This window comes from Rhinolophus sinicus, linkage group LG01, assembly GCF_036562045.2.
Source record: "Rhinolophus sinicus isolate RSC01 linkage group LG01, ASM3656204v1, whole genome shotgun sequence".
Lineage (NCBI taxonomy): Eukaryota > Metazoa > Chordata > Mammalia > Chiroptera > Rhinolophidae > Rhinolophus > Rhinolophus sinicus.
In genome coordinates, this window is record NC_133751.1 from 136,164,422 (window position 1) to 136,452,779 (window position 288,358).

Sequence of the window (288,358 nt, forward strand, 5' to 3'; positions counted from 1 at the left end):
CCAGTGTTCAACCACTATCTGTGGGCTTGGGGTCAGCCTGTTTTGTGTCTCTGCTCCTCATAGCAGTGTCAATGTGGCATCTTCTTTATATCCTTAGTTATAGGGGTTCTGTTCAGCTAGTCTTCAGATGATTCTTGAGCTTGATTGTTCTATAATCTATTTGTAATTTTGGTGTGATCCTGGGATGCTGTAGGCATAATGTTTACCTATTCTCCCATGTTGAACCTTCCCTGTAATTTTTTCGATTTTTTTTTTTTTTTTTTTTTACTTATAGATGTATAAGCTCAAGCTGTTTTAAAGTTACAAGCAATTGAAAGGGGAAAAAAAAAAAAACTTATTGAAATGTCTGAACTTTGCATCCAGAGTCACTTAACTGTTGGGATCTCCTCTTTATCTATCTATCTAATTGCTAGTTACACTGGAAGGAAAATTTCCAAGGGCTTGTTGTGATCCCACATCACTAGCCTACTGGGCTCCATTCATAAATGGAAGCTGTGTGGTTGCACTTATTTATTTATTTTTTTTCTTGTCACATTTGCTCCATTAGTTGTGAGTATTACAAAGATGACTAACAAATGGAACGAGAAAAACCTGAAGGGAATATAAAAGTAAAACAGAAGCAAATAAATTTATAAAAATACATATAATTTACAAAAAAAAAAAGAACCAAATGAAAAGATTGGAACCATATTTTCACAATTCTATGTACATTAAATTCTGTGTAGGAGGAGCACATTTGAGGAGAAGAAAAACAAAAGGTTTTCATCTTGCAGTTCCTCACATACAATTCTTCTGTCTCTTTAAATTTCCTCGGTGAAAGATGGAGCCACAGGTATTTGTCCACAGTCATTACATTTTACATAGAATAACGGGGAAAAATAAGTGTATTTTACTCCAGTTAGTTCAATGCAATTTTGTTCCCCAAAATGTTAAAAAAAAAAAATTATCTTACCAAAATATGAAAGTTAGCAGTTTTGAAGACACTGCTTTTCTTGAGGGGTTGTTGTTGTTGTTGTAGTTGTTTCATTTTTACCATTTTCAAAGTGAAAAAAAAAAAAAAAGGAAAACACCCAGGTAATTGTTTAATGTGTTATTACAAGTAATTACTATCTGGTCTTTGAGTGTAACGTCTATGTAACTTTCAAATAAAAGACCGTTTAACATATATTTATCTTTGTAAGCTATTCTAAGTGATCAACAAATACCTTCTCAGCATTTACAAAGAGCTATTTTAACATTCTTATTCTAATGAAAAAAAATTATAACCTATGAGACTATAGAAACTAAGGTAGTAGTTAAGCTGTGATTGAAGTTATTAGAAGGAATGACATATTTAGTCAGCAAATATTTCTTTCATTGTCTTCTTTTCATTATTAATAGATACAGATCTATTTTGTACGTTGTTGTGAATCCAAGTCCTAACCAACTATTAAAACAGGGAGGTAGACTAGAAACTTTAAGAAGCACTTGAATTGAAATACTTTTTTATATCTTTTAATTTGAATCATTTATGGACAAAAATCAAATATTCAACTTAGAAGAGAGTTCTGTCATTTTTTAAGGTACTATTATAATGTTATTATATATTTTGCGTTGGTTTATTCATCTATTCTCATTAAATAGAACTATCCTCTGAGTTTCTAATATATGTGAAGCACTATCTTAGTTGCTGGAAATATAGCACTGAACAAAACAGACACAGTTACTAACATAATGAAATTCCCTTTTAAAATGTCCAGATATACAATAAACAACAGCAATCATAAATATATGTTTGATTGATTGGTTGAGTTTTAATAAATGCAATGGAACAAACTAAACGAGAATAATAATAAAGGGTGCTAGGTTCAGGATGAGTGGTCATTGGTCTTTTAATAAGGGTTGTTTGGTAAGGCCTCACTGAGAACGTGACATTTAAGCAAGGAATTGCAGAAAGTGAAGAAGGGAACCAGGTAGACATTTGGATTTTCCAGAAGGAACAAAAAGGAAAAAGGCCTTAAAGGAAGGACTCTTGGGCTCTGAAAGGCTAAGCAACAAGGGAGAGGCCAGAGTCCCTTGAGCAGGATAAGAGTCATCATGGCAGGTGAAGTCAGAAATATAACTGGATAAAACCATGTAAGATATTATAAGAGATGTGACATTTTCTAGGAGCGAGAGAAGACTTTTAAAGTCATGTGTGACATCATCTGATTCGTTTTCATTGGTATTTTTCTGACGGCCATGTTGAGCGAAGCTATAGTGGGCAATATGTGCATCAGGGAGAACTATTAGAGAACTTTTGCAAATGTGCAAGCAAATTATGTTTAGGGCTTAGACCAGAGGGGTAATACTACAAGTGTGAGAAATGGATGCACTTTGAATATTGAAAGTTAAAGCCAATAAGATTTGCTAGTAGATGGGTGTTAATATGGGATAAATAAAAAAATTAAAGAAGAGTACATGCATTTAAACCTGAGCAACTGAAAAAAAAAAAAAAGAAAAAAAAAGAATTACCATTTACTGAAATGAGAAAACCACTATGGAAAATACAGGTTTGGAATAGGTGAACAGGAATCAGGCATCTGATTTTATATATATTATGATTGAGATTTCTCATCAATACCCAAGGAGACATGCTAGGCAAAGCATTGATTATGTAAGACCAGAATTGAGAGTAGATGTAAATTGTGGATTTTTTAGCTGATAGAGAATTTTAAAAGTTGGATGAAATCACCTGAAAAAACTGAGTAGATGAAGGAAAAAATAAAAAGGAAAGGTCTTAGGAGGCCTCCAATATTTATTTATTTTTTGGTTTGGGGGAGATAGGAAAGAAATAGCAATGAAGACCGAGGAGTTGTAAATAGTGAGGCAGGATGATTTCAAGGAGAAGCCATGTGCAGAGGATGTTTTAAGATGGAAGTAGTATTGAAAATCATGTGTCAAAGTATTTCTGACAGTTCAAATAAGATGGGGACAGAGATTGATCACTGAGTTAAGTAATATGGGAGGTTAAAGTGACCTAGACAAGAGTTTGTTTACATGAAGATGATCTAAAATAGTTTTCATTTATATGCCTCATTCATGAATAACCTAATGCATTCTAAGCACTTAGAACAGTGTCTGTCACATAGTACATGCTCAATAAACACTTTTTGGATTTTTTCTTTTTTTTCTTTTTTAATAAATGAGATCTGGGGGTGTTGCCTGGAGAAAATGGAGATGGGAAACAGAGAAAAATAAACTTCTCTTGTGTTCTTTGGCTTAAGCAAGTATTGTCTTTAACTAAATGGATGTATTTTAAATTATCTATAATCCCCCTTTTCATTTTAATAAACTGAGTACTATTAAACAAACAAAAATATAAGATGGCCTAGAGTCTCAGAAATTAATATTACTAAAATTCTTAATATTTTTGACACATAACAATGTCAATGACATTTCATTAAAAATGATAAAAATGGATCCCTTCAATAAAAGGTTTAAAATTAATATTTTAAATTGTAGTTGCACAATTATTTGTTCAAAGTTTCCACTCTGGAAAATTAAGAAGAGGAAAGCCTAAAATGAGGAAAAGGACATTTTTCTTACACGAATTCTGTAAAGCAAAAAAAAAGCCAGAAACTATTCATTCAAAACTATAAACTATTGGTAGAAAGCATACATATGCTTCAGAGAATGTTACATGGGGAAGATGTAGTTTTAAAAACTAATCTTTGTCATTTTAAAATTCATTTGTCTAATAATCAATCATTGAGCAACTAGTTAGTGATGATTATAATTCAGAGCACTGAAGACAGTATAGCAAACCCTATTATTTGCCTACATCTTCTGCCTTTCTTCTTTGCTACCAAAACCTTTATTTTCTTAAGGGGGGGATTATGTCCAGTCCAAAATACTTACCATCCCAAATCCTCCTGTAACAAGGCGTATATGATACAGCCAAGGCTGTGAGATGTAAGTGGAAGTATTGTAGGTACTTTTAGGGAAATGTGTTGCCAACCTCAACTCCTTCCTTTTCTTCCCTTCCCTTCTTGCTAAGTCTGTGGCTGTGACACCTGAAGGTGAGGAAGCCATCTTGTAACTACTAGGCAATCAGGATGATGATGAAGGCCTGCAGACTAGGCCTGCAGATTATTTTTCCCAGGAAACCAGAATTCCAGAGATAGGCAGTCTAGACTAAGTACTGCAGCTTAATAACACCAACAGGGAATGGACCTACTCCCCTGTTGGTGTCATTAAGCTGCAGTACTTAGTCTAGACTACCTATCTCTGGAATTCTGATTTCCTGAGAAAAATAATCCCTTTACTTTTATCAGCTATCTTTAATTGAATTTATGGCTTAAGTATAACACTATTGTCAACATTGTCACAGTGCAGTAGAGGGAAAATGCAAATTAATACAGGAGTCCCCCATGTTCCATGAAAAATATGTTCCAAGACCCCCAGTAGATGCCTGAAACTGCAGATAATACTGAACATCATATACATATGGGGATGAGGTACCTGATGTTTTGGTCAAGACAGACCACATATATGGCAGTGGTCCCATAAGATTAAAAAAGCTGAAAAAATCTGTACTGCCTCGTGATGTTGTAGCCCTGGTAATGTCACAATGCATTACTCATGTGTTTGTGATGATGCTGATATAAGCAAACTTACTGCCACTTATATAAAAGTACCATCTAAGGCTGTGTAAGTGCACTCTATGGTGTTTGTGTAACTATGACATCACCTACTGATGCATTTCTCAGATTCCCATTGTTAAGCAATGGGTGATGGTATGCTATGTTTTTTCCTACATATACCTACCTATGACAGTTTAATTTATAAGTGAGGCAAAATAAGAGATTAACACTGATATACAAGCATACCTTGTTTTATCGTGCTTGCTTTGTTGTGCTGGGCAGATACAGCATTTTTTACAAAGTGAAGGTTGTGACAGCTCTGTGTTGAGCAAGTCTATGGCCACCATTTTTTTCCTAACAGTCTCAGATGGTGGTTAGCGTATTTTAGCAATATTTTTAAATGAAAGTATGCACATTGTTTCTTTAATCATAATGCTATCACACACTTGATAGACTACAGTATAGTGTAAACACAACTTTTATATGTACTGGGAAACCAAAAAAAAATTGTGTGACTTGTTTATTACACTATTCACTTTATTGTGGTCATCTGGAACCTGCAATATCTTCAAGGTATGCCTGTACCGTAAGAAGTTATGTAAGTGGCTTCGGAGTCATTGTTCAGTAAAGTAAGGGTTACTTGAAGACAAGCACTGCAATAGCACAACAGTGGATCTGATAACTGAGATGGTTACTAAGTGACTAACCTGTGGGGGGGGCGTGTACAGCATGGAGACTCTGGATGAAGGATGATTCCCAGCCTTGGTGGCACTGAGCAGGATGGTATGAGATTGCATCATGTTATTCAGAATGGCACGCAATGAAAATGTATGAATTGTTTATTTCTGGAATTTTCCACTTAATGTTTTCAGACCACAGTTGACAGTATGTAACAGAAACTGTGGAAAGGAAATCCTAGGATAAGGGGGAACTACTGTACATAATTTTACTTCAGGGTTATAAGATTAACAAAATAAATTAGTGCAAAGGTGGGACAGCACAGAAGGAGGGAACAACTCTGCCTGGTAGGCACAATAAATGCTTAATTTAAGTGCAATGTAAGCCAAGTCTTACAGTGAATAGTCATGAACCTAAAGAAGGAAGGAAAGGACACTCCAGGCAGAGAAAACAACATGACTCAAAGGGATCGAATTGTAAATAGCATGACATAGTACACACATTATTCTGTTGTGGCTGGGATTGGAGTGGAAGTAGGTTGTTATTTGGATGAGCAAATTCATAGATACAGACTAATGATGGATGGTTACCTGAGGGGAAGGAGGTGGAGAGAGGGCAAAATAGGTAAAAGCAGTCAAATATATGGTGGCAGATGAAAACTAGACTTTTGGTGATGAACATTCTATAGTATATGCAGGTGTTGGATTGCAATATTGAACACCTGAAGCTTATATAATGTTATTAACTAATGTTAACTCAATTTTGAAAAAAGTTAAGGGATGAAAAATTACATGCCATGTAAACACCAATGAAAAGAAACACGATGTATTTATATGAATGGCAGATGATACAGACTTTAAAACAAAATGTATCATTAGCGATACAGAAAGTCTAATAACATAACTTCAAAATATATAAAGCGACATTTTAAATGAGTAAAAAAGAAAATAGTTCAGGGAGAATGTCAGGTAGAAGCAAAAAGATGAAGGGTCTTTTGACCTACGTATGTTATGAAGGTTCAATTTAATTTAAAGAGAATAGGAAATAACTAGAGGATTTTAAGCAGAGATTGGCATTATCAATTTACATTTTAGATAGAGCTGGCAGTGATGTGGAGTCTGAAACAAGTGCCATCTCCCTTTCCTCCACACCAACCAAGAAAATATTGAATAAAATCCAAACATGCGAGAACTCAGGGGTAAATACTGTCGTCAAGTATATGAAACGTTTATGAAAAGGATGCTCAGCAGTTGTTCTGGGGTCTGTGACAGACCAAACACAAAGGGATACAAGCAGATAAAACCAGTAGACTTGAGCTGGACCTTTAGCAAAAGCACCTCAGTGGAGGGAAAGGGATACCCCCAGAATATGCTGAAATGGGCAATTGGAAATTTTCTTTCGTTAAATATTTGGGAGAACTGAAAACCGCTATAACTTTGGGAGGATTTTTAGATATTCGCTTTCCTGACAGCAAGAGGTGTGATCAACTATATTTTGAAAGCACTTCAGCTTCATTGTGTTATGATCCGTAAAATCTAGAGGCAAATTTTCCCACCTTCCACACCCATCAAAAACCACTCAACTGCTTAGAATACAGACAAATAACACACTGATCATTTGTATTTGTGACTACTTACTATTATCTTCAATTAAATAGTTATTTATACTAACAGAAATCAACATTGGAATAAGTCTTATAATAGTACCCACAATAATTTGGGGCACATATTTCCTACATGTTTGTCTTTATATTTTACTTGATAAAAGAGTCCCATGATCTAATAGGATTTAGAAAGTTTAAATACATTTGTTTGTTGCAGAACACCTCAAAGCCTTTAACAGGAGAACGTTTATCTCTAATAAGTTTATCCAAGATTTTATCCCAGAGTATTGCCATCAGCTCTGGCTACCCTAACACAATACTGTGGATTGGATGGATTCAACAACAGACATTTATTTCTCACAGCTCAGAGGATTGGAAGTCCAAAATCAAGGTGTGGGTAGATTCCTGGCTTGTAGACAGCTGCCTTCTCGCTGCATGCTTACATATCCTCTCTTCAGTGCACAAGCATGGAGAGAGAAATCTCTCTCTCCCTCTGCTTATAACAGCACTAGTTCCATAACGAGGATCCCACCCTCATGATATAATCTAAGCCTAATCCCCTCCCAAAGGTGCCACTTCCAGACACCATCACATTGGGTGTTAGAGCCTTAGCACATGAATTGGGGTAGGGCATAAACATTCAGCACACAACAAAAAGGATGATAAAATAAATTTTTATCTAAATTTATTTGATCATGGAATTCCATTTTTAAAATATAAGTTATATAGAAAACTATGCAATATATTCAATTATTTTTTTAATTTGAAAAAAAAATACTTGATAATAGGAACTAAGGTTTCTTCAATTATGAAAATAAGGCAGAAAACTAACTCTCTATACTTTTACAATAGTATACAACTCTGTACTTTTTATATTTAATTTCCAAGACGTGGTGCAAGATATTAATTATCCCATGAGGAAACTGGGGCTTAGAGAGATAATTTTCCCATTGTCTCAAATCTAATAAATAAGCAACTATAAAAACACCTTTGCTATTAGAGTTAATATATGTTATCTTTTTAGCAGAGACCCATTTGTGAGCAAAACGGGGTACTAAAGGTATAAAAGTATATAAGTTTTAAAGTCTTAATTTAAGGACTAATAAATTAGCTCTAATATTTGGTAGACTTACAAAGTAGTTCTATTCATAACTATTGAGGAAGTACTATTTTCAAATACCAAACCAGATAGGATGCTTGGACAAGAGGTTTATAACAAGGCAATCATAGACAGGATGGAATGTCTAGTCCCTTAATTCAAGATCTTTGACAAATGAGCTCAATCTTACTCTCCAGTCTGACCTCCCACTGCTCTACACTGGATCCTTACTCTCCCCATTGAGACCGCTGGACTCCTCACCTGTATTAATGTCATTCACTCTTACTGAATTAAAAAAAAATTATCAAAATCCCTCCAGTTCTTTAATATACAATATAAATGCTACCTTCTTGACATCTTCCCTTTCACCATAACCCCTACCAGCAATGTACCATTCTTCTGAAATTCCATCATGCCTAGTTTAAGCAACTTGCATGACTCTTATCACATTGGCCTTTGTTGCTGCTGTTTATTGGATTATCTTAAATTCTAAATTAAATCAAGGACTGAGAGAGAACAGGGATTTTTTTTTTTACTCATTTAGTATATCAAGACATTCTGGTTATCCATATGGTATCTTGGATTCTAAGTGCTAAACATTTGATTTTTGAATCTGTTAGTGGATAAATGAATGAATGAATGAATTCAGGGCTTCAGATGAATATTAGAACAGAATTATGCCTCAGTATTGATTTCTCCTATTTCTGATCTTTAGGCATTAGCATGGGATTGAGGGGAAAATATGCCAGATTTAGGGGGAAAAAAGGAGATAAACTGAATAACAGACATACGAAACAGGTCATTGCCACATTTGTATGCCACCAAACACTCATGACTAACTTGAAATATAATTTACTCTCGGAATGTTGACATAATGTGAAGTGTCTATCATAAAATAACTATTCTCAGTTTTTGTTTTGTTGTTTTGACTTTGAATTGTTGCTGTTAAATGAACTAAAATCTAGAATTTAAAACCCAATAGCATTTAATAGATCTACAGTTAGGATATATAGCTATCTATCTATCTATCTATCTATCTATCTATCTATCTATCTATCTGTCTATATCCTGTTGGTTTTGCATTTACACATTCTTTCAACAAATGTTTTCTGGACTCTCTGTGTCCACTTGAGGCTTTCAGACTAATTGTGGAGACAGACATAAATTAAATTATCACAGAAATAAAAGTAAAGGAGCTGTTGTGTTGAGAATAAGAATTTTCATAGAATAATGAGAGCATATCATAAAATATTTAACCTGGTTGGGGAGGACAAGTAAAGTTTTCCTCCATGGTTTACGAGTATTGTAGATCTAAGGAAATGACAACAATTAACAGAGATTAAGAGTATTCTGTCTGGGGCACAGGAATGCATTCTATGATAATTAAGAATATCTGGAGTTTAAAAAACTGACAAAAGTGAAATGAAGTGAAAGAAGTGGGTAGGGGCCTAAGAAAGATCTTTAGGACCATATCAATTCTTTGGGCATCTAGAAGTACAGGAAGTCAATAATACCTAGAGCAGTGTTTCCAAAATATCACACCCTATGAAGGGTGAAATTATGTGTCATCTCCCAGTTTATTATGGTAATTCACACATGATAAGAACTATTTTTGCATATATAAGAATGAAGAAATAAAATTACAATTTAGTATATTCAAAAACATATACAAATGAATAACTTTTATTTCTTTTCTTTCTGTGGCAAACCCAATCACTTTTAGGCATATGAAAGAAACATGTGCTGTTTTTAAAGTTTCTTAAATTTTAAAATGTTGTACATTAGGAACTATATAATCAGCATTTTTGGTTTTGATATCTATTGAATGGATCATGTTTTCATGATGAATTTTCAAAACTCTGAATAAGTTGTTCCCATTTTCTCACTCCCGTTCACTTTATTCACTCATAAATATCTCAATTGGGTGATGGCAAACATCCATCAAATTCAGTTTCCTGACAGAAGCTTTCAGGTTGAGTCTTGAAGGGTCTCTACCAGAGGCTAGGTACTGTGTTACATGCCAAGGATGTAAGAGGAAATAGGACAATTTGTCTGCTTTCATGGAGCTTCCTTTAAAGATGGAGAAGACAGACATTATACAAGTTAATAACAAAGAGATGCTTTCTGAGAGACAAAGGGGCTAGGACAAAATTTAAATATGATAGAATTTAGGGATTACTGCTTTGGGAGATGCTTCCATAAATATAATGGTCAGGGTCAAATAACAAGTACAGTTTGGAAATATCATTCTTCAAATGCCTCTGTGAAAAGAGCATAGCCATAGACATACATTTTAACTGTGCAATGTATGTTTTCAATTCTTTTTATTATCTTTGGATTTTCATGCTATCCAGAATAGGTAAGAAGCATTAAACCCACTAACACATAAACAAAGAATAGTAAAACACCCTAGTAGAAATGGGATATGTTTTCCCAAGGAAGAGCACATATTTTTTAAATGTTAAATTTAAGTTAGGTTATCAAGTTGGCTCACCAGCCCCCAGACAGTGCAGCTTCCAGGGTGACTTGGTCCTCTTATTATCCTGCAGGCTTTCTATGGAGTTATGCTACTGCTGTATGAACCAGATTAGAGCATGTAAGATGCATTGTGAATGTGAACTGAAACTGAAACTCTTCTTACAGATGAAGAGAGAAAGAGAAAAGGAGAGGAGTAATGGGAGAGAAAAGAGAAAGCGTGGGATACAGAGAGAGAGGAAATGAGGAAAAATAAATGAGAGGACGAAACAGAGGCAGAGAGAAACAGAGCAAATAAGAGAGCAGGTAGTGCCCAGAAGGTAGAGACACCTGCTGTGCAGGGCTACTGCTCAGAGTGTGTGGGCATGTGCTTCTGTGCCACATGGCTACCCAAAGGTTTCAATCTCCATACTCCATGGCAGGTTGGAAAAACAGCACAAAACATTATTTTATGTTTATTTAGAACTCAGGTTGGGGCTTTTACTACCAAAGCCATACCTGGAGGCAGGTTAAAGTCACAATGTTCTTTACAGAATGTGCATTCAATTCAATCCACATTTTTGGGTTACTGACTAAACTGAAGAGAGAACCATAATTAGTAACTATATTTCCCTTTACCTCTACTGCGTTCCTAGAGACAGAACATTATCTAAAGAACAAATATGGGAATGGTTAAGGTTTTACCTAAAATCCCACGTGAGTCCTCTTCTTTCCTGGAACTCAAAGAAAAAACAAAACAAAACTGCTTTATAATGTGGTTTGACAAACAACACATTATCTCCCCTTTCTTTGGGAACAATGTGTTTATTTCCTCTTGACCAAATCATCCCTTAGCTACTTGACCTTAAGGAAGGAAATTAATTAATTCTGCAAGATCTCAATTTCTTCAGCTGTAAAACAAGAATACTAAAGGTACCTACCGCATAAGATTGTTAAGAATATTAAATGAGATTATTTGTATAAAAAGCTTACACTACAAAATTATTCAGTGGATATTAGTCCCAAGGGCATTCTGGAATGGGCAATGGGAGGGCAGGAAGACTTTACAGGGGTGAAATGGAACAGACAGCTGAGTGGGTAGGTGGGTCTCAAGCAGAAAATTAAAGTGTGTATTTTTGTTCACAAAGACTGGGAAATATGTCACATCATGCAAGGGAACCTAAGAGAGCATCAGAAAAGTGAAAATATTTAAAGGATAGATAGAAGAATCAACATCCTTAATGAAGACTGGAACTGAAGATGGAAGTGAAAGAAAGGTAATAGAAAAATCAGAAAAGTCAAGAGAAGTGGACATTTTAAGCAAGGTGGATTAATAATATTGAACGCTCTTGTATAAGAGATAAAAAGATGTCCCTTTTATCAACAAGGAGATCTTGGTAACGTTCTAAGACTCTATTTCAGGGGAGTGGGGAGGTGATAGTCTCAATTGCTTTGGTTTTAGAAGTAAATTGGAGAGAAATGAAGATTGTGAATATAGAAATTATTTTTCAGAAGTTTGGCTATAAAAGAAAAAGAGAGACAATATTTGCAGGGAAATTTCAAGCAAATTATGACAATTGCAATGAAATATATTCTCTAAAGTCGTGGTAGGCATCATAGTAGCCCTCCAAAGAGGTCCATGCCTTAAACCCCAGAAACTGTAAATAGGCTGCCTTTCATGGAAAAGCAAGATATCAGACCTGGTTAAGGTTTATAAATCTTGAAATTGGAGATAATCCTGGATTATCACAATGGGCACTATCTAATTACATGAGTCCTTAAAAGCAAACAACCTTTCCTGGCAGTGCTCAGTGAGAGAAGGGTCACAGAGATGCAAAGTTTCTTCCTTTGAAGATGCAGAAAGGGTGCCACAAGCCAAGGAGTACAGACACTTCATGTTTCATTCCTAGTTCCCCTTCAATTTGGGAGTAGTAATGTCTTCTCATTATTGCTATTCCCTGGATGTTTTACTGCCATCGTTGGACCCCTTAATCCTACTCATGCCTGTGTCAATGATCCTGTTATTATACTCTCTTCCATTAAATCCTATGTGTACCATCAACTTCTACATGGACCTTGGCTAACATTGCTTTGGAGACCACTGTAAGGCCTCTGGTTTTACCTCGAGTAACATGGGAAGTTTGGGGTGTATTTTGAGCTCTGCAACTAATCAGATGTGTGACTTTGAACAGGTCACATAGCCTTTACCCACTTCAGTGTATTCATCTGTAAAATAAAATAATTGTTCTTGTGAATCATATCAGAGACCCTTTATATTTTTGAAAAGTAGTTAATGTATCGGTTAACTTTACACTGGTTACTCTGATTCTTTATTAACTGGATGAATTAATTTTGTGGTTCCATACCTTTCCTTATATCCAAAAAAAAAAAAAAAAAATCCTCCATCCTAAGCAATTTTTAAAAATGCATTTCCTGGAGATTATTTTCTATCTTTTTTAAAATACATTTCTATATATACCTATATATCTTACTATAGGGGAACTTAATTTGTGTGAACGATTTTTCTTCTTATATTTTTGAAATTCTGAAGAGTTGCTATAATTGTTGAAAGAAATTATTGAAATTTTGAAGATAGAGATACCAAAATTATACCCTAGGTGCAGATTTGATATAGAATGAGCAATAATTAACCACAAACTTTAAAAGGATCATATTTGCTTATCCACTTATCATAAATATTTAAAGTAATTAATACAAGATAAAAAAAACAAAGAGATTCTGAATATACTCTTGTAAACCCATTTTGTGTATTAAACGTGTGTAAAGTATTTAGTATCCACCAGATAGTAATTTGCAGTAGTTGGGAATAGTTGTTTAATTTTAAACAGCCTTTTCCTATAATTTTGGTTGATTAAAGATAGCTAATTGGATTCTCTCCTTTATTGCTGGATACTTTTGCTCTTGATTTGGCTGTGAAATTATGAGTTTACAAAGTTAAGTTACTTGTCAAAGAAAATGTATTATTCCTCGGAACACTCACTTAGCATTCTCATAACTTAACTATGTTGCAACTTATTTTTGTTTTATTGTCTTTAATATTTCTATGATTGATCTAGAAAGTACAGGTTTTTAGAAATCATACTGGGTCCACTGCCATTCCCTACTTTCTCAACATTTTAATGAATGTTTATTTCAACATCACTAGTAGCATTTAAAGGGGAGAAAAATCACAACAGATCACATTCTGACTAGAAAATGTCAACGGAAGTGGAATTGGAATAGTAGCAGCTACATTTTCCCTGTAATGTTAGGCATGTTTTATGGGATGATTTTAGAGGTTCTTAATGTGAATCATGTCATTTGTAACATCAATATGTAGAACATACTATTGCCTCATTGTTGAATATTGAACTATTTCTCTGACTTAGAATTTAAGGGTCCACAACATTAAGATTTATAGGAATTGTACTGGTACTCTATATCTTATGTGTAAATGTAGATCTTTCCACAAGGACAGAGATGAAGAACAATGACAGACTGCATGCAGGTCTATGCTAAGATGCTCTTTATATCACTACCTAAACTAACCTAACTACTTGGTTATTTGTCTTATGTCCCACAAGATTGTATGTACTTTGAAGGTGGGTATAACTATATATTCACTGTTGTATACTTTAAAAGATCCTGTCACCTAGTAGTATTACTGCAGTCAATAATTATAAATGTATCTCTTCCTTCAAAGGATAAGAATATGAGTGCAAAGAAATCCAGTAACTTTTGAAAGTCTTGCAACTAGTTAGTGGTAGAAGCGGGTATAAAATCCATATCTCTTGACTTTCAGGCCATTTATATCTTATCTCTCTACCACTTACTTGGAATTTCTCTATGAACTTCCTACTACCTATCTCTTGCCTCGAGATCCCTTCATCTAACATGTTTCTTTTTAAAACTTCCATAGTAATCTTGGAAATCTTAAGAACGGTTTTCTGCTTCTTTTGTCGAGAATGTATTCATGTTATGTCTTTTTATGTTCTTCTTCATCCCTGTGTGACAGATGAAATATTGAACTTGTAATGCTGCACATATGTTATGTTAATTGTAGTAGCATATTGTATTGCTTTGACCTTTACAACACTATAATTTGATTGGCTGACTAGTCAAGTTCATAGTGTTTACAGTCTTGCCCAATCCAACCAATCGAAATATAGAATATCTAAAAGGTCAAAGTAGTATGTTTTCTTAAGCTACATTCAGTCTTCCCTTTACTGGTCAAATAATGGTTTCTCATAAAAATAAAGAAATCCTGTGAAATAAAGCATATCTAAGAATAGTACGTATAATGAGTATTTGAATTTGATTAAGTTGATGTCAACTTTCGTGTTTTCAAACTTGATTCTGTTAAGAGAACTGCTTAAATTTTTATTGAAGTTGTGTTATCACAGACTGTGTTTCACTTTTCTCTAAATATCCAGCACCCATAGCAGTATTATATTACCGTGCTTAATATGTAAATGTATTGGATAGATGAATAAAATTTGCAAACTATACTAAAACTGGTTCATGCTCTCCCCTTAGCTTTATGATACCACACTTTCCTTTGTCTCCTTTGCAGGCTTATCAAATTCTTTCTGGGTTCAAGGCTTAGAACCAGACACTCTTCCCAATATATTCTTTCTTTCTGGGAAATATAATTAGTACAACATATACCAGTCATTATCCATAAGATAATTTCTTTCAAGTGTGTATCTCTAGAACTCTCTTAGGAGTTATAGACCCCTATGTCTAATTGCCTATTTTAATTTCCAGTTGCATTCCAGGAGGAACTCGATTTTATCATGTTAGAAACCAAACCATGACCTTCCTCATCAGGCTTGTTTTTTCTCCCAGTGTCCTTATCATACTGAATGGCACTACTATCCAATATGACTTGGAAGAAATCTAATAGTCATTTTTATTATTACCCTCACTACCACCCAACATGTTACGAAGACCAGTAGCTTTTACCTCCTACATATTTCTTTATTGTGTTTACTTTTCTCTTTCATCACTGCCTCTTCCCTAGCCAAGGTACAACCATCTCTTACCTAGGCCACTGGATAACCATGTATTGTTATATTTTCATCATTCTCATAAGGAAAACAGAGTTTTATTTTCAAAATAAAGCTTGACAATGTCATTACCTCTTTTATTCACTTCCTCTGTGATATTTCATTGTTTTTAGGACACAGATCAAATCTTTTATGTTGTCTATGATACTTCCCCGTGATCTCACATCTGTCTCATCCCAATCTACCCTCTGTTTCCCCCTTTTTGCTTCGGCCATGCATTCTGGTTCTTACAATGGTCCTTATTATTCTAGGGCCATTTGATTCTATGTTTTAGTCTGGCTAAATCTTTTTTTTCTTTTCTTTCCTAGTTACAAAAGTGGAACTCAGAACAAATTCTTTGTCCACTAAATCAGTGGACCTGCTCTAAGAGGATATAGACTCACCAATTATGAAGAAATCAAAGCATGTGTAACATGTTGTTGCATTTTTCTTAGATCTATTATCATCAAATATTAGGAAGATCTGTGATAACAAGCAAAGACTAGAGTCACTCTAAACAGATATGGACACACTGAGTTTGTAGCTAAATATATGTTCTATGAAAATTACTGCCTGATGAATCTAATCATCAAACAAAGAACAAAAGAAAAAAATCAGAATATTAATGTCATCTATATCAATATCCTTGGTTCCAGACCAGGGATTATTTGTTTTTCACTCTGAGACTGTCCTTCTTGATGCCAACTCAGGTGGGTTAGGGAAGAAGGAATTGGTTTACCTCAATTTCTTTGTCTTTTTCAACGTCTGTGAACTAGTCAATATCTATCATTTCTAAAATTCTAAATTCCTCAATTCTTTCATTTAAACTTTCATTAATTTATTAATTTATAGTTCATGTATTCATGCATACACTCAACAGATCCTTACTGAGGACATTGTGCTAGGACTAGGGATATACAACATGAACAAGAACAGGCAAAGTTTCTAACTTCAAAATCTAACAGAGTATCCTGGTTGATGAAGGAAGGCTCCCTAAAGAAAGTGATGTTTCTTTAGGGAAGATCTCCCTAAAGAACTGAGATCTGACTGAGAAGCAGGAATTACTTAGTACAAATCTGATCCTATATGACAGTCTTTTGCCTAAAATCCTCCAGCAGCTTCCCACCACAAAGACAGAAATCCTACCTCCTGACCATGGCCTTCAAGGCCCTTTTTTGGGAATTCTCTCTCCTAAATTTTCACAGGCTTCATTTCTCTTTATCATTTCATTTCCAGTTTAAAATACCACCTTTACAAACTTTCAGTCTAAAGAAATAGCTCTTTGTCCAAATTATTTTTACCTTTTTTTCACAAATATTGTCTTTTGAAATTACTTGTTTGTTTATCATCTGTGTCTCTCAGAATACAAGCTGCATAGGAGAATGATCCTTGTCTGTTTTGTTTCTTACTGTGTCCTAAACCACCTAGAAGAGTGCACAGCACATAGAGAAAGCTTAGTAAATATTCCTTCAGTGAGTAATACTATTTAGACTGAGAGTATCCTTGTGTGCATCATAGGACCTTTTATAATTGCTGTGGTCTCTTGTTTTGGAATTATATTAAATTTAATTTTCAAAAATTTGAATTGTTTTTAATTTAAACATTCCAAATTGATTAATTAAATAAGAACCTATATTTAACATAACAAAGATAGTAGTATAGACCATGTGTTACTTTTCCTTATTCTTATGTCCTTCCCAATCATGAAAGAATAGGTTTAGATAAAAGTCAATTGAATTTCTGTTCATATTTTAAAATTGATTCTCAAAGTACCAGGATTAAGGTCAAACTTGATTTTTCTGGAAATAGTTGCTTCTTTTTGTACCTTGAACAAGTCAGAGTCATTTGGAATCCTTGCAAATAATTTTCCCTCCTCTGTGGTTCTAAACTATGGGAGAGACCAAGAATTATTCACTCAGCTGATGGCATATTGTTTGATAAAATTGTTAGCAAAACAGTCAAAGGAGAAACAACTTAGGGGTTAAATGAGAGACAAATTTCCTTTTTTTTTTTTTTTTTTTGTCCCTTTTTCCTTCCTGTACCTCAATGCAAAAACTGTGGTTTTGCTGTTTGAGGAAAACATAATAGATTAATAAGTTTCTTGTTTTCAGCAGCTTTAAGGATGTGTCTAAAAACATAGGTACTCTGTTTAATGAAAAATTACTAGTTTTGGTGGTAAATATGAATGAGTTAACTTAAACTAAGTTAAACAAATAGTATTTATCAAATAAAATTTTATAGACTGTAATTGGCAATCATAGACTATTGAAGTGTTTTGCTTGTTTGTTTTTGTTTTTGTCCTCAAGTCCAAAAGCCTTAGTTCCAATAGTTACATTTTTCTATGTAAGTTATCTTAATGACAAAGGAATTGGACATTCAGAGATTTGGAATTAGAACCCAAAGCCATCTACCATAATCAAATAAGTTTTATGAAATCTCATAGTTCTTCATAAGATTCATGGAGATTCTGCTTTGTTGATCAGAAAATTCCCTTCTGAATTCTCAGTAACTAATTCCCCAAATTTATGAGTAAGATTATGGTTCAGGAAAATATGATACTTAATTGCCAGCCTAAGTCATTGGCAGTTTGAGAGATAGGATTTAGATATTGGTGGAAAATCAAACTATCACACAATGTTGGATGTGGAAGAAAACTTAGAGAATATGGGCCCACCCTTTTTGTTTTACAGAGTAAATAATGGTTCAGGGAATTGCCTTAGAGTTTATTAGCACCAGAGATTACCCTCAAATTCTGACTTCCTGTCACACCATCTGGTCAACTTCCTGCTAGCTCTACACTAATTCCCCACTACTTGTTACTGCTGAGAAATAGATCTCTTATTTCTGTGCACTTATTTAATGACAAAACATTACAGAATAATCAAAATATCAGGTAAAGCTCATGATAGATTTCAAGAGATGAGAGCTCATAGTAAATAATCTTCTGAAGAACTTTCAACTTTCTCTAATAATATGCTAGACCATATACAGATTACACTAACTTTCTCTAGCCCTGGACATTTTAATACTGGATTTATATCCTTGCTGGACAAACATGATAGTTTTCTGCATTATTTCCATCTACTCTGACAGTCAACATTGTCAGTGATGTTGAAGCACTGTTATGGAAGAAGGAAAACAAAAATTCGGATTTATCCAGTTTTAAAATACTTGTTTGATGATATGTTAAACAAACCCATTATCACAATTGAATTTAAACAAAGGTTTTGACTATTTAAAAGTATTTGACTTTTCTCTTAACAAAAACAACAACAAAGACATATGGTCCAAAATGAGAGAATCAACTATATAAAAACAGATGGAGGGCAGTTTTATTGGAAGATAGATTGAAATTTAGGAAATTTCTTCAGCAGTATATATTTTTTAATCTATGTTGGACCAAATGTTACATATTCAGTAAGTTAGCAAGAATAGGATTTATTCCCCCACCCTCTACACACACACACACATATGTACGAATATCAGATCCTTGCTTTATAACCTATGGAAACCTGCCCAAAGACCAGAGGCATATAAGATTAAAATCTGGAAACTATAGCTTCTAAACAGTATATGTTGGGTCTTTTTAGGGGTTTATTGGTGAAAACTCTACTTGTAAAATGGAAAGAGGGTTTTGATAGAGGAGAAGCATTTCTATCAAGAGGCTCTAAACAATTGTTTCCTCAGATTTTGAAGCCACTCCCCCAACACGTGATTAATCTCTTATTCCCTGGCTAAGCAAGTAACCATTTTAATTAGACTCTTGAGGCAAGCAACATTGTGTCCATGGTAACAGGTATAAAAAGAACTTAAAAAAAAAAAAAAAAAAAAGAAAAGAAAATATGTGATAACTGAAAATGTGTTTAAATCATGATAAAAGGACTTAAACAGATGTTATTTTTTCAAAGTGTTATTTTAAAAAAGAATTTTAAAGGGCTCTTGATATGAGAAAAAAAAAATCATTTTTGGATGCATCTTTAGGGAAGGTTTCTCACTCTTAAAAGCTGTAGCTCATGATTGCCATGGGTGATTTGGGTTCTTGGTAAATGAAAGGGATGCCGGGGGGGACAGAAATCAGAAAGGAAAACCAAGGTACATTCAGTTAGATGCTTAAATACAAGTGAGTTAAAATGTCTTCTGTGCTATTTAATAGATTGCATGTGTAGCATTCCTTTTTATTAAAGTTTGTGTTCAGAAAAGAAAAAAAAGTGAAGGACTTGAGTTTTGGAGATGAATCAGAATGTGGATAAATCTGGACATATTGCCTAGAGAATGGAACGAAAGGGAGGTCAGAGAGCAGTGCTTCCTTAAATGGTAGGTGCACTTTCTACAGCTTTAGGCAGTAACTACCATGTCAAATGATTTTTTTAGACTATGACTTTGACCTTCTCTTTATAATATGCATTTATACTTGAAAACACACACAAACACACACATATTTATTTATTTATTTATTTATTTATTTATTTATTTATTTATTTATATACATGGGATTGGGCAAAGGATTATCACTTTCTTAGTGACCCAGGTTTTCAGAATCAGTAAAAGCCATTATGAACAAGGACAATGTTGGAAAAGGCTGTTCCTTCTTGTGTTCATTTTTTCCTTTTCTGCCAACACTTGCCCACTCTCTAGGAACAGGGATTCTGCCACTTTGTTGACAATGAGTTACAATTCCCTCAAGTTCAGTGTCCCTCAGAGGGCCCAGGCAAGTTCCATGGAACTAAGTGACAGGTAAAGTTATAAGAGGAAACCCAGAGAGAGTAGGAGGAAAGCAACTTCGGACCTGGCAAAAGGGTGGCTTATTTTGGCTGGACTTGTCCTGTAGTTCAAATACCTACTGATTGAAAGCAAATTGGATGTTAAGGAAGGCTGGAGTGCCCATGTAAAGGAAAACAAACAGTGACCCTAAGTTGGTCTTGGAGGAAATCAAACCTCTTGTTGTTTTGCTTCAAATGATGAAAGGGCTTAAATATTGCTTTGTGCACAACATAATTTTCAGTTCTTTTCGTTTTTGCTAAATAAACTGCTTATCTGAAAAAATGCCATCCGGTGGAGGTGAACTCTGTGGAGCAGGAGAGAATGTGGGAACATAGAATTTAAGAGAATAGAGATTAAAAGACATTACTTTATTTTTTAATTGAAATATAGTTAATATACATTATTATATTAGTTTCAGTTGTACAAGATTGTGGTTATTCAACATTAATATAGTTAACTAAGTGATCACAACACTGTGTCTAGTAACCGTCTTTCATTTAAAATTTGCACTTAGATCTAATGTTTAAATTAATAGGCTTTCAAAGACTTAGTAAGTCTATACTTATCATATGGCATAAAGATTAAAACAGTGTAGTGGTAGTACACATACTGTTTATTTGAACAGGAAATTACATTTCATGTATCATTCACGACTTGACAGAGTAGTTACAGACGACGTTCCTAATTATACACACGCACACATAAGCTCACGCACACATATAAACATACTCATACAAACACACACACACTTACACCTACATGCACACACGGTAAAAGTTTCTGCACCATGGCTGTACATATTGTCTGTATTATAGAGAGATTTTATTCTACCACTCCATCACATGTGGGTATAAATAATACCTACATGTAATTAAATTCTACACCCTGAAGTTTCATTTCACCCTGTCTCAATTTGCCTAAAAGTAAAATTGTATGTGGTGTTACGACATTAGCAATAAAAGGAGGATCTTTTCTCAAAATGTGTTTTTTGCGATATAATTTTCAGAATATGAATAGGTGACTCATGAGAAGGGCTCTAGAGCTACATATATTTCCAGATGCTATGGGTTAAATAAAGTTATCTTTTTTTTTAATGATAAACTTCTCAACCATTTTTAATCTGTTTAGTACAAATTTCTATATGACAATGAGTTCTTCAGTATTTGTCAAACAAATTTGTTTACAGAGCCTTATTTTTCACAGCATCTTTGAAAACGAATGTAACACAAGGTGGGGAACACTGATAAAGGGACAGGTGGTTTGGTTCAAAAGGTTTCTGCTCAAAGATTACATCCTTCTAAAATGAATGCTAGTTACATTTTTTTGTACACCTACTAGGCCAAGGACTGTACAGCAGCATCTTTTATTCTTGGGACAACCCCATGAGGCACATATGAATATCTGCAGTTAGTGGCTAAACAAACTAAGGTCCAGGGAAGCTAAATATTTTTTCCCCATATTCATACAGTTAACAGAGGAGATGAATCTGACATTTGAAACAGCTTTGTTTTTCTTGTAGGCTCTGTTCTACTAGGGATGATAAGCAGCTTACTGACTTATTTTTTTTTTTTAATCTAAGATTTAATCGGGGTCCAGGCATGCAATGTGAAAGCAAAAATACATTTTTTTTTTAAAGCAGAGTAAGTACCTCCCTACATGTCATAATTTCAGAGGGCCCAGGAAGTTCCCCTCTTCAGAATACCTTCTCTATATAATGCAAAAATTCTGAACAGAACTGTTTTGCTTAAAATATGTATTTTTTCCCTTTGAAAAATGTAAATAGTCTTGCATATACTTCAAGGATGTGTCAATATGTTAAAAGCATTCCCAAGTCTGAAAGAGGAGCAGCATTCCTTAGAGAAAACTTAAAATAAAAACAGAAAGAAACAAAACCAGACACCTTACAAAACCCTTGACTTTTTAAAGCATTTAAAGTGGGAGTTCAGAAAGCTGTATAGTTTTGTTCATTTGTTTGTTTTAAGTTCCCCAGGTAATTTTAATAATCACTACTTAAATCTTTGTCACTCTTCTCATTTCTCAGTGTAAATGGATTAATTAGACAGACATTATTACAGCATAGAAAAAACAATGAATCTGGTTGCAAGACTTGAGCTGAAATCCTAGCCCTCCCACATGATCTCTGTAAGACCGGGTGAAATAAATCATCTCCCTGGACTTCAACATCCTCATTTGATACTGGAGATGCTAACATTCCTGAAAATATTGTTATTATTGCTGAAAAGACATAATAGGTGCAAAGAGCTATCTGTATGCTATCTACTTATTGTTTAATCATCTTTTTTGTCCTTTCATAGTGACACATGGACATGTTAAGACAACAGTTGTTTCCATTTGGGGGCAGACATGCTGATATAAAGAGAAAAGGGGCAAAGCTAGAGGAATTTCTCCTTGTCCTTTTCGTATTTGTAATTCTTCCCGGGGTCTTTTTCATCAGAGCAGGACTAGAGAAACATTTTAGCTGCAGCTGTTTCCCTAACCTCTTCACAGATTCTGGATCAGGTTCAGCTTGTTTGAGCATTTCCTATTGGCATCTAGTGCCACTTAAAATATAAAGTTGACTCAGCAGACCAGACCGTGCTCAAAGGTATATCCACATTCTTGATTATAACTAATATTTGGGTATACCACCTACTGAACATGAGTTTGATAAAGAAAGGGATTCATGTGAACTATTTTAAGAGTTTATGGAGTAGTCATAAAAAGGAATGTCTTAAAGCAAATCCTTTTCAATACTAAAACAATCTCAAAAATGAATAATTGAAAATCATATTTGAATATACAATTAAGATTTTGTATTTTTAATTGAGTGGCCAATTTATTCATTGAATCGATATAATGTGATATGGGAACTTAGATTCTTGTTCTTATATTTCTTTTGATTGGTTGATTTTTCTGGACAGGTTGACTTGACTCAACCTAGAAACCCCAACTCATTTACATACATAGCATTAAGTGGCGAGCTTATGAAGATTCACATTCATTGCTCTATTTGTAAGATATATGTCTACATGCATATTAAACATTTTTTTCATTTCCAAGTACAAAATCTTTATTTTTCATATTATAGTATAAGAAAGTACCAAAGTGCTATAAAAGGAAAAAGTGTGTTTTCACATAAAATGGAAGGATCTAAATCACTGTAATATTTTAAAGCAAAAATTAATTTCTTTATGCTTTCCAATGGCAGAAACAATTTTAAATTGTATCCAGACAAGCTTATTGATATTACAACATTGTCAATATAAGAACAGCCAAAGAGAATGATTTTCATAACATTCATTGTTTCATTTTTTGTGGGTTTCTACTATAAGTTTTACAATATATATGAGCTAAAACACAATAAAAGAATCACCTTTAACTGAACAGTGTTGATAATTAGCTTTGAAAATAAACTGTGCAACCATAACATTAGAAGGTAAAACAACTTGAGAAGAAAATTGTCGGCCAGATTCCATTATCCAGTCCTTCCTTCTTAACAGAAAACCACACCATTCAGAAGCAAGTCACTGTATATGAAATTGCCAATATTTAACCATTTTATATGCAAAAAAGTCATTTCTGATGGTTTCTTTAAATATTCAGTCAGTTATAAAACAACAGATAGTCAAGTTAATATTACCAAGTCTAGATAAAAGCACATTATCTTCAAAAACAAACAAACAGACAAACAAAAAACAAGAAAGGGAAAGGAAAAAATCCCAAAGCATAGGCAAATTTAAATGTATAAGTAAATAAATTCTGTCTAGTTTAAATATTTTTCTCAATTCAGTAAAACGATAGACCATCTTTTGTTTTATAGGATGTTAATGAGAAAAAGCTTTACTACAATAACTGCCTCTAATTTCCAGTTTACTATAACAGCTTCTTCTGACTACCCCATTCAAGTAGTGTGGACACTACTGAGGTACAAGTTCTTCTGAAGACTGATCGCTATGCATGGCACTAATGCTTCCAACACAGCTCTTGTAGGACCTCAAAGCTTTTCTATTTCTGAGAAATAAATAGAAAAAGGATAAGTTGAATAAATCTCACACAAGCTGTTATGAAAATAGGTTTTCATTATCAGTAAGATCAGTATGATCCTTTGACCATATCGATTATTGCAGCATGTCAAAATAAATATTAGAATAAGAATTATATATATATATATATATATATATATATATATATATATATAACCTGTTATAATCTTTTAACATTATAATCTTATAACATCTGTGTAACCTGTTATAATCTTTTAACATTCATTTTGACTAAATTCCCCTAGTCCACCTCTCATATACATATATATATCCCTTTTATTGTCTCACTTTCTTCCTCCTTTTATAAATTGATGTTTATCGTAACACAACTGTTGCTTACCATTGGCATATAATTGTGGTGGACCATGGGGATGAGGGATAGCTTATTGAAGTAAGGTTTACATTTTTCAGTGTATCAATAAAAAACAACAACAACATTATTGTAGTAAATAAATGTCACTGGCAGCAAACCTAAATTTACCATAGTGACCTGTCCACATAGCCTTAAAAGATTGCAGTGTCCTCATTCCCCAAACTGCAGAAAAGGAAACACCAACAAAAATAACAACAAAACGATCCTTATGCTCAGCTCTTGGGACAAACGCCTGTGTCAGACCTTAGTATGTATCTGCACTCAGATACTTCATGTCAGTGGACTGCCTGGGATGGAAGGAGATGCTTTGGAGGGAATCCACTAAATATTTAAGACATGTTGCCTCTTATTTTGCTCTGTGTTCACCTTTGTGCTTCACACTCTAACCATGGATGCTGAATCACATGATACTAAAAGTAACCCCAGGCAATACATTTTTCAAGTGATGTCTTCAATTACTAAATATACATCCTCCTGTCTTAGGAAGATTTCTGATTATCTAGTTCACTGATAATGAATTGTGCGGAGTTGCTTAAGAGGTGCTTAACAGAAAGTGTGCCTCAATGTGCTTATTCAGCCCAAATGGCATTTTTTTAAATCACGAGATTTAACAAGCTATGTCCTTGTTCTGTTTTAAGAAAGAAATTTCCACTGCCAACTTTTATTTCTGGATATTTGGATTTTAAATAAAGTATAATATGAGTTCAAACCTTTGGGAAAAAAAAATCATGTTGGTGTGGTCTTAAAAAATGCCATCCATTCCTAATTCTAATACAACCATGGTGATGTTTTAAACTGCAAAGTTTCTATTTAACATAATTCAGTATTCTCAGTGTTGCTCTTTAAGTGCGGGAAATTGTTCTAATGATGATGACGATGACAATGATGATGATTTTGGTTTATCTGCACACCAATCACAGGGAACTTGAGATTCCAAGTAAAGTTGCTCTTACGCGATGATTCCAGTTAAAGTCTCGTTATATTTCTTGCTCATGTGAAAAGTCTGCTATCTAAATTTAAATTGAAGTCACATATGCAGCCTTGTGAGATCCCAAGTACCCTTTAAATGTTCCATGAGCCTCAGCCAAATGAATAATTGTCCATCAGCTTATGGTTCATTAGGGACCACAAATCAGTTGAGTGGGAGGTGTTTCATAGGAAACTATTCAAACCTAAGTTTTGCTAGATTCCTGATGAATAGAACAGCCTAGGATAAGGAACTTTCATCTAGGAGCTCCAAGGTAGTTAGGCTGGTGATAGCCAAAGCCTCTAAAGCTAATTGGGCACATAAGAAAAAGGGGTAGCAATATGGCCTGGATGCAGAAAGGAATCATTCCTCAGGGCTTATTGGTGAGTAGAAGCTTCACTGGAAGGGTGAGCTACAAATAAAATTCACTAAACAATTAAACTTCAAAAAGCATTCTCCACAGTGGAAAATATAGCAATAAACCTTGCAATTTTGATTTTGTTTCTTTTTCAGGGGAAGCCTATTTTTGGTAAGTGTTAAATTTAAATTGTTTTTATTAGTATTAACTTATTTTATAATTGACATTTAGTTTCACATATAACCTTTTAACATTCATTTTGACTAGTTATTTTCAATTATTATGTTCAGTTAGGCTACTATTTTAAAGGGAAGAAAACTGTAACATATCTTTAAATACATGATTCCCCTAGTCCACCTCTCCACCAGTTTTAACCCTATACACAGTGCTGAGAATCATTTTGTGGTGGCTTTTCACTTTAGTCGCATAGAAAAATAAGTACATTCCAGGCTTTAGAAACTTCTAAAGAAAAGCTACCTGTGTTAAAGTTATGTGATATTAAGAAAAGCTTTGAAGGCACAAAATCTTACTAAAACCAAAGCAAACCACACATAATCATGTAGCATCCCAAGGTGACTGGGGAGATGCACAACGAGTCTGCTAAGTTTTTCAGTTTCTAGTGATTTTGATACTTGAAAAGTGAAAGGCAACCTATGAGCTAAGTCAAATGGTAAGCTGGCCTTTTAGAATCATACATCCATACTATATTGTTAGTTAAAACAATACTTTGATTGAGTAGATTAATCAGGTAGCTTTAAAACAAACCAGACAGTCTTGCTTTCTGTGTATTAGAGAATTCCATTAACCCGGAGAAACATAATGCCCCACATTTCCTTTGGAAGAACTGTAAAAGGCACATGTTACCTGGGAAGAAAAGGACAGCCCTGGGACATCTCTTAAAACACAGGTTACTTAATAAAAGAAACCAATTACAATTTTAGAAGTTAAAAGGATGGTGTCCCAGATGGCATGAAAAATGGGACAGAAAATTTCATGCATGAAGGAGGAGAGGTATGGAGCTGTCAGCATTTCTTCTCAGTGGCTAATCTTGGCAGACATCACGTAGGGAATGGCTGCAAGAGGCAATACAAATACAGTATTTCACAATTTTTCTTAAGAAAATTCGTAGAGAGAAGGAACATGGAAGTCATAAGAGCACATTGACTAGAAGAAAATATATTATTTCTCATTTCCTTTTACCTAAACAATGAATGAATCTTAACTAGCTGCAAGAATATATACCTTCAATTTTAAGTGAAGTGTGCATTTTATATTTACATAACTAGACATTTTTATTATTACATAATTTGGGAATTGTTAAATATCTGTATTTAGTAAATTAATTTAATTCTACATGGTAGCCTAGTCTAATTTTGCATATGTAAGATTGGCATCAGAATTTTAGATCCCTTATGTGTAAGTCAGAAAAGTTTGAATAATTTTTAATTCTTCTGCTCTTCCTTCCTTTTACATATCAGTATACTCCTGTGTGAAAGTATTATAGTACATTAGTACAGAATTTTTGTAGTAGATGAAAGTCCAACACTTAATTGAGACTGCTTTTTCTTCTGACACGTATTACCATTCAACTTTGGAAATAAAAGTATTTCATTGAGTTACATAGCAGAACTTTGAGCTATTGAGAGTAATTCATTGTTCACCTTGCCATGTTTGGCATCAAAATGCATAGATCTCAGAATTTCTTCAAGAATCACACATCTATGGGGAAAAAAGCAAACTATACAGAACAGTTCTTCCACTGTGAAAAATAGCAAAATTCTACACCTACAACAAATTGCAAATTTTCACATATTTGCTCCAGGCAAACATTTGCAATTTTCACAGCAAATAAGGCTTTTGGCTCCAATACTCACTTTTTTTTTTGTCTTCTCCCCCCTTGGGTGTGTGGGGGAGAATCACTCTTCCTATTTTCAGAAAACCAGAAAAACACGAGGCAAAATTACTGATAATGTCATGCTTATTCTAGGTATTTTAATTTTGATACCTACACACTTAGACAAAAATATTAGTTCAACATGACTGTACTTGATTCAAGAATCCATGAGTTTGTATAGGGACCCAGAAAATGAAACAACTATTTTTGTGACCTGGGATACCCAGTTCCATTCTGATCAGAGGAAATTCTCTTAAAATGTTGCCTACTGCTTTCAGGAAATAGGATTTTTTCCCCCAGTAATCAAATAAAAAGAGAAGTTGGATTTCCCCTAAAATAATTTTTTTTTTTTTCATTTTAGTACTCTAAGTCAGTGGTTCTCAGGCAAGAGACAGTGGTGTTTCCCAATCAGCTATGAAGTGCAGAGATTTATTTTTTCCTACTAATACTTATGCAAGCATTTGCTTACATTAAGAAACAAAAACAAAAATCTAGACAGTGCAAGGCTATCTCTGTACTTATCTCCTCTAACTTACTTGTCTTCTAATATATTTTATGGACGGGGAATGACAATTGAACATTATTACAAAAAGCACATTGAAAATTGAGCATAACCCACACATGGGAGAATCTTTCCTTGAACAACATCACCCACAGACTTTTTTCCTAAGGAAAAAAATAAAAAGTTGAAAGGTTGAACATTGCCTTATGTTACAGAGAGAAAGTATGTCATTTCACCAATGTTGCTTTAGGTTTTCAAATTTATAAATTATATTATATTCTATTAAGTTGATTTAATTTGGAACCACTTTATTTCATCTAGTAATGTCAGTGGTGTGTGTGTGTGTGTGTGTGTGTGTGTGTGTGTGTTGTATAGTAGAGAATTTTCCATTGCACACCTGTATGCTTTGCTCCTGGTCTCTATATAGCACCCATATATGTATTATTCTGAAGGAAGTCATCGTAAGGCACAGAACAGATGAGGTCCTGCTCCTCTTCAAAACATGGCTTTTCTTTGACCGCCAAAAAAAAAAAAAAAAAGTCCTGTCTTTTAAAGACCAAGCACAATTTGATCTCCGTCTACATTACCAAGTTACTCTTTCATGTCCTTTTTCCCTCTATCCTTTGTGCTACCAATATATGAAAGTTATGACACGTTTAATCCCACTTGGATGTCTTTGCATATGCTAGTCTGGCATGTTCTATCTCCATACAGTTCCCCTACTGAATTCCTCATCAATCAAGACTCAGCTAATATGCCATTTCTTTAGTAAAACTTGCATAATCTCCCTACATGGAACTCTTTCTTATCTTCTGTACCTCTACCTCTATGATGTCACTTTCCCCATTAATTCACAGTCATTCATTGGTCAAATCCTGACTGAGTACCTCATATTGCCAACATTTCATGGAGACAAACACAAAGGTTATTTGACATAACTTTTGCCTTTTAAGAGTTCACTATGAGGGATATCGTCCCAATCCAATTAGATGGGCAACTCAAAGTACAGACTCTCTCTTTATCACTTAGTAGGAATTTAATATGACAAGTACAGTATTTTTTAAAAAAATAAATTACAATGATTCGCTATATGAGGAATGCACATAGCCAGTCTGATCAAAATTTGATTTATGGAAAAAGTGAGGGCAAAGAGAACCCAGAATACGGGAATTATTTATATAAATGTAGTTCAAAAAATTGCAATCGTCTGCCCCACAACTGAAAGTACAGTAAATTTACTGAGGGAAATACCCTGCTGGTGTATTTGGGGAACTTCGCCCTGGCATCAGCAGTGCTGCTAGTAGTTCCTAGGGCAGCTTCCTATCGTGAGTCACTGTGTCATTCAGAACTAAGAAGAAAGGATTTGACCAAACAATCATAAGATTTTCTCTAATCCTATTAATTCACTGCATATCTTAAGTGTACCATATAAAGTGTCATCACAACCAATCAATTCAGTGGAGAAAACAAAAAAAAAACACAAAGTTGATCATTATTTTTCTTTTTGCTTAGTTAATGAGACAATCATGTAGCTATTTTTTAATTAAAAATAAACACTTTAATGATATGTGTAACTATGTTATATGATTACCACATACCTAATAGTATATCTACTACATATTGTTTAATGTACATGAATTCTTGCTATTTGCCAGACACCAAGTCCAGGCATTTTCCTCCATCGTTGCACTAATTTAGGATGTCATTTCTTAAATGAACTATTGTGATAATCTCCTAACCAACCCAACTCCCTCTCTTCTGGCTTAAGGACTGTATCAATAATAACAGCATTTATTGAGAGTTACTGTGGAATGCTTTCATATATTAGCTTATTTACTCGTTACAGATCCCAATCAGAGATAGATAATAATAACTATTATATGTAGTTTTCAAATAATGAAACTAATGCTCCTAGGAGTTAAATAAATTGCCCCCAAAATTTCCTAACTAGAAAGTGTTAGAGTTAGGATTTGAACCCAGGTGATAAACCCAGAGACACATTTAGTCATGATAGTACTAACCTTTATTTTGGCCGAGCTCCAACATTTTTATATATTTCACAGCAGTTAACTTGGGGTTCTAGCCAGCACTCTAGTCCTAGTAGATTATGCTTTCACTTGTATAGAACAAAAGGTAAACTCAAAAGCGCCCCCATGATTTTGTACCCCTCTTTCTTTTCAGCCTTATTTTTGACTAACTGTTTCTCTTTTGTTTTCACATACTAGAGAACTGTATGTAGGTTCATCCCCACTGTATACTTGGCAAAACTTCTATGCCTGTATTATTATTATACCTGATGCCCACAAAACCCTTCCTACCAATCTACACTATAATTGTTACTCAATGACTCAACACAGTTGTTATTTTTAGGAAATTTCTCTAATCATAACATAAGTGAAATGCCACCCTACCCCACCTGAAATGTCTAAAACTGTGCATAAAAATATTTTAGCACTTATATTATTTGCATTCACTTTTTACATGTCTCTCTCTTATTGGACTATAAGCACTAAGAGTAGAATAGTGCTTATTTTCATCTCCACATTGCTTGGAATATAAAATGCATTCAGTAATTGAATATTGTTGAATTGAAGTGAACTTTTGGGTGCAAGAGAAAGCAGAAATGGACAAGAGGCCATCCAGCCCACTGTCTCATTCAAATTTTTTTATGTGCTTTGTCATATCAAATATTAGAAATTGTTCAAATTCTAACAATTCTGAAAGTAACTGGTAAAGCTACACCTTCATCAACATTTGGGGAACTCCTGCTGGTTTTCCTCTCCTATTCATGGTTTAATTTGATCCACAATGAAAGTGTGAGGTAGGCGTTATTATTACCCCAGATTAAAGAAAAGGAATTTCAGATTTTAGAGAACTTGAATGACTTCCCTAAGATCACACTGCTTGATAGCAGCCAGAGAACTGAAACCATACCATCATACTCTGTAACCCTTTCTCTAATACTAAACATTAAAGCTATTAAAAATAGTAAAAGAAAACAAACAACCAATCAAACAAACATGTATTTATTGAATCCTCCTAATGTATCAGTGACACTCTACTGATAAATGAGACATGTGGGGTGAGGCAGGGGACAGTTACCATATGTGTTTCATCCCTCTGTGATAGAGGAAAAGTCTTAATTTTAGAATTAATATAAGAAATTATTTTATAACAAGAAATAGATGTTCATTGGAAAACAATAAATGATTATTCACTAATTTTACTTCCATTTTTAATCTATGGAACATATGTAGGTATATAGAATATGGAACATTTCATGGACATCTTTAATACAATTATCAAATTGGTTCTTCTGTATACTTTTAGGTATTATATTTTAGTAAAAAATATACAATTTAGAGCTCATAACTATACAATGGTTTTATTGTCATATTTCCTCCTTATATCTTTTTTTGAACTGGGTTTCAACTGCAGTGCCTGGAAACTCTAATACAATATAGGTATTAACTTGTTCACTAAATAAGTCCTGATTAATTCCCACAAACATTTATTGAGGGTTTCTTATGTTGGACCTAGAATAGGATAAGAACTGTGTTCTGTGATATGGTGGAGCAAACAAAAATGAAGAAGCCATACCCCCTTATATTTGCATTCCTATGGTTCTGCAACTGAATAGGGCTGGAGGTCATATTTGAAGAAGCTATGAATTTTACAAAAGAAATTCAGAAATTTTTTGATACATAGAATATAGTAGGAAGGTGAAACTGACCCCTCTATCTTATTAAAATATTTTTGGTATTAGTATGATCTGGAGAAAGTTTAATGGTATAAAATCCCCAGAAGGTTATCATTAATTAAATATATAAATATATGTAAAAAGAAATAAAACCCCTTCTAAGATCATCTTCAGTGGAAACTGAAAATAAATGACTGATGACAGAGACCTGGCCGCAGTGAGACTGATACAACTTGATCACTGATTGGATGAATATGGTGAGGAAAAACCAGGAATGTGGTGAGACTGAAGCAGAGGTTTAAAGTCCTCTGAGTAGAGAGATTATAACACCAAAGTTTCAGAGAAGAGGACGACAATAATTAGTTTTTTAGAAAGGCTATTACTGAGAGGAGGACAAGAGTTTGAAGGTACTTTATGGCTAAACAGAAATATTTAAAAGTGGTCAACTGGAAATATGTTATCTCGCCAATACACACATAGTTATGCCCACATATCCAGGCATACAAATCCCCCTCCCTTGCCCAAAGGCTAATATGTTCTTATAACGAATACTTCTTACTTCATGAGAAATAACCCCACTAGACTGGTATCAAAAAGCCCTGATTTCTTCTCCATGATAATTAGTGTTTCCAATACATGGACTGTTGAAAACATATGACTTGAATGAGATGTGCATGTCTTTGTAGGACAAAGGGGATGGAAACACTTTGTATTAGTAAAAGGTTGTAATTAGAATGATACATTTAAAAAATAAATTAAGAATTTAAAATAAACACCTAAAACTATTGACATTCAAATACGCAAATTTGGATATGTCTATGAATAATGATAACCCATTATACTTGTTTACCACTTTTTTCCCAAAATATTTTCAAATCTAATTTTTTGAAGGGCATGATTTTAACATATGTGAAAAAGTTACTTAAGTTTTACTTAAGCAAAAAGCCTGTGTGTCATGGGGAGTTTAAATGCCAACATACAATTTTGGTGACATTCTTACTTGTGTCTCTCCAGATGTTAATTGAAAAATCAATGCAACATTCTGTTTTAATTATCTTTCTCCGGACACTGATTTTAGTGCTACTTCATTACCTCTTGGGGAAGTGTTTACTGAGCATTTCCTATGGGTAAATCACTCGGGTAGGTGTTGATGGTCATATAAAACAAGTATTCTGACTCAATTATCCTATAAGTCACTCTTCTCAAATAAGCCACTCCAAACTTGCCTAGTCCATTTCTTATTATTGCAATTTCCAGCTTCTTATCTACTTGTGTTATATATCATTTTGCTAACAGTATTTTATTAATTATTCCAGAAACCTGATGAAGCCACTGTATATTAGTGTGCAGAGTAACAAATGCTTTTATGATTGGCTGCTTTGTACATTTTACAATGATTTGATTCTCCTGAGATGGATTAAGACCTTATTAGTTACATGGTCATCAATAGACAAGTACTCAAATCCTTTGAAAATGGTGCTAGTGTCACCTAATGACAGTTAATCCTGTGAAATAATGCTTCATAGCCAAGTTTTTGAAGCCATTGAAATGAAGATTTTACATAGTCAGGTTTTAAGTTGTATTCCTTAAATATTTTCTCATCAAAATTTTGCAAGGAACTATATATCAAACAATTTGGAAGCCATGCCTTTTAGAATGTCTGGAATTCAAGTTTCCTACATTGTTAAAAAGGTCAGAGATCTCTGATTTGGAAGTCAGATAAGCTGGCGATGGAGTAGCCATTCTTTTGTATATTGTGGGAAAGCTGGTTTTTGTGAACTTTCCCTTCTACCTTTGCTCTTCTGAGAGATCCATGGGAGTGGCTAGCAGAATATAAAGTGGGGGGGATATTTTATTGGCAGCCAAAAAAGGAAGGATGATAGCCTCATGATCTCAACTTCCAAAGATTTTAATTAAATAATAAACAGGGGGAAATGATGAATTGAATAAGAACGTGGGTTCAGTCCAGACGCTTCACTCAAGAGCTGCATGGTCTTAGAAGAAAGCATTAAAAATCCCTGTCACTTGATTTCCTCATATACAAAAATGGGAAGAGGTTGTGATTTAAATTACAGAGCAAGTGCTCAGCCTAGTGTCTTGTCCATGGTAAACACTCAACAAATGTTATTTAGCAACTGCCCCATCTTCTTCTCCATCGTTATCCAAGAGGGAATCAAGGTTAGATTTCTAACCCTCTCCCACCACCAAAGTTTCCCCAAAGGAACAATGTGACCAGGATCTGAGTAGAGAAAATGCTGAGAGAACTCTGTTCACAGTCTCTGTGAGGGAAAGAAACAGGATGTGGTCTCAGTGGACATTTTAGAAACCCAATATGCAGGGTTTCTTCCTTCTCTAGCAGCCAGAACAAATAGAAAGTTTCTGAGTATCAGAGAAAAAACACTATCAGTTCTATAAAAAAAAATGCATTATGTCAAAACAAGAGGGCATTCCTGAATACTTAGAGGAATTGATTCAATGAAGTAGATATACTACAAAAACAAAACAAAACTATATAAAAAACACAACAGAAAAAAAAAAAGCACTATTAGAAACTTTCTGATTTATAATCTCATTAAGAATTGAGAGAACATGTTATCTATGTGGAAGAAAGAAATATGAAATAGGAACAATCTGAAATCAGAAAACATTGCATGAGAAAGAAAAATATGATTGCTTAATTGAAACTATGATGTGTTTCAAAAACAACAAATACGATACAAGACAAAACTGATTTATAGGAGTCAAATTTAAGGAATTCAACCAGGACTCAGATTAAAACTGTAGAAAAGAAAAAGAAAAAAATGAGAAAGATCAAATACAAATAGAAGAAATATGATATTACACAATAGCCCAACTAACAACAAAAATCTGGAGCAATAATCAAATAAATTATTTAAAAAAAACACACACATTATTGAGATGCCAAAAACTCCTGTGTTACAGGTTGATACATCTCAACAAATAAAATTGAAAAAGAACAATAAAGTTGAAAAAGACATTACCTAATATTAATATGTATTTAATAAAAAATATTTAAACTTAATGATAACAAAATTGTACTAGCAGCCAGGATGGTAAGTTAACCAAAAGTCAGTGATTAAGTTATAGCAAATGAATTAAATATTGTGCATTATTATTTAACAATTACGTGAATCAAAAACAGATTTTATCATCAAATATTGGAATTATTTGAGCCAAGAATAAAGGGAGAAAAATTATGATGAATTTCTCTTGCTACTCAAGATAATTTCAATATTCTTTCATTCAACAATTACGTTGAATGCTGACTATAAAGAGCAGGCATTCTGTAGTGAAATTGTTTTATTGGTTATCTGCTTCTTTCAAGTTTTACAATATTTTCCAGCCTTCGTATTGAAGTTATTATAAAAAGAAAACAAAATCAAAAAGAAAATTTGTAAGATTCTCAAAGGAGAGAAGACATAGGAGAAGCAAGGAGATGTAACTTCTTAGCTAATATTCCCAATTGGAAGTAAAGACAGTTCCTCTTTTCATGGAGCTGCATCATACTGATTTCCAAAGACAGGGCTTTCTTACCTTCACCCAACCCAGCCATCTCACAAGGATACAGGGTCCAAGTCCAGGAGCTAGGTCTCAAAATGATGATGCCATTCAAAACCTTAGAAACGTCTTCACATATTTTCTCCCTCCTCTATACTGTTCTTTCACACCATCACCATTCTGAAGAGAATACAGGTACTCATCTGTTCCTACTTTTTCTCGTACAAGGCTACGTCAGCTCTGTATTTGGGGGCAAGCCATTTCCTGTCTCTGTGCTTTAACTTTTTCCCATGAGCAAGCGTTGGAACTGGTCAACATGTGGCTAATATTCTTTGTGATTCTTATTTCATGTAGGTTACGGATTATGGCAATGATTTTCTACCTTCACTAACATTGGAATACTGTGACATGTTTTTCTTTTGTTTTTTTAAAACACTGCTATGTGTTTCTCATCCCCAGAGTCTGATCTAAATACTCTGGGGTAAGGTTCGGCCTTCAGGGTTTTCAAAGCTAATCAGGTAAAGAACCATAGAACTAAATTGATTTATTAGACATCGAGAAAGTACATCCATGTAAAACATTATATAATAGGGAAAAGTTGTGTTACAATAGCAAAAAATTAGTTCATTTAGTTAGTGGTGGTGGTAGTGGGGGTTGGCTATCTGCCAAGAAAAAAAAGTGCCTAAAACATGAAGATCTTTTACAAAATAGGTTCCTTAAAAGAAGCCTTTTATGCCAAGGTAGGCAATTATCTTGATAGGATTCCCTCTGACCATACCAAGTACAGGGCCAAGCATCTTTCCATGCAGAAGATGAGAAAACACTTCATGAAGCATTGATTTAGGGAAAAGGGAGCAAGAAGAACAGGTGGACCTTTGAAACTAACAAGCATTTGGCAATTTTGAAAAAAGTCTGCCTCAGCAAGACAAGACTCTTGGCCTGGAATTTTCTTCTCCAAGATTGCCCACATATCTTTCTCACTGTACTTGGTCTCTGCTAAAAGGCTCTCTTATCAGAGAGGCACTCCCTAATAATTCTGTCTAAAATAGCAAACCTTACCCCTTCTGTATACTTCTCTACAACTTTTTTGCTGTTTTGTTTTTCTTCATAAGACCATTTGATTTAGTGTGTGTGTGTGTGTGTGTGTGTGTGTGTGTGTGTGTGTGTATCTGTGTGTCTGTGTGATATAATTCCATCTTGGTACAGTTTGTGGTTTATAGTGTGCAGTAAATGAACAAATGTTCATTAACAATGTTAGCAATACTGGAGTTCTTATAAGGAATAAAATTTAAAACTACTCCAAGAATTGACCCATTTTTCTATTGAGAGACTGTATTATAGTCTTCATAGAAGATCTTGGTAGGATTTAACCTAAACATTAGTCAAGAAGATGTTAATAAGTGATCAGACCATTAGGAATGCTCTCAAAGAACATTTTCTATGAATATTTTGTTTGTTTTTTCCCTAATAGAGTTCCATTTGCAAACAGACTCCCAACCAAACTTCCGGTTGTTTTAGCTATACTTAAAGAATCTTTATAGCTACATTTATGGCTAATATTCATAAGTATCAAAACATGAACAAACTGGATAAAATAATTTTATATCAATCAAATAATTACTGAAAATTGTCAATCATACAAAATATATTTTGAGGAAGAGATGTTATTGCTGTGGTTTATAATAAGCTGTGCTTCTTCATATTGGCTACCAGTGATCAGTACCATATCCCACAACTATTCACTTCCAGTTTTTGATAATCAAATGATATTATCAGTAATCAGTGTACATTAAATTATCTCTGTTTTCCATAGTGTACTGTAAGTGTCCATTTTATCCAGATGTCATAGAGTAATATTCAATAGAAAACCTGACATTTGCTTGCTTCTCATATAAAATATTGAACTGAGAGACACAAATCTGCAACTTGTTAAGAAGTAATAAGGAGTCACAGTTTACACTTAATTTTAATCAAAAGGCCAAGAAGTGATTGGCATAACATTTGAGAGAGTGAGAATTCTAAACATAATTATGTAAACTACACTTTGATTCCATAGAGAGGGGGTCATCTCTGATGAAATTGTTTAAGTTAATTTTGCAAAGAATGGGGATCACTGTTAGGAAAAATGCTTTAAATCATTTGGTCAGTGTGTCATCTTTACCAATTTATGTAATATGAATGAAAAAATAGATGTTTTTATCAAAGAAAATATTACCATGAAGTGAAGGTATGTGGATCTTCACAATTTCAGAGAAATTTTCTGACTCTAGCACTATTATCAAAAGATTTGTACTGATGTACTCAGTCATCTACCACCTTCCCCTAACATTATAGTAATACTATTATAGATAATATGAATAGTCATAAATTTAGTATTATAATAAAAATGTATGGTGGTTTTAAACCATGTTCACAACTTATTTGACCCCTCCCCACCCATTGAGAGGTAGGTGTCATATCTTCTTTCCTTTAATCAGGACAAATCTTAGTCATTTACTTGTGGCAAATAAAATATGACAGATGATAGTCTATGTGACTTCCAACTCTAGGTACTAAAAGACCATGTAGTTTCTTCCATCTTGAGATATTTGATCGGGGGAAAGCCAGCCTCTATATAAGAAACCCACCTACTCTGCCACCTAAAAGACCATATGTAAGTGCTCCATATAACAGCTCAGCTGAGCTCCTAGCCAACAGCCCGCCATGTGAGTGAGGCATCTTGGATGTTCAACCCAGTTGAGCCTTCAGATGACTGCACTCCCAATCACAGATCTGACTACAGTTACACAAGTCACCCAAGCAAAAATTGCTTCTTAGTGAGTGCCTCTCTAATGCCTTACCCTTATCTACAAGGGTGTTTGTTATAGTCAATATTAAAAATTATGATTAAAATTGTTCTTTTAAGCAACTAAATTTTAAAGTCATTCATTTCACCTCTGTATTAACTAGTAAACAGTCATACTTCTGCAATTTCTCTGATAAACAATTATACATGAAAATTAATTTATTAAATCATCAGTTTATCCCAAACAGCAAAGCTTCTCAGGGAAATATTTTAGGCTGACATTGTTTTCAAGTTTTAAGTTGTTTGTAACTGACTTTAAATGAATTCTTATTTTCATATGATCCCTTTGGTATTCCTCTTTATATATCAGATATCTGTCAGTTGTGCTTATTTCCCCCCTTCTTTCCGACAACCTTTGCCATTTGTGGTACCCCAAGGAAAATGTCTCTCAGATTTTATTCAGCTAATATTGGCTAATGTTTATGTAACTGATAAGGTTTTCCTATGATTTGTCCCTTAAACTCTCATTTGTAGGTGTAAAGTAAATATGTTACTAAATTTGGCCAACTGATTTTTCTTTTGGATTTAGCTAAATATCCTTAGAGGAGTAGAAAATCCTTTGTCTATACTTAAATATTTAACTATTTATATAGTAACAAACATATAACTACCAAGGGTGCAGATAAAGCTTTGGTACTGACATTATCAATCCTTTCCATTAGCTACTCAGAATTAATTATGCCATGCATTTGCTGCAGAGACATATAAGGAACTAAAGGCTGTCACATTGATTCCAAACATTTAAAAAAATACATGAAATCTGTATTTTTTTTTTAGGGAAAACATTTAATATTATAGAATTCATACTAAATATATTGAGTTAAGATATCAGTTACATAAGTATGGCACATTCTTATTAGAGAAGATTTAGTAGACTTTTAAGAATTGGGCTCTGGAGTCATGCTGTCTTGATTGAAATCCAGCCTCAGCCCCTGTGGTAAAGACTGCAAACCATTCACCAAGAGATCTATTTTCTTTTTCTCTGAGTACATTTCTCAGCATTTCTTGTGATTAGGATGACCTTATGCCTGATTTTTTTGACAATTAAATCTGAATAGAAATGACATAAAACATTATCTGTCACATACAACATTCTCCTTTCATTGTCTGTATATCATCTTTTAAGCTGTTCTTAGAAGACGTGTTTAATTTTGGCAAAACTTTTATCAGCCTGGTTCCATGAATGACTGTGTGGAAGAGAGTTTCTCCAAACCCAACTCACCACTGACCTGGGACTGCAATGGAATATTCCAAAAAAAAAGAAAAAGTCTTCTATAGAAATCCTTTTCAAATGTTGGATTTATATATTACAGTAGTCACAGAACACCAATGTAAACCCTCACTAGTTGTGTAACATTGAGAAACACTGAACTTTCAGTGTCTTAGTATCCTGATATATAAAACGACCATAATAACACCTTCTTATGCATTATTGGAAGGATTAAATGAAATAATAAGTGTTGAGTACTTAGAGCAAAGCATGATTTACTATGAATACCATGTAATCATAGTCATCATCATCATCATCATCATCATTATGAGGATTCAGTATGTAGCATGTCTAATTGGTGAGAATAGTCTTACATTGCAGAAATTAACACTAAGGATTAGTTTGGGGTTTTTTTTGTTTATTTTTATGTTTGACATACTCAATAAAAAATGCTAATACTTTTTATTTATACCTGAAGATACTAAATACCTACTCTTTATGAAGTATAGCTAAGAACTACAGTTATCACATTGAATATAACAGATACCCTTGCCCTCAAAGAGCAATGTTGTTTAATAGAGAAAATAAGTAATTATTCCATAATTGCAATTCAGTGGAATAACTCTCATATTCAAGGTAAAGAAGGATTAAATGGAAACAAGAAAGTAGGGTACCTAACAAAATCTATAGGCCACAACCTTAGTGATAAGTGGGGATTATCCAGGACTTACCCAGTTAAAGAAGTGGATTTGGGGGCTGGACAGGGAGGAGAAGAGAGTACCTGCAGAAGGAAAAGCATGTGCCAAACCCAGGAGGTAAGAGGAATCATGACAGGACACTAACCATAGCTGAAGTAATGTCTACAAAGGGACAGATGGAGAAAGATGAGATCAGAAATGAGAGCATGGGAAAATCGTGAAGGGACTTCAGTGCTCTGCCAAGGCCTTTGGGTTTAAATAAAAGGCCATGGGTTTGATGTAGGGGGCTGAAATGACAAGATTAGGGTTCTAGAAATGTGACTGTCTGCAATGTGAAAATGGATTGGCAAAATCAACTGTGTTCCCCCTGAGTATTGGCAAAACTATTAGGAAACTATTGGAGTAGTCTAGGTGACAGATGATGGTAGCTTGGAGTAGGACAACAGTAGAAACGATTGAGAGCAGTGTATGGATTTATGACCTATGTAGGTGATAAATTTACAGGACTGGGAGATTGTTATTGGTGAGGGTAGAAAGGAAGTCACAAATGGTATGTGTTATTGGTGAGGGTGGAAAGGAAAAGTCACAAATGGTATGCAGGTTTATGATTAGGCTACTGAGTTACTGGCAGCATTTGAGGGGACTCCCGAGGAGAGTTTTATCAATTTTGCGTTTGCAATATGTAGTGGATTTCAAAATAGAGATAAGGAGTAAGCACCAGGTGCTAATGTTCAGAAGGCAGAGCTGCACATATTGTCCATCTATTTGCCTGAAAGAATGGTGTAAAAGGCAAAAAGGAGCTTGTTTTTGGTCTTAGTTGACCTGAGGCAAATTTAAGGTAAAAAAATGTGACTAATGTAATGTTTATATGTTTATCTAGCTGACAGAGTCACGTGGAGTAATGGGGATTTGAATGAATATTGATTGGAATGATTTAATAAAGGAGGAGATTCCTGCATTCTCAAACGTATTTTAGTGATAATTCCATGTTATTTAGTGATAATTCCATATATAGTGAAAATCTATCCTTAGCTCTCATCATCACTACGTAGAAATTGGAAGCTCTAAGAGAACTCCTTAATAAAACCCTGCTTTAAAAGAAAGAAAATCAATGTAATTGATCTGAAGATAGAAAAGAGATCCTAGTCACCTTTTAAAAGGTGTTTTTATCGCTACTTATGGGATGAGTTCTTCAATATTTTTTCTTATAGGAAATATTTATGATTAATTCACTTTTTTGATTATACACCTAATTTTTTTTGGTAAAATTTGGAAAGTATTGAAAAGTTAATAGAAAAAAACACACCCAAAAAACAAATACTAAATTATGACATTGATATTTTCTTTTTATATTTTCTTCCAATATTTTTAACATGGATACTTTTTTCTACAAAATGATCAATGCAATTTTATATATTTTTCTTGTTTATTTTCTATTTTAAAGTACATTTCTAAGTCATTAAATAATTTTTGTAAATTCAAGATATTAGAGCTGATAATACTTTAAATGTTTATCCATTTCCCTTTTTTGGATATAACGTGTATATTTATTATATCTAAATATTTGTATCTATATAGTTCCATATCTCATCTATACCTATACCTATATATTATACCTATACCTATACCTTTATCTTTTTCTATATCTATATCATCTATATCTAAATCTATATCTATATATCTATATCTATATCATGGCTTATCTTGATGGTTAGCAAGCTAGCCATATAATATAAACACCTACTTTGTATCAAGTAATATACTAAGTTCAAGGGATATAGCTCTGAGCTCAAAATACAGAGTCATCCTCCTGGATTCCCAGAACTATTTAGAAGAAATTTTTCGTGGACTAAAGCTCCCATAAGTCAATACATATTTGGAAGTGCTTTTTAATACTGTTTTTATTTTGATCTTATAACTCTAAGCACACATGACCCAGGGAAACTCAGATTTCACTTTACAAGGCTGAGGAATAGAGCATCCTGAAAAAAGAAAGCCTTGTGTTTGGAAGATCAAGGTGGGAACACAGACGGAACTGGTTACAACTTTAACATTGAATGAAAACTTGGACCAAATGAGGTATATGTCTCATGGCTCTAGAGAAAAAGTGATGAAACTGGGACTTGCAATGGATAATGGTATAGAATTTTGTTAATACTTACATGTTTGCAAGTCTCTAAATAGGTTTAGTGTCTAAGGAATAGTAAAAGGCATGGTGTGTTTTGTTATTGTTTAATACATTACACAAAAAGTATTATTAAACTAAAAAGTTTCAGCACAATTATTTTTATGGAATATGCTACAGTGAAATACAGCTCTGAATCCTAACTGTGATCACACCTTGTGTGGGTCCTAATTATTCTTCATTACAAATAAGTCAGATGACCTTCTTTATACATGACATAAGAATCCTGTGTTTTTAGAAGTGGAATTACTTGATTAAAAAGTATCGTTAACGGATGTTGAAGATCACTTGGTTATTTATTAGGGTTACTGCTGGAAAATCACATTCCAGAAACTAAGCTAAATGGAACATTTCTGCTACTTTCCTCTCCTGTAGTGTTTTCTGTTTATTAAGTGGATATCATTAAGTGGATATTTAAGATGGATATCATGAATTTTTTACGATGGTCCAATGATACATTTTCCCCTAAACTTGGCTTTGAGTAAAGATCTAAAGAATGTTTGCAATTCTCTAAAATGTTACTATTTATTCCCACCCAGTGCTCAGCTCTATGTAGAAGCCTTGAAGCCATAGCTTTCTCCAGAGCTTTAATGTGCTTTATCCTCCATGACATTGAAAGGCAGTGTCAATTATGATGAATCATGAAGCTCACAACTAATGATACATTTAAAGCCAATTCATTTGTCTCTTTGATCATATGAATATATTGGCATTCACCGAGTCTGCCATGATAGGACATTATGTCTACTTTGGAGTCATTTCATTGTACACTTATATATCAGTGCAGCTGCCACTAATGTTTACAAGTCCATGTGCTACATTTCCTCATGATAGTTTTGCAGAGGTTAATGCTCATGCACAGTAGACATATTTATTACAAAGGCAATAACAGACCCCCAGGAGCCATTATAGCTCTTAAGAGATCAGTGTCTGTGATCACTCCCATTTTATTCTATCTCCTTCTTATTCTGTTTAGCTGGTGAGTCCTTTTTACTTTGATTTTTATTTTAATTCTTCTCTTACATTGAAGCTATGTTGGTATATTCTAATTGTAGAATTATTCATATACCTGGAGGTCATATATTTTAGAAAATAATCAGTTTGCCTATAAATCAAACCTGTTTCTAGAACTGCAAGTTCTTGCTCTTTGACTTTGAAGTTTTGTCCCTATTCTTGCTAATCCATCTTTGATAGTAGTCTAGACAATAATCTACTATTACATAGGAACTATGTCATATCTTGCAAAAGTTTTAGCTATTTTGCAATGGTAAGTGATAGCAAGGCATACAATCTTATTCCCTAGATCAAAGCCTTGCAACATAACTTATAGAGAGGCTTTCTCTTCAAGAGAAATTCTCACTTGCAATTCATGCTTAGTCTGTCTTTTCTATCTTATCCCTAACAGCTGGGTTGTATCTGCTTCCAGGGAAATGTGTTATGTATGTTTAATACCAATAGCTGAAAAGAACTTTGAAAACTGAAAATAGCCTTGCGTTTCAGTTTAAAGCAATCTGCCAAAGGATTTTTAAGTTGATCACCAATTGGTGATGACAATATTAATCATTAACAAAGATTATGATGACTTATGGTCCAGCCTACAGAAATACAGGAAAGATGGGCCAGAGATAATCATTTTTGTTTCAATTATAACTTAATCCCTACCATTACTTTCTTTGTATCAGAAAGCTCCTGGTCCAGCACCAGTTTTCTTTAAGTAGAGGTTGTATTTTATCCATGGTTTCTGAGGCAGAGTATGAAGACAGCAGTGCTATTCTTTCTATGATTTTATCAGTTTTACTATGTGTGAAGGACTTCATCCTTGCCAAATTATATGGTCTGAATCCACACGCTTAGTCAGGAACATTGTTGTGATATTAAAGCAGCCTCATTCCTCAGAAGCCACACCATGTTTGCTCAGATAGGAAGGACTATTGGCCAATGGGGGCATTACTCACAGAATATTTGTCAGGCTTGCTACATTGATGTTCACCCTCTACCTATGAGGCAATGTCTCTGGATACTGAGTCACATGGGAGGGGTAAAGACTTAAGCAATGACAAACCTGCCCATGTCAGCAAGGGAAGTCTCGTTCACTTGGAATCATCACAGAGTATATTTTTGTGAAGCTTAATAACAATAAGAATTAAAGTAGGAGTGAGTCCTGAGTTGTGTGATTGTATTGAAAGATAGTATACGTAACTATTGATCTATCCAATGACCTCAATACCGAGCAGGAGTGTTAATGTGAAAATGGTTTTCTCACCTCACTTCAGTTATAGCTATCAGTGGTGGATGAACAAGGTTTCCTAACTCGCGCTAAAGAACCATGAGAATCCTGATGGATTGGTGTCAGGCCAACAGGGAACATTCGTGATGGCATAGTCTAGCAAAAACCCAGAACTAACTTTATGTTACTTGCTTATATAAAAGTATTTAAAAGGCCATTGTATTAACTGTTCATTTGAACTCTTTCAGTTAATGTACCCAGATGGGATTCAATCATAAAAATATTATGGATTTTGTAGACAGAAAACTATCTGCATATAATCTATACCAGTATTTTTTAAAGAAAATAACCTTATTTGTCTCATACTAATTTTGTACTAAAACTAGATAGGGTGATACCTGTGACATATTCAAGCATATTAAAACTGTTATTTTAAAACCAACTTAAAAGACAAAATACCCTATAAACTTGATTGTACTTTGCATAAATAATAATTCTATAAGAGTGAGACTATTTTATTCATAACAGGAATAATTTCCTTTCTAAAGGCCAGCCATTCCTTCCTCTGAGCTCAAAGGAATATTATACAGGTAGCAGTGTCCTGAAAGATAAAAATGGCCCTTTCACATCCTAAGGATTTTGTGCTATGTGACTTCTGTCTTCTAAGGTGATTTTTTCATAATGCTCTGAGTTTAGTTCAGAATATAAAAACCTACAAGATATGATAGGGGAATTTTTAAATAATAGAATGATCATAAACCTAAGTTCATTGAGTAACAAAAGTACATTTTCTTCTGGGAAAGCTGTGGGAGGGTTCTCTGATGTTACTAATCTAATTCCTCATAAGACAAGTAAATTAGTCATTCAAAAAATTTGTGTCATTGCTATTTTTTGAGACACAGCGAAAGGCTGAATTTATGATGCTTGATGACAGAAATGGTGTTTATGTTCACATAGCATCTAGAGTATAGGTGACTGACGTATAACAACTACCAACAAATCCCATGTGGAATTTTTTTTTCCCTTGTCAAATATGAAGAGGATGAGAGGCAAACAAATCATATTTGTAGTATAAGAATGGACTATTTTATCTCACTTTTTAAAATATACAACTTTCAAACAGCTTCCAAATTGGGATACTGCATCATTAAGCATTTGACATTTGTCCAGTTAAAACTATTGACTCATGCTTTCATTGCTTCCCCCTCAAATTACTACAGTGCCACAGCTGATCTGACTATATTTTCCATTTCTTATAAATAGCCACAAGAAAAGTATTAATTATCCTTGTACGATTTAATGCACCAACTGCCTTAACCTTTCAGGTTTTCTTAAACGCCAGCATAACAAGGCATATCCATGGCAGCAAATGTGATTTATGACAGGAATCTTTAATTTCTGTTTTTAAATATGTTACCCACCGATCTGCATACATTTAAATTCGCCTGCAACACTTTTCTCTGTCTTGAGGCTGTTGTTTAATATTCAAGGATGATTTTTGTCCACATACATTTTGGTCTATGTCACCTCAGATTAAATTATTACTGTTTGCAGCCTTTTCAGAGCAGGCCTCAGGCCCTTATTTACAAGAATCAATGAAACAGTAATGAAAATCCATTTTTCATACTATCAGCTCTGGCCTGCTTTTATTTAGTTAGCTGTGTCTAAGCAAGCAATTCATTTTGTGCAAATGTCATGTACAGGAAAAAAGGATGAGCCGTGAAAGGGTTAATCATAAAATAAGACCTAAGCTTTGCCCCATATAAAAAGCATCTGTAATGTTAAAATTTAAAAAAGCCCTTCTTAATATATGCAAAGTAATGTATATTGACACATAAGCAAAGCTTTTCATGATGAATATTGAAATATATATGCAAAGCACAGGAAATGTGTAACATGTTATAGATCTTTCAGTGTACATTTAGAGGAAATGAACCATTTATATTCTACAATTTAGTGAATACCTACTGTTTATTGGTACAGAGCACATAGGAGTATATTTGTCTTAGTAATTTATTTAGGTAAATATATTTATTCTTCTAGGGGTTCTTGTGCTTTTCTTGGTTCTATAGTACTAGACATAAATATTTAACAATGCATTGTCTCAAATGTTATTCATGTAATTTATCAGTGAAAACAGTGGAGTTGTAATAACTTTTAAGCCTGCACCTTCTCTTCAACCTGAGATTGATTTAGAATGCAGCAAAATGTGCTGGATTTTCTTCAGACTGCTGAGGAGAATTATTTACTAGTCATAACCAAGATAAGCTAAGTAGTCCAGCTACAAAATAACAAGGTTCATTTACCCCTTTATGCATCAGCTTTCTTAAGCAAATACTTTGTCTGTAAAAGAAAAGGGGTTAGTGAGAGAATAAAGTATTTAATTATTATGAATATATTTCCCTATATTTTCTGACCTCTCCACTTTCCTTTATACACAGATGTATACACAGAAACATACATATATATTGCCCCTTGTGAGTATTCCTCTTGGGAATTTCTTCTAAATTTGAATGCACTTGGCTATAAGGATGTCAGTTCAAATTATGGCTAAAGTCTTGTAAAAGTGACTGTCCGCTTTTTAATATCACAAAAGAAATGAATCGAGAGTGAAAGCATTTGGGGTTTTCTTCATCTTTGCTCCGGACTTTCTTGGAAATACGTTGTAAAGGCTCACAATCTGGATTTTTCTATTTGTACATTTTTCTATTACATTTGGTTTTTAAAAATCTGTTTCTTATGTTTGGTGATAGAATTTCTAGTACTGGTGTAATGTGCAGATCTGAAAGCTGGCAGCTTTGATAGTTTTAATTATATATTTAAAAGCTGACAGTAATTTTCTATAGAGCCAAAGCAAAAAAATGTCTGCATTATAACCCTGAAGCTGAATCTGAACAATGGATTCCATAGTGCTTTTGCTAATACAGATCAAGGCAGGGACTGGTAATGGAATAGGTCACTGTAAACTAATCAGACATGAAACCAAAACATCTCGTCAACCCCAGTTACCAAAGTTGTACTTGCCTCCTCCACTGCTGTATCTATGTGCACCCAGAACCATTCTTATTCCAATATTAAAGCCATGTATATTGAAATTTTAAAGTATAGGAAGAGTACAACCATCTGAATTATCAGAGTCTGAATTAGTCTGGAAAATTATTAAAATATTTTATTGTTGAATGAACATTGTTTGCTCAAGTCTGATAAAAAAGAAAATTAATTGGCTGGTTAGTGAGTGGTAGGAAGTAAGTTGCTCTGTTTTCATATATTTTCTTATAGAATCAGCCCACCCATTGTCTTGTCTTTATATACCGACATTTATAAAAGGTGCCAAGGGCTAAAAGGTTTCCTACCAGACATATAAATAGAAAAAAAATAAAGGTAATGTACTTTCAAAAACTGCTTCGAATTTCTCAAAATATTTGAGATAAGGGGAAAAAACACACAGATTTGCTTTTAAAGTTTGAAAGTAATCCATTTGGGTTCCATTTATTCCAGCAATCCACATAAACTTTCTCACATATATTTTTCAAATACTATAATTGCATTACGAATCCAATCTTTATATGACAAAGAGGTAAAGATTATGTTTTCAAGCCTGTCCCTGAATTACAAACTCCTGTTCACAAATGACCAGTAGATCTAAGAACAGTGTCCCATGTTTTCCACTTAGAGTATATGATGAGATGTGACTCTTTCATTTTACATTTTTACATTACATCTACAAAATTTTGATAAAAACTTAGAAAAATGCCAATGTTATATATTAAGTTTAGAAAAGAGAAATCTGCTATTAGTCTCTCAGCTATGTATCTGTTTACAAAATATGGAGATGAGATGTTGGAAAAAAGTATACAAAAATTTTAACATTTGATTTCTCTGTTGGATAGGATATAAAATGACATTTTAAAAATCTTTCTATATTTCTATATTCTCAGTTTCACTGGATGACTAGATACTAGATGAGATTTCCTTAATGAGAAATAAGGTAAGGGAGGGAAATGCCTGTGAGAAGGAGGAGGGCACCAAAGGGGGCTCACAGCCAATAGCACCTCTCCCACCCAAACAGAGCATTAGTTCCTTTCACTTTTTTTCCCCCAATGGAAATTATCCCCATGAGATATTTATCTGAATTCAAAAACATTATATTTTTAAATTCCTCTGAGAAGATTTAGAGGAGAGAGTAATGATTAGATAAGATAATATTGCTCCCTCCCTAAGACCTAACTTAGATCAACTGTCTGAACAAATGGGGAGTCAGGCGGTAGGGTGTAAGCCAGGGAGAAGGAGGCAAGCAGTGTGAAGAGTAAACCTTAGAGTGGGGCCACACGGGGATGTGATCTATGATGGAATGAATGTGCTGGAACCTGACAGTGCCATTTTCTCATGTAAAAAAAAAACAAAACAAAACAATGTCACTCTTCTATTTCCTCATCTGTAAAATGGTGATATTTTTTGTACCCACACCGTAGAGTCCTGGTTACAATAAAACAATACCCATAAAGCATTTATAATTATTCTATGCGTATAGTAAAAGCTTAAAAATGTTAACTGTGAAAACTATATTTAAGTTTTTAGGGATCAGTAGAAAGTATTTTTAATTGGAGATAGGTGCAGAAGAGGAGGTATAAAGGTATAATTTTTTTTTTAATTACATATTCCAAAAAGGTGTTGAAACAGTTTTGAATCCAAGAAAGAAGAGAGGATGGGGGAGTAATTACCTTCATTATCCTCCTCATTCTTCTCTTCCCTGAAGTAGCAGAGCCCCTGCTGTCAAAAACCAAGGCTCCTGTGATTAGCATTGATTAAATAGTATGATTTATCTATGGGCTAGCCTGGAAATCTACAACTATATTCTATATAAAAAAAAAAAAAAAAAAGACACGTTACTAGTGACAAATAGCCGATCTACAAATGGACATTTGGAATGTACTCATTTATAAATTGACCTTCATATTTTATTATATCTTATTTGCCATATTCTTAACAAATGTAGTTTAACATAACATTGGTATATATTCAGTTGTAGGCTAGGAAGTCAATAAGGAATAAGAAAACAAGAATCAGAGCACATACTGTAAAAAGAATTTCTCAGACAGATTAAATATTGGTTGACAATGTTGTCAATGAGCAAAGGCCAGAAAATATGTATCTTCATTGTTTTTTGTCAACCCTAGCTTAGAATTTAGAAAGTTAACTAAGTTTATGAATATGTTCTATTGCATTGTCCATATTTCATGTAAACTTGAAATTTAGAAAATAAGTAAAATTGAATAATAAATAGCCATCTACTAGATACCTGAAAATGAAACAGTGTCTGACTGATGCACTTACACACACACACACACAAACACAAACTGGACAGAACATTTTAGTCAACATATTTAGTAACTGAAGAGAAGTGGGAAAATAATAGACAAACATTTACATCTTTATTTTTTATGAGTACCCTTTCATAATGCAGAATGTTACAAACGTGAACAAAAGTAGCTATGCTTCTAAGAGAACAAGAGGATGAATTAATTCATCTCAAGCATATTCAGATTCCATCAATGATTTATGACCATTTATGAGAAAAAGGAAATATCAATTTCTAAATTTATATTTAATATTTACCAATATGCAAATTAGGCTGTCTCAGAAAAGTGTAGCAGATGTCCCTATCTTCTTGATGCTGATGGACTGCCTAGGTATTACTTTAAAATGATAGATTGGCAATGAGAATATTATTTTCTACTCTATTCCATCGTATTCATTTGGAAGCATTAATTCTTTTAAAGAAGATTATATATGCAATCCAATCTTGACAGCCTGGCTCTATTTAATGGGATGTTCTATTTAAATGTGAGGACATATTGATCTCATTCTGAAGTATCTATCTAGTATCTATCAAGAGGATAAAGTTTGAACATTTTCCATGGTGGGTGCTGTTCCAAATTCTTTTAAATTGAATATGCTGTAAAGAAAAGAAAAGAAAAGAAAAAAAAAAAACAGTTACTTTTCACTTCTTGATTTGTAGACATTTTATGCAAAAGAAAGAAAGAAAGAAAAGAACATTGAAAGAAGTTATGATATTTCTTTACACAGGATCTTTAAGTAGGAGGCTAGAATACTTACCTCAAAGGAAAAGTAAGCCGAAGGGCATGGTTCTCCTATATTTTGAAAAGTGAATCATTTTGTTCAGGGGCTTTGGGCCATAAACTATCACAATCTCCACAATGTTCCAATTTATGGTACTGTTCCTTCACATGTACCATTCCTGAGCTCTCATGAAAATGATTTGAACTAAATCAATTTAAGATCTTGGATCAGCCTTGACTATTTCAAATTTGGGTTGTAGAAGTATTCTCACTAAATTATTTTTATTTTTTAAATCCATGTGTTAAAAAAAAATGACACACTTTTAGTGTCCATTCAATGGAATGTACATTTTATATGGAAAGAGAGTAGAATATTTTAACTATAAAATTGACCGTAACTAATAGCTAAAATTAAGAACTAACATTTTGGGGTTTGTGTGTGTGTGTGTGTGTGTGTGTGTGTGTGTGTGTGTGTGTGTGTTTGTGCAATATATATTCCAAACCAAAAGCTAGGAAAAATTGAGAATGCTGCATAAAGCATAAATAATATTGAATAACAAATGTTGTTTATTTAAGTATTCCATATTCAAATGTTTAAACCTGTAGCATTCTTCCAGTAAAGTTTGGATTCCATTGTACACATGAATATCAAGTACAATAGTTTATAATTATAAAACATTATATTTGGCTAATTGAAAATAGTTCCATTTTAAAACAAAAACAGAAATGAGTAATATATAGATTTGTCTATATTTTTAATGAAAATTAATTCAAATAAAATTTTGAGCTTTGATGATATGTGGTGAACAACTATCAAAAAAAATTAAGTATATTTATTAGCAATTTTGTGTTTGGATTATACTAATGATTATATTACAGTGTAATGCCTACTCTTAACAGTATAGTTCAGTTACATTAATAAGCATCCAGATAATGTGTTGGTGAAGATATCATAAAATCTGAGACAAGAAATCCCATACTTTAGAGTGCCTAGAATATAAATCCGGGATATCTAATCACCAGTTGAAGGGATTTAAAAGTATAAATTGTGTGCCTGTGTTTCTATGAGATGTTTTCTTAGAGTTTTCACTCAAATATCTCATATAAGCAAAGTTATGATTAAAGCATAAAAGCTAGAAATTATGCTGTATCAGCTAATGTTAACCAATATTAGTAAAATTTTGAATTAGAATATAATTATTCATATTACTGGGACTACAACAGATTTATTGCCAGCACACAAAAAAGGTGAAAAGAAAACTCTATCTTAGAAATAAATGCATATATATTTAATATTCACAGGGAGTGAAATTATTTTCCTAAAGGTGCTCCCACTCATTTTTATATTATTTTTCATAATATATGAAAGAAATTACCTCTTCCTGACAAACTTGTGACTTTCTGCACATGATACATTTTTCTCAAGAGATATTCACTATACTTTTATTACAAGAAAAAATGGTTTTCTTTTTTTTTTTTTTACTATTATCTAACTGGAACCAAAAAGTCAAAGAGATCCAATTACTAAATAACAGAAATTAGAAATGGGATAAATTTTCATTTTTCTGGCTTAACAATGAAAAACAAATATTTCAAAATATATACCCACACAATAGTCATTTGCATTTGTATTTGGAATGCATTATTAAAATCAATTTGTATCACATAGCTAATGGCTGAAGGAATTGGCACAAATCCACTCTGAAAGATAGTGGGAAATCAGCCTGGGAGTCAATTTGCAGAACATTCCCTCTCATTCAAGTGAGTGTTTCTGTAGAAAGGTTGAAGGCTGCAAAATGCCCTTGGTGGATGGCTCTAAGTAATCAAAAGTTTGAAATAAATTTAGAAACTCTTCCTCAAGGACCCATACAAGGCAATCCGGAAATAAATAAAAAATACTATTTTTTTTTTACTAGTTAGTGATTAGAAGTATTTTCAAAATAATGTGTTTTAATAAAATGTGTGTAAATATCTTAAGTGTCCTATTTTGTGTATATTTTGAAAAGAAAAGAAAAAAAAAGAATTCTAAAGAGGGTGGCTTCACATCGACTTCAGAGTCCAGTCCACCAATTCTGTACTACCTTCAAACCTTAGCTGTTCCTCCCTAACATATTTTGGTCTTAAGCCACTGTTGGCTTCATGGCTGATGACCTCCTGCTGTTCCAGGATTCATAGTGTTCTTTGGTTCATAATGGTCTCTGCTATGCTTGCCTCAGCAGAAGCATCCTGTAGGTAACGCTCCTCTTTCATACGGAACGCTCCTTTCATTTTGGCCAATCGTCCAAGACTGGAAAAACACTTTATTGAACAATTAGAAGAAAGTAGGTGAAATCACAATATTGAAAACTTCCTGTAAAAGACTCAAAGACTAAAGAAAACACAAATCTCTCTTTCTCGTCTCTCAGTCTGTCTCTCATTCTTTCTCTCTCTCTCTCTCTCTCTCTCTCTCTCTGTCTCTCTCTCTCTCTCTGACACACATACACACACACACACACCGTGCACACACACACACACACACACACACACACACACACACACACACAGGTGCACTGTGTTGAATATTTTTTGCCCTTCTAGACACATTTGCTACCTTTCAACCTCCTGTTTCGTACTCTGGGAAGCTGGGTTGTGATGACTGACTCGTCAATATCAAGATCCTTTTTATTTTGTCTGTGGATTCAGTTTTAGCCAATGAGAGATAATGGGATATGTTTGGAAAGTAGAAGGAAAATGAGATGAGAATATATATTTCACTAGCTCCCATTATAGGTCATCCCTCCCCCAAAGAATAGAGATATTGTAGTGACCTGCTCCACTGAATGACAATCTCAGGGAGCCCCTAATTATCCCTACCACATTCCCCTTCAACCTGTGAGTGGTAATACTTTCTTGTTGTTACTAGTCTTGGACAAGTGCATCATCTGTTATTTGGTTTATTTTTCCCTTAGACTCCACCCACTACTTTAAAAATAATTATTTTATTAAACATGTCTCAATTAGAACCCAGGAAGCTGACTGGGTAGTTTTTTATTAGCAGAACCCTATTCCTGACCTTGTTTTCCTTCTGGAGTCCTCACCTTCTTTCAGTCTCTCCTAAGAGAGTGTCCTTTTCAATTTTTTTTAGGTAAATACAACCTACTGCTCTCAAGGATGATGTACCTAAAGAATCTTGCTTTTTCTCTACAAGGGTGATATGTAGTACAAAATAAATCTTAACACTATATTGCTGAAAGGCTGGCTTATTTAGCCCAAGATATGGCCTCTCTTTGTATTTGATAACTTCTAGACTCTCATGGGTAGTTTTTCTAACAGAACACAGTGGTCTCCCAAGGGCAAACCATGATTCTCCCAGATAGTAAAATCAAAATCTCTATATCAAATCGACAATTTCCTAAAGGCAAGATATAGATGAGACTACCCATCTTTCTTTGATATGATTCTATGCACTATTATTCACAATGTTGTCACTTCTCCTTTTCTCATTTTTCACTTTCTAGACAGGGCCCAACAGCCTACCATACATAAAATATGTGATTCATTAGAATGCTTTCCTAAATAATGTAACATCCAACCCTGATCATTTTATTTTTGAGCAAAAGTAAATTCAAACTAGACATCCATGTGTTGTTGTTTTTTAAATGAATCTAGACACACATCTTATACTTTTCACAAAAGTTTACTCAAAATGGATCATAGACCTAAATATAAAACCTAAAACTACAAAACTCCTAGAAGATAACATAAGAAAAAATCTAGATGACCTTGGATATAACAATGACTTTTAGATACAACACCAAAAACACTGTCCATGAAAGAAATAATTTATAAACTAGACTTAATAAGAAAAAAAATCTGCTCTGCAAAAGACACTGACAAGGGAATGAATGAGAAGACAAGCCATAGATGAGGAGAAAATATTTGCAAAATACATGTATGAAAAAGGACTCTTATGCAAAATATACAATGAACTCTTAAAACTAAAAAATAAGGAAATAAACAACTTTTTTAAAAATGGCCAAAAGCCCTGGACATACACCTCACCAAAGAAGATGTACAGATGGCAAACAAGCATATAAAAAAACACTCTGCATCATATGTCTTCAGAGAAATACAAATTAAAACAACAATGAACTACCACTGTACACCTATACAATACCTATCAGGCTGGCCACAATTAAAAACACTGGTAGCACCAAATGCTGAGAAGAACGTGGAACTAAAGGAAAGCACATGTGTTGATGGTGGGAACACACAATGATGTCGCTGCTTTAGAGGGGAATTTGTCAATTTCCTACAAAACAACATACTCTTACCATAAGATCCAGCAGCAACCGTGCTCCTTTGTGTTATATTTACCCAAATGGGCTGAAAACTTATGACCACACAACAACCTGTGTACGGATGATTATAGCAGCTTTATTTATAATTGCTAAAACTTGCAAGCAACCAAAATATTCTTCAGTATATGAGTGGATAAATTATGGTATATCCAGACAAAGAAATACTATTTAACACTAAAAAGACATGAGGTATTAAGCCATGAAAAGACATGGAAGAACCTTAAAACCATATCTAAATGAAAGAGGCCAATCTGAAATGGCTACATACTGTACAATTCCAACTGTGTGATGTCCTTGAAAGGCAAAACTATGGAGACAGTAAAATGATCAGTGGTTGCCATGGATTGGGTGTTGGAAGGAATGAACAGGCAAAGCACAGAGGATTTTTAAGTCAGTGAAGCTATTTTTATGATACTATAATGTTTGATTTACATCATTATATATTTGTCAAAACCAACAGAATGTACAACACTGAGAGTGAACCCTAATGTAAACTATGGGTTGGGTGATAATGATGCGTCAATGTAGGGTCATTGATTGTAACAAATGTACCACTCTGGTGCAGGATGATAGTAGGGGAGTCTGTGCATGTGTGGAGGCAGGGGGTATATGGGAAATCTCTGTACCTTCTGCTCAATTTCTCTGTGAACTGAAAACTGCTCTAAAACTAATCTATGTAAACAACAGCAAAAAATAAATTTATAGTCATGGTTTTCAGTTCTATTCAGACCCTTCTCCATATAAAAACATAATAAGTAGACAGAACCACTATAAAGAAGTTATCTTTTGTTTTGCACAGTTATTGTTCCCAACCACCACATCACTCCTTAATCTAAGAGTTCAACATTATGGATTTATTATTTCTAGTAACTAAACTCATAAGCATATAGAATAATGTCAAATAACTCACAGTCGGTGTGGTAACTTATCAGGCTAGTCTGTAGGATGTTCTAAACAATTTTACTATTGTTTTAGTATGGAATGAGCTATGGTAACAATTTTCTTTGAAGCCTATATTGACTAGCTGGAAAGTTAGAGCTAGAGGTCGTTAGAATTCCAGAGTTTTCAAAATATGTGGAAAAAAAAAATTATACCATCTCACAGAATCAAGCCATTCTTTTAATTTTATTAAATAATATATGGAGGCTGTCTACATTACAATGATATCATCTTTCAGCTGTTAACTGGAAATTAATAATTGGATCAATTTTTGTTTCTTTAGAAATTTCTACTATGACTTTCCTTACTGTAAGTTCTTTTAGAATTTACAATGCATCTCTATGTACATAATTTCATTCTATCTTCAACCAAGTAAAATAGAAATGACCATTGTTGTTTTCTTGTCACCTAGACTTAATCAACTATTGAGTCTAAATGAGAAATAACTCTCAAATCTTTCCCTTCTTGTTTTCCTTTCTTAACCAGTTTTCTTGTTATAGTCACTTCTTCCACGGTGAAACTAAATTTGCATTTGAAATTTTAAATTTCTGGTGTGTGTGTGTGTGTGTGTGTGTGTGTGTGTGTACCATTCCCATGTTAAAATCAAAGAGAAAACTGGTAAACCATTTTCCACAAGGAAAAAAAATCCAAATTCCACAGCATGTTGTTCCAAAATTTTCAAAGTTTAGTCTTAACTGCCTTTCTAGTCATACTTCCTAATACTATCGCATTCCTTAATCAATAAACTTTATTTTCAAAGCCACAGAATTTATTAATCTTAAAACACCACAGGTTTCATGTTTCTGTGTCTTTTTTTATCATAGAAAAAGCTTTATTGAGATGTAGTTCAACCATATAATTCACTCATTTAAGATGTATAATTCAACGGATTTTAGTATAGTCACAGAGCAACCATCACCACAGTCAATTGTAGACTATATTCATGACCTCAGTAAGAAACCCTGTATCTTTCAGCACTCATCCAGCCCCTCACTCGAGCCCTTAGTAACCACTTATCTACTTTCTGTCTCTATACATTTCCCTATTGTAGACTTTCAGATGAATGGAATCATATAATATGTGATCTTTGTGACTAGCACCTTTCGGTTAGCCGAATGTTTCCGAGGCTCATCTATGCCCTACCCTGCATTAGTAATTCATTTTCAAAAATATTTTGATTAAAATGTAGCTAACATACAATATTATATTAGTACATCATAGTTATTTAACATTTATATACCTAAAGAAGTGATCACGCTAAGTCCAGCAACCATCTGACACCGTACCATGCTATCACAATATTACTGACTATATGACTATATTCCCCATGCTGTGTATTACATCCCCGTGACTTATTTGTTTTATACCTGGAAATTTGGACCTCTTAGTCTCCCTTCACTCCCCACCTTTTTATTAATTTTTCAATTACATTTGACATTCAATATTTTCAATATATTCAAGCATAAGGCATAGTGGTTAGACATTTATATAATTTAAGAAATGGTATCCCTGATTAGTCTAGTACCTACCTGGCACTATGAATAGTCATTACCATATCATTGACAATATGCCCAGTGCTAAACTTAACATCCCCATGACTATTTTATAACTACCAGTTTATAATTCTTAATCCCTTCACCAGTTTTACCCTGGCCCCAACCCTCTCCCATCTATCCCTCCAACAAATCTAGTACCCACCTGACACCATACATAGTTATTACAATATTACTGATTATGTTCCTTATGATATACCCTACATCCCCGTGATTACTACATAATAACCGATTTGTACTTCTTAATCCCTTCCCCATTTTCACTCACCTCTCACCCCCTTACCATCTAGCAACCATGAATAGTTTGTTTCTGTTTTCTTTTGTTTATTTTATTCTTTAGATTCCACATGTAAGCAAAATCACATTGTACCTGTCTTTCTCTATCTTAAACTCCACTCAGCACAATACCCTCCAGGTCCATCCTTGACACTGCAGATGGCGAGAACCCATTCCCTTACATGGCCGAGCAATATTCCACTGTATACATGTACCACCTACACACTCCCATGTCAGCCACTGCCCATGACCAACCTGGGATTACCTGGTAGGAGCTAAAAAGTGACCTGCAGTTGTTCACTGTCTGTGCTAACTCTGGGGGTGCATGCGAGAGGCCATGCTGCGAACTGAGTTTGTCTACCATCAGTACTGGGCCTAGAGTAGCTCCACAAAAAGCCGGGATACCCGGAAGCCTGCTTCCACCTGCCAGGTTCCTTAAGTTTCAGCCTCTGATAAGGCCTGGTGTGGTGCACAAGTTGGGTGAGGCAGGATTTCATGGAGTCACTAGAGTTGGAAAAATTGTGGTCAACAGGTTAAGATAGACTCTGGTTTGCTGGAGTTATGAGCCTGAAGCTACTCAGCAAAAGTCTCAGAGGACACTAAGGCCAGCTGCCATCTGCCTGGGTCCTGTGAACTCTAATAGTTTTTCAAGAAAACGTGCAATGTGGGCGGGGCTGGCTACTCTCAAAGAAAGTATGTCTAGTGTTGGGTGAATTGGGTGCAGTGGGGTCTCAGGGAGTCATTAGGGTGGAACAACAGAGATCACCAGGCCAGTCAGATTCAGATTTGGCTTGTGGGAGATAGCTCAACACAAGAAAGATGCTGCCCACCTGCTGGCTACACAGGAGAAGTGCCCCACACAGGGGAAATGGCAACTATCCTCCAGCTCTCACCTCCAGGCCACACACCTCAGTCTGCCCCCACCATGTATGTCTCCGATGTCCCTAGTGTTACTGTGCCTCCACTGGAGCCCAAGATGAATGCCTGCTAGTGAGAGTCGGTGTGCAGATTTCTAAAGAGGAAGTCTGGGTTTCCCACTGATTCTGTCCCACCCAGATGCTCAGAATCCCTACTTTTTTCACAGACAGATGTTGTAGGGGTTCCTCTTCCTGGCAGCAGTACTCTGGGTTGGAGAAGCCGGTGTGGGGCTCCTCTGGGGAAGAACCTCTGTGGCTGAGATATCCCTCCTGATTCTCAACCACCACACAGAGGTTTGGTGCCCACTGGTTTAATGTCTCTACCCCTCTTACCAGTCTTGATGTCCTTAGTTATATATAAGGCTTTATATCCTTAGTTATAAAACTTCTGTTAAGCCAGACTTCAGGTGGTTCTCCAGGCTCATTGTAGTATAATTTAGTTGTAATTTTAATGTGTTTATGGAAGGAAGCAGGCACAGTGTTTATCTTCTCTGCCATCTTGGATCTCCTCTCATGTTTCCTCTCATGCCGTAAATATATTTTCCCCTCTTGTTAAAGCATCCTTCCTCTTCCTCCTGGTATACTTATCATATAAAACCACTTATTATACTTATTGTTGAAAACCAAGCAAATATCACTTGATCTACGAAGTCTCACCAACTTTGACAACCCTAGGGAGAAATGGTAGCTCCAATTCTCTCATGACCTTATACATACCTATCAAATTTAAATCAGATTACTCCACTAGACTGAACTTTCCTGGAGGGATTATTCATTTATGCAAAACTTGTAGTAGACACATGAGAAATACTTTCTGGAAGAATGAAAGGATAAATGAATGGATCTCCATCTTTCAAACTGAGGCATGGAGAGGATAAGTGACTGGATAGCATAGCTAGAAAATGAATTAATCAGCATGGTGATATTGTTTTTAAGATTCCACTATTTTTTCTACAGAAGTCACCTGTGAAACTTTTTCAAAATATAGATGGCATATCTCAGGCCAGACAAAATGCATCAGCGTCTCTGAACCAGGATGTGTATGTTTCTATGGGTGCACCAACAAATAGTGTCAGCAGTGAAAGATGAGAACCACTCTCAATTGTGTCATATCACCCCTGTCCCCCATCACACTCACACCTGAGCCTAAAAACACAGATGCTGGCAACACAGACACAGAAAGTTTTGTGCCAATATTCCTGGATTTCTAGAATTTCTAGATCTGGTTTAGGAAGAGGAGTGTGGCGTGAGTGGAGCTCAAGTGGGGAGAAGAGCAATGAGTGCTGTAGAGGAAAAGAGAGACTCAAACCATACTGGCAGGGGAAACAGCATCTGGCCAGTCACCCTTTGCAAGGCCATCAGACATATGGTGAAACAGAGGGAATAAGTCAGGTTACTGTAGAGTTGCTGATGTAAGATATAGACACATCAAGACAGACATAGATTTGGCCAGAAATTACAGAAAACATTGGCTTCCATTTATTCAAGCTAAGATAACTTTTGATACTTCCCCAACTCATCAATTTTTGAAAGGGCACATGATTTAAATGGGACAGAGATAATTCAAAACTCATTTATACTTTTTAACTTTTTCCACACATACCTTGAAAATGGCATGCTGTGTATTCAGAATAGTGGGAGAATCATATTTAGAAGGACGGGGGAAAGTCTTAGGTAAAGATTACATGTCCACATATACACTTACTTTTCACTGTGTTCAATAGGGATTTGTGTGTGTGTGTGTGTGTGTGTGTGTGTGTTTTGCCACCAAAGACTTTAATAAGACATCGAATAATTTCATTGTGAACCAACCCAAATCCCAAATCACTGTTTACTAATCCTTGTTCTGCTGTTATGAATTACATATGAATTCACTAGTATCCCAAGCTACAAACAATTTCATTTTATATGTTTTATTTTCTACCTACCATACTGTTGCCTTTGCCCTGATCTACTAGGTGCCACATTCTGTGTGAGTGCTACAAGCAAGTTATTTATATGGAGGGGAGGTGCTTTGTCCCTTATTGGCCTGTTAAAACAATCATCTCTGTGATTTCCTTGTTTGTTCTGATTCCATCGTTTTCTTCACCCTAGAGACAATTGCTAGTAGTGAGCTAAGACCCCAAAAATACATTCTATAGCATTGTTACATTATCTTTTCATTATTTCAGGATTGTCTTTTCAGATACTCTGTTCCATTTCTATGTTGAGAGGTTTGAAGGCTCCTAATTCTAATGAGCATTAAAATCCTCAGGAGTAACTCTTCTCTTCCCATCAGCTATTTCTGTGTTCTTGCAGAGTTCACTTCCCCTTTAATCTTGGGGCCTCATTAGTTACTTTTATACTGAAATAAAGGGTTGAATTTTACGAAATGGAAGCTTGCACTCTGAAAACACTGACATTTCCTCTGTCATCATGACTGCATATGGCTGTGGCTGTTACTGACATTTGTCCAAAGATTTAGTATCAAAGATAAACTTATTTTTCTTAGGTATATCAAGCTGATCTTTTTTGTTCCATAAATATTCATGTAAAAGATTCAGTTGTCAGGAAAACCCACGGGTAACCATGTTAGTGCTTGTGGGAATAATTAATGGAAGACAATAAATATTTGTTTGCATATATGTTATACATATATTGGAAGAAAAAGAGAGATAGAAACAGAGACAGAGAGGGACAAAGAATGAGGGTCTAGGTTAGGGCAACTCTCAAAGTCTGCTTCATTTATCCACTAAAAAAACAGTGCATTAGAATTTCAGCAATATATACAGAGTCTAATATGAGACCTTTGGGAAGGATGCTTTAGAGGCACTAAAAGATTATCTCTGACATTGAAAATGCCTGGTCTCTTGTCCTTGCCTTTTAGACCCTCTGTCTTCAAAGCTTTGCCTCTAGAAGGACTGACTGCAGTGATATGCTTATAGCTCCATTTGCAGACTTTCTTATAGGTTCATAAATGGAGACTAGAAGGAGGAGGGAAAGGAATAAAATTTAATAACTGAATAAAAATGTAAATAAAGATTTGCCTAAAATTACTTGTCCAAGAAATAATTCTCCCTCCCCCTTAAGCTAATACTTTGATAAGCTCAGTACAGTGATCCTGATTTGGAGCGTGACCTTTGAAAATGCTCTCCAGCTTGATTAAAGATGTATTAAATTTGTTTAAATAAACCTCGTTGTAATGGCACATCATTTGTAAGAAGCTATTAGGGGGCTGGAAACTGTGCTGCTGTATTTGCATGAAAATGTGCCCTGCTCGAATAGAGGATCTTTCCTGAATTAACTGCAAAGGGAAAGTGACACTTTCATAATTTTTTCTGACAAAAAATAAAATAAAGAAAGAAAAACTTTATGCAAAGCTCTGCAAGAGCGGGGACAGCTGCATGTCACGAACAGAGCCATACATATTGTCAGTGTTCTCAAGGTATTTGGTTAAATGCGGCTGATAATATTTATCTGCCAATTACTTTACTTCCAGAATGGCTTTATTTTGAGTCTATGTGTGTGAGCACATGAATTGTGTGAGAGTAGCCAAATCCACAAAAATGTCTGGAAGAAAGCTGTATGATCCTATGTCTTGGAATTCTCCCTGCCTTCAGCATTCATATGGTCTCTGAAAAGAAGATGCTGCTTAGGTGTGTGGAGAAATTGAAGCACCTCAATGTCTCCACCCATGGCTCTCAAATGAAGTCTGTAACGACCAGATCTGCTGTAATTCCTGCCAATAACTCCCAAGTAAGCTGTCACTCTGATGGAAAAAAAAGGTCTCTCTTTTAAATCAAATATCTTGTAGGAGTCAGGGTTCTATGCCACCCGTCAATTTACAGGAACTCTGGCCTCTTTCAAGTCACCATTTTCCCATCTGGTCAGGTACACAGATGCCCATTTTCAACCTAAGTTCTTCCTGATCAGTCCTCCTATGTCACTGTTGAAAAATTTTATCTGTTTGCTGAAAATTGCCACTATCAATGCAGTGTATGGAGTCTTTTTTGCTGAGGTCAGTTCTCTATGACACATATGGAGGAGATAAGGATATGGCAGTCAGCTCCTTGCTACACTCAAGCAGCTACTCTGTTCCAGGCATTGTGCTCAAAGTTTTCACTTTTTAAAAAATTATTATTACTCTTAAAATAGCCCCATCATTAGATATATTTCTATAATTATAAGTTGATGAACTGAGGCTCAGTAACTGGCCTAAGAATCACATAATTAGCAAGTAGGGAAGCTGTGTTTTCAGCTTAAGTGTGTCTGACTCTAATACCCATGCCATTTTATTATACTAACTTTGACTCAAGTTTACCATCTGGAGATAAATTAAAAGACCCAGCTATGAGGCATGACTGGCAATGTTGATTAACAGTCCCAGATTCAGAGACACATAGGAGAATATCCTTAACAGGATAAACTATTCATGTATCAGGACAAAGTTATCCTGGCAGCAATGTTTAGGGAGCTCAAACTGGTGTAAATAATTTATATCCTTCCTTCCTTCCTTCCTTCCTTCCTTCCTTCCTTCCTTCCTTCCTTCCTTCCTTCCTGCCTGCCTTCCTGCCTTCCTGCCTTCCTGCCTTCCTGCCTTCCTGCCTTCCTGCCTTCCTGCCTTCTTTTTCTTTTAAGTTATGGCACTTTTTATTCAATATTGTAGATAGCACCTTTTCAATATTGAAACGTCTTTTTTTCTTTTTTTTTCTAAAAGAGCCTAAGGCAGGGCCAGCCCCGTGGCTCAGGTGGTTAGAGCTCCATGCTCCTAACTCCGAAGGCAGCAGGTTTGATTCCCACATGAGCCAGTGGGCTCTCAACCACAAGGTTGCCAGTTTAACTACTCGAGTCCAGCAAGGGATGGTGGGCTCCGCCCCCTGCAACTAAGATTGAACATGGCACCTTGAGCTGAGCGCCTCCCGGATGGCTCAGTTGGTAGGAGCACAGGCTCTCAGCCACAAGGTTGCCAGTTCTATTCCTCTAGTCCCTCAAGGGATGGTGGGCAGCGCCCCCTGCAACTAAAGATTGAACATGGCACCTTGAGCTGAGCTGCCACTGAGCTCCCAGATAGCTCAATTGGTTGGAACGTGGCCTCTCAACCACAAGGTTGCTGGTTCGATTCCTCGAGTCCCGCAAGGCATGGTGGGCTGCGCCCCCTGCAACTAGCAATGGCAACTGGAGCTGGAGCTGAGCTGCGCCCTCCACAACTAAGACTGAAAGGACAACAACTTGAAGTTGAACGGCACCCTCCACAACTAAGATTGAAAAGACAACAATTTGACTTGGAAAAAAGTCCTGGAAGTACACACTGTTCCCCAATAAAGTCCTCTTCCCTTCCCCAATAAAATCTTTAAAAAAAAAAAAAAAAAAGAATAGCATTCATTTAAAAATAAATAAATAAATAAATAAATAAATAAATAAATAAATAAATAAAAGAGCCTAAGCCAGTGGCAACGTCATGGTTGTATGCAATGTCAGAGGGGTAGTAGATGGGGGGAGAGGGGTTATCACTATGTGAGGGATATAAATGATAAATGTTTAACTATTGCATTGTTTTGTACACCTGAAACTAATAAAAAATGTTAAACAAATAAATAATAAATTAATTAAATAAAATTTAAAAATTAATAAATATGTAAATGAGCCTAATGTAATTTGAGATTAAATATGGTGATAAAAAGAGTTACATTTTTGAACGTGACTTGTAATATTCTAACTAATAATGTTTTTCTGCTGTCTCAATTTACATAAAGGCAATTCCCAAAAGTTGAGAGCAATGGAAACATGTTTAAAGTTGGTACATAGTTTTCTTAAGTGAGTACTTTGAAGGAGATAATGGGAAATGAAAGGAAGGAAAGGAAATTCAAGAAAGGCTTACCAGAAGACTAGAAAATGCAACACCGAACATCCTTTGATAATATTTGAGAGGAGGTCATAGCATGTTTGAGACCATTTCTGTTTATTATTATTATTTTCCTACCATCACCCATATGAAATTTAAAACTGAGAACATTTTTGATATCAGAATATTATAGAACATTCTGAGTCCAACCCTGACATTCAATAAAAGTAGACAAACACAAACCAAAAACTGACTCTACCTGATAGAAAGGAAATTGTTAATGGCAACATGGTTACTTAATGGCAGTTACAAGTACTTCCCTGACCTATAGTCTCTGCTTGTTTTCTTTCTACTACATGATTCAGTTTCACTCAATAACAGGTCTTAGTTTTGATGCTTTCAAATCTAAGGACTTCAGAGAAACGTGTCATGTCAACCTCATAATGTCTTTTTGTATTCTTTTGTTTTGCATCCAAAATCTACTTTTAAATTTTTCCTCCAGATTTAATATAGAAAAATGCAAAAAAAAAAAAAAAAAAAGAAAAAAGAAAAGAAAAAAAGAAGTAAATGCACAGGAAAATCAGGAAGTAGTGAAGCTGTCCTTTCTGCATAGGGTTCTAGTTAAATTTCTGTTGTCTTTGATTCAAATGAGCTACTTGTTCCTGTTCACAATCTTTATCCACTTGAGGTTCTGAAGCTCCACTGTCACCATGTTTGTTTGTTTGTTTGTTTGTTTGTTTTTTCCATAAGTAGCAGTTTACATTAAGATATTGAAGAAAGGCACTTCTTCTTAGCCTGTTTAAGTAGGGTACAAGTACTATACCTTGCTCCCCAGAGATTGGTGGAGGCCCACATAGGGTTACCTGCTCTTTGCCAGAGATCTGTGTAGGTGTTTGTTTTCCTACAAACAAAGCAAAAGGGAACTCTTTCTGAATCTTTTGCATAGGGGCCCAGAATTTAAACTAATGCTCCTGCCTTCTTATGCTTCCGTTCCTCCTCATTTCCTTTTAGTTTTTAATTCACCATTCCCAGTTGAGATACTTGAGCAGATAGAAGCAACCCAGCTCCACGCTAATTGGTTCATCATGCACTTTATAATTTTCATCTCTGGATTTTGATTAGGTCAGTATGGGGACTGCTTTGGTCAAAGATTGTAATGATCTGTCCATTAGCTCTGAAATAGGGTCTTTGTACTCATCTTATTATATATCTCAGCTGCCTTTAACTGTGCTAACCATGAAATATTACTGAACTCTCTTAATTTCCTATGCTGGACTCTAATATTTTCCATATTAGTTTTAGCCCTATTCAACTTAATTTGTTACTTTCATTGGAAGTTCTAAATGTTGCTGATGGACAGATGACATTCTGTTTCCCTTTAAGAACCATTTGTGGGATCATTTTTTCGTATACATCTAGGGTAGTGAAGTGTGTCACTTATTCTGAGTCAGCCAAACATGGTTGCATTTGCAGCTCCACCCACTTGCTAAATTCTCTAACTGGTGACAAAATCACTTATTCTCTTTTTGCCTGTTTCTCCCAGTGTGGTCCTGAAAAAAGGTTAATATGATACATCTGTAATGCATAACACTGTGTTTCGCATAAAGGAAAAGTATAATTAATGCTGCTAATATTACTCTTGTTTTAGGGTTATCAAAGCAGATTTAAATCATTGTAACTCATTGAAATGTAGATTTAGACAATAACATGAAGACTATGTCAAATATTCAGGATTCAAACTAGAACAATTTTGATTCACTTTTCTTGCCTTTTAGACAGTGGTATTTGGGGAAGTAGAAGTACTTAGACAGTGGATGTTATTCTCACTTTCACTTTGTGTGTCTAACATTCTACTAGGTTTTGGTTAATTTTATCTTGGCCTCAATTGGTATTGATTTCTGTGAAATAATGTTATAGAAAGGTGACACTCTCTTTGTTCACATTTTGTTAATTCAAATTTCTTTACAATTTATTAGCAATTTTCTTTTTCTTTTTTTAATTTATTGGGGTGGCAATTGTTAGTAAAATTACATAGATTTCAGGTGTACAATTCTGTATGTTAGCAATTTTCAGTTCATTTTGGATTATACCTTTTGTAATCCATATCGAACCATTGTTTCTACTCCAAATTTTTATTTTCCTCCTATTTAATATTCAGTTACTATAATCATTTGGAAACTTGCTTTTAAGTCCTGATATAATTCAGTTTATCTCTGATGTCATTTTTCCTTTATTTTCTATGATTTAACATTTAGACATAAGTGAGTTTTATTCTCAAAAGGCTAAGAACTGCAGACAGAAGTGCTTTTACACAGCCAAAGTGAAAATTTGAGCTGTGGTTTTCCAAAAACAGATGTCTCCCAGTAAAAAAAAAAAAAAAAAAAGAAATCCATTTGTCCTTAATTATCTGAATGATCAATATATTTAGGAAAAAAGCCACTGTTTTCCATATATATATATATATATATATATATATATATATATATATATGATTTTGATCCCATTTAAATTACTGGAAATAAATAAAATGTCAAAGATAGAATTTTTTTTGAATTTTTGCTTATTGTGTAATGGACTGGTAAAGTATGTATGGTTAATAAAACAGAGACATATGAATTGATACTATTTAATATAATTTTTATTTCTTAATATCAGCTAAATTACTGTTATGGTAGCCACTGTTTTTATATAATTTTAATTCTAATGGCAATGCTGATGTAAAGGATAAAAAAATAAAATGCCACCACATTTATTATGTACGAAATTTGTATATAGCTTTACAGAAAAGTTAGATTTTTCTATATTTTCAAATATGTATATTTTTTATCTTTAAAAGGTCAAAATCATCTATTAAATTAAATCAAATATAAATGATCATCACTAAACATATAAGTTCAATTATTTAAATAAAATTTTAAAAATTTAATTTAAATTTTGAAAGTTTTGTTAAATTTTATTAAACACTTTCACAAAAATAAAACCATTACAATTCTTCTGCTTTGTACTCACCTAACCCAGATGTAAGGGAGTGGTGCCATGCAGCACAATGTTATATCTGGACCTACACAGACAGAAAAAAAATTAAGCATGAATTGTTTAGCATTGAAAAATAGTCCTCAGCTATCAAGAGCAACAATCACCAATACTGTGCTAATTCATGAATAATTCCAGAACTTCAAATTAGAACATGAAAATGGACAGTTGACATTCCTGGGAAATGATACTTTGTGCAAAAATTTATTGCATGCATGTTCTCTGGGAGGAAGAATTTGAGAAGCAAATTAATTTGTCTTTCAATTTACCAAGTGCTTCCACTGCTCATGCTCTGTACTCTCTGAAGCATTGTCCCTCCCTGGTGTCTGCAGGAGGAAGCCCTTCATGTCTTTATGGCATGCCGATGCAATTGTCTTTTATTTCAAGGACATAAGACAAGAGATATGCAAGATAATTTCTTTGAAGCCAGAATGGTGTGAGTCACAAAGTGGACCTTCAGGGTTATGGGTCTTACTGTGCCACTGCTGAGTCCGAGGGGCACTCATCTGTAATTTAATACTTATTCTTTTTGAGTGTCTGATATGTGAGGTTTTCTAAAGTGTGGAGATCCGCACGGCCAGGTCTAAAAATGTCACCTACTTTTATCTTAATGTACTTTATTGCCAACAACACAACTTCTCCCATTTAATGGCACTCCACTGTCTACTGGGGGAAAAAATTATTAGATGACACTGAAACCTAAGGCCATGATCCAGACATTGCCTACCTCTCTAGCTTTATTCCTTACCACTCTCTGACCCTGTGTTGGTTCCCCTTGCCAATTTTCCTCTTTCTATAATGTTCCCTCTCCCTCTAAGAGGTAGAATCAGGACTTGTATGCAGTGTCTAAATTCAGGACCTGTGCTCTTAACCTCTATACTCTACTCTTTACCATCACGCAGTTGTCCATTTTGATATCATGCATTGATTCCTTCACAGGAGAATTGAGTGATTCCTACCCACTAAGGGGAAATGTTTGTATACAATTAAATGGCACCACCTTTTGAACCTTATCTTAAATGCTTATTAAAGTGAATTGTTCCTTCTCTTTTCATGTTAGCCATATTTGTTCCTAACTAAATAATACACACTCCATAAAGGCAGAAACGATGCCTTGTACTACTTGATGTACCCCTTAGTGCAAAATACCATGATTGTGGAATTTAATAGTTGCAGTATTAATAAATCCATTTTTATATAAAGGACTACCTATAGTTGAGAGATGCTTTGTGCATAATGAATCATTGTGTTATTTGCTTTCCCTCTTCAATTAATTTGGTGCAATTTCCAGCTAGAACACCATGTCTGTGTAATTTATCATAGGGCCATTCCTCTTCTTCACTGGGGACACCTTCTCCTTGTTCTACATCTGTGTGCTTGGGGTGGGCACCTGGTGGAAGGTCTGTTCCCCGGCGTGCAGATGGGTGCTGGGAGCACACCGCCCCCTCATGAAAACTGGCTTGCTACTGAGAGAAATACCTTATGTCCTCTAATCCAAAGCCATTCTGCATGTTTTCCTTACCAAAATTTAAAGAACATACTCTGTTCCCATCCAAATGTGAGAAGTTTAATTTCAAAATACAATGTGTCACAATAGCAAAGAAACAAAAGTAGAAAGATCCCTTATGTCATCAGTCAGCATATCTTACTTTTATTAGTTATGTACATAGTACAAACCCTTCTAAGGTACTCTTAATAATGAGATTAATAGGTGTGTTTTTTTCGGGTTTTTTTTGTGACACTGAATCATTTAGGAAGAAATATAAAAAAAAAAAATTAAAAAAAAAAAAAATTTTCCTCACACTGTCCAGTATAGACATGATATTTTAAGAACTACTCATCTTTACCTCTCAAACACATGTAAAATATTTTGCCTTCTATCATGAAAATGTTCATTTCTAAACTGGTACTGACAATTCTTTCAATGACACAGATACACAACTAGTTGTTATGAATCTAAGGAACTTACTATTTTGGTTTCAATTATCTTATTTCTACTAGACTGCATCCATTAATTCATTAAAAAGCAAACAAACAAGCAAAATTAAGCAACAGCTGTAAACCAGGCATTTTGTCCAGTGGTTATGCAAACAAGCATCAGATGAACTCCTTACCATCTAGGAGAATTGATTGTCCCTGTTAAAATGCAAATGTTATCTAAGTAAGCTAACACATCAAACCACTTAACCACAAATGGTTTATCAAAATATTAGTCACCAACAAGGACCCTTAGCTGATGGAATGGAACTTGATGTGTCTGAGAAGTAATAGGAATCAAGATGTCTGCATGTGGGATGATGCCTGAATGAAATTTTTGGAAGAACATTTGGTAGATCCTGTGAGTTTGTCAAAGAGATTGCATAAACAGCAAAGTAAACTCAGAAGTTTTAAAGGCACAATTGTTTCAATTTGCATTTTATCCTACCCCTAACCCAGGATAATGCCTATATTAAAACAGTTATGGATTTAATAGTTTCCTTCTACTAAGGTAGATCTGGTCAGGATGCATTTTTGTCCATATGCTTTATATAGATAAGCATATAGAATAAATTAAAAAAAAATAAAAAGCATAATTTCACAACACTGTCCACAGCATATATATATATATATATATATATATATATATATATATATTTTTTTTTTTTTTTAAAGAAAATATTTGTATGACAGTTTAGGGTCAAGAGAACGGCAGATGTAGACCAAGGCATCTGGTCCCAGGGACTCCCGCAGGTCAAAGTCCCACATAGCTTCTTTAAGGTATGGGGGTAGGCAGACTTCCATATACCTGCTTCCCATTTGTGGCACAGGAGTATCTTGAGGCACATGTATGAAGAAGCTCCCAGGAGAAGTTGGAACAGAGAAGAGAGTATATGTGCTATTTTCTACCTATAAATTGTTAATTTTAAGGGGGAAAAAAATGCCAATTATTAGAAGATGGAGTTGTTTTAATTTAGAAGTCATATCATTTTAAAAGGAGATTCGCTTTAATAATAAAAACAGCCTTCAATGTGAACAAATATTAATATACAAAAATAAATGTAATTTTAATATTTTTTTATTTTTGTTGGCTTTCCATAGTTTTTATAATGAGAATGTACTACTTTTATTATTAGAGATTCTCTTGTTAGAAAATGAGTGAAGAATGTATCATTGGGAAGAACTTGGTCAAACCTTTCCAGTTTTCCCTAATAGTGTATCACTGTGTTCAGGGAGCCTGGAATGTGCCATCTCACTGTTCCATGTAATTACCATGCAGTAACAGCTCCTTTAAATATAAATTCAATGCATATTTAGGAGCTAAGCAGACTTAATTGAAAGTGCTACCAGTTGTCTAGTCTAATGAGCTGCTAGCTAAATTGGAAAATATCAGTGGATTGTCTGTCCTTAACTTTGAAACCTTTAAATAACTTGGAGAAAGAGAAGTGGAAGTGGGACTTGAGAAACAGTTGAGCAATATCACAGTTGTGAGTTTTACCTTCTGTCTCAGCAAAGTTTTCCTATCCTTTCGGAAGCATATCATCTCACATGCTTGATGTTTGTTCTGATGAGAACTGTACTGTTATCAAAGTGTGCCCACTCTCCTTCATTTAACAGGCTGTAATTTGAGAAGTTAGTTTTTAGCTCATTTCTGCTGTTGTTTTAATTTTTGTTTCTAAAATATATAATATTGACTTTATTGATTTTATGATATTGCCTTGAGATAGTTATATTATGAGGTTGTAAATAAAGCTATTGTTATCAACTGTAAGTGATAATTATAAGGATAATATTGGTTAATGATAGGCTCTATTTACTTCATGTCATATCTTTATTATCTATTTCAACTACTTTGACCATGAAGAGCTGAGTCACCTTAAACAATGAATGATTGTCATTTAATTACCACAAACTATCCTAAATGCTGAAGTCTATTTTTATTTTGAAAGTTAAAATTATATGACTAAAATTTTTACATGAAATGTATCTCTCATAGTCTGAAGAAAGCTCAGGCTATTACTAAATTTTTCATCTATGTCATTTGTTGATGGGTTATTCTTTTCTCAAATTAATAGTAACTAAAGAGAAAATCTAAAAAGAGGTGATATTCTACCAAAACCTCAGGGATTATTTTGACATTTGAGATTGATACCTGGTGACAAATCTAGAATAAGGAAAAGAAATATAGGGATGACATTGACTGATTTTTTTTTGCACATATGGATGCCATGAAAATAAATCATTAGCCTTAAGACGGTAGATAGGAAAAGAGTAATTGGTAAATAGAGCAAGTAGTAGTGCCTCTTAATTTACTGAGGAATATATCTCCCTTGAGGCAGAAGGAAATGGATTTTCCTCTCCACCAGTCTTCTCTCCTCCATATTAATACTTAAAATGAAATTGTAGTTAGTTTGGTTCAGATAAGATGGTATCTTAGTCCTCTTGGACTGTGATAACAAAATAGCATAGACTAGGTAGCTTACACAACAGAAAGTTATTGGAAGCTGGGACATCCAAGATCAAGGTGTTGGCAAGGTCAGTTTCATTCTGAGGCCTCCTCTTCTGGTTTGTAGATCTCCACCATCCCTGTGTGTGCTTGAATGAACTCTTCCTTGTGGCCACATAGGGACAGATGGCAAGCTGTCTGTTATCTCTTCTAATAAAGGCACTAATCCCATTAGGAAAGCCCCACTCTGATGACCTCATCTAACCCTATTTACCTCCAAAGGCCCCACCTCCAAATGCCTTCACATTGGTGGTTAATGCTTCAATGTATGAATCAGGAGGGTGGTATAATAAACATTTATTCCATAACAGATGTAAGATACCATTAAAAAATAGTAATACTTTTTAAGCTTAAACCTTATAGGAGCCATGGATGGCTGTGTCCTAAGGTAATGTCTATGATTTTCATTATGTTGGTGTTTTTTGTTTGTTTGTTTTTTTGGTGGGGGGTTAATGTAATAAGGAGAACATTGGCAGTCTGTACCAATTGAGTTGAAATTCTGATTGTGTAATTTCATAATTGTGTGTGATTTTGAATGTTTAGTCTCTCAAAAGCTAAACATTCATGGGCATATTTTGACCTGTGTTTTGTATCATGAAGTGTAATAGAAACAATGTACATAAATATGCTTAGAATATAGTAAATACCCAATAAATAATTCTAAAATACTTTTCAATTAATGTGATCCTATGTATTGTTAGATAAAAAAAACATACCACGCAGTTAAGAGGCCATTAAAAAAATAACTACAATTGCCACAGTCATCACAGTCAATATGCAAGAAAGGACATAATTCTTTATTTTGATCTTCCCATTATGCCACAGAATTCTAAAGTCACTACATTGCTTACCACCAAAAACTTGGACTACAACCAGTAAAAATAAATTTTTTCAAAGAAAATTGCAAATATGACCTGTAGGATTAGAGCATGATCTTCTATGGGAGACCATGTTTCCTTAAGATTTCTAATATTTTTGTTTTTGTTATTTTCTTTGTTCATTTCAATTTATTGACCCTTCTGAGTCAGAGTCTTGGTATGTATTTCTCCCTCTGGTTACAAATGTTCTTTACTATTCAATGGGGGAATTAGAAAAATATATTCAGAACACTGGGATACAGAATTATGTCCTCAATTTCAGCAAACCCATTATCTGGGCAGTCATGAATCTGTGTGTCCATGTTTAGACCTCTGTTTGATATAAAGATAATAACTTCAGCTCATAAAGTGTTTTGCCACACTTACCTCTTGACTTACTTTAGGTAATTTCCAGAAGAAAATTGCTTGAGTGGTTGTTAATGAGTCATTTCCAGTTACTTCATTGACTAGAGTAACCATGATAAGATTTTGGAAATTAATACTACCTAGAAGGATGGTACGCTGTCAAAATAGTTGGGGTCAAAACTTTAGTCATTTTAGTTGTATCTATGAACTTACTAAACTACAAATTCTGAAATAAAGTAAATGTCTTCAACTTCAATGAACTTTCAGAGTCCAGTTGAAAAGGGTTATTTTCTGTCATTATCTTTCTGCCTTGTGTTCACCATATTTTTCTATACTGCCTTTATTTACTAGTTTGTTGAATAAAATAAGGCCACAGACTCTCACCAAACTGATGAGGAGGTGGATGACAGACTTGCATGTGAGGATGTTGTCTAAATAGAGAAATGGGTGTGTTTACTCCCATCTGAATTGTGAATTTCACCATCACGTAGCTGAGAATCTCTGGAGATATAAGCTAATTAGCCACTGACAAAAGAGGTTTCAGGTTTTTGATACAAGTTTTAATGACACCTGGGCAATGCGACCTGTCCCTTGATGTTTACATCATGTCATGATAATATTGCAAAACAGAGGGAAAGCTCTTCAAATGATCTGCTACATCATCTTACACTTTAGGTTCACAAAGGGTGTGAATGGCTGCTGATCAGCTTGAATTAATGTAACTGTTGCAAATATCAACAATAGTATATTCAACAACCCTTAGTTATAAATGCAGTGGGACAGAGACAGAATCAAAATTAACTGTGACAGAAAATTCTGGGTTAAGGATTTGGGGCAGCAGAATACCTTTCATTTGATTTAGATGAGATTTGAGTAGATTAGGTAGTATCAATAGGCTTATTGAACAAAATCACCTTGAATGATTGTAGAAGATCACAAAATACACGAGGAGACAGGGTGATCATTATAAGCCATTGTTCTGTGGGAATAATATTAACAACTTTATTAAAATCTAATATTCATTTGTTTGAGATTCTTTAACCTTCTCTTATTGAGGGAAATTTTGAAGTGGCATGTATTCCTCACCCAAAATCATGCCTGGGTGATTGTATAGTTCGAGTGTTTTCAGAGGTGAAATTATCAACAAAAATTATAAATGACAAACAGTAAATGAAAGTTTTGGTGCCACCACACTACACAATTCCAGAGGACATTATTTGCATTGTATTCACCATTGTAAATATGAAATACAGTTAAACTGTATTTTATCTGAAAAATTAAAAGTAGGAACTGACTGACAAAAACTATTGCAATGTATGCACAAAGTTTGTTATACAATCATGACACTCCAGAGGCTTTTAAACAGATTGATCATGTCTATAGGATAGCTTATTTAAGGTCATTCACACTAAAAGTCATAAATGTCTTCATGAGAGAGTAGACTGAATGGAAGTTTTTGATGGAAAGAAAAATAAAATGTATTGTACAAGTGTTCTTATTAGCTATCTTATTTAAATATTTAATATTTCCTTCTACAGGGCAGGTAAGTCTTTGTGTTGTTATTGTTCTATTGCTTACATAACTGGCCACTAGACTTTCAATTATATATGACATCCTTATACTCTTCTTTTTGTTTTTTCTTCTTTATTTTTAAGAGACATAGCAACCTTAGTCCTGTAATGAGACTATCACCCCTGAAATAAGCTGAGAAAGAGGAGATCTTAAGAATACTGTGGAATGAACAGTGCGAGGGCTGCCATCCTACTTTCACCAATCCATGCACCAGACTCCTTGGCAGAAGAAAGTCTAGGAGAGGAAAAAAAAAAAAATTATAAACTACAGATATTTATCATAGGTGGCTCCAAAGCAGATCTGTGAAACTACTCTATTCCCCATGACCCTGGAGAGAGCCAGTAAAGTTGGGCTCAATATTTCTTGTTTGCATTCCAATAGTACTATCTTGGGAAGAGACTATTTCCAAGAAAGTATGTTCAATTCTGGAAATGCTAATGGGTTGGCAACGTTCCCCCAAGTCTTTCTAGCTTGAGGGAATGGATGAGGGCAGAGTGCAAGTTACTGGGAGAACTTGTGTTTCCTAAATCCTCCAAATTGCTTACCTACTAATTCCCAGTGCTTTGCTTTCCTGTGAAACAAATCCCATTCCTGGGAAGTTGAAATTGCTTTAATGGTTAAGGTATTGCTGGGGACCTGCTATTGCCTATATATGTGCATAAAACTCACATACATGCTCTCCCCAATCAAACATTTGTTTTCCAACCATAAAAGAGGAAGTAGATTCAGATTAAAGTTTCTTTAAGGACGAGATCATGCTGAGAGGCAAATGAATAGCCACTGTGGGGAATTTATTTCTCCTGCTGAAAAAGCAAAGGCTAATAATAATTGAGGTTGATTTGCAAAATGTACAGCTTTACAATAATCATATGATACCTAGTAATTTTGAAATTGAGGTAGAAAAAAGGAAGCACTTCAGAAGCCGGAATTATGAAAATCAAGAAGTTGCTTAAAATATTTAAAAGTGTGCTTAGAGAATCAAATGCCATATGCTTTATTTGCTTCTGAAGAGAAATCGTGTTTTCGGTTGGAATACATTGCACACACAGGTGTTTGATACAGGGTATATAAGCTATCAAGAAGAGCCAGAATGTTTGGGGTTGGGGTAGGAGGTGTTAATTTGGGGAAGGTGGTATAGGGGGAGGATGGAAAGAATAGAACAGAACAAGTAGGAAAAAAGAAGTAGGTTTCTTAGCCATATTTGCTAACTGGGTGGAGTTGTTAGAATTAGAATTTACCACCTGAGTGCAAACCCACCTTGATTTGTGCAGTCAAATTAGGACTCTATTCTCAACTACTTTGCTTATGAGTCACTGGTATAAGATAAATGAGATAAATAATAAAATTAACGCATTTATTTGCTTGTTCTTTATCAATTTCTGCCTGTTACATGGGAACGCTACATAAAGCTAGGTTAATAATTTATTTTCCTACTCACAAGGCCCAATGGAATTCAGCAGCACCCATTATGTCGATGAGAAAACTGAGAAAACCAATTTTAGTTGACTACAGTATGTGTACAGAATGTGTGACTACAGTAACACATAGTGCTTCTTATAAAGACAGACACTGATACATATGGTAATCAATGTATGATATATAGTGGATTGATACAGTATTCTCTCTGGGGGAAGTATACAATGGTGTTTTTGAGATGAAGTCTGTAATGAAACGTCATCAATGCAAATTGAGCCAAGTTCATAAAATAGGTAGACAGTTTGGCATTGTACAGTCATGCTTCACGATATCAGAAAAACAAAAACAAAAACAGAAACTGTTCATTATAATGAGGCCCACTCCACATAGGTTTAATACTATATTGACATTCCTTACTAATACATGAACTGTTATAGTTTGGTCTATGTGACACCAAAACATCAGAAGGAGAGATTAATTCAGCCTCATTCAATAATATACCTTATATAAGTAGGTGTTTAAAATCATCCTTTTGTGCAGAAACTCTCACAACTGGTCTGTATAAAATAGGCTGTCTCCCTTTTAACTTACCTTTAGCCTCTCTTCAAGTAAGGAAGCCTTCAGAAACTACAAGTATTTATAACAAAAAAGTTACCTTTTGAAAGCTCTTAAAGCATTTTTTTCTTTTAAGTAAAGTTTATTGGGGTGACAATTGTTAGTAAAGTTACATAGGTTCCAGGTGTACAACTCTGTAATACATTTTTAAATCTGTGAATTATTCTGCCGCAGGTAGGTGTAGCAAAGGCAACTATCGCCACCTAGCGAGCGTCTACCCTAACTGAAATGAAAGGACCTCCACTGAATGTGGGACTTGTGCATGGAAGCGGGGCAAGGTGGCAGGGGAAGACAAAAACCTGTTGATGGAGGAAACTGGAAATCCTGGCTGGTCCCATGAAGGCAAATGTTACGTGCCCTCTTGTAAATGCATGGAGACTGGGGCACAGAAAACAGAAAGACTGGGGCCCCTTCCGTTGTGCCTCGAAGAATCATCTTTGAGATCCCTCCTTTCATTATTTAAAGCATATTTTTAAAAACACATTCAAACAGTTGAATATTGTACAAGGAATTGTCTGCAACAAACAGAAGATTCACCATTTTATTCCTAACAATTATTTTAAATATGACAAATGTTCCTAATTCTAAAAAAGGTGCTTATTATCCCTGAATATGGAATATTTAAATATTTATTTCTCTCTGAATAAATATTAAATTGTTAATTTCCATTGTACTTTATATTCTGAAACTAAGTACAAACCTCATGTTTTGCATTTTATTGAAAATTAAAAAGTAAGCAATAATGATTGAGCATTAGAAAATTCTTAAGAGTTCTTTGCTTAAATTAACCAGTGGCAAAAATAGGATGTTACAATCCTACCACAAGCAATCACTTTTGCTAGTTGATAACTTGTACAAAAGCCAATATCATAGTAGCTCAATATGAAAATACTCTTTCTTCTCACTGTACTCAATAATAAATCCATTGATGGTTTTTAAAGAGAAGCACTCATAATTGGTTTGAATAATCTGAAAATGATGTATTTGGCAAACATAATTTGACTTACATTCTGTCTATTTTTGATAAAATATAGTAATTGTAGGAATTAGATGAAATGAAAGGTATTAAGGAAAATAATAAGCTATTTTGGACCTGGTTTATTAGTGATATTTGAATCTTGAATGAACCCAAAACTCTATAACATTTATTTTTTATTCGGATTGTAAATACTTGAAAATTTGTGTGGAGATAAAGCAAGGGAGTTGACTTGTTGTGATTTATCACTGGTAAATTTCCAAACTGACTTAGTAGCATATAACCAGCCCAAACAAAATAAGCATTTCAAAAATGTGGAAGTAGCTTTTTTTTCCCTTTCTTTCTTTCTTATAACAAGATTATTTTTTACTAAGTATTAGCTCTGATGGGTACAGGAGATTTGGGGGAGATTTTCTCTTTTCAAAGTAATCCACTCAGATAGCCAATGATTGGCAGAAATGTCTTCATTAGTGTCGAGTTGCTAGTTTAATTTTAATTATTTCTAATGGAAGTCTTAAATATGTACTTTTAAGATACTGAGTAACTTCTTTTAATTTTAATGTGTGCAGTGTGTGTTTTAATTCTAGTACTGTGTGGAATGATGTCCTGTTGTTATTTATTTTTTAAGACAATCATGTAGTAATCTTCAAAGATAAAGGCTTTGACAGCCTAAAGTTCATAAGATCTTTATTTGCTACTTAAAACTGAGTTCCGGATCTAAGGTGTACAATTATAGATGTACTTTAAAAAGGCAAATAGATTTTCACCAGTGGTTTTTGTTTTTTTTTTAATTCAAAACATGGCATGAGAAATGCATTTAGTATTTTTTCAACAGTTATGTCCCAATATAAATGAATACAGGTGTATAATTACAAATTACAACACATCCAATAATTGTATTAATCTTAATGGGTTCTTTCCTCTTATTTTCTTTAGTGAGATTAGTGGAATGATCATTGTACACGTCCCCAGAATCTAGAATTAACACATTGTTTTGTTTTGTTATGTTCTTTTTAGTAGTTAAAACAGTTTGAAATTTAGGGATAATTAGTGTTTTTTTGTGTGTGTTTTTTTTTTTTTTTTTTTTTTTTTCCTCTCTCTGCCTTTACTGGCAATTATTTTATGGCAAGAGATTGACTACATAAATGAAGTTCACATACAGATTGCATACTGGAAAGTTATGTCAAATATCACCTATGTTCCTTTAAAATGATAAAACTTATAATGTTCTATTTGAAATCAAGTCATATTAGTTTTAGTCAATGTCCAGGTAACATTCTCAGAGAGTAACTGATAAATAAAATCATTATAACTAGAGTCATTAATTATTTGAAAAAGAATGCCATTTCCAGACTATGTGGAGTTAAGCCAGAAGAATAGAAACCAGACCAATATGGGGCCACATTTGGCTGACTCAATATAACAACACTGAGATGTGATGGTGATGGAATAATGACATCACCACTCTCTTGGGACCAATCATTTGGAATGCAGGTGGCAGAGCTAGACTGATCTCATCGGAAAATAGCTAACCCGTGCAAACCAACTATTTTAGGGCTTAAAACTGCATTTTCTGCCCATTTGCATCACTGGAGTAAAGGATCTATACAGGTGGCATTACAATATTAAGTTGAAAATTTATAGGTAATCTAGGACCAAATCTCCTCCTTGACAATGGAAGCATCTATTTGGATTAATTAAAACATTAAATACCTGTTGGATCAAAGTCTTTTGGAACAGCCTAAATCAATATGTGCGGATTATCATTACTTTTCTGGCATCTGTTCCATAGAACCATGTTTCCTCCCTTCTTTCTTCCTTCTTTCCTTCCTTCCTTCTTTCCACCTTTCCTTACTTCCCTCCTCCCTCCCTCCTTCCTTTCTCTTCTTTCTTCCTGCCTTCATATGGACTATGTACTATCAACATTTAATGATATAATCTAGTAAGAAGTAGAAAGAGTTATGTAAATTGAGTTAGAATGATTTCCCATTTCTGTGAATTCATTCTTTTGGGTAGCTATATTAGAATTATATATAGCTGTTTAATTTTTTAAATTCTAAAATTTTTCTGCTATTTGTGTGTGTGTGTGTGTGTGTGTGTGTGTGTGTGTGTGTGTGTGTATGTACATTCCAAAGTAAAGCTACCAAAGTTGAGAATTGTCTTTAAGATCCAGTCCGGGCTTTTGGTTCAGAGCAGTTTAGATAGTACAAGATCCAAATATTTGACATAGTAGTCATTAAAGATCAAAATCTAATGCAAACCTGATTCAAGGGATGCTCATCTGATAGTGTTTTATCCCTTATAGATATATGATACCTTGGTATCTGTGCATTTGCATGCATTCTATAGATGTTCAATCCCTCACTAAAGAAAACCTGGAATTCTAAAAGGAAGAATAAATTATATTATTGGCTAATGCTAATTGTTGTTTGTTTAGAAATCATCCCTAAGTTTTCAAAGAAACGTTGCTATCATTAACACACAGTGAAAACACACATGGACAATCCTTTGCTGTAATAACATCCACGTTCAGATGAATTTTATTTTATAAAATAGAGAGCTAAACATTTTATGGAAAGGACAATAACCTGTTAAGTGAAAGATGTAGGCAATTTTCTTTAGGAAATTAATTTGTTTTGAGTTGAATAAGTTATCAGAAGCAGAAGAGAGTTGACGATCTATTTTTAGCCACCGGTGAAAACTCATATGATTTCCTTCTCAGTCACTCATTAACAAAAAAACACCATTCACTATACAAGGTTCTACAAGTAAAAGTTTTTCCATTTGGATGGCCTTAAGAGAGCCTTGCAATGACAGATGGTTTAGTTAATTACAAAATTAAACTTTATGCTATTGAGACATAATTTCAGTGAATAATATTTTCCAGACAGAGTTAATAAGCAGCTTGCGGTTGAGTAGCCTTTTGCCCAAAAAAGGGAACCAGGTCTCTGTGACTACCTTCTACATTCAGAGAGCATGAGGGTAGAGGATGTTAACTTGACCACCATAGGAACTAAGTTCCAGTAACCTTATCAGAGTCTAACAGAGTGACCCCACCCTCCATGTTGTGAAAGAAGGATTGTTGAAATAGCACCTGGCATTTCACCCTGAACTCCTGTAACACTTGCTGATTCACTGACCACAGTGAGGGGAAAGTACACTAGATGTTCAACTGGCCTTCCTGGGTGAGTCCTGCTGGTAAATATGGACTCATCTGAGAAATCACAGGTTGTAACATTCACATACAGAAACTTTGATTTTTTTTAATGTAGCAGAGTAAACTGAGTTTTAAATTGTTGAACTGCACAGAGATTAAAACTAGAAATCTATTTGTGAAAGGAATGTCTTTTACAATGATGGATACTTTTATAATTGTTGTTTATGTATTTCTTACTGAAAAAGTAGTTGTGATTATTAGCATCTGGCATGACCAGAAGTCTGACTTTTGGTGAACAGATTTTCTCTAGGTAATTTGGGAAGGCTTTGCTTGACTGTACTTGATTAACTTGAATGAGTTAAAGAGATTTCATGCTGAGGCCACTAGTTCAGAAATTTTTAGTTTTAGAAATAGTATCTGATCTAAGTAGAACCAAGCAAGACTTAACTTGGATCTGTAAGAAATTAGGAAATTTATAATATATACAATGGTCTACAAGATTTTATTTTCACTTTTTTACATGTATGTTTGAGATAATAGCTATATATATATATATATATGACTTACAGTAGGAACAAACTGCACTCTTGTGTTTGTGTGTTGTTTGTCCTTCATGAAACAAATAAACAACAACAGATAATAATGAACCGATTTTTCCCTCCAAAAAATTGATGACTGCTTTTACTCAAAGTATAGAAAAAGTCAGAACTAACTGGATGATAAATTAACAGCCACACAGACAACATTCAAATAATGATCCTATGATGAATATTCTCCTGTTCAATTTCCTAATTATATCTTAAGTAGTTTTTTTTTGAAATGTTTGTTACATGATGGTTTAGTTATGTCTTTTTCATTTTATATCACTGCAGGAAGCTTAACAGTGTATGTAGCATATTTAATGGAAACTTAAAATGAGTAAATGACTAGACTCACACTTCTTAGAATATGACTATCAAAATTTAAATAAATTTAACAAATTCTTCCTAAATCTATAAAATATTGTTTAGCTTATAAAATCTATAGATTACATCTATACTCCTTGAAATTTAAAAACAAACAACTCTATTTTTAATGGTTATAGCACAGACTGTGGTCTAATGGCCTAGGAGCAGAGTTATGATCAATGACTTGTAAAATTTATTAGAAAATCATAACGAAAATGCAGAAGCCACAATTTCTATGATTAGAATATCTCTATAAGTTCGTGGGAGACTGGATGAGGAGAGTGAATCAACATTTTTTGTGCCCCTCGAATATGTGCTGTACATCATTGCACTTTATTTTAATGAAATTGGTAAGAACTTAAGAAACTAAGGATCAGGGCAATTGTTAAATTATTTAGAACAGACAGAATGATACTAATTCTTACCAATTTGTACAGATGGTCTTCAGTTTAATATGTTTAATTTTTAAAATAAACTATATTGAGATATAACATAAATACAATAAAATATCCATTTAAAGCATACTTAAAAGATGTGCACGTAAATAACCACCACCACAATAATATAGGATATTTTCATAAAGTTCATTTATTTCCCAAACTAGTCACCACTCGCTTTCCAATCAACACCAGGAAACCACCCATCTGCTTTCTGTCTCCATATTACTTTGGTTCATCTACAATTTTGCATCAGTGGTATTCAATATGTATTCTCTAGTGTCTGGCTAATTTTACTCAGCCTAGTAGTTTTGAGATTCATCCATGTATTGTACATCAGTAGTTCTCACTTTCTTTTCCCTAAGATGTAATCAATTCTATTGTATGAGTTTACCATGATTTTTTTTAATCCATTCATCTGTTGATAGACATTTGGGTTATATCCAGTTTTTGACTGTCATCACGAATACAGCTTCTTTGCATATTTATTTAAAGTGAAATAAGTCAGACAAAAAGTCAAGAACCTTAATTTCACTAATATGTGTAATATAAAACTGAAAACAACAAACAAACAAGACAAAAACAAAACAAAAACTCATTGACACAGACAGCAGTTTAATGTTTACCAGAGGGAAAGGGGGCAGAGTGGGTGGTAGAAAATGGTAAAGGGGGTAAAAATATATGGTGATCAAAGGAGAATTAACTCTGGGTGGTGAGCATGCAATGCAATATGTAGATGATGTATTATAGAATTATATTCTTGAAACCTATGTAATTTCACTAAGCAATATCGCTCCAATAAATTTAATAAGAAATAAATAAATGAGTTTATATTTTACTTTTTTAAAAATAAAAAAGAACATGTTTTCATTTATGTTCGTTAAATACCAAGAAGTGGAATTGCTAATTCATACGAATAGTACAGGTTTAATTTTATAGAAAATTGACAAACAACTTTCCAAAATGGATGAATTTTTGGTACATCTTTGCTTTCATCAGAAAATGTGTGAGATTTCCAGTTGCTCCACATCTTCACTATTACTTGATTGTCAGGATTTCATTTTTTGCTTTGTTTCATTTGCTTGGTTTTCTTTGGTATTCTTTTGGGTAGTTGTTACTCATTTGAATTCCTTGATGACTAACAATGTTGAATATATTTCCATGTGCTTATTGTCCATTTGTATTTCTTCTTTTATGAATTGTTATTTCTCATACTTTGCCTTTTTAATAGGATTGTTTGTCCTTTTTTATATATTCTAAATACAAAATTTTATCAGATATATGCATGGTGAATATTTTTCCCCAGGCAGTGGCTTTCCTTCACATTTTCTTAACAATGTTTTTTTGAAAAGCAGAATATTTTAATTTTGCTAACACCAATTTATCATTTTTTTCTTCTAATGATCAATGTGTTTTTCCTATCAAATACATGTTTTTCTTATCATATTTTCTACCTGAGTTTTACAATTTTAGTTTTTAATTTATTTTAGTGATCCTTTTTGGGTTATTTTTTATGTATGGATGAAGAGAACAAATTTATAATTGCTTTTTTCCACTTGGATATCCAGGTTTTCTATAACCTTTTTGGAAAAACTGTTTTGTTGATTGGATTACCTTGGCTCCATTGTCAGATATCAGTTGACCCTACAGCTATTGTGTTAGATTAAAGACTATCCAAAACCAGCATCCAAATATCTTGATTACCTTAGTATTTTAGAAAGATGTTGTCAGGTTCTATGTGTCCTCCAAAATTGTTCCTCATTTCAAATTGTCCAGCTTTCCTATATTCTTTGCATTTAGAACTAACCCTTCAACACGCACACATACACACAACCATCAGGATTGTTATTTGTATTTTATTGAATCAATAAAGTAATTTGGAGACTTGGTGTCTTACATTTATTCCTCCAATGCATGGCATATTAATTTATTTAATAGCTTTGGGCATAGGTTTTTGTTTTTGTTTTACATATTTTGTTAATTTTGTCCCTAATTGGTCCATATTTTTGATATTTTAATTGATATTTTAAATATTTATGTTTCAACTTATTCATTGCTGGATTATAGAAACATAATTGTTTTCTTTCTTTTTTTTTTTTTTTTTTGGTGTGTGTGTGGGTTTTCTGACTTTATATCCCATGAACTAAGTAAGTTACTAGTTCTAGGGATATTTTTGTAGATTCCTATGCTTCGTAGCACAAGAACACACCTCTTCTAAATAAATGAAGTGTTTTTTTTCTTTTGTTCCAATATATTTCTTGTATTTTTTGTCTTGTCTTAATGCACAAGCTAAGGCTTTCAGTGTGATAGTCAATACTAGTAAGATGAGGCATTCTTGCCTTGTTGCAGGCTTAGAGGAAAGTGTATGATCTCTATACTCTTACTCCGTGTAACAGAAATCCTATTAAATTTACTGTTTTATGGCCTACTATATAGACTATCTTGGTGAATGTTCCATGCACACTTGAAAAAAACATGCATTGTGGTGTTTATTGTGGAATGAGTGGTGTTCTATAAACAGTAATTAAGTCATATTTGTTTTTAATATTATTCACATTTCCCTTATTCTTACTGATTTTGTTTTTTTTGTTTTCAAATTATTAATATCTAAGAATTATTATTTAATTCAAATATAACCTTAGTGGCTTTTATATTATTGTGATCCAATATTTGATTTTATATTTCTTTTTATTTATACAAAGTATACAACGTTGATGTTGTTTTATATGCGCAATGCTTGTTTAGAGACATAAAATTTACCATATTTTTGGCTCATGTTTCACTACATCTCTCACATTCTTTCAAAAGTCATTTCTTTCTTTCTTTCTCTTCTCTCTCTTTTTTTTTTTTTTTTTTTTGTGGGAGGTGTCATAAAAGCTCTCTGTGTTAGTTTGTCCACAAATTCCTAAAATGTAGCTTACCTGGGTTTATACTTTCTCTAGGGCTATTTTAACAATGGACTACACAATGGCTTGAAACAAAAACAATTTATTGTTTCCCAGTTTTGGTATCTAAAAGTCTGAAATCAACATGTCAGTGGGGCTATGCTCCCTCTGAAATCTATAAGGAACAATCTGCCCTTGACTCTTCCTGGCTTCTGTTGGTTTACCTGTAATTCTTGGCATTCCTTGGTTTGCAGCTCCAAGACTTCAATCTCTATCTCTATTGTCACAGGACCTTCTCTCTTGTATGCCTTTGTCTCCTCTCTTTATAAGGACACCAATCATATTGGATTAAGAGCCCACCCAGTCCAGTATGATTTCATCTTAAATAATTACATTTACAACTGATGTGTTTTCAAATAAGGTCACATTCTGAAGTACTGGGTATTAGGACTTGACCATATCTTTTTGGGGGACAAAATTCAAACCATCACACTGAGTACAGAATTCTGATGAGCAGTTGTTTTTCACCGATTTAGGTTTTTCAAAGCTAACTATTTTGAAGACGTTATTAACTGCTTTCTTGCTTCCATTGTTACTATTACAGAAGTCAGTTCTTCCTATCATTCATTTCTAGTTTATCTTCATTTTTTCCCCTCTGGTTCCTTTTAACAATTGTTCCCCTACATTGCCATTCTGCAGTTTCACAATGATTTGTACCAATATGCATTTCTCTGTGTTTTTCAACTCAGAATTGACTTGGCTTCCTGAGCTCAATAATGATTAAATTATATTAAGTCAGAAAAATTCTTACCAGGTATTGTCTTGAAAAATCCCTCTCTGCAGTTGTCTCAACTCCTCTGAAACTCTGGTTACATGTGTTTTAAAACTTCTCCCTTTCCATTATTATTGCATTTCATGACACAAATTCCTCTTGCTCCAAATTACCAGGGATTGTTTTATGTCCCTAGGGCAAAATGTGGCATCACTATTTATTTTTGCAATGGATATAATATGCACTTTCTTAATTATTTTTGGTGTATAGCAAATATCCAAATTATATGTATATATTATATATATATGATATATATATATAATTTATGAAAATATAAATAGAAAAATAAATAAATATATAAATATAGATATACATTAATATAAAATAAATATATGTTTTCATAAATATATGGATTTTCATATATATAAACATATTTTTTTAAATCTTCTGTTTTCAGTAGGAGTGTATGTAAGGGGCTTCTGTGGAGATGAAGTCTACCATATTGCAGGAAATATAAGTTCAGGACTCAGAACCATATGTTTAATATTAAGGTCAGTTTAGTATAAAATGATCTAAGTGTGTTTTACTTCAACATAGGTAAGAGAAACCTGTAATCTAAATGATGGCAAAATATAAATTATTTTTCAACAATGATTTAAAAATGTGGTACACAAAATACAATTGACAAGAATGAATTAGATCTATTTTTCCCATCAAAATGAAAGAACTTTGATGTAAGAAATCCTCACATAGGAAAACTTTAAAACATTCAGAAAACTGACTACTGTGGAAATATTTATTCAAGCCAAACATAAAATAACCATCTTTATATCTTACTTAAGATCTGATTAATCATACAATAATTATTTTTGTTTTATTTTCTGAAACTAGTTTCCAACTAATTGAATATATTATTTGCCCTTTTTTCTTTTTGCTAGTATTCTCTTTTCTTTAGTGAATTGTTGGAAACTATGTATACGTATGCATATATGCATCAGAGTTACAAATAGCAGAGTATTTTATTTTTAATTAAAGTTTATTGGGGTGACAATTGTCAGTAGAGTTACATAAGTGCAGAGTATTTAAAACTTTAAATGGAATATTGTAAAATGTAATTGCATTCAGAATCCTCTTCTTGGGCTTCTAGGCTAGCTAGCAGTTTTCCCTCTCCTTTCCATTCTAACTCACTTGAAAATAAATTCTGTTAAGGGTGGGAAACTGGGGCGGCTTTTTCCACAGCGTATATTAAGTGGCAGTGGTACACAATACAGACAATTATTTCATATTTCATTGTCAATAAGATTAGATAAGAAAGACTCCATGTACTGATCAATTAATTATATTATAAAATCATTAACTTCTTTTTTTATTTATGTTAAGTATTTTCTAGGCTTTGAAGTTTTCAACCATTGGGGGAAAAAATATATTTACTGTATATTTCTTACAAATTGCAGTTGTTCTGTGATTTGTTTTAAATCTACACATTAAGAAAAATACATTGCAAAGACCAGCATACATTTTTTTAAAGTAATTAAGAGCTACCTTGGAGACTATGAGTTGGTGTTAAAAAAATAAAATATAAACTCTCAAGAGTTGGTATTATCCTTTTCCATCTTTATTTTTCATGTCAATTATATAATTACAAATTAATTCTGTATTAATATGAGAATTCTACAGAAAGTTAAAGGAAAGCTTAAAATGGATGTATTATAATAATAACTGATATAAAAGGATATATTGTTATTTTTAGGTTGAATTGCTAACATTAGCATTGGAAGAATAAGAGATACTTTTTTGTGTGTGTGCTTCTAATATCTATTCTGACAATTCCAAAATTAAAAATAATTGATTGGTTATTATTAGTCATTTCCATTGAACTATATATATTTAGGGCAAGTAATCAGTTTATTTTAAACAACTGAATAATTCAACTGTGTTCTGAGACCTGTTGAACTGAAATTTATTACTGATATCTATAACTTGTGATTTTTGCTAAAATGATTTTGCTAATATCAGCAGGCGATTTTTGTGTGCAAAAGATTGAAAATGTCTTCTAGCATTGTTTTTAAAATGTAAATAATTGGCAAACTTGAGTTATACATACATAGAAAATCTGATGTATTTTCACTTTCTTCGTTGATTGTATCAGCCATAAACAAAGCACTCCAGTCATTTTTTTGATGGTTTTTATTGTTCTGTTTTAGAATAATTCAAGTAAATTTGTTTTATTTTTAAAAAGAATCTTTTATTATTACAGAATTCATAAATATGTATTGTATAGATTAATGACATTTTGACAAGTAAATATAAAGCATGACAAAAGATTACATTCTCACTACCCACAATTGATGTCTTCTGATATTTTTTAATGCATATTTTTTGTATATATTTATGTGCAAAACACAGATACAAACCAGCATATAACTGTTTTTTAAAGAAATTTCTTTCTCTTGTAATAGTTTTAGATTACAGAAAATTTGCAAAGATTCTGTGTGTGTTTTGTAATTTTGTTTTTTCTTTTTTAATTAATTAATTACTTTAGTTAATTAATTTTTTTATTAGTTTCATGTGTACAAAACATTGTAATAGTTAAACATTTATCATTTATACACCTCACAAAGTGATAACCCCCTTCCCCAATCTACTACCCCTCTGACATCGCATACAGCCATTACGTTCCCACCATCTCTATTCCTTATGAATCTTGATTTTTCAATTATTGATCTCCATCTTTCCATTTCAGTAAATTATCTTCTCATCTAATGTATAGATTATATTAATATTTCCTGATACGTGGATATAATCTCAGACCAAGCTCTGCCTCTAAATGGCATTCCCTTAAATAGCACGTAATCTAATAAAGCCCCCTTTTTATGAGGAGACTAGGCCAGCTTTCTCACAGAATAGTCGTATTCTCCCTTCTGGATTTGTCTGCTCTCTTGTTTTGCTTTATTTTGTTTGATTTTTGTTTATTTATTTTTCGTTAACATTTCATGATGTGGCATCAATAAAACAATTGTTGTGTGTCAGAAACACTGCATTTTTCTTCTGATTTTCTTGGTAATAATGTGGTATTTATATAGACATTCAACTTTCTGGCACCTCATTCTTTTCACGTGTTTTTAAAAGACATTGAATTAGATGGTCATTTCCAACTTTTCTGACTTTAAATTCACATTGTTACATAGAAATAATGTGTGTGTATATTATGAATTACTTATTAAAGAGAAACATTTTTTATCCAGGACTATTAAATGCAATGGATATTTTGTATATAATACAAATGGGCTTTGATCACTGTGATTTAATTAACCAGTTAAAATTTATGATAACTCATTATTTTCAGTAAATTACTTCTTATGACATATTTTACATGAGTTTATTTATTTATTATTGATTGATTGATTGATTGATTGATTGATTGATTTAACTATTCCTTTAAGAAATTTTAAAAATACTTAAAACAAAAATCAGGTTTGTTTTATAGTCCAGAAAGTGGTTTACCTTGGTAAATGTTCCTTCTACATTTGAAAAAATGGAGTGTTTTTCTGTTGTGCAGTAGAGTTTTTAAGAAATTTCATTTTAGACTAATTGTTTGATGGCATTGTTGACCTTTGCTATACTTTTACTGACTTTTTTGTACCATCATTTACTACTTGCTTTATCAATTATTGATAAGGAGTTTTGAAGTGTCCGACATGATTGTGAATATATCTATTTCTCTCTTCACTTCCATTAGTTTTTGCTTTTAATATTTTAAACCTCTGTTGTTAGGAGCATGAATATTTAGAATGGTAAGTCTTGGAGAATTTCAATTCATGCTGTCTCGCTGTACCTCATAATATTTGCATGGTCTATCTGTTTATATCCTTTTCCTTTTAACCTATCTTCTATGTCTTTCTGTTTAAAATAGATTTGCCTTTTCTCCAAAACTAACAATTTCTTTCCATTTATTTGCTTCTTTAAAACATTCATATTTAATAAGGTTATTGGTATGATTAAATTTAAATATATTATCTTGTTAACTTTTCTAAATTTATCTATCTCGTTTTTGTGTCTTTACCTCCTTTTCTGCCCTTTTTAAATTAATTTAATATTTTTTTATGATTTTATTTCATCACTTTTAATGACTTATTTATTCATTTATTTGCATTTTCCTAGTGGTTTTCTTAAAGATTTATAATACACATCCTTAATTAAGCAAAGTCTATTTCACATCATAGTATGGCACTTTATATGTAGGGTAAAGTTCTCATAATCATATACTCCTCCTCCCCCACCATTCTTTGTGCTGTATTTTGTTACACCTTGTATTTTAATTTAATTAACACCAATGTATTGCCACTATTTGTCTTTTACAGAGTGAGCTATACTTTAGAGTAACTAAAAAACGATGAAAAGTGAATTTAAATTTGCCTTTATGTATTCTGTTTTTAGTGCTTTTCATTTACTTGTGTAGATTGATCTTTTCAGCCTCATAATTTTTCTGTCTGAAAAATTTTCTTTAAAAGTTCTTATAATTTTTCTGGCAATATACTTCTTGAATTTTGCTTGCTGTGAAAGTCTTTTATTATTTCTTCATTTTTGAAAGACATTTTTTGTGGGTATAAAGTTCTGAATTGATAATTTCTTTAGTACTTTCAATTTGTCAATCTATTGTCTCTTGGTTTCCATGGTTTCTAAAGAAAAGACTATTGTAATTATTTTCTTTTTTTCTCTGTATGTAAAGCTTCTTTTGCCTCTCCTCCCCTGGCTGACTTCAGTATTTTCTATTTGTCTTTTGTGTTCAACAATTTGAATATGTCATGTTGAAGTGTGGTTATGTTATGGAGTTTATCTAGGTAGGTATTTTCCGAGCTTATTAGATCTATGGTTTTGTCGATAAATTTGCAAAATTCTAGGCCGTTATTGCTTCGTGTATTTCTTACCCTCTGTTCTGTCTTTCTTCTTCATCTGGGACCAATTGCACATGCATTACAATTATGATACTGTCTCACAAAACTTGAATGTTTTATTCTGATGTTTTTCTTTTCTTTTTTTAAACTATTTTTTTCTTCTTTGTTCTTGGGTTTGAGTAATTTCTATTGGACTGTCTTCAACTTTGCTGATTCTTACCTTAGCTGTTTTTATCTGTTTTTATTCTATTTTTTAGCACATTGCAGATATTCTACATCTCTATCACTGTGGTTTCCATTTATAGCATTTCCATTTAGTTCTCTCTTATAGTTTCCATCTCATCTGATTTTGCATTTAACTTTCTTTTGTATTCTTTAAGTATGAATTATTTTAAATTAACTTAGTGATACTTTATGATTAATATAACTTGGGAAGACAACTAGTTGACCATTCACAAACACATTGTAGAAACTTAAAAAAAATAAAATAGATTTATAAAGCTGTCTAAGCAAAGTTATACCAATTGGTTTTTAACCTAAATTAAGAATCAACAATATGCCCAAAAACAGCACAATTAAGAAAAAAAGATAAATGCAAGTAATACAATAAGTTATATAATAGAAATGGTGCTCAAAGATAAAAGTGGTACATTTACTTGAATTCTAATTTAGCTGGCTAAGCAGTAAATTTAATTAGACTTTTAACTTGTGTCACCAGTTTCCTATATCTTTCTATTGCTTTGAAATGTACAATAAATTCCAAAATTGAATGAGACAACTTGTCCAAAGCATAGTTTTTTATGTCTAATACTTTGTTGAGAGGTTCCAGGCAATGACAATCCTAAATTTAATTTCCTTAACACCTATTATTTGCTCAAATGCCTTCCCTGTTTTCTATCTATAGCACTAATTTATTGAAAGAATAGGCAACATTTAAACCCTCATTCCTATGAAACTTCTTGATGTTTCAAAAATATCTGTTTAGCATATACAATACACACATATTTCTACACATCATTGTAGGACTTTAGTAATAATAAAATAAAGTCATGCCACAATGTTGTTTATAGCCTGGAAATATACTAAAACAAACCAACACAATTTAGGATACCATGGACAAGGGACTTATAATCTGGTTTTGGCCCAACCACTTTGATAAAAGGGCTTCTGAAAAGGTCACCAATGATCTCTCTCTAAAATACACAATATTTCTAGCTTTTTTTTAATCCTGATTTCACTACAACACTCAAAATGTGAAACAGTTTCCATCATCTTTTCATTGTATTGGGACTGCTTCTGTAGTCTCCAAAATTGTACTGATTTATGATTAAAATACCCGTACTGCATATAATAAAAAAATAGTCAAACAATATAATAAGGTGTTTATTTGCATGCTGTGTGCTCACGTATGCTTTTTATCGATACAATTGTAGAATGCAGGCACTCTATTTGTATTGTATTTTTTTTGCTCATTTTGTTTATTTTTGCTATTATATTCATTTTGCTATCACAGTGATATTGGCAATAAAGTATAGAAGGCATCTCTCTCTTTTATAACTGCTTTCAGTGCTAAGAAATCCCTTCATGGAGATACTGCATGGAATGGTTTATGGTTTTTAAATAGCTTCCTATATGTAAAACATTCTATATGTGTATATGTTTAAACACTGACTATTAGATGCTTTCTTAGGAGTATTGCATCCTTTCATCAAGACTTTTTACTATAGTTTAACTTTAAAATATTCTTTTTGCAAAGAAAGATTGGACAAGGAGGTTCATGGATTTGGTGAATATTGTTTGATGTCCAATGTATCATGTTGACACACTATATGACAGAAACTTATAATTGTAGATACATGGAAATGACTTGGAAGATTGATCATAAAATCATAATTTATCATTGCGTTGGCACAAACTTGTCTATAATAGTTTCTCAAACTTTTTTTTTTATCCTCCAGAGGAAACTTTTCAAAATATTTTTCTCTTAATTCCTTGTCCCACAAAATTTTAATGTCACAAAATGCTGTATATCTGTTTATGTAATATGACCCTTTTAAGGGCCATATTACAAAGCATTATAATATTTGAAGTTTTTTATACCCCATGATCCAATATTTTTCTCCCTGGGGGACTGATACCACCCTTGTCTAGAATGCATTGTCTGTAATATAAACTCATCATGGTGATTTTACTATATCTTTTACTTTATTTTATTTCAATTAAGAAACCTTAGTATACAAGTTATAAGGATAATTTAAATTCTAAATATTTGCATTCTAAATTTTGTTTTTATATTATTCTCTGTATATTTCCACAATGATTTAGTTCCATGTTAAGTACTTTTTAGTTGTAGAGTCTCATGCCATCAATTTGTAGCACTAGAGTATAAATAGAATACAAATGAAATATAAATATAAAAATATAAATAAATATATATGTATATATACATATATATGTGTGTATATATATACATATATATGTGTGTGTGTGTATATATATATATATATATATATATATATATATATATATATATATATATGTAATTTTCTTCTTCCCTTGCAAAGTAGTTTGAGGTTCATTGAAGCCATAATTTGTGAAGAAATCAGTCAGTTACATGACATGGGAGACCAATTATGCAAAAAACTAAGCTTCATATGAATGAAAGTAGAGGAGGTATTCAATAAGTGATGGAAAGCACAAAGAAATAATTTAAAACAACAAGGTAACTTCATGAATAATGCTATCATGGATACTTGATGATGGACTCATTTTGCTGAAATGACTACAGTGCATTCGGGAAAAGGTATTTTCTTGATATAATCTTAAAATTGTAATCATATGATCATTACATCTGGAAAATAACAGTCAAAATTAAACTGAACTTTGGATACTGCAATTTTTACATGGCTCTGTCAAATGTCAGGCTTCTGTCTCGCTCACCAATTTCAAAATGTTTCACTATGATTTCAAACAGTGAATCATCCCATCCTGTGCCAACCATCTGTTTTGTCTGCCCCCTCATTGACTCAAATTAGATGATGGAGGGCAAGGCAGGTTCTTAAGAGCAGCCATTAACACTAGCGGAAAGAAGGTTCTGGCAACAGACTTTCCATTGGAAATTATGGACCATTAAAAGTGTCAAGAAGAAACTTACAGACAGAGCAATGAAGAGTAAAATAAAGCTATGGATGAGGAAAGTGTGGAAGAAAATATTAAAAGATAAAAAGATTAGCTAATCAATATACAAATAAATTATAAAACACGTTGAGAAATTTTTAGATAACAAGAGGAAAAATTGGGTGAAAACCATTGGGTAAGAATCTATATATGACAGAAAATCATATCTCTTTATGAAAAATATTGCTATCTTCTATATTTAAATGTGCTCTGTAGACTAGGATTCATATTTGTGAAAAGTTGAGTAATAAAAAATAACTTACTATCAATTTATTTTGTATTGATCATGTTTGAAAAACTGAGAAAATAATCCAATGGATTTATAGACATGAGATAATGAACATGCTTTAGGAAAATTCTTCCAGATACCATGAAAGGACAAAGTTTAGCAGATATCAATTTTTCTGGTAAAATTCTCCATCCTTTTGTCTGAAAGAAAGAATGTTCTTAAATATAAACAAAGAGTGCGAAAAAACTAGAAAAATATAGACTCTTTGCTTGGTTATTTTTTATATACAATAGTCATTAATTTAGTTGATTTATTAAAGATTTCTCAAAAGTAGACAAATGTAGACAATTTTATCAGTATATTTTTCAAATAACATAAAATGTCTATTTCTATTATTACATTATTATAAAATAACATACCTTACCTTATTGTATAAACATAATTTTATCATGAAATATCAATTAAAATTTAATAGAATTGTGCATTCTTTAAAATATTTTCCTATGTAATTTGTAAGATATATTTATATTCATCTAATGCTACTGCTTTCTTAATTAAAAACAACAAAACAACAACAATCAGAACGTACTAGAATTTGACTTTGTTGCATTTTACTGCGCTTTGAGTAGTATACTGATAAAAATAATTGAAGGCTCTATAATGTCACTTTCTATCATCAATCTATTTTCATTACATGTAGTCTCTTCCTTAAAAAGGAATCCTGACTTGGACACTGCTTACCATTGCCACTATCTTCCAAGCCCCATATCAGCTCCTCTGAACTGCTGAAATGATCTCTCCTCTTAACTGGTTCTCACTGCTTCCTCTCTTATTCCTCATAAGCTATTTTAACACCAGATGTCAGAGTTACAGTTATCTTTTAAAACTATATATTAATAGATTGTTCTCCACTGATCACAACACTCCGATGACTTACCACCCAACTTAGCAGAAAACGCACAGCCTTCCCTATGGCCTATGAGACCTACAGGATCTGCTCCCTTGCCCACCTCTCCAGTCACTGCCCTACTGCTCCTGATCCTTCACTTTGCTCTAACCACACTGGCCTTTCACACCTTTCCTACATCAACACCTTTGCTTTTCTTCTTTCTTCTGCTGAGAAACCTCTTCTCTCACATATTTTTGCAGAGCTAATTGTATCAATTTTGTCAGACCCTGCCCAGATGTTTGTCTGTTTAACAACAACAAAAGCTTTTCTTGCCTGTCAAAAATAGGCCGTTTCTATGTAATTTTATTAACAATTGTCACCCCAATAAATAAATTAAAAAAAATAGGCCATTTCTTTTCCCGTGAATTTGTCTCATAAAGTTTATCAATACTGAAAACTGTATTATATACTTCTTTTACCAATTTAATTTTAGTTTCCTTTACCAGAATGTAAATTCCTAAAAACAAAGATATTTGCTGTCTTTTTTATTACTGTATCCTCACATTTCTATCAGTGCCTGGCACAGAGTAATTATGTGATAAATACTTCTAGAATTAAATATTGAAGAAATGAATGAATTAATTAATTTTGGATATTATCTTAAATTCTTTAAGTTTATTTTCTCCAAACACAAATCCTCAACATGTTAAACTACCTTCATCTATCATTTCGTCTTCTCATTTTTTTAACACTAATAATTTTTGCTTATGACTCCCAAATTTTGTTCTCGAACTGGCCTTTTCTCTTAAGCTTGCTAAATTATACATTTATTTAGCAAATTGCAGTTTCTAAGTTCATGTCACTGTCACGAATGCCTTGGTAAGAGAGGAAAGGGACCAAACAATGTGATTGAAAGAATCTACTTATCTTTTAGGAGCTTATAATCTAGTAGAATGATGTTATTTAATTGTAGAAATATGGACACTTCTTAAGGAAGCATGTGATATTAAAGAACTGAAGGTTATTTCCAAATGTGATAGTCCAGGAGATTTTCATAAAGACGGTGGCATTTGATATACCCCTTGGAAAATTTTTTCATTCAAGGTGAGGTGAGAGAAGAATAGAGTATTTTAAAAGGAAACACCATGAGCAAAGGCATCTAGGCTCAAGATTTTATTAGTGAATGGTAAGCACTGTGGTATGGATGAGGCAAGGATTCATAAGAAGGAGTGGTAATAAAGCTTGAGAGATAATTAAGAACCATATTTTGAAAGGTGTTTTAAAATGTGGTAAGGAACATACATTCTTTAATGATCAAAGATTAAAGCGGAAGGACAATATCAACACAGTGAATTGTTTTTTTGTTGTTGTTTTGTGTTTAATTTTTAGAACACTATGCAAAATAGATTAGAAACAGATGAAGTTAGAATCAAGGCAGCTTTTAGGACATAATTTTTTAATATAATACAGTGTAATAATAACCCAGGTAGTGACAGTAGGAAAGTCATGTAAGATAGAGATCTGATGTTTATGTTTTCATGTATCCTGGGAAGGCTGATCCCGAACTATGTTATTTCTATAGCCAATTCTGCAAAATCATGCAGACAGAATTGTGAGGGGGCAGCATTAAGCAGCCATCGATGTGGGTGTGACACTGTTCCCTCTGACTAGAGCTGACTAGAACAAATAGGCATCTGACCCAAAGGCAGACTCTCTCTTGATGTGACAGTGATTGTGTGTGAGATGTAAGGCAGCTTGAAATGAAGGATTTTTACAAATGTGTGTCATGTCATTAATTGTACTATTCAGATTTCCTCTCAGGGAAATCTGAATCCAAGTTACATATGGAAAGAACCTGAAAGGGTACACTCAGCGGCCACTGTTGAGGGAGCAGCTCTAAGCAACTATCTGACGTGGGAATGACCCTGTTCCCTCTGATTAGAGCTGACTGGACCAAATAGGCATCTGACCCAATGATCAAGAGATCACAAACTTTTAATAAGTCAAAGCTATGAGTACAAACACAATGAATCAGCAGAAACTAGGGTAATAAGAAAAAATATAACAGATAGTTGGTGTAGGCAGAAGCAGAGCACACTGATGATGTAAATTAATGTCAGAACATTTTTTTTCATATATGTATGAATGTCTTTGTATGTTTTCTTGGGAGAAGTGTCTGTTCAGGTCCTCTGTCCATTTGTAATTGAATTGTTTGGGGTTTCTTTGATATTGAGTTGTGCAAGTTCTTTATATATTTTGGATATTAGTTCCTTATCAGAGGGGTTGTTTGCAAATATCTTCTCCTATTCAGTTGGTTACCTCTTGTTTCATTGGTGGTTGATTTTGCTGTATATAATGTAGTTTTCAGTATTGATAAACTTTATGAGAGAAATTCATGGGAAAAGAAATGGCCTATTTTGGACAGGCAAGAAAAGCTTTTATTGTTGTTGTTATTGCTGTTGTTAAGCAGAAGCTTTTTAGTTTGCTATAGTCCCACTCATTTACTTTTGCTTTTACTTCCCTTGCCTTTGAGTTCAAATTCATAAAATCCTCTCTGAACCCAAGGTCCATAAGTTTAGAACCTATGCTTTCTTTAGTCCAATTCTTTTAGGTCTTATGTTTAGGTTTTTGATCCATTTTGAGTTAAATTTGGTACATGGTGACAATAGCAGTTTAGTTTCATTCTTTTGCACATGGCTGTCCAATTTTCCCAGCAACATTTATTGAGGAGGCTGTCTTTTCTCCATTGTGTGTTTTTGGCTCCCTTGTCGAAGATTATCTGCCCATACATATGTGAACTTATTTCTGGGTTCTCGGTTCTATTCCATTGGTCTGTGTGTCTTTTTTTCTGCCAATGGGTTTTGAGATTATTATGCTAAGCAAAGTAAATCAAACAGAAAAAAAATTGAGAACCACATGATTTCACTCATATGTGGGATATAGAACTGAAAGCAACAAATGAACAAGACAAACAAACGAAAACTCACAGATACAGACAGCAGTTTAGTGGTTACCAGAGGGCAAGGGAGAAGGGGAGGTGGTAAAAAGGGGGTAACAGGGGTCAAATACATGGTGATGGAAGCAGAACTGATTCTGGGTGGTGAACACACAATGATATATAGGTGATGTATTACATAATTTTACACTTGAAACCTACATAATTTTGCTAACCAATGTCATCTTAATAAATTTAATTTAAAAAATAAATAAATAAAAAGTAAATTAGTGTCAGAGATGATAAATGCTCAAGGAAAATGGGCTACCTTAACTTATATCCAAATTAACTTCTAGAAAACTGTAAGAACTCTTCTATAATGTTCATTCTTCTCATGAAGTGCCTTCTGTGTAGTTTTTCAGGTTCTCTTGAGAATCAGCTATGTGAGTGGGATTCCTGTGTCTTACCCCCCACTCCCAGCCCTCACACCCTGCCTTCCTTCTTTTCTTTTGTTCCTTTGTCTCCTTTGTCCACCTCTTTCCTTATTTCTTATATAACTATTTAAAATGAACTTTTTTATTGTGTAATAATATAAACAAAAGAACCTAAAGCAACACATTTAAGAAAATATATTTAAAATGCTCAAACACACACATATATAAAACACAAATAAGAAATAAACACATAAACAAAATCAGCTCTAAATAAATATTGATTGATTACAATTGTGCTATTAATATTTTTAGGGTGAGTTTGAACCTTGTAGTTTATAAACCAACATTTGCTCAATAAATGTTTGTTAAATATTTGTTTAGTGATTCCGATGAGCACTGGTTAACCTGAAAACCATCTTCTCAATGTGACAGAATAGATGGTATCTCTGGTATGGTATCTATACCAACAGATGGTATCTCTTCTACTTATCTGCTATGTAATAAACTTAGTCATGTAAAAGAACAGTTAAGTCATATTTCTCACAGTACCAGATGACGGTTGTGCTCAGCTAGGCAGTTCTTGCTGGGGATTTTGTGTGTTTAAAGTCAGTGGTGGCTGGAGCTGTAGTTATCTTGGAGTTTCGTCTGGAACACAAAGAACTCACCGGTCTGGAACACAAAGATTTTAAGATGGAATCAATATAGCTCTGAAGTAATTTCCATTTCTATTTGGTATATCCACCAAGGAAGCTTCAGGAGAGCCAGAATTCTTACATGGTATTTTGGGACTCCAACGGCATGTGCCCCAAGATAGAGATCCAGGAACAAATGAACTTTATTTTCTCTTATTTCCTAACCTCAGAAGTCATATAAGAATGAGCTATGGTGAGGTTATAGTCATGAATAGGGGGCTTAAGTGTTGCCTCTTGGTAGAAAAAAATATGAAAGAATGCATAAACATGTTAACCACATTTTTAATATCAAATTATATAGTAGGCATCAAGCTACACGATAGCGTGACCAACCAGTCCAGTGTGCCTGCAATTCAGGGGTTTCCAAGGATAAACGACTTCCAGTGATAAAACTGGGAAAATCCTGGATGAACTCAGGAGAGCTGATTACTGACAATTATTTTACAACACAGAAAATGGAAAAGTGAGATAGAAAACTATTAATATTAAACAAAACCCTCCCTATGCAAATCTGCATAAGATCTACCAAAGTGTGTCTCATGGAATACTACAAAGAAGAAATGCTTAATGAAAGAGTGATTTCTAGTCAAATAAAATTGACAATCTGTAATAACATTGTCTCTTGCTCAGGGACTTAGATAATGTACCCCAGCAGCACACAAATATCTTTGATCGCGAGATATTTCTTTTTCACGTAAAACTTATTAAGTGGATCATATTTGAAAAATGATGAACTAAATACATGCGAACAATGCCATAAAAATGTCTATTTGTGTAGACGCAAAGACATTAATTTGGAGATACCTCTGAGGAACAGAAAATGATAGAAATTAAAGAGCACGGTATAGCTAAAACGCGTGCTTTATGTGTGTTCTAGCTTACTAATTTGATCTTAGGTATATGAATATAATGTTAGTTCAGGTAAAGATTGAAGTGCATAGTTAACTCATGGATTTCCAGAAATAGAGCCAATTTTGTTTTAAATAAACTGAAGAAACAGACACCCAAGCTGAAATTATCTGGCTAAATGTCTGTGTGGGGAAGTTCACACATCCTCCTCACTTTCTGCTTCACTCTAATCAGAACCATTAGTACTCTCATTCTTTTGAATATCAAATTCACCTGCAGTGGAAAAATACAGGAATGCTAAAGTTTCTGTAGCAAAAACAATTTGAAAATCATACTACAGCTACCTTGTCAGACATTTTATTCATTGTGTAAAAACAAAGTCAGGTTTAATAATTTTCTAGATACATTTCTTGAAATTAGTTAATCAAATTAAAAAAAGAAAAACAAAAAACCTTCTTTAACTACAATATGACATCAAATTTTTAGGGGAAGTAGCTAAAACTTGTGATTTTCCTTTCTTTTTTTTAATTCAAGGGGCTTGTGGCCTTAAAGACCAAAACGTGTTAGTTAGCAATTCTGAAATTGAAATATGATTGAATATGATTGAAATTGAATATGATGTCCTAAAAAGCGTCTAAGAGTAGATAGTTTACTGATGTGAGGTCTAGTTTGGTAACTACTATGCCATGTGATCTGAGGAAATATAAATCTCTCAGAATCTCAGGTTTCTCATCTATAAAGGACTATTTCCTTTATGCCAACTCTTGAAGTTACTATATAAGTAAAATGAGCTAGTACATGTGAAAAAAAAATTGGAAAATAAAATCTGATTTTATGTTAATATTATGGAAAGGGATTTATATTAAGAAATCATACCATTCCTTCTGATAATAATTACCAGTTATAAAATACTTTCTCATTGCCTCCTTTCTCAGCTCCTATAAACTAATCCCTCAGTTTCTTTGTTCTAACAGCAATTCTGTGAGGGGGATGTCATTACCATTTACAGATGAGGAAACTGGGCATCAGAGTTAGAAGTCATGTCTGAAAATCACACATCTAAGTTAGGAGGAAGCAAGCGTGCCTGTTCTCTATCCATTCTGTTACATCGTGCCCCAGGCATCATGGGGATCATATTTTACCCTTGATTTTAAGTTCTTGGAGACATAGTGTAACAGGTGTAAAAAATGTCCTTATGCAACATTGGTAGCTATTTATATTAGGTAATATGACTGTATGAAGAAAGGCTTGTTTTTAATTGAACAGAACTATTTGTTAGCTCCATGTTGGACACTGCAAAAACCATTGCATATATTTCATTCAAAAACTTAGCCAAGAAAATAATACTCACATTTTACACATGAGGAGACTAAGACGCAGACTGCTTAAAAAATTGCCTAAAGAGGTATATCAGTTTAGTTTCAGAACCACAGATGATATTTGGTTCTGTTTTTCTTCCAATTCCAGATTCTTGATTTTAAGATACACATACATTATACTTTTTAGACAACATTTGAAGGACGTATTTCAAATGAATTATTTAAATTATAGGTAAAATTTCTTTAAATGCACTGAGCTAAAAACAACAACAACAAAAACATCGATTGAGTAAATATTATGAGTATAAAATCTTGGAAAGCTAAACATTCCTTTATGTTTTCTTAGCAATTCACAACAGGCCCATCCGGAGCTGTCAGTCAGTAATGACCCAATAAAATCAATAGAGATAAAAAGAGTTCATCCCATCCAAAAGAGCTGTTTCCAATTTTCACACCTAAACTTAATGCTAGGATTAATTTTGTCTAATGATGGTTATTCTCAAATTTCTATTTTGTCCTCTATCAACACAGGTTCTGCATGGAGCAAAGGGACCCTTTAATGAAATGGATGAGAAGGTCAGTTTTATACTGCAGTATTTATGATTTTCCATTTGATTGGCCTTTCTAAAAACACACTTTCCCTCATCTGCATTACTCTTTCAGTATGGCTTGCCAGACCAATACATTTTAAATAAGATATTAGTGAAATGAACTGAAAGAATATTAATTCATGTGCATACATTTTTTGGAAAGCACAGGTTAGGTTTATATTAAGATGAGTCAAAAGTGGGAAAGATGTTTTCCAAAGGGGAGAAAAAAACAAACAAAAAAAAAAACAAATAAAAAAAGAGAGAGGAGGAGGAGGAGGAAGAGAAGAAGAAGAAGAGGAAGAGGAAGAGGAAGACATGTAGAAAGAGAAAAAAATACTCTCTGTTAAGGTCAATTCTCATGCATTGAATGATGCCCATTGTAATCCCAAGGTGACAGCAGTAGCCAGTGTGCCTGCTATTACATTTTATTCCAGAGAGAAACTGTACAACTTACTTTGTGTCCCCAGAGCAGAAACTTCAGAAATATAACCCGTGGAAAATGAGAAAGAAATGTCCACCTAGGGGAAATGTTGGGGCAAGAAGTGGCAAGGAATGAAAGGTGCTTTTTTTCTAGGTTAAGCGTTTTTGTTCTATTTTCTCCTTCTACTCTAAAGAAGGTGAGAAATAATGCTACATAGGACAAAAGCTGCTATATTCCAGGGAAATCTATGAACTGGCTGTTATTATTTAATTGCGCCAATTTTACTGAAGAAAATTTAAAGTTCAGAAAAGTTAAGGTATCTTACCAAGGTCACACAGGTAACAGTATTAATTCTGGGACTTGAAGTTTCATCTGGCATTGATTTTTCTACTAAAGCTTTCAAAAAGGATTCAGACATTATAAATTAAATTAACAACTGCTCTTAGAATGCTCTAAGTGCAAATAGGAAATGTGTGTGTGTGTGTGTGTGTGTGTACATGTATTTTCCTATTATTTTTGTATATATTAAAGAGCAGAAGTATCCTGTGCTTTTCTTCCATGGAATTATGGTTTCAAGGAGGTGAGGGGTGGTGTGTGCTCCACTGCACAGCCAAGCATTTAGAAGACATTTTGGGTATGAAAATAGGTCATGAGTGAGGGTAGCAGGCTTACTGTTAACTGTTTATACTTACTAGAATTCCCTACAATTTGGACATACATATCAATAAAATAACTCAAATGATCAAATTTGTATTACAAACTTATGTATAGGGAGATATCTGTGCCTTGGTCAAAATTTAATTAAATGATAAATTTCTGGAAGTAATTGTCATACAGGGCTCAAATAGATCTCTTCCTTTATCAGTTCCAATTAAGTCAGTGTGTTGATCTATCAGAATCCAGGTTTCTCTGTATATTAATGCTTAACACTTCCTGGATACCAGTACCTAACACCATCTCCAAATGTAACCGATAAGTGTAAAAAGCATGACTTCTGATGCAATTAAACTACAGCTTCTGTGTGTCTATTTTGATCTTCCATTATTCCTTTATGTGTATGTACACTTTGGTATCTTATCCTTCTTCCCTCTACTTGAAAACTAAAACAGGTCTGCCTTCTTGTTTTGTTTTGTTTGCATGACTATCTACTAGAAACATTCTTAAGTTCCCTTGAAATAAAACTATCATTAAACTTGACTTAGTGAACAGTGGGGTGGGGGTTGATGGTTGCTTTTCTCTCTCTCTTTCTGTTACACTCTTTCTGATTACTAGCTGGTATTTTAGACACTTGGTGTCTTATCAGGTAGCGGGAGCTGAGATAAAGGGATAAACGGGGAAACATTCTTATTTGGCTAATGATGGATACTGTTATAAGCTAGCTTCATTATCTCAGAGCCTGGAGCATCTGAGAGTAGACTGTTTCTTTTCTAATGGACTTGTTTGTGGATTCTTCCCAGATTACCTAACTTCCATGGGACAACTCTGTTCATGACGCTCATCATGTTCTTTCACACAGACACTTTCTCTTGGAGTCCTACGATAGTCTTTGTCAAAATTTAAAATGACTCCAGCTCAGCAGTCATTCTGCATGGCACACATTTAATTCACCAGAAATACAAATATATCTCTTGCCCCAATAAACTCTTGGATCCAAGCAAATCCCAAAGTAGTCATCTCTCTCCCATTGCCAAAGGTTGCTTGTGGTGTTTTAGGTATAAGCCTGTACTCTGTCATCCAACATCAGGGGAAATAGTCCATGGTTTCTGAGGGTCCCATACCACTTCCTCTCTGGTCCTATGGTAAGGTAACATTCAACTGCCCTTTTGCGAAGGTGTATAGAATCTCAAAGAATGGCAAAAGCTGTCTGAAGGAAGCTATTCTCATTCTTACGTTGTTTAATGTTCTGCTCCAACAGAAGAATCTAATTATTGTGGATTCAGATGCTGTTTGTTTGTTTTTCCTTTACAAATTCTTTCTGTGGCAATTTCCTCATCTTCACTTTTGTATTGATATTAGTGTATATGCGTATTTTGTGGGCACCATTCTGGAACCTAAGATTGTACTAGTTCAATTTTTACAGTTTGTTACACAATAAAACATACTTCTAAGTGGTCAATACAACTTGTAAAATGTTCATGAAATATTTAATTCAGTTGGATCTTTCCAATAAATTCAAGTTAGCTGGTCTCTCATAGGCTGTAAAAGGTAAACATTACAAATGGAAGACACCAAAGTCACCTTAGGAGAACTTTATTTCCTAGAGTATTATAACTGCTTATTTCTGAATCTATTTTTATTGTCATTCTATAAGTTCTTTGAGGACAGGGACAGCATATATATATATATATATATATATATATATATATATATATATATATATATATCTGTATCACATGGCTCAGCATGGTACCTGTCATATATTAAGTATAACAAATAATTGTTTAACAAATAAAACAAACTCACCAGTTCAGAGACAAGAAGGTTCACTTCTTACCTAAAAGCCAAGTTAAAATTATTTGACACAGCTTAGCAGGAGAGTTTGTATAGTGAGCGGTCAGGTAAAATTATTGCCTTCTAAACCTAAGTGTACCATTTATTGGAGCACAAGACTAACACTGAAAAATTCTTGATGTCTTATTATTATTATTATTATTATTATTATTATCATTATTCTCAGTAAAATATCTTTACATTGTAGTTCATCCACCACCAAATCTCTCTGCATAACTTGGCCGTTTTTACCTCGTAGATGGGAAGACACAAGAATACAGGGAAATCTGTCAAATTCTTATTTTAAGTTCCTTTGAAGGCATCTGTTAATTTATAACACAAGGAATAGGACCAATGCAAAAGCGCTTTTGGCTTTCAAGAGCCAGACTAAAGATGGGGTGGGGGTTATTTTAGAATCATAAAATTTTAGTTTTGCATTAAAAATTGGGCAATAGAGTTTAAACTACATATCATAGAGGAAAAGGAGAAAAACTAAGGCTATAGGAGAATATTTTCAGAGATGATACGAGACAAAAATTCCACCAGATGGTATAGGGAAGGACAAATTGGAGAGGGTATGAGTACAAATAAAAAGAGACTGAGTTCCTGGGAAGGTATGCAACTCTTCTCCCTTCTGAGCCAAGTCCCAGAGACACATGCCAGGAAATCCAGGTGATGTTGAGAGTACCAGAGAAGCAGGAGTGTGAGCTGGCTTCCCAGGGTAAATCCTAGGAAACTTGACACCTTATAGACACACAATGATGGGGGAGATGTCTGAGTCTGAGTTTGAGGGCAGCCCAGGAGGATTCCATGTACTGCAATGTGGGAGACAAAAGCACAGTCAGTCTCTGAGTCCCTAGAGAGTCAGGAAGGAGACCCAACGTAGGATAGGATTCTGCAGTAGTTCTCACAGTTCAGTCACAGAGGACTCTGAGGGACCTGGGTGGGTGGTGCTAACCACTGAAGGATACACAAGAATCTCCATTAACTCAGCAACTGCAGTGGAGACAGAAGCTTATACTCAAAGGCTGCAGAACTACCAGCATGTCCATGGAGACCTAACAAGATACCCTTCTACAATACCAGTGATACCTCAGTCATCCTAAAACGTAGATCACTCCCAATAGAAAGGGAGAAAAAACAGGTAGGAAAAATGGAGATTCCTCAACTCAGTGGGCACTACCCAGTTGTAAATTGGAAAGGACTCAGTTCCAGGATTAAATTTGTTGTTACTACTAGTTCTAAAGGACTAAGCTAACTGCACGAACAAAAATAAGCTTAAAGATTTGGCATCTGAATTTTGTTTAATGCAAAAAGACAAGAAATTTTCATGTCCATTGGACCGGCTATAACAATTTTTGCAATTCTAAGCTTCAGTTTTTAAATAACTAGATGATAATATGATTAGGTGACCATACATACCTGCATAATTATTAATAACTTTACCCTTTCACTGTCTAAAGTGTCCCACTTGTGGTCATCTTAAACAACAGTAGAACAAATTCTAGTATTGTTTTTAGCTAATGACAATACAGATAAGCCCTTAGCACAATATCTGGTGTTTTCTATGTACTCCATAAATTATTATTGTTTTTAAACAGCATTTCAAGCTAAAGATCTGAACAAATTAGCGGTCCATTTCTGCACTAACATCAGAAAATATTAAGTAACTAATATAAGTCCCAGAAAATCCCAACTTTAGTATTTGAGAATATGTTTCTATGGCTGAATCATGACAGAAACAATAAGTTTACTGTGTAACCATAGATATGAATAAATGCAATAATTAATTAATAGATACTTTAAACTCAAACTATATTTGAGTGGACTCTGGGTATCACACTAAAGAAGTATCTTGGGTACATAATGAGAACTAAGGGGAAAACATCTCTACACCATCTGACAAGCTTCCTCATCTAAGTCTCTTTCTTAACAGTCGTGGACCCTGGTGTAGGGGTGCAGGATTTTACCACCCCAAAATCTTCCTTGGCATGAGGATTATTTTAGGCTGATTATTGTTAAGAAACAAAAGGCTCAGGAAGAGCTTTTAACCTCCTCACCTCCTACCCCCCCCCCATTTAACTGCCTGAAATAATTTAGATAAAAGGCCTGGTCCAAGAAGAACACTATCACCAGAGATGCCTACAAAGAACGCAGGCTGGGTATAATAGGGGAAATTCAGCAGGCTTGATGATCTAAGTCCTCTTTGTATCCCACTGTCTCTGCCTGGCATGGCAAACATTTGTTTACCAAACATTGGTTTTCCATCTCCACATGAATGGTCTTACACTCCTTTGAAGTCCCAGACTACTACCTTACCTGTTTTCTTCATTTCAGAATGACATAGAAGACACATTTGCCTAACAGTCTGTGGGTCTCATATTCTAATGGAGCCCCTGTGTATATGAAATAAAATTTGATTTTCTTCTATTAATTTCTCATGTCAATGTAATTCTTAGAACAGCCAGAAGAGTTTAAGAAGGTAGAGGGAATTTTATTTCTCCCTAAAACTGTTCTTTTTGTTTGTTTGTTTCTTTTTAATATATATATATATATATATATATATATATATATATATATATATATTTATTTATTGAAAAAATATAGCTAACATACAACATTATATCAGTTTCACGTGTAAACCATAGTTGTTCAATGTTTATATACCTAAAGAAGTGATCACCATGTTAAGTCCAGCAACCATCTGACACTGTACTATGCTATAAAAATATTATTAACTATGTTCCCCATGCTGTACATTGCATCTCCATGACTTATTTGTTTTATACCTGGATATTTGGACCTCTTATTTTCCTTCATCTTTCCCCGTTTTATAAATGTTTCAATTATGCTTAATATTCAGTACTGTTTTGTGTGAATTTCAGGTGTACAGCATAGTAGTTAGACATTTGTATAATTTAAGACATGATCCCTTTGACTAGTGTAGTACCCACCTGGCACAATACATAGTTATTACCATATATTATTGACTATATTCCCTATCCTTTGTTTTCTATCCTCATGACTATTTTGTAACTACCAATTTGTGCTTCTTAATCCTTTCACATTTTTCACACTGTCCCTCAGCCCCCTCCTATCTATCACCCTGATAGATCTAGGACACATCTGACACAGTACATATTTTTTATAATATTATTGACTATATTCCTTGTGCTGTATCCTACATCCCCATGACTACTTTGTGACAACCAATTTGTACTTCTTAATCCCTTCTCATTTTCACTCACCTCCTCAAGCCCCCTCCCATCTGGCAACCATAAAAATGTTCTATGTAACTATGGGTTTGCTTGTATTTTGTTTGATTGTTTATTTTGCTTTATAAATTCCACATGTAAGTGAAATTACCTTGCAGTTGTCTTTCTATGTCTGACATACTCCACTCAGCACAGTACCTTACAGGTCTATCCATGTTGCTGCAGTAAGCAAGAACCCATTTCCTTCCATGGCCAAACAATATCCCATTGCATATATGTACCACCTCCTCTTTATCCATTCATCCATCAATGGGCATCCAGGCTTCCTCCACATCTTGTAAATAACGGCTATTGTAAATAATGCTGCCATGAATATATGGATGCCAATATCCCCTCGAAGTAGAGTTTTGGGTTTCTTTAGATAACTACCCAAAAGTGGGATTACTGGGTCCTTTTTTGCCTCTTGCTATAGTCTTTGTCTCTTGTTATGGACTTTGTAACCTAAAGTCTATTTTGTCTGGTATAACTATTGCTACACCAGCTCTTATTTTTCTATTTCCATTTTCATGAAATAACATTTTCCATCCCTTAACACTCAGTCTGTGTGTATTTCAATCTGAAGTGAGTCTCTTATAGGTAGCATATGTAAGTATTTTCTTATCCATTCAGCCACCCTATGTTTCTGATCAGAATATTTAATCCATTTACACTGAAAGAAAGTGTTGATAGATATGTAGTAATTGCCATTTTATTATTTACATTTTTGAGCATTGTTTTGTGTCTCAAAGCCATCCCTCTAATTAATGTTTTGGATTTCTTTTGATAGATACCCAGGAGTGGAATTGCTAGGTCATAAGGTAGTTCCATTTTCAATTTTTTGAGATACCTCCATACTGTTTTCCATAGTGGCTTCACCAATCTGCAATCCCACCAACCGTGCATGAGGGTTCCCTTTTCTCCATATCCTCGCCAGCCAACACTTGTTGTTTGTTGCTTTATTGATGATAGTCATTCTGACAAGAGTGAGGTGTTATCTCATTGTGGGTTTTGTTTGCATTTCTCTAATGCAACTAGTGATGTTGAACATTTTTTCATATGTCTGTTGGCTATCTATATGTTTTCTTTAGAGAAATGTCTCTTCATGTCCTCTGCCCAGTTTTAAATTGAGTTGTTTGGTTTTTTGGTGTTGAGTTTTATGACTTTTTTATAAATTTTGGATATTAACCCCTTATCAGATATATCATTGGCAAATATCTTCTCCCATTCAGTAGGATGCCGTTTTGTTTTATTGATGGTTTCCTTTGCTGTGAAAAAACTTTTTAGTTTGATGTAATCCCACATTTATTGTTTATTTTGCTTCCTTTGTCCAAGAGGATATATCAGTAAAAGTATTTCTAAGAGTGACATCTGTCAATTTACTTCCTATAATTTCTTCTGAGAGTTTTATGGTTGTGGGTCTTACATTCAGGTCTTTAATCCATTTTGAATTTCTTCTTGTATATGGTATAAGAAGGTGGTTCAGTTTCTTTCTTTTCTTTTCTTTTCTTTTTTTCTTTTGCATGTGTCTGTCCAGTTTTCCCAGGACCATTTATTAAATAGACTGTCTTTACCACAATGTAAATTCTTACTTCCATTGTCATAGATTAACTGACCATATAGGCATGGATTTATTTCTTGACTCTCAGTTGATCTATTTGTCTGTTTTTGTGCCAATACCATGCTGTTTTGATTACTGTAGGCTTGTAGTATGATTTGATGCCAGGTAGCATGATACCTCCCACTTTGTTTTTGTTTCTCAAGATTGCCTCGGATATTCGTGGTCTTTTATGTTTTCATGTAAATTTTAGGATTATTTGTTCTAGCTCTGTGAAAAATGTCCTTGGTAATTTGATAGAGATTGCATTGAATCTGTATATTGCATTAGGTAGTATGGATATTTTAACTATATCAATTCTTCCCATCCATGAGCCTGGTATATGTTTCCATTTATTTTTATCTTCTTTATTAATAGTTTCTCTCTTCAATGTCATATAATTTTTTGAGTACAGATCTTTTACTTCCTTAATTAAATTTATTCCTAAGTATTTCTGTTGTTTTTGAAGCAATTGTAAATGGGATTCTTTTCTTAATTTCCACTTCTGATAGTTTGCTATTGGTGTATACAAATGCAACTGACTTCTGAATATCAATTGTGTATCCTGTTAATTTGCTAAATTCATGTATCAGTTCTAAATTTTTTTGGTGGAATATTTAGGGTTTTCTATATATAGTATCATGTCATCTGCATATAATGACAATTTTACTTCCTCCTTTCCAATTTGGATGCTTTTTTTTTTTTTTTTTTTTTTTTGGTCCTATCTCTATGACTAGAACTTCCAGTACTATGTTGAATAAAAGTGGTGAACGTGAGCCTCCTTGTCTTGTTCCTGATCATAAGGGGAATGTTTTAGCTTTTTCCCATTGAGTATGATGTTAGCTGTGGGTTTGTCATATATGGGTTTTATTATGGTGGAATATGATCCCTCTATCCCCACATTGCTAAGAGTTTTTTATCATAAATGTATTCAAAAATATATGCACCCCTATGTTTATTGCAGTAATATTCACAATAGCCAATATACAGAAAGAATCACAATGCCCATCAATAGATGACTGGATAAAGAAATTGTGGTACTTTTATAAAATGGAGTATTACTCATCCATAAAAAAAAAAAAAAGAAATCTTACCATTTGTAACAACATGGATGGACGTAGAGAATATTATGCTTAGTGAAATAAGTCAGACTGAGAAAGACAAATACCACATGATCTCACTTATATGTGGAATCTAAAGAATAGAATAAATGAGCAAACAGAACAGAAATAGACTCAGAGATATAAGGAGAAAAAACTGATGTTGCTAGATGAGAGGGAGAGGGGCTGGGGGTGAAGGTGAAGGGATTGGAAAGTACAAATTAGTAGTCACAATATAGTCACAAGGATATGAAATATAGTGTGGAGAATATAATCAATAATGCTATAAAGATTATGTAGGGTGTCATATGGGAACTGGACTTATCAGGGGATCACTTTATAGACTGTGTAGATACATGACCAATGTGCTGTACACCTGAAGCTGAAGTGAATAACATTGAATGTCAACTATAATTAAATAAGCACACACACACACACACACACACACACGCACAATGTGTGTATACCTTTCTTGGCAACCTCTGTTTATATATGGTCAGGATGTGGAGAACAGCATAGGGAAGATAGTCAATGATATGGAACAGCTATATACGATGTCAGAGAGATAGTAGACTGGGGTGGCGGCTATCACTTTGAGAGGAGTGTAAATGTGTAACTATTACATTGCTTTGTATACCTGAAACTAAAGAAGAAAGAAGAAAAGTCTCTCCAACATTTCTTGTAGTACTGGTTTAGTGGTCATGAACTCCTTCATCTTTTTTTATGTCTGGGAAGCTCTTTATCTGTCCTTCAATTTTAAATGATAGCCTTGTTGGGCAGAGCAGTCTTGGTTGTAGATCCTTGCTTTTTATCACTTTTAATATTTCCTGCCAATCCCTTCTGGCCAGTAAAGTTTTTGTTGAGAAATTAGCTGACAGTCATATGGGAGTTACCTTTAAGTTACTAGTTGCCTTCCTCTTTTTGCTTTTAGGATTCTCTCTTTGCCTTTAACATTTGCCAATTTAATTATAACATGTTAAGTGTGGATCTGTTTGGGTTCATCTTGTTTGGGCCTCTCTATGCTTTCTGGGCTTGATGTGTATTTCCTTCACCAGGTTAGGAAAATTTTCAGTCATTATTTCTTCAAATATGTTCTCAATCAATGCTTTCTCTCTTTTCCTTATGATACCCCTATGATGTGAATGTTGTTACGCTTGATGTTGTCCCAGAGGTCTCTTAAATTATCCTCATTTTTTTAATTCTCTTTTACTTTTGCTGTGCTGATTGGGTGTCTTCTGCTTCTTGGTCTTCCACTTTGTTGATTCGATCCCATGCTTCATCTAGTTTATCGATGATTCCTTCTAGTGCATTCTTCATTTCCATTATTGTAGTTTTCACTTTTGACTGGTTTGTTTATATGGTTTCTATGTCTTTTTTTTTTTTTTTTAATCTTGCTATCTCTTTCTTGAAGTTCTAAGTTCCTTGAGCATCCTTATAAACAGTGTTTTGAACTGTCTCTGGTAGGTTGCTTGCCTCCATTGAATTTATTTATTTTTCCAGAATTTTCTCCTGTTCTTTCATTTGGGATGTATCTTGTGTTTGTTTATTTTGCCTGCCTGTCTTTATTTGTTTCTATGTATCAGGTAGATCTGCTATGTCTCCCAGTCTTGCTGGGTGGATTTATGTAGCAGGTGCCCTGTGGGTTTTTGCAGTCACCTGCAATGGATGCTCCATGATTGTCCGTTGTGTGTGCTGTGTGTGCACTCCGGTTATATTTGAGCCTTCATTGCTATTGGCACATCAGTGAGTAGAACTGATCCTCAGGGTGAGTTGCTGTGGGGTTTGGTCATGTCCAGAGCTTATGGCCTGCTGTGCAGGCAGTGAGGGTCCTAACTGCATGGAGCAGGATTCATCCCAGTGGGCTCTGGTGCCTGATGAGACCACCCTATGAGTGTGCAACTTGTGGGGTTAATTGGGCTGTGCTCTACTGTGGTCTAAAGCCAACCTCCAAGTATGTTGCTTCTGGGGTCTCTTGGGAGGGGCACTGGTGCAGGTCCAGGTCAGCTACTGTCTGTCACCATGCAGGGACTTCCTGGTAGGAGCTATAAAGCAATCCAAGGTTGGTCACTGGACATGAAGGCACATGGGATGGGCCATGCTGTGAACTGAGGAAGGCTGCCACCTATCTGGGGCAGCTCCACAAAGATCCAGGACATACCAAGGCTTGCTGCCAGTTGCAGGCTTTTGTAGGGTTCACTTGCCAATACAGCCTTGTGCAATATGGAGTTGGGTGTGGCAGGGTCTCAGTGAGTTACCAGGGTGGAACAAGCAGAGCTCACCAGATCATGTCATATTCAGATTTGGCCACGGGCATGGCAGAGGGCTCAATATAGAAAAGATGGTTACCATCTGCTGGCTGCATTGGAGGATGTCCCCACACAGGAAAAATGACAACTGTCTTCCAGCCCTCACCTGAAGCCACGTAACTCAGTCTGCCACCCAACCTCATGTCTCTGATGTCCCCCAAATCACTGTCCCTCTTCCAGAGCCCAGGGTGAGTGATTGCAAGAGTCTGTGCAGGCCCTTTAAGAGGATGTCTGCATTTCACACAGCCTTCAATCTGACCTGGACAGTCAGAATCCTTACTGGTTTTCACAGCTAGATGTTGTGGGTGCTCCTCTTCCTATAACCAGTACACCAGGATGGGGAGTCTGGTGTGGGGATGACATTCCTTGCTCCTCTGTGGGGAACCTCTGTGGTCAAGATATTGCTCCCAATTGTCATCTGCAACAGGGAGGTTTGAGGCCAGCTCATTTTTGCATCTCCTTCCATCCTTCCTATTTCAACATGTCTTCTTCTTTATATCCGTAGTCATAAAACTTCTGTTCAGCTAGACTTCAGGTGGTTCTCCAGGTCGATTATTCTATAATTTAGTTATAAATTTGATGTGTTCACTGGATGAGGCAAGCACAGTGTTTATCTAATCTGCCATCTTGGATCATTTTCACCCTAACACTGTTCTTTACTGATGAATGACCATGGGTCCAAATCAAAGGCTCTTTCAATGAAAGGTAAGCCCTTATGAATCAGGAAACTATAAAAAGGAAGTAATACTAATTCCCCAATAGCCTATATCTCTTTAAGATACAACTGAAGATTTTCTCCTCTTATATGTCAAGATGCTGTAGGGAAATTAGAGAAATACATATTTAACTGACCATTAACAAATACCTGTGACAGAGCACCAGCCACAAGAAAATCCAACCAAGCTCAGCACCCATGACCATTCATTTCACAGAACAACAAAGACTCTATTTCTGTAGTTTTCACTGACCTACACATGAGGATTTCATCCTTGAAGTCCTCCTGTCTATTCTAGCCCTTGGTAATCTCATTTAATCCCAGCTTCAATTATCACCTCTGTGGGAATGGCTCCTGCTGCTACCCAATCACTGTCCATTTGCATTTATTTAAAATCTGAAGTTCTTTTGAAGATCATTCCCTCTCCGTCACTTTTTGTCCTTGTCTTCTACTGGCTTCTAGGTCTCCTTGAGGACATTATTAGTCAGGTCATAGTTTTAATCTCTATCCTAACTCATGATCATCTTATGTGTCTTTGTCACATCCTTTAATAACATTCTTTATAACATTCACATCCTTTAATAAAATTCACCTCTTAGTTAAGCCAAATTTCAAAACAAACCCACCATTTGGAATAATTCCTAATGCTACTCCCAAACTTCCACCTTTAAGATTACTGAAAAAAGGATCTATGTCTAAATTTTCTTTGTAGTCTCCAAAAGACTTTTTAACAGGACCTTAAGTTTAGAGTAAAACCATTTTCTTACCCCGAAAAGTTTGGGGGTAAAGGAATTGTTTACTTCTACCTTCCTATTCATATTTTAATGCCTCTTGGCCTTGACATCTTTCAATTGATTTTTCAATTGTTCTGCTCTAAATTTCTGATTCAAGCTTCTGTTTCCATTTATGTCATAATTCTAGGCCATTTATTCAGTTCTGTAACCTTCAATTAAGTTGCTTCTATTTTGTAAGAATTGTGCTCAGAGCAATAACATGATCGTTGAGCATTCTGTAACTGTCGGTGGAGTTAATATTCATTTGGAGGAAGATTCATCCTTGCCACAACCATCAAATATCAGAAAGGAAAGTGATGCCTTGTAAAGCCTGCTTCTGCCCAACACTGCACTGTACACATTTATTAGGCCATTTAGTTCCCATGAAGACCTTTCCAGATTGATGTCATTATCCACATTTTAAAGAAGTGGAAATGGAGAAGTGTTTTTCCCATAAATCCAGAATTAGTAAGTGATGGAATTAGAAATTGAACTTAACAATCCTGTCCCCAAATATAAAATAATTGATCTGGGGTGCTCTGTGGGTATCACAGCCTGGATGTAAGCCTACTTATAATGCATGCCTTCTATCTATCTCAGAACACCATTTTAAGAGAAGTATTAATTCCTATTTCATATGTTAGGAAACTGAAGCACAGAGAGGTTAAGTAACATGACAAAGCCATGCAATTAAATATATGCTTCAGTGTGTGTTTGTATTTATTCAAGTTAAAACAGCTAAATGAAGTATATCAAATCACACAAGCAAAAGATGGCATGCAAAAGCTGTAAGTTTTGGTTCCCTGGGTTTTCTGAGTAAAATCTCGCAGGTATGCCAAATAGGCTTCTGTGGACTATTGCCTATGGAGAGTGATTTATTCACTGAAATTCCCCAATGAACTAACACTATGTGAGCAAAAAGTCTGAGCTTCATGCTGCCTCAGATTCATTTTGATATTATTTATTTAGGACATTCAATGTTCTCTTTTCTCCTTCCAGAGAGATTGGCTTTAGATTATAAAAGACTCAGCAGCCTTCTCCCTAGGCAGTGTTGTGAGATCTTCCTGATACTTTGTAAAGCACTCTATACAAGAGATGCAACATCAGGCATATGATTTTAAGTGACCAGATCATAATCGTAAGGGCCAACAACAACAACAAAAGTCATAATCATTAGAATTTCTTCAGAATTCTGCCTCAGGATAAATACTTTTGTTTCACAATTATAAGTCAATTTTCAAAAGTAAATGGACCTAAAATGTATGAGATAGACTATGTCTGTGGCATAGAATTTAAGAAAGTTGAAAACAAAGGAGGGTAATCCCTCCTTTAAAATAGGACAGAGAATTAGGAGACATAGAAGAAAAGTTAATGGTACCAAATATCAAATGGGTTCACTTGATTTTTTTTTTTTTCTTTCTGAAAATAGGCCCAATTCCCAGATATAGAAAATAGCTTTGTCAAAAACATTTTCCCCTAAAAAAGTGACTTAGATTGATACCCACTTTTCAGGGCCTAAAAGATACCAAACATAAAATTTTGTAAATTATATTTTCAGTCTATAATATTAGCTTTCACTCTACCAGTTTTATAAGGTATCTAGGGGGTGTGAGTTTGCATAGCTATAGGTATTTGCTTTTCAGGAATTACTTTGATAATAGGGTAACTGAATGAAGGGCAGGCTTCAGAAGAGATGTGAAATCATAAATATGGAAAGATCCAATGCAAATTTTTCTGTCCTGAGAATTGAAAAAATCATGAACACATATTGTTGAATAATTTTGAGAGTCTTACTGATAGTAAAAATGAATGAAATGAGAAAGTAAGAAAAACAATGTGGGTACCTAGTGAAATAAGAATTCACAGGTTATTCCAGAAAAAAATTTAACCTGGGTATATTTATCAATTTGTTTAAACGGGAGGAAAGGGGTTAAGCATGTTGTAATATATCAAACACTTCGGGGAAACAGAAAATACCGTATCAGACAAGGGGACACCTGTAATTGTTTCCTCTGGTGAGCTATAGCCCTTGAATGTTCATTTATGTTATCAGTAAGGTGAAACCTAGGCTTTAGAGAATTATAAATATGTATGTATATGTAACGCATCCAATCAGAAGAAAAACCCCATCCGTGTGTGAGATGAATTATACTGATGTATGTTATAAATCCCTAACATAGCTCATGAGATCAATTAAGATGTTCAAGCAGCTACAAAAAGAATGATTGAGGCAAATGGTAACATCAGGATGACCATATGGTAAGGGGAAACTAGAACTGTTTGGACGTAAAATGAGAGCCATCGGAATTCCAGTTACAATCATACACTAACAGCGAGGAGATAGCAGAATGAGGCAGCCAAGAAAAATACTAGATGAAGAACAGTTTGGGCAGTGATAAAGACAAACAAGCTTGTGTTTCCAAGTCAATAAACAGGTGGTAGGAAGAGTGGGTGACATCATCCGTATCTGTTCTCTTTCCTTCCCCTAGACCAAGAGCCTCCTGGTTTACTGTAGGGCCAGGTATTTGTTAGAGATGTAGCTCTTGGATTTTTGTAAATAAAGAGGTTTTAGGGGAGTCTTTAGCCAAGGGGAAGAATATTTCTGAAATGAGACCATCAAAGATTGCATTCCCCCTGCTTTTCCCAAGGACAAGCGCGTGAATTGTATTGTTCTATATGGGATCTGCGGCAATTTCTCTCAAGGCTGCCCAGTGGGCTGTGCACTATAAGCCATCATCACCACAGGATATGATGGCCTTTAGAAAACTTAGCTCACCTAGAAATGCATTATCAGGTGATAACAGCCTTGCCAGTTCATGTCACCCCAGTAGTAAGGTCTAAAAGGTTTTCATTTTTCAAGTTTTCTTCAAACTGCTAAACTGTGATAGGCAATTTAGCCTAACTTTTCACAGCAGTCCTAAATCTATATTTACTAATCATGTGTTGAAAGGAATACACTTTGAAAATCTTCATCAATTAAGGATATTGAAACATAAGAGCTTAACCCAGCCCTCTAGATGGAATATGTCTTTTGGAAAATCCACTAATCTTTTTATTCACAAATAATGAAGCCACTCTAAATATATTTGAGCTGTCTGAAGCTAAATGAAAATCTCAGACTGGGGAACATTTCATGATCAACTAAGAAAAAGAAAAGATCTGCAAAATAGGCAGAGGCAAGAAAGCACCATGTTTAAGAACATGTTTTTTTTTGTTTTTTTTTAATTTTTATTTATTTTTAATTTTTATTAAAATATGGCTAACATACAATATTATATTAGTTTCAGGTGTACACCGTAATTAGTCTACATTTATATACCTAAAGAAATGATCACCATGATAAGTCCAGCAACCTTCTGACACTGTATTATACTATCACGATATTCTTGACTATATTCCCTATGCTGTATATTACATCCCTATGACTTATTTGTTTTATACCTGTCAATTTGAACTAATTATTCCCCTTCACCCTTTCACCCCCTTTTAATTTTTCAATTACAGTTGACATTCAGTAATATTTAATATTAATTTCATCTGTGCAGCATAGTAGTTAGACAGTTATATAATTTAAGAAGTGATACCCCTGACTAGTCTAGTCCCACCCTGCAATATGCATAATTATTACCATATTATTGACTATATTTTCTGTGCTTTATTTTACATCCCCATGACTATTTTGTAACTACCAATTGGTACTTCTTAATCCCTTCTCATTTTTCACCCACCCCTTCAACCCCCCTTTCAATCTGTCAACCATCAAAATATTTTCTGTATTTACGAGTTTGTTTCTGTATCTTTGTTTATTTTGTTCTTTAGATTCCACATATAATCAAAATCACATTGCATCTGTCTTTCTCTGTCTGACATATAACACTCCACATAATACTCTCCAGGTACATCCATCCCACCACAGATAACAAGAACACATTCCCTTCCATGGCTGAGCAATATTTCATTGTATACCAAGGTAGGACAATGAAGTTCATGAATTCATCCTAGAAAAAGTGTTACATACCTCATTGCTGAATATCACTATGGTCACCTTAGAAGTACTTTCCTTGGGAAGCTATGCACTGATGCCAGCACCTAGTCCACCCTTTAAAGCAATTCTGAAACTCTTTTTCTGGAATGGCCATTAGGGCTGTTGTCGTATTATCCTTGGTGTCCTGAATGTCATCAAAATGTCTGCCTTTCAATATTTCCTTGATCTTTGGGTAAAGAAAGGATTCATTGGGGCCAGATTAGGTAAATACAGTTATTTTTTTACTGTCTAAAAACTTTCTCACAGACAGTGCCGTGTGAGTTGGTGTATTGTCATGATACAAGAGTCATGAATTGTTGGCAAAAAGTTCAGGTCGTCTAACTTTTTCACACAGCCTTTTCAGCACTTCCAAATAGTAAACTTGGTTAACTATTTGTCCAGTTGGTAAAAATTCATAATGAATAATCCCTCTGATATCAAAAAAGGTTAGCAACATTGTTGCAACATGTTCGTGAACTTAATTGTCAGACTTGTATATGTACCACCTCCTCTTTATCCATTCATCTGCGAGGGACACACTGGTTGCCTCATATCTTGGCTTTTGTAAATAATGCTGCAATGACGATATAAATGAACACATTCCCTTGAAGTAGCATTTTTGGGTTTCTTCGGATAAATACCCACAAATGAAATTACAATGTCCTTCTTTATCCTATGCTATAGCCTTTGTTTTAAAGTCTATTTTTTCTGATATAGCTATTGCTTCCCCAGCAATACCTGTTTGTTTCCATTTTCATAAAATATATTTTTCCATCTCTTTCCTTTCAGTCTGTGTGTATTTTTCGATCTGATGTTAGTCTATTGTAGAGAGCATATGCACGGATGGGTCTTGTTTTCTTATCCATTCAGACACCCTATATCTTTTGATTTCAGCATTTGATCCATTTACATTTAAAGTAATTGCTGAAATTATGCAGTTGTTGACAATTTATTGTTCATATATATATGTTTTTTCGTTGTAAAGAAGTCTCTCTAAAATTCCTTGTAATACTTGTTTGGTGGTGATGAACTCCTTTAGCTTTTTCTTGTCTGCTCTTTGTCCATTATTTCTAAATGATAGATTTGTTAGGTAGAGTAATCTTGGTTGTAGGTCTGTGCTTTACATTACTTTGACTATTTTGTGACACGACCTTCTGACTTGCAAAGTTTCTGTTGAGAAATCAGCTGACATTTTTATGGGGCTCCCTAGTAGGCAAATTTTTTCTTGAAGTTTTTGATATTCATTCTTTTTCTTTAACTTTTGGCTTTTTAATTATGATGTGTCTTGGTGTGGGCCTCTTTGGGTTTATCTTGTTTGGGACTTTCTGCACTTCCTGGGTTAAATATCCATTTTCTTCACCAGGTTAGGGAACTTTTCTGTCATTATTTCCTCAAATAGGTTTTCAATTTCTTGCTCTCTATCTCTTATAAATAGCGTAGGGGTTTTGGTACCCCTACGATGTGAATTTTGGTACGCTTGATGTTGTTCCAGACGCCCCTTAAACTGTCCTCCTATTTTCGGAGGTTTTTTTTCTTATTTTTTCTTCTGTTTTGTTTGGATGTTTTTTGCTACTTTCTCTTCTAAATCACTGGTTTGATCACTGTTTCATTTTATCTACTGCTTATTCCCTGTAATGTGTTCTTTATTTCACTTATTGTAATGTTTGTATCTGACTGGTTCTTTTTATATGTTTTCAATGTCCATTTTTATGTTTTCTATCTCTTCGTTGAAGTTCTTCCTGAGGTCACTGAGCATACTTATAACCAGTGTTTTGAGTTAGGCATCTGGTACATTGTTTCCAGTTTGGTTACTTCTTTTTCTGGAGTGTTGTTCTGTTCTTTTATTTGGGACACGTTTCTTTGTCTCCCCATTTTGACTGCCTCCTGTGCTTGTTTCTGTCTATTAGGTAGGGTTTCTATGTCTCCAGGTCTCAGTAGAGTGAACTTATGTAGTAGTTGTCCTGTGGGGACCAGTGGCACAGTCTCCCTCTTCACCAGAGCTGAGTGCTCCAGGTTTGTTCCTTGTGTGGGTTGTATGTGCCCATTTGTAGTTGACACTTTGTTTCTGTTTGCTTGTCAGTGGGAGGAACTAACCCTCAGGCTCATTGGTTATGAGAACTGGCTGTGACTACTGTGGAGGGGTTACAGTGCAGGGGCTGACCCTATGGAGCATGGTTCACTCTAGCAGGGCTCTGGTGCCTTACCAGTGTGCCCTTTGGGTATGTTGTCCTTGGATGCAGATGGCTGATGCTCTGGCTCGGTCCAAACCTGGCCCCTGGGTGAGATAGCCCCAGGGCATCCTGGAAAGGGACCCACTGCAGGCCAAACTCAGCTGCAGCCTGTTCCCTGCCCGGGACAATGTGACATGAGCCACAAAGCAATTCACAGATGGTCACTGCCCACGCTGTGCTTGGAAGTACCTTGATAAACCAAGCTACGAACCAAGGCCAGCAGCCACTAGTTTGACGTTTAGGGCTATTCAGCCAGAGGTACAGGGCATGCCAAAGACAGATTCTGCTTGTTTGGTTTTTATGAACCTTTGAGAGACTTTTGAAAATTCTGCAGCATGAGGCAATGCAAGCCATTGGTAAGGAAAAGCCACTGGAAATGGAGTGGGTATGCCCAAAAGTTGGTTGAGATGGGCTCTCAGAATCAGCAGGGTGAGGTGTACAAACAGTGTTAGCCAGGTTGGTGGAGAGTCAGATATAGCAACTGTCTGCATATGGATGCAGGCAGGCGATGGGCCCAACAAAGAAACAATGGCTTCTGCCAGCTCCTCCATTCAGGAGAAAGCTGTCCCTCTGTCACTCATTCTATAGCCAGACAACTCAGTTCTTCCATGTATGTCCCTGGCACCTTTTGCACTGCTGCCCCAATACTGGTGCTCAGAGTGAGAGAGTCAGTCGACAGGTAAATTCATGTGTGAGTCCTTTATGGAGCACCTGCAACTGCAGCTTCCTCGTCTCACTCAGATACAGTCTCTGCTGATTTTCCCAGCCAGAGGTTATAGGGACTTTTCTCCCAGGCACTGAAACCCTGGGCTGGGAAGAGGCTGACAGACCTTTCTCCTCTGGGTTAGACCGCTGCAACCAAGATATCCTTTCTGACTTTAAATGGTCACATGTGGATATAGGACCACCCTGTTCAGAGTCTCTTCCTCTCCTACCCATCTCCAGGTGGCTTCTTCTGTATTTCTTTAGTAGTAGGGTTTTGGTTCAACTAAACTTCAGGCGATTCTCAATGATGGTTGTTCTACAGTTTAGTTGTAATTTTGATGTGGTTGCGAGTGGAGGAAAGCACAGCATTTACCTACATTCCATCTTACCTGGAATTCCAAGAGCATGAGTTTTGAAGCAAGATTTGGAATTTACTCTGTCTGTGACACTAGGCAAATAACCTCTCTACCTGGATTCCTAGATCTTCAAAATAGATATAATTGAATCTATCTCATAGGTTGCTTGTGAGGATCAAATAATATAAATACATAATGTGCATAATACAATATTAGATATACAGAAAATGTTCACTAAATATAGTTATTATTGACATTATTATGAAAATGACATAAGTGACAAGAGAAAGGAGATTCTTGTTTATGTCAAGCAGAAAAACACAAGAAAATAAGTGGTTCTCAAGTATTAGTGTGCATAAAAATCACCCAAGGAGACTATCAGGAATGTTGATTTCTTGCTCTCAACTCCTGGGACTTTAAGTTGTTATTTTTTACATAACACCCTCTGGTGATTTTGATGCAGGTAGTCCACCAAGTATACAAGTAGTTTGAGAAACACTAAAGTAAGACTTTCATTGTGTGGTTGCTAACAAACCTAGTAACTCCAACCATTATTGCTTTGTTTGGGAATACCTGTTTCCATCTGATAGCATGTACACTTTCTCTGATGCTATTAAATATGAGAAGCAGCTTAAGTTGATGTCTAAGGTTCTGCTTTTCTTTATAGAAAAGTCTGTGTACCATAGAAATTGCTTTGTATATTCCCTTAAAACTATTTTCTGTAGTTATACTATTCAATTATTTTGTGTAATTTATCAAGAATCTCCTGCAGACGCATTTTCAGGCTCTGTAGTTATCCTGATGGAGGCATATTGTCCCAGTTCATAAGGAGCTTACAGAACAATGAGAAAAATTAGTAAATGAAAAAAAAATAAAATATAGTATTATGAGGACAATAGAAATGTAAGGAAAAGGTTATGTGAAAAGAAATAGACACACACTGAATCATGGAAATGTATGAAGATGAGATAAGCTGGAAAGAGTAGAGAAATTTGAGACCAGAGAAATTATAGGGATTTTATCAAGCAGTTTTTACAGGTCCACATTTTAATTCAACAAGTCTTTATTATGTTTTCTTTTTCCCAATTATTGTGCTAAACAATGAGAGAAGTTAAAGATAATATAGCTCAGTCCTTGTTTAAATGTGCTTATATTTTGGTGAAAGACTTAAGTATGTCATAAACAATTATAGTTGAAGAATAATATAACATGTCACAGTAATGTTTCTCAACCTCAGTACTAATGACATTTTATTGCAGGGAGTTGAGCCATGCTTGATAGGATGTTTAGAAGCAGTCTTGGCCTCTACTCACTAGTTCCCAGAAGTCTTCCTCTCTCCACTTCCCCTAAATCATGACAATCAAAAATGTCAAGAAATAATGAAAAAGAGATATAAAGTTAAACATGAAATTAGAAAGGGCAAGATAAATTTCAGTCAAGGTATATCAGGTAAGCTTTTATGGAATGAAAGAAAGTTAATCTGGGCCTTTGAAAAGCATACAGTATGAATGAAGTTACTTTAAACAGAAAAGCCAGTAACTAGAAATGGGCTGCATGAGAGAGATGCAGAAGTATAGATGAGGCATATAGGATCACAGGACTCCTTACATGCCAGCGCAAGAATGCTAGACTTCATTCTGAGGACATGAAAGACACTTGCATGTTTTGGAGCAAAAAAAAACTAGGCTCTGGTCTTAGAAAGACAACTGATGGTGATGCGAAGAATGCAGAAGAAAAAGGAAAAAAAAAACAGCTTGGAGGATATTGTAGTAATACAAGCAAAAATGATAACATTGTAATTTGGATAGCCAATGCAGAATTTATAGTACTGATTAACTTCTTCATACAACAGTAAACTTTCCATCATAATTAAAATAATAAAGACTATTTACTTGAGAAATTAAAAAACAATTTATTGTCCTTCACTGTCATATTTAAAAGTTAGAACCTTTGTTTTTGTTTTTAAAAATTAGTTGAATATCAAATTTTACACAATTTATAAACACAGTTTTCTCATTTTCAATTTTCGGAATCATATATACCAAGCCGAAAATATAAAAAAAAAAAGAAAGAAAAAAAAAAACTAAAAATATAAAAGTTGTCCACTTTGTGATTTAAACATTATGAAACGACTGAGAGAAGTTGACAAAAAGGAAGGAGGGGAAGAGCTGGAGCAAAATATAGTGATACTAATTTCCTTGTTTTATATGTCGAATAATTCAGGAGATAGCACTTTCAATTTCAAAATCATTTAAATGTATCACTTGAGATTACAAAAGGATACCTTCCAATTCAAGATGGCTGAACAAATAAATATGTTTGCTTCTCATCCTTCAAATCATCCCCAATTAAATGCAAGTACTTACGAGCAAAAATGGGATAATCCCATGACAGTAAAGAGAACTGGTGAGAGGTAATCATAAGTAGATGAGATTCTCAATTTATTCTTAGACAAGTTAAAATGTATAGCCATAACGCAGTATATATCCTAACAAGTTTACATTTCTGTCAGAACCCCAGAGGGGCTTCATGCACAGAGTTTGTAAATATGAGGAAGAACAGGAGTGAAAAGTGGAGGTGAAAGAGGAACAGTAGCTTAAGTTCTACATGTAGAAAATTTAGCAACCTCCTACCGTCCTATCTTTATGCACAAACGGAAGCAGCTTTGTGTCAGCCTGCAGGTAAATTATAAATGAGTAAATATGTAAATACGTTTATCATTTGGATAGCTTCAAAACTTTTAGCATAGGTGCTGTTTCTCTCCATGCAAAGCCTTCTTCAAATCACAATATAGTGGTTCCAGTCTGGAAGCCATCTCTTTGTGCATCAACTACAAGCACAAGTTGAAGCTAATAGTCCATTCCAGGCATACTTTCCATACATGGGAATGACTATCACAGAATTTATCTACTTACAAAATTGCAGGGGAAATGATAATGAAATATCAATTCTTACATCTTAAATACAAATACACTGACAAGAATTTACAGATAGATGAAAAAAATCCAGCAAAATGGAGGAGAGTGTAAAGACAAAAAGCAGAGAAACTAAACTTTCATTTATTTGATGAATGAAAGCTAATTCTGGAAACAGAAGACACAAAATAACTTTGAAAAGTACCTTGCATGCTGATATTAAGATACTTTTAAGAAGGTATATTCATGCGGAAAAAGAGCACCATAAACTGAATAAATCATCGAACAAAAGAAGCTCTTTTCATGAGCTATAGGAAATGTCCCTAGTTTCCAAATGTTCACCACATGCCCAGCAAAATATGAAAGGAAAGATTCATAGTTAGATATATTTTATTGAAGAGAGGAAACTTTAAACTTAAGGGAAAAAATCAGAAAAAGCACCATTGTATTTATTTATTTGTTTGTTTGTTTATTTGTTTATTTATTTATTTTTTATCACGAACAACTTTGGATTCTAAGGTACTCTGAAGCAAAGTCTATAAAATTTTAAAGGAAAATGAATTTGAACATATAGTATTTGATACCCAGCAAAACTATAATACTTTGTAAGATAACAATCAAGCGATTTTTAGACATGTCTAAAGAAAGACTTCTCATCTAAGTAATTTTAAAAGTTTGTTGAAGTGACACTTCATCCAAAAAGAGAGAAAATATCAAGACATAGGAAGATATGTGATCTAGCAAACAGTGGATTCCTACCATATTAAGTGTGTAGCAGTCCTAGAGAAAAAATAGTCCAGATTTAAGCAAGAAGACAGAAAACTTAGTAAGAAAATATTTCAGGTTAATAGAGAGTATGTAAAATATACAATAACTGAGAAGTTGGAAAATCACAAAGTTAAAGACAAAAGTTATAATACAACTATTATCATGTCACTGGGAAAAATATAAATATTAAAGAAAATGTATGTGAAAAAGACATAAAATCATGATTCAAATATAAAGCAAAACGACATGTAGTATAATTTTTGAGCCATTAAAAAGTATAAGGCAAATATCTATGCAAGGCTAACATGTATGCTTGGGTAGATTTGTAAGGACTTCACATTTTACTATGAATATAGGCAGACCTTGGAGATATCCCGGGTTCAGTTCCAGACCACTGCAATGAAGCAGGTATCACAATGAAGCAAGTTGTAATCTTTTTTGCTTGTGGAGGGTCTTGCTTCAGTTTGTAAAAAAGCGCAACATTTGTGAAGCATAATAGAGTGAAGCACAATAAAGCAAGGTTTGCCTGTATATAAGAATGACAATATTTAGGTTTTTATATTAATAAACATCCTTGCCACATATTAAATTCCAATTTATCCATGTTATACTGCTGGATATAACAGATTTTACATGTGAAAACACATACTTTTTAATATATGCATATATAATATGACACTCATACTTCATACGTTATAGAAGAAAACACAGGGTGTAATGTAATTTACACAGGATTTGGAATGAGCTTAAACTAGGTATGAATCCTGATTATAATGCCATCCAACTATATGGACGTAAGCAAGTTACTTAGCTTTTCTCAGCTGTAATTTCCTCATCTGTAATAAGGATAATAGCACCGATCTTGAAAGGTCATTGTGAAAATTAAAGAAAATACATGCAAACTACCTGACATACAATATCATTCTCTAAATGGTAGCTATTGTTACTTTTCTTATTAACAAAGCATATTTACCTATTCCGTTGGCATCATGAAAATATGGTGAAGCTTATGGTGTTAATGGTTTTACTTTAATTTCTTTTAATATTCATGTTAGCCTGAAATAGACACAATGCACATGAATAATACATTTAGTAAAATTATCACTCAGGAATCTTAATTTTATAAATGGAACACACCCACATGAAGAAAATCTAATAATTTTAATATGATTATACAACTAAGGCCTGTTGAGATCACTGTATGTTGTCTTCACAAAAAACTCAGAACCAAAGCCAAAGATTAATCTTAAACATAAACTAGGGTTTCCTCTGGCTACCAGTTGGAATTGGAGGTTAAGGGAAAAAAAAGTTGTTGTAAATACTCAGCAATAGCTTCCAGTGAGTATATTATTGAAATGTCAGACCTCCTACATCTGATCATATCAATTTCTATTACTTCCTGTACCCTATTTACTAAAACAAACAAAAACAAAATGTGCCTTCTATTGCATTCCAATTTAAGATACAAAGTGAAAAAAACTGCAAATGAGTTATCACTACTTATTTTTTTATTAAAAATTGCCAGCCACAAGATATTGGCAGTGTTAAATGGCTCCTCATTTTCCAGCAATATGAAGCTCCATTTCCCATGCAGTGCTGGGGAAGACAGCATATGAATCATGCAGGTGGCAGCATCACTGGAGCCTCTCATGATGGTGCGGATCTGAAAACTGTAAATCATTAGCATTGTTGTACATGTCAGTTGTCAGACTCTCAGTATCATCTCAGGCTCAACTCCTGCTCTGTGCCTCCTCTGCCATTGCTTCAGGGGTTGTAGGCACTGCATTGTGTAAGTATTCATCACAGGGGCTGCTATGTTTTGATGGTGTGGGAAAGAGAACATGGCTAACTATCTCAATGCAAGCTACTTCCTACGTAGAGTGGGTGGTACAGCGAGAACTAGTTCTGGTACATGCTACACTGACTGGTTAAGAGGCAGCAATAACATTTAGTTTAGATTTATTTGCTCTGCTTGGTTTGACAACTACCTTAATTGTAGACTTTGATATCAAAAAAATTATTCTCTGTAGTAGTGCTCCCTTATCCATGGGGGATATATTTGAAGACCCCCACTGGATATCTCAAACAATGGATAGTACTGAACCCTATTGTTTTTTCTTTAACATACATACATACATGTGTTTATTTCTTCAAGCAGATTCAAAATGTTTTGAGTGAGCAAGGAAAGGAAAGAGGTCTTTTTATTGTGCTTAAGGGCTGAGACAGAAGTGAGGGTCTTGTGCGATCTGAGTTTTCTGTTGGTGCCAAAAGGGAGTATCCAAGACCTTTAATCAGCTTGCCAAAATGTGGAGTGCAAAGGAAAGAGGGAAGATTAAGGCTTAAAAGGTGTCAGCAAACAACAACAAAAATGGTGTCAGATTTCTTATTACATGGGTGCTAAAATCCATTTCTATGATTGTGCAATTGACTATTTCTCCATTTAAATTTTTCAATTTTTCTTTGACATATTTTGAGGCCCTATTTTTAGGAACATAATTATTGATATTTTTATGTCTTCTTGATTATGAAATGTCCTGTTTGTTTCTCTTAGTACTTTTTGTCTGAAGTCTATCTGATACTAAAATATTGAGTTTCCTTATGTTTACTGACTTCATGATATACTTTCTTCTCTCCATGTAATTTCAACCTATTATTGACTTTATTTTTAAAACAAGTCTATATTCAAAATATAGGAAGCATAGAGTGGTTCTTTCTCTACAATCTGTTCATCTTGCTTTATAATTGGAGTATATAGCCCATAACCTTTAATATTTCATTTAATTAATGAGATGTTTGAAATGTTTACTACTTTATTTATAGTTTTTTTTCCCAGCTTTTCCTTTTAATTGTTTTTTTTGGTTATATCTCCATGTCTGAGAGAGAGAGAGAGAGAGAGAGAGAGAGAGAGAGAGAGAGAGAGATTGCTTTAAGAATTAAAATGTACATGCATAACACCTCTCACTGTCTTCTAGAGCTGATATTATACATACTCACATAAATTGTAGAAACGCTGAAACCATATCGGAACCTTCATGTCCCTTCCCATTGAACTTTATGTTATCCTTGGTAAATAAATATACAACATTTAAATAAACTGAAAAACCTTACCAAGAAATGTTAAAGTTTTTGCTCTGAATGGTTATTAACATCTTGAAATTTTTTGAGATTAAAAATTAGTATTTAATCTTTACCAAACATTTATCATTTTTGTGTTCTTCATTCCTGAAGATTCAAGTTTTTCTTTTGTATAATTTCCCTTCAGCTTGAAAAACTTCCTTTAACATTTCTTATTGAACAAGTATAATGGCCACACGTTCTTAGTTTTCCATTACTTCAAAATGTCTTCATTTTGTTTTCATTCCTGAAGTATAGTTTTAATGGAAATACATTACATATTGACAGTACTTTTATTTACAATTTTAATATTTTTTGTTTTGTCATCTTAGATCCATTATTTCTAATGGCAAATCCAAGATTGTTTGAATTATTGTTCCCCTATGATACATAATGTGTCATTTTTCTCTAGCTGTTTTCAAGATGTTTTTATTGTCTTTGATTTTCAGCAACTCAATTACATGCATGTAGTTAGTCATGGTTTTCTTTGAGTATATTATGTTGGAGATTCTTTGAGCTTTTCAATTTATAAATTTATGCCTTCACAAAAAATTAGGGCACTTTTGTCCATTGTTTTTTCAAATATGTTTTCTGCCTCAATTTTTCTCTTGCCAGAGTTCCTTCTGAGACTCCACAAATATATTTGTTAGACATTTTGATATTATCCCATAGGTCCTTGAGGCTACATGCAGTTTAATTTTTTGTTTTCTTTTTGTTTTTTAGATACCTGCGGTTTTACCAGTCTATCTTCAGTTTCCTCGTTTCCCTGCTATATCCATTCTGGACAGAGCACATTCAGTGAGTTTTTTATTTCCAATATTTGACTCTTCATTTCTGAAATTTCCATTTGATTTATTTTAATAGTGTTTATTTTTGTGCTAAATATGCCTATCTTTTCACTCATTTTAAGGGTGTTTTTCCTTCACCCTTAAAGTATGCTTATAATACCTGTTGCAGAAACTCTTGTCCTATAACTCTAGCTTTTTAGTCATCTTTGAATACTTTTTTCCCTTTGGGATTTTCACTCTCATTGGTGATGTCGTTTATTCCATATATGATGGACTTTGCAAATGTCATGTTCTGCAGAATTTGAATCTTCTTATAATCCTCTACAGATTGTAGATTTTTTTTTCAGCCACTAATCAATCTGGTTATGTTCAGACTCTAAATTCTGTCCTGTCTCTTCTAAACTGTCTCAATTCAAATCTCAATTCCATTCTCTAAGTCTTTATTACGTTGATTCGAGCTTGTCCATGCATTCATAATTCAAGGTCATTTAGAGTCTTGTGTGGATGGCTCAAGTCTCATTTCAATTCTCAAAGCCATTTGGATACAGATTTAGGACTGCTCCACATATGCATAGTTCATGGGTTAAGTGTGTGCTCCTACCAGAATTAGCATAGCCCTTTCTCTGAACCTCACAACTCAGGGATTCACCTATATCTTGCAGTTCACAGGGGTTCCCTTTTCTGCTTCTCTTGTCTAAAACGACATGATTTGTTTGGAGTTTCCTAATGGGTAAAAAGAAAAATAGAGGCAAATTCATCCCCACATTGTTTGCTTTCACAAATTTTGTCTCCCATCCAAAAGTTTCATATTTTTGTTTTCTCTCTGATATCTTTAGGTCGTTGTTCTTTGCTTTTGAAAATAATTTGTATAGAGGTTTCTTTTGTTGTTAATGGAATAGTCTAGTGAACTTACTCCACTAAGCCAGAAGTAAATTTCTCCAAAGTTACTTTTGGTGCAATTAGTACATACATTTGCTTCTGTTTATACATGTTATTTTGTGATTTTAAATCTCATATCTCTCTATAAATATTAAAGAAGAAAAGAATAATACCCATCATTTCAATCAACTGAAAAAATATACTTTCAAATCTTCTTTCCTATTCAAATTATTTCTTCTGAATGGCTCTCATTTCATTTGAATTTTCTCTATTAATACCAAAGGAACCATTACACTCAAAAGGAAATGATGAGTGGCTCAAACTATCTAGCTTTCATTTTAAGTTACTAATGAGTTTATCCCATACATTTTAGTGATTGTAAATTCATGAAAAGTCTTACTACTCTAATTTGACCTTATTACTTACTTTTCATTAGAAACTGGCTCTACCTAGATATACAAAATGGGAATCCATTCCTAAATTATCTAGGTTTATGGAGACTTTCAATTGAAACCACTGCAAAACACAAAACATGCATGAGAAAAAAATGGTCATTCTCAGATATAGACAGAGTAATAATCCTGATAATCTCAACTTGACAGATATCAGATTTCTTTATTTAAAAAAATGTTTATTTTGCATATATGCACATATCTGTGATACTTGGGGCCGTCAAAACCTCAGCTTCTTAGTCAAAGGTTACTTTTAATAAGGCCTGTGGGTATATGACCCCATGTCAATTTTTATGGCTGAATTGGTCTTCCTATACACAACTTTTGATAAACAATTTCAGGGTTTCTCAGCCTGTATATTCACAATAAGTAAGCTAAAATTTTTGTTGTCACATAATTCCATATTAGCTAAGGGGACAGGGAAACATCTGGACCCTATCACCTATAAAATAAGTCTTCATATGATGAAATTTCGATTGTTTCCCTCAAACTATTTCTTCTCTAGATTAAGAAATGTCAGTTTCTTCTTTCTTGGTCCTAATTTTTCCAATTCTTCTCTCATGTTTATTTTTTCCACTATCGGATCTCTCTTATTGATTGTTGCAGCACCCTCTTGTTCTGGATTTCTGTAATTTTGAAACAATTTTAATCCTTCAAATCAGCCCCAGCTTATGCTTCACATATTCTGAACTTTATTTATCTCTAATTTTTACAGGTTATGTTCCTGTTTATATATCCACTAAAATGTTCACTTCCCCCTTACTTTGAAGTCTCAACACAACTACATTGCAGCTTAAAATATTCTTATAGGATCAAAATCAACCTGTGATTAAAAAGAAAAAAGCATACTTATTGAAAATAACTACACTTGGCGGCAGTTTGGCTAAATGCATGCCAAGCTGACTGCAATGCTTGGCTTATGAATATATGCCTCGAATTCCTATTCTCTCTGTGAGAAAATTTTTGAATTTACCAAGAGTTGTTCTTATAGAGATCTACTCCTATCAGGAGGGAATGAAATTGAGCTGTTTATAATAGTTATTAAATAGATGCAGGTTAAGAACAGCTATCTACGATATATAGAAAAAAAATTCTGGATGGCTACACATTCTGGCTCTTGGAGGTGCTGAAATGTACAAAGGTTGGGGAGAATTGAGTCTGTTAGCTCAGCCATGCAGGCCAAACAATATTTTTTGCCTGAAACATGTACAGAGTTGTGGCAGGGGTTTTGTACAAATATCTGGCTTAGAATTCTATTTTACTTTAATTTGAAGGCACAGCCTAAAATGAGATTCAGTGTCAACAGGGTTAATACATCCATGAAATTCCAATATGAATATTTAAATCATTGCTGCCTCTTGGATGTTATAATCAGGAAAATAAAAAAAATGCTTCAACAATCTAAGAATCTTTAAACCTACAAAAACCTGGGCTGGCACTGCCATCTTAATTGACCTCTCCAAGAAGGAGGGGGAAAGAAAACAGGCTAAATATGAGTCAAGTCTGAAAGTCAGGCTCAGACTTGGTTTTAACCGTAGTTGTTAATTTTAATTATACAGAGACAATTTCATTACTTTATTTTGTCCATGTTATTTTCCTTCATAATTATGTACCTTCATTGAGCAAATCAATACAATATGACGCACTACAGAAAAAAAATCTGTTCTAAATTATAGTAGCATGAGGAGTAGTCCCACAATTGGTAAAGTTTTGTGTTTCTTTCTTTCATGAATAGAAATGGCTAGAGATAAATTTATAGGTTTCCAATTTATTAATTCGCCACAACGATGACTTCTGGCTTTTAATTATTTGACCACAAGATAATTTCATATTATTATTTAGGTTCAAAACTCCAAATAAATATATGTAAAAGTTACATGTCTATCAATGATAATCAGGCAGTGAGATCTTTGAGTGCAAGAGCTACAGATTTTGTACTTCTGCATTTTCAGTGTCTACTATGGTGCTTGGGACAATGTAGAAGATGCCAAATAAGTGAATATTAAGCAAATGTGTAATAATGGTGATGTTTTCTAATGTAATGAATAATGGCATTTTGATTTTAGAGTAAATATGAAAGAACTAATTCAACTTAGCAGGGGGAAAAACACAAAAACTATGTATATATGCATAGCTGCTTCCAAAATAGTATACATGCTCTTTTCTACAGTGTTATGCCCAGTTATTCTGTATACTCCGGTTTGAACTCAGCCCAATTGTTGTAGCTCTCACTGTTTTAACCCATTGTGATTAATTTCTAATGTAGCACAACTTTGGCATATCTGTAATGAGAATAAATGACAACCGGGACCCAAAGAATCCAACTGAATTGGAGAAGTTATTCCCATGAGACAACACTTTATTTCAGTTCCTCTTTGTTTTCTTCCTCACTCCTGCCTCTGTACTTCCTTAGAGGCAACTCTTTATGTACATTACAAACTCAAAATCTTCAGCCAAAAAAATCATTTGCTGCAACTCTTTAGCCTTCGCAAGCAGCACCACAAAAAGGTCTCTGAGAAAAGACTTCTACATCAGTTTCACTTGGCAATGAACATTTTTGAGAAAGAAAGAGAAATGAAAATCCTAAGTAGTAAAGAGCCACAAAGTTGAAAACTATTGTATCACTTTTCTTTCTTTAGAATAATTTATCCCTGTGGAAACCTTCAAACAGAATGCTTTGAGTACCAAAGAAGACACTGGACACTTCCAAATTATATTAATTGGTGTTTATGTTTCATCGTTAACCTACTTCAAACTCTAAAACCAGTTTTGATCAGACCTCCTACCTTGTGGAGAGGACTAAGAATTTCTTGATAGTTATAAGACAAACACACTGCTGTGCCTATTCTAGTGCTAGAAACAGAGGATTGTACATAAATTGTTATTGAATTCACAGACACAGCTTTAGCTTTGAAGAAGCTCATGGAGGGAAAAGAGAAGCAAGAATTTTCGTGATTCTAGTACATGAAAGAAAAGAAAATGTGTTGAACAAGAAGAATCATTATAAATTCTTTCTTCCTCATAGCTTTCTCCTCTGGTATCCCAAGATGTCGGCTTTAGTAACCCATTTAGAACCATTAATAACAGACTGTAAGGTGAGAATTGCCATGACATGGATAAGATCATTAATGACAGGGACAAGGTTCCTAGGGACTTTATCTTTTTGTGTAACTCATTTGGAAAGTCTCTTCATTGCTGAGTTAGTCAGTGTTCACTTTTTCTTCTAAGATGTTGCTGTAATTGTGAGAAGTGCTGTTGAGTTATGCTTTGCAGTGTGGACTATTGATACCATAATTGGTAATTGTTTCATTTATCTGAGAATTCCAAATATCATTTTTGGAGACTCAGCCATGTCTTTAACTAGTACCTTCTCCACAAAGATAATCTTACGAAATTCCAAACATTACGTTTTTACACCTAATTTGCTGTAGATTTCTTATCTCCCTCAGCAACATGAAGAAATGATGATATCATGAAATGATCTGATTCAGACTTTTCAGCCAGGGATTTGGGATTCCAGGAAGGCATGCCTCCTTCTTCTGATAACTGCTCTCCCTATCCAGCAAGTCATGCAACCCAGAAATCTGAGAGAAATGTTTTCAAACTACTATGAGTTGACATTATGGAATGCTTACTGTGTACCAGGCACTTGGCTAAATATTTTGCATGTATGTTCTCATTTAACTGCAGGAACTCATACTACAGTCTAATGAGTATATGATAGCATTATCCCCATTTTACTCATGAAGTCACTGAGGCTGAGAGAGATTGAATGATTGCTTGTGGTCACAGGGCTAATAAGGGTCAGAACCAGTTTCAAACACAAGCCTGTGGGAGTCCACACAAACTCCTCTAAACAATGCACTTACTGTCTTCTATCTCCCCCTCCACCTCACAATGCTGCCACATCAATCATGCCCCGTACTTTATTTTTTCCTTGATTATTGCATAGTCTCCCAACTTTTCCTCTGCAATCATTGTTTCTACTCCTTTACAGACCAAAAAAAACCATTTTCCCTATTGCATAATCTTTCTAAAATGCAGTCATATCAATTTACTCTCCTTCTTATAAATCCCTTTATGAAACTCTATCACTCAGAATAAATGTTAAATGTTTAGCATTCTATTTATTAAATGATGCTCTGAATCCTTCAATTGCCAGCATTTCTAAGAAACATTGTAGATGGTGGTCCCCTAACCAGTCTCTAACAATTGTGCTATGGGTATCTGATGAACATAGGTGTTTACTGACAGGCACATGACTTGAGTGGCAGATGGCCTGAAATGTCTGCTCTCCAGGAGCGGTTGATATTACAGACAGAATCCTAACCAATCCAGGTATATTCTTTTTCCTCATGAGTTTTAACATGTGATGACACAGAAAGAGATGCAGACAAGTGAGTGGCATTGAAATGAAAAGAACTGTGCAGAAGGCATTTAGTAGAAGGCATCAAATATAAGAGAGCATATCACAAATAAAGGAAGCTATGAACAGGAGGGAGAATACAGTTGGCAGTTCCTTTCTCGGACACAAATTGCAAAGGCAAAGACAAACTGAACCCTGAGAGAGTAGTGGACTATAAGGTCAGCTATCACACCTTAAATGTCGTTCAACTTCTTGTGAAGCTTGATATATATCTGGTTGTGATGGTTTCCCATGTTCTCTGATTCTCTTTGTATTCATTTTTTATTTCATAATGTATTCTTAATATAAATCCCAAATGCCTAATACTTTTTCTCTGATAGTCTCACTTATTCTTAATTGGACCCATGTCTATCTGTCCAGACTCAATGACTGTTACACTTCTCAGTCACAAATGATCCACTCATACTTTGGGAATTTTTCTGAATATACTCTTTGAAATACTATTCAATACTATTCAAGTAATTCTTCCTACTCTTCTTATCCAATGATTCACTCAGGTGTTGTTGCTGTTGTGCTCCAGAGATATACCTGACATTGACTCTAGATTGTGAACATTTCAAAGACAAAGTATATGTCTATATATATATATATATATATATATATATATATATATATATATATATATATATATATATATATATATATATATATATGCCAGCACAATCCTTATATAAAAGGTGCTTAATCAATATTCGATCAAGGAAGTAAAAAGAGAAGGAAAGAAGGTAGACAGATAGGCAAGAAGGAAGGAAGGAAGGAAGGAAGGAAGGAAGGAAGGAAGGAAGGAAGGAAGGAGAGAATGAAGGAAGGAACAAAGAAAGAACATTAGAAAATGCTACTCAGCTTCTCATTCAATACCTCTGATACACATATGTCTGTGTCTTGCTTTTCATTACCCTTTTAAAAATGAAGCTGAATTGGATAAAGTAGAGCCTTGAGTATGGTCAACTATGTGAAAATAAACAGAGTGTGTCATAAAAGCCATGTAAACTTTTCAAAGAGAAATTGATAGAATTAGATGTCAGGTGCATGCCATTAAGTGTTCTGAGTCTCATGGGCTCCAGTGGTTTAAGTTTAATCTCCAGGATCCTAACCAATGTTTCAGAGCCGTACCTTCTCACATTTTTCTTAGGCCAACATTTATGGATGTGCAGTAAAGATGTGTCCTTACTCAAACAAACCTATTTTCTGAGACAAGGCTCACATAAGCAAATTTAGTACTATTTGTAGGCATGCCTGAAGTTATCTTGCTCATTTTAGGCCTTTGCCAAGTGGACTGATATTAGTTTCCAATATTGCCTGGTCCTCTTTCCTACCTGGAATCCTACAAAGGATGTGTGATGTGTAATATGTACGAAAGAGCCACAGCTCTTCCTCTGAAATGACTTAGGATATGAACTTGATCACCTCTCCTCCACCCCCTTTTTTTTTTTTTTACTGAAGGTCACAAGGAAAGTCATAGAAACTCCTCCATGGCAGTAAGAATATAGAAATAGACATTTGGTCATGTGGAGAAAACATAGTGGAAGACTTCCAGTCTTCCCATAAACTGGAAGTGTTCTGGTTAAATTAGAACATTGCAACTTGTCTTCAAAGCAAGATCTACCATTCTAAAATTAAAATTATATTTTTGAAATGGTCAGTAGTAGGCAGGATTTTGGCCCCAATGATCATCACCCCCTTATGTTTCACCTGTGAATATGTTACATCGTATGGCAAAATGGGCTTTGCACATGGAATTAAATTTATAGAAAATAAGGTAGGGAGATGAGCCTGTATAATACGGATGAGAATCTCATGAATGTGTAAAAAGAGAGAACGTTTCCCTGCTGAAGTAAAAAGATGCAAAAGAGATGTGGTTGGAAAAGAGGCAGGGGAAATACAAAACAGGAAAAGGACTCAACCTGTCACTGTTGACTTAAAAAATTATTGGAGGACCATGGCCAAGGAATGTGGATAGGATTAAAAAGGTAAAGAAAGAATCCTGGATATTCAGCAAGGAAATAGGGAACTCAGTCTTACTATAGCATGGGACCAAATTCTGCCAATAACGTGCATGGGCCTGGCGATGAATTCTCCTCTAGAGCCCCAGAAATGAACGCAATATTGCTCATACTTCAATTTTGGTTTTGTGAGACTGGAAGCAGAGAACTTAGTAGAGTCCAATGGACAATAAATGGGTGTTGTTTTAAGGTGTTAAATTTGTACTAATTTAATATGACATCAGTAGGAATCACATACATGCCCATACAAAATCATATTTTGGTGACTTACAGTTAATGATCCTTTACCACAAGTGGACTCCATTAAATGCCCATATGAATCTTTTGCAGTCACTTTTAACTTGGAGGTTAAATGGTCTATGTGCATTTACAGAAGTTTTGTTTTTAAAATTTTGTTATTATTGTGTGTTGTTTTTAAATGTCTAAAGCAGGCATTTGGTTACATATATTTGAAATTTGCCAAGTTAATATTACCGTGGACATAGTCTGTGACTTGAAATTTGGTAATACATACGTTCATTCTTTGAAGAAGGAACTTAGCTCTGTACCCAAACTTCCTTGGCACATTGCCATTGGAGGTCACTTTGCCTTCTATAGAGGAACATGGATTGTTGATAAAGCATATAGATATGTCCTTATATGCAGTTTAATTTAAAAGGTATGTTCCAAGTAGCACATGAGGGAGAATGACCTCAAACTCCCTACTGATCAATACTTACAAATCGTGAAGTGAGGAAAAAATTAATTATCAAAAATTAGTTGAAGTATATGCAAAGTATCCATTCTTCTAGATGATCCAAAAATCTATTTCTTGATTTATTTATTAAAGAATTGAAGTTTTTTTTTCTGTTCAGCATTTACCATGAAGCCAGATACTATTTTAGGCACTTGAGATCAGTCAATGAACAAAACACACAAGCTTCTTGCCCTCACAGAGCAATCTAGAAAATAAACAAATACCCTAAAAGGTCCTATCAGTTCATGCTATGCATTCTGAAAACCAATAAAACAGAGGAAGAAAAGAGAGGGCTGGTAGCAGGGGAGGTGAGTACACAAATGAGGCCTTTCTCAAATTGTGGCTTTTCATTAGAGACCTGAACAGAGATCATACAGTTTACTAGGAAGAGAACACACCAAGTAGAGAGAACAGTAAGTTCAAAGGCCCCGAGGATGGACTGTGTTTGGCATGTTCAATAAACAGCAAGATGGCCAGAATAGCTAAGATGAAATGAAGTGGGGAGTAGGTTGTGGAGAATAACAGGAAACTATACCATAGGGCTATTTCAGCCATGTGAAGAAACCTGGATTCTATTTAAAATTTGATGAAAGACAATAGAAGATTATAAACATAGCACTGACATAATCTGAGTTATTTATCGAGTGGCTCACTTTGACTACAAAGTAGAGAACAACTATAATGAGAGAAATGTGGAAGTGTTCTTGAAGAGAGGTAATGCTGGCTTAGTCTAGGGTTGTGGCAGTAAAGATCGTGAGAACTGGTCCAATTCAAGACATCTTGAAGAAAGGTAAAATAGAAATTATTGGTGTGCAATACAAAAGAAAGAGCGAAATTAAGGATAACTCTAAGGTTATGGCTTTAACAACTGAAATAATGGTCTTCCATTTTCCTGAGTATATGGACTTGGGGAGGGAGCAGAGATTGGGGGTAATATCAAATTCTCTTCTTTGGCATGTTGAATCTGAGATGCTTATTAAGTATATCAGTAGAAATTTGAGTCTGAAGCTAAAGAGAGAAGCCATGATAGATACATTTTAGGTTAATTCACATAGAGATGATAGTCAAAGTCAACAGGCTGGATGTGATCACGAAAGGAGTAACAATAGAGAGAGAAAGGGAAAGTTTCCATGGCCAAGTTTTTTGAGAAAGATCCAGCAAAGCAGCCAGAGAAAGAGTGACTATATCATAAACATTTTCACAATTTGAAGAGTTATCCGCAGTGACTTGAGCCTTAGCATTAAACTATTGGTGGGCATTGGTTGAAGGTCTTGGACTACTCTTTTTGAGGCCTCACAAAAGAAAGTTCTTTCTGGTCCTAAAACCTTGCATAGTTGTGATTCTCTTAAGAACCATTATACCTTATCATATTATGGACACTGAATTACAATATGGTTTGAAATGCCCTTTTACACTTGCTTCTGAACACATAGAGTCTAATTCATTTTATACCCCTAGCAAATATAGAATTTCTTAGTGAACACATTTTGTACTGATCTCATTTCTGCCTTCATCTTATCTTTCTTACTTTTAAAAATTTTTTTACCTTTCCTCTATTCCCTAAACCATTTAATTCTACTTTAGTATGTTGCAAGTTTACATACTTATGTAAATTATAATACCTCCTTTCTGCAATGAAAAAAAAGTAATAATAGATTGCTAGGTAATAGAGCATGGATGAAAGAAAGAAAGAAAGAAAGAAAGAGAGAGAGAGAGAGAGAGAGAGAGAGAGAGAGGGAAGGAAGGAAGGAAGGAAGGAAGGAAGGAAGGAAGGAAGGAAGGAAGGAAGGAAGGAAAAAAGGAAAGAGAAAGAAAGAAAGAAAGAAAGAAAGAAAGAGAGAGAGAGAGAGAGAGAGAGAGAGAAAGAAAGAAAGAAAGAAAGAAAGAAAGAAAGAAAGAAAGAAAGAAAGAAAGATAGATAGATAGATAGATTTAAACACATTAAGAGTCAAATATTCCAGTTTTAGTGGCATTTTGCAGGATCTGTGCTATAGGATATGCCTTGCAACATAATCCCCCTAGGTCTGGATTTCAGATTGGTGAAGAAACTCACCTTAGGCCACACAGTCTATTCTGTGTGTTACAGCAAGACACATGCAAGTTACAAGCCATAGCCCTCTTCCTTATACAATTATCCACTTGCCCTTATTTTCTCTACACATACTGAAATCTGAAAACTAAGCTGAAATAAACATTAGGTAATTTTCTATAGTGAGTTTAGCTTCCTTTGAGCCATGTGCAAATGAGCTTATTTTATACACATATATTTATATAAAATCTGCTCTCATAATACACATTGGTCAAAATGCCTTTGTCAGTTTCAAAAAAAGAATCACATGTGCACTCTACCAAAAAGTTCTAACAGCTATTTTTCACTGTATGTTCAAACAAACAAAGGAGACAAAAAGAGAAACTAGAGATTATTTTTAATGATAACAGGCCAAAACCTCACTTCAGAAATACATACACATGCACACTGAATTGTACACATGTTGCAGAGTCTCTCTGCCACTTGAAATCAAATTATTTTTCCAACGAATGCCATCAGACTTAAGTTAGGAGAATCTTACATCTGGCCTCTTTTATAATACCATAAAGCATGGCTGAGAAGTTAGCATTTTTACAAATCTATCTTTGATTTCCACTAAGGTTCTTGTATCATACATTTAAATCTTGCCTCATTCGTGCAAACTTTAAATCTCCCCATTTATAAGGTATGTATTTTATGTGAAGGGCAGGGTTGGGGGAGAAGAGTAAGGGTCCTCCTAACTCCTCACTGTGGGCAAATTCCTGAATGCCTCTTACCCCTCAAATAGTCAAAAGTACCAATTGATCAAATCAATTATCTAACATACGGGGAAGAATTCAGACCATCACAAACTCGAGTAATCTTTTCAGGAGAATCTTGAGGACGATCATTTTTATTTTTTGACCAAGTGATTCAGGTCACCATTATAATTAGTAGGATTCTTTAGTTCACATTCTTCATGAAACAGAAATGGTTGATCCTTAGGGTATCGCCACACTGCAGAGATCCTTGCTATCTGCAAGCAGCTTGGGGAAATTATTTCCTTAGGTTTGACATGGCCTAGGCATCCCTTTTATGATACTTTTTTGGCAGAGAGAACCAGCCTCAACAAACCAACTTCTTACCAGAATGATTGCATACACACCTACTGCCTTGAGCCTTATTTCCATGCCCGATGATGATAACTTTAAAAACTGGAAATTATTAGGCTTGCTTGGCAGCCTTTTCATATTGTGAGTGATAAATCAAACTTGGGGTGCTTGCCAGGAAAACAATTCTTTCTTATCTGAGTAAATATATGAGGTGGATCTGCTACAGGCAAGGCAATTGGTTACAGCATCATGATGGGTGCAGTGGGTGGGCTTTTGTATTGTTTTATTGCCTTCCTCGTTTTGGGTTTTTGGCTCACACTCGTTTGTCCACAAGCAGTGTCAGTTGGCTTTTCTCTTTTGTAAGAGATTTTCTTACTTGTTTTTCCTTTCTTTTATGTTCACTCACGACCAATGGATATAGGAGAAGCATTTTCTAAATGCATCTCCAATCAGCTATTTTTCTCAATATGTGTATCTGTAGAAGATTGCAAAGATGAAGCAATGTTTTTCAGTGCCCCTGATTTCACAAGTGTGTAAATCCCCACATGTCTTCCCCTTTACACTGAGCTCTCATTTGGGTCCTAATAGTTTGCATTCTTAAATGCCACCTGTTGAAAATAAAAGTCTCATGACTTTTATTTGCAAATTTGGTGCATCCTGGTTTAGCTTTGCACAGCAGTCTGATTTCACAGTGCTTAGCAATTACTTTTATTAGTTACTCCACCTAACAACCATATGATGTCAGGAACCTCATCTCTTCCTCTGTCTTGATCTCTCCTTCTCATTCTCTCCCCATCCACCTCTAGACATACAAACACACATGCGTCAACTTATTACCACTTGGCTTATTTTAGAAAATCTCTACATGTGTCCCAAAATATTCCATATAAAATATTCCTAGAGAAGATAGTTATTCCTTTGTGTGGATGGAAGCAGCTGAGGCTTAGAGAAATAGAGCTATTTCTCAAATTAGAGATTGTTTTTTTAGAAACAAGTTATACTGGAAGTCAAGAGCCTTCTCATCCTAGCTGTGTGGCTTTGAGCATCTTGTGGAATCTCCACCAGCTTCAGTTTTCTCTTTGATTAGAATGAGGCAAGTGGATGAGCTCCACAATGTCCTTCAGGCATACATTGCACAGCGATGTTTTTCCAGGGGCATGTGTGGCATAAGTGAGGGATTTGTTTGGAGACGCAGTTTGCTAGCCCCCAAACATAACGTTCTTCCTGTAGATCACACAGACTCTGATAATGAACCGGAAAAAGGCAAGGTTGCATGTTTCCCTAAAACCTGCTTTTCATACTTAAGACATACACTTTACCAAAAAGTTAGCTTTGTTAAGAAAAACAAAACAAAACAAAACAAAACAAAAGACAACTTTTTTTTTTTTTTTTTAAGTTCTTCAAGATTGAGGTCTTCCTGTTATTGTTGAAGATTTGCTTTCTATGGTCATTTGGTAAATAAATAGCTTTAAAGAGAAAGCAAACAGCAGCGTTTTGTTTTTCTACTGCAGGGTTTACATGTTATATTTCAGCCACATCATGCACTAACTGCTTTAGTGCTTCAGATGGTTATGGGGAACCAGAAGTTCTTCAAAGGGGCAGGGCAGGATGTCCTTTTCTGTCCCTCACTGAGTCACAGAAGACAAATGCCTTTTCAGGGGTTCTGTAGTTGTGATTTCAGTCAAGTTCCAGTGGCCCTCAACCACTTCTCTAAATCTGAATGAAGAAGCAGCTACAGGGGCTGTGTGAATTATGCTAAAATGCATTTTGATTAAGTGCTGAAAGTGGCATTCTCGGTGAATTCTTTAACTTTACCGTGTCATTGAAACTTACAGTATACAAAGGGCAGCATATTCTAAGAAATAGGACAGAACGCCCCTCCCCCCCACCCTCCCTCCCCTGCCAACACACACCCTCTCCTATGTCCAGGTAGCAGCTTAACTTACTTGCATTAAATTACACTTTATTTCGTTTAGCATCAATCCCTTCTGGTCAGCCACCTCTGAGTCTTTGGAAAGGCAGGCCTTACACAGAGCGTGCTCCTTTTACAAGCGTTGTGACAAGATTATGTTTCGGTTCCAAAGGGTTAATCCCAAAGTGAATTCTTCGCATGTGTAATTTAATACTTCATAACTGCTGAAAATTGGAGTCCACATAATTTATTTTCTTTGGTCGGGCACATTTGCCTCATGCTTGGCCGGGGCTGACTTCAGAGAGACACACCTAAAGCTCTCAAGTGTCCCAAGTGGCCCATGTCAGTTGTACAGAAGGATTGTGGTACTTGGCCAGAGCCCAAGGATTAGGTGTTCCTGAGAAGGTTTTTTTGGCTCTACAAAGCCCTAGGATGTCATGGGAATAGGCTACACTCCCTTTTCCCCCTTGAAGGCCACATATCAACGGGGTATCTAACCACTCAGAGACAGCCTTTACACAAAGGTATACATTAAAATAAATAGAACATGCAACCAGAAAGAACCGAAAGAGAGGGAGGAATTGCTAAGTGGAGACAGGAAACAATTGCTTCATTGTTGAAGGCACAATCTTAGAATTGCAGAGTGCAGCTCCATCTACAGGACTATTTGTAAAGCTGAAGCTTTTCGCTTAAAAGGCAGGACCTGAACTTTAACATGCCATTTTTATCTAGCTCGCTTTGCACGGGCTTCACCTAAATCACAAAAATCCTACATTTTCCCTGAAAAATAATTGTCCCTCTTTGATGAGAGGGATTGAGAGAGCTACACAGAGATAATAAGTGAAAGGGGAAAGCTATTGAAGGGTGCTTTCATTTAGGTCCTTTTTCTTACTTTGGCAGTAAATATTCTTCTCATCCTTGCAATACTCATTTAATCTCTTTCTTTCCTGTTCAACAACTTCCTCTCATTTGGTTTCCTCTCATTATTCCTCGGTTTGGGAGGGGGCATGTGTATTTTCCCCATTCAAACAAAATAGAAGGCTGTGTTTGTTTGAACACCATTCTTGTACTTCCTGGCAAGCTTTTGACTTTAAAGAAGGTTCAGAGTTTGTAGGTTTAAAGGGGCTGAAAAACTTTAAAGTAATAATTGAAGCCAACTCTGTCTGTGCACATTTTCCTCTTTTTGTCCCCCTCTTTATTTTCAAAACCTTGCTTGCCAACGCAGTGGCTGCTGCCTGACGCTATTTCAACAGGAGACCTGGATTTCAGGACACGATCCAGGCCATAGGGGAGGCTTGATGGCTCGGGGAATTAGTAATGGGATTTGGAGCCCTTCATTTCTAGGTCACTGGTTTGAATAGAGCCCAGGTCAGTAATGGCTGAATGTTGTTACCACCCGATGTCTGCTCTTCCCACACTGATCTGAGGTTGCCTGCCGCCACTCTGTCCCCCTGTGCCTGTGGCTCATCTGTGCTAATGGCATTCATTGACAAGTTGGCTGTTAGAACTTGGGCCTAAACGTGACGCAGACCACCTCTGCTTTGTGCAGAAATAGTGTCCACGGATCTGTCTGGGCTGCCTCTTCAGGGGGTGCCATGCAAAAAGAGTTTTAAAGCTAGTTTGCCTTTCTGATGGATCTGGAACCTGGTTAACCTAACCCTACACAGCCGAAGTCTCTTAGGTATTGAATCCTCAGCCACTCAAACAGGAAGCGGAGGGAGAAGCAGTAGCAGGCCACAGAGGGCCGACTTTCCAGATACTGCAAATATGTGTGTTCTGAGAGGATGGATTTACATTTGAATAGGGAGCTGATTTTTGTTTTTGTTTTTCAATTTCTAGTGTAGGATATTCATGTCCGGTTCAAGATCATGCTTTTTTGGATCTCAAATCTGTGCCTGCTGAAGTCTGGGGACCAGGGGGCTGTTTCCTGGGCTTACATCAGCAAAAGGCATGAGAAAGGAGTTACTACCTTATTTTTTCTCTTTGCTTTATATGAGGAGAGATGCTTGCTTGCTGCAAGAGGGTGGAGAAAAGAGTGGAGACTATAGAAATTCAAGGATGATGCAAAACGTTTGCAGTATCTGTAGCCCACTTCTGCTACAGCCCCCCTCACCCCCCATCGTAGTGGACTCACTAAAGAGCTCTCTGAGGTTAAGGGTAGGGGTAGGGGGGAGGAGAGGCCTGGCATTGGCTTGAGATTACTGGCAAGGAGCTGAAGCCTCTCCAGAGATCACATCAGTCTCTGGTCCCAAGGCTGCTGCCTACATGTTCGTGGCTCCTCAATGACCTCGGGCCTACAGCTTCCCTTCCTTAGATGGAGGTGAAGTCCACCCCTAAGACAGAATCATGTATTTATAACCAATTAAGAAATTACAATCACATAAAGACCCACTTATATCAGACATATTTAGAGTTCCTTTTCAGACACTTGGGTTTTTAACAGCATTGATTTTTATTAATAAACCAATTACAGGTGCTTACTACATTGCTAAGACACTGGATGAGAAGTTTTAACTAGAGAGTTTAGTTAAAGAGAGCAATGGGAAACACAGTGTGCTGTTCCCATTTGTTTCTGATTTACTACTTCCGTCTCGACTTTTATTCCTCCTGAACAGCTGATGTTTCTTGTTTGTTTGCTTTTTGTTTATATATATATAAACAAATGGATAGATATATATATATCCCTCCCCCTCAAGATCGTTTTGCCTTCTTTTACTCTTTCAATTTCTTTAGGAAACATTACCTTCTACATTTTTGCTAGGAATATGGAAAAGCACTGTGTCTAATGTAAAGACTTTTATTTATTTCATTTATTCTTCCACTCTGATTCTTCAGGTCACCAAACTCTACTCCTGACTTTGGGAACAGTAAGGTAGTCAGGGTGATTTCCCAAAAGGTCCCAACCCTCGGTACAGTCCTACTTCCCACACCACCTGCAGGGACTGAGCCAATCCATTTGCCATCCATTTACTGTCTTTTCTTAGAGGAACCCACTAATAACTGATGTTGTTATTCTGAGAATCATAGAACCATGCAGTTGGATGGAGAATTAACGGTCAGCTCTTTTACCAATTTGTTTCAAGATAGAGATCTGAGTTCTGCTTGGATACCTTTTGAAGAGGACTTCCGTCCTCTCCCAGGCAGCCTGTTCCATATTTGTTTAACATCACACTAGAGTCAGAATTCAGGGCTGTAGCAATGAACAAAATTGCCTTTATGAAGTTTAGAATCAAGCAAAGGGTAGCAGAATATGCCATTCCAAGATGTGGCACTTTGTTATATCGATTATCTTGAGTTGTAGTCACTTGTAAAACAGCAAATACGGGAAGGGGCTTCCTTTGAACTCCCCTTACATGTCTAAAGACATATCTTTCCAAAGGAACTCAGTTCTCTTAAATCCCCTTCTTGGGAGTTTCGTCAACCAGGGGAGATTGAGTCTTGTTACAGGAGAAGAGACTGGACGTCAACATCACACCCAGACAAACTTTGTCGCAAGCTATCATATCTCCCATCTATTCTTCTAAGGGCTCATTTATTCTTCCTAAAAGTCATTTGCTCTTCCCTAGGAGATCTACATCCCCTTTCCTCTTCTCTATTAAGATTATATTTAAGCATGACTTCTAAGCTATCTCAGGGCTTACTTTATCCCCCTGGGTATCTCTCATGTATACATGAGATATTCACATTAATAAACTTGTATTTTTTCTCTTGTGAAATTGTGTTTTATTACAGGGCCTTCAGTCAAGAACTCAAAAGGGTAGAGGGAAAATTATTTTTCCTTCCCAATGCAATGAGGGAAAAATAATTAACAGATAATTGCAAAGGTTTTAAATGTTGACCAACTTTGTCCGCTACCATCTTTCCTAGGTTGAACCAAAACCCATGTGCAATTAACGTCCACTCATGTCCTCATCTGCCTGCTGAAATTTCACATGGTATTTTTGTTGGACATGGTGGCTCTTGAGGGACAGTAAATTATTTACTGCATACCCCAGGCATGCTATTTCTTTAACTCCTACAGTCCTAGGACCTTAACAGGAGTTGACTACTTCATGAATGCTTGGTCCACCAGGAATGTCAGCTGTTTTCTTTTGCCTACCTGACATTTATCGCCTGGATCTAGGTAGCACCATACCCACTCAGTTACTCTTCATCTCTACTGTTCTGTGGTGCTGACTCAAACACCCAATTCCAGATATGTACTTGGAATCAGGACTGGCTAACCAGCATAGTCCAATGCTCTGGCAATAATAATCGAATCAAGGATGAGAATCAGACCTAAATCTGGCCAATAAGATTTAATTCTGGGGCATTTGAAGACTTTTGCTAGTTTCCTTTACCTTTCCTCGGGACTTTACTTTAAGCAGTTGTAAGTCTGAGGTTGCTGGCTACCACCAGGTATCATCCATAGATTTGGGTCACTGGGTCCCCTATCCAGAGGCTATTTCTGCTCTCCTGCTGTATTCTTTCCTATGAAGCCAGATGTGCCCCCTGGAAGCTCAGTCCTTGACTCCTATACCATGTTCTTACTATCAAAATGCTAGAAATTTCTACCAAAGAGCTTTTTGTCAAATTCCAGACCCTATAATAGTCTCTTCCCTAGGCTCTGTCTTGGGGGAATGGGGAAAAGACTTCAGTCCTGAGGCTCCCATTTTACACGTGCCACAAGTATATATTTGCAGGCCCTCTAAGTGTCTGGAACATGCCTAGGGAGACTACTTGTAGAAGGTGTTCCTGAGAGTGAAACCAACAAAGAAAAAGGTGGAGTCAAGGAACAATAACAAAGTTCTGATGAGTTTCATCAAGTCTTAGATCCAGTTGTGTGTAAAGCAAGGCTGTACCTTTTGAGTTCCTGATCAATAAATAAGTTTGAATGCATTTTCTATCAAAAGAGTTCTATCTTGAGACACTTTTCCTTGCTTCTCTATCCTGTATTTACATTCCTTAATTTGTAATTGTATATCACTTATGGTATTCAGGTATTTATTATGTTTTCTACTTGCTAAATGCAGGGGCGTTTTTTTGTGTGTGTTTTTTTTGTTGTTTTGTTTTGTTTCTTTCTTAGCTAGTTTTCTGAGGACATTTGCAAGCTGTTAAGAGGATGGGGGTTAGACTCACTGGATGTGACTGACTCTGTGACAAGGAATAAGATAATTAACCTCTCTGATCTTCTGTTTCTTAATCTGTAAAATGCAAATAAGGCACTTTGAAGTTCTAGGATTGCTACAGAGATTACATGGGATAATGAATGTAAACAGCCTAGTGCATACTTAGCATTCAATAAATTTCTTTATCATTTCTTTGAGGGCAGTTGGTGTAGAAGTTAAGCCCAAACTGCTGCTGCAAATAACAGAAACTCAATGTAACTGACTTAACCAGTAGGGTCTTTCTGTATTTTTAACAGCGTTGGAATATCATTTGAAGAGGCATTTAGCTGGGCCTCTGTAAACTGGTAGCAGGGACTTAAAAGCACTTCTCTGTCCTTTGTTGATCTCTACTCCTTTATGCCATTCTTCTTGCTGTAGTCTGGTTTCTTCTCATTCTCTTTTATACAATGAGATGCAAAGCCATCAACAGACCAATGTTTGTATCTCCTCTGTTCAAAAAAATCATCCTAACTAAGCAGGGATTTCTAATTCTTGTCTCAAATTGTTAGAAAAGATTGTGATTTCCTTAACTTGGACCAATCGAACGTGGCTAGGCAGCAGTCAAGAATTATATTAACTTTGTACCTTACACAGTGACAAAAGTTGAAGTGAGGGGAAGGAGAATTCCCCAAGGATAAGAGAACAGGATTCCATTAGAAAGAGATACCAAGCTAGCAAACCAAGTGGCATTTGGCTACAGGAATTTTTTTTTAAATTGTTCTGAGTCCCCTCCTTTGTTGACCAAAATGTTGCATGTATGTTGGTGTACCATAAATATCTGACTATTTATTTCCTCTGTTGAGCCTCAAGAATAGACCTACAAAAAGAGGGGTTCAGTGGTTTTCTGTCATTACACACTAGCGGGAAAAAATCAGCAATGAGATCTGACCTCTTAGTCCCTTAATGTAATCCCAAGAATCTTTAACTCAAATATTTATCAGGGCTTCTTTTCTAAAAGTGACCATGTCAATCTTTAGTATATGGCTGTTACAATGTTAATATGGATGCATTATGTATGAAAAATGGTTAGCTCAACATTTGCAGTGACTGATTTCCACGCATTAATAATCTGACTATTTAATTAAAATATAATGCCAGAGGGTCCCAATCCACAATGCAGAATGACCTAGAGGATGTCCTGTCATTGAAAGGTAAGCAGGGGAAAAGAAAGGAATAGCTCACTGACAGGTTGGTTACTTTCATATCTTTATGTGCCTTAATATAACTAAACCCTAAGTGTGTCTGAGCCCAGAGTCCCCACATGAAAGGATTTCTAGCTTTACATTTGGTATTTATATTTTATGCGCATCTTGAGTTCCATGGGCTATGAATTCACTGCAATAGAGTGGAAACGCACAAACTTCAGGGAGAAGTCATTGGCACTTTTTCAGCTCCTAAAAAGACACATCACCTCAGTGCCCCAGATAGACTCACACTCTGAAGGCGTGTTTCTTGGGCAGTGTAACCCACAGACTCTACTTCACAAGATAAACATTCTAGCTTAGAAACTTATAATGGAAAGTTTTCATGTTCAGCTCACTTCCTACTTTACAAAGACCCTTATCAAAAAAGCATTTTAAATTGGAATTAGTTAGTGGTCCAGGTCTCTAAAGCCCAGGGACTGGAAGAGAAGATTTCTTAATTGCACCAGCAGGGGCTTGGTTTCTATTTTTAGTGCAGCTGGATAATGAGGTTATGTTTGTGATGTTTCCTGTTTCTGCATTGGCAGAGCCATCCTTAGATTGATTGTGGGACACAGGGGGTAAGTGTGTGTATATGTGGGAGGGGTCTCTCAAATTGTATTTCCTTCTTGAATGGATGTATTTCTTATGGCGGTATATCTTAGATTGCACTATTCATATATTTAAAGCATGAGTCTGTTAAAGAGAATAACTTGATAGGAATTTGGAGTTCTCTTAATTTCCTGGTCAGTGAATCTCACTACATATCCTTCACTGAAAGTGGTTAAGATTGAAGTTTCAGGTTTTCCTAAGGGAGAATAAAGGGACACTTGTCAGAATATCCATGCCAGAGGAAAGTTTTCTGAAAATGGGAAATCTCGGTATGTCCTCCTTTGCCAATACGAGCACCATCTATGTGCTTATTTTTCAGAGAGGAAGGGCTTACTGTTAATAGTTTCCACCAATCTACCTTTCTCTGCATGAAGTTTGAGTTATTTGTTCTGAACTACTGTAAATTCTTATACAAGTCCTTGTTCTTGTGATATTATTTGATTTATAACTTTTGGCTACCTTCAATGTTCTAAAAAGTTCAACAAAATATTTTTTTAATAGAACTAGTCAGTGAGTTAAAGTGCCTAAAGCTTTTAACTTGTTAAACTATTCATTTTAATAGTATGAACTGAGCTACAATGAAGCAAGAAAAAAAAACACAACTTAGTGTCATGAAGTTAATAGACACTATTCAAAAAATTGGTTTCAGTCAAGCCATTTATTTTCAATCATTAAAATATGTGATTCATGTGGCAATGTTATTGCTTCCAAAAAAATTAACAAAACAATCCATTTAGATGCCATGTATTTTCTGGTCACCCTACTAAGGAAGAAGAAGCCGTACATCCTTATTAACATAGAACAAAACTAAACAAATTTTTTTGTCTTTTGGGTAATCCTGATGAATGTAGTCAAAGTAGGATCAAGACAAGAAGGTCGTTTCTTGGTAAGGGAACTCTGGAAGGGAAAAATGGCTGGGAGTTTGCATCCTTGTATTCATATCTGGTTAAGCTGCCTTATCACAATTCAAACTTCATGCTGGGAAACTGTTCTTTCTTTGGTACCTTTTCTGCCAGAATTCAACTCTAACAACAAAAGTTTATAAACAATGAAAATTCCAGCTGGTTGACATCAGCGTCACGAAGCTTTTTCTTCACACTGATACAAATATTTACCCTGAGCTCTGGCAAATCTTTCCTTGCCCATGTCACCCTTAATCATACATTTTTCCTTGATTGAGTTATGCTTTCCAGTACGTGATTTGCTCTGGTTTACTTTTTAACACATCCCAGAGGCTTCGTCAAAATTAACTCTGGGCAGGCCATGTCATTTGGTAGCTGCCAAACATGTTATGGAGAAGAAACTTGGCAAATATCAGAACAGTCTTTTCTAACTGCTCTAATAAATGTGTTTGTTCTTTTTGACCACCATTTACTTTTTAGGTCCCTCATATCCATAAAGTGAAGAGCCAAGAAAGGAAGCAGACATGCACTCAATTCCCTTTAATCCATTCCCTTGAGGTAATGTGCTGATTTCTCTTCCAGGCACCTTATTGCAAAGAAGTTGAAAACTTAAAAGGTTTTATCAATGACTCTTTATTTCCTTCAAGAAGACACAGGGTTATTTTCAAAAGGTTAAAACAACAGATTGATGTACTCTGTAACTGTAGTAAAGTCAGCTAGAACAAATATTTGCCACACCAAAGTGACTTGTGGAGGGATTAGCACAAAATATTGCAAATATTTCTATCAAGCTTCCCTTGCCAAAATAAAATGTTTGGGTTTTTTGCACTGGGTGCTTGCAAAATCTTTGTAAAGTGTGTTAAATAGGGCAGAATTTGAGGGAGTTTTCCTCTGAGTATTGAAATATTTGATTAAATAGGTGATGATATCTTACCTGAGAGAAATACAAATAATTATTTCAGTTGCATCAGTTTACAGTTACATTGTACTTATGTTTCAGAAAAATCGAGTCTTTATATAAAAGCTATATATGTATCATGTGTCACTACACTACCTCCTTTGGAAATAATATAAAGTAAGCTGTGCAAACGAAGTAATCCTTTCTTTTCCCTGGATCAGTTTAAAAATAAATCTCAGAAATGAGATGGAATTTCCACCCCATGGGGAATTCATAGTTCATATTTCTATTATCATTGTTGTTGTTTTTCCTGTAGTCCCCAGGTGATATGTGCATGTGTGTGCATGTGCGTACACACACCCACACACAAGCGCGTTTGTGTATACACACAATACTTGATACCTAGGGAGTTTTACACTTTCTCTTTGACCACCTTTAGATTCATCTGACTATCTGGAAGTTTATGCAGTGAATTGTAACAAAATCTATCTAATGTGAGTATTAGTAGATAAACATATTTAAACACCATGGTCAATCATTATTATACACGCAGGTGTGACTGCCATATTTGAAAACTTGGAATTTAATAAGATATTCTTCTCAGATCCATGGTAAAAGTAGTACCAATTTCTTGCACATCGAAGACCATTATTAATTCTTTTGTATCATATGGAGTCCATTTAGGTAGAAAAATGAAAAAAAAAATAACCGTGTTTCCTGCAAAAATAAGACCTAGCCAGACAATCAGCTCTAATGCATCTTTTGGAGCAAAAATTAATATGAGACCCAGTATTATATTATATTATATTATATTATATTATATTATATTATATTGCATTGCATTGCATTGCATTGCATTGCATTGCATTGCATTACATTATATTATATTATATTATTTAGACTAAGTATTATATTATATTATATTATATTATATTATATTATATTATATTAATTAAAGACCAAGTATTATATTATATTATATTATATTATAGACCAAGTATTATATTATATTATATTATATTATATTATATTATATTATATTATACTAAAGACCAAGTATTATATTATATTATATCGTATTTATTATATTATACTATATTATGTTATACCCGATATTATATTATACCAGGTATTATATTATATTATATTATATTATATTATATTATATTATATTATATTATATTATATAGTAAAATAAGACCGGGTCTTATATTAATTTTGCTCCAAAAGACGCATTAGAGCTGATTGTCCAGCTAGGTCTTATCTTCTGGGAAACACGGAAGCTCTGAATAGGACTGAAGGACTTAGAGCAATTTCCCAAAATCTTATCCTGATCCGTTGACAGGAAAGCAAGAAAAGAAACACCATGTGCCAGTTTCGTTGCTAAAGATCATCAATCTCCACCAGAGTAAACAGTAGAAATTATCCCCATTTTACAGGCAAAAGGGAAGGAGAGTCTGAAAGTTTCACTAACTCGCTCAAGATAATTTAACTGGCGAATGGAGCTTAGAGGTTCAAACTTAGGTGGGTTTGACACACAGTGGGTGTTCTTTACATCACATGATGTGCCCCAAAGTGCCAAGTTACGCCACATGTGCACAGCTCCTTACCTTGCCTACCCCACTGGGAAGATTTAAGTCAAATGGATAAACAGTTAGGGATTAACTGCACATATTTATAGTATCCATTATTATGCTTACTTTGTGGGGGTTTACTTGGAAATAAACTTTTAAATGAAATACTCTTTGTTTTCCATCTGTGCTCTGTGGAACTTCAGGGCCCTGAGGAGGGAGTGAGGAGCTCTTGCTGTAGATAACATGGTGTCCAAAGAGGTCATTGTGGATTCCTACCCCTGCTCTGCCTTGAGCGCTCCCAATCTTATTGTTTTGGATATATTGGGCATTGACGTGAGATTTTATTTAAACACAGGTTTATAGTATTGAAAAAATAGAAATTTAAACCCAATAATTTTTATGACTAAGATCTTAGAGTATGTTAAAATTATTTGGGAATTCTTTTTGATCAAGATCATGCTTTCATAAAGTTGTAATTTTTGCATGTTTTCTAAAGTCTCATAGAGTCAAGACACCTAGACAGTCATGAGACTAGTGCTCTGTACAAACCTGATTTATGCTCGTTTCCAAGTAGTAAGAAAGTATAAATCACCATATCTATATCTATACTTTATATCTATATCTATATATCTATAGCTATATCTTCTGTTATATATGATACATAGTATAGTATATATACAGTATCATATCTATGTATATATATATATATATATATATATATATATAAGGTATGTGCTTCTGTTAATGCAATAGATCTATCCCTGAAAATAATGTGTATAAATGTCCTTCATATACACCAGTGAGATTGCTTTTTTAAGGAATCATATTAATAATTTGAAGGATAGTTTTCTATACATTTAGGTTTTTATAGATTATATACAGATATAGCGCATACAATAGTAGTTTTTCATTTCATTTTAATCTAGCAGAGTCTGTTGTAAAGAGGAATATATTGTTTTTGTGGTTTCAGTTCTTTTCTAATTATTCAGGGCAATGTTTACAACATGAGAATATTTCAGATTAGATCTATTAAACTACAACTTCCACGAGTGAAGAGCAGATATTTGTACTGTAAAATCATGCCCAGAAGGTCTTACATGATCAATCACATATTTGAAACCACTGATTTGGCCTATTTCATTTTCAGATGTGAAAAGCTTGCCCCCTCCCAAGAAGGTTATTTCATCTTTGTATAAAGCTTTCTAATTATTTTAAGCACACTTTAAGCCAACCTGAGTCATGATGCTTTCCAGGAACAAAATAAAGTGAGCCTGGAAAGAGAAAAGCAATATGGCTGCAGTGTTGCCATTTTCATAAGAATCTATATGAATGGTAAGTCAGCCATTAAATCTCACACAGGGTGGCTCTACTTTCCGTCTTACTCATCTTTGCATCGCCAGCCCTGTACCTGGAACATTTCAGGTGCTCAGCAGTTTTGTATTACATAAAAAAAATAATAATTAAGGAGGGAATCCTCCAAGTTCAATATAACAAACTCTCGCCAGCAGTCCAGTTTTGTCTCATTTTTATTTAACCCAATTGCTTCTTAATTTTATGATATTAACAAAATCTGCTTTTTCTTTGGATTCCTTGGTAGTGTTTTGCTTTCGTCTCCTATCTCCACTTTTGATCTCTCCCTATAGTTCCCATTTCTTAAGGATTCCCGTCTTGATCTTCTTTCACAGTCACAGCCAACCAATTATCTATCCTTTCCTCAACTTCCCAGAAGACTATATGAATCTTTAGAGTATAGAGGCTCTCCTGATGCTGCTCCCAGACCGTGACCCATGCTGGCAAAGCTTCTGCTCCCATGTGGCCGTATGTTTCTTGAGGAGAGCTACTAAAATGCAGGCAAGCACAAAGTCTTAATTGCTTGCTAGTGGGCACTCTGCCAATAAGCTGTTAGCAGAATGAAACCCAATATTAAAGAAAAAGTGCTGAACCCCCGCTCTGGATCACCCAGCCCCATATGGAATGCATGTGTTTTTTGAGGAGATTTGAGCATGATGATCTTTTTTTCCACTCTTCTGCATGGGTATGTCAATCTATGGGTGTCTAGAACATTTCATTCTTTATGTAATAATCCTGGCTGCAGACAACTTCAGGAGCCAACTCTGCTCTTCCTCTTCTAATTTATGACATGGATAATTAATATATTCTTAAATTTTTGTTTCTGAGAACATCAATTTCAAGTCTCTTTCTAACAAAATTGTTACCTTTAAGAATTTCTCCGTAGGCATTTTGAGATTGTCACTGCCTGTCTCTGTTGTTTGGTAAATAGTCTTGCTAATTAACCTCCCTAAACCTCAGTTTACTTATCTTTATAATGGGGAAAATAATAATGCCTTCATGGTATGGTGGCCATGGGGGTTTTATGAGATTAAAAGCTCTTGGCAGTGCCTGGAATAAAGAAAATGTCCAATGAATGTTGGATCTTAATAGTCTTGGTAAAAATAGTAGTATAACAGCTTTCTCATTGTAAGAGCATCTCAATATATAACAAAATATTTGACACATGCATTTTGGTGTTTGGGGGTTTCTGCCTTTGCTCTTTGATATGTCATATTCAGGGTTGTATTTTCATATATTTCTATAACAACCTTTTTTCTACAAAGATTAAAAACCTCTTTTCACATTGCAGGTAACAAAAAAAAAAAAAAAAAAAAAAAACAGGCAAGCAAGATATAGATAAATATGGTTTCTAGACTTTTCCTTTAAATTGTAACATCACAGTGCTAGGCTCCAATACATAAGCCCTGGATCCCCCTCTAAATTCTAGAATATTGCAAACTTCCCATTACTGTTAAATGACCACGATGAGGATAGCATGAACTTTTTTAGCTCCTGCAATACTTGAGAGAATGGGAAATTCAAATTAATCAGTAAAACTTACAGTGTTAGGGTAAGTTTTAATTTCACTTTGAACAATATTCCCTCTCCAAAGCTTATAATAATTATTTGTCACACATCTGTCTGGAAAGGATTGTTCCCAATGACCCAGAGCTGTTTCCATCAGTATCAAAGTGCTCTTTTCCAACTCTCTCAGAAGTCTTACACGGTATTAATGCAAATAGGATACCTGGCGGCCCACCTTGATATCTCAGAATTCCCTAAAGAGCATAGAGATTATCTCTTTGTAAGATACATTTTTTCTTTTGCTATAATAATAAAACTCCAAAGAAGGAATGCCATTGCTTTCTATTGTTAGTTTCTATAATATTAATTTATTTGTTGATGTAGCAGTTTTTATCAGAGAGAGACCTCACCCCAGAACTCTTATCAATATCACAGGCTTTTACACATAAATACTATATCCAACATTAAAAATTACCTTTGTCACTTTCTTAGTGAGCAATGAAAGCCAGATTTGATGAGAAAGACATCTTCCATATGGTAATTTGATATCTTCAAAAATCAGGGTAGACCATTTAAATTGCTAAGTTCAATAAAATGCCATTAAAGATATCTATTCCCTTTCTCCCCAACCAATTCTGAACCCAGGGAAGGGTTACCAAGAAAGCATGAATAGTGTCTTGTTTAACTTTGAATCAGATATGACTCCATTTATTTCTTCAAAAATGGCAAGAATTAATTAATATTTATCTATAATCACATTGATGGGGAAATTAATGGAAATTTTAATAAAAATATAACCTTAACAGGATTTGAAGTTGTCCTTTAAATATAAAGCCAACACTTTATCCACTAAGCAACTGGTCCTCTGCTACCAGCTGATGAAATTATAAAAATTAACTGCTGGATGATTCTTCTTTTGTTCTCTATACATCAGGGAAGCATTTTGAGCACGACAAAGAAAAAAGGCATTAAAAATTAAAGTAAATTTAGAAATTTACCAAGCCTATTCAGTATTTCTATCTATTCAGAATATATATCTGTTTAGGGAATTTTGATGCTTCGTCACCCACATAGATCTTATTATCTTTCCTAACCTATTAAAGCTTTGTTTTATTGTTGTTGTTTTGCTTCATTTTTACTCTTATAGTTTTAGAGTAGACTTAATAATCCTAAATAAATAGGTCAAATTATTTTGGATTAATGAAGTCTTGAGAACTACAATGCGACAAGTAGGTGTTTGACACATTAAGTAATTATGTTAAAGAAAAAGTTGTATATATGCTGAAAAGTAATGTAATATCAAAAATCACAGTTATAATGTTAAACATGTATTTTCTGAAATATAGTCACATTCATTTTTTCTATTTACTATATGCTTATCATATTTAACAGACTAACTGTAGCTAATGGTCACTTACTAGGAATTTATAGAGGAGTGAAAGTTGGAAGTTTTATAATATCTGTTGAATGTTTGGAACATTAGATACTGTGCATTATACTAAATTATAATGCTATGTTCAATAGACTACTATTTTTGCCATTTTATTCATTTATTGCTTATCAATATTTCAGTGCCAATACTGAATGTTAAAAGCTATTTTTCCTAGCATTGTATCAGTCAGGAATCCTTATCAGAGGGAACTTCTTCATTGCTACAGAATAATAATAACTTAATTTTCTAGTGATAACCTTAAATCAAATAAAATATCCTGAAATCCCTTTTAAATTATCAAAGAAAAAAAAAGTAATATGAGAAAAAATATAGTAATAAGTATTCTTTTATTATATTTTAGTAACTTGAAAATAGATAATTCATGTATATACGGTTACTCTCTGCACAGCAGAAGTTTTGATTAACTAAAACAATGAATCCCTGGCTACACCTAATGACACAATCGACAGTCCTAGCATGATAATTAGACCCACTGGTGGACATTCACAATGAGACCGAAGCAGGGATTCTGACTTCTTTTCTGTTTATTATTACAATTCAAGTCATGTTTATAATCAGCGGAGTGGTAAATCATCTTGTCCCTTTCTTTCTTCCAAACACCTGATTTCTTGGTGCAGTCCTTTTATTTCGAAAGCTTAAAGAGATGGGCAAAGTAACTGAAAATCCCACTCATTCGAAGAGGGAACAGCTTTGTCATGAGGTATTCCTCAGTGTAGATATTTTTCTTAACACTGGAGAGGAATTAGCCCAGAGATACAGGCCTCCAGGAACCTGGGGCTCAAGGAGGATCTATAAGAGCCAGTTGCCCACTTCCACAGACCGTGAGACCTTTCTCTTAAAGATGTCCCCTTGAATTATCTGACGCTTAATATTTCCCATTTTATTTTCTTGCTGTCAATAAAAAAACACAATGTATGAAATAATACCTCAGATGCAAAATGCTTCCCTACTGTAGCGATGACTGCAAAGTTAAACAAACAAATGAAGTACACGTTTAGAAAAAAATGTGCACTTTGTGTCTGGAAACTAATAAAAGTCTGGTATCGACAGAGCCAAGCAGTTCAATTTCATTGGTTAAAAGAATATGTGTATGTTCAAGGGTTCATTTCTGTGTATCAGTGATCCTCAAGCAGGCGACGTTTTGGGTTGTCACAACATTCTGGGGATTAGGTACTGGCTTCTAGTCCATGGAGGCCAAGGATACTGCTAAATACCCTACAATGCACAGGATGACCCCCACAGCAAAGAAAAATCCAACACAGAAAGATCGGTACTGCTGAGGTTGATAAACCCTGCTTTACACACACTGAAATCTGGTTAAATCCCACTTAAGGTAACTCATTTTTAATTTTCTGTCATTTCTTTTTCTACTAGATTCAGATGAAAAGAAAATGGATACAATATATTTCTTCAAAATGAAAGCGCTTATGCACTACTTATTTTGAATATAACACTGCTACGTGTAAGAGCACACAAAAATACCAGAAATAGTTGTTGAGTGTTCAACACGGTCAGCACGCTTCCTGATACTGCATCTGGTGCCGTCTGATATGGATAATAATGGTGGCGTGTTCTTTCTGTCTTGACTCTAGTCATTACTATGATGTTATTTTAGGACTAAGTAGTGTTTGCCCATTGGACCATAAAAGTGTGTCATGTAAATACAGGTTTTAGAACACACAATAGTCTGTCCATGTGTAGAAATATGCAGGAAAAAAAGGCCTCACAAAATGCTTTTTAATAGTATTTACTGGGCATGTAAAGTAATTCCTTTTCAAAGTTAAATCACTTGGAAAAAAAGGGGCTTCTCTTTTCAAAAACCCCATAAGTAATTATACTGCATTACACAATCATTCATATGTCAATGCAAATTCTGTTTTCAAATGAAAGGAGTTTTGAATGACATGGTACCAAGCAAATGTCCAACATTAACCAAACCTTTTATTTATTTATTTACTCTCACCTGAATTGCTCTTTGCAATTGAATTGGGGGTAGAGGGTTAGTATTTATGTAGCCAGCAACCTCATATTTGATACTTTATCCTAGAATTAAATTCTGAACACCAGAATATCTCATACAAAGGAAATTTCAAATGACAACAACCTTCACAAAAAAAGTCCCTAATAACAGTTGAAACATATTTCTCAGTAAATGTTAGATTTATACTGACAGCAAATAAATAAATAAATAAATAAAATAGGAATTATAAAGGTCCAAAACAGTATTTACAATTTTATACTTTGAATCTCATATACAAGTATATACCTGGAAGTGTGTGATTATATTGTTGAAAGCTTGAAATCCATATGCTGTTCCATTTTTTTCCCCCATTCTTGTAACAGTGATGAACATTTTCTTATTGAGATCAATTTGTAATAGTGACAGTTAGGGAGTAAATTTTATAGTTATGCAAAATGAAATCGTCCAAGTTGGACGAAGTGACTTGATGACACACAGAACAGTCAGAGTTATTAAAATGGTGGGTGGCCTGTAGACCCTCAGATGCTTCTCCAAACAAATCATCTTGACAGCATGAAAATCTTACAAAATGAAGTTTATATGCCTTCTGGTGTTCAAATACATTTTAAAATTTAGAAACAACTCTAGAGAATTGTTGAAATTTTATTTTTTTCAGAAATAAAGTAGCCAAATATTTGTAGGTGTTTATTATTTTCAGATTTTGTTTAATTTTAACATTTCAAAAAATGTGTATGGAAGATAGAGAGATCGTTATTTTTTTTTTCCTTTTTCAAAAATCCCTCCATCATTTAAAAGACAGATAAATCCACTCTAGTAAGAATGAGCTTTATACTTTATTCATTAACAAATGTTCAGGTCATACCAGCAATTGCTTCAAAAGTATTATTCAATTCTATTATATAGGTGTTTAAATTGAAAAGAAAAAGTGATATGAACATCACTTTATCTGAGTCCTGTCACATATTCCTACTTCTCAGAAATATGACCAGTTTCATGAATTTTTATGACATGGATAAGTTTAAAAATTCATAAGTTTCACTGATGTTGTCACACAAGAAAAGATCATTGGTAAGAATCTGACCTGAGACCTACTCAATAATATGATAGTTTACATGTCTCCCACCAGTGAGAGCTGAAACTATGGATTCTAAAGCCAGTCTGTCTCATTTAAATTCTAGTGTACAGCTGATTGCCTCCACGTTTTCAGACAAGTTAAATAACCACCTGTGTTTCAGTTTCCTCATCTCTAAAATGGTGATAATAAGAGCATCTGACTCAAGATTGTTACAAGGATTACACGATTTAATATATATGAAGACCTCAGAGCAAGGCCTGGCATATATTAGCGCTATATGAGTTAGCTACTTTTGAAAATATTCTTAACATTTTTTTGTTCATTTGAAGAATAAATGTGTGATCTTTGAACAGAGCTGTAATTTGTTCATTTTGTATTTGTTATGTGTACCAGAGTAAGTACCACAGGCAATCTGGGGTCCAGATATGAACATTTTTCACTACACTAGTAAAAGCACTAGCCCTTACACAATGACTAGGATAATTAAGTTTAGTGTTAAAGTCCTAGTGAAATTTTCCAAAATAAGCCTAAGTAACACTCAGGGTTTTATTTCCCGAGATTGATATATGATCGGTTTATTTTCAATATGTAATAACTAATTCACACAAGAGCAAAAGTACATCAAGAAAAAATAGTAATTTTCACTTTATTCAATTCAATTCAATTCAAGGTATGAGGACATACATAAACAAATATTAGATTTGTATGTGCTTATTTTCTTCGTGATTTATCAAATACACTCTCTCTTTTCCATTAATATCCTTACCTAATAGTGCTTTACTACAAAATAGATGAGTTAATTGGCCCCATTGTAAAATAATTTGAACAATATTGAGTAATCCAATTTTATCCGATGTGCATGGGTGTAGACCTAATAGTGGAGCTTTCATGACAGCTGAGGTCATTTTAAGAGTGATATTAAAGTTCAGCCACTTTATCTCTACGTAGCAAATTGTATCCTAATGGTCAGAACCTAACAGACCCATCTTTGGCATAACCTAATAATAAGTAATCTGTTCTCCTGTCAACCTCAGCCACCTAATCTTATACTACTTCCTCTTTTGCTCACTAATCTCCAGCCACATTAACTACTTTTTTGTGTGTTTCAAATGATGTAATTTCCTTTTTTCCACAGGGACTTAAAACAAATACTGTTTCAACTGCCTAGAATATTCTTTCTCCTTTTCACTACTCAAGATTGGGACATAATTTGCACTGCCATTTCTATCAACCCCTAAAATAGATTGTCTTTTCATTATTATTTTATACCCTCCTGTACTTTTTTTTTGTGTGTGTGTAGCATTAATTCAACATTGTAGTTTATTATTTTTGTCATTTTTCCCAGTAGACCATAACCTCCATGAGGACTTGGGCCTTGCTACATGTTTATTTCTGCACGCCATTGAGATAACATTGATGCCCTCACCTCAACAAAATGTATACTGACACCCTAGTCTTCTCTGCTAATTTTTGACTGACTTCAAATGGTTTGTTTGACAGTTCCAGTCAATATGGCCTAGACAGAAGTATTGACCTGCTCCCTTCCCAACTTCTATGAGTCTCATCTCTTAAAATAGTACTTCCATCCACCTACTGGTCAAGCCAGAATCTGGAAATCATCCTTGCTACCTCCTTTTTTCTTACCCTCCTATTCTATACCATCACTAAGTCCTGTCCTCTTTATGTAAGGAATGTATGTAAAAATGTCCACATCTCTTTTCCACAATTGCCACATATTTTATTCACGGTCCTGCCAGGAAAGAGTGATCCACTCAAAATGGATAATATGAAGAAAAGATTTAATAAAAACATATTTAAAATGTGTGATTCCACTTCTATTAAAAAAAAGAAGAAGAAGAAGAAATAAAACAAAACATAAGCAGATCCAGAGACACAGAGGACATAGCGATGGTTGCCAAAGCAGAAGGGAGTTGGGGAAATGAGTGAAAAAAAAACAAACAAAAACAGTGGATGTGGTTGTTTCTTATCTAGTCTCATTATTAAAACCTAGTTTTGGTAAATAAACACACACACATACATACATACATATGACTACATACATACATACATACATAAGCAAAAATAAAAGATATGATGAGGTTTGTGGGAACCAATGAGAACTAATACTTAATGACCCTGGCTAGGACCAACAGGAAACTGTCCACTATGCAGGCTGCAGGAACCAGGGGAAAGACCCATTAATTAGCCCCATGGTGAGAGCTGTGGGAGATCAGCTGTTGTAGCAGGGGGAATACATATCCAACCTCATTCTGCTGCCATCCTCTAGTGTCAGGTTGGTATCTCCCATTAGCTACACCAGAGTGAAAGTTAGAACAAAAAGGAACCCTTGGATGTCATTCATAATTGTCAGCATTTTGGGGGTGATAGGATATGGCAGACCAAACTGAAAATAGTCTCCACACCATATTTTTTCTAGCTTCTGTCATATCTTACCTGAACCATTGCAATGGTCTACTAACTAGCTTACTTGCTTTTTTTCTCTCTCCAACACCTATCCTGAGTCCATTCTCTAAACAGCAGTCAGGGTTCTCTTCTTACAATGAAACCTGTATCAAGTTTTCCTGCTTAAAATATCTCTATTGTTATTCTGTTATTTATTCTCCCAACCTCTTCATTTGAGAATTGTATTAACTTTTTTATAAAGTCTAATGTTATTAACTTTTTTGTTCCTACTAGACTGAGTTCTGTGAAGACAGGCATCATCTATTTTTATCTCTGAGTCACCTATCGATGAGACTAGAACATAATGAGAGCTAAATAATTATTGGATGAATTAATGAATTTTAGAACATAGATTTGTAGTTTTAAAAGCTTTCCAGATGATTCTAATATTCTAGATTTAAAAAAAAAAGATTCCAATTCTCTAGATTATGAAGAGAATAATTAGTAAAGTTAATCCTTACTCATTTAATTCAGTTATTATGTGGTAATTAAGAACTCACAATGTGCTCATGAAATGTGTCCCTTTGCTGAAGGCTGCCTAAGTTGTTTTTTCGTTGTTTTTTCTTTTCTTTTCTGGTCCTTTTTTTCCCCTTTTCTATATCAGTTTAACCTTGTATTTCTCCATCCAAGTATTTCTCCTCTTCTAAAGCTCAAACATGAACTACTTATGGTGAACAAATTCACATCTAATCTTGTATTTCAGAAGAGGAAATATTTCCCAAGGAAGTGCTTTAATGCCTTCTCATTATCAAATAGTATAGAAAAACAAATTATTTTCTACAATTTAAACATTTAATATTTTTGTTTATTTTAAGAAATGCCGTAAGAATGAGGTCATTTTATTGAGTATTTTCACATTAAATTGCTTTTTTTGGATTTAAGGACCTTGAGATTCTGCATACCTGACTCTGGTCTTTTTCCATTTCGTTTCTGATAAATTTTCTTTTAATATCTTGTTTTCCATTTCATTTGAAATGAAACCAATATTTTCTTATCTGTATTCAGATGTTTATATACATTTGATATGCATCAGCCTGTTCTAGCACTGAAAAAATTCAATTTCTATGACACATTCTCTAACACCACTTTTGCCAAACAATGTTCATATTTCAAAATTTACTATTTTGATAGATAAATACATAATAATAAGTTAATTCATGATAGCATTTAAAGGCATGAGTAATTGTCATGATCGCTAAGTATTTTGATGAAATTATTTCAATAAACTTGTGTGATAATTAACAAATGTGTATATGTATATATGTGTGTATGCATGAAAAGAGATATATAAGCATAGAAATACATAATGGCTATACACTTTATTTTATTCCTTCCAGTTAAAAATGAAATGCAAATAAAATCCCTAATTTACTGTACATAATTGTTAAAAAAACAAATTACTAGTGAAATTATCTTATCTTCTGCAAATAACTTTGTAAAGGGCACTAGCTCTAACACGTTATCTGAAGTATTTCTATTAGCAGACTACATTCCCCTGTGTGTGTATATATTAACATCCATCCTAGGTTGTAATCAAATATCTGTATAATTATTTTTGGCAATGTTAGAGGTCACAAACCACATGATACGTATAAATTTGTAGTGGCATGCCTTTATGAGACCTGGAATATATCTCTGTTAGAGTCCCCAATAGGTGAATTCTATACTTAATACCACTGAGATTTCCAGAAAAATTATGATCCCGCATCCTGATTCTGTATTATTCAATTCCTACCTCCTCCCAAATGCAGCTGACATCAATATCATCTGCTACTGTTCCCATTTATTCTACTATATATTTAGGGTTAGACAATTGGGGTTCTTCTGCAGTTTCCTAATTGAATCGAAATATACCCATTAATCTTTCCAATATGATTGTATATTCTACAAAGACAAGGTAATGTCTTATGTCCCTTGCCTTTCTCACGATTTCTAGCACAATACTGAACATGAATATTCAATAATTACATACTTCTTTACTCCAGAAATTTATGCAATCCCAAATGATTATTAAAAAGTATTACAGAATTTATTTAACAATGCTGGAGGTGACAAACTAAAGGCATGGCCTTAAGGAAAAAGAATTATTATTATTTACATAGAGGATCTATTTTGCTGGGTCTTTACTTGGTGTCAGATATGATCAATATACCCTGACCACTAGTGAGAGTAACATGATTATTATCATTCAGGTTGATTCTGTTAGTTAATGGTATCAACTTTATTACTTCAAAAATGACAAAAGTAGAACCTTGAAACTAGGTGCTGCAGAGAAGTTTGGAGTAAAAGATAGACACTCCATCTTGTCCTACCCACCTGTGCGGCATAGGTAATTATGAGTGAGAAAAGCAGCAGCCTCCAGATAAAACACTGAAACTCCGTAATGTGAAGTCTCTGGCTTTTATTTTTTACTTGTGTTATCATAGACTTAGCTATACTTTTAAATTACTAATATTTGTTGAGTATTGTCCCTATATTAAGATACCATGTTAAAATTATATGGGGTATAATATTATTTTTCTCAATTTTAGATCTTTTTGATCCTATAGACATTTGAAGGAACAATTGCTTGTGTCCTCAACCTGATCTTGATAATGGCTGAGCAGTGGAAATTGATATTCTAACGACATATCTACATAGCCTTTTACTGCATAATGTGTATTACAGATTTGGATACTCTACTGTGTTAATGAACTTAAATAATAGGTCCTACGGAAAAACAACATTTAGGAAAAACAGCTAAAATATAGTGGCTAATGTTAATACTCATTAGTACTTGTTTATCTACAAAGGAAAAGTTTTGTTTTTTTTTTCAATCAATGTGAGATTTTACAGCGTAAAGCTACATTTCAACAAGATATTTAAAGGAAATACTAGAATTGTCAAGGACCTGCTCTGAAACTTGAGGGAAATCTGCAAAGGAATGTGGACAGTTTCATTTTATGTGACATGAAAGCATTATTTTATCAAGAAAATGTTATTAGAGCCTCAGATATTTGAGCACTTCCATTGCAGATTCTCAGAAAGTTCCACAGATACTCTGTATTTCATGGTGCTAACTTGTTACCTATGTAAAATATCCTGAGATATAATATTAAGGAAGTGATCTGAATAAGCAAAGTTTCTTCCATTTCACTTGCTTCTATCTAGAAATTATAGCAAAGTCTGAAGCTTTGAATAAGAGGTATTCATATTTGAAAATGCCAAAACTAATGAAGGGAACTGGAAGGAAGGATTTAGAGGTATATGCTAAGTTATGTTTAGATGTTCATTAAAGATTTACAGATTGGGAGAGTTACATAATTTTTATTTTTTTTTGTTTGTTTGTTTTTTAATATTAGTTTCAGGTGTACAAAACAAAATAATGGTTTAGTTTCAGGTGTACAAAACAACATAATGATTAGACATTTACACCCTTCACAAAGTGATGACACCCTCCAAGGCTGTTATCTATACCATTGACTATATTCCCTATGCTGTATTTTACATCCCAATATATATATATTTGACATTCAATATTATTCGACTTCGACTTCAGGTATGCAGAGCAGTGGTCAGGCATCTACACAATCTATAAAGTGATCCCCCCAATAAGTCCAGTACCCACTGGCACCCTACATAATCTAATTCAAAAAATATATATACCGTGTTTCCCTGAAAATAAGACCTAGCCAGACCATCAGCTCTAACATGTCTTTTGGAACAAAAATTAATATAAGACCCGGTCTTATATTAAAATACGACAGGGTCTTACATTTATTTTTGGTACAAAAGACGCATTAGAGCTGATGGTCCAGCTAGGTCTTATTTTGGAGGAAACATGATATGTATCCCTATGTTTATAGCAGCGCTACTCACAATACACAAGATATGGAAACAACTGAAATACCCATCCGTAGACTATTGAATAAAGAAACGGTGCTACACTTATATGATGGGTGTATTACTCTGCCATAAAAAAATGAAATCTTACCATTTGCAACAACATGGATGGACCTAGAGCATAGTATGCTAAGTGAAATAAGTCAGACCGAGAAAGACAAATACCATCTGATCTCACTTATACGTGGAATCTAAAGAACAGAATGAATGAGCAAACAAAACAGAAATTGACTCAGAGATACACAGAACAAACTGATGGTCCCTAGATAGGAGGGGTTTTGGGGGTTGGGGAGAAGGTGAAGGGATTAGGAAGTACAAACTGGTAGTCACAAAATAGTCACAGAGATATGAAATACAGTATGGGGAATAGGAGAGTTATATCTTAAGTAACCTTTGGATTTTACTATACAGGCTTAGTAAAAATCACTACACTCCTGGTCTTGATATATTCCTAAAAATGAGACAAATTTTTCTGAGCCAGCAAAGAACTTGTTTTATTCAGATAGCCTGGAATTCTACAAATTTAGGCATGAATAAGATGACCTTTAACTTCACCTTATTATTTTGTACCCATTCTTTTTTCCTGTTTTATGCTTTATTGCAATGCCTTCCCAAAGTATAGCAAGTTTATCACTGATTGTTGATCTGATGATTTGGGGCAATGCATGAATAAATTTTATTATTTTAAAATTGAAATAGTTGAACATTTACTTTAGCATACATCATATAAAACAGAATCTACACATTAATCATATCTTAGTTATCATTTCTTAGAAATATAAGCAACATATAGACAATATAAATATTTAAATTTTAAAAGGAGCTGATTTAAAGAATAATGTTAAATACTAGTCTAGGTGACACATAGCTATGGCAAAAAAAAGTGAAAGTGGAACAGAAATGTCTAAAAATTACAGAGACACTGTCCATGGTACTCATTTTCTCTTTCTCAAAGACATGTAATCTCATTTTGAATCCAGGTAGACATATCCTCCTTTGAAGGGGTCTACTATTTCCATAGGAATATCTTCAATCATCTCCATTGACACTATGTTCCAAATCAAGACATTTACTATATCATTAATTCTGATGATGTCAACTGCTATGTGATAGTGGGAAATAACACTAGTGAAATGTTTTGTCTTTCATCCTTTCCATCAGTGAGAACTGCTACTTCTTTTTGATGAAACATGTTCTTCTACGTATGCTGCATAGCTCTTCCTTTCTACCATGGTATTGAGATTTTATTTTAAACCATTAATTAATCAAAAGTGCAAGCTGGAGGGATTTTATTAGGTTGGTGCAAAAGTAATTGCAGTTTTTGCATTTATTTTTAACCTTTTAAACCACAATTACTTTTGCACCAACTTAATATTTATATTTTTGTATTATGTAAATGTGCATCACTCTCTCATTCATATGTTTTCCATAACTTTCCATGATACATTCTAATCCCTATCAATGACTTCCAAACAGATTTAGCTTTAAAAATACTCTTCTGCAGAATCTCGTTAAATATTTTAACAGAATTGTGGATAGCACTCACTATATCCCAGGCCCTATGCTAAGCACATACACATATGTTATCTCATTTTTGTTATCTACTTATACCAAGCATAGTAAATACAGATGAAGAAACTGAGACAATTAAAAAAAAAAATCAAAGGTCAAATGGTCATCCTGGAAATCACACTCAGTTTGGTTTGAGAACCTATAGATTAATAGCTTTTGTCACTATGTTAAATTATTTTGATATGCAAATCTAATATTAAGATATATGGTGAATCTTTTTCTCTTATATTTATCTTCAACATGTGACACCTTTCAATTCTGAGTGCCTGTTTTCCTTGGTCTTGTGATATTCCACCCTACTGGATTTCTTTGCACTTTTCTCAAAAATGATATTCTCCTTTGCTGATTCATATGCCTTTTATTGCTTTTATGAGTGAGCCTTGCACAAAGTAACATAATTGACTTATATGTATGCTCTATTTATGTCTCCATTATTTGTCATGTATCAACTCAACATTTGGGACAATAGGATAAAAATATTATCAAAAAAAAAACATCACCCTTGGCAGAGTCAATAGAGCAAATAATGTGTGACTAGGGTAATCTTCTCCCCTAGCTTGTGGCACAAGAACACATTCTATTTTCTTTAACTAATCACTTAGGTTTATGTATACTTAGTAGGAATTACAGTTACAACTTATATTGTTTAACTATACTTCAAAATACTGAGAGAGAGAGACCGAGAGAGAGACAGGAGAGAGAGAGAGAGAGAGAGAGAGAGAGAGAGAGAGAGAGAGAGAGAGAAGAGAGAACTAAGATCATTCTTTCCATCGCTGCTTCAAAATGTATGTTAGATTTAAAACCACAATGGCAGCAGTACTATCACTAACCCTCTTTCCTACTTACGTCAAATGACACTCCAATGTGTGCTACTAAAGTTAAGATTAAAATTAATATTAGTTTGTATCATAAGTTTAGTCATTCTTCCAAAAGCATAAGCCCTAAGCAAGGGTCTCAGGACTTTCTGCCTCTTCCCCAATAAGAAAAACCATATTCTGATTTTTTTTTTTTTTTAGCCCAGGCAGCCACTTTATATTTGACTTTCTCACATCATGATTCCTTCTCTAAAGACTTAGTATCCTTTCCAGGACAGAAAAATTGAATTAGGACTGTTACAGTCAATCAGAGAAGTCCAACAAGTATTGGTTTTCAAAAAGGAATGGGTTAGGGTCATTATCATTGCTTCTCAAAATATTCAGGGACCACTATGCAAATATAACAAATTTATTTCTAAATAAGAGGATTGCTGGGGTAAGTTATGCCAAAAAAAGATACTATTACCTACTCTTCTGGGGCAATGGGAGCCATTTCAGTGTTGAGGGAAGAATCAAAGATTATCTGTTCCAATATGATGGACTGTACTTACTTAGTATTTCTTAACATTGACTCTCAAAAATTTTAGCCCATTACACTAGGATATACTAGAATTTCAACATTAAGTAAGGGATACTTATATAATAGAGAGAGGCATCATTTGAACTTATTGCCCCAAAGATTTTCCTATTAGGATAACAAACTTTGGTTAGGAAACACTTCATAGACAAATGCTATTATGAATCAGGAAAAGAAGTAAATAGATAAACTGCTCAGTTTTTGAAGTTAAGATGAGTTAAAGGATGATGGTGGGGACTAAAAGAAAATAGAGTTTTGAGAGAAGACGTTAAGCCATAAAACTTCCTGGAAGACTAGAGTCTGTGGAGAAATAGTGCCTGCTAAAGCTTCTAATCAATCATGGAAGGATCTGAGTAATTTTACAAAATAAGATGTCTAATTAGTCAAACTTAACTTGTTTTCAATTCTCTTATGTAAACTCCCACTGCTGTCTCATCCTTAAGGAAAGTCTCCTAACTCAGCATCTTGTGCCCGGGAATTTGTGGAAATAACTCAATTTGTGTTTCTCCCAAAACAAAGCCTACATGAAGAAACCCTTGTATCCAGGTAGTTTATTTATTTAAGATGTAATTCTAAGAAATGAAAGTGAATGAGCAGGAAGAATGAGAAAAGGAAAGAGGAAAACACAGATTAAGAGTACATCATCAAGACCCTTTCTTTACGCCTTCTTTCCTTCATGGTCTCAGAGAAACACGCAGGATGTCTCTGAAGGAAGTCCGGAGTACTCTGACCACTGTTTTCTATGTATTTCGTGTTGGTGGAGGGTCATCCCTGGAGGTGCTAACTCTTCTCTATTCTTGGACTACACTTGTGTCTGTGTTGGCGACCCCCACATCATCAAAGAAGGTCTTGTGACATAAAGCAGGAAGATCAGAGTGGGTGCCTGGAGTGGGATAATAACAACTTCAGGTGAGCCCAAATAGTTCACCACCTAATGGGTGAAATCTGACGTGGTCTATGGAGATGTGATGTGGACCACAGAGGTTAGCTAGGATAAGTAAAGTTATTACTATGTGATACACTATGGAATAAATGACTATGCATCAGGATGTGGAATTAATTAGTTCAGCAAAAACAAGAATTCAGAGTCAGATATGTCTAGAAAGAATGTCAAACCTACACCCAAATGTCTTTGGAGAGTTTCATGGAAATGCTCGTTCTCCCCACCTTACCCAGTATGGTGGCCCATCATGAGCATCTCTCCTAGGTGACATTCAAGTTATCTTATTGTAGAGTTCAAAGGTAGTCTCTTTATTGAGACAAATTTTACTTGAAAAAAGTAGTTTTTCTCTTTTCAAAATAGATGAAAGGATGATTGGGGGCAGTGATCTTTCTAAATTTATTCTTATCTCACTAATTAATCTGAGCTCCAAGAACTTTTTCTGACTCTCTTCTTATAGAATTGCCTCTTCATATCTCATCAAGGCACAGCATAAAGAATTCATAAATGATAGCTGTTTTTTTGAAACAGTAGTAAATAGCAATTATTAGTTTCAAGTTCTACCATTCTTGTAAGTCTTTTACATGTGTTGATTAATTTAAGTCTCACCACAGTCCTCAGGTAGGTGCTATTATTATCCCCATTTTTCAGATATAGAAATGAAGGCACAATGAGGTTAACTAACTTGCCCAGGTAATAAATGGCAGAGCTGGAATTCAGACCTGAGAGGCAGAGGGCAAACCAACCTCTAAAGCAATGCACATTTATGCCTCTTAGGACAAGACACACAGTTCTTAGAAATCAAGATCCAAGCTCTAGTCCACAATGTTTATTATACTGCAACAAAGATTTTTAAGACACCTAAATATTTTTTGTTTTATAGTCATAATGTTCACTTTTAAAATGATCGAATATGCTTCATCAGATATACATGCGAAACACACTTTAGATTTCATTCATTTAAAAAAAAAAAACAATACAAAAAAATAGGTCAAGCACCTTTGTTAATTAACTCCATTTCATTAAAATCATGACCTCTTGTTTAAAACGCCTTCACTCTTGTGTGTTAAATTTATGTGGATGGTCCATAAACAGTTCCTAATTAGTCACATGTGTATTCAGATGTGGGCTCGTGTGTTATAAACTAACACTGAAGTGTATAAGGAACTGTCAGTCAGATCAAAAGTCAACTGAAATCATCCCGTTTGCAAAGCTGAGAGCCTGTCACAGTTAGTTAGTCATAAATGTTTAAAACAGCAACCAAACTTTTATTCTAATTGAGCATGAGTTGAAAGGCTACCCACTTTGATGTCTTTGCTTTTATCATTTGTATATAGCTAAAAAACGACCATTATGCCTTTTTGTTAAATCCCCCCTTGGAGTGGTAGACATTACTTGGTTCTGAAAATATACAGGTAGATCAATCTACAATTGCACGGCCTTTGTACAGTTTCCAGTTATGCCTATAATTTTCCACATGCAAATGTTCAAAAGTAAAATTCTTCTTTTTTCTCTATTTGATCTCTTTCTCCACATATTTGTGATTCAAGACACAAGGAACACATCTTTGCAATGATATTTGGGGGACAATTATTTAAAATATAGCAATCCTCATACCCCATTTGTTTCAGCCTTCAGTGGAAGCAAGTTAAATTATATATATAGATATAGACATAGATATAGATATAGATATAGATATGACATGTATTACATATATTACATATATATTGCATATTACATATATATTAAGTATATAAGATATATATTATATATATTAATTAATATTACACATTTTACTGGTAAAATTTAGTGGCATCAGTGGCTCCATTTTGGAGTCTTAGTTATTGAGGATCAGAAATTAAGTGACTATTAACATCCTAAGGTAATCTATCTTACAATATGGCAAAGATCTCAAAGTGTCAGGCTTGTACACATTCCCATTGTTTTGGTTTAGAATTTACCTACAAAGCCAGCATTCAGGGTCATTTTTCTGCCAATAATATTATCAGATAAGAAGTTAACTTTGGAAACACTATCTAGACCAGCCAAAGGACCACTATAGCTACTATGTGTTTCATTTTTTATGCTATAAGCTCCTCAATAAATTGTTTTTCTTTTTGTTAAGTAAATTATCCTTTAAAGATATTTAAAAAGTAAGAAAATACATTTGTTTTCATTTTTTTATCCTCTTTATTATTTTGTGTAAATTTTGATTTTCATCTACCATCATTCACCTCTGTGTAGACTTGCGGTAATATGTCTTGTAGGGCAAGCCTGTGGGTCCCCAAGTTTTGTATGTCTCAAAATGTCTTTATTTTACTTTCATTTTTTTTGGAATTATATTTGCCAGCTATAGAATCCTAGATTGATACTTTTTGTTTTTTCAGCACTGTAAAGATGTCTCTATTCTCACTTGTTTTGATTCAGAGAAGAAATCTTATTCCACATGATCTTTGTTCCTCTGTACACAAAATGTCCCTTTTCTTTTTTCATTTTTCTAGATTTTTTTAGTTTATTTTTATTCAAGTTTTGAGCAATTTTTAATGGCATGCCTTAGGATAGAGACAGTTTTCTTCATGCTTCTTGTTTTTAACTTTCTTTGAGCTTCTTGGATTTGTGAATTTATTGTCCTCATTAAGTTTGGAAAGTTAGGGGCCAATATTTATTCAAATATATTTTCTTTCTCTCTTATCTTTCTCCTCCTTATGTGACACCAATTATCCCCATATCAGGCCACTTGAAACTGTTCCACTAATAACTAGTGATCTTTTTGATTTGTTAAGTCCTTTTCTCTAGCTGTCTTTGATTTGGATAGTTTCTATTGCTGTATCTTCAAATTCACTAATATTTTCTTCTGCAATGTCTAATCTGTTATTAATCCCATGAAATGCATTTTTTAAATCTCAGACATATTAGCTTTTACACCTGAGATTTCATTCTGGATCTTTTTATATCGTCCATGTCTCATATTAAACATATTGAATACTAAATAGCCTTGTAATGACTGTTTTGTTTTGTTTTTTGTTGTTCTGTAATAACTATTTCAATGCCATGCCTGTTACGAATTGGTATCTGTGTTCATCCTGGGTCAGTTTCAATTTACTAATTTTTTCCTAGTTATAGGTCATGTTTTCTTGCTTGTGTGCCTGTTCATCTTTGATTGAATGTCCAACATCATGAATTTTACCTCTTTTGACACTGAATATTTTTAATTCCTCTAAACCTTTTTGTTCTTTGTTCTGTGATGCAATTAAGTAATTTGGAAACAATTTATGTCTTTCAGTTCTTACTTTTATGATTTGTTAGTCAGGTCCAGAGAAGTGTTCAGTAAGGGATGAGTTTTCCCCAACACTGAGACAAGACCTTCCTGAGCACTCTATCCAATGCTCTGTGAATTAAGAGTTTTTGCAGTCTGTTTTTTTAGAACAAGCACTGTTCCCGGGCCTATGAGCACACCAGGCACTGTTCCTTCAAATCCTTTTATATAGTTGTTTCTCCAGCATTTAGTGTTTTTCTCACATTCATGGGCTAATCAGTGCTCTTCAGAATCCTGGAGGAGAACCCTCTGCATATGCCCAGGCTTATCCTTCTGTGCCACTTTCTCCTTCAGGTACTCTGTCCTATGAACTCTAACTGTCTTGGTTTCCCTGTATACTCAATTCAGCAATTCCCCTGAGCATTCCTCAGTTTACCCTACCTGTGTAATGGCCATGAAACTAGTAAGGTAGTAGTTTCCTGGCTACTTAACACTCATCGTGTGTACTTTCCATCCCTCAGCAATGTCTGTCTTTCATCACTTGATAGCCAATATCTCGAAACCAGTATATTCATTTATTTTGTCTGAATTTGTCATTGTTGTTGGAAGTTTCAGGTGGGAGGGTATATTCAGTCCTTATCAATCCATCTTGGCGAGAATGATTACTTTTTGAGAATGACAAACAAAAAAATCTGTTAAATACTTAGTATGTACTAGACACTGGTCTAAATGCTTTATATGCATTAACTCATGGAATCCGTACAATAGCTCATGAGGTAAAGGTTATTACCTCCTAGTGACAGACACTGCTGGTGACATGCACAATATCATTACTACTTCCTTTTTCATTGATAAAATAAGCTCAGATTAGTTCCTAAGACATCATTCTGTCTCTGATGTATGTGTCTACCAGAAATAACATCTATTTTTTATTAAATGTATATCTTCTCTCATCTCCTATATTCATTCAATAGTATATACTTCTTAGTGAAGAGAACACGATTCTTTCTAAGACTATTTTTTAAAGGTAGAATATAATACTCCAGAGGTAACTTTCAGGAACCAGAGTGACTGTTAAAGTGTAGTCATCAAAAAATCATTTTAATTTCATTTCCTAAAATTTGTGTGTGGATGACAAATACCTATTTCTTTCCTGTTTCCTGATACACATTATTATCTCTTGCCTTCTATTGCCTTGTTTTATTTTTAATATTTAAAAAATAATCTAACATACTTTATCAAAAGATGGTATTCTGAGTAATCATAAAATATTCAAGAAATAAGGAAGCCTTCAAGTAAGTACTACTTTAATATCGTGAAATCTACTCCCAGCTAAGCTCACACTCTTTTAATTAATAATACATAACTGTATAGATCTAAAATAATGGAAATATATATTTTGAACCCAGCACCATGCTGATAACTATTAAAGAACAAAAGTAGAGAGACAGCAACAATAAAAAGTATGAAAAGAACGGTGGTAGAAAGGGGAAATGGGGGGCCAATATATGGTGATGGAAGAAGAACTGACTCTGGGTGTTGAACACACAATGTGATATATAGATGATGTGTTATATAAATGTACACTTGAAACCTATATTATTTTACTAACAAATGTCACCCCAATAAAAATAGCAAAGAAATGTATTTGAAAAGTACATCTGTTAATGGTTAAAGTTATTTTTCTGGTTTCTCCTTCAAGAAGACATCAGTAAAGAGGAACTCCAGAATAATTGTGAGCCTCTCAAAAGAAAAAAAAAAAAATCTGTGAATCGGTAAGATGATAATTTGTTGTGACAATTAGACATCTAGACAAAGAATCAATAAAAAACATAAGATTGAACATGTTAAACAAAAAATTTAGGAATATTGCCCACCAAGGTTTTCTGTGATGTAAGTCCCCAGCATGAAAATATTTTGTCAAAAGCTTTTATATTAGAATTATATATGTTGTGTTTAAGCAAACTGTACAGAGAATGTGATATATGATTCCTGGAGGGAATTGGTAGCTGTAGTTAAAATGACCCCCAAAACAAACTGCATATTTAGGAACTAAATGGTAGGTGATACGTCACAGTTTCCTTGCATTTGGAATTAAACTGAGAAGAATATAATAAACTATGTAATAAATATAGCAGCAAAGATGAGAAAAACAGAAATAAATTACTTATGGATTCTTCATTGTAAGACTATGATATTTATAAATGTTGACCTCTAGTCCTCTCCATTTATAAAATAATACACCATGACCTAATGTTGTATTGCTGGGTTTGCAATACTCCAGCCAGATAAATCAATTCCCTTACTAGAATGTTTAATTGCAGTGAAATTGGAGGAAAAAGCCTCTCTTGCATCTTTCATAGCCAAAGTACAAGGATATAGGTAGGGCTACCAATACTTTTTTTTCTATACAATCTATGTAACAGATAAAGCAATGAAGTGACAAACATGTAAAAGGAGAGAGAGAGAGATTGAGAAAGAGAAAATTACTGAGAAAAAGTATTTGGAGCAGCATTAAGTCTCTGAGGTTCTTGGGTTTTCTCTGGTTCCCTCAGCTTTTCCTTTGATTCAGTGAGCTGCCCCAATACTACTACCATATAACTCTATTTGACTTAAACTGGTCTGGTGTGAGTTGAATTTCTGCTACTTAAGCTGAAAGACTGTTGAATCAAGAGAAAGTATGAGACAAACTGATCATTTTGTGACCTAACAGCATGAAGCTTTCTATTTCACATTTAGGTATTAGAGTTTAATAGTAAACTTGATGGAATTTCACCGTGGACCAAGTCAATTCCAAGTGCCTAAATTCTAGTCTACTGATTTTAGTTTACATGTTCCTCTGAAATCTACACATTTAATGAAATGTGAAGAATTTGATAAATCAGGGACTAGAAATGTAATTGGAAACATTATTTTGAGGAGTCCCTTATATTTTCAGCTTTATAAAAATGAAACATTTTACTGATATGCCATAAAAATAGAAGTATTGATTTCTAAAATGAAGTTAGTTTTATACTAATCAATCATTGAAAAATGTTATGTTCTATGAGTCGTTAACTTTAGAGATTGAATATAATGATTCAGGTAAGACCAACGTCATATATTCAGTTTTATTTTATCTATGTCTCACTTTTCTTATGTGTTCTATAAAAATCTGGGGTGGTAACATATGTGACCCTTGATGCATCATAATGTCCCATTAAATGTTATTTTCTCTTCTTTATTCTAATACTTTATACTGATATAGTCCCTTTTGGAATATAGTCGTTTGTAGAGAGCAAGAAGAGATTTCTGAACTCAAAAATATATTGCTAAACTGCTTCTAAAATTTTATATGCTGAAGTTCTTAGTAGTAATATACTAATAAAAAAAGGGAGGGTTCCACCATTGAAATGTTTGAGAACCTCTAGTTCTGGTCCAACTTTGCTTCACCTGTGAATCCCCTAGCTTTCACTCAAACTATCTGTCCTGACAGATACAGATTCCCTTAAACTCCCACTGAAGCCACATTCTTCTGATCAACTCAAGTGCAATTTAGAACTAGACCTCAAATGCCCTTCCTTGATCTTTCAACTGGCATATATAATAAAGAGAGAGAGAAAAAAATAACTTCCAAGAGGCACCCAAAAGTGTTCCAAGGACAATGGGTCAGTGTTAGAAAAGAGGGGAAATTCTGAATCCTGTATGGATTTGGGTATTGGTCACTCAGATTGTTCTCTGGCTCCCTTGGCCTTGTGCCTGGCTCCCAGGGAGGTGGGGGAAGATTGCAAAGATAGACTGAAAGCTGAAAGAACTCTTTCATTAGAGTTGCTGAACGATTTTGGAAGCCCCAGGCAATAGTACTTTAAAACCTCTGTCCCAGAGGGATCAAAAGGGGTGGGGATGAATAGAAGAGTGTGGGGGACTTTTCCCTACTCCCAGTTTCTATTGAGCATGAAAATGTCAAGTGTCTGAGCAGTGGATCAGCTGATAACTGGAATGCAGAAGAATCGGAGATAGTATTTCACTGAAATGAGTCTTGAGGATTTTGCTGCAGCATTGATGTTAGGAACATAGTAGTTGTAGAGGGAACCTTCCTTACTGTGGCTTGATATCACTAAAAGATCCGTATCAGGAGAAAAAGGAAGTGGTAGATGCATGCAGTAACAGGGAGGACTACTTTCTTAGCAAAATAAGGTAATCCTAGACCTATCTTGGAGGAGTGGTTATGTTGTTAAGAATCTGTGATCCACTAAAACCTCCAACAAGTTGAACTGTGTGCAGCGAGAAAGAGATATGAATATTCAAAAGCAAGAGCTGGAGCAGAATTCTGTAGAGATGGGAGTTGGAGGAATTCTGTATTGTTGGAAATTGTAAAGACCTCAATTCAAGCATCTTTTTCAGATTAAATTTATTGGGGTGACAATGGTTAGTAAAATGATACAAGTTTCAAGTGTACAATTCTATAATTCATCATCTATATATCACATTGTGTGCTCAGCACCCAGAGTCAGTTCTTCCATAACCATATATTTGACTCCCTTTCCTCTCTTCTAGCATTCCCCCTCATCCTCTGGTAACCACCAAAATGTTGTCTGTGTCTCAGTTTTTGTTTCTTTATTTGTTTCTCTTGTTACTTTGTTGCTTTCAGTCTTATATCCCACATGACTTCACTGATACGTGGGATATAAATTCAAGCATCTTGACTTTAAAGCTTACAAATGTGAGTCTTTGTTCATATTCTGAAGGCCTTCTGATTTCTACTCTACCACCAAATAGCTTCACCTGACACAGGAACATATAGTTTGTTCAGCGCTCAGTCATCTCATCAGACAAATTGGGGTTTGAATCTTAGGTCTCTCACATACATCATATATGCTCTTGACCTTGGGTTAATCATTTACATCTGTGAGCTTCTGCTTCTGTATCTCTACAGATGGAATAATAGCTTTGCTTACCTCATAGGATTTTTGTGTGGAAAAACTAAGCAGAGAACATAGGAGGTGCTCAATAAATATCAATCAAGAATGATTTTATTATTATTATTACTTTGGATCTATAACTGTGACTAACATGTGCTTCACTGGATGTTTTTATACCCCTTCTATATCATAATCTTTCTAATAATTTCTCAAGAAAGGGTGTTGTAATCATTCCATATATTTTATTTTCTACTCTTGAGAAAGACTGTTATTGGCCTGAATCTTTTCAAGATTTGTAAATGACATGTTTCAGAATCACTTGGGTCAGTTTCTTAAATTCATGTAATTACATACAGGGGCAATATGGTGGGGGAAAATATATATATATATATATATATATATATATATATATATATGTATGTATATGCATATATATTTACCAGAGGTGCCAAAAAAATATATACACGACTTGTATTCATCTTTTGTTAGTAGTATATATTGAGCATTAAAACTTTAATACAGTTTTTTTCCTTTCTTAAAATGTGTATACATTTTTTTGTCTCTATGTACATACTATATATATATATATATATATATTTATTATATATATATAATCTATATTTATTGAATCTATCTAACTACATATCAATATCTATATATTTATATCTCTATATATCTATAGCTATATCTATATCCATATTTTTATCTATATCATGGCTTACCTTGATGGTTAGCAAGCTAGCCATATAATATAAATACCTACTTTGTATCAAGTAATATACTAAGTTCAAGGGATATAGCTCTGAGCTCAAAATACAGAGTCATCCTCCTGGACTCCCAGAATTATTTGGAAGAAATTTTTACGTGGACTGAAGCTCCCATAGGTCAGTTTGAGATACATATTTAGAAGTACTTTTTAATACTGTTTTTATTTAAATCTCATAACTCTCCAAGCACATATGACCTAGGGAAACATAGATTTCACTTTACAAGGCTGAGGAATAGAGCATCCTGAAAAAAGAAAGCATTGTGTTTGGAAGATCAAGGTGGGAACACAGAAGGACCTGGTTACAACTTTAACATTGAATGAAAACTTGGACCAAATGAGGTATATGATTCATGGCTCTAGAGAAAAAGTGACGAAACTGGGACTTGCAATGGATAATAGTATAGAATTTTGTTAATATTTACATGTGTGCAAGTTTCTAAAATAGTTTTAGTGTCTAAGGAATAGTAAAAGGCATGGCATACATTTTGTGATTGTTTAATATATTACACAAAAAATATTATTAAAAGTAAAAGTATCAGCACAATTATTATTTTGGAATATATTAGAGTGAAAAACAGCGCTGAATCCTAATTGGATGAAAGCGTTTTGAAAAAACTACTAAACTGTGTTCTGCTAGTTAAGTAATTTTAGAAAATTAAAAAAGCGTCTCTTAACAATTCTAGTAGTACATTAAGATGAATGACTAGAATTCTTTGTGGTAAAGTTAGGAGAAAAAAACACAAATATATCAAGAAATCAAAAGACTTGAAAAAACTCAAGATATAATATACTCAATTTGAGGGTCTGGTTTGTTTTATTTTATGGAATGTATTCTGTCATGCATAACAAAATTTAATATGAAAACTGAAGAAAAACACAAACCAATTAAATATCAGGATGACTTTATAGCCAAAATGTCTGGTATTGTATAGAACGCAGCTTCTCAAAATTTTATGTACACATCAATTGCTAGAAGATTTTATAAAAATGTGATTTCTAATTCAGTAAGTTTGGAATACAGCCTAAGATTCTGCATTTCAAGCATGCTGTCAGGTGATACTGATATTGCTGATCCATTTATCGTAATTTTGTCTTATTAAGTTTATAATTCTAGATTTGCATGCGGTTGTAAGAAATAATACAGAGAGATCCCAAATACCCTTTATCTAGGTTGCCCTAATAGTTAAATCTTGCACTTTTGTGAAAAATCAGTTGGAAATATTTATGAGTCTATTTCTGGGTTCTCTATTCTATTCTATTCTATTCTATTCTATTCTATTCTATTCTATTCTATTCTATTCTATTCTGTTCTATCCTATCCATTTATGCATGTATCCCTTCATCAATATCACACAGTCTTATTTGATGTAATTATGTAGTAAATATTGAAATCGGGTGGAATGATTTCTCCCACTTTAATCTTGCTTTTTTAAAATTGTCTTAATCCATTCTAGTTCTTTAGCCTTTTCATATATATTTTTTTTTAGAAAAAATCTTCTCTATGTTTATGAAAATATTCGCTGACATTTGGATAGAAATTATATTAAATCTATTTGAGATTTGCCATATTTAGTATGTTATATCTTCCAAACCATGAACATAGTGTGTCTCTATTTATTTAGAACTTCTTTTGTCAGAATTTTGTAGTTTTAAGCATCAAAGTTTTGTATATATTTTGTTAGGTTTATAGCTAAACATTTCTCTGGTTTTAAGCAATCATAAACGGTATTCTATTTTTTTCAGTGTTCACATGTTTTTGCTAATTTATAGAAATACTATTAATTTTGTATGTTTATCTTATATCCTGTATCCTTGCTGAACTCACTTATTAGTCAAGGGTGTTTTTTGTTTGTTTGCTTGTTTTTTGTAGTGTCCATGGATTTTGCAATCATGTAACCTGCAAACAGATGTATTTCTTCCTGTCTCATCTGTATGTCTTTTATTTCCTTGCCTTGCTTGGTTATATTGGCTATAATTTCAGTACTTGAAAAGACTGGTAAGACCAGTCACTCTTGCCTGATATCCAACCATAAGGGGAAAGAATTCAGTCTCTCACCATTAAGTATAATACAAGCTGTAGATATTTTATAGATGCTCTTTATAAAGTTGAAGGAATTTCCTTGTCTTTCTATTTTCCTGAGGTTTGGGGAGTCCACGTAACTTGCCCAAAGCCACAATTGTAAACATTAGAGTCTGATTGAGAACACAAAGTTTTCTGTTCAAATTCCATTCTCTCCAGGATTCGATTGCATATGTAAAACTAAGAAGGTTTAAAAAGCCTGGTCAGAACGTCGTGAGTATGCAATGTGGCTAAAGCATAAGTGTCTATGACAGGGATAGAGTTTACGCACAATTAGACTGGTATATGAAGACATTCTTAGGGTTTGGAGAATATTTGGGAACAGGGTGAGATTGAAATCAGGAACCTAAGTTAGAAGATGTAAATTCTCCTGGCCAATATTGATAACATCCTAAAGTAAGAAAGTAGTAATGGAGATTTTGTTGTTTATGATTTCTAATTAGTTCTTTCAATTCTAGGCAAAATTAAATTTAATATCTAAAAAATTGACTTAGGATAGCAGTAATTACTGTAATAAATACACTCACAACATTTTTAAGGTTTAGCACAATAGATTATTTCTTTCCAATGTAACAGTACAATGTTCATAGTTGGCATGCAGCTTTCTATCATGAGATGATTCAGACTGCTTGTAGCAAAGTAGCATCCAGTCTGTGCAAATGGAGAGAGGAAGGAGAAAAATACTTGCTTCTTAAAAGCCGTGGCCAGGAAGTGACATGTATGATTTCTGAACATATTCCATTGTCTGACACTCAATTACTTGATCATAGATAACCACAGAGGAGACTGAGAAATGCATTTAAAATTTCTTAATGTTTAATTAAATCTATTGGGATCTCATTGGTTAGTAAAATTACATAGATTTCAAGTATGTATTTCTATAATACATCATTTATATATCGCATTGTGTGTTCACCACCCAGAGTCAGTTCTCCTTCCAGCACCATATATTTGATCCCCCTTTACCCTCCTTTACCCCCCTTTCCCCCTTCCCCTCTAGTGACCACTAAACTGTTGTCTGTGTCTATGATCGTTTGTTTCTTTGTCTTGTTCACTTATTGCTTTCAGTTTTATCTCCTGCATATAAGTGAAGTCATATGGTTCTCTACTTTTTCTGTCTGACTCATTTTGCTTAGCATAATAATCTTGAGATCCATCCACGTTGTCACAAATGGCAGTATTTCATCTTTTCTTATGGCCCAGTGTCATATACCACATCTTCTTTATCCATTCATCTATCAAAAGATATTTTGTTTGTTTCCATGTCTTGGCCAGCATGAATAATGCTGCAATGAACATCGGAGCACATATTTATTTACAGATAAATGTTTTCAGATTTTTTTTTGGTAGATACACAGGAGAGGGATTACTGGGTCATATGGTAATTCTATTCTTAATTTTTTGAGGAACCTCCATACTGTTTTCCATAGCAGCTGTGCCAATTTACATTTCCACCAACAGTGTATGAGGGTCCCTTTTTCTCCACAGCCTCTCCAACACTTGTTATTATTTATCTTGATGATAGCTATTCTAACAGGTATGAGGTTATATCTCATTGTGGTTTTGATTTGCATTTCCCTAATAGCTAGTGAAGTTGAGAATTTTTTCATATATCTGTTGGTCATTTGTTTGTCTTCTTGGGAGAAGTGTCTGTTCAGGTCCTGTGTCCATTTTTTAATTGGATTGTTTGTTTTGTTGTTGAGTTATACAAGTTCTTTATGTATTTTTTTTATTTTATTAGCCCCTTGTTGGAGGCATTATTTGCAAATATTTTCTCCCACTGGGGGAAATATATTTAACTGTGTGCCCAGCATGAGGGTGGGGTGGAGGTGAGGCAGACACAGATTTTCATGAAAAGTATTTGGTAAAAAGTCTTTGCCTAAAAAAAAAAAAAAGTAGTAAATATGAATTTTCTAGAAAATATAAATTCACAAAAGACTAAAGAGTTATTGTTTTAACAAATACATTAGTTTCTTATTGCTTTCTCTAACAAATTGCCACAAATTTGGTGTCTTAAAACAACACACCTTATCTCTCAGTTCTGAAGGTCAAAAGTTAGAAATGCATCTCAGTGGGCTCAAAGCAAGAGGCCAGCAGAGCTGCACTCTTTTCTGGGATTCTAGGAGAATAGGTGTTTCCTACTTTCCCCCTTCTAGAGGCTGTCCGCATTTCTTGACCCATAGCCCCCCTTTCATCTTTAAAGCCAGCAATGGCCAGCCAAGTCTTTCTCATCATGCCATCTCTCTGGTTCTGACTCTCTGCCTCCCACATGCATGTTAAATGACCCATGTGATTACGTTGAATCCATTAGGATAATCCAGGATAATGTTCTTATTTTATGGTTAGATGATTACCAACTTTAATTCCAATAAAAAATCTATAGCACCCACCCCCTCTGCAATGTAATATGTAAAATATTCACAGGTTCTAGGGATTCAGATTTTGGGAGGGGGTTATTATCTAACTACAGCACAGTAGAGTTTTATAGACAAATGTGAATGGATATTATCATTTTATTATTATTAAATTAGGAAATGCAGACGTATGTAAAATAAAAGAATTAAGTAGCTCTGCATTCAAATTTCATCACTATCATTTTGTATGTATGTATGCTTACTAGTTCAGGCAATCTGTGTAAAATCTGCATGTTTATTTTCTAACATGTAAAAAAGGAAATAAATAATACTTTTACCATAGACATGTTGTTTGGCTTAAAAGGGATAGTATATATGAGTATTTAAGATATTCCCTGAAACATTGCTCATTGAAAATAAGCTGGTTTATTTCAATGCAGTTCTTTTACCCAAGGTTGAAAAATGTCTGTATGGTTTTAGATAAAGGCATCAATTTTCAACCCTGAGTTTCAAAGCTTGCTGTTTTTGAGTCTGTAGTGAAATGATGGTTGTAAAGTATTTGTCAGGACATGGGACAGCAGCTAGACTCCAAAGCCATTTCTACCTATCAAAAGCATTGGGTCCTAAACATAGAAATTGAGAAACTCAGAAAGGAAAGTTTCTACCTACTGGGAAGGAGGTTAGAGTGCCTTTAGAGCTCAGGGTGGGAATGGGGGAACTGTGCCCTGTGGAAAGAAAGATTTAATATGAAAAGAGTCAGGTGACAATGCTACTAGAGTCTTTCAGCGAGGATGGCCCAAAAAGGAAAAAATAAAATAAAATAAACAAACAAAAAAAGGAAAAACGGACAATTTTAGGAGAATTAGGAAGTCTCTAAGTGCATTTGGAACTCTGAGATAACATCTTTTAAGAGAGTATTCTTATATCTACATAGGTGAATAAAGTAAGAATGGCAGTAAAATGAGTTAAGGCAGAGAAATGTCAGAGATTGTATCTCAATTCTCTTTCTTTGTAGTGTGTAGAAGTTAAGCAATTCTTGTGTGTCCCCAATAGGGACATGGGAGGTGATATTCAGATTGACCAGTTTCCCATATCTTCATGGCAAGGGGTAAATTAACAGACTAAAGCCACAGACTAGCTGGAGGATCCATTACCAGTGAGAGTGGAGGTGAGAGTCAGCAAGGTGGCAACCCCTACACTCTAATCATGTTAAGAAAACAGACCTCTAGTAACAGCCCCAGTGAACACTTAAGCAGTAAATGCAACAAAAACAGAGTCAACACCAGAGACCAGTTCCATCTAAGACAGAAATCAGTGGAAGCCATCTGAGAATGACTTGTAAAATCATGGCTCTCATACAAACATAAAATGAATGTGTCAAATGTTTTATTTAACTATTTATTGAAGCAGTGAGGAACATGTTACAAATATTTGAAAGAAGAATTCAAAGCACACACACTTACTTAAGTAATCAGGAATGCCAAAATGGATTTACAGTAAATGTCAAGCGTTTCAATATCAGGGCAATAATCAATTTCATTCCAACAGACAAAATTAAATTTTGCAAAATTTGCATTGCTATGGACAAGAACCACTCACATGGCTATCATTTTTCTATAGCTTTCAGATTTATAAAATGATGCAAATACAGTAGATGGGTGGGTGTAGAACTCTTGCTGAATCATAAAACACAGAGGGTGCGATAGAAAGGAGAGACACCCAATAACATTTTTTGCCCATTTCAAAGTCTTTTCATTCACGGTCTTGCCTGACTGACCATGTGCAGACCCCTCTCATGATATTTTGTCAGCTTTCTCCAGCACCGATGCATCATCTTGAAAAGGAAAAGGAGAGTGAGGAATCCTGAGTTTGAAGAGACTGAGTTTCCCTGGGTGTCCCACTTTTAAATTAAAAGAAAATAGCGTTTCTTGAATGAACTACATGTAAAATTTTTGTTTTCATCAGTAAAAGTTAGGATTTTTAGGAAATTTAGTTCACTTACAGAGAAATAATGAAATGTACGAGTATAGATTTTCTACATTTGGATAGAGACCTGTAAATTTTAAACTTGATAAACATGCCAATGGAATAATATAGTTTCTGTCACAAAATGAAGTGCTCTATCAAGAATATCCTATTACTATGCATTCAAGAAAGACTGATTTTGCTCCTTTGTGGATATGGATGCAGAATAAATAGAATTATGCTTGAGAAAGTAATGGAAAATATTTTATTTAAAAAAATTAGATTTCTTCTTACTGAGTCAAAACTATGGTATTTTGTGTTATACTCCAGCATAATTAAATTCTATCTAGAGTCCAAAAGAGGTGGAAACATGATTCTCAGTAATCTAGGAGTGGCCATGACTAGGTGAAATTTGGAAGCAAAGGACTTGCTTTCTCTCTCTCTCTCTGATATTCTGTTTTCTGTCTCTATCTTTCCTCTTCCTCAAGTATCAAAGCTGTATTATACAGCTTTTAGTTTCCCAGAATTAACCAGTGGTATTAACCATCCAGGCCTTCCAGTTATTCATGCTCTTAACTTCCCTGTCTATTCACTCCCCTCTAGAATATGATCCACACAGCAGGGCACATTAGTTAACTTGCAGTTTACAAATGATGTATAGACATCTAAATCCATTAAAATTGAGAATGACAAATAAGAGTTTAAAGGATTGTTCTAAACTGATACTGGATTTAGGGTGAAGAAAATAAATGAAATCTTAATGGTATTATGTCCTGGAAGGCAGAGGATAGAGCTGGGTTTCAGAGATATTTATAGTGTTCCATAAACTTCACAAGTGGCACTTGTATCACAGGTAGGCCCTACTCATTCTATAGTATTTGAGAATGATCCTTAATCTGTGTGTTTGTGTAAGCATCACACATTATGTAGGAATATTTTCCATTAACTAGACAATGTACTATATGTGGAGAAGCTACAGCTACAACATCCTAAAGAACAAAATGCAGGAGCAAAGTTTTCATGTACTCTAAAAGTAGTGCCAGATAATTAGAAAATGTTCCACTGCTTCAAAGACCTCCTATATAATACACAGTTAAATGATTATTTTGGAGCTTATTTGGGAGTATTATTACCTTTGAGAAAGCATTGTTATTGGGCACTTTTTTCTAGGAGACATTAATGCATATAATTAAAAACATACAATTCAACCTCTCTGCAGGACATCTATGAAACCATTTACGGGTTGTTTTTTTCTTGTCCTAGGTGTTGCTGACTGTGGGCTCAGAGTAATGAGAAGAAAGTTATTTTTAGTTGGCATAGTGTTTTGGTTGCTCTAAACTAAAAAGCCTTATTTAGAGTTTGCACACACTACTACGGTACATTGTGTTTTATACAAAGCTAATTGCTTTCCTTAGTTTTGCCATTATCCTTTTTTTTTTTCTAATAAGCTTTTCTCCACTAAAGAAATGAAAATGGAGTAGATTTGTATTGCTTGTTGGGAAAAAAATAAAATGTTTAAAGTAAAACAATATATTGAAAACATTTCCCCACAACTACCACCCAGTTTATAAGAACTTTACTTTTCCATCTATTCTGCAAATAAAACATAAGGAGAAATATATGTATTCTCTATGTGCTCATTTGACTAGATGACCCAACATGATCATTAGCTGCATATTTGCAAAGACCACAGGGAAGAGAAATTTTTGTGTAACTCTTCCACTCACAGGTATCCCAATATACGTAATCATCATTACATACTTTTATTAAGCACTTACTTTTGCTCTCATCTATGTTGGTTGTGGGACAAAGCAATGTAACTCCTCACAGACGTTGAACTGGAGAGCCTACTATCTAAAACAGTAAAATGAGAAATCATTGGCTGAATAGTTATTTGAAGTCTCACCATCAAGTTTCAAGCCCAATTTATCCTAACAAATGAACACTAAGTAGAATATAAAATCCAACCCACTGTCCCCAAGTCATTGAACATTTGATAGTATATGGAGATGGGGTTCTAAATAGCTAATTTGGGAAATAATTGCACTAGCCTCTCAGTTATGAAAATGGTTGCAATTCACTTGAAAATGATGCTTTCTTGTGTCCAGCCACAGGCAGATGGGAACTGTGTCACTTACAAGGCAGAAAAATAGATTTTTATCAGATGGAGTTTCAGCATTTTAGGGTGAGTTGAGGAGCCAGATGCAGGCAAGCAAGCTTATCCCTGAAGAATGTGTGCATCGGGAGGGCAGCAAAACCACAAAAGGAACATTAGGAAATGCCTTCCTGCTGCCCATCATCCCTTCGACAATTTTCTGATACTAATTTATTTGGAAAGATCATTCAGAATGTGCTTTTTGGATGTTTGGATGCTTTTAAAATTTTCCCGTAGGTTTGTGATGAGCTGTGTTGGAGTACATGAGGCCGAGCCTAGATAAAAACAGTGTAGCCAGAGGGGGTCTTTGTAAGCCTCTCCTTCTGTCACCTCTTCGTCTTGACTGTTGTCATACCACCATGAAGAGGTAAACTGTGCTGCCATTATCTCCTCCCCACGCTCTCATTGGTTCTTTTATACAGCCCCCTTCTCAGTCTGAACCTTCTGTAGCCCCATGACCGCCAGAGGTAATCACTGGGCCAAGCTCCACCATCCATCCTCTGAGCCCAAGGTATCCAAAAGATCTTCACTCCTCCAGTGTAAGAAAACAAGATTCTATTTCCAGCCACATCAGCCCAGCCCCAACTGAAATGTAACAAGTCCCTGTATTTTAAATGTTAAAGAAAGAGAAGGGGAGGGGATACAAGGATCAAGGAAGCCAGGGGAAAGTGTCATAGAGGACCATTAGGAAAACAGGCTTCAGAAAGCCCACTGTACTTAATAGATAGATAGATAGATAAATTCAGTACTGATATATATATATATATATATATATATATATATATATATATATATATATATGTATATCACATCAGTGCCATATATATATATATATATATATATATATATATATATATATATATATATATATACATCAGTGCCATATATATATATATGGTACTGATGTGATTTTCTGAAGTCAGTGTAACAGAATCTTGATATAAACCATTTTTATTTTATGTTATGGTAGGCAGAAGTTTGGTCCCCATGATTTTTACTCTCTGAATCAAAACTCTAGGTGCCACATTATATGGCAAAAGGGATTTTGCATACGTAATTAAGGTTACCAAACTGCTGAGTTTAAGACAGGAAGATTATCCGGTGTGGGCCCAATCTAATCACATGAGCCCTTTAAAGTAGGGAACTTTGTTTGGCTGCAGGCAGAAGAGATGCAGCTGAACAGACACTCAGAGATTCAAAGCATGACCATGACTCACTTTTGCTGGCTTGAGATGGACAGGAAACATAACAAGGAACGCAGGTGGTCTTAAGGGGCTGAGGGAGGCTCCTGGCTGACAGCAAGAAAGGAAACAGGACCTCATCTGCCCCCCACCCAACTACTAGCAACTGGGATCTGCTTATAAGCACATCTCCCTACTCCTATTTCAGGGCTTCCAGACAAGAGCCCAGGCTGACTGACACCTTACCTTCGGCCTTATGAGATCCAAAGCAGAAGAAACAGTCAAGGATACCCAGAATTCTGACCTACGGAAGTGTGGGATAATAAATCTGAGTAGTTTTAAACTCCTAAATTTGGGTAATTTGTTATGTCATTGAGAGGAAAGTAATAATACACATGTAATAAATTATATACTCCAAAAAATAATACATATACACAAGCAATGATGATTCTGTATGCCATGCCAATCTATTGCTTAGATTTTATAGCTAAGTGAGCACAAGCAAACTGAGGGGAACGCCTTTACAAACGCACCTCAACCTTAATTCAGGCAGATAAAACGATGGAAGAAAAAAGTTTTCCCATGATTAAAATGGCATACTAAACCTATGTCTAAGTACTTTGCGAGAATTAAGTAAAACTAAAAGAATAAAGCACATCGCACATTCCTTAGCACATTTTCTGTACTCTCTGCATGATATTCTTTATTGTCCTTCTCCTGCTAGCCAGCTGAGGCTGTGACTTGGTATTATCATGCCTGTGTGTTTCCAGAGGTGCCACACCCGCCATGAAAAAATTCTGTAATATACACCGGACAGTGAATCAGTATCATTTGAGGTACTTGTTAACTACAGCCTCCCACAGCCACATCAGACTTGCTGACTGTGAGTCTTCTGGGTTGAGCTTCTGAGGATGTGAATGTGTAACATGTGCCAAGGTGAGTCTTGTGTGGTTGTAGGGCTCGTACCCAAGAATCCTGCCTCCTAGGTATGGCCAGACATGATTGCAATGGAGTTATCAATAGCTGCTGAGTTATCAGAATTTTCCAGAAGGGTAATGTGGGTCCACAACATGGCTGAGGGCAGAGTCATTGCATCTTCTGGCAGCCTGCTCCTTCCGCTAGATTTCACCAGTGAGCTAAGGGACGACTAATAGGCTGTGTTCTTCCTACCATTTAGTTGAGAAGGTTAGATAGAAGAGCCCTGCTATAAAAGAAGAAGAAAAGATAACACCATAGTGCAACTACACATAACCATCCCTAGAGCTGCTGAGTTGCGAGCTGCCCTTGTAATTCAGCTGTAGTTGAAGGTGGAAAACCTGCTGAGTTTGTGGGAACTGGCCTCTAGTTGCAACTGTGACCGTTATTTTCCTCTTTCATGGTGTTTCCTTTTAAGCTGTGTTTGAGATCTTTGTTGTAGGCCTATACCCTGGGGCACCAGCCTGGTGTGTGGAGACTTCAGTGAGATACAGCACATAAAAGGATACAGTATAAGTGTGACGAATTGCAATGACAAGGCTGAGTCGGAGGTACCTTGTGAATGATAAAGTGAATTGAAAACTCCCTTCCTATGACAGTGCAAAGGGGAGATGACGGGCAACCTGAGGATATGGACCATGATCTTTTCCCTGGAAAGTGTGGCCACACAGGCTATGTACCACCATGCCTTGATCAAACACCAAAGGTCTGTATTCACCCTGTCCAAAATAAATATCATCTGCCATCAAGTGCACACATTATTAGCAACAGGCTACATGAGTTAATCATTCATGAAGGTGGGGAATGTGGCACTGATCCAAGGTTGAGCCATGTGTGATTAAGATGAAAGAGTATTGCCTAGGTATTCAGAAGAAAGACCAATGCAAATACAGTCACACGATCAACAGACCAACACAGTTATTAAAGCCCTCCCATGGTGAAGAAATAAAAACTCACCAATGACAGCTTTAAAAAAAACAGAAAGAAAGAAAGAAACTTTCCGTTGTAGTGACCTCTTTGTCCCCCTTCCTCTTTTTGATTTAAGAAGCAAAATTTAACTTTAAAAAAATTAAAGGACAAAATCAAATCTTATCCCAAACATTCAACGAAACAAATTCAAATAACACACTGAGTCTAATTTTTGGTTTGTGCTTGACATTAGGAAATGGTAGTGGCTTGTTTGGGGGCATCTTTCCAAACGGATATCCTTACAGGACTTCCAGGATACTGGTAATTAGGAAAAGAGGCTTTGGAAAGAAGAAACACAACTGGGATGCAAATATATTGAATTTTTCCAAGATGTGCTTTGTGGCCATTCTCAGCTGTATCACTTGTCCAGAGCATCACTTATGAGCCTGGTATGAAGAACATGCAGTAACTGTACATATGATGTGGAAATATATAGATATCCATAAAGATATTTAAGAAATTGACTCATATGATTACAAGGGCTGGTGAGTCTGAAATCTATGAAATCTGTAGGGCAGAGAGGCAGGCTTGAAACTCAGGCAGGCATTGATGTTATAGTCTTGAGGCAGATTATTTATTCCCAGACAAATCTCATTTTTTTTGCTATTAAGGGCTGTCAACTGATTGGATGAGGCCCACCCGTTGTATGGAGGAGAGTCTCCTTTATTTAAAGTCAGTTGATGGTAGATGTTAACAATATCTACAAAATACTTTTAAAGCAACACTTAGATTAGTGTTTGATTAAGTCATTGAGTACTAGAGCCTAGTCAAATTGACATATAAAACCAACCATCGCAATACTCATCTGGGAAAAAAACAGCTATTTTCTACAGCATTCATAAGAAATCTGTTTGCGTTCTTAAGTAATCTGTTTTCCAGTCTCTCCTAGAAAAATGGGTAGAAATTTGAACCACTTTCCCTGTTTAGCTCACTTCTCTAGAGAAGATTTTTGATTGAGAGCAATGACTTTTCATCTTCATGTTTTCATGGATCCTTCCTTGAAAATTGTTGAAAGCTTTGGTCCCTCCCTTTGGAAAAAAATTACACATGTACAATTATAATATTTCACAAAACCCTCCAATGTTTACTTTAATGAATCTTATACCTCAATTTTTAAACCTTTACTACAGACTAAAGACTTGAGAAATGGAAAATTCTCCACTTTATTTTGGAGAGTTTTCTTTTCTCCCCGTGTGAGTTGAATAAGAATTAATTTAAAAATAGACAGGTCAGTTGAAGCAATAAGCAAAACTTTGTATCACTGTAAATAATTTAAGACATGAAGTCAATTAATTTTAAAGAAAACACATTGTCAAAAAGTTATTTTTGCCCACAAAGCTCATAGGAAACTTTTCATAATCATTTTCACCTCTTATTTCATTTACCATAGAGGCCACATAATTTTAAGAAGGGCTTCTTTTTAAATCTAGAATCTCAGGTATTCCTGAACTATGAAATCACTAGGAGTTTCAATTGACTGCCATGCTCTAGCTTAATAGTATAGAAATATTGCTGTCACTTGCCTTAATGTTACGATTAGATAAAACTAGCCTTTGCATGACAACATATCAGACTCAATTTGTAAGAAACAAAAAATTGAATCTTAAATATTTAGCAGAGAATCTTTCACCTAAATTGAAGTGATTTTATGCCAAGTATTGATGGGTTCTAACATTTTAGTAACATTCAATGTAAGATGTTTTATGAACAAAATATTGTTTTAAAAAGTCAGATTTGTGTAAACACTGTCTACATAAAATATTGTGTTTAATGATGCTATCATTACATGAGAAACATAGGAGATTTAAATGAGAGATCCACGGTGTCTATATTTTTGAATATCATATGCAGTTTGGGGCACTAAGATTAAGAAAGTCACTGATGAAGAAGTGTATGTTTAAAAGCAGTGAACAAAGCAGTGAGAAATGTGATGGATGGATCATAGAAGATAAGTGGATGATAGACAGATGATAGATAGATAGATAGATAGATAGATAGATAGATAGATAGATAGATAGATAGATAGATGATAGATAGACAGATAGATATATAGAGATACATTAGAGAAACAGAGGGTACTTATTGCTTAGAAAAGTAAACATGGCAATAATACAAGAACTTCGATCAATTGAAATAGGTTTCATGCTAAACTCAAGATGCAGGACAGTATGCATAGTGGGCTACAACTTGTGTCAAAAAGGAACCTGTGGGTGTGAGTTCATCTGTGTGTACGTAGACTATCTGTAATTGGTTACAAAAAATGGTAACAGTAGTTGTTAATAGGAAAGTTGACTTTTCATGGATTTATTTTATAATGTTTGTATTTTTAACAAAGGCGTATGTTACATAATCAAACATTTTTCATTACAATAAAATTGCTATAATATGGGTTAGGAATCCCAGTTATAGATAGTTGTTGTAGGGTTTACTCCAATGGGAGTAATGAGAGGGAAATAAATATTTACAAAGTATGTTCTGTGTGTCAGAAAATTCAATACGTTATTTCATATGTTCCGATAAGGTAGAATCTCCTTTTTCCATTTAAAAAATTATGCTGAGATTCACCAAACTTAAGAACCTATTGTGTGTCACTCCTATAATGTAAAATGGAGAATTTGATTTCAGTTATGTCTGATTTTGAGTCTCCTGCTTAAAGCTCCCATCTGATGGAAAGTTGTAGCAGATGATCTCTAGGGTCTATTTCAGTCCTATTCTACGACTTTTGAAAGATTAGAGCTAAGAAATGAGTGATTTGGAGTCTTTTTAGTTACTGATACAAAGTAAAAAAGACCAAATGGTAAATAAGCAAGTAGATCTTTACTTTTGAAGTTTAAATGTTGAAAATGTTAAGGTTAATAAGAGGGGAAGTTAGAAAAAGGGGCTCAGTAAAGAGGTTATGAAAAATAGTACAGCCATGTAAGTTTTGGCAGATACCCTAAATTGTCATTTAGAGTAAAGACAAAAGTGTAGAGTTACTTGAAAGATAGAGGACCAGCGAAGCTATTCAGAGAACAGGATGAAGTAATTACAGCTGGGAAATAAGGGATGAGCTCAGGCTCTTGTTTTAGACATCAGAAAAGAAAGGAAGCTGAGAAAAGAAACAATTTCTCTGGTTCACATGACCAATCCCAATAGTCTTCCAAACTCCTTTCCCAATTCATTCACATTCTCACGATTTCTTCCAACCTCTTGGCTGATTTCAGTCGAAATGACATATATTTCACTGAATTCCCAGAACACTCTTATTAAAGATATTCCCTCAACAACAACTGTTTTAGTTTTTGTTGGAAAAATTACAGCTACACAAGCTAGCCAATTACTCTATCTGATAATAGACAAGATTGACCTGTGGGTAAACATGCTGAACCACAATAGAATTAACATTTTGCCTCATATTTCTTTGTTGTACAAACTATAACATAGTTTCCAAAGCTTTGTTTAGACAGTGATACTAATAAGAGTTGATTGATAGAGAACTGAAAATATTATAAAGTTATCTGAACCTCTGGTTAATGCAATGTTTATTAGGTTTATACAATAAAATGAATTAATTTAGACTATATCAATTTGTAATTTGAGATAATTTACTCAGAGTCTTGGCTAAGTGGACTTTATAGGTATTAAGAAGAAGTGTGTTTGCTGAGTCAATTAATAACATAAACCCTCCATAGAGGGGCATTAAAATATTTAATGTGGAATGAAAGGTATTTCCAAGCATCTTTCTAAACCAGTGGTTCTCAATCAGGGATGATTTTGTCCCCAGGGAATATTGGCAATACTGGAGACGTTTTTGGTTTTTACAATAAGTGGGAGGATGCTACTGATATCTAGTGAGTAGAGGCCAGGACTGCTGCTAAACATCCTATTATGCAAAGGACAATCTCCCACAACAAACAATTATCCAGCCCAAAATGTCAATAGTACTGAGGCTGAGAAACCGCTAAAAACATACCTTATGCCAGTATGCTTATTGTAAATGATGTTTATCTGTCATTAAAGGAGGTCCCTTAAAACTTCCCCTAGGAAATCTTTTGTTGGTCTATGTTAGTTAATGCCATAAAAACAAACAAACAAAAAGTAATTTAATGTGTCTGTTATTATTTTCCTGTACTAGGACTCTAATGGGAGATACTGGTGTTAACTTATTATATTATAGTAGCTGTTGCCATAACATCAACTCTAATATGACAACCAAAATTCTTGAGAATGATCAAACTGAATTTCTTTTAAAAGTATGTATTGTGACACAACTCACAAATTTAACCTTGTCTTTCCCTCTTTATACTAAATGTAATCTAAGAAAAAATAAATTCAGTTATTTTTCCATCTACAAACATATTTTGTCTTGCATTTGAAGTAGTAGATTTATTTGAGAAAAACAACATTTAATGAAAATGAATATTCTAATAGTTGGGTTTAAACTAGCTATATATTGTATAATATAGACTACTAGAAAACATATGCATTGATGATTGACCCACAATCACTGTAATTTTTTTCTACTATATTGATTTATTATTTAGTAACCTGACTTACATTGTTTAAACTAATTACACACATTTCCAAAACATATGTTTTGTTAAGTCACAAAATTAAAATTGAAGAAAGAAATCAACATGCTTAGACAAAGGAGAAAAGTTCTCTAAGTAGTTTTCCTAGGGCATCCAAACACTACTAGACCCTGGGGCAGCTTTGTATTAATTAATATAGCTTTGTTTTAATGATATACATTTGTAATTATGCACTCCTAAGTATCCAACAAGCTTAATGTGTTTTGGATGAAAAAAATTCAGAACCTAACAACACCCTTTATAAAATAAAATGAAATCATATTTGTTATAAGTAAATGAGAAACACAAGCAAAGGTAATAGGTACAGAAACTTTTTCCTCTGTTTACAAAATTCTTTTGAATTTCTCCTAGAAAGAAACAAGTGTTTGTTACAATGAGAATTAAGAAAGAAAGAAAAAGAAATCCTACAGAGTAGATCCACGGGTCAGAAGGTACAACAGAATCACATCTAGATTAATCACTTCTATCAAAGTCAATGGTCATTAGACAGGGGACTAAATAAACTCCCTCCTCTCTCAATCCTTGCAAATCCAGAAAGGACATTTTTCTTTTTTTTTAATTTTTAATTTTTTTTAAAGTAATTAATTAATTAATTTATTTATTTATTTAGTAAACTAAATTTAAGTAAAAGAGTAGAGGTCATGAACTAATTCTAAAAAACATAAGAACATACAGGCATTAATAAATCTACTTGTGATCTACAAAGATGCCCAAGAAAGGGTAGAATGGCATAAAAGTAAACAAAAAAGATAAAAATGACCAATTTAAGACCTTGTACTTAACCCTCCAAACGTTTTTTTCTAGGTGTTCTTGCTTCAATAATAATGATAAAACATGGGACTTTTGACCCAATTCTGCTACTGACTTTCTGAGTAAACTAAGAAAATCATTTAACTGCTTTTTGCCAGTTTCCTGTGCACAGTGATAGCATCTGTACCATACGTCTTGTTTCCTCAAAGTGGAACATCATTCATCTGTCAGAGGAAGACTAAGCAAACAGCACATCCAATGGTTGCCTAACGTGTGGTACTGCATGTGGTTTTCTTCCAACACTGGTCTGCATTCTCTGCTGTTGTAATGAGCACACTTATTTTCTGCTTGAATCAAAATGATCCTTTGATGCATTTGATCCTTATCTGGGGAATGCCAGGCAGGTTTTGGAGTAGATGAAAATTGTTGATTTGCATAAAGCATGCTTTTGAGGTAAATACAGGTGTAAAAAAAACTATCTTACTCGAGAATTTATCAATGTATAGCTTTTCAAGTGAATTTATTAGCAGAATTCCTGCAAGTTTTTAAACTTTGCATCTCATTTATTAAAACATGAATGAAAACATTATTTGCAGCTCTCCTTGTTTGTGACTTTTCTATACATGCACCTATCTTTTCACTTGACAGAGCTCTACTTGCTTACAAACTTGAGGAATGTAAGTAATCTCTCACTGGAAATCAGAATGAGCTCATAAAAATGATTAAAAGTATAAATAACAATCAAGTCCTCAAGCTGCTTACCAACTTTGTATGATTAGCATACTTCATACCCATATTCAGAGATTATATTTGATGTGTAGCCTGCTCTTAAAATACCAGTATTAAAACCAAGAAGAAAAATGCCTTTACGACAAACAGCTTCTATTCTCTAAGTGGTATCCAGTTTTCGAAGTCTCCCCATACAGTAACTATGAACATGGTCATATTTCTCTCCAAATTTGATGGCTCTGGCTTATATTTGAATACTAAGAGAGAGTCATACCAAGCATCCCTACCAACTTCTAAGAGAGGTATGTTATATAATAAAGAATTTGGTCTTTGTCCTCGGTTCCTGCCATGGAGCTTCTGCAACCCTTGAAATTTCCTGAGTGATAGAAATGTTTGTTATTCATGATCACATCTGAGTTTACAGTAATGAGGTGACTCTTAGTGGACCTATAGATAGTTAAGGATTGGGGGCCTGGTCACCAGAACGCCCAACCACTAATTGCAGGGTTGGAGTTTTTAACCAGCTGGAACCCCAGAGGACAGAGAGGATAGAGATTGAGTTCAGTCATGTGGTCATTGATTTACTCAATCATGCTTATGTAATGAAACCTCAATAAAAACTTTGGACACTGAAGCCGAGTGACATTCCTTGATTCATAAATACATTGATACACTGGGAGAATATGTTCTGATTCCACAGGAGAAGTAATGGAAATTTTGAGATTAGGACCGTCCCATGCCTTGCCCCTATGTGTCTCTTCACTTGGCTATTCCTGAATTGTATCCTTTATAATAATTCTGTCAATGTAATTATAGTAGCTTGATGACTTATGTGAGCCATTCTAGTGAATTGTTGAACTTGAGGGTGTTATGGGAACCCCTAACTTTGTATCCAGTTGATCAGAAGTGTGGGTGATGTGGGAATATCCTGACCTAGCTCTGCAGTAGGGAAAGCCTTGTGGAGGATCGAGCCCTTCCTTCACTCATGGAATCTCTGATGAGCCCTGATGGTCAGTACCAGAATTGAATTGCAGTACACCAGTTGAGCTTAAAACAGAATAAGATCTCTGGGAGCTGCCAAGTTAACATTAGGGATAGCTGAATGTCATAATGTACATCCTGTACTTCTTCACCCTCCCCCTGCTGATTTTGCTGCTAGGAAGCTTCCAGAGATAACTCTCTTCTGGGAAATGCTGAACTGTGCTACCTATATGGTTTTAAGAGAAGATGTGCTGTTTTCACCTTTGTTACTCAGTTCCAAGGTGGGAAGAGTTTCTCTTTAACAAGGTGGACTTCCCTGAATGCTTAAAATTTATGGAAGGAAATGCAACACTGAGAGCCTTGCAATGATCCTATTTTCTAGACAGTCTCCTAGTGGCAAGGCCGATGGAAATGCCTTGCTCTTCCCGTTGATCGAACCCTAGCACTGAGCTTCCAGAAAGAGGAAAATAGTTCCTTCCAACTCCAGTCTGAGGTCTTCCTCTCAAGTCCTTATTTCTTATTCTCAGGTGGAGCTTTCCTAACATGATTGGAAGTGGAACTATTCACTCATTTGATGCAGAGAGGTACAATTGCATAGCCCCAGAAATATATATATTTTTTTTTCTTTTTTTTTTTTAAGTTTCAGTGGTCATTTCAGTTGTTCTCAAGAATAATGTGCCTGTGCTCTCCTTATCATTCTGTCACTGAAGAGCCTACTCATGTTTTTCTCAGAAATAAATAATTCCTCTCCAAAGCTGAACGAAAATGTTCTTCTTTTAAGAAGTTGAAACTGCTTTCAATATTTTAAAATAATTTTGTCTATTTCTTACATATATGTAAGATTATATATATGTGTATATATATACACACATATATACACATATATATATACACTAAAGAGATAGACAAATATATATATGAGATAGACAAATATCTATGAACGTATATAGATATTCTATATATATATACACACACATACTGTGTTCTAATAAACATAAAGGACACCAACTTAATCATCAACTATTTATCAACTATAACATCAAAAGACATTGTGGTCGTATTTTACAAGCATGAGATATTTTACTCAATTCAGCAGGGTGATGTCTAAATTTAAGGACCACTTGCCCCTTAGATATTCTGCATTCTATGCAGAAAATTTGTTCTCATACTCTGGGCTGAAAAAGCACACCACTATCTGGCTGTAAGGCCATTAGCACAGAAATAAGAGTTGGTTTTAAAATTGATCTTGCTTCACAATTATAAGGGGGATAAACCTTAAAATATGTTCAATTACTTTTTATTTGTAAGTAATGGTGGACAGCATCTTTACCTTTTAAAGTCTCATGTGCATATATTTTCATTAGTTGTTTATTTAATCAAGTACAGTAACATTTCAATAACTTGTGTCTAAAATTTTACTGTTCATTAGCTTGCAGCTACAGACCGTGGAGGTTCTACATACCTGGCTCTGATCTTTTTCCACTTCATTTCTGATAAACAATTCTTGCCTATCTTTGCTTCCATCTCATTTGAAACAAGGCCAATATTTTCTTATCTGCTTTCAGATGTTTATGTACATTTGATATGCATCTGCCTGTCCCTATCATTAAAGCAATCATATCTCTCCAGTATATTCTTTGCTTAACAATAATCTCACCAAATAACATTGATACATTCTGATGTGCAGATACTGCTATTACTACTACTAATAATAATAATCATAATAAAAGTGGATAATTCCTTAGTTCTTATTTGGTAACAAACCATGACATTTCCTATGCTGTAAGCCACAAGTATCTTTAGGGGTTATAATTTTTTTTTAAATGTTTTATTTCTCAATAGGAAAATTAGCAACAATGTCCTTTCCTATCTGAGAGGGAGTTAACAACATAGTCTTTAGGATATGAAATCTTGCTTCCTTTCTACCCCCTTCCAAGTTCTCTTGTTCTCATGGCCAAAGGGTGAGCCTGGCTCTCAATCTAAGGGTGGTGACATGGCTGACAATTAAGGAATGTTTTTGTGAATCAGCGATGGCTTAAACAATGCTGCTTCTGTGACAGCACTAGGGCCCTTGAGGGAGTAGAATGACTGCACAGAGTTGGCTGCCAGCTCCACCCTATGACAGACACCGAAGTTGTCCTTCCCTCTTGGGTGAGCCTCACGTGTGCTACACTCAGAGGAGAGGAGAATTGGCCCCTGCTGCTCTGAGTCAAGGAGGGAGGCCAAATTTATGATGCTGACACTTGGCAAAAGCCTGCTGTCCCTTTGTCAACACTGCCTGCTCTTCCACCCCAACACAGGGAGCCCACCAGGCTAACAGCCCAACCCTTACTGAACATACTGACAGCGCCAAATGGAATGTGGACCGCTTTACACTTGGTTGTTGTTGTTGTTGTTAAACATGCTATTATGTTATTTACCGTCTTCTGCACTTCCTAGCAGGAACCAGAAAAGAAAAGAAAAAAAAAAAAAGAAAAAAAAAAAGCGGAAAGATGTTACAAAAGAACATAAACTGTTTGTATTATATTTGTGATTTAAACAAAATCACAAAATTTTAAGAGTCCCCCAAGAAAAATACCTCTCTTCTACTATGTTTAGGAAAAAAAATCTGTTCTCATGTTCTTAATAATAAAAAAATATTTAGCTCTTCTGAATTCTGTCGATTTATATTATCTATTTTATATCTATATCTATGAACGTATATAGATATTATTTAAGTATATATATATATATATAACTATTGCATATACTTTTGTAAAACTCTCAAATTATATCTTGTAAATCTATATATTCATTTGCATCCTTAATTTGGAATGCATAAATGGATATATACTATCAACTAAATAATGATTGCCCTTTCACTTGTAACCTATGGGATAATCACTAGCTATTTTTTTCTGTTATTGAAATTGTCCTTTCTCTTTTAAAGGAACCTGCCAATAACTTCATAAATATGTGTGATGGTTGTGCTTCGGAATCATGATTTGCCGTGAGACAGGAAAGAAGAGCAGTCCCTTCCTTTTTCTCTTCCCAAAAATGATGAAAAGAACTGCTTTGAGTTTTGCCTTGTGTTTGTATGTGAATTTTTACAACTTCTCTAATCATTTTTTGTAAGGGTTTTCACAACTTCACTGAGTTTGGGGAGAAAATAACAATTCTGAAAACTGTGCACATTATTAGTGTCCCTTTGAAAATTCTTGCTGCAAATGTCTCAGTCCAGCCAGTGGACCACGGGATGTATGAGTACATGAGGCAGCTCCTTATCAGAGAAAGGAGTGGGAGAGCATTTCCTTGTAGTGACTGTAACAGCAGTGGTGATTATTGGCAAAAGGGCCAGAATGATAACATCTACAAAATGGTACACTGTTCTCTGAAATGCAACATGAATATTCCCAAGAATGAAAGATAACCAGCTGTGAACAAGGCAAACAAAACATACTAATTCACAAAACCATGTAGCTGCCCCTTACCCCATGCTTACAAACAAACAACAAGAACAAAAACAATGTCACAAAGAAGAGAAAGGGAGTTCAAATTATATATCTTGTCTTTTTTTTCTAATAATTCTGTGGAAAAAACAAGAGCAAAGACAGCTACTGCAGAAGCCCAGGTTTTAGACGACAGAAGAGGAGTTGATGAATTAGCAGATACAATTCTAAAAAGTGAAGAACAAATAGAAAAAATAATTGAATGTGTAGAAAAAAAGTGGTTCTAAATAATCAAGGGCTATAAAACTGACTGCAGGGGGGCAGACATACAACTGTTTTCTGAGAGTGAGGGGTTAGGGCAGAGCAACAATAGTTTTAAGCAAACAGGAGGATGTATATGAAGGACATGAGGAATATGTGTCTATCTAGGGAAGGAACAAGGAAGACACAAGAGAGTTTCCTGCAGTTGACTGATTCCAAATAAGCCACTCATACATGAGGCATCGCGCTCAGGTCTGCTTCCTACGTCTAGGTCAGCCATGACTAGCAGAGAACCATCAATCACTTCCACTCACAAAATGGAGTGAGAGTGATTGATTGTTCAAGACTGAATTAGCCCCACCTGATTCGCGGGAAATCTTAATGGAATCCCGGAGCCCTGAACTGGAAACTTGGGTTTTGGCCTGGAAATGGACCCCAAACCTTGGGGCTAAGTCTAGGCGCGCCCTAGTCAATCCAAATTCACAGCTTCAGAGAGAAGTGTTTGGATAACTGAGTTCCACACATTGCTTGTTTTGTTTTAACACTTTTTCAGATTTTCTTTCTGAAAAACATGTTAAAATAATATGGCATATGTTTTTTCGGTCTTTCAGGAGCAGATTCCATTAGTATCTTCATTAAGAACATGTTTAATTCTCCCATCCCAATCTTAAAAATAATTGCCCTTTATTTTACACATTTATTTTTAAACAATAGTTTCATGCACAGAGATATGCTATAGAGAACAATATTTTTCTGTAATACACATTCAGCTAAAATGAAGTGTCCAGTATTTAAGAACATTGATATGGCACAAGATAATAACCACTTGAAGAGATTTCTTTTCCTCTCTTATTATTCTCTCTTTCTTTATATTATTTTTTATCACAGTGGCAAATTAATGTTTTGCTGAAATTCTAAATTGTGTGAACACAAGTTTTGTTCCTACGATTTTTTCTTGTTTGGCAAGAGAAAATGCCTGTCATTTCTTAAAGAGGACAATGATGATGAGCTATATAAGGCCTGAACGTGACAATCACTTCTCTCCTCTTAAACCTCTCACCCTTGAGGTTTCAGACTACGTAGCTTAAGCTTGAATCTGAACTCTCTCAAGACCTAGTGAGGACATTTATTTTCAGTGGAGAGCTCCCTCGTTCTTGAAATTCCTACTTTCTCCAAGTCTATGAGCATCTAAGTCTGAACCTCTGGGTAAATTGTAAGGGCATAAATTAGAGCAGCCTCTTAGTTGCTTGAGGGCTGTACTATTTTTATACTAACAGTGCAGGTCTCTTCTTTTTTATCCACTCTATTTAGGTATAACATTACGTACACTTTAGTACACACTTTAAACAGAGAAATGATAAAGAAATAGATCCCAAGCAATTTATTTAATTCAGATTATAGTCCCTAGAGATGGCAAGCCGAAATCAAACTCCATACCATTTGAGGCTAGCCCAAATTTAACTTCTCTCTAATGAGGCCACCTGAAGAGTCAAGTCTGGAACTGGAGTGGTGTGAAAATTATCCTCTATGAAACACACATGATTTGACATAGCCAAAACATATTAAATAGTCTCCTTTACTTCTAAATATATTCAGTTCTCTTTTTCATATTTCACAGAAAACTTACATTTAATAAAAATGAGTTTTGGACCGAAACTACTGAGAATATATTGAGGGGACAGGTAACTGGTTTAAGAGGAAATAATGTGGCATACGCAGTATCTGAGCATGTCTTTAGGTCTGCATCAGTTGGAAGGAATAGCTCTGCATCCAGACAGAGTAGCCCACTGCAGGGGGTATGATTGAAAAGTCTGACAGTTAAATCACTCCCATCACTGCCTAGCTTTTCCACCTGAACTAGCTATTTGCTTAACCTAAAGCTGCTTTAAATATATTACAATAGGGAGTTCTGAAGGAAGAAAACACACACAATTTATTTACCCACTATCTCAGTCATTCAAATTAATACTAACTAGCCAACAGAGATGAGATCAAGGTACTGTCGTAAAGACACAGATGTCAAATTCGTGTTGATAGTAGGGAGGGTAAGAGTTCTATAGCATGCGGTTCTATCAGAGAGCATAGCTAGTAGGTCATCCCATCATTGCCTCTGTCCCAGGAAACATTTACTTAAATGTGAATGAAAGTAAGAGGCAGAATAATTTTTCTAGAATCATAAAATGCCAGATTTTTTGAAATTCATACATTATATATAAATATTGCACCAGCTTTGTTTGTTGCTGTTTTGTTTTGTTTTTTTATGTGATCCCATTATCCCCGATTTGTTGTTTCTTTGATTACCTTGGAGTACAATCTGTGTTTCCTATTATCACCTGGTGGATTATGACCATTTTGTTTCTCCGTAGGCCCCTAATTGTATGCCTGAGATTGCTGATGTATGTCTCATCTATTTATTTACCCCACCTCATCTGAATAAATCTAGCATGTTTTTGTCCAAAATTTCATCTTTAAGATGATGTTTACCACACTTCTTTAAGCTATATCCTTCTGTTGCACTGAGTTGTCAGTCACATATACTAGGTTGTGGTTGGTGAACATTTTATAAAGATTAGAGATAAGGCTGAGGAGGTTTGGGAAGTATAGTGCAAAGCAGAAGATCCCGGGGTTGGAAAATGATAATTTTAGAAAAATCCTTCCCCTCTTCTAATTTTGTTTCAAAGATTACTTCCACCATGAAAGTATATTGAAATAAAAGACTACAGACTGAGAACAGAGCTGTAACTAGGAAAATGTCACCCTTGAACCAGTTTAATCTTAAAGATATGGAAAACCACCCGAACAGTGTTCGAGATAACTAGTGAAATATCAATAGATCATTTGTGATGAAAGACTCTCTTCCAAGGCAAAACAAGATTGTTAAACACTGTTGTTGGTTTTTTTTCAGTATTTATAGGAACACAAGTCCATATTTAAAGGTGACTTCAGCTTAGCAATGGTTACATCTGGGGATCATTAGTTATCAAGAATTCATTAGTTTAAAAATGGAGTTGGAAGTCATGAATCCAAGAGGATATGACATGCACACTTAGTAGGGAAATGCAGTTCTCTCTGAACTGTATTTAAAAACAGAGTGGGAAACAGTTATGCTTTGATTATTAATACAGGACAGAGAAGGCCTGAAATGAACTTCAGCCATCTTTTGCTATATCAAATGCCAAAGCTGATTTCTCAAGACAGTATCCTGAATGTATTTTATTGGACACTAGTGGTAGGTGTTTCCCACCTATTAGAAAAGAGATAGAGAAGGAGGGGAGGGGAGGAAAGACCAAGGGGGGAGGGGAGGGAAGAGGGGGGAAGGGAAAGGAAGAGAAGGGAGAAGAAGTAAGTGCTTTTTAATTAAAAGACCCGATTTCCCATGTCCATGAATCATCACTAAAGAACATTTGATGATCATTTAAACGAATCCTTGATTTTAAGGAGGAAGATGCAACAGGGATATGCTGCATGCTCGTGTCGTAAAAATGACAAAACTAGTGACTGGTTCTGTGACTCATTTACATTATGAAAGGAATTAATTCCTTGATGTATTAGCAGCCTAGAGGCTTGCTCTCTGTTTCCTTCCTTCCTACTTTCTTCTCTCTCTCTGTCTCTGTCTGTCTCTGTCTCTCTCTGTCTCTCTCTCTGTCTCTCTCTCTCTCTCTCTCTCTCTCTCTCTCTCTCTCTCTCTCTCTCTTCTCTCTCTCTCTCCCCCTCTTTTCCTCTCCCTCTCTTTCTCATTCTTTCATTTTCTTCCTTAATTAAGCCCAGCTTTTATCTGTAGCTGGGCAGCAGCACCTCATTGTGGTTATAGCACCAGAGATGTAATGATACTCTGAAAAGATTATGCTTTCAATTGATTCTATAAATACAGTCATGGGTTGGAGTATATACAGTATCTATAAACACATATGTGATAATATCTATTATCAGCCCACATCTTATTTTCCCCATTCTTTGGACTTCAGTATGATGACAATGATGGATATGAATTCTAAACTGTTAGTTTCATGATATTTTTTTTCTTAGTCTAAAATAAATCTCTCTTAAGTACTTTCCTCCTTGGGCAATGTGTTTCTCATTTGCTGTGGCACTAAGTGTATAGGTATGGCTGACCGCTAACCTGACATGTGCCTGTCACCAGGGACCACTGGTTCTTTCATCTTCTTAATGGACATTTCTCTACAGATGTCTGTGGCCTACCTGACTATAATCCTTTAAATTTTAATTCACTTTACATTTAGCCTGGTCATAAATACCATTTAGGTACCAATACTCTGCTTTATGCAATCCCTAAGGTGGTGCTTTTATTTTAATGAGGCCATTTGCAACTTAAGAGAAAAAAAAAACAAAAAAAAAAAACCTTCCATCTTTGATTGAATATATTTGTCAGTTTTATTCCCGATTGGCATTTTCATGGGAAAACTTGGATAAAACTAAAGGATGGCTGCTTACCAAGTGGGATAAAAGTTTCAGTATGTTTCTACTTTCAAAATTTACTGAATAAATGGTCTTTGAAATTCATTTTGAAAACATCAAAGTGAACCCTGGCTATAATCAAAAGTAAAATCCAGAATTAAGTTATGTGACAAATGAAATTTCCACTAGCATTGTTTTTTAATATTTTAAAGGAAAAAAATAAATTGAGACTTGAGTTAATAAACTATTCAAATATGGGCCAGTATAAAAGCACATGGAAGTGAATGTAGAAAAATATGTGCAAACAGTGGCTAATTATTAATTTTGCAGTTATGTTCTCCCATTTTTATTCCTACCTTAGTCCTTTTACTAGTATCATCATGTTCACTCCCCCCACCAATTTCAATTGAGATTTTAATGGACTTAAAACTTGGTAAGAAGTGAATTTATTAAATTATATCTCTAAAATCTACGTGAACAATTCTGATTACGGAGGCCCTCTGTATTCATAGACCCTAATTTCTATGCACATAAGATTAGAAATATTGAATTAGATTTTTGCTCTGCATAAGTAAATGGTGATTTCATAGAGTTTTATTTGAGGGGATGAACAACACATTAGAGTTTGAGAAACAATATTGAAATATTTTCTTGGGAAGAAATGAGAACTTGAGTATTTAAATTGCTATAATAAATACATAGTAAACGTGGGTATTAATTTAATTATTAGTTTTAATTTCCAAACTTTGGTTTGCAATATTCCTTAAATAAGAATAATGGTAGTTATTTCCTTAAATAAGATGAATTTCAGCATTAAACATAAAAGAATAATACTTTGTAAAAGGGATTTAACTTTTTTTTATTTAATCCTTACATTCAATTTTAAGGTGCCATTATAATTATTTGAAAAATATGAAAACTAAGGCTGAGAGAAGTTAAATAACTTTCAAATGTTATATTCTGAGTCATAAAGCTGCAGTTCAAACCAACATCACTCAGAATCCCAGCACTTTATTGATTTTTTTTATTAAATTTACTGGTGTGACATTAGTTAGTAAAATTATAGCTTCCAAGTGTACATTTCTATAATACATCATCTATATATTACACCACCCAGAGACAGTTCTCCCATCACCATATATATGACCCCCTTTTCCCTCTTCTACCACCCTTCCTTCCCTTCCTACCCTCTGAGAACTGCTAAACTATTGTCTACGTCTATGAGTTTTTGTTTCTTTGTTTGTCTTGTTCATTTGTTGCTTTCATTTTCATATCCCGCATCTGAGTGAAACTATATGGTTCTCGACTTTTTCTGTCTGACATATTTTGCTTAGCGTGATAATCTCAAGAACTATTCATGCTGTCACAAATGGCAGTATTTGAACTTTTCTTATGGCTGAGTAATATTCCATTGTATATATGTACCATATCTTCTTTATCCAATCATCTATCGAAAGACACTGGCTGTTTCCAAGTTTTGGCCACCATAAATAATGCCACTATGAACATCGGGGTACATATATCCTTATGGATAAATGTTTTCAGGTTTTTTGGGTAGATACCCAGGAGAGGGATTGCTGGGTCATATGGTAATTCTAGTCGTAATTTTTTGAGGAACTTCCACACTGTCTTCCATAGCAGCTGCACAAATCCACATTTCCACCAACAGTGTATGAGGGTTTCTTTTTCTCCACAGCCTCTCCAACATGTGTTATTATTTGTCTTGTTTATGATAGGCATTCTAACAGGTGTGAGGTGATATCATATTGTGGTTGTGATTTGCATTTCTCTAATAGTGAAGTTGAGCATTTTTTCATATATCTGTTGGTCATTTGTATGTCTTCATGGGAGAAGTTTCTGTTCAGGTCCTCTGCCCATTTTTTAATGAGACTGTTTATTTTGTTATTGTTGTTGTTGAGTTGTATGAGTTCCTCATATATATTGGATATTAACCCCTTAACAGAGGCGTTCTTTTCAAAGACAGTTTCTCCCATTTTGTTGGTTGCCTTTTTGCTGTGCAGAAGCTTTTTAGTTGGATATAGTCCCATTCATTTATTTTAGCTTTTACTTCCCTTGCCTTTGAGATCAAGTTCATAAAAATCCTCTGTGAACCCAAGGTCCATAAGTTTAATACCTATGCTTTCTTCTATGCAGTTTATTGTTTCAGGTCTTATGTTTAGGTCTTTGATCCATTTTTAGTTAATTTTGGTATATGGTAACAGCTAGAAGTCTAGTTTCATTCTTTTGCAATTGTTCAATTTTCCCAGCATCATTTTCTGAAGAGGGTTTTTTTTTCTCTCTCCATTGTATGTTTTTGGCTCCTTTGTCGAAAATTCACTCTCCCTATTTATGGAGGTTTATTTCTAGGTTTTCAATTCTATTCCATTAGTCTGTGTGTCTGTTTTCCTGCTAGTACCATGCTGTTTTGATTATTGTTACTTTTTAGTATAAATTGAAGTCAGGGAGTGTGATATCTCTGGCCTTTTCTTTTTTTCTTAGGATTGTTTGGCTATTCGGGGTCATTTATGATTTCATGCAAATCTGATTATTTTTGTTCTATTTCTTTAAAAAATGCCCTTGGGATTTTGATGGGAATTGCATTGAATCTGTATATCGCTTTGGGTAATATAGCCATTTCAACTAAGTTGATTCTTCCAACCCATAAATATGGAATATGTTTCTATTTATTTGTGTCTTTTTCAATTTCTTTTAATAATGTCTTACAGTTTTTAGCGTATAGGCACTTCACATCCTTTGTTAAGTTTATTCTTACATATTTTACTCTTTTTATGGCAATTGCAAAAGGAATTGTATTTTTGTTTTTGTTCACTTTTTCTCTGAAATTTCATTGTTAGTGTATAGAAATGCAATTGATTTTTGTACATTGATTTTTTATCCTGAAACTTTACTGTATTTGTTCATTGTTTTTAATAGTTTTTTGGTGGAGTTTTTAGGGTTTTCTATGTAAAGAATGACATCATCTGCAAAAAGTGACAATTTAACTTCTTCATTCCCAAATTGGATACCTTTTATTTCTTTCTCTTCCCTGATTGCTCTGGCTAGGACTCCCAATACTGTGTTGAATAATAGTGGTGATAAGGGACATCCCTGTCTTGTTCCTGATTTTAGAGGAAAATTTCCATTTTTTCACCATTAAGTGTGCTACTAGCTGAAGGTTTATAGTATATGGACTTTATTATGTTGAAGTACTTTCCTTCTATACCTCTTTTATTAAGAGTTTTTATCATAAAGGATGTTATATCTTGTCAGATACTTTTTCTGTATCTATTGATATAATTATGATTTTTATCCTTTCTTTTGTTTATATGGCGTATCACATTGATCAATTTGCATATGTTGCACCATCTTGTGCCCCTGGAATAAACCCCACTTGATCATGATGTACAATCTTTTTAATGTATTGTTGTATTTGATTTGCTAGTATTTTGTTTAGGGGTTTTGCATCTGTATTCATCAGAGATATTGGTCTGTAATTTTCTTTTTTTGTGTTATCCCTACCAGGTTTTGGCATCAGGGTAATGTTGACTTCATAAAATAGGAGGTATTGTCTGTTAAATTTTTTGGAAGATCTGAGGAGGACAGGTATTAAATCATCTTTGAATGCTAGGTAAAACTCACCAGTGAAGCCATCTAGTCCCGGACTTTCGCTTTTGACCAGGTTTTGGATGATTGTTTGAATTTCCTTGCTGTTGATTAGCCTATTTAGATTTTCCAATTCTTCATGATTCAGTCTAGGAAGGTTATATATTTCTAAGAACTTGTCCATTTCTTTTTGGTTATTGAATTTGGTGGCATATAGACCTTCATAGTATTCTTGTATGACCCTTTGTATTTCTGTGGTATCTGTTGTAACTTCTCTTTCATTTCTGATTTTGTTTGTTTGTATCTTTTCTCTTTTTTCCTTAGTGAATCTAGCCAAGGGTTTGTCAATTTTATTAATCTTTTCAAAGACCAGCTCTCTGTTGCATTCATTTTTTCTACTGTCTTTTTGTTCTCTATTTAATTTAGTTCTGCTCTAATTTTTATTATTTCCACCCTTCTGCTGACTTTGGGTTCCATTTGTTTTGTTTTTCATTTGTTTGTTTTCCCTCCTACTTCTTTAAGATGAATGTCTGATTAATTATTTGGGATTTTTCTTGTTTCTTGAGATAGGCCTGTAATGATATAAATTTCCCTCTTAAAACTGCTTTTGCCACATCCCAATAATTTTGATACAATGTATTTTTATTCTTATTTGTTTCTTTTGATTTCTCCTTTTATTTCTTCTTTGACCCAGTCATTCTTTACTGGCATGATTTTTTTTAAAAATCATTTATTGCAATCATAGTATATACAGGTAATATACTATGACTGCAGTAGCATGTTGTTTAATCTCTGTGTATTGTGGGTTTTTCAACTTCCTTTTTGCAGTTGATCTCCAATTTCAAAGCAATGTGGTTGGAGAATACACTTAGAATCCCACCTTTTTGAAAAATTCAATCTATACTATCTCTGCACTGTTTGCCAACAATTTCTTTTTTCTGTTTGTTTGTAAGGAGATAGTAAATATAAACTAGTATTTTAATATGACTAAGCCAATCATATGTGAATATTGACATTTTGACGTCTCTTTAGTAGTATTTATATCAAAGGCATTTTATCTTTCAGAGAAAACCCTGGACCATATAAAATTGGGAAACAACTGCACCTTTCAGCAAATGCCTATGTGATTTACTTTCAGATTCCATGTTTTTGTCCTTGAAAGTCCTTTGGATGAGTGAACCTCAACACAAATAATATTCATTAGGAGCCTAAATGATACTTTATACCAAAATGCAGAGTTTATAAATGAAAATAACACAACTGCTATTTTCTAATGTATGGCAACTCAAATATTGAGATATGCTATGGAAGAAACGTGTGTATATTTTTCTGTTTTATCAAGTAATTAAACCGCTGAGGAGACTGTGCTTGCATTGAAAAATAAGTCATTCTCTTTCTCATGGTTTTTCACCCAGGATGCAAATTGCAAACTGATACATGATGTGTCTGTGAAAGAGGATAGAGAGGAGAAGAAACTTGTGTAAAAATAAATGTATCCACAAGGTGTTCTTTAGGCTTTAGGAATACTAACACTCAGAAACCTGCTTCTTGCTCACTGTAAATTTCTTCCCTTCCTTTCCTCCTTCTTTACTTCTCTTTTTTCTTCCTAATTTTTTTTTTTTTTTTTTTTTACTAGCAATTAGCAATAATCCACCCACATCTAAAAAAAGGAAAAAAAAAGAAAAACAAACAAACAAAAGTAATGCCAGGTCTAGTCAGAGGAAGAATTTTCAGTGAGTGAAAATGCAGGAGTTCTTAATGTTTTGGAGACTGAATAAACCCTTAGATCGTAATTTTTGTAGAGCCAAAGTTAATACAGTGCAGGCTACATGTTCCTGGATACCTTTTAAAAACAGTGTTATTTTTAATACATTAAAGGCAATAGATTTGAAGCATACTTACTTTTCTCCATAATTGATAATAATAACATCATTTTTTTAACATTTACTACTTGCCAGGCATTGTGTTAAATGTTTTTTGGTCAGTATTTTCTTTATTCCCCACAACTCACATGATTGATACTATTATTTCTATTTTATGATTGAGAATATTAAGGCATAGAGAAATGAATTGATAATCTATGCTTGCATATCTATTAAATTGCAGCGCCAACATTATGTTTCCTGTATGTCTTAATTCAAAAGGCCCACTGTGATGCTTAATCATGACTCCATTCTAATTTGTATTTCTTATCTATTAATAGATATCTTAAACTTGATATTTCCAATACTTTATGTATCTAAAACTGAGCAACTGATATGTATGTGCTGCCTCTAAATAAATAAATAAATAAATAAATAAATAAATAAATAAATAAATAAATAAAATCATATGCATCTCATAGTCTTCTACGTCCCAGTCCTTGAAGCCCAAAGTCTCATTCTCAGCTTCTCTTTTTCTCTCACGTTACACATCAGCAATACCTTCCAAATCCATTTACAACTCAACCATTTTTCATCACCTATGCCACACCCTCTCTGATTCAAAACATCTCCTCTCACATATTACTGCAATCATGGTCTAATCATTCCTTTTGCTCTTGTCTCCCTTCAGTCTATTCATGCAGGAGACAGAGGAATCATTGTAAAACGGAGAACACACCGTGACACTCCTCTTCTCCAAATCTTCCCATGACTTCCTGTTTCGCACAGAATAAAATCTGTTTTTTGACTCTACTCTATAAGGCCCTACATATCTGACCATGTCTCCTGTTCCATGCCTGCTCACGCCAGTCCACTCTACTCTGCAAACAACACTGGCCTATTCATGGATCTCTGAACATGCCAGGCAAGCTCCTGTTTCAGTGCCGTTGTACTTCCTGTTTCCTCTGTGTGGACATCTTTTCCCTCAGATACCCACATGACTCTCTCTATGAATTCATAAAGTTAGATTAGAACACAGCCACTCCCATTTACTTACATGTTGTCTACAGTTGCTTTTGTGCTACAATGGGAGAGTTGAATAGTTCTGACTGGGGCTGTCTGGCTCACAAAGCCTAAAATATTTACTCTTTGTCCCTTTATAGAAAAGAAATGTTCCCACTTCTATTTTGTTACACTACTTATCACTATGTAGCATGTAATACATTTTATTTGTTATTTCATTATTGTCTGTCCCTCTCTACTTGATATAAGCTCCATGTGGGCAGCAGTTGTCAGCATTTTGTTTATTCCTGTATTCCCAGCACCTAGAATAGGAAGTTGCACATGGGATGTTCAGTAAATATTTGTGAATGCGTGAAGAAATTTGCTGGATGACATATTCTAGCTCTGTATGCTTAACTCATGTTTCTCGCGGCTTTAATGTTGTCTGGAACTCTCTGACGTATCTTATTCTCCAAAAGAAAACTTCATCTTGTTAATAATCGTAATATTTATGGTGGTGATACAGTGATTGCTGACCATCAACTTTAGAACAAGTCTAGTCCAAACAAAAATAATTTTGCTCCACAGGAATTTGAATTTTTAAAATTATAGTCATAAATGACTTTTGTCAAAAAAATGTGCTTTGTGACACTCTAAAGCAGAGTGGGGATAGGAAAGGTAGAAATTCTTACTCTATTCATTATTAGAAGCAAATATTTTGAAAGAGGTCTTAAAGTCTTTAAAAATTCTTGGGTGAAATGTATACTTGAGGTGTTACACTTTATTGAAAGAAGTCCTGAACCTGAAATCAGAAGAAGTGGGTTACAGTGCTGGCTCTATTGTGTGCCAACTATATGAACTTGAGATGGAGATTATTAAAATATCAATATTACATGGTTATTTTGAGCATTAAATGAGATAAATGTGATTTAACCTATCCTACCATAACTATTTGACAAATGTAAATATAATCAGGAAAATCCAAGCTATTTTATTAACCAACAAATGTTACAACTTTATGGCCTACTCTGGGAAAATATTCTGATGTACAATAAGTTGATTTGGTGTCTTCTTAACGATTGGTTCAGTTTTGTTTTGTTTTTTCCTTCCTATGTATCTAAGTGTACTTTCATAGTAATTTGAGGTGAGCTGACCTCGATGGACCCAGTTTCTCCATTGACAAGCTATATTGTATTAAACAAGTTATTTAACATCTTTGAGACTCAATGTCTCCTTATATAAAATTAGGATGATAACAATATCTACTTAACAGTATTCTTATGAGAATTTAGGAAATGTATGTAAAATAGCAGAGCATCTAGCATACTTTAAGTTCTAAAATTTCAGTTTGTCAGGGTACTCCTCCTTCTCCCTGTAACTCTTACTTCCAAGGTCAATCGTACAGGTTGTGATTATGCTACACTATTTTCAAGTTTCTTAGCAGCTTTATTAAGAAAACCTGCTATGTAATATGGCATAACATGTTAACACTCTATCTCATTTTTGTCTTAGAATTTTGAAATTGCACACACACACATGAAAACACAAAGAAATTATTATTTAATGATAAATTTCAGACCCCCGAAAAAAAAAATCAAGGAATAAATTATTTTCCTAATCTTTCAAACGATATTGTGTAGATACTGTGTAATTCTCCTAGTATTAAACATAATTATTTCCTTGAAACACATCCTCAGTAACATCCTGTTAAGCCTTTAGCATCAATTCCATTTATAGATTTTTTTTTTTTTTTAAGGTGGGAAGGATTTCAAGCTTACTTTTATTTTACTCTCTGTGTTAAAAAAGATAGTAGTGTTACTATAAAATTTAATATGCAGTTCAAGGAGAAAAAAGGAGTCTGTCTCTGAAACTCTTCTCTGAGCTGATATGCAATGGAAGTCAGCCTGTTCTAGAATGAAAACTCAGCATCTGCTTTCTTCTTTGTTTTCTTTACTGCTGCTGTGTAAGACCTGGATTGAGTAAACCCTTCCCACAGTATGTCTGAGAGCTCAGACTGCTGGTGCAGCCGCACCTAGCCACTTAAAAAAGCATTTCTCTTTTTATTGGTGTCTCCGGTGCTCATTATTTCACCTTTATCTGCATTTCGTCTGTGTCTTTGATCATGCTCTACTTTGACCTCTTTCTAGCTTGAAAAGGTTTTATTCATATGCTTTTCCCACCTTTCTTAACCTTTCTCAGAGTCAGTTATTTTTCCAAAGGGTCAACAGCTATGGAATTCAGTATGCTAACTTCAAATGGTGACCTCTTTAAATAAACATTGCTAAAAGGAGTTGTTCAAAAGAAATTGTATGGTCTAAATAAAGCTGGGCTTAGTCAACCTTAGGAAGCTGTTGGAGTTTGTCATTCTCCTCCTCCTCTTCTATCAAAACATGACTATCCTCTGTTCCATTTCCTTAGGGCTCTGCTTAAACTGGTTGACATCAGTGCCTAAATGTTGAGTTAATAGTATCATAGTCTTCATTCCCAACTCTCTCTCTTTCATTACCAGAATTTTCATTTACTATATTTCAAGGATATGAACATATTTTTAAAACATATCATTCAACCACTTTGAAATTAGGCTAACTCTTGCAATTGACTTGTCATGAATAAATTTGCAGTATTTTTCTCCCTTAGTTGTACATAAAATAATGCTATGTCTTATTATTGATAACCTCTTAGATGAATTCAGAAATAAGAGATTCCAGGAAAGCATGAGACATTAATTTGTGGGAGTTAATCCCTACTAATATAATTTCAGGAACAAAAGAATCTTAATGTGAGTGTTAATTTTGGTCAGGAAATAATATCCTTACTTTCTCCCAACCCCACCTGTCATGTAGGTGATTCCTGAGTCCAGCTATAAACCAACTGGCCTAAAATCTATAGGAACATCTCAAAATTAGCTGAAACAAGCAGCTTACATTGCAGAGATGGGAGTGGGGGTGGGGGGCAGACATTACTTTCATAGGATACTTTTCTGTTATTCAGGAAGATTCCAAGATGGTTTAATGAAATGGCAGTAAAGAGAAGGAATAGGTGTGGAGTGGATTCCGGGAGAATTCTTTCTGCCCAGTTCAGTAGAGGTAAGCAGAATTTGTGAAACCAGTTAATGAAAATCTGTGCAGAGTTTTAACCCTTATTCCTAGCATTCATTCCTGCTTCCCTATGGCTGTTCCGTGAAATTTCTCTTCATGAAAGTAGAAGTTTGACACTTTGTCAATGTGAATGGGATAAAATGAAAAGAAAATGAAACATACAATCTGTTTCCTGTCATTTAACTACTTAATTTAATTATGTAGCATGTGTCCTCTTCTCCTTTCCCAGCTATTAGTTCATGATTTATATATCTAGGAGGAATATTACCACTTGTGCAATGTTGCCTGATATGGCCAAAATCACACTGCCACATTTTGTGTCTGAAATGAATTTGTATCATCATTTATCTTTAGAAATTCTTGGGCTCTAGGGACTGTGTGCTTGCAATGGGAGGGATTTGCCACTAGATGGTGATTTTACAAATTAGTAACAGAACAGAAGCTCACTTCTTTTTGGGTGAATTGTATAGCAAGAAGCCAGAAATGTTTTTGTTGTTGTTGTTGTTGTTGTTTTGGGGTTTTTTTCTAAAACATTAAATGTTGTATTACCACTGTATAACTAACTTACATGATTAAAGCTTAGTAATTTAAAATTATACATCGAAATTAGAAAGAATATAGGTTAACCTGTAGATAGTTGTCTTAAATTCTGGTTAAGACAAACTGAGAGGTACTTTCTAGACAATCATAAAATATATACTGAATCCTATCTCAAAGATAAGGTCAAAATTCCCTGAAGTTTTAAGTGTCTTTTTCAGGTATTTCTGGTAAGGCTGATCAGTGGACTGCATTTGAATATAGGTAGACTTGATGTTCCCTTTGAATTTTGAGGGTAGTTTCCAACCCCTTGAATGTAAATACTGTTTCTAAGTATATCCTTCCATATTCTCTCTAGCATGTGATGCACTGTACTAAGAACCTCTTGGCTAAATCAAAAACATTCTAGTGCATCCCATTACCTTTCACTAAACTTTGAAAATCAAGTTAGGTCCTTTATGCAAGTTTGAGTGGCAGCCTATTTTTCCATTAACAAACCAGGAACTTTAGCTCTGTCTGTGAGCACAAAGTTATGGTTGCTTATGCCAAAGGAAAGAGGGATGCCATAATAATATTTAAAAACCGACTTTTGATTTATTTTTTTTCCTTATGTGTTTTTCTTTTAAACAAGACTCAGGAAGCAAAAACTCCAAGGTGCTTTTGAAATTTTCTCTCTTTTTTCAAAGACATAAGACTTCAAAACATAAGACTTTGCAGTAAATATATACATATATGTGTATATATATGTACTTATATACATATAAATGCTTATCGGTCCACAATTATTTGCCAGGTCCTGAGCCTAAGAAAACTACTCATTTTTCTTTGTATTTTGCCTCACCATGATCAAATATTTATTTTTTTTTTCCAGGTTCAAAAGAATCACATTTTCTTCTCAGATACATTAGCTCTCCAATATTGGCTAATACAAAACAGTGTCTAAGGACAACAGGAGGAAGTAAGTTATACATAAAAATTAATAAGTTGTCACCAAAAGTCTCTATAACCACCACCTATGCCATATCTTAACTTGTTTCTGACTTTTCTGTGTTTTTACTACTTTGACCCACCCGTTTGGTTACATTAATCTCTTGCTACGTTACTCTCTTGCCATAACAACCTAACATAGTCTTCATACTCAGTTTGTCCCCTTCTCTTAGAGCCCATTTGATTTGACCATGCAGAAAACCAAAGTAAGTATTTTGAGGTAGAAGATCCAGGTAGACCCTAACCAGCCACTATATTTAAAAAGTTGAAACGTATGCCATTTTCGATTGCTCTCAATTCAAACTCTGCAACAATTCCTAGAGATTTTCATTGTTTTCAGAAGAGATTGTACCAAATAATGTCAATAACATAAATCATGAGCAGCATGTTTTAATGGTTTATTTAAACTAAAATACTTTTGCAGAAATTACAGCCTAGGTGAGATATACAGCATCGAGAAGAGAAATTTTTAAATTGGAGTGTCCCCTTATGGGACTTATCAATTAACTCAATATATTTATAATGGAGTCCTCACTTTCATTTGTAGCAGGTCACTAATTTCACAAGTAAAGAGAATCATTGATTCCTAAAGAAATCATGCCTCAAGCACATTTTGTAATTTTTTATTTTTTATTTTTCCTCTGTAGTCTTGTTGATATCTGGTTTCTGCTCCAGGATGAGGAAAGTTAGGAACACTGCTCCTACACTTACAGAAATTAAAAGCCTGGACAAATTGCAAATTCACAGTTTTTCTTGAATGCATCAAAAAGCAAAGATCAACAACTAAGACAAACAACTAAGAAGAAAACTGGGGAGAGACAGGTGCCTATAGGAGGAGACAGAATGCAAGCATGTGCTTACCTAAAACAAATGTCACTGGATACCACTAAGAATTTTGCTAGATTAACTCTTAAATTATGCATAGTGCAGACTGGTAGGAGAAGGTGAAGCTTTTGGGGACCATAGATATGGGGCAGAGTGACTGACACTCTAGCTGCCTTTATCAACATGAAATCCAGCAGGTGCTAAGAGGGAAAAATGGGGGAGGCTCAGGAGACAGCTTCCTTCATATAGGACTAGGAAGGAAAGCAGACACTGGGGCACAAACCACTTTCTCATGCCCCCCACCCCCCTCCAATTTTCTCACCTATGTCCTTTATGGAATGAAAACGTTAATCTACAGAGAGAGGCAACACAACCTGTTGTTCTTAGGGTACTGATAAAATCCCTTTGCACTTGATGGAGGGAACAAGGAAAACACCTCTAGACCTAGAGAAAGGTCAGGGATATATTTTTTAGCAAGAACTACAGCTGGAGGAAGAGCAGGAACACTTTGAAAGCAATGTCCCAGAGACTAAAGTACTCTTCCCTCATTTGTCATGCCACCAGGCTAAAAAGTATCAAGTCTAAGTGATAACGAAGTGCCACTGGGTAAGCTGCAAAGGATTGACAGTCTCTGTGCTACAGCACAAAAGGGAAGATTGAATGGTGACGGTGGAGTAAAAACTGAGGGAAGAAACCTTTGAGAAGCCAGCCTCCACTTTGAGAACAATGTATTGCTAGAGAAATTTGGAAACCGTGGTCCTTAAAGGCAATCACAGCCACAACCGTTTCAAAACAGACTCACTCCTGGCTAGACTGACACAAACCTTCACAATGAAAACCTAGCAGAAAGAAAGGTATGCCTATTTACAAGCATAAAAACTACTTAACTGAGTCTCTACTTTCCTACACTAGGTGTTTGGCTCTCTACCAAAAAAAAAAAAAAAAATTATAAACACACACATACACACACTGCAGGAGACAACACAATCAATACAAACGTCAGACTCAGATATGTCACTATCTAATAAAGAATTTTAAATTACTACGATTAACATATTATACTCTAAAGAAAAATGTAGACAACGAGCAAGACTAGATGGCTACGTAGTTTCATCAGAGAGAAGGAGTCTATGAGGAAGAATCAAATGGAAATGCTAGAAATGAATAGCATAGAAGAGTATAATTATAAAGTAATACTATAACTATAAAGGTTGCCTTTGATTGGCTTAGTAGTAACCAGCACAGTGGGAAAACCAGTAAACTTGATAATAGGTCAATAGAAATTATCCAAACTGAAACACAAAGAGAAAAAAAAATAAAATAAAATAAAAGAAGTGGGAAAAACAGATGAACAAACAGTAACACAAAATAAAGCATTCAATAGCTGAGAAACAATATCAAAAAAATCTAGCAATTATCTAACTGGAATCCTAGAAGGAGAATCAGGACAGAATGAGACAGAAGAAATGTTTGGGGAAAAAAAATAGCCAATAATTTTCTGTGATTAATCATAACAAGGAAGCTCAAAAAACAACAAACAGGATAAATAATCTCCCCATGGGTTGGAGAGTAGATAAACACACCTAGGCATATCATAGTAAAAATGCTGAAAACAAAAGAGAAAATCCTTGAAGCTGTTGCATTACAATCAGAGAAACAAATGTATTATAGGTGATTTCTCATTGGAAATTATAAAGAAAAAAAAATATTGTCCTTCCATAATTCTCTACTCAGCAAAAATATCCTTCAAAAATGAAGTATAAGACAAACAAAAACAGAAAATTCATTGCAAGCATATCTATACTGCAAGAATTGTTAAAGGAAGTTTATCGGGTAGAAGGAATATGATATCAAACTGAAATCTGAATCTTTACCAAGAAATAAATAACACTGGGAATGGAATAAATTAAAGCAAATGCATGTTTAAAATTGCTCTAAAAGGTAACTGACTGTCAAAAGGAAAAGTAGCAGCAATGTATTGTGTGATTACAACAGGTATAAAGCAAATTCTATGACAAAAATAGCCCAAAGGGTGGGAGAGAGGAATTGGGAATACACAGTTATAAGTTTCTTATACTACTTGTAAAATAATGTATAACGCTGTTTAAAATAGGATTTTGATTAACTAAAATGTGTATCAACCATAGATCAATCACTTAAATATGAAACACATATATAAATAGTATGTTAATAGTGGAGATATAAATGGAGGGATATAAAATGTTCATTTAACCCAAAAAAAAGCAAAGAGGAAAAACAAACAACAGATAGAACGACTAAAACACTATGTAGCAAGATGATGGACTTTAATCCCCTAGTCTTTTTTGTTGTTGTTTCCTCTAGAATTATTCTGATAAATCTTACCTCATAGGCATAACTGGAATAATTGAGAAAAAAAAAATATTACCTGAAAACAGGTGCATTTCTGTAACTTTTGGTTTTCTCTGTACAAAAACAAGTGCCTAAATTCATTCATTATTCATTCAGTATTAATTGAACATCTTCTTTGTGCTAAGAACTGTGTACAGAACTATGGATACAATGCTGAACAAACAAGCTGAGATCTAGTTCTTGTTTCCCAGTACTTACTTATTTTATGTTCCTGATAGGTCAATAAAAGTTCCCCAAATCTTCTTCACATATTTTTCATTTTAAACAGCTATTTTCTGATGCAATACAAAAAAACTTATCTCCTTAGAATATTTTATTTTGATATTTGTTGCACTACTAAGAATAAAACCTTTGAAGGCTGTGTGTAATAAAAATATGTATACCAGACAATACTGGTTTACCTACACAGCACTCATTGTCTCCGCATACCTTTGTAAGGAACCTGAGCTTTTTCAGGTTTCCAGGTCTTCCTCCATGCAACCTGTATGACTCAAGAAAAGTTGAGTCCATTTCTAGCTCAGGATGTTAATCCTGATGAGCCTAAACTAATCCTCTAATCCCATTCCAAACCCAAACCAATGAATAATTCAGGAACTCAATCTTAATCCAATTAGTGCATGGCATTCCACCAATAGTTATTTTTATTCTATGGGTTGACCCTTGACATAATGGCCAAAGATACTGGAAGAGAGACATTTTATTCCAGAAATGGAAGAGTGGCTTTTTCTGTTCTACTGCAAAAAGACAAGGAGAAATTCTGTACCGGAGGCTATTAGCAATCATGTTTTAGCCACAAGAAAGGGCAGCTTGAGAACAAAGTGATACATGCACAGGAATTGACCTGAGAAAATCATAAAATGACTTAGTTGGAATTATATTTCTGATTTTCCTCCAGCTTTCCCTATCCTGAGCCTTCCAGTTACGTGAGATTCACTTAGTCATTCAGTAAATATTTATTGAACACTTACGGTGTATCAGCTACTCTTATATTAAGGATATAGCATGAACAAAAGAAGCAAAAAGTCTCTGCCTTTACAGAGTTGATGTGCATTGTAAGGGCAGAAAAGAAGTAAATATAGAATAGGTCAGATGTTGAGCAATGCTGTATTTGTTATTTTTGATTGATGCTACTTATTACTTCTGTGGCTCTAAATTTCCATCTGAGGTCATTTCCCTTTAGCCTTTTTCTCAGGAATCCTTGAGCCCAAATTGCCAGCCATTTCACTTTAACAGCATTGAATTCTGATCTCTCCCTTTCTCTCAGCTCCTTCTCCCTCTGCTAAGGTAGTAAAATGCCTCCAAGCAGAAATTTGCGATGATTTTGGGGGCCACTGTATATTTCTCTTTTCTTTAGGATCACATGAAGTGTTATCCAATGTCTAAAAATAGCTGCCTTGTATATTTTTGGTTGGAGGGAAAGTTCAGGATCGTTCTTGTGACCAGAAGTGGAAGAAAACCTGAGTTTTATATGTAAAACTTGAGTTTTACAAGGATGGACATTTCAGAGATAAGAAATAATCTGTATGTAGATATGGAAGAATGCAATAATATATGTTTGAGGCAAAAGTTGAGTTGGTTAGAAAAAGAGAACAGTTTATTTCTAAGAATTATGAGTGAGCACACATGTGACTAGAGGGGAAGCAAGAGCTATGTCGTGAAGGAACTTGTACCTGAATGAATGTGTTTTACCACTTATCTCCTTTCCCAACCTTTTCACTGTTATTTCCAGTGTATATTGCTTAATGAAATTTTCTTCCTATATATCCCCATTATAATATAAGGTTGATGAGAGTGAAACAATTAAGTTTTTCACTGCTATAGTTCCAATTTCTATGTTATATTCTATTAAAAAATATTTGTTGAATTCATGCGTATGTATGTTTATGTACATATCAAATGTATTTATATGTATATATGGGCTTGTTTCATGTGCTAAATTATTTAAAATTACTGCTGATTACCTAAATGTAAAAGTTATTACTTATGATTGAGTTATTTTGGGAAACATTTTCATTCTTCCAGGAAAATATTATATTCCCAAGGAAATTTATTTATTTCATTAAAAGTTGCAAATTTTGGCCTTCACATTCAAACTACCTCAGGGCAAAGTTCAAAGAAATTATAATTAGTAAAATAAACACAAGCAAGAATGTCTAACATATGTTAAATGAATGAAACACCCATTTAAAAAAATAGTACACCACTTTTTTAGGTCACCAGCCTGGAGAGTGTCACAAATAATTTAAGGAGGAAAGTCCATTTTGTGACCACAAATGGTTATGGTCTTTTGAGAGAGAGGCTTCCTTTGAGAGTTAATTTTCTTGATTTTGTCTGCCATTGAAAAATTATTGCTAGCTCCCTAGTCAAAATACTTGTTTTCGCCATATGTTTTCTAATGCAATATTACTATGTGGGGATGTTTCAAAAAAACCACCTGGAACAAAGCACAGCAAATGAATAGTCAGGAAACGCAAAGTTTCAATGGAAAAAATAATAAATATTTTAATTCACCCCAAGTTTGCATTTAGACTTATTCATTAGAGCTTTTAAACACCAAAATAAATAACCAAACTTCTGAGTTATCCCATCTGACTTGAACTTCAATGTGTGGTACATAGTTAAATTCTACCCACCTTCTACAAAGTGATGCTTCACAGTTTAGTTTAGTTTATTTTAAGTAAAAGTATTTGACATAATGAAATTCAGTCACCTCTCAATCAGCGACATGTGGAATACTCCCCTTGTAGGTTAGACATAGTGCATTTTAAGTTTCATAAAATTTTATCTTCCACACATATTTATGACAAGTTTTATAGATTGCAGGCTTAGTAAGGATTTACTGAGTACATGTGCCCATCTCTTTTGTTGGAATAAACATTCGCTTTTATTTTAGCACAAGGTAATGGTTTGCTAAACTATTATTCTGAAGAATTAAGCTCAAAACCATGTAGGCAAAATCATTTTATATAATAAAGTAAATCGATGAGTTTCTTAGTTTCTTTCCTGACACTTGAAAGAATGTTTTCTCACTCTGAAGAGGCAGACGGCAGCTGTCCAGGCTGCAGTAATTTAGAAAGGCATGCTAGAGGTAGAACTCAGAATGCAAGTAAAATATAATAACCTGAGCTACATTAAGGAGGTATTTTAAAGGGTATGTAGGTGAGGAATTATTTGTAAGAATGATGGGGATTTTATAATCCAAGGATAAGAGTTAAACCAAACTTGTTGAGAAAAATTATAGCCCGGTAAAAAAAATGTATATACCTGTATATAGGTAGGTTTATATATAAATACCATTAGAACCTAGAGAAGCTCCATCTCAAGTTTTTACATCTTCTCTGTTAAAGAGAGCCACCCAAACTGAAACTGGGATATCTTAGTTATACTTTATAAATTCTGGCAAAAGAATATGATTGGCTCAGCTTGGGACACTTTTCCATTTCATTTTAACTCCTAACAGAATTATTAATTTTGAAGTGCTCCATCATGTTATTTATTTATTTGCCTTCGCTACAATAATGACTGGGTAGGACACAGTTTAAGTAACTTTTTTTTTTTTTTTTTTTTTTTTACAATTGTGATATTGTTCACTGTATTTATGTAATTTGCAAGGTGACACAAGAAAGTACCATACACCATGGATAATTTAAAATCTTTGAGAAACTGGTAATAGATTCATATCACTAGATCCATTAAAACACAGAACTTTGAGGAAAAAAGTTTCCAGTCATCCTGGAAGGGGGAAAAGAAAAAAGTCTACCATCCCAAATGTGGGTGGCAGACAAAGGTGGCATGAAGCTGGTAAGTAGAAGAATGTAGTTGTAGATATCAACTCTAGCAACTTTACTAAAAGTTAACATTGCAACTTAGTTTTTTAAAACATACGACAAGGTGGGACTGTAATGGATGAAGAAGAGAATTAATGTCAATCTGTGAAGAATATGATAAATGTCTTCTTTTGGAAGAGATGAGGCCATTTTAGTGCAGGCAAAAGAGAGTTGTAGTATACTGAGCGGATGCAAGCCGTGGTTGCTCGTTTATGGTATCACGGTTAATTACACATGAAGGTGTGAAGTGGACACTTGGGAGCAAACACGTTTTTGCAGAAGGTATTGCTTGAAGAATGCAGAAGCAAAATCTCTTTCCATGGTTTTGCTCTCATTTAGTGTGGCAGGCACAACTGGTTTGCCTCCTTAATCGTCAGTTTGCCTTCTTCACTAACAAAAGCCTGGTGTTGAGAGTTGAGGAGGCATCTCTTGACCATAATGGAAAAGACCTGAGGAAAAAAAACCAATGTACTGAGAATGATGGCTTCAAAAAAATGGAGAATCCTGTTCTTTGATAAAAAAATTATATTGACCCTGGGATAGCTTACTTCCAGGCCTCTTACAGGAGATAATAAAACCTCCAATATTGAGCCTTTGAGGGTTGAGTATTCTGATTCTTTGAACCAAGCGTATTCTAACTTATCCAAGTAAGAATTCTTGATGCAAAGTGGTTTCTACATTAAGGACAGTTATTCTCTTCTAATTAGTATGCCCTTGTCAGTGAGGCTTTCCCTGATGACCCATTATAAATAGGAACTTTTCCTCGCACGCGCCATAGCAGTTTTCTTTGTAACACCACCCAAAATGGAAAACAAAATATTTTTTTTAAATCAAATGCTTTTAAGTACTCAAGTTGTCCCTGCCAAAATCATTAACACTTCTTAATTACAAAGGGAAAATGAGTAGCTTCCCAGTATAGCAACCTAGTGAATAGCCCATTAACCAAGTGATCAAATACTAGAGAGAGTGGCCATCATAGGCTTTCTGGGAAGGGCACAATATCACTTCTGGTGATCCTGCCAGAGAGCAGGATCTGAATTTAATCATGCCACACATCATACAAGCACAAATTGAATTACAAAATAACTGTCCTGTACCTCTGAAAAATATCAAGGTCACAACAGAGACTAAGAAAAAGAAACTAAAGAGATATGGCAACTACTTGCAACAAGTAATCCCGGAATTGATCTCGGACTGGGGATAAAACAAATCCAGCACATTATTAGCGTGATTGACAAAATTTGATTATGGATTATGCATTAGAAAGTAGTACTGTATCACCATCTCAGTGTTAAATTTTCTGGTTTTGATCACTGCAGTGTCCCTGTTTTTAGGAGACAATAATGTAAAAAGGCATGATATATCTAATTAACTGCCAAATGATTCAGAACAACTTTACTGGAAATCATATATATGGAAGTAAAAAAAAAAACAAAACAAAAAAACAAACAACAACAAAAGACCAATGAAAGTTTTAGCTCAAGCACAACCTCCCAATTTTCTTGACATCCCAGTCTGATGTAGATGTTGTGTCTCCCATAGCACCCTGTACATACCAGTTCCTTAGCATCTCTCATGCTGTATGACATTGACTTGCTACATAATAGTCATTGATTTCTGTCTTTTCCTAGGGGAATCAAAACTGTTCAAATGCAAAAGGTCTGTTATATTTTATATGAATCCTAGGTTATACCACAGGCAGAGCATGTTATAACTAGGGACCTAATAAACAGTTATTTAGTAAGCACATAGAAATGTATACGTTGAAATAAATATACACTGCACAAGGAAATTGAAAATTGATTGCTATTAGTGAAGTTATTTGTAAATCTGCAGTGTTATGCATTTTATAAAATCATCCCATTGACTGTGATTTAGGATGACACTGATTAATTTTCCATGGCCCAATAGTCTAAACTGAAGCACGTTTAATATTCAGATTTTTAAAACCACTAATTGCACACCAGTGACCCCTTTGAAATATTTGAAAATAGAATAAATATGATAAAAACAAAACAAAACACATGGTGTACCAATCCTAGGAATACATACTACTCAAATGCCACTGTTTTAATATCAGTGCATTACTTAGTAGGAAAGGAGAATGATTCCTTTACATTTCTGTCTTCATAAAAGTTCTTATCTCATTCCGCCTTTGTCTTTTCTTCTCTTGTCCATTTATGCAATTTGCTTCTCCATTGACCTTATTCCTGCCAGTTCTGTCTTATAGGAAGAGTTTACTGTGCTTAAATCGCAGGGGTATTTTTTCCTTGTAATGTTTACTTTAGGTGTTATATTTAGCTCTCTTTCTACTAGAAATAATGTTAGAAGGAGGTCATTTTTCCCCACTCCTGATGTTCCCTTCCACATCCGTAGAACAAAATTTCTGCCCTTTCACACACTACCTCCCAGATGGAGGCCTTTTACTTGAGGAGTAAGGTGAGCCTTCTCAGGACAGCCCCGCTCCGTTTTTTCAACAAGGAGAACGCAGTTTCTCTACTCCCCCAGCGGCTGTCTTTTCCTCACCTGCCAAGTCCAATATACTGGCCCAGGTGGATTATTCAACCTAAATTCAGCAGTTCAGTTGGCAGGTCCAAGTGGTTGTCACTCTAATCAAGGGACTCCCATCTGGTTTCTATCAGTACATAAGGTGATCCTTGGGGTCCATCTGCCACTCCTTTATTTTATTTCTCGATTGTGTTTCAGAACTCTGATGGGGAAGAGAGGTGGTGTTTATTGGGTACCCCCTTGGACTCCAACACAGTAGGACGTGACAAATTTTTGTAAATATTTAACTCTAATAATGTTTAGTGACAGAACCACCCTCACTGATGTTCTACATAAAAACCATATTCCAGTTTCTTTGTTGAGAAGGAACCCTCTTACATAAAAGGATGTTAAACAGAAGAATATCAGCGTGAAGGCACTTCTAAGCACTAGTGTCAAGCAAATCAATGCAGCTTCCACTTGAAACTAACTTTCCTATTCCCTTGTCAGACATTATTATTGCTGGGATTTGTATGTGGAAAATTTTCCCTTTTTAACTGTATCCAAATGAGATAGAAAATCCCTGATGAGAAGCTGTACTGCCAGGTATTCTTCAGGACCCCTAGAACAATAATGTCCCCAAAACAGAGTATTCCATAGTACTATAATCCCAGAAAGTTTAATGTGGGTCACAAGAAAAAAGCTGGGGTACTGAGAGATATTGGCTTGTGCAATGTTAATCGGACTTATCTTTTATAATCCATGATTATATGAATACGGTATGCACTAGTCCTGTTCACTTTGAGAGTCTTCATCCTCAGAGCTTCTCTCCCTTGTAATTACCAGGAGTAGAGACACGTTGGCTGAAGTGCTGTTTCCGGCAGGAACACATGCCATGGAAATAATATTTGCATGAGTTACTTTAAAACCAGGGTGTGGGCCTTGCCTTCGCCTAGTCAGGAACACTATTTTATCAGTTTTCCCAGGGATTCTTAGACTCTAGAGGGCTCATTAATGGTAAATAAGCTTACAGGAAACAGATTTATAAACTAGAATGCCAGTTTATTCACTTGCACGGAACAACACACTGCACTCTGTAACAGAATACTTGCATCAGCTGGCAAGTACATGCTCCTTCCCAGTAAAAAAATTAAAAAAAATAAAATAAAAAAACAAAAACGTCTTCTTGGGAAATCAAAATAAGATCAGATGTTTTCTGTGGTGAGTCAAGAGGCCAAACAAAGGGAATTGGATGATACTGGAGAATACTGTGTTCAATTAGTGGTAGGCTGATGTATTCTTCTGCGTTTCAGGTTTATACCTGCCAAGAAGTTAAGAGCAACATCACAGAACTCACTACCCTCTTTCTGAGTCATTGCTGAGCATTGGCAGATTGTAGTGTTTACTTTTTCTTAAAAACAAAACAAAACAGTATTTTTTATCACTTAACAGAAAATTCTGTAATAACATTTCTATATGATAGGTGTTTCACATAACTACTTTCTAACTTAGTTTTCATTTCTGATTACTGTGTCCCCTGTTGAGTTTGGGGAAAGTTCCGTAGGCTCCTTGCTGAATTTTTGGACACCCATTTATCTCATCATCAAGACATGTAAAATAGCCTCTTAGGGAGGGTTACTCCTGCAAATGGAGAATCTCATTCATTTTGTGTTGCTTAATGGTAGCTTCAGTTCCTGGGATGACATTTAATGGCCATATCCATACATCTTAGGGCTCTTTTCTACTTAAGGAGCTCAATATCAAAGTACAGACTACATAAGGAAAGTATGCTTTCTGTTGCTGCTTGGTGTAGAGATATTACACACACACCAAAAAAATGTTTTAAAAAATGGAGAGGGAAGACACGTCTGAGGGGTACACAACTGCAAACACTGGTCCATTTCAAAGATTGTCATATTTAATGATTTAGTATAGGATATGTTTATAAGGTCTGTGGGGACAGAACCCCAAAAAGCAGTTTCCAGGTGCTCGGCCTCACATAGACAGGTGCTGGCTCAGGTAGTAAATGGCCATCAACTGTGATTGGATGGCCATCAGCTGTGGCTAGTTGGCCGTCAGCTGTAACCAGTGAGCCATTGGCCACTAATATAACTGCTGTGGCTAGGCTAGCAGAAAAATGGGGGCTAGCAAGAAGATGGTGGCTGAGCCTGCAAGCGGAGCAGTGAGGGTTGTGAATTGTGAGGCTCCTGTTTCCTGTTTCTCCAACCCAGCCACCAGCGAGAATATAGTGGTATGACTCCCCTACTTATGGCTCCGTGGGTGTTCCTTTTTGGCCTCACCATATCCTGCGTTCTCTTGTGGGGAGCGGGAGCTGAGACCCCGCCGGACGCCCCGCAGGCCTCCCTGCATGACAAGGTCTCTACTTTATGCCCAGGGTCTGCAGTTGGCTTGGGGACATAAAGACAAATAAGATTCAGAATGCAATTCCATATGTATAGTGAATGTATTAAATATGGATCAGTATTTCCCAGGTCGAAAATACCACCATCTGTCTATTTCAGAGGGTATGAAAGATGAGTCGGTTTTTCTTGAAAAATTCACCCTCAATGCTGCTTTATTGTTCATATTCTATCATTAAAGTCTTATCATTTTATAATAACAATTTACTTTTTATTGAATGCAAATCTCCCTCAAAGAATTCACCCTGCTGTCAGCCATGTGAAAGTTGAATGAAAGAGAGTAGGGGAGAACACTTATTCAATAAGGACACTGCCTGAACAAGCACTGAACTGAAATTCATGAGAAATGTCAGTGTACTCTGATCCTAGCTCTCTGCTATATCATCTGGGATGAGTTATTTCTCCTGTGTGGATCTCATTGTCTTTATCTTATTAGGTTATGAGCTCAGATGGCATGGGTATTTGTTAGGCAGGTAACCTAATGATTAAACTGGGCTGTGGTTAGGAAACTAAAAAGTTCTAGGAGATTGTGGCATGAAAGAGGCAAAGACAATCCTAAATGCCTTACAAGTTCACATTTAGATGTCATAGTTGCAGCTCTTTATTTGGGATCATATTAAGCAACATGATATAAAGACTTAGAAGTAGATTGGTATATTACATGTTATTTCCAAGGGGAATGATGGGTATTGTATATGCTTTAGTACCTTGTCCAATATCCCAAAGTAAAATTGTTAATAGAGGTAGGAAAGCATTAGAGAATAAAAAGCCATAGAACTTTAGATCTCTGGGTGTTTTGGAGATCAGAAAGTATTTTGCCTTATTTTATAGAAAGGCCTTAGTCTTAAGGCCTGGAATAAACAAATGGCTAATTTAAGTCTCTTAGGTTGTTAATAGTCAAGTAAATACTAATACCCCAGATTCCTGCTGGGTCTCTTTCTCCAGCATTCTGTTGTTTTCTGTAACACACAGATGTTGAGAATTGTAGGAAATCTTAATGATTGTCTAGTTCAACCTCCTGATTTTTTTTGTGTGTGTGTGAGAAAATCTATACTCAAAAGATTGGAGTTGCCAACAATACAGTTAGGAACAGAGTTTCAGCTATAGCCCAATTCTCTAGGAAAGCAACAGGTATTCATATATCCACATATATTATACACTTTTGAGTTTATTAACAATTAATGCAAAAGAAAGCAATAGTTATTAAGTCTAAATTGTCTGCATAACTGCAATTTAAAATACTATGCAAATATGGTATGATAGAAGCTCTCAGTTATAAAATATTGTGATAACTATTTCTAAACATCTAAGACAACACAAAGATTTAAAATTAATCTTGTTTTTTTCTATTCAAATTCTGTTTCTATCATGAAGAAATCATCTTTCGAAGAGAGCATACCTTCATCTTATAATAAACATACTTATTTCTCTATTTCTATGTACTATATGCCTATTACATCAGGGATGTAGTGTGCTTATTTCTTATGATTCAATATTTAAAAAAAAAAATCTAAGTGTCCTGGGTTTGAGAGGCAAATTAATCCTGTTATTATATGTAAACCATTGCTATGCAGGCTTCTTCCACTGGTGACTACTTTGAACCAATGCACAATTTGATCACTGTAAATAGTGCTAAAATTGTTTCATGAAATCTTGACTAGAAGCATGCAGGTCAGAATAGAAGACAATAAACTTTTGTTTGACATCATGAGAGGCTTTGATTATCATGGAGAGAACTATCAACATTCACAACATTTGTCAGAGATTATTTACATTTGTGAGGCAATATATATATATATTTTCCACAATGATGTAACCAGCGAGAAAATAATAGAAAAGGACAGTGCTCTGTTACCAGCAAGTACTTTTTTAAAGGTAAAGTGAATTCCAGAAGGCCATCCACCTGTCAACATAAACAAACTAACCAACCAGACTCTTGAGCATTCAGTATATTCCCTGTACCTTAAGTTCCTTTGAGCCTATCTCAAAAAATAGCATGTTCCTTTACTTGTGCATTTTCAGCCTTGATACAGGAGTTAAATTGTTAATGCTTTACTTTCACTTCCTTAAATTTTTTTAATCAAACTTTGCTTTTTCTTTCCCCGGGGAAGAACAAATGGACAGCTTTCCTCTCTTGTACTCCTCCTTCCATTACCATCACAGCAGAATGCATCTGAGACTGTAATAATTCAGTGATGAAATACAAAATGTCGCAATGCCATCTCTCTTAAAGTGAACTGAGATTTTGTTATGCCATTTTAGGTGCACTAATAGCAACTCAAGTCCCATGGAGTATCCTAATGTGAATTTAATGAGCTGATAGCATATAAATGACAGTACTGTGAGGGTGAAGGTGACATAACCTTTTTCTTTCTATTTGATGTTTGTCTTTGAAAAACTACAGATCTGTTCAAAACGTACACATTATTACTAAGTGGCGCATCACTCACCAAAGGAGCTACTATTGTTTTAACATTTGAGAATATCTCTATCTTTTACTGGAACAAGTAGCAAGAACAATTTTTTTATCATTAGGATAATAAAAAATCTGAATAGTCTTTCTCTGAACAAACACAAATTATGTAGTGCTCTGGTGTCTATTTTGCCATAGGCTGCTGATCTCCAGTGACAAATATTTACTTATCATCCCCATATCTTTGAATGTCACAGTCAGTGATATAACATCTCGAAATTGGATGTTAAAGATAGTGAAACTATCCATCCTTATTTGAGATATTATTGAAGTAAGCAATTTAGGTGCTTTATAAAGATGGTATTTATAGAAGCTTTGTCAATTATAATCGATTCCAGTTTAGTTCAGTCTTTCAGAAGGGCCCATTGTTTGTAAAAATCCAGGTAACCAAATTAAACTGGAGTAGCATGGTTTATCCTTAGCACATATTAAAAACTGAATAAGGAGGAAGGGTGGACAGATTTAAAAAAAAAAAGAAGAAGAGAAAAATGATTCAATATGTTTGATGGTGAACAGTAATAGCAAACATAGAAATACTTTTTGAAAGTTTATCACACTTCCAATGCATTTTTAGTGGGATTTAAATCCTGGAAGTACTAGTTATATATCAGAGCATCCTGGGACGTTTGGGGATAGAAGATGGGGTTCAACAGTTAACTGTGTAAAGAATGAAAGGCCTAAGAACTCAAGTGTCACTGGACTGAAAATCTTTTGCATTTCTCCCATTTAAAAGGGAATATAAACCTCAAATATTTTTAAGACTCTTTGAACATTTTCATTGAAACTCTTTAAATTACAAATGGAGAAACTGGGCCCAGAGGGATTACATGCTTTTCTGAAGTCTCAAGTCTAGTTTAAATAACAGAGCTAAGCAAGAGTAGAACTCTCCTCCCCTGATTTCCCGTTCTGTAGTCATTTCACTTTTGTGGCTACATCAAGTCAGGATAAAGACATGAAATCGATGTGATTTTTAAAATTCTTCAACCATTCATGAAGGTCTAAATAACTAGCATGGACTCTGACCTGAACTGAAGTTGTCATGCCTAACAATTAAGTTCAGCAAAACTAAGTTAAACAAAATGTCTCAGAACTCAAGAAGTCAATTAGATTTCCAAAGAAAAATATACCTTGGGTTACATTCTATGAATATAAAAAAATAAGCAGCTTATGAGTCTCAAAAGTATGGATTTTGGCAAAGTTCAAAAATCTTTTGGTTGCCAAGTGACAAAGCAAAACATATCACATATGCTTGACAACCAGCATGTACACATTTTGTCTTTCCAAGGTTTCTAGGGCTGGTCAGGCATAATGATGCATTACTGCTGAAGGAGCTTCCAGCAGGGACAAATGTTTATCTACTTCCAAAAGCATTTTCTTAATCCATAACAAAAACAGCCCAATATTTCTCATTGTTTAATGATTGAGTAAAGGTTAATGCTACCCAATAGAGATTGTACTCCATGTTCTATTTGTATTGTCTCAGAGACAGTATTTGTTAAGCGAGAATCACCAGTTATGTTGTCGTTGAAAAGCATTAAATATGTGAAAGATGTTTTTTTCCTACGGACTATAAAAGCATTATACTCTTTGGCATATCTATTGTCATTTAAATATTACATTATTTTTGTAAATTTTTGGAATTATATTGAAGTTTGAGTATCGTATTGCATTTTACATGAATTTAAATATACATTTAAGGCTTATAAAATCCCTTTGGGGCAAAAGACCAGTCAAAACATTTTTTATTATATTTAATGTCTAGCTAAAGAAAAAAAAAGAGGTAGAATGATCTGTTACTGACAAATTCTGAAGAGAATATTAATTGCACAATGAAATTATGCCTAGTAAAGAGTAATAATGACCTCTGCCCATTAAAAGTCAACAACTGATTTATTGGCAACTGGTGGCAATGCAATTTTAAGGAAATGAATACTTCATTTTTTAAAATCACCTATATGTTTTGAACTCTATTTTTGCTTAATATTTACAATAAAATGTGATTAAAATATAATGAGTTAAAAAAAGTAACTATTATGAAGGGTTTGGAAAAGGGTAACTGCCTTTTCTTGGATTTATTTTATTTTTTTTGAATTATTTTCATCAGTGTTCCGAGGACGCGATTCTTTTATTGTAGGATTAGCACATTTCTAGATTCACTCCACACTCAATAGGAGAAATTATTTTTGGTAATTCTCTTTTTAAAGAGAGAGTTTATCTATACCTTATTGGTTTAAGAAATATACAAAGTATTAAAAATCATAAACAATAAACACTATGTTGATTCTTAAATAGTATTGTTGCATATCTTGTCATAGATCAATGCCCCAAAAACTGTGGATTAAACTAGTAATATTCAACACTGCACATAAAGTTAATTTTCAAACAGATTTCTTTTATAATTTGTACCAATTTTGAATATTTGCAGTGCTTTGTTAGGTGGACGTTATTTAAAATTTTTGAACAAATGCATATTTTGTTTTCAGACTAAAGTAAGTAATACAAATGTGCGCAAAATTCAAGCAATAAAGAAATATATTCTACAAGTTGAATGTTTTCAATAATTCTACTTCATAAAAATTCTTTTTCAAAAGATTTATACATATTTCTTTAATTTTTATTTTATTTATATACATTAATAATTTCCTGATTTTTATGTGAAATGAGGTCATACTGTTTGTATTATTCAACATACATTCTTCACATATCAATATATTCAGTTTCTTTAGCTTATTCCTTAAGATAAACTTAAGATATTCATATATTTACATATCATATGTATGTATCATATGAATATAAAATGAATTACTTTAATCCTCCCCATTGATGGACACTTGGGCTCTTCAAAAATTTGTATTATTACACATAGTACTATAAAAAAATGTATAGCTGTTTGAATTGTGGTGGCATTTTTATAGAATTCTCAGAAGTAGAAATGTGAAGTCAAAGGACATTCAATTTTTAGAATTTATTGTCAATAAAAGGTGCCCACAACCACATCAACTCTGGATATTTTATATATACACATATATATGTGTGTGTATATATATATATATATATACACACACACATATATATGTGTATATACATATATATACATATATATATACATATATATATACATATATATATATGTATATATATATTAGTTTGGTAATTGAGAAAGAACTTTTCTAAAAAGTTGATTTGTTTTATTACAAATGGGTTACCTTTTCATGTATGTGTTGCCTGTTTCTAATATTTTGTCAGTGAATTGCCTATTGATATTTTGTCAATTTTAAATCTTTTTTTGTCAATGTGTAGAATCTCCTTATATCCAAAATTATATGACTGTCAATTTTATATGTAGCAAATATTTTAACTGAGTATGTAATTTGCCCTATAATTTTTCTTATGCGATAAAAGACATACAAAATTTAGTCAAATGTATCAATTCTTTCCCTTATCTTATTTAGATTGCATTTATTATTTTAGACACATCCTAACAATTTTAAAGCAATGGAAGTTCCAGCATAAATTCAAATGAGGACTATGCTAGCCAGGTCAGGACGAAAATTTCAAGTGGCCAAGGTGGCTATGAGGTATAACATTTCTTATATATTAATAGGGTTGACCTCTACTAATATTCTTCTCTAATCTAAGATATTATAAAAAATAAAATGAGCCTCGTTTCTGAGAGCCTGGTGGCATCTCACTCAGTGAGCCCTACTGAGATTATTGATCATAGGGAAGATTTCTGTGAGGAACAAAGGCAGCTTCTTATAATTTTAACCATGTACATATTCTGGACATTGTTGGTTTGCTGGGTCTATAGTTAAGTAAGCGGAAATCTTAGTTACAATTTCACCATTTGGCCTGTGATCCTGTTATGTTACCTGACATAGCTCAGGAGACTAAGACTGACTTCATAAAATACCTGTTATGCCCGGCTATAAAATTCTGCTGCCATTGCACGTCTGACAGAATCAGATGTATACTAGGACATTGAGGAAGACAGAGAATAAAATAAGTGATTCTCAATTCAAAAGAAGCCAGATGCTAAGTTAAGTTTAGAACCTGAGTACAGAGCAGCATGCAAAACCCGAATGAGCAAATTGTTTCCCTTGTTTAAGCTGGAAACAAAATGTTAAAAAGTTCAATAGAAGTATTGTCCCACTATAACAAAAAATAAAAGTATTATATATCTTCCTTTCATGCATTCAAAAATATGCATTGATTATCTATACAACTTAAGGTATTGTGCTAGGCATTGTGCAAGATACAAAAAAGAATGAGATGAATAAGGGTTATTATTATTATTATTATTACTGTTATTTCAAGGAAATTTTTATACAAATAAATACACACACAAAAAAAAAAACCAAAAAAACAAAAAAACAAGAGATAAGATAAACAGAATACAGATAAAATGCTGTGGGGTTTTTTAGGAAGAAGGGATTTTTTTTGTGTGTAAACATCAACCAAACTGTTTTCTGGAAAATATGACTATTTCACTGAGTTGTGAAGAATAAGAGACATTTAGACATGGGAATACATAAGAAACAACATCCCAAGGAGAGAAGATGTTTTGAGGGAGAAAAATGATACCTGCTCAGAGCCAAACTCCTCAAACTTCAGACAAAAAAATCATCAATAGTTAAAATTCCTTTACTATCAGAGTAAGCCCGACATCATAAAATCATGGGATTGCCTGCCCTAGGTAGTGTCTCTCTAGATAGATAGATAGATAGATAGATAGATAGATAGATAGATAGACTTCAGACAAAAAAATCATCAATAGTTAAAATTCCTTTACTATCAGAGTAAGCCCGACATCATAAAATCATGGGATTGCCTGCCCTAGGTAGTGTCTCTCTAGATAGATAGATAGATAGATAGATAGATAGATAGATAGATAGATAGAGCCAAAAAATGTATACACATGATTTGTAGTCATCTTTTTTTATCAGTATATATTGAGTATTACAATTTTAATACAGTTTTTTCCTTTCTTAAAATGTGTATACATTTTTTTGGATATATATATATATATACATATATATATATATATGTATATATATATTCTTTCAACTCTTGGCTATAACCACAAGCATAAATTATTTCAGTAAATTTCTTCAATGAGAGCTAGAGATAAATTAGTTGATTATTCTCTGTGATACCTGTAGTTTGACATTTTTCCTGTGTTAATGGATATTCTTAGTATGAAAATAAGAGGTCTGATAACAGACAGACTATAAGACTTGGATTTCTTTTTTTCACATACACTTTTATCACCTATGTATTTTATTTAGGAGCCTTTACAATTTTTTTTCTGATGCAAATGTTTAGAGAAGGCTTAGATTCAGATATGAGGGAGGAGATAATCCAAGGCCTTTGATTTTTTTTTTTTTTTTTTCTTGTAGCCCCGGAAGAAAGTATGTCAGAAAAGAAGCATTACTTTGCTTCTGGATCCTAATAGGTCTAAGATAGAACATAGCCTATCAACAATATAGCCTAAAATATAGAAAATAAATCGATTTAATACTTCAGCATATGTACCAAAAAGTACTGTGTGGAAAGAATTGTCATTTTTATCCGACAGCTGCATGTAGAGGCCCTTCCAGGATTCTGACCTAGAACATAAACATGATATTTGAAGCTGACTCTTCTGAACCATCAAATTATGTGCAGCATCAGAATATGTACATTGACAGGTTATACATATTGTCTCTGAGAAACTGTGAATCACTTGTCAACATAAGTTCCACCTGTGCAATGCAGGTCAAAGTGACAGCAATGCAAGAGCTTGTTTTTTCTTTGCCTCCAACCCAGGCCTGTCATTCTATATGATCCAATATCTCTGACCATAATTCGGGTGCTGTGGATGAGTAAATAGTCACATCCTGTTAAGATAATTTGTTCAGATGAAACTTCATTGCTTGAGTGAAATAAGCGGGGGGCAATGTTGAGAAGCTGTCTCCTCAGTTCAAGAGTACATGTGCGTAAAGCAGGAATATGGCTTAGATGACCTTTCAATGAGTCTTCAAGCTTCATTGTTCGGTCTTTCAAATATATAGAGATCAAGAGCTATAGGGAAAAAATCTCATGCTTTAGAATCACAATATGCCAAACTTCATCGGCATTAACATGAATTAAAATATATTTTACCTTAAAAGGAGAAAGACTTAGAGGAATGCAAATGGCTTAAATAAAAAGAACACATCTCGTGCGGTCTGCTTAAGAGGGAGACAGATTGGGAAACCCTCAAGGAAACAAAGCTTGAGCCATAGAAGCAAATGGTCACTGCTGCAAAACCCAATAAATTTAAGCTTTGTGTATACAAGTGGACTGAGCTGCTTTGGAAACCACACCTCCGTCAGTTTATACTCATGGATCTGGGCCTGCTGTTACCACTTGGATTTTAAGCTTTGATTTATACAGCTTTTGGTGTTTGAGGTTTTGTTTGATTTTTGGATCCAGTCCTTTCTTTCTTTTTTTTTTACTTTAGTGCAGCAACAACATTTTGTCCAAAAACACACACCAGAGTCTTTAATTATATGTACATATCATGTAATTTTATTGAAGGTACATATTTAATATAATCTGAATGCTCTAAATCAATGTTGAGCAGAGCTTCTACAACTGAAATAATATGGAAATTCATATAACCTGCAATTATAAAAAGCACAGTTACAGGAAAGAAATGTTTTCTACTCTCTTCTGGGAACCCTACATAATTTATTCATTCTACATTTGATTTGTAACAAATGAAATGAATCTCCATCAAACTCCTCAAAATGCAATTATTTCCATAGGTCACCAATCTGAAATATATTCCGTAATAAGTTCAAGTTAAAAGGGACTTAGTTCTCCAGTGTTGTCCAAGCCCTTTAGTGGACAAATGACAAAACTGATGTCAGAGAAGTTGGTTAAGTCATTTGTTCAAGATAGTACAACTTGTTAACTCAAGAGCTATGCTTCCTACCCTCACCCCCAGCTCTTAATCCAGACTTTTCTTGCTACAACATATGTGATGCAGGAGGGTCTCAAAGTCCTTAATATAATGCCTTGCTTACCTTGGAGAAATTTAAACATCCAGGTGCCTAGAGTTCCTAATAAATTGACTTTCTGTGGGACAGAATGGCTTCTATTTAATCCTCTGTTATATATTACCAGGCTTCCTCCCAATTATCATTCATCCTCAGTACTAAACAAAACAAATAAACAGGCAAACCAACAGAGAGCAAAAGTGGTAAGAAAGGAAGAAAGAAAATTGCAGTTTACCAATGCACCAAGTGCTTTCCAAGATTGCGGTGGAAACAGTGTTTCTCCCTGTGACATTAGGTAATTGGGTCAATGGTTGATCCAGGCTTTGGGACTGAATTAATGATTATTACTGTTAAAAATTTTTTTTCAAAATTTATTTTTATTTTAAATTCTATAATATTGTTTCAGCTAAAGAGAAGAGGTTTTTGTTTAGGTACTAGGTACATAACTGTTATCACTGCAAATGATGACCTGGTTATGAGAATCTGGTCAGTTAAGTTCTTGAATGTTAATGCATTTCTTCTTGTGTAATGTGGAAGATCTATTAATATATTTAAATTGGGACTTTTGAAATAAGGACTGATTTAGAAGTAAAATAATGGTATGAATGAATCCATTTTGGTTTTCAAAGTGAATACGTAACTACTTAACTATGTATTTACAGGTGTAACACTCATTGAATTCTATTTTCTATATTATAAGACATTGATAAAACCTTTAAACTCTGAGGTAAGCATTCAAAGTCTCAGACTAGTGATTTTCAACATTGACTACTTAGTCACATTTACCCTGGGAGTTTTCGAAATACTGATGCCTAGGCCACACACTCAGAGATTATGAATTAATTAGTCTGGGGTTCTGCTTGGGTATTACATGTTTTAAAAACTGACCATGTAATTGTGATTGTGGGAAGGGTTAAGAACTACTGTCATAGACATTTCATGGCCATGACTTTGGTGTTATTATCAGTCTCTGTACACTCCTGTTCAATTGATCTAGAGCTACAGAAGCCTCTATGATCAGGTCCTGCTGGGTGTAGCCTTGGCCTGGAGAGAACCTGATGGATAGTTTATTAAAAAGATGAGAGGGGTCCCATTTGGGTAGGGCTGAGACACTTCCCCTTCCTGCCTTCTCCCAGAAATAACTGAAAAACAGCAAAGGCACTCTCTCTACAGATGTCTAACAACTTTTAAATGAAAGAAAGTACCATGTAACCAACCTTGAGGTATAACGATTGCATAAAAACCCTAAAGCTTCCTAAGTTAAAATACATAATCCATTCACATTCTTCAGCCCTTCAAACAATAGTTATTTTCTTGAATGGGCACGTAACGCCCTGGAGTTCCATTTGCTTCTATCTTCCGTCTCCCAGCATACTCTCCAGAAATCCATTGAATGCATTAAAACCCAGCTCACCCTAGACTAATTGACATCTCTCTCTTCCACAGGGACATTAGCTCCATTTCTTTGGTTTGGTGTCATAGTGATCCTCTTTCCACCTTTTGGAAAAGTCACTGACACTGGAATGGAGGGGAGGAAATTGAATGTCTTCCACTACTAACCAGCACCACACTTTCATTCTTTCTCTCTTAGCCAGAGTTATTTTTCATTTGAAACCTTCAACGTCTATTTGGTTTTCTCTGACACTCTAAAGTACATCCCTGTATAACTCTGTGTCACTATAACAGGATATTTTTATTTATATCTTTCCTTTTGCAACCGCATATTCATGCATTGTCTTTTCCTGCAGAGTTGAACACATATTTCTGACAATTCAGAAAAATAACTTCTCTTACTCACTTACTCATCGTGTATGTTGCCCTTGGTATATTGTCTTTACAAATTTTTTTGTTTTTTTTTTTTTGGTTGTTGTTTTTCCTTTCATCACACACTAGGATGACATGTCTACTCGCTGAGAGGATGCACAGACGGTTGTTGTAATTGACAAAACTGATTGGTTAGAGGAATCACCTGGAAAGTTTATTAAAAATATAGAATTCCAAGCCTCCCCTCATATCCATTCAGTCAGACTACTTGAGGTCTAAATCCAGGAACCCATATTGTAGAAAGCCCCATGGATAGTGGCCCAGTAAGCAGGACATGGCCTTTAGAGCTATGCAGTTCAAATCTCAGCTAACTAATTCCCTGAGTCTCAGTTTCTCCATCTCAAAATAGAGATTAATTCATAATGATTTATGAAGCCAAAATTAAATTATCCATATAAAGACAACAATACAAAGTAAGAACTCAACAATCATTTGCCTTCTTCTTTCCTCAGAACTTGTGATGAATCAGGGTAGTTACAGAGATTTACTAAGGAAAATGTTCTGTTTGCAAAGAATGTTTCCTGTTACCTTTTCATTGTATCTCTTCTAGCTGTGTCCCCTTGGCCCAAAGCTGCAGGACAAAGAAAGCATCATTGAGCTTCTGATAAACACTGCTGTTCATATCCTATCGGAAGCCATCCAGTCCATAGAAAAAAACCCCGTTTACTGTTCTCTGTTTTTCCCTTAAGATACTCCTCTTGGAGAGGGTTCTGCATTGCCCACCCTCTAGTTGAAATTGATGTGAGAGAGAGAACTTTGCCTTGGCTTTTGTCATTAAAAACCTTATCTATAGTTTCTTTACTCTCAATAGATGCACTAACTATGTGACTTTGTTTTTACTAGAGCTCAATTTCAATTTGATTTACATTCAGATTGCCCCTTGAAGGTGTGAATTTTAACACAGCTAAGAGGAAAAGCAACAGTCATTAGGTCCTTTTGAACTCAAATTTTCAAGGATTAAAAAATAATAATAATAAAGAAAATTATTGCTGGATAGAAGGTAACTCCCAGTGAGACGTAGAAATCATCTACATCTATTTCACCACAGAACTTCCCTTCAAATTTGCTGGAATATAACAAGCAGGTATGATAATTTGGTGGTTACATTTTTAGTAAAAAGCTGATTAATTGCCATCTCTGAACACTTGGAGTTCTGCTTAAAAACACAATTATAGTCACCACTGACAAGTTCAGCTGAGTAGAATTAACATGGAGGGGAAAACATAATCTTTCCCCTTTCCTTCATAAAGCTCAAGAACTCAATGAGAGCTCTCTTCTGTTCGCTATGTGAGGATACAAGGAAAGGACAGTCATCTGCAAACCAGGAAGTGGGCCCTCACCATACACAGGATCTGCTGGCACCTTGATCATGGACTTCCCCATCTCCAGGACTATGATATTGACCTGATCCAGGACTAGAGGCATGTGACTGAAAAGAAAATTTTATAACTATCCTCAAAATCAAGATCAATATAGAAAAAAAAAAAAGGTAACAATAGATATTGCTGAAATTGAAGTTTCATCAGAGACATTCAAACAAAGGAACTTAGAGACTTATTTTAACGCTACCTTCAACAATGGTTGGAAATATAAAGCAAAAATCAAATAAAAAACATAACTCAGAAGTGGGAAAACAATAAATCAATGGGAAATGGGAGGCATCTATAACATAAAATCTAATTGGAAGATAAATGTGATTCTGAGAAACAATAGAGTAATTGATAAGAACTTGTCAAAATAAGCAGGCTACAGCAGAACAAACAAGTACATATGAACATCTGAAATAATAAGTCTTAATCAAAGACGTAATCATTTGTGCCTCTCTGATCAAAGGACACTTTTTTTGGGTTAAAACATTCTGAGAAGGAAAGCAGAAAATATTATCGTCTCTGGGAAATGGCAGGTATACAGGTTCAAGTCCAACAAGGTAACTGGATTCCCGGTTTCCCATTCTCTGCCCAGCCTTCTTGACATCTGTTCCCACCCAAGTCTGCAGTGAGCTGCGTTCTCCTTTCCCCATTCCTAGCCAATTCATCTGAAGGCATTTTGAAGTTTATCTGTCTTAAGTCATGTTACATATAGTAATAATTTGCAATAAGAATACATGGATAGGATGCATTACATTTAAATAACTGAGAAAGCATATGCAATGATTCCTAGGTTCAAAACCAACCCAATGAGATTATAGCTTCCTCTTGCTTACAGGCTTACAGGTTCTTGATCCTCCCCAACCTCCTCTAATACTTCTACACTCTTGGTTCTGTCATTCTTCTTTTTAATCTCCATATTTATTTTTATTATTATTATTATTATTACTGCTTATTTAAACTATTTTCTGAAGATGTATATGGCTTATATCTTCCACTCCCACTTTGAATTAAGTCCCCAAATCTCTAGCATATCCTTCCTACCTTTGCTCAAAGGGTTCATTCTGAATAGACTCCCCACTTACCCTCATACCGCTTTAGTCACAGGAGCCTACCCGCTCTTCCAAAATTACGTCAAGTCTACCCCCACTTCGGGCCCACAGTGCTTGCTTTGCCCTATGCCTGGAAGCTCTTCCCCAATGGTATATTGTTCAGGTCTCCCCTTAAACATTATATCTAAATGGCCTACTCAGACGGCCTTATCTAAAATAACACCTCAACCACTTAATATAGATTCAATCTACTCTATTTTTCTTCTTGATTTCTATCAATCTCACATTGCATTTGTTTTATTTGTTGACACTTTATATATATTTTTTATTCTCTCCATGGTGCGTACATGAGCCTCATGAAAGTAGAGACTTTGACAGTTTTTTTTTTTTTCCATGTCTGTGACTCTAGTATTTACAAATGCTTGGAATACAAGTGTTCAGGAAATATCTGGATGAATGAAAGAATGAATAAATGACTGAATGAATGAATACCTTATTGAACTTTAAAATTGTTGAGAGCAGTAAATAACAGCAAATATAAATAAATTGCCTTGTACGCTGTAGGTGCTTAGTATAATTTTATAAAAGAAAGGATATATGAATAAATGAATTAATAAAATAGCTGTTTGATTAGCTAGAAAATCTTATTCTCAATGCACAATTTAGTGGATTAGAGAGATTTTCTAAGTGTTAACAACACACGAGGAGCAAGAGAGTATAATTGCTGGGGTTTCTGGATTACAATTATTAAGATTCTTACCTTCTACATTATAATTTCTTTAGAGTAACAGTCAGTGGGTAGGCACATAGCAGCCTGAGGAAGGACCAATAAAATTTCAAGTAAGGAGGGGATGTCATGTGTGCTTCGTGAACCCTGGAATCTATACTAAGTCAACTAATATAATTGTGCTTCACCAGTCTTTGGGGGTGCAAAGTTTAGTGAATTCTGACTCAATCCTACTTTGGAAAATGTCATTCTATTTTTTCATAGTAGGATAAGCCACACATTATTAATCCATAATAATATGATATTTGTATATTCTATTACATTGTAAATATTTTAGAATTATAAGAGCCTTTAAAGAATGTGACATTTACTATGCTTCTTTATAACCTCAATCCTACTCTTTGACATAGGGTAGGATTGCATATGGGTATTGCTAATGGGTGTTTATCCTGATTGAAAAATAATAGATATGTTTAGACTTTTCCCTTGAAATTTTGCATTGAATTAAACTTTAACGATAGTTTATCCATTATTTTACAAAACAATGAATACTTAATTAAAAACAGAAAAAAAACTTTTGGGGATACATTTCACATTATCAAAGACTTTTGATGTTTGATTCTAGAATCAAAATTGTCCATGAAAAAAAAAAAAAAGAAATCTAATCTTAAATGCCAAGATTCAATTCAAAGCTCATAGACTACTGCCTCAAATTGGCTTTAAACTGACATAATTGTGTTTTTATTAGCTTATGCACCATACTTGATCTTTAACTCTTCCAGAAAATACCTCCAAAAGATTATCCAGAAATTACATATTTATAGTTATCACTTTACCATTTGGACTTGATAGATTTATCTTTCATCTCCATTTAAAATTGTAAGGGAGTGTTTACAGATTCTGGAAGTTCCAAATGAAGAAAAGCATTACATTAGTTATAATCAAAATTGTACTTTGTGTCAGGTTTTACCATTTGTCACTGACATCATCTTTTTTAGGCCAGTTCATTGCATGGTCAGAATTTCAACTTAGGTGTCATGCTTGCTATTGGTAAATACTGTGCAGAACTGCTCCCCTTGAATTTGGATAGCAAACTAAAATGAAATAAGAAAACTAACAAAAATGTCATGAACCAAGATGGTAGGTACTTAGGTATGTGCAGGTGGGATAGTGCTTGTGAGTGTATGTATTTTAAAGTCTAAAGTTAACCACAATATTCCAGACATGTAAATCAATGAATAAATGATTTGCATAATAAACCAACATTCAGGTTTAAAAAAAAACACATTCTAGTATTTTAATTTGTCCCGTTCAAATCTAACCTCTTAATGCTGGTATTAGAGTATATTTTGTTAAAACAATATGTTTTATTATTTGTTGTCTTTGTAAATTCTATTAAAATATTCATATTGTGCTCATGTAGACTATAATTTTTTTCTGTGAATTTGGGTTCTATGATATGACTTTTCCTGTTTTTGTGAGGCTGAGTTAGCTGATAGATTTGTAATGCACCTTTTTTTTTTTTTTTGCAGATTTGCAGTTTTGTAACTTTATTTGACAATCAGCAGTTAGTTCTCATCCACATTAACTTTTTGTAGATTTTTGAAAGTGGTGGCAGGTACGTAGGTAACAAATGTATAGAGCTTATTTATTGAATATTCATCCTCATTGCGCTTTCTGGACAACTGCACCCGGATGCGGTATGGGACATTCCTTATTCCTTTGGCCCAGACAGCTTCGTTGAGTCTGGTGTCAATGCACACATCTGGTGTTCCCATCTTCTTCATGGCAAATTTCCGGATCTCTTTGAGTGCCCAAGGGGCATGCTTCTTGAGACCCACTCAATGGATGCACTTGTGAATGTTGATGGTGTATTCTCTGGTCACTACTTCATTGATGGCAAAACCACCCTTCTTTTTCTCACCACCCTTCTTTGCGGGAGCCATCCTGTGGGGCCCAAGTTAGAAAGAAAGAGCGTGAGGTATTGTGGGAGAGGGAAAGCAGCGTCACTGTAATGAGCCTTTTAAATTCATTCTCTCTCATCTCCTATTTCCACTTCGTAATTTTTAATATATCAGAAACTAAAATCATATGCAGTTTTAGTTCATATAAATGTAAAGTTTAAATATTTATATAGATGTTATTTTTTATAAAACGTTCTTTTTAAATACTAAAAAAAAAAAAAAATCGCTGAAATGTTAAAAGATTTTTTAGTGCCACGCAACTAATTATCAGTAAATATAGAATTAGGAACCTGGAAGGAAGTTTGAGGTTAAACATAAGATACAATCCATGTTAATGAACTGCTTTATTTGATACAGAATTTTATTTTTTTAAACAAAAACAATATGATACTGATTTTTGTAGATTTTTTATACTTATTTCTAAAACATATGTCTAGTAAACCATAAGGTCTAATCCTCAAACCACATATACATTATTTTTAACTGTGGTTAGATATCCAAATATGAATATGGGACAATAATAAGACCCATAATAGATGTAATAAAGAAATCTAATAGAATTAGCCTTAGCTATTCTGTCTTTTATAATAACTTGAGATAGCAATTATTTTTGCCTTACATCAAGTTGCTGCAATTCAAATATTATTGAATTGCAATATATGTTTAAATAAAAATGGTAAATCTTCAAGTTTATTACAAGAATAATATATTATTGAATTGAGCTAGATGCTAATATATAACAGCTTTCACTTTATATGCCACATGATTTATATTTACATCTCAGGAGTGAATTCCACAATGAGTTTATATTAATCAAGGCTAAAAAAGTGTCCTAAATGTCCTTATGTTTGCCTCCTTTTTGAAACTGGATAGGCAGTATTGAAAAGATTGTAGGATTTACATGACAATTAAAGGAAGAAAAATTAAAAAAAAAAAAACTTTAAAAGAGTTTAAGAAAAAAATTAAAAACCATTAGAAGAAAGAGGCTAGAGGAAAAGAAGAGCAATAGTTATTGAGGATAATCGGCATCTGACTAATATAAATTATCCTAAAGAGTTTTGCAAAAACAATTGTGCAATATTGGACTTTTAAAAATCAAAACACTCTTGAATAACTACGTCATTCATCTTGTGTTCTTTATTTTTGACTGAAGAAATACAGTGACTGGGATTAGCTTTCCTAAATAAACTGATCCTATTTCAGGGAAATGCCCTTTTTCCATGTGAAAACACCTGTGTAACACTTCCCACTCTTCTGCTGGGAAGTTTTCTCATTGTGTGCAGTGTTTACTTGTTCCTCAGCAGGGTCTGCTGATGCTAATGGACTCACAGCAGTGCTCCTACTTCAGTTATTACAGGTCTAATTCAGTCATTAACATTTCATTAATGGACGGGCCTCCTAGCTGCCTGCAAGGCTGTGCAGATATTGATGAGCTCCCTGCTAAACGAAACACGTCTTTAAGGTGGACCGCTTTAGATACAGACTGTCTAAGTGAGGGTTTTGCAGAGAAAAACATGGATTGTTTTCTAAGGGTTTGGCTAGGGATTTAGGTTAAGAGAGAACAGAGAATAAAAAAAGTTTTGTCCCTCACCCTCAGGGATTCCACGGCATTTTATAAATTGAGCAAACATTTCATTCTAGGATGGGTGGTTAATTAATAATTCGTCCCCTTCTCTCAAAACAAAGGGCTATGCATAGGCCCCCTGTAAAAAATCTACAGCCAATTTCTCATAGCAATTTAATCTGTTGTTTTTGTTTCTGGGAGTACAAACTTGAAGAAGTAGCTTAATGAAGATGTCATTTTAACCTCCCCTTTCCCTGCAGCTACTGCCACCATTGAAAAACACCCTGAGCCTCTAATCACCTTCTCCACTTCCAAACCTCTATCTACTCCAATCAGGCTTTTCTCCTAACCACCCCATCAGAGCTCAATTGTCAGGGAAACTAGCGATTTCCCTGTTGCTAAACCCGGTGATCACTTAAGCTGACATGTGTTACTTTGTCTTTCAGCAGCATTTAATACAGTCCTAGTCCTTTCCTTTTTCTTTTCTTTGTTTTATTTCATTTTAATTTTTTTGTGGGTTCACCGATCCCACATTGTCTTAGTTTTCTTGTCATTCTACCAGCTACACCTTTGCAGCCTTCTTCTTCTAACAACTACAGGTTGAGATGCTCCTCTTTAATCCTTCAGTTACTGAATTCAACCCAATGGCTTTAAGCATGCTTTCTGTGCATGAGGTTTCCCAATCTAAGTCTTTTGCCCCAACTCCCTTTCATAGCCTGAGAAAATTAAGAAATGGTTTTCAATCTAGCTTTGTCACTGACTTTCTGTGCTACATTATTGAAGTCAAATAACTTCCCTTAACTTCTACTTTCTTTTCTGTAAAATGAAGTTGTTAAACTATTAGATCTCTAAGGTCTCTTCAAGCCCTAAAATTCTATGGCTATGAGTCTAAGCTTTGTATAAAGCAGGACAATCAGATCTAAGAGTATGAACTGTATCCCCAGTCCTCCTATTAAACAAATTGTTATCTTCCTGTGCAACTGAGAATTGAAATATATTGTATCATACAAATTTCTAATGCAAGTACTTTGTGAAAATTACTAATTTGATACCATAATTAGGCTTGTAATGTAAAATTATTAAGTACAGCCATATTGCTTGTAACTGTACATGGAACTTATATTGTTGCAATAAAGTGTGTATAAATTCCATTGCATAACTTTATTGTATTTTTAATAGCATTCAAAATTTAAATAGCAAAAAAGGAAGGAAGTAGTCAAAAGAGAATGATTGTGGGTACTGTAAATTTTATTTTGATGCTTAAAAGTGATAACTAGTGAGTTTCCTATAAGCACCTTTAAATTTTTTATGGTCAACATAAAATTTTATTTATAGTAAACACGGCAACTGGCAGAAACAGGATTTGAGTTGAATCATTTCAGAAAACATTGAATGAAATTACCCATAAAATATATTCTGTGAGAGATGATTTCTGCTTAATATATAGGCCTTTAATATTCTTTGTTCATTTGGTATGATATTTTAGACACTTTAAATTTCTGTCTTCTAGAATCATGCTCTTCAGTTTTAGATACAAGTACGAATACTTGTACTTATATTTATGTAATGGAGCAAAACATGAGGATTGTAAGACTTTTTAAAATTAAATAAATAGGTAATCCAGGGTAAACAGGTATGTACATGTTTCCTACAGAAAACTGTAAAAGTAGGTGAGTCAAGGATGTAAACAGTGGTCATTTAATACAGAAGAAAATGTATAAATTATAGGCCAAATGACTAAAGTTTTATTTAAACACATAGATCTAGAGTGCTTTTATTTATGTGAATATAACAAACAAATAAGCCACAGCTTTAAGAAGATGACTTGAATAAAGACAGTAAAAGACTTTGCTGAAATATCACAAATTTTCTCTTAGTAAATGATCATCTTACTTCAGTTTGATTTTTTCATCATTTAGAAAACTTCTTTCCTTTAAAGAATACAATGTGACAGTCTCCAAAGATAAAAATGTCATACAATTAAAAAATGGAAATATTTGAATTTCACTTAATTTTTAGTTTTATACTTTGTGTGGACAAATATGTAAAAGAAAATTTAACTAGAAATTATATTAAATGTTTATAATAATAAAGTAAAGTTACTGCAGCAAAGAGAGAAATTACAGTCTATTTCATCAATAAAAATAATAGTAAATATTCATGTGACTCAAGCTACATCTATAATACAAATCTCTAATATTTGACATTTTCTCTGGAGACTCATAATTTTAATTAATTTTTACCTAGTCACTTGAATTATATCTTCATATTTTTTCTTTGCTTCTAATAGTACCTTGTAATGAACCTTCAAAATAACCTAGAATGCTCTGCCATGTATGTGTTTTGACAAGTGTCTAAATCTAGTATCAGGCAAAGGGCTTCTTTATTGGCAATAAGAATAGGGTGTAAAAGTGAATCACAAGACACTTTCAGTTGTCCATGTCAGTTCAATTTGATTCAATATAGTCAACTTACCTCCTAATATGATTTATTTCCAATTATCTTTATTTTCAGCAATTGTATGAAGACCCACAATCCATCTGCCCAGGAGTTGGTAAGTATGATTCCATCACACATTTAGCTTTTTATGTAGATGCTCTAAAATTGTGTAGTTACTCCAGATTCCCCTATTGTCAATGCCATTCTAAAATTCTGGAGGAATGAGTAGTACAAATCAGTCACTTTATAAGGCATTTTTTAGAACTTGTGGAAAATGTGAGACCGATTGTTAAAGAGATTTTCTCCTTTACTAACCCAATATTTTTCTAATGTTGATTCTCTAGTTTAGAAGTGTAACTTTATAATGTTCTGCAGAAAACAATCGGTGTGACATTTTATCTCAGTCTACCTTTTCAGATGAATCTAAGCAGTTCCTATCACTCACGATATGATTCAGCCACATTGAATTATTAGCCACATCTAGAATGTGAATACTCTCCCCCCTTGCCTGGTTGTGGAATTGCAGTTAACTCTGTTTGAAATAGTCATGTCTGTTTGACAAGCTCTTACTCATACTTTAAGATTAGATGTTTTTGTTGTGTGTTTTTTCCCTACCATCCTCTTTCTCTTCGGTGATTCCAAAGCCCTAGGATATACTCTCTCTTTAAGTTATTTAACACATTAAGCTAATTTATCTGTATATGGTCTTCACCAACTAAACTGAAAACTGTTTAAGATGAAGAATCTTTTTTTTTTTTTCACCTTTGTGCATCCAATACCCAGAATATTGCCTGATAAATGTAGTAGTTGGAGATATGTTGGTTGTTATGAATGTTTATTTATTGATTAAACTAGGCATTTAGTAAATATTGGTGCTGTGGGCTGAATTGTGCCCAACAAAATTCATATGTTGAAACCCTAACCTCCAATGTGATAGTATTTGGACATGAGGCTTTTGAGAGGTAATTAGGTTTAGATGAAGTTAGGAGAATGGTGTCCTTATTATGATATGGGATTAGTACCCTTATAAGAAGAGGTGTCAAGTAGTTTGCCCTCCTGTCTCTTTGTCTTCTCTCCATTACATGAGGACACAGTGAGAAAGCAGCAGTTTGCCAATGAGTAAGAGAGCCCTCACCAGAGCCCGGACATTCTGGCACCCTGATATCAAATTTCCAGGATTTAGAGTTGTGAAAAAATGAATTTATGTTGTTTAAGTCACCCAATCTCTGGTATTTTGTTAGGGCAACCTATTCATACCAATACATTTAGTATTCCGACATTTTCCTTAAAAAAAAAAAAAAAAAAAAAAAAAAAAAATATATATATATATATATATATATATATATATATATATATATATACTGTCTTTGTATTTCAGTTACCAAACTTAGCTGTCCGGAGATATACCAAATTATGATTAGCAGTAAACTATGAAACTCTACTTTTTTATTGTATAATTGTAACTATTCACATCTACCTTTAACTTCTCTAATTTATATTTCCCTTCTTTCATAGATTTTCCTGCAATAAAATTTACTTGGGTGTAAAACATAATAGAAAAAAATAGTTATCCGAAAATTTTGCCAATATGGATTTAATCATTAATGTTTTTGGCATCAATATTGTATTTTGCATTGGGGTCAGTTTTTCATGACTGAAGGAAAGGTTATTCCAAGTTTCTCTCCTGTTACTCATAAGAAAGTCAGTGGGATTTACTGGGTGGTCCAGTGTTATTTGCATTTGGAAACAAAATTCTTCTTTTCTGCTATGGACTATTATGGACTTATGCTTGAAGGATGAGGGTTGAATTTACCTTTACTATATTCACTTTATAGCACTGAAAATGTTATTAGTGGTCATAAAATTACTTAATTCTATCTGTGTAGATTACTTAATTAAACGTCCCCCTGAGCCAGAAGTTCTGCAGTTTAACTATAGGCTGTGTAAAAAAATATTTTTTATTTGGTCTATATTTATTGCCCTCTAAATCCAATGAGGGTCCCTTTGCTCTCATATTCCACAGTGTGGTGAGTAGGAAGGAATGAACAAGTGTCATTTGACTCTGAAGGCCTTATTCAGCTCTTCATATACAACTGGTCTTTTCCCTAAATACATACTCATTCATTTTGTGTTTTAAAATACAGAATCTGTCTCCTCCCCTCCACCAATTACGTTTAATATTTTCTTTATTTGCCCAGATATTTTTGGTACATTCTTCATTCTCCTGTAGTGATATCACGGGTTTAAGTCAATATCTTCCATAAAATATTGAGAAATAATCATCCAGGAAGGGAGAATCCCTGGAGCTATGAAACAGACCCCATACTAGAAATGGACATGATACCCTGTTAATTACCTCAGCGGGGCTGGGAAGGAGTTGGGGGTGAAAAGATGAAGTCAGGTGATAGGATATCCTGTTTGATTCCCAAATGGGTGTTTCTCTAGACTTACTGCTGTATGGCCAATGGGTCCTCTCCATGGAGACTTCTTGCTTAGTGTATGATACTTGCTTAAGTTTTATTCTGAAAAACAAACAAAAAAAAACAAAAAATAAGAGAAGAGGGGAAGAATGTTAATTAGATTAAATATAGTCCTTAAATTAGTTGAACATTTATATTTTTGACACATTGATAAGCATTCATAGTCATAGAATGCTAGAGCAAGAAAGAAGACTATATTTATTTGATATGCTAGGCAATTTTTCAACATGCTATAATCAATTTCTTAGATCAAAGGAAACAATCCATGGACCTATGTCAATAGCTTATATAAAAATATTAGAAGTAATATAAAAATAAACATACTGAAGAAAATTCTAAAAGAAACAAAGCTTTAGTCTAGGCTTGAAAAGAAGGCAATGGTCTACCAAAATAATGGGAGTTATTATTTATTTATTTATTTATTTATTTATTTATTTATTTAAAGATTTGATTAAAATTTAGCTAACATACAATATTATATAAGTTCCGGGTATACACCATAGTTATTCAACATTTATATATTTAAAAAAGTGATCACTATGATAAGTATAGCAACCATCTAACATTGTACCACGCTATCACAATATTATTGACTATATCTCCTATGCTGTACATTACATCCCCACGACATTTATTTTATACCCGGACATTTAGACCTTTTATTCCCCTTCACCTTTCCCCCTCTTTTTTAAATTTTCAACTACAGTTGTCATTCAATATTATTTTATATTAATTTCAAGTGTACAGCATAGTGGTCAGACATTTGGATAATTTAGGAAAGGATTCCCCTGACTAGTCTAGCACTCACCTGGCACTATCTATAGTTATTACCATATTATTGACTAAATTCCCTGTGCTTTACTGTACATGTCATGACTATTTTGTAACTACTACATTATACTTCTTAATCCCTTCGTCATTTTCACGCTGTCCCCAACACTCTCCCATCTGTCAGCTCAACAAATCTAATACCAATCTGACACTGTACACAGCTATTATAATATTATTGACTATATTCCTTATGTTATATCCAATATCCTCATGATTACTGTGTAACAACCAATTTGTACTTGTTAATCCCTTCCCCTTTTTTACTCACCTCTAACTGCCCTCCCATCTGGCAACCATCAATTTGTTCTCCATATCTATGAGTTTGTTTCTGTTTTTTTTTGTTGTTGTTGTTTTTTTTATATTTTGTTGTTTAGATTCTACATAAAATCAAAATCACATTGCATCTGTCTTTCTCTGTCTTACACTCCACTCAGCACAGTATCATCCAGGTGCATCCACGCTGCTACAGATGGCAAAAACCCATTCCCTTTCATGTCTGAGCAATATTCCATTTTATATGTGTACCACCTCCTCTGTATCCATTTTTCCATCAAAGACACCCAGGCTGCCTCCACATCTTGTCCACTGTAAACAATGCTGTAATGAACATATGCATGCACATGTACTCTCAAAATAGCGTTTGGGTTTCTTCAGATGAATACTCTGAATTGGGATTACTGGGTCCTTATTTGTCTCTTGTTATAGCCTTTGTTTGAAAATATATTTTGTCTGGTCTAAGTATTGCTACCCCAGCTTTTTTTGTATTACCCATTTACATTTTCATGAAATACCTTTTTCCATCCACTTACTTTCTATCTGTGAATGTCTTTCAATCTGAAGTTTTTCTCTTATAGGCAGCATATGTAAGTTTGATTTTCTTATCCATCCAGCCCTCCTGCATCTTTTGAGTGGAGCATTTAATCCATTTACATTGAAAGTAATTGTTGCTAGATATGTAGCTATTGGCATTTTATTATTGATAATTTTTATTTTTGTATTTTTCCTTCTTAAAGAAGTCCCTCTAACATTCCTTGTTTTACTGGTTTGGTGGTGATGAACTCCTTTAGCTTTTTCATGTCTGGGAAGCGCTTTATTTCTTTTTAAAGTTATATAAATATTTATATTTATATAAATTTTAAAGTTTTATATATATATAAAACTTTATTATATATAATAAAATTATATATAAATAAATTATATATATATAAATTTTATTGGAGAATATTGGGGAACAGTGTATTTCTCCTGGGCCCATCAGTTCCAAGTTGTTGTCCTTCAATCTAGTTGTGGAGGCTGCAGCTCATCTCCAAGTCCAGTTGCCGTTTTCAATCTTTAGTTGCAGGGGGCGCAGCCTACCATCTCATGTGTGAATTGAACCAGTAACCTATTGTTGAGAGTTTGTGCTTTAACCAACGGAGCCATCTGGCCACCCCTCTGGCAGTTCAGTGGCAACTTGCTGCCTTCAATCTAGTTGTGGAGGACGCAGCTCATTGGCCCATGTGGGAATTAAACCAGCGACCCTGTTGTTCAGAGCTTGTGTTCTTACCAACTAAGCCATCCAGCCACCCCGTGCTAACCGTGGAGGCATGTAGGATAGGACACACTGCAATCTGAGGATGGCTGCCACCAGTACCCAGCAAGTTAGTTCCAAGTAAAAAAAAACAAACAAAAAACAGTACACCGTGAGGCCAGCTGCCACCTATTTGCTCTCTTAAGGTTTAGCCCCTGATAAAGCCTCACGTAGTACACGAGCTGGATGAGGCAGGATCTCAGGGAATCACTGGAGTGGGAAGAACTGCGGTTAACAGGTTAATGTAAACTCTGGTTTGGTGCCAATGTTGAGCCTGGAGCTACTCAGCAGAAACCTCAGAGCACACGGAGGCCAGCTCTTGCCTGCCTGGGTCCTGTTGACTCTGATAGTTTTTCATAAAAGAGTGCAATGCAGGCAGGGCTGTCTCCTTTAAAGAAAGTGCCTCTGGTGCTAGGTGAGTTGGGTGGGGCGGGGTCTCATGGAGTCAGCAGGTTGGAGCAGCAGAGCTCACTAGGCCAATGAGACTCAGATTCGGCCTCTGTGGTCCGGCTCAACACAAGAAAGATGGAGCCTGCCTGCCAGCTGCTTGAGAGAAGGACCCCACACAGGAAAAATGATGACTGTTCTCCCACGCACTTCCTGTAGCCACACACCTCAGTCTGTATCCCCATATGCTTCCACCTCCACCTGAGTTACTGTTCCTCTGCTGGAGCCCAAGGTGAGTGCACGGGTTATTTAAGAGGATGTCTGAGTTTCCCACAGTCTTCCATCCCACCTGATTATTGGAATCCCACTGTTTTTCACAGCCAGATGTTGTGGGGCTTCTCTTCCCAGCACCAGTACTGCAGGCTGTTGAGCCCAGTGTGGGGTTGGGGTCCCTTGCTCCTTGGGGGAAACCTCCATGGTCGAGATAACCCTCCCAGTTCTCAGCTGTCACAGGAGGTTTGGGGCCAACCTGTTCTGTATCTGTGCCCCCATTGCTAGTCGTGACATGGCTTCTTTATATCCTTAGTTATAAAACTTCTGTTCAGTCAGACTTCAGATGGTTCTCCAGATTGATTGTTCTATAATTTAGCAGTAATTTCGGTATGTATATAGAAAGAAGCAGGCACAGCGTTTATTCCTCCACCCTGGATCTCTCTTGCATGTTTCATGGGAGTCTTATTTAAAATAGCTTAATAGGTAAAATCTCATGCTCTGGGGCCAAACTACCTGGGTGTGGGGACAGAGTCCCAGAGAGCCGTTTCCAGGCTCTCAGCCTCACGTGGAAAGGTACTGGCTCTGGTGGTAGATGGCCATTGGCTGTGACTGGTTGGCCATCAGCTGTAATCAGTTAGCCTATTGGCCACTATTATCACTGCGTGGCTATGCTGATTGGTTAGCAGGCAGAAAAGCAGATGGTGGATTGCAGATCGTGTGGATCCTACTTCCTATGTTTGTCTCGCCCGGCTGCCAGTGAGACTGGGGTGCAGGAAGACTCCTTGTTGGGGTACTGGTGGATGTTTGCTTTTGTATCTCCAACCCAGACACCAGTGAGAATATAGTGGTATGGCTCCCCTATCTATTGCTCCATGGGTGTTCCTTTTTGGCTTCACCATGTCCTGTGTTCTTATGTGGGGAGCCAGACCCTATCTAAAGTGTTATCTTCAGAAAATCATTTAACTTTTCTGTTTCTCAGTTTTTTTTAATTTGAAATGTGGATTTTAATATTATTCACATTACAAGATGTGGGGATAAAAACACATGTTAATATTAATCATGTCCTTTAAGTACTATTGGCACAGGAAAAAAATGGAGTGTTTGTTAAAAATGCCAAAAGATGTTCTTTTAAATTTTCAGTGTATAAATCTTTGAAATACGGTGCAAGTTAGCTATCACTGCTTAATGAACATACCGAAATTTTAGTAGCTCAATAGAACTATTAGTTCTTTCTTACATATCTTTAGGTAGGCTGAGGCTTCTGTTCAACTCTGCTAGGATCTGCTGGGCTCTCCTATGTTCTCACATACATCTGTGGTCAACTGTTTAGTCATCTAAGGTCTGCTTGATGTAGGAAGTCATTGGCGTGGATAATTGAACTCTGCCCCACCTGGTCTCTTATGCTCCACATCTGATATGCTAGGCTTCCAGGGGAGTAAGTAGGAATGTACTAGCAGTTTTTTAAGCCCTTGCTTATTTGAAACCTGTTAATATCCTTTTGGCTAAATCAAATCACTAATCTCTTTCCAAATTCAAGGGATGTGCAAATAGACCCCAATTCTTTTCAGAAGAATTACAAAGGGAGTGGATAGAAAGAAGGGTAAAGTTATCAGATCATCAATGCTATCAATCTACTGCAGTTATGTGCCCGATACCTTAGGGTTGAGTTAGGGAGTACAATTTATTGCCATGACTCAATACACTCCTTCAATATCTCTCAAATTGAATTGTACTCATTAGTCATGAACTTTCATTTATCAACTCTCTTAGGTTTGGAACTTTGAGAAACAAAGAAATAAAGTAGAAAACAAAGGAAAATTGTATGTGGGACTGGTAAGAGTTATAAAACAAAGTATTGTTTTTCTTTTTGTTCAGAAGGAAAAGGGTGGAATTACCTAGGAGAAAACAATTCCTTTCATATCACTTTTACACTCCACCATAATAATACATATTCCAGAACTACTAAACCCAATGAAAATGTTATCGAACTCAGGTTCAATGCTAATTACTGCCCGAAGAGTCCAAAACACTAGAGTGACAAGGGTTGGTGAGAAGAAAAGCGTCATTTATTCTAGATGCCAGCAGCTAGGGAAGATGGCAGACTCATGTCTAAGAAACCACCTTCCCCAAGCCAAAATCATTAAGGGGTTTTATAGGCAGGTAAATGGGAAAGAAAAAAGGAAAGCAGGACTCAGGGCTGATAGTTGAGATGTTATCCCCTAGCATCTTCTGAGGCCTCAGGTCTGTCTCGGTGTTTTCTTAAACTTTACTGTCCACAGCAGGCAAGTTATCACCAGGAACTGCTAGGGAGTTGAGATCACGAATCCTGATACCAACACACCTGAAGATTAAAGAAGCCACTTTTTTTTCAGGGTAGGATGTTAATTAATAAGGTATGAGTAGCCTTGAAAAAGGGAACAGAGTTAGTTAATTAGTGAGGGGAGAAACAAAGAGAAAACAGCTGAATATCAGGATAAATCAAACTGTAAACTGGCTAAGTTTAATTACATTGATCTACTGAGTTTCACCCTTACAAAAACGTACCAGTCACTTAATCATTTACCAAGACTGTCTTTTTGGATTATCCTATCTCATTGAATTTTTCAATATTGCTTTTAATGTTACCTTTGTGATTTATAACTCTGACTTCTTGTGTCTGAGATGGTCAGAGGGCCACAATACTGTATTTGGTTTACCAATTACACTAATTATTGGATGAGGGAAAACATGGATGAATGGTTTTGTGGGATTCTGAAATTGTTATTGAAGTCACATATATTTGGATTTACACTGCTGTAATATATCTGATTTAAAATTCCAGGAGGCTGTGGTTTGCTGGGTATTATGAGGATGGCTTACATTTAGTTTCAATCTTTTACTAGAATATTTACTCCAAATTCCTTGTTGTATTTTACTTTTATTTTTTTAAAGTTTTATATTTCTTCAGTTATTCTGATTCCACTCTCTAATTATACCTTTCCCGATCGTGCTCAAGCTAACAGTGCACCATCCCTTCTCTGCTGAGTGTGTCAGGCTTTCCCGTATTGCCTGTGAAGCATCACCTACTTGCACAAAAACAACAAGTAGTTCCATGGATTCCTTTTGAGTTGCACCTATAAACATATTGAGCAGGGCCATTTAGCAGCAGGTTTCAGCCTTTAACTTGCATGCAGAAGCAATAACAACACATTTGGAAGATAAAGGGTTTAATTTCCAAAGACATGCCTGACTCCCAGTCTTCTTGGTTTAGGATTTGCATGCAACCTTACTTGCCACTTTGAATGTAACTTTTAGCAAAACTGCAGTGTCCAAGAATAAAACATTTAGAGGTAAAAATAGCAAATAAATATATATGTGTATCTACGTGTATATTCATATATTTGGCTTTAAGACAAGAGAGGCAATATTAAGATAAAATTGCTAAAATCCTCAGTTTGAATTAATTTAAAACTCCCTAGTTGAAATTGTGAGAATGTTTGTTACCAAATGTCAGGGAAGACCAAAATGGAAAAATAGTCAGTCAGTGTTCAGTGACTAAATTGGATCTTTGGCACCATGGCTTCTCAGTATTTAAACTTAGGAAAGCAGAGTTTAGCTTCAAAACTAGTGTTCCAAAGAAAATCCTTTCTGTCCTCATAAGAGTGTGTATTTTTACTGTACCATTATTTTTATTTTAATGTGCTTAAGTTTTGTACTCTATAACATAGTATTTTGCCCGCTGAAAAATAAGAGAAAATATTCTCATTCTAGACTCAGCTAGAAGGGGTTTAGAGAATATATTCAAACCTGGCACACACTTAGCACTAACAGTTTCCTTTTTTCATGTGAATCCTCCTGGGAGAAATGTAAATGGCAATGGCTACAGCAGCAGTTGGAGCTAATGTACTGATGGCTGCAGGGACTGTTATAACAGTGAGCCCCTCAGCTAGAACATTCCATTCAAAGACCATTTTATGAGAAAAATGGGCATTTCAGGGAAGACAATTGTTAGACAGGAACTGGATTATATCCACTTTAAAACAAAGAAGAAAATGTACTAGTTTACGGTGATGGGTCATTCCTTCAGAAAAATGAGACAATTATATTAACGTGTGCATTGTGTTTATACTTACAAAAAGCACACGCAAACAAGTGTCAAGGCTAAGTAAATGGATATAAATATATACATACATTTACATATATATTTATGTATACATATATTTTATATATAATATGTATACATATATTTATATATTTTATCACAGAAATATCACAGAAAATCACATAATATATATATGTATAATATATATATAATATATATATAATGTGATTTTCTTTACTTATCTGAATAAAAAGAGAATTTCATTGTGCTTATCCCATAAAGTTGTGTAGATTAAATGAGTTAATACTTAAATTTGAGAGACTAACTCTCAAATTGAACAATGTCTACCAGTGTCTGACATGTAATAAGTGCTCAACAAATATTTGCTATTATAATTTTTATTGTTAGCATCCTCATTATATATCTATATTGAAATTATAAAATAAAATTAAGATTTGTTTATAGTTTTTTAATAAATTATTCAATCTTGCAATCACTTAAGTGCTAATTTATCTTAAAAATGTTAAAAGTGAATTTCTAAAGCAAACATGCCAGAAAATAATTCTACATCTGGAAAAACATGTAAATAAAGGAAGGTTTTTACCCCCATGTAGTTATAAAAATAATACCTAATTCATTGGGCTATGAGAGCTTGTTTGTTTTGTTTTTAAATCAGTCATATTTTTAGACATACAGAAAAATGTATCTTTTAACTCATTTCAATTATGTTTTCAAATGTGTTACTGTATTAGGTACCATAACTCTCATAAGTCTATTAAGAAATTAATTATAAAATTAGCGATTTCATGATTATTGCAGTTACCCTATTTTAAAAGTAGTGTTTCCACTGTAATTCAATAATAAAACCGTAAGTTCTGCTAGATGTCAGTTGGACATAAGTAACACCAACAGAAAAGGAGAAGACAGCTCAGCTATTGGAAATCATGAGAAAAAAGCAAAAGGACCACTACTCCCAAAGGAATCAACCAGGAAATTATTGTGATTTGTTCTTACATAGACTTATAATATTACACAAAGGCAGCTTGTTGATTAGAAAATAGTCTATAAAAATTATTTGATAAACTTTAGAAAGACCAGCATTCCTTCAGAGTAAATATTTTCTAGTGAGCTATATGAAAGGTAATACCATAAAAACATTAAGTTTCAAATTTTACAGTAACAAGAAGTATTTTTTAATTTATCTGAAAATCTTTTCTGAGACTTATGTCTGTACTTAAAGGAATGCATTTGTTATTGTTTTTTGTTTTTAAGATTTATTGGGGAATATTGGGGAACAGTGTGTTTCTCCAGGGCCCATCAGCTCCAAGTCATTGTCTTTTAGTTGCAGGGGGTGCAGCCCACCATCCCATGCGGGAGTTAAACCGGCAACCATGTTGAGAGCGCACAGCCGCCCCTCAGGCAGCTCAGAGGCAGCTCATTGTCTTCAAGCTAGTTGTGGAGGGTGCAGCTCACTGGCCCATGTGGGAATCGAACCGGCAACCCTGTAGTTCAGAGCTTGCGCTTTAACCAACTGAGCCATCTGGCTGCCCTGCATTTGTTATTCTGTACTTGCAAAATCTCCCTGAAGTTGACAGAAGTTTAAAGTTTTATATTATTCACAGACCTAATATTATCATACTCAAAATAATCAGTTTTTTGTTTGTTTGTTAAAACTGCAGTCTTATATTGTATATATTCTCCCCTATACTTCCCATCAATTTGTTTCAGTTATCCTGTTTCTCTATCCTGTCATAATATACTGTAAGAAACTGTCTCTATGTCTCTATGAGAGAACAGCTTCATATCTTATAGTTGAAAATTATATATATATATATATATATATGTATATATATACATATATATATATATATATATATATATATACACACACATAATTTCTAACTATTTATTTAGACATATGTTTCAATTACTGTAGCTGCATAACAAATTACTCTAAGTATAGTGTTCTAAGGCAATCACTTATTTTCATGGTCAAGAGTTTTCATAGGCAGAACAAATATGGGTGTATCTTTTTGCTCCATGTCTGGTTCTTCAGAAAAAAAAAAAAAAAAAAAATCAAAGAATGAGTGCTGGAGGAATCATCTGAAGGCTCACTCATGTATCCATATGCAGATTAGTGTTCCATACTGGCTGACAGTTGGGTGACTTGGATTTATTTCCTCTCCATATGGGGGTGGGGGTGAGGGAAAGTGGTCTCTTAGGTGTGTTAATTTAGGCTTTCTCACCTCTTAATGATTGTATTCCAAAGCAAGTGTCTGGAGAGAGGGTGCTAGGTAGAGATGGCTTGCACTTTAGGACCTACTCTTGGAAATCCCATAGTATCCTTGTGATGCATTGTGTTTGTTAGGGCAACCACAAAGGTCTACCTAATTTCAAGAGGAGAGGAAATTGATAACACTTTCTGATAGCGGAGAGGAAAGGTCCTAGAAGTCCATGTGGGCTGATAAATGATTCTCTGGCCATTTTTTCAAAACTTCAATCTGCCACAGTGAATTTGATCTTTTAGGGAGAATGTGACAATGAATGTTTCTTCATATGTAATATCAAATTCTTACTATTTATGAAGCGAGGGCTCAAGGAAGTCCACCTTTCCTGATATACACATAATTCAATAAATGTTAATTGAGTACGTATGAAGAATAAGACATTGTGCTACATAATTAAGGAAATACAAAGAACTCAATGCTTAATAAGATGGGATGCATGTATATAAATAAATATAATAAATGTTGAATTTAGGTAAGGATGGTAAAGAATCTGGAAGAAGTTTTATCTTGACATGAATCTTGATGCTTAGATAGGACTGTTTGGGCAAAGGAAAAAATATTTATGCTAAAGAAAAGATCTAGAGGAAAGGTAACAAAATGAGAAACAAAGCTATCTTAAGTTAAAACTTAGTGGTCTAATATTACAAATGGAAAGGAAATATTGAAAAGCCTACCATAAAGTTTGGACTAGATCATGGAGGTCTTAACTATCTAGGGACAAGGGAGCAATTAAAATTAGTTTTGATAAGGAAAATGGCATATTCAATATTATACTTTGGAAAGGATCCTCTTATATAGAACTGTGTATCTAGGGGAGAAACAGGTATTGACCTTAAACAAATAGACAGCCAGATATTTCTCCAGAAAATGGTATTATTCAGGAACAACAAATAAATTTGGGACATGTTTTCTAATGTGAAACTTGGGCAAGTCCAGAGGACAACAGAAAGGGATGTTCTTTTATAGAGAAAAGGGGGAAGTTCTGATGGCTTGTTATAAACAAAGAGTCCATTGGAGAAAACTTGGAACTTGGAGTATAGTGACTTTTAATTGGCTGAGTTGTAACAATCTTTCATTGGCTGAGTGATTGCCTGGCAAGAAGAAAATTCTTCTTTTTCCTGCTGGGGTAGTAGAGTCGAAAACCATCTTCCTGTTGGAGATAGAAAGTATGACTCTTCCTGTTTAGGGAGTGGTAGGCAGGGCATGAGTACCCCCATACATATCCTCCCCCCTCTAATTTAAATGAGGTTTCTGTCCATTAATCTCTACACAGGGAGGCAATTGGTGAGATGTTGTTAAACATAGGACAAGCAGCAATGACAACGTAGATTAAAATAGATCCAGGGGTCACTGAAAGAAGGTATAGATAAAAGAGCCTTTTCCAAGGTGAAAATGACTGGACAGGCTGCATAACTGAATTGGTGGGCAAATAATTGTACACACACACACACACACACACACACACACATATACTTATTATTAGTTTCATTTATCAATTATATCTCTCACAAAGTAATAACTCCCCTCCCCCAGTCTACTACCCTCTGACATCGCATACGGCCGTTATATTTCCACGGTCTCTATTCCTAATGCTGTACTCCGCTTCTTATAAATATATATATATATATGGTTGGCATTCATTATTGTCCAGCTTCAGTTTCAGGTGTAAACTGCAGTGATCAGGCATCTACATCATCCCTGAAGTGATCTCCCTAATGAGACAAGTGTCCATGGGATAGCCTACAAAATCTTTACAACATTATTGCTTACATTCCCCAAATTAACTTTTGTATCCCTGTGGCAATCTTGTGGTTACCCATTGTGCTTTCTAATCCCCTCACCTTCCCTCTTATCCCCACCCCCTTCCCATCTAGCAACCCTCAGTTTTTCCTTTATGTCTCTGAGACTGTTTCTGATTAGTTTGTTCATTTATTCTTTTACTTTAGATTCCATGTATAACTGCGATCATATGGTATTTGTCTTTCTCTGTCTGACTTATTTCACTTAGCATAATGTTCTCTAAGTCCATCAATCAAATAATAATTATATTGATTGTAATGAAGAAATAAGTCCCTATTTTAAAACTAGGGATAACTGGAGGCTGGAAAGGATAATAATAATTAAGAGACAAAGAAGTATGAAGAGATTTGGAGAAATTAAGTCATTTTTAGGTAAGTGGATTTTACAGTGAATGTTAAGTATCAACTCATAGTTTCCAGGAGATAGGTAGAAATCTGGAGCTTAGAAAAGTCTGAACTAAAGAAAATCAGTATTACATGAACCATGGTCATGGATGAAATTACCTGGTGAAAGATGGTGGTAACAGATAAAAGAATCTAGACTTGAATGGCATGAAGGAAGATGAAGAGATACCGGTAGATAAGCAGCCGAGAGGAGACCCAGAAACCACACAGAAGGGTGAAAGAGCACATTTTCATGATTGGGGGAGTCAGTGGTGTCAACTTGGCAGAGATTATTCTACACAAGGATGCAGAAGTGCTGTTCAAATTTTGGGAGGTTACATGTTTCTTTCCCTAGAGCAGTGTTCTTAGCTAGGAATGACCCCCACCTCCACCCCAGGACATTTGGTAGTCAGTCTCTGGAGACATTATTGAATGTCACAACTTGGGGGTGCTATTGGCACTTAGTGAGTAGAGGCAAGGGAGGCTGCTAAGCATCCACAGAGCACAGGATGCATCTACAACAAAAATGGTTCCATGATGTTAATAGTACCAATGTTGAGAAACCTTGCTCTAGACCTTGTTAAGCACAGTTGACCATAAAAGTGAGATTTCTACCCTGTTTCAAATGCTCCATCCCTTTTCAAATTAGGAAGGGAGAGACCACAGAACGCCAACATTTTTATGGTACCTCGTAATTTTAAAAGTGGGTCCAAGACTCATTATTTTTTTCTAGACTAAGTAGTAGCAAAAGATCCTATATGTTTCCAACAGTAAATGTAAGGTCTATTTAAGAATCATGAACTGGGTTATATTTACCTCGTCTAATCCAGTGTGGACTTTTTAGTGCACAGCTGGAGAGCTGGTCTGCTGTAGGCTTGTATGTTACAGGTTAGTGTTAATTTTAAATGAATTAAAAGTTGCTTAAATTGCATACATCTTAAAACATATATTTGCTAAGGCCTGTGAATAAGATATATAAAACTTAGCAAAATAATTTTTTTTCCTGTTTTGCTCTTTAAGGAAGTTATATTTTTAGTGTAGTGAAAATAAGATGTTTATGGGAAAAAAATTCATTGTGGGAGAAAATGACATTCTGATAACAGTGATTTTTTTTCCTGCAAATGCATATCTTAAAAATAATTTCTGACATGTGTAGTTCTTCTCTCAACATTGACCAATTTTTAAAGGGCATAATATCTCTTGTTTCATCTTCACATGAAGCAAACTTCTTAAATTTACTACCTACACAGTCAAATATCTTTCAGAGGATGTTGATTTATTTATGTAAAAAGCAAGATAATATGAAGTGGCACTGGGGAATTATTTCCCTTCTGCCCTGGGCCTTTGAATCATAGGCTACATCATGCTGTTCAGCTGTTGACTCTGGACAGAGTCCAGAACAGCATAGTGCTGTGGAAGATGCCAGAAAGATACACCGCCCTATAGCAAATGAAGTAAGAGTTATCTTCTCTGCAAACTCAAGAGGATAACAGAGTGATTTGTTTTGCAGTTGATATGCAGAACACTCATCTTTAATTTTCAGTGTTGGGCAGGGGCATGTTTAGTTCACAACATGGCATATTGTTCTCCATCTTGGGAAGGAAAGGAAGACAGACTCTTAAAGAACACTCGTGCCCATCTTTCCTGAGTGAATTCTAGCATGTTTAAGCACACACTACTGATTTCTTCCATTAGCATTGCTTAGTCATCTTGTTGAGAGAGTCAAGTATTATAGCAAAGGAAAACAAAACAAAAAAACGATTGATTCTACCAAGGCGCACGGCATGCCTGTAATAAACCACTGTTCTGATTGTCCTTTTAGTAGCATCCTGTAAGTTGAGACTACACAGGTAATAAAATCGGTGTGCTCTTCATTTTCTGTGGTGAGAGCAGCAGTGTACTGCCATTTTCAGAACTTGTTCATGGTTTTGACAGCCAGTATAGTTGTTGTTTGCTTTATTAGCTTCCCAGGGCTAGGGGAGTTGCCAGGTGTTGCAGCTGTGCAGAAGTATGGAGTCTCATTTTACAGGAGAGACTTTCCATGGAATTTCATGGAAATTTCATAATACAGAAATATTTGGCACTTTGGGAAGAAAGAGTTTGTTTTTAATTTTCTTGGTAGAGCTCCCCCATGACAATAAATTGCCCCCAAAATTAGGTATGTGGGGCTCAAGTCATTCAGAAGCTCGATCCTCTGAAAGGTCATCATACCCATGTTATTAAAAATGTAAGATTTTCCCAGTTTAGGTGATCTGACCAGGAACAGTGAATAAACTGTTGAGGTTACTCTATGCTAAGTCAAATGAAGATTAAAAAATTTAAATACTGCATTACCAAGTAAATCCAAGGACCCCACTACCCATGATTGAACCATACTGCATTTATTTCTGATGAATGAATTATAGTATTTATTTTGGATCTGAAAAATGAATAATTTAATATAAAGTCAAACAAAAAAAATAAGGAGATGCTTTTTGGAGGTATTTATCAAGAATCAGGTATTTATTTTAATCAGTTCAGAATAAAGTAATGTTCTGCGAAGCTACTATCATGGCTAATGATTATCAAGCCATGGGAGGATTAAAAATAAAGATAGTTTTTTGATTTAAGAAAAGTAACAATTTAGAAGAGCTTTATCTTGGATTATTGGAACCTGGTTTACTTCTTGGGACTTACCACCTCTTTTGACCTTTATTAACTATGACATTGGACCAAAAATATGCTTCTGTATCTGAAACATCTTCACATCTTTGCTAAGATTTCAAGCTCATAGTGTGCAAGGGAATGAGTTCATATAGGCAGGTCTCAGGTGTTTGGTAGATCTCAGGTGTTCAATAAATGGTAGTAATTATTAATTTTAGAGCATTGACACCAGCAAAATGAACAAGATGGTGTTGAATAAAGTTTGAACTGTTCCTGTTAATTACTCAATTAAATCCTACTGTTACTCCCATACAGCATTCCTCCCCATTCTCCACTCCCAAGTAAATCCATGGATTTACTTTTGGAATGATAAAATTGGTTATTCATCTATTGACACATAAATTGTGCATTTATCTGAAAACATATGTAGGTATAATCTTATTTTCTTCATCTAAGACACCTGTAAGTTGATGGGTACTTGTGATACTGTGATTTATAATAAGAAATATATATTTGGTCTTCACCCTCATTCTTGCACAGAGCTCCCAAAACCCTTTGAATTTCTTAAGTGATAATATGAACAAAGATGTCTTTTGTTGTTAATGAGGTGAGATTTGTACCTAAAGATGGGAGCTGGTTGCCAGGAGTACCAACCATGTGATTCTACAGTTGGAACTTTTAGTCCCACCTTCTGACTTCCTGGAAGGAGAGAGGGTCTGGGGGTTGAATTAATCTCCAATTGCTAATGATTTAGTCAGTCAGACCTATGTAATGAAGCACCAATAAAAACCCAGAAGGACAGTGTTCTGAGAGCTTTCAGGTTAGGGAACCAGACCTTTTCCATGTGTCACTGTGCAAGGCCCCAAACTCCATGAGGGCAGAAGCTCCTGTGTTTGGGAAATTACCCTATGTATCTCTTCATCTGGCTGTTGATTTACATCCTTTAATATTCTTTGCAATAAACTGGTAATCTAATGATTCTATGAGCTTCTCGAGCCCTGTGAGCTGCTCTAGAAAATGAATTCAACCAAAAGAGGGGGATTGAGACCCTCTGATTTATAGTCAGGGTGTCAGAGCTAGCAACTGGCATACGAAGTGGAGGGAGGCCTTGTGGAAAGAGCCTTTAACCTGGGAGATCTGATGCTATGTCCTGACGGACAGTGTCAGAATTGAGTTGAACTCTAGGACACCAGCTGGTGTCACAAAATTGCTTGGTGGTGTGGGAAAACCACACACATACACGTTGGAAATCGGTACCAGAATATCATACTTGTCATACTTGCTCTTATTATTTAAGGCAAGTTCAGAAGATCATTTGCAATATACAATTTTGCTAGAATTCTTGAAGTTGGAATCTAAAAAGCCCAGAAGTACCTATAAATGGTAATCTCTGGACACATTATTGAATGTCACAAATTGGGGATGCTACTGGCACCTAGTGGGTAGAATGGAAATATGGAGAAATGAGAAAGCTAGAGAAAGACCAAGGACAGAAATCCGAAGTAAACCAATGATGATAAACAAGACAAGCTTTATCTCTTTCATATCCCTTTAATCAAAAATCGTGTTAACAGCAACTAATTTCCAAATTTTTAGTAAAAACATACGGAAAGTTATAGTTGAGGCTGGTAGGTTCCTGAAGTCAGGAATTCTCCTCTGTCCTATTGTAAAGCACAGCATTCCCTAATGGCCAAAGAGGTTCCAAAAGGCCATTGTAAAATGGTTGTTTAGAATTTTAAAGAAAGTAGTTTCCTCTTTTAATAACACTATTATTCATTATTGGGATCCACTGTCTTCTATGTACTATGCTTGACATTGAGGATGTAAAGATACATTAGATAGAATTTTTGCCCTCAAGGAATTCATGGTCTTCTCAGGGTAATAAAAACACCAGCAGATGGAGAAAAATTATATTTACCAGAATCCCTGCTGTGATGGGTAAGGCAGGCCAGATTGGCGTGGCTGCTTCTTATAAGATAGGTCAGAGTGGTGAAATAAACCACCCCTTTCATTCTGGTATTTATCTGTTCACAGCTGGTTAGGGCACTTAGTAGGATGGTGGACTGTGGAAGGAACTGAGGCAAAGTACCTCAGTATGATGTTAAAAAAAAAAAAAAAAAAAAAGACAAGAAGAGACTCGTGCAATGTATTCTTCTTCTTTGGAGCCCCTACATCCTCAGAAAAGTTACTAAACTTATGAAAAGCCAAATATACATGGATCTCCACTGGAAGATATGGATTTATGGGGCTAAACTTTGAACCTAGGAGTGACACAGGACAGGACGATGCAGCCTGAAGGAGGACTATGGAAGAGAAGAGGGTCTCTGAGAGCACAGCAGGGCTCCATCGCCATACAATGAGCTCAGAGCACCAATAGAAGAAACTATAAATTTTATTGGTGTTTAATAAAAAACTATGTAAGTGAAAAGGAGAGGGATGACAAAGAAAGCTCGAGTAAAGATGTGATGCCTGAGATGAGTCTTAAAGATAAGCAGAGATATTAAGGGTAGACTGAGCATTCTAGGAGGAGGGAAAGAAATAGCCCACGATGATTGGGTAGTTACAAATTGTTTCCAGTAAGGAGAGTGGTGGAGATAGGAGCCAGATCCAAGAGACCTCATGTACATTGTTAGGGAGCTTGAATTTTATCTCTCAGGCTATAGGAGACACTGAAAACTTTTTTTAAGGGATTGATTTGTTTTCATAGTAGGGATAGGTTCGCAGTTCAGCCCACAAAACGTGTTGAAGCCATAGTATGTCTGAATCCTGGGACAGGTGATGGTTAATCAGTCAAGGGCAGCAAACAGACATCATGATTTCAACAAATCTCATCATCCCCCAAAGCCTTAATAAGTTCCTGTCATCAAATCCATTCTAGCAGCTGTGTTGTGTAAACAATGTGTCTATGACAAAATGTTGTGGAGATCAACAGCAGTCCTCTTTACAATAGGATGGGGATGTTTAAGTGTACCACTCGCCTCTCCTTTACCATGTTTTTGGTAGTGGAAATAGGAGTAGTTCTAGCAGCTTAAGACGGGGTTACAGTCAATCAAGGGTTTGTTGATTGGGATGGTTCCAAATAAGGGTCCTGGAAGTGAGTTGTGAAAAACAGGCTCTTTTGCCACTCTCTCCCTTGTACATTTCGAAAATGTTCTGTGTGATGGTGAAAAGAATTGGACTGTTCTCTCCTATCTACTAGTTTTGCCTGAAGCACCTTCATTGGTTATTTTCTAAGGTTAGAGATATGCCCGGGTGTGTACATGTATATTTATATTTTTTCCTACTAATATCAGGGAAACCAACAAGAAGTAAAAGGCATGTTGTTGTTTTTCTTTCTCAATTTTCTATTTTCTCTCTTTTACTCATAACTGACTTCCTTAACATTACATTGTAATATTCCAAGAGCTACCCAATGTGTGTGTGTGCATGTGTGTGTGTGTGTGTGTGTGAATGTGTGTACATGTGTATGTGTCTGTGTAAGTGGAGTTTTAGTTTTCTGGTGGACAGCAGGGTTGAGCCCATGGAAAGAAATAGGGCTTGAGCGGAAGGAGTTTCTGACAAAGATGACTGGCTGCAAACTGGGTGATGTGGAAGTGTCTGGATAGGGTGGGGGGTAATAAATGTATTGATGTGCCTCCCATTCCAACTCCCTTTTCAAGCCCCTTGTCATCACGTTTTATGCTAATGTTCAGGGATTTTGTCTATTTCGTGTCTTTATTCCCAGTCCTAGTAGAGAGCTTATTGTGTCCTTGCACTCCATCAATAAAAAACGAATTAATTGACTTACCTTGTGTTGGGTCTAAAGGTTTGAGTTCCCCCCAAATTTATATGTTGAAATCCTAACCTCCCAAAATGATGGCATTAGGAAGTGAGGTCTTTGGGAAGCACTTGTGTCCCAAGGGTGGAGCCCTCACTAATGGGATTAGTATAAAAGAGACCCCAGAGTTCATCACCCTTTCTTCATGTGAGAACACAGTGAGGAGGCACCAGCTATGAAGCAGGAAGAGGGCCCTCACTAGGACACAACCATTCTGTCACCTTGACCTTGGAGTTTCCAGACTCCAGAACTGTGAGCAATAAATTTATGTTATGTTTAAACATTCCAGCTTTTATGGACTATATTGCCAGGTTGGTTGTTGTTTTGTGGTTGTTATTGTTGTTGTGGGCTTCCACTTGAGTTCAGCTAATTGGAAATGAATGGGAGAGCTACAGGCAGGATAAGAGGGATTAGAAGAGAAATACTGGTTATTTTCCCACTGGATGTCTTGGGTAGATGGTTGTCCATCATTCCATCTTTCACTGGACTCCAGTAACACGGGCCCCTCCTTTTCTCCTTCAGGCTTCGCATTGTTCAAGTGTATCACAATGCCTCAAACATTGCTATCTGGTTCCCTTAATTCTGATCTATTAAACCATTCTCAGTTAAACTGTTTTAAATATACCATATGTTTCTTGCTGGGAACCTGACTGATAGAGCAGGGGATTCTAAGCCATGAGGGATATGCAACTGGTCTTCAGAAAAGGACTTCAAACTCATGGGGAAAACACTTCAATATGCCTACAGTGAAAAATCAGCCTAATTGAATACGATAAAGTGCTTTCCTGATGGATACGGTCAGCACATATCTCCAAGTCTGTTCATTTTTTGTAAAATTAGTAGAAATATTTTCCCAGCTGTCTGTCATTATCCCTTTATTTTTAATTCCATGAATCCTAGGAAGAACAGTGGGAGTACCCTGGGATGGCGAGTGGGGTAGGATGGAGTCTGTGTTTTCCAGCAACTCTGCACTGCAACCACTTCTAACACTAATTCTGCAAGCTTGGTATGAAGCACAGGACCTGAGGAAACAGGATCAAATCCCAGAAGAAAGTGAGTGCTTCCTGATGATTAGCAAACTTAAAAAGAAAAAGAAAAAAGCCTTTAATAGCTCAAAATTGGCTTAATGCAAAATATTAACAGACCACAAACTACATACTCTGATAGAATTAAGGCACTCATCTTAAGCATTCTGCAGTTGGCTGCCAGAACCAGTGCCTGTTTCTCAGAGGTATTTGGTGAAATCATTAACATTGGAAGCAAATTCTAGAATTGATGTTCCCTTACTATTGGGGCACAGATCCTAAGCTCAAACCTTGGAAATCAGGAAGATTTTTCCATTAAATTTGGATATAAAAATTCAGATTGTCTTGATAAATGATGTATATCACTAATTCAATATTCATTTCTCACATACTTAAACTCTAGAAAACATTGTTGTTTATATTTAGAATTAGTTCTATGGAGATTACCATTAATAATCTGTCAAAAACAACAACAAAAGAAACAGAAGAGATATATATACCCATATTTAGCTATATAACACATACCTGTAATCTTGTCATTGCTTAGGTACATAAAGAGGGGTCATATTTTATGTAAATTTGAATTATGATAGTTTGAAATAGTGTAATATCAAATATTAATGAATTCTTAGTTTTGGTGCAAAATCTGAAATGTCATTTTTTTATATTTATTCTTATGGGATACTAAATTTCAATTATATGACTTTCAAATTATATGACTTATTCAAGAAAGCATTATTTTCATAAAATATGACTGCACTTGTCTTCTTTTGGCAGACCAACTTATATTATATTTTCTTAGGAATGGCGATAGGCAAGTTATATAAAATTCAAAAAGCCTTTATGAACAGATTCCAAAGTACAAGGCATCACAAGAAATGTAGAAGCTGCCCACATTCAAAGTCACAAATCATCAAATTCACTTCTTTAAGCTTACCTAAGCCATGTTGAACGGCTGGAATAAATTAGACTGAAAACTTTAAGTAACCATTATCAAAAACTAAAGATTTTGTTCTGATTTGTAAAGATTTTGTTCTGGATGAATAGTATTCACTTGCTCAATTGTTTGGAAGATTGGCGTACTGCAACAACACAGTTACAACTGTGCACAGTTGGGTGGTGCTGTCAGCTTTCTGAAGATCAACAGTTTGTTGTTAGACCATAGCCTACATGGTGTCTCCAGCCATACGTCTCTAAACTACATGCCCCTGGGTCAGAGATCATTGTTTGAGTGTTTCGGTGTCAAGTAAATCACCAACTTGATCATATTCTTAACTTACACTCAGTTTATTCCAGAATTGTCATTTGTCAATTTTTATCTTGAGAACTCATTCTCATTTTCCCAAAGGAGTATAGCTACATATTTTGAGCAACCTTCACAGTGATCCAGAGAGACGAAATGTTAATTGCACTGTAAGTCACACTCCTAAGGCCTCACTCTTGAACACATGTGAGTGCTAATAACGTTCCATTAAGGAAAGTACCTTACTAGTCTCCAATTTGCATCTCCACCCATGTAGTACATGTAACAAGATGTTAAATTGGGAGTTTATGCTGAGGCACCAAGTCTCCATAAGTTGCTATAGTAAAGGAGATGTTAGACAATAGGCAGAATTTCAAAGTAGACAACAGTTAGCTGCCTTGGGAACTCCCTCACATCTACTTATGAATGAAATGGGTCAAGAGCATGGATATTAGGAAAGAATGTGTATTGAGCATTTCATTAGAGAACAGTGGGTTGTGACGAGAGCTGTCTCTTTGCATGCCCAGTGAGAGGGCTTCAGTAAGGACCCCAAAGGTCAGTTTCTGATTGCTGCCTAGGGAAGTTAAGCATCTTGTGGCATAGAGGAGAGGGCTATGTCAGTGAAGGAGTGGCATTCGCATCCAAAAAGCAAACAAGATTTTCATGAATCTCCAGGGAACAGATGAGTGTCCCCAATGGGAATGTTGGCTTGAAGTGTTTTAAGTCATACTGTCCAAAGGGACAAGCTACCAGGAAAATGAGACCCAGACAAAAAGATGTTGTGAGTTATGCTGCTGGCATACAGAAACTTGGCGGAGATGAAGAGTAGCTAGTTTAAGGAAAGGTGTTCAAATTAAGGAAGCTGAATTTAGAGGCACACAGAAGGGACCCTTTGAAAAATAAAAATAAAAAGTGTACATGAGAGAAGCAGCTCTAGACATCCTCAGGCCCACAGAGTGGAAGCCGTGTTCAGATGTTTTTTGTTAGAACTGTCTACACCTGACCTTTCCAACAATCAATTTTGCAACTGGACTACAAGTTCTTATATTCTTTAAGTTGCAAGTACTCATGGTCCTGTTTTATGTCTTAATTACTGAGTCAAAGATGCACTGCTGTGACCCCATGTCTCTCAGATGCCTTGTTTGTCTTCTTCCTACAACTGTTTACTTCACAGCACATAGGAACCAGTCCATCAGACATACTCCTATATGATTCATATATAGAAGGACTCCATGAGTAGGGAAAATATTAGACCTGCTATCAGGATGGCCTAAAGTGGCATTTGGTGGGGAACAGGACTGAGCATTCTAGTTGAGCAGAAATCATGAATTTGAACCTCACTGTTATATTTTCAGCAGCTCATAATAAAATTGAGCACCTTCTATGGGTCAGATATTGTACTAGTATATTGTCACTAATTGAAGAAGTATCTCTGTCAATAGATATTATCCCCACTTTCAAAAAACAAACCTAAATTTAGAAAATGTGAATTAACTTATACAAATCTCACAGTATGTCACTTATCATATATATCCAGACCCAAGAGATATCCTAGGAGCATGTTAGTATGATCTCCCTGAATTTTAGCCAGGATGTTAAATGCTATATCATGGAAGAATGTTCTTACCTGGATAAACTCTCCCTTATCCAACTTTGTACTCCATTCCCCTAAATCCATCATCTTCAATATCCAGTTCTATATATGTTTTCTAGGCTATTTATTATTGGTACATGTTTGCCAAGACCTGTGCTTCCAGCATTTGCCTGGATGGTATGTTATTATTGGCCTGTTGGTCAGGAGGAGAGGTGTTGGTAGATCCTGGGGGAAAAATAAAGTTGTTATTGGAATACCAAACTGAGCATTTTCTTCACCAAGAGAGAAAATCCAGATACTAATAGGGGTAGTGAGCCATGCCTGCAGGTCCAGAATGTTCAGAAAGATCTGGCATTTTGAAATTCTTGAGTGCACTGACCCAGATGTTATTATTTCAAATCTGGAACGGCCATTCCTTTTAAATCAGTGCCCTAACCTTAGTGTAGCAGGTGTGCTGGGATTGAGAATTTGACCTTCTCTCGAAGTACGTTCTGGACTGGTGCTTGGCTTCTTCTACCTTTTGGCTGAAAGAATGACTATTTCTTTATGTGCTATCAAGGTACTTTCACATCATTCTTTGTTTTACATAGTCAATAATCTTATTCAGCCTATCTTTTTCTAATGCTCTTATCAAAACCCATCCAACTCAAAGCTCTTACAATTAATACTTTATCCACTTCTCTTAAATACCTGAGTTATTGCACTGGCCATCACCTTCCCTCACACTGTTACTTAATACCTGTTTACCACCAAAGGAAATTCTAACAATTTACTCTATGACACGTCAGCAGCTATTAATACTCCTCTTACCACTGGTTATGGAGCTCTCAGTGTCAATTAACCAAGGCTGATCTAGTTCCCAAATCCCATTTTAGAGTTTCATCATTTTCAGTATCAATTTCTCTGGAAGCATACTCTGAGATTGACATTTATAAGCAGAATTATCTTGAGGATGCTCTCAGGAACACATGTGAGGAAGTGAGATGCCAGTATTAGACAAACGGAATGTTGAACTGTAATAAGTTACAATAGAGGCGTTAGCTAATGCCAATCCTACGTGGAGTCTCAGAACTGAAAAGAGCTTTCAAAAGTTTCACCTAATTGAGGCAAAAGGGTGGGTTTTTGTAGCCTCTCATTTGCTGTTCATTCTTTGCAGGCGGCTGCTACGAAAGGCAATTTCTGCAGAAAGATGCAGCTATGAACAGTCAGTAGCCAACACACTTGGAAGCTGGTGGAATGACTGCTTCTATTTGAAAAGGGGATCTAGGTGGCACACCACATACAGAGAAATCATTTGAAGCATTAAATTCTGATGGGAAAAGGGATCAAATATATGGTGATGAAAGGAGAACTGACTCTGAGTGGTGAACACACAATGTGATATATAGATGATGTATAACAGAACTGTACACCTGAAACCTATGTAACTTTACTAACAATTGTCACCCCAATAAATTTTAATTAAAATAAATTCAGATGGGAAGCTTTCTAGATTGGCTGTGGCTAGGAACTTGATTAATGATAGATGAATAGGCCCAGAATAAATCTCTTTCAATCATGGTATATGATGTTTTCAATGTATTGCTGGATTTGATTTGTTAGTATTTTGTTAAGGATTTTACATCTATGTGCATCAGGGATAGTGGCCAATAATTTCTTTCTTTCTTTCTTTCTTTCTTTCTTTCTTTCTTTCTTTCTTTCTTTCTTTCTTTCTTTCTTTCTTTCTTTCTTTCATTTGTATTGTATTTGCCTGGTTTTGGAATCAGGATAATGCTGGCCATATAAAATGATATTGGGAGCCTTCCTTGCTCTTGAATTTTTTGGAATAGTTTGAGAAAGATAAATGTTAATTTTGTGAATGTTTTGTAAAATTCACTGGTAAAGCCATCCAATCCAGGACTTCTATTTGTTGAGAGTTTTTTGATTACTGATTTGATTTCACTAGTAGTTATCAGTCTGTTTAGATTTTGTTACTTCATGGTTTGATATTGCAAATTGGTTAATACAATATATCACATTACAAATGAATAATAAAAATCATATGATCATATAAATAGATACAGAAAAGTATTTCAAAAAACCTAGCATCCATTTATAATAAAAACTCCCAGTAAAATGGGAATAGAGGGAACATACCTCAACATAATAAAAGCCATATATGAAAACACACTGCTAGCATTATACTCAATGGTAAAAAGCTAAAAGTGTTTTCCTTAAGATCAGGAAGAAAACAAGGATGTCCACTTTCACCTTTTTTATTCAACATAGTATTGGGAATCCTAGCTACAACAATCAGGCAAGAAAAAAAGGAATAAAAGGCACTTAACTTTGAAAGGGAGATGTAAAATGGTCATCATTTGCAGATAACATAGAGAGAACCTTGAAGATCCCACACACACAGAAAAACAAAATACTGAAACAAACAAACAAAAATACCTACTAAAACTGATAAATGAATTCAGTAAAGTAGCAGGATACAAACTTAATACTTAGAAATTTGTTGCATTTTATACAGCAATATCGAACTATCAGAAAGAGGAATTCAGAAAACAATCCCATTTGCAACTACATTAAAAAAAAATAAAAAAATCCTAGGAATAAATTTAACCAAGGAGGTAAAAGACTTGTACTTGGAAAATTATAAAACAACTGAGGAAAGAAATTGAAGAAGATATAAATAAATGAAAGCATATACCGTTCTCATTGACAAGAAGAATCAACATTGTTAAAATGTCCATACTACCCAAAGCAATTGATAGATTCAATGCAATTCCTATCAAAATATCAATGGCATTTTTTCATAGAAATAGACCAAATAATCCAGGGCAATGAATTAAAGATTTGCGAGTTAATGACTACTTGGGGAAAATGGTACAATATTAAAAGTAAAAAGTATATTGACTAGGGAGAATGTTGACAAACTTCACATCATATCCAGAGCAAACCTGGCCTTGAAATTTAAATTTCACTGGAGTAAATCATGCAGCCACTAGTGTCTTTTTCTTTCAATGGCAGAAATTCCTGACCCACTTGTACAATTCCATTTCTGTAGAATGTTTTGACTTTTTATTTCTGATACCTTATGAAATCAGCACTTCTGGTAAGTATATGTTTTGAATATTTCATTGATTTTTCATTAGCATGAAAAGACACCATGGAAAGATAATATAATATATTTTAAAATACTTAATTTGCTTTTTTTTTTTTTTTCCAATTTCAGTACTATTGACATTTTGGGCCAATGATTCTTTGTTGTAGGGGCTGTCCTGTGCATTGTGGAATGTATACCAGAATCCCTGGCCTCTCTGCTAGATACAAGTGACACTCTCCTTTCCTCAGGTTGTGACAAACAAAAAATGTCCCCAGACATGGCCAGATGTCCTTGGTTGAGAACCACTTGTTTAAAATCATGTTCAACTGTGATTTTGGCTTAAATGCTTATACGAGAAGAAATTTCTAAAGCAGGCCAGTCTTGTGTGTATGACATTTAGGAATGTAATTTATTTAATTATAAAGTAAATTTGGAAGGAATAAGGAGTTAACAGAAATCACACCAAAAAGGGAGAAACCAGACATTTTTTTTTTAAATGGGAGAAATTAATTACAGTATTTACTTCTTGTTATTGTAAGTAACATGACATCATTTTTTCCCCTTTTTTCTGTTTTGTCTAAAAGGGAAAAAGTGAAAAAGAAAAAGAATCTTAGGAAAGTGGATCAAAATTGCTGAGAGTAAAACCTAGTCTTGAGAATAGCAAAAAAAATAAAAATAAAAATAAATGGCTATTTAAAAACACTTAGAATACCTGTGTGAAGTTAACTATATGATTTGGTTTTTGTTATTAGATAATATCCAGTAACGTATGTTCTGAAATTAAATACATGTGGCAGGCACTCCGTTAAGCAAATAAGAGGGTGTATAAGCCATAGTTCCTACCTTCAGGAATCTTATAGGTGAGAGATGCAATTCTCCACTTAATTCTCCATATAAGAATCACTGGGAGAGTTTTGCAAACTACCAGTGCGCAGATGTGACCCCAGACCATTTAAATCAGAATCTTGAGATAGAAGAAAGTACACAATCAGTAATTTTAAACCTTCCCAATTGGTTCCAATTTGCTGTTAAGTTTGAATGACAAATTTATGGGCAAAAGGTAAAATGCAGCATAATGATTATACAATGGAAGTATATGTCTAATAATATTGAAGCACGGAGAAATAAACTCCTAAATGTAAATTTATGAAACTTTTATGAATTTTGATATTATCTCTATTTGCAAAAGTGATAGGTGTTTAAATATATATTTTCCACTAAGTTAAACAAAACTGTGTATGAGTATAATTTATGTTAAAGTATAACCTTTGTCAAACGAGGAAAAATAAATAAAAGAAAGAAATAGCTTTTGATGTCAACCTGCCCTGAGATTCATAGAGTCATTTATACTATACAAGAAGAATTTTATCTTTATATTTAAATTTTCAGATGAGTTTTTAAATAACAAAAGATAAAATAATTGAGTGATATTTGATTACAATGACCATATACTAGAAGTCATTCAAATTATTGGTCTGGGAATACATATTATTTAAATCCTTAGAAAACCATGCAAATGTGAGCTATTTCAATGAGTAATAGCAATTAATTTAATGGTCAAAGTGGATAATCATACCCACTCTCAAGTTTTCCTGGCCAAAGTAATTTAGCCTGCTCTACGATGTGGAAATCTGGCTTGCCAAATGAGAATTTATTCAGATAATTCAACAAATACAGTACTACCACTTGGGAAATATTTGGGTCACTTTTGAATGGATTTTGCAATCTATTCCTGCACCTACGTAAGAAAAGTTTTTCTCTTTTTTAAATAACCTATAATTCAGGTTCTTGAATTTTTATGATACAGAGTAAATACTGTGACTATGACACATGGTATGTACAAAGAATGAGGACATTTTTAATGCACAATATAACATGTGTCTTCAGACATTTGCTACAGTTCAGCCTGGCACCACTGCAATGTTTCTGTGAGAGTATAGCTTGGGGAATCTATTTTTGAAAAAGGATGGCTGAGACACTTGCTAACTAATCATTTATCTTTCAATTTCTAAGCTTTATGGAAAAAAAAAATCAGTTTGGAACCAGCAATCCATATACCTGGATATCATTAGCCTACTTCCCTAGAATAACACCTCCAAATCAAATGATCATAGGAAGTACGTCCTTGCATTTTCTGTAAAAGCACTATTGAGGGAATTTTCCATCATGTTGTTCAAAATCATTCACATAAAGATCATTAATAAATTACTTTCAGAATTCAGTTTTGAGAAAAAACAAAGTTTCTATTATCACAGACTGGTGTATATTTTAACATCAAGGGCAATATTATAAAAGTCAAATTACTCATCCTCTTTCATTACAATACCATAACCATCTACAACATGCTATGTTTGTGATATTTTAGACTTTCTTTTTAATTTTTTAAAATGTTTTTATTCCCAGAAAGCTTTGGGCTGAGTTTAATGTTCCGTTACAGTCAATGTATTAGCCTAAGCTCTCGGAGTTTTAATTTATCTAACATCTTGTCATTTTACATTATATGTTTCAATTTTTACAGTTATATTTTATGTATATTTTATTTTCAGTGGCATCAAATAATTTTCCGAATTAAGCTGGGTAGAAATCATGATAAAAGAAAGTCTTTCTAGCAGTTAAGTATTAATGAGAAGTTAATAACTATATGCATTATGTCGATTTGTCCTGGTTTACTTTGTATTTTTTCTTTTAACATATAATATTTAAAAGTAATTACATTTTCATCAAAGAATGCATTTTTAAGTGGTAAAGTATGTCATTGGTTTTGTGTAAATTATATACATCCATGAACAGTATATCTGCTTGGAACATAAAGTTGAAATCTGGGATCACAGAGGCTGTCTATTCTGTCTAAAGATGAAACACCTAGAAGTAAATTCCCAGATTCCTGGGTGTCAGATTTATTTATTTGAACATCTCAAATGATGACAGATGTCATAGACACAGAATATCAAATGATAGCAGAAGAATTGTTATTCTATTTTGTTAACATTAATACATTTTATTGAAATATTTGCAAATGATATTCATTTAATGACACATGCTTTAAGAGGCCAATGAGATAATGTGCATGTGTTTTCAAAACTCAAATATTATCTATTTTAATAATATGTTATACAATATCTAGTAAACATTTTTCCCACCTGTGGAAATGAATCTTCCAGCAATACCATGTTTGTAACTTATGCTTTTTTTAAAAAAAATAATTTTATATCATATTGTTATTTCCTAACACATTTTTGTTTTCATAATTTTTATAACTTCTGAAATTATAGAAAGTAGCGCCTGCGCAGTATTAGAATAAATGCCAACGGAGTATTTCAGTCATTACTTTATCTGCATTTTTAAAATAGCTATTTCTTTCAGATAAACAAGTTAAATTGATGACAGAATATAAACATATGAACACATGTAATGGTATCGGTTTACATCATGTAACACATTGCATGCCAAAATAATGAAGAGTCATAATGTAAGCAGCCTAACTTTTGTGGATCTAGAGTAAATTCCATCACTGGTTCTTTCCAAAGAAATTCTGACTTATAAAGATGGCATCTTGAAAAGAGTTTTACTCTTGCACTATGATCAACATGTGAGAAAAACCTACCAGTTAATGTATTCTGAGATATAATAGAGAGGTAGATTTAAAAATGTTTATTTATTTTTCAATTCAGAACATAAGGAAATTTCCTCTAGAGCTGCACTGTTCAATATGGTAGCCACTGGCATCATATGGCTATTTAAACAGAATTAGAATGAAATAAATTAGAAAAACTCAGTTCCTCAGTTGCAGTAGTCACATTTCAAGTGTTAAATAGCCTCTTGTGGCTGATGCCTACCATACTAGACCACAAGGACATTTCTGCTATTTCAGAAATGTTTTGCATTGTACATGGATAATCTAGAACCTCTTCTTCCTAACTGCATCCCAATTGGACAGCACTGCTCTACATAATGAATGTAAAATTGCACAAACAGGAAATGTTTCCATCCCCATGTTGATGTGGATTTGTTTTAATATCACAAAAGATTTTGTCTTATATCATGTAAAGTTTCATCATTATGAAATAAGATATACTTTGTAACTTGGATTTAAAAATTGTTCAAATACAGTAGGATAAAATTAGTAAATCTCTTGAAAAATACTTTAAAAAATTGATAAATTGCTCTCGAGGAAGTTATGACCTTATTCCTCTTCTTAAAAATATAGTTACTGATAATTATGTGTAACTTTTTTATTTCTATAACAAAGCTTTTATGGATTTTCTTTTACTATTTAAAAAAAATATTTGTTTTACACACAAATGTGCCCGTAAGATTATACTTCCTTGATTAACCTACAATCCACAATTTTTCTCTTTATATAATGATATTTGATACACTAAGATACTTGAGAAAGTACCATGTGATACATTAACATTTCTGGATAACACAATGTTAAGGAAAATATTTTTATTCCAACCACCATTGACAGATTTCTTAGAACATATTAGTCTATTTTTTTTTGGGGAGGGGCCTTAATAAGTCTAATATCCTGAAAATAATACATTATTTTTGATAATTGAGACTCGTGCGATTCTTTAGTGTCGTTGCTGTGAAACATTTTGATATGCAGTATTGCTACTCTTAATGGATGTACGGCATTAGGGTGGGTATTTATTGAGCATTTGATCTAATTCCCTTTATAATAACTTCCTGAATCATTCTCTAGCAAATACTTGAAATATTCCAATAAGGTAGAATCCTGTGACTAATTGATATGGGCTTTATTTAATCAATCCACCTGTTTGCAAGTAATAGGAGAATGAATGTGATCTCATCATATTCCTTGCCCTCAAGTAACGTGTTGTTTAGCAGAGGTTTTCTGACAAATGAACAGGTGATTATAAGAGAATATGAGAAGTACAACCACATATAGATGGTTAAGTGAGAAGTAAGAAAAAAAAACTTATTGAGCTCTTATTATGTAATAGGCACTTTGATTCTAAGTCCCTGCTTTCCACAAAAAACTTAACCCCCCTTGCCTACCACCTGGATGGGACCACCTGAGTATACTAAAGTCTTCAGTGAATATTAAATTGCTAAGGAATTTGGGAAAAGGCAAGCTGAGTTTCCCATTTCATGGATTGCTTGGGTGCAACTTCTCAGTCCGCGGATGTACATACACTTCTGACATGGAGCAACTCATGTGAAAACGAATTAAATGCTTCTAATATGGCAGCTGAAAGACTTCAGAAAGACCCTATGAGATCACCTTTTCTTTATAATAAGGACATCAATGGAAAAATGGTTCTTTAGAAAGGAGATGTGGCATTTCTGAACTGTGCAGCCGTTGTGAATACCAGCAATGAAAGTCTCACAGATAGGAATTCTGTGTCAGAGAGTATCTTCATGCTTGCAAGGCCTGATTTGGAGGAGAACCTCTACAAACTTAAAGATTGCCAGACAAGTGAAGAAATATATATATATATATATATATATATATATATATATGATTTTATTGGGGAAGGGGAACAGGATTTTATTGGGGTATAGTGTGTACTTCCAGGACTTTTTTTCCAAGACAAGTTGTTGTCCTTTCAGTCTTAGTTGTGGAGGGCACAGCTCAACTCCAGGTCCAGTTGCCATTGCTAGTTGCAGGGGGCACAGCCCACCATCCCTTGCGGGTGTCCAACTGGCAACCTTGTGGTTGAGAGGACGTGCTCCAACCAACTGAGCCATCTGGGAGTTCAGCGGCAGCTCAGCTCAAGGTGCCGTGTTCAATCTTAGTTGCAGGGGACCGAGCCCACCATCCCTTGCGGCATTCGAGGAGTTGAACCGGCAACCTTGTGGTTGAGAGCCCACTGGCCCATGTGGGAATCGAACCGGCAGCCTTCGGAGTTAGGAGCACAGAGCTCCAACTGCCTGAGCCACCGGGCCAGCCCCCCCAAGTGAAGAAATATTGACTAAATTATTTAATCTACCTGCCAGGTTCATCATTCACACAGTGGGACCTAAATACAAGAGTACTGCACAGCAGCTGAGTGTTCCCTGCACAGCTGCTGTAGAAACATACTTCAGTTGGCAAAAAAAGCAGTCTATTGGATCCTATGTCATCAATTCTGCAAAACAAGGTATTCCTTTAGAGAGGATGCCACACACATAACACTTCCCTTTGTAAGGAGATTCTTAGAAATTCATGGGGAGATCACTGAAAAACTAATATTTGCTGTCTCTGAATTTGAAGAGGCTACTTACCACAGCTGCTACCACTATACTTCCCAAGGTTGTCAAAGGAGGAGAGGTGACCATTGCCATACCTACGTGCAGATTTGGAAATGCAGAAAGGAGCCTGTGGTACCCGAATAGCTGATTAGAATAAGTGAAAAGCCTGGTACCTTGTAAGACAGGTGGCTTGAAGAAGTCTTGGATAATGTAAAAGTGAGCCATGTTAAAACTGGTAGAACAGTATAGCATGCAGAGGGAAGGATAGCACAAAGGCCCTAAGGCAGGAGAAACATACCTGACATGTTAAAGGAACATGAAGACCAGAGATGTCAGAGTGGCAACAGAACCCAGATGATTTAAGGCCTTGTAGACCATTGTAAGGGCCTTGAGTAAGAAGGGGAGACATTTAAGGGCTTTGAGCAGGGGATGGATTCTATGATTAAAGTTCCATGTTTAAATAGTTGATACTGACTGGTTCACAAAGACCACACAGTAGAGAGACAAGAATGAACTGGGAGATACCTATGGCAGGAATTCTGGCAGGAGATGATGATGACTGCATCTGGAAGTGTAGCAGTGGAAGTCCTGAGAAGTGATTAAAAACTAGATTTGTTTTAAATTTTGAGCTAATTAGATTTCCTGAGGGATTTGATATTAAGCATGAGGAAGATACTCTTTTTTTGAGCTGGTAGCATGGAGAATGCAGTTACTATTAAGTGGACTAGAAAAGGGGAGAGCAGAGCAGGCTTTGTGGAGAGATCAGAAGTTTAGTTTTGGACATGCTAAATTTGGGATGTCTTCTAAAGATTCAAGCAGAGATGAATATATGCATCACGACTTTGGAAAGATACCTGGGCTAGAGACATAATGTGATAGTCATCAGTACAGAGATAATATTTACAGCTATGAGAATGGATGCGATAACCAAGGGAGTGGGTGCAGACAGAGAAGAGGCCTGAGGACTCACCTGTGGGGAACTCCAACACTAAAAGATTAGGAGAAGAAGAGGGGACTGCAAAGGAGATGAGGAGTGACCAGTAAGTGAAAGGAAAAAATGAGAGTCTAGTGTCCTAAAAGGCAAGTAGGAAGGATATTGACAAAATAACACTGTTCAATTCTGTCACATGCTGCTGAAAATTGGAGTAATATAGGTACTAAGAAAGCCTGGATATTTGTGGAGAAAATAGAGGAATGCTTGGATTGCATGCTTGAGAAACTGAATGCATGATGTTTCAACTCAACGAAATAAATGATTTAGGAGAAGAGTAGAGGAAAATAACGGGGTGCAGGCGCATATCCAGGGCAGTCCAGGTACTCCATTGCCCCAGGGGGTTGGCTAGGTAGGGACCTACATTGGGCTTGGAAGAAGCAACGGCAGAAATAGCAGTGATAACAGCAGAGGTGGTTGCAGGTGCCATGGTTTCTTGAGAGAGGAGAACTTCTAATGGGGCAGAGCAAAAACTGTGAACCTGTGTCTGTGGCATCTCACAGACGCAAGTATCAAAGATCTGTTCTGAGCACCATTGAAAGCAAAGTCAGTGCTCAGGCACTGACCATTGCTTCTGCATTATTAACAAACAAAAGCATATTCATAGGCATTGAGATGAAGGATGTCAGATAAATATTAGCAGTTTTCAGAGTTTAAAATCACTGACTTTAAAAATTGCTGCAACATTTCAAAGCACATGTTCACAGACTTAACAGCAATTCAATTTAAAATAACCATCTTTGACAGAAAATAACACTATTTTCATGTGAAACTGAGTAAATCAATTAGTTATGAAGAAGGCAACTTTAAAAGTATTTGTTTCCTTGTTCTTGAAGCTACAGCTATAAAATATATAAACAGGTGTTTCGAAATGTTTAATTATATTCAAGTCATGAAGCCATTTTTGTGTCTTGTACAACTGCCACTGGTTACAGGAAATGTCAGTAGAAACATTAAAATGCTCTCGTATAAATTTACATTTAAATTTATATATTAATTACCTTACATTTATAAAATTATAACAGACATACAGAACTGATTTGCCTGAAGAGTTAAATATCTCTAAAATATTGTTCCTCAAGAATTATCAGCTCTAGATATACTAAAATTTTTATTTCAAAATAATTTATCAAAAATACATCCCCTCAAAATAATTGGTTTTGGAGAGTTTCAGGATTGGTGAACACAGAGAGATTTCGGGAGAGGACAGTAGAGCTCTACACCCCTTCCCACATACTTTGTCTTATGCATCTCTTCCATCTGACTCTTCCTGAGTTATATTTTTTTATAATAAACTAGTAATCTAGTATGTAAAATACGAAGAATGTGACTAAGTCACCCTCAATAATGTTGACTGAAATGAATTGTTGTATGTATAAATTCTGATGGACAAACAAAAATGCTTGTAGAAATTAGAAAGAAAACACTCATGAATAAAGAGGGCTAGGTATGGACAACAGCAACGCAAAAGCAAGGGTGTAGTTGCTACATAAGAAAAGCAATTTCTCTGAAAGAATGTTGGCCCTTTTGATTATGCTCAAGAGCAGTCCAAAATCCGAATGATTATATTAATACAGTATGTATATGTTTAAAATATAGACACACATATATACACACACACTCTTACACACATACTTCAGACCAAATAAAAGCTATGGTAGATATGAAATAAGGCAGAAGAAACCCGTGTGTAAGCGCTCATTTGGAGAGTGAGTGGGGAGTTCTGGACATACGTGTTTCTGAGAAGTGGCTAGAAATTCAACAACTGCTAATTAAACATTTTCTTCACATAAACAACCCAGGAATTCAAATTATTTTCAGGTAGAGACCTTGGGAATGCCAATAATTTCTAAGAAAATTTAGAAATGATAGGTTTGAGAAAGAAGAGACATTTTGGAGACCTGTTAAACTAGGTAAAACAAACAAAAATGAAAGAAACATTCAGTAGAATCGGAATGACTATCAAATTTAAGTCTACAATTCCTTACCCTCTCTGTAAAGATGTCCTTAATATGGTAATGGATGTCAGAGGGTGAGGAGAGAGGCGGCAATCATTTCAATATGAGTTAAGAGGACTCTATCTTTTCTGCATATGAAGCTTTAGACCTGCATTTTATTTCAAGTTTGGTGTACAGCAATCAGTTCCCATTTGTGATTAGTCTCTGTCTTTTCACTGAAGAGAGGGTTGAGGCAGAGTTTTAGAGGTTATTCTACACCAGACAAAAGGAGTACATGAAAAATAAAAGGCTTTTCAAACGATCTAAAGTGCACTTGAATCTGCCACTTTGATATCATTAGCAAATTGTGATTGATTAAGTATCACAGTTAAATCTCTTACAAGCTTTTTGGAATAAAAGGGGGTATCATAAGTGTGGATAGTCCCAGTATGTGGCATTATTTTTTTTAAATGTAGAGTGGTAGTTTTTCAGGTTGCATAATCCTCTTACTCCTGAAATTATAAAATTAGAGAGAAACCTGAGAGTAGTTGTTCCCGAATCAGTATGACAGAAGATGATCGTCTTGCCATTTCAGACTGGGAATTGATAGTAACAGTCTTGGGATGATGCTACAGTTCCACTCCATTAACAATGCAGAATAGGAGTCAGTCATGATTTATTTGATTGTTTTTATGTCATTCTTTTAGTTAAACGTTTTTACTTGTCATAAGGGTCACTCCATCTCAACTAAAAAGTTGGAGCAAATTTGTTTCTGGTGCCAAGAAGGTTTTCTTATTGATTAATTTACATATATATATATATATATATATATATATATATATATATATATATAGCTAAAGAGAACTAAATTTCCTTTAAATATAGTGATGATTATATACCTATGAAACCAAGGTGGCTTGATATACAAGGTATCCTTTAATATATGTCTTTTTCTGATAGTTTTGTGGTGAAGGGAGTATTGCAGAAAACAAAACAAAACAGCATATGACATACTTCCACCGGAATATGGTATTCACAGACCCCCTTTTAAATATGTGAAAGTGGAGGCAGTTGGTTGTACTCTACTATTTAAAAAAAATGTGAAAGCAGAGTCCAAAACTGAAATCCAGCTATAGCTCTGTGAATTATTGGTTGTTTCATTCTGACATCTCCTTCTCCTTCTCTGAGACCTAATTTCCTTCTTTGCCCTAGCTTTCTAGTGTCATTTTATTCATTAGAGGGCCCAGAATAAATGTTTTCACTATCCTACTTGCTGTGA

General features: G+C 34.7%; 1 long non-coding RNA gene and 2 pseudogenes across 1 annotated transcript; 2 read left to right on the forward strand and 1 right to left on the reverse strand.

Annotated features, from left to right (window-relative positions):
* The first annotated feature begins 81,065 nt into the window (after window positions 1–81,065).
* On the forward strand, window positions 81,066–218,030 carry LOC141567432 (uncharacterized). The gene is made up of 4 exons (XR_012490017.1): window positions 81,066–81,197; window positions 129,709–129,783; window positions 216,429–216,523; window positions 217,944–218,030. It is a non-coding gene; the product is annotated as an uncharacterized LOC141567432 (long non-coding RNA).
* Window positions 218,031–245,990: 27,960 nt separating this feature from the next.
* Window positions 245,991–246,423, reverse strand: LOC109449542 (large ribosomal subunit protein eL31; annotated as a pseudogene).
* Window positions 246,424–283,068: 36,645 nt separating this feature from the next.
* Window positions 283,069–284,331, forward strand: LOC109449538 (ganglioside-induced differentiation-associated protein 2; annotated as a pseudogene).
* The last annotated feature ends 4,027 nt before the right edge of the window (window positions 284,332–288,358 follow it).